Source organism: Sorex fumeus, unplaced genomic scaffold (assembly GCF_029834395.1).
Source record: "Sorex fumeus unplaced genomic scaffold, SorFum_2.1 ptg000003l, whole genome shotgun sequence".
NCBI lineage: Eukaryota > Metazoa > Chordata > Mammalia > Eulipotyphla > Soricidae > Sorex > Sorex fumeus.
In genome coordinates this window covers 57,452,211-57,740,568 of record NW_026606060.1, presented here as the reverse complement: position 1 = coordinate 57,740,568, position 288,358 = coordinate 57,452,211, and the positions used below count along the sequence as shown (strand labels likewise).

The 288,358-nt window shown below is 39.8% G+C and overlaps 9 protein-coding genes and 1 non-coding gene across 13 annotated transcripts; 5 read left to right on the top strand and 5 right to left on the bottom strand.

Annotated features, from left to right (window-relative positions):
* Positions 1 to 49,287: 49,287 nt before the first annotated feature.
* On the bottom strand, positions 49,288 to 58,258 carry GABARAPL1 (GABA type A receptor associated protein like 1). Its single transcript, XM_056116797.1, has 4 exons — positions 57,912 to 58,258; positions 52,623 to 52,701; positions 51,436 to 51,554; positions 49,288 to 50,629 (listed from the first exon to the last, which is right to left on the bottom strand). Exons 1-4 carry the CDS (start codon positions 57,999 to 58,001, stop codon positions 50,564 to 50,566), a joined length of 354 nt encoding a protein of 117 aa, XP_055972772.1. The 5' UTR covers positions 58,002 to 58,258; the 3' UTR covers positions 49,288 to 50,563.
* Positions 58,259 to 65,067: 6,809 nt separating this feature from the next.
* On the top strand, positions 65,068 to 65,233 carry LOC130029385 (small Cajal body-specific RNA 1). Its single transcript, XR_008793342.1, has one exon. It is a non-coding gene; the product is annotated as a small Cajal body-specific RNA 1 (non-coding RNA).
* Positions 65,234 to 80,311: 15,078 nt separating this feature from the next.
* TMEM52B (transmembrane protein 52B) lies at positions 80,312 to 86,110 on the bottom strand. Its single transcript, XM_056114839.1, has 5 exons — positions 86,057 to 86,110; positions 83,150 to 83,193; positions 82,576 to 82,614; positions 81,852 to 82,018; positions 80,312 to 80,556 (listed from the first exon to the last, which is right to left on the bottom strand). Exons 1-5 carry the CDS (start codon positions 86,108 to 86,110, stop codon positions 80,312 to 80,314), a joined length of 549 nt encoding a protein of 182 aa, XP_055970814.1.
* Positions 86,111 to 95,731: 9,621 nt separating this feature from the next.
* Positions 95,732 to 108,588, top strand: OLR1 (oxidized low density lipoprotein receptor 1). Its single transcript, XM_056117423.1, has 6 exons — positions 95,732 to 95,875; positions 99,416 to 99,517; positions 101,652 to 101,897; positions 105,432 to 105,571; positions 105,852 to 105,967; positions 106,462 to 108,588. Exons 1-6 carry the CDS (start codon positions 95,800 to 95,802, stop codon positions 106,604 to 106,606), a joined length of 825 nt encoding a protein of 274 aa, XP_055973398.1. The 5' UTR covers positions 95,732 to 95,799; the 3' UTR covers positions 106,607 to 108,588.
* A 12,723-nt stretch (positions 108,589 to 121,311) lies between these two features.
* On the top strand, positions 121,312 to 134,835 carry CLEC7A (C-type lectin domain containing 7A). 2 transcript variants are annotated; one of them, XM_056117750.1, is made up of 5 exons: positions 121,312 to 121,494; positions 122,845 to 122,943; positions 126,146 to 126,303; positions 129,278 to 129,396; positions 133,544 to 134,835. In XM_056117750.1, exons 1-5 carry the CDS (start codon positions 121,392 to 121,394, stop codon positions 133,674 to 133,676), a joined length of 612 nt encoding a protein of 203 aa, XP_055973725.1. In that variant the 5' UTR covers positions 121,312 to 121,391; the 3' UTR covers positions 133,677 to 134,835. The 2 variants fall into 2 exon arrangements, with proteins under 2 accessions (XP_055973725.1, XP_055973718.1); XM_056117743.1 differs by having other exon boundaries at positions 122,821 to 122,943.
* A 9,161-nt stretch (positions 134,836 to 143,996) lies between these two features.
* CLEC1A (C-type lectin domain family 1 member A) lies at positions 143,997 to 170,005 on the top strand. Its single transcript, XM_056117912.1, has 6 exons — positions 143,997 to 144,145; positions 158,558 to 158,659; positions 160,363 to 160,539; positions 163,306 to 163,457; positions 167,565 to 167,683; positions 168,953 to 170,005. Exons 1-6 carry the CDS (start codon positions 144,031 to 144,033, stop codon positions 169,101 to 169,103), a joined length of 816 nt encoding a protein of 271 aa, XP_055973887.1. The 5' UTR covers positions 143,997 to 144,030; the 3' UTR covers positions 169,104 to 170,005.
* A 6,782-nt stretch (positions 170,006 to 176,787) lies between these two features.
* Positions 176,788 to 186,308, bottom strand: CLEC9A (C-type lectin domain containing 9A). Its single transcript, XM_056114829.1, has 5 exons — positions 186,214 to 186,308; positions 184,997 to 185,109; positions 183,514 to 183,594; positions 178,737 to 178,888; positions 176,788 to 176,910 (listed from the first exon to the last, which is right to left on the bottom strand). The coding sequence occupies exons 1-5, from the start codon at positions 186,306 to 186,308 to the stop codon at positions 176,788 to 176,790; spliced, it is 564 nt and encodes a 187-aa protein (XP_055970804.1).
* Positions 186,309 to 189,772: 3,464 nt separating this feature from the next.
* CLEC1B (C-type lectin domain family 1 member B) lies at positions 189,773 to 200,756 on the bottom strand. Of its 2 annotated transcripts, XM_056118103.1 has the most exons (6): positions 200,478 to 200,754; positions 199,603 to 199,704; positions 197,712 to 197,831; positions 197,404 to 197,555; positions 193,307 to 193,413; positions 189,773 to 189,968 (listed from the first exon to the last, which is right to left on the bottom strand). In XM_056118103.1, the coding sequence occupies exons 1-6, from the start codon at positions 200,542 to 200,544 to the stop codon at positions 189,824 to 189,826; spliced, it is 693 nt and encodes a 230-aa protein (XP_055974078.1). In that variant the 5' UTR covers positions 200,545 to 200,754; the 3' UTR covers positions 189,773 to 189,823. The 2 variants fall into 2 exon arrangements, with proteins under 2 accessions (XP_055974078.1, XP_055974086.1); XM_056118111.1 differs by lacking the exon at positions 199,603 to 199,704 and having other exon boundaries at positions 200,478 to 200,756.
* Positions 200,757 to 221,467: 20,711 nt separating this feature from the next.
* CLEC12B (C-type lectin domain family 12 member B) lies at positions 221,468 to 231,549 on the top strand. 2 transcript variants are annotated; one of them, XM_056118450.1, is made up of 6 exons: positions 221,468 to 221,558; positions 223,573 to 223,671; positions 225,627 to 225,845; positions 226,755 to 226,909; positions 227,151 to 227,266; positions 231,486 to 231,549. In XM_056118450.1, the coding sequence occupies exons 1-6, from the start codon at positions 221,468 to 221,470 to the stop codon at positions 231,547 to 231,549; spliced, it is 744 nt and encodes a 247-aa protein (XP_055974425.1). The 2 variants fall into 2 exon arrangements, with proteins under 2 accessions (XP_055974425.1, XP_055974419.1); XM_056118444.1 differs by having other exon boundaries at positions 231,399 to 231,549.
* Positions 231,550 to 249,835: 18,286 nt separating this feature from the next.
* CLEC12A (C-type lectin domain family 12 member A) lies at positions 249,836 to 286,968 on the bottom strand. Its single transcript, XM_056114818.1, has 10 exons — positions 286,869 to 286,968; positions 284,986 to 285,078; positions 284,369 to 284,557; positions 279,116 to 279,270; positions 278,356 to 278,468; positions 275,430 to 275,600; positions 260,308 to 260,408; positions 253,455 to 253,489; positions 250,384 to 250,397; positions 249,836 to 249,968 (listed from the first exon to the last, which is right to left on the bottom strand). Exons 1-10 carry the CDS (start codon positions 286,957 to 286,959, stop codon positions 249,836 to 249,838), a joined length of 1,095 nt encoding a protein of 364 aa, XP_055970793.1. The 5' UTR covers positions 286,960 to 286,968.
* Positions 286,969 to 288,358: the final 1,390 nt, after the last annotated feature.

Genomic DNA, 288,358 nt, shown 5'->3' with positions numbered 1-288,358 from the left:
TTGGCCTGGCCCATTTCGATGCCAGGGTAGCTCATAGCTTGCTCTGGGTCCATTCAGTCCCTTGTGGAGACCCTGTTTGGGGGGTATTAGGAACTAAGGGCAACTGAGGCTTAAGTCGAGAAAACAGATGTCCAGGAGTGAATAATATTCAAAGCCAATTAAATCCTAAGTTACAAAAGCATAATATTAACTGTCTTCCTGTGTCTATACAAAAAGGACATTTCTTTAAAGTAAACTATTCATAAGATATAAGGAGAAGAGAAAGGCAATATTTCACTCATACATATAAAATCATAGATCTCTGAGGAATCTGACCTTACAAGTTAACAGAGTCTGATTAGAGGGAAAAAGCTGATTAACTGGTTGGGGAAGAGAGCATAGAAAAGTGGTTACAGTAAACAAAGAAATGGAAGTGACTCTGGGGCATTGTGATGGGTGTAACTCAATGAACCTAAACTCCTTGTGGCAAGGGGAAAAGCTACAAACCAATGTTAGGCCTAAAATATTTGGAGCTATATTCCAACAGAAAAAGTAACACAAGATAGCCAAATTTTACCAATGTAGACACTCCAAACTAATTTCTAATTCATACTGATGGGGTTTTCTCTTGTTCCTTCTTTAAGCCACTAAATGGCATGCATCCAAAGTCAGTAGCACCACATCTAGGACTTTTTTGTTAGCTCTGAAAACCTGAGCAGTTTACAGAAGCACTTGAATATTAATTTCATCATCTGAGAAGTAAAACGCAACTGAATAGTTATGAGTGCAAAACTGATGCCATGGCAAGCTGCAGCTAACATTAAGTCTCAACTAGGCCTCAGTTTCTGTTTCCCCGAAACAGGACTTGCAGTTGCTGGTAAACTCCCAATTGAGTAATGTGCCTAGATAAAGATTGGGCAGTTGGGTCTGGCCGGTCATGAGGGGTCACTGTACCCGCCTTAGAAACTGTTACTAACTGTTACTGAGGAAACTATTGTCTAATTGCTGACCACTGTTGTAATAGGGCCAATGCTAAAAATAGACCAGTATATAAATTGCTTCTTAACTCTGAACCCTATATAAACTGCTTGTGATTTGGAGTCGGTGTCCTTGTCAAGACTCCATTGTGTTGGATGAGACTTGGGCCCTAGCTCCGAGCTAGCAATGGCTTGAACTAGTAATAAAGTTCCTTTACTTTTGTGTGGAACTCGTCTCTCTGCAATTGGGGATCTGAAACTCAGGCACAACATAGTTCCCTCAAAAAACAGGAGCATAAGACATAGTAAAGTGAGGAAGCTGCTCACCTTGTACATGGCTGACTCTGTACCACACAGGGTCCCACGACCCTCCTAAGCACAGAGCCAGGAGTAAGCCCTGATCACCAATGAGTGTGGCCCCCAAAACAAAACAAAACAAAAAGTTGTGAGGACTTACTGTGCAAATATAAATATTTAACACACAATAATAAGGGCTCAAAAATTCTTAGTATGTCCACTGGGACTCACAAGACAGGGTCTTAAAGTGCAGCAAATTAGGCGTGGGCACCTGACTGGAAATAATGTTTGGCTTCTGACAGGGCGCTGGTCATTTTGGTCAGAACTCAGACATCAGCCTGACTCTCACTGTGTGGTAAAGGGTGGACTATACACAGAATTTCCAACCACAGACTTACTGCAGCTTGAAAAGACATTCTTTTCTTGGGAATGAAGTGAAATGAACGGATGTTGAGCAGAGAAAATAATATACCTAATTCGCACAGAGAGTGGGAAAATGAAAGTGGGGATGGTTTCCCTGGCCAAAAAATCAGAAGATCCAGCTGATGGGAGAGAAGCAAACTAAGTAAGGTTTGGAACTCTGGGTGCGGGTGATCATTATCACTTAAGCTGTCATTGTCTCTGTCATTATCATTAGGACCAAAGTGACCACAGGAAACAGGAAATGACACTAAATTCAGAATCATGATAGCATTTACCCATAAAGACAGACGGAGGAAAGAGAAAAGAACTAAACATAAAGAAAAATAATGTGAGGTACCAGGCTGTAAATATTGGATTTGGATATGACACAAGATGTTTGAACCTGGAATAATTTTCTTTTGATAAAATACTTAGAGAAAGCATATTTGTGGGAGGCGGTTATAAACAAGTAGAAATTGTGAACAAGGCTTTTAAAATACCGAGGGCTATTATGGTATTAAAAATAATTTACAGGGACCTGAGCTATAGTATAGTGGGTAGGGTATTTGCCTTGCACACGGCTGACCTCAGTTTGATCTCTGGAGCTCCATATGGTCTTTTGAGCCTACCAGGACAAATCCCTGAGTACGGAGTCAGGAGTAAGCCTTGATGAGCACTGCTTAATGTGGCCCAAAAGCCAGAAAAAACATATATATATTTTTACCAAAAAAAGGAGGAGAAGGGGTTGTTGGTATCAAAGTGCTTGTCTTGCACTTGGGTTTGTTCCATGGCCTTGAATAGGGTCCCCCAAGCCAGGAGTGATTTGTGAGCATAGAGTTGAGTAAGCCTTGAGCACCCCCAGGTGCATCACCTCAAACCACAGGCTAGTAATCATGAAGTAGCCTCAGGGTGTAAAGCATTCTTCCCCTCAGCCAATTTCCTGTGTCTGCTGTGACTTTTTCTTGCTGTTGACTTTGTCTTGAGGCTGACTCGGACCAGTTTGTTCTTGTATGATTACTTTCCTCCCTTTTCTCAAATCCCCCTCTGCCTCTTTCTTTTTACATGTTAGGACGCGGATCTGATCCTCCTTTAACGACAAAGAGACTCCAGAGACTGCAAACAGCAAGCAAGATTTATTGTAAGACTGGCTAGCCAGGGTCAAGCCATCAGGCAAGGCCTTGGACTTCTTCAAACAGGATCTTTTTTAGGCCTTCACTGGCCGTTACAGCAAAGCCCATGCATTTCATGGGCGGCTAGCTGGTAACTCCTAACTCAGACATTTGGTTATCTTCTATGTTTACCTGGCTCGCTTTAATTTACAGCTCATGGCACCTGGAGGTGGATAAGGGAAAAGGTACTAACAGAGATAACAGATAAGGAAGGTGCCAACAAATGGTTTCAGAATTTACATCCCAATGAGGAAGAGTCTTTGAGTGTTGAGTCAACAAATGGTTTCAGAATTTACATCCCAATAAGGAAGGGCCCACAGAGGGGGCAGGAAAGGGAGAGTTACTAATTAGCAGAGTTTAGCTCTGGATTTTTTCTCAGGGTCCCTAGGGACCTTACATACAGATATGTTTGATAGATTCCAAGCCCACTGCAAAATCCAACTGAGTTTTCCTACCTCGGGAGTCTTACCTTTATCACATCTGCAATGTTCATTTTGTCATATGAGAGTTTCCAGTGATTGTGACCTGTACATTTGGGGACCATTATTCAGCCTAACACAGAATCCAGGTTGCCTCCAGGTGCTGTCTGTCCTCAGAGTGCTGGGCCCACAGGAAGTGCTCAGACATGGTTTTTCCCAGTGTTGAAGAAATGCAACATGTTCTCAGTGAAGCTTTAGCCATTCTGCCCCATTGGCAGCTTCTGTGGTCTGGGTCCAGCTACCTTGCTTTCATTATGCCACTCACATCCTACAAGCTTCATGCAGGACTCTCTACCTTCTAAATATTAGGAGGAGTAACAGAAAAGCAGAAGGCACATATGCTGTCTGAGCCCATGTGCTGCTTGCGTCCATGAGGCAAGCACATATGGTGCCCAAGCACATGTGTTGTCCACATCTCCCCTCTCAAGATGTGTACTTTCATGCTTTCCTGTCTAATGCTGTGAGGTGTGTAGGGGCTCTTTCTGCCCTTGGAGAAGCCTGGGTTCTCTCTTGAGCATGTTACTCACTCTCTCTTCCTCTTTCCCTTCAAAACCTCTCTGGAGAAGGCTCTCTCTCTCTCTCTCTCTCTCTCTCTCTCTCTCTCTCTCTCTCTCTCTCTCCCTCTACACCTTCTAAAACCCTCCAAATAAAATTTGTTTTACTTCAAATGAAAAAAAAAAGTAGCAAACAGTAAAGCAGAAGGTGACAGGACAAAATAGTTTTTTCTTCAAGCTGCTTTCCTGATTCGATAAGTACTGGAAAGGATTAGAATCTGTCCTTGTGAACTCTCAGCAGCTCCCGACTTGGCAATAGAGCATAATGTGATCAGTTCTGTTGCCTGAGGGTGATAAGAAACAGGATATTGTGGCCAGAGAAATAGTACAGCAGGTCAGGCACTTGCCTTCCACAAGGCCAACCCTGGTTTGATTCACAGCATCCCAAATGGTCCCTCAAACACCACCAGAATGATTCTTGAGTGCAGAGCCAGGAGGAACCCCTGAGTATCGCCAAACAAATAAAAAAAGGAAACAAGATAGTTTAACTATATATTTATGCTATTTACTAAATAAGAACTGACCTCTCAAAAAGCATTCTAGTTTTTGCTTTTTGGAGTATTATCATTCATCTTCCATGTGTTAATTAAATAAATAAAGCCTCTATAATTGGATATGACTTTCTCAGAAAGGACATTCGAGTTCCTCCTGCACTTAATTCAGTATTTTTGTAAACATCCTGTGTTTGGTCAGTATAGTCTCCAGCGTGAAAAGGTGTTGTTCATGTGTACCACATCTGTCAGAACATTTCCAACCACAGCGTTGCTCAACAGTGGAACTCAAAGGGACATTCCACACCTCAAACACTCTTAACAATACTGTGGTTGCTTGAAAGAAAGAAAGGAAGAAAGAAAGAAAGAAAGAAAGAAAGAAAGAAAGAAAGAAAGAAAGAAAGAGAGAGAGAGAGAGGGAGGGAGAAAGAAAGAGAAAGAAAGAAAGAGAGAGAGAGAGAGAAAGAAAGAAAGAAAGAAAGAAAGAAAGAAAGAAAGAAAGAAAGAAAGAAGGAAGGAAAGAGAAAGGAAAAAAAGAAAAAAACAGTAAGCAAAGGGATAAAAGCATTTCTAGTGAAAAATAAAAGACAAGCCTTTCAGGAAACGTTGGAGGTTATACTTCTTTTAGGTTTAATCCTCTACCAAAGAAGCAGAAAACTGAACAGACTAGAAGGAAGTAAGAGGTAGGTTTACAAGCTTGGCTATGACGGTGACACCCACTTTAACTGTTCTGTCAGTGTTATTAATCATGGGACAAACGTCATCACAGAAAACATTAGTTTCTGAATAACGATTATTGTTTCTTTGGGAAAGGAATGTGAAAGAAAACAATGCCAGTGAGTGAAAGGGAAAAATCTGTCTTGCAATAAGAATAAAAACATGAAAATAGAGAACTCACTAATGCAGATCTTACTGTGCCCAGGTTATAGTCAAGTTATGAACACATACTTCTTAGAGATTTCTTCTCAGCTGGGTATATTTGGGCAACAAGTTTTATAGACAGAAATAACAATAAGTAAATGTGCCAAAAAAGACTGACCCTTTAAAGCAGAATACTTGAGGTCTTTAACTTTTTTATAATGCAATAGAATGGAATGAGAAAGTTTTCAAAAATGCATTCAGATGTTCAAAGTAGAGAAACAGAAAGCTAAATCATGTTTGAAATAATTCCTAAAATAAGTGAATGAAGCAACTGTGATTTGTAGGGCATATTGAGAAACACCTATTCATTCTTTAAAATTAGTGATACTCTAAGTACACAGTTTTAGAAAAAAATATGGAAATTAGTAGTAATTCTATAAGTCCGTAATTTGGGAGAAAATATTTAAAACTAGGGGCTTTAAAATCTAAACAAAATCAAAAGAGCAATAGTGACAAAAATAAAAGAGACAAGACAGCATTAGTTTAAGGGTTGTTGCAAAATATATTTGCAGCACACCAAAATAAAACTTTATGAAACCTCTCGTGTGTGTGCGTGCGCGCGCGCGCGCGCGCGCGCGCGCACGCATTATGGTCAGAGTTGGTCTGCCAAATTGCTTCTCAGTATGTAGATTTGCTGATTAAGTCTCCGATAACCCGTGAAACGCTGGCGTCTTCGTTGGAAATGGGCATGGAAATGGGTAGTGAAGGGTTTTTCTTGGACTTCTGGAGAAACAGGGCTTAAGGGGAAAATAAAAAACCCACACAAACACTGTTACCCACGAAATTTGACTCACAGGAGAGATTCTAAAACTTTTGTGGATATTTGCTCCCCCTGCTGGCAGAGATAGGAATATACAGCAATCAGGTAAGCTGAAGAACGCTTTGGATACTGGTGAAAAAAGGCATCCCTTATAAATACTAACCCTTCGCTATGGGCAAATGCCACGATGCTTGTCCCCAAGAGTGCATTACATGAGTTTCTTTTGATCAAGGGAATTTTTTGATACTGATTGGATGGAGAAGCACAAGCACATAATACAATAATTTCTATTATACAATTCAATTGTAGAAACAACATAACTGGCGCAGTGAGTTGGCCCAAGGGTCATATAACCTGTAAGATCAGGTCAACTTTACTTTCCTACTGTGAACTCTGCCACAGTCCATCAGTTAAACCTAGGATGCACCCTCTCTTCATGAGAGTGTGTATAGTGATGATGTGGGTGAATGAATATATGAGACTTAGAATAATTTTCTCTACAATTTACTCTATAATTTATAATATTGGACAGTGCCAGTGCTACAATATTGTCATATATACTAAAGATAATGTTGTTTTTATTATTTGTTATTATGCCAGAGAATTCCATGAAGAATTTCTTCTTAGTTTATTTGGGAGTGGGAAAAAAGACAACACTTTCTAATAATCAAACTAAAACCACTGCTTTTATATTGATTCACATTGAATATTTGAATATTAAGATTTTTAATACCTGCAGAAATCCACAATGAGTTAAAACACTGTGCTTAGGCATGGATTTAAATTTTTATTTCATCACATTATTTTTCTAATTTTATTTGGTTTTGGTTGAGTATACACAGAAATAAATGTTCTTAAATTAGCATTATGAATTTGACAGAAAATATTTCCAGATTAATTACAAAACAAAAAGAATGAAGTATTAAATATATTGCAAATCACACCTTGGTAAGTCAGAGTACATAGAAATGTGAATGCTGCAGCACTCTTTACAATAGCCAGAATCTGGAAAAAACCTGAGCGCCCAAGAACAGATGACTTGTTAAAGAAACTTTGGTACATCTACACAATGGAGTACTATGTAGCTGTTAGAAAAGATGAAGTCATGAAATTTACATACAAGTGGTACTACATGGAAAGTATCATGTTAAGCAAAATGAGTCAGAAAGAGAGGGATAGATATAGAAAGATTGCATTCATCTGGGAAACATCACGTAACAAAATAGGAGATTAATACCCAAGAATAGCTGAGATCAGTACCAGGAGGATTCCTCCATGGCTTAGAGGCCAGCTGGGCATTCTAGAGGAAAGGGCAGCTCAGATAGAAAATGGAGCACCAAATAAAGGGTGTTTGGAGGATCCTCCCAGGAGGGGAGACGCATGTTGAAGGTAAACTATGGACTGAATATGATTGCCACTCAATGCCTCTTCTGCAGACCACAATACCCAAAAGGAGAGAGAGAACAAATGGGAATGCCCTGCCACAGAGGCAGGGTGGATTGGGATGGTGGGGGTGAGAGGGATACTGGGATCCATGGTGGTGGAGAATGGGCACTGGTGGAGGGGTGGGTATATGATCATTGTATAATCGAAACTCAAGCACAAAAATTTGTAAGTCTACAACTGTACCTCGTGGTGTTTCACTAATAAAAAAAAAAAAAGAAAAAATGTGAATGCTATATAACCTGGGTTGTGACTTAAGAGTGTTTAAGTTCCCAGAGAGATAGCACAGAGGGTAGGGCATTTGCCTGGCATGCGGCCAACCTGTTATATCCCTGGCATCCCATATGTTCCCCTGAGCACCATCAGGAATAATTACTGAAAGCAGAGCTAGGAATAACACCTGAGCATTACCGGGTGTTACCCAAAAAGCAAAGGGGAAAAAAGGAGTTTTGACAGTATCTCTGATACTCTGGATTCAAAATACACTGGTGGTGAGAGAAATACGCTCTTAAATGCAGAGTGTCTTCATTACTGTGATCTACATATGAGATGGAAGTTCTACACTAATATGTGCAAGTCAAAGAATCTTGTGTCCTAGGAGTCACCAATGGGACAAAGGTGATGCTAGTAATCTTGTAATGAAACTGTGAATAATTCACTTCACTGTTTCATCTTTCTTTTAAAACAATAATTAAAATCATACCTCAGTATTCCAACTATATTTGCTTCTCCTATGACTAAGCAATTCACAGTTCCTATAGTAGAATGTGGGAATTTAAATTTTCTGTAGGTCCCATGATAGATTTAGGATAATTAAATTTTAAAAGACCATTTTCCCCATAAACTCTTACCTGTGTTCAATTAATGTAAACATAATTTTCTAATGAGGGCATACTGGTTTTTCAGATAAATACAATTAGTTTATGAAAGAATCAACAAGTACCTATGTGAACATCTTGACTTGGTTGCTGTTGATTCTTTCTTTCAGCTCTACAGAACACGCTGTTACCTTTCCCAAACTCTGAATTTCAGTGCTGTTTTAATTCTTTTGTCTTCTTCCTGCTTTCTTCTCTATATCCGGAATTTCAGGGTCAGATCCTATTCACACGTCCATGATCTCAGAGAAGATTCACATTTAGAAAATGTTAAGGGTTTTAGTCCTCTACCAAAAATCAGGCAAAATAGAATCCACAGACTGGGAGAAAAATCTTTGTAAAATATGTGTAATAATGGACTTTTACCCAGATTCTACAAAGGACTTCTGTAGTTCAACAGAAAAACAATTAACCCAATTTTAAATGAAACAGTTGCTTGAATTAACCCCTTCAGAGAAGATGTCCAGATGGTAAATGTGCTTATGAAAAGGTACTCAGCATACTGTTCATTAGGGAATTATCAATCACATCAACATGAGCAAACACCAGGCACGTATCAGAAGTGCAAAACTTCAAATCATTAGCACCACGTAAAGATGGTGAGGACATGGAATAATAAGAACTCACATTCATGCATGAAGAGAATGTAAAAATATGCAGAGTTCCAGTTGGAGACTTTTTACAGCATTGATCATCCCCTATCATACAACCTAGCAATTATATCTCTTTGTATTTGCATAAATTCCATAGAAATACAAGACCACCTAAAAGACCTGCCCATAAATGCTTACAGTAGCTTTGTTCATAATAGCCAAAATTTGGAAACATATGGCATATATTGCTCGAGCGGGCCCAGTAACGTCTCCATTGGAGACTTTGTTGTTACTGTGTTTGGCATATTGAATACTCTCGGTAGCTTGCCGGGCTCTCCGAGAGGGGCAGAGGAATCGAACTCGGGTAGGCCATGTTGGCCGCTTGTAAGGCGAACACCCTACCGCTGTGCTATCGCTCTGGGCATTTGCCTTACAAGCGGCCAACATGGCCGACCTGAGTTCAATTCCTCCGCCCCTCTCGGAGAGCCCGGCAAGCTACTGAGAGTATTCGATATGCCAAACACAGTAACAACAAAGTCTCCAATGGAGGCGTTACTGGGCCCGCTCGAGCAAATCGACGATCAACGGGAGGGCCTTTACCTTTACCTTTACCTTATGGCATATATACAAGGACATCTATACTTTACATTCAATTTTTCTATAACTTAAAGAAGCCAAGGCGATAATAGAGTGAGTAATTGCACTTACCTTGCCCATGACCAAGCTGGCTTGAACTCTGGCACTGCATGAGGTCTCCCAAACAACACTAAAAGTGATCCCTGAGCACAGGACCAGGAGTAAGCCCCTATCACCACTGGGTATAACCCAAAACAACAACTGAAAAAGCGGAGGAAAAAATTGGAACAAGCTCATGGGTCTAAGAGTACATTTATAAAACAGTCTCTACAGTTAAGAATTTATTCAGATCCCTTTTAAGTCTTGATTTTCACAGTCATTGAAATGTTTTTATATCATTTAAATACACTTAAGTGTAGTAAATGACTTTTTACATTAGCTTTTTGTGAAAATTGATTTAATGAGTTAGTGGCGGATATGTGTTTTTAATAAATTCGGCTTTCAATTTTTACTCTTTTCTACTTATCCATAATAAGGTAGAGAAAATAATAATCAGCTAAAAAAAACATTTAAACTTATCCAAAATCAAAATGTTGAGCCAGGGAGTAGCTCCAGAGCTGGAGCACACGTCTACCATGCACAGTGCTGTGCCCGGGTTCAATCCCAGCACTGAATGGACTCCTGAGCACTGTGGAGATAGCCCTGCTGTCTCCTAGCACCTCTGAGGAGATGCTCCAAAATGAAAATTTTAAATAGTCATTATAAAATCAAAGTGTCAATTGATTTGTTCAAGTATTCTCTCCCCTATAATAAAAAATATTTTAACTTATATTAACTAGGAAGTAAAACAATGACAATTGTTTAATCTTTCTTTCCCTTTTCCTTCTTTAATTTAGTGCACATATCTTAAAGTTTTCCATGTCATATACATGAATAAGAACCAATGGTGGAGGTAAAAAAAAAAAAGCTAGATCTTTGTCTCAGGGGGCCCAAAGATTTGAGACATGATATCAAAAGCAACTCTATTCTTAGAATATTAAATATTTTTTTAATCAACAAGGGCAATACTTATTAATTAATGCTTTTTTAATTCCACTGAATTTCTTCTTGAAGATAATTAAGGCACTCATCTCTTGACCTTCATTTTCTCCTTATTTATCACCTCTGCCATGGATTATTCACCTAAATAGAAGCATGAGGGGAGGTGACCGAAAAGTTTTCATTATCTGCCAACACCCATCTTCCATTTGTCATGCATGTTGCATCTGCTGAATTAAATTCCATATTCTCTCTGCTGTCAGGTTGCATGTGTCTGATATATGAAGCCAAACTGGTGCTAATTCACCTCAGTTCCCAACTGCCACCTTGATTCTTGGTGATCCCTGACAGAACATCTAAAAACATTTGCTTAAACATTTGCTTAAAAATTAAACATTTTGCTTTGGCATTTATTTTATTATTCTTCATTGAACCTTACATATTATGCATTCTATCCCCCACGAATAATAAGTATCATGTTGCACACTACCTCCCAGGAAGTTATTCTATAAAAAAATTAAAAAATTGTACCTGCTAGGGCTTCACCTAATTTCATCCAAGTTGACCTGCCTTCGTCATCACAATTCTAGACTCTGTTTCTATAAATGTTGTTGTTGTTATTATTATTGTTATTATTATTTTAATTCTAAATTTAAATGAGACTGTGAAATACTTGCATTTCATAATAAATACTTTGATTTCATTCAGCCTAATTCCCTGCTGGGCTTTCCATGATATCACAAATGACAGACTTGTGTTTTTAGGATAATATTGCATGTAACCCTTACTTTGCCACAATAGAAAGCTTCAGTAAAGTGAATTTTTTTTTTTTTTTTTGCTTGTCGGATGCTGCTTACCTAAAGCCCTACACCCTTCTCTGTTCGGGTCCGATCTGCCATACAATGGTCAAATCCCCACGGTGTCCCTTCCATCCCTTGGGGCTTCCGGGAAAATGACTCACAGCACTGAGAACAGCGTACACCTTCTCCCTCAATCCTCTCTACCTGCCCTCTGGAGAAATCGTCAACCTAGCGGGCCTTTGAGTGTGGCATCGTGTCAACCAGGTGGGACCACGTGGTAAGAGCTGCTGTTCCTCTTCTCCTGATAAGGAAGTTCTTGGTCTCCAGACTCCGAGAGGAACTGCATCTTCGCCCCCAGGCTCTAGGATTTTTACAACTGCGTCTTTTCCGTGCATAGCAGCTAGCTGGTCTTCTTTGAGGAGTCAGGAGCACACCGGATTTTAGGTGGACAGCCAAATACCCCTCATCATTTCTAGCTTCTTTTCATTGTTTTGCATCATTCTTTCCATACTTTCAACATCACTCTAGAATGTAATGAACTTCCACTTAATTATGAATACCCAACTTATTAACGTCTCAAATTGTTTCCGTTAAACTATTTAAAAGTAATTAAAATCCAATAAGAACTTGTGAACTCTCATCCTAAATGTATGTGTTTGCTCTGAAGCTTATTTCCATTGATCAAAGGTGACACCAGCATCCTGCGGTCACTGTGTGGGTAGGAGTCCTCAATGTCACTATTCAAAGAGAACATTAGGCTGAAAGAAAACTTCACAGAAATGAACTGTAATCTTTTCAATAATAAAAACAATGCTCTCTAGAAACACTAACATAAGACGCAAACACCATATGTAAAATGTAAATTTACCAAGTACGTCTCTTAAATATTATAACATTGCCATGAAAATTAGCACGTTGGAGACGTATCATTATATTACAAGTAGGCACATTAAATGATTTTTTTTTTTACAAAATGCAATATGAAAACAGGTTGTTCAACTATTTATATCTATTCTCACTTAATACGCAATGGAAAATGATCTCTATCATACTTGTGAAAATTACCTGTACTATATTTACTGACTAAATTTTATTGTAGAAGCATATTAAAATCTGTTTAATCTGTTGGAGTTAAATTTTTATTTTTCCAAGCAAAACATTCATTTGTCACTTGCAAAATTAGAAAAAGTTATTAACAGCTAATGCTCAAGAAGCTATATTTAGAGAACAGAATTCTTTCATTTTCCTGTTGAATATGATTTAATACTGTTTGAATAGTGATCATGACTATTTAATACCACAAAAAAAATTCAAAATAAGCAACATTTTTCACAATCTCATTCAAATATACTATTTATTTATGTAAAATATTTTACTAATTGCTGCTTAATTGGTTTTTGGAAAATAGAGTAAAGAACATGATGACTAATATGATTTAAGCTTTATCTTTAAAAATATTTAAGTGACCCATTACACAGAAAAGGATAATAAATTTAATCTTGAAGGATAGATTATCCTGTTTTTTTTTTCGTTTTCTTAAATGAAAAAATAGTTCACGCATATATTAAATGTAGAGTAAACATCCTGTGTGGTGCTGCTTTGCTAACAGCCGCGTCATTGGTCCTGTCACTTTGTGTCGCTGCTCTCCCCTGACCTGTGCCACTTCACCTGAACCATGAAGCCAGAGACATCAGCTCTTTCCAGGTCCCGGCTTGATCTTTTCCCTTTGCAGGAGGAAGTTCATGAAATAAGTGCAGGTAAAGTCAGATGCAGATGCGACTGTTATTGTTTGGCGAGCCCTTCATTTGAAAAGAAAATAGTACTAGAAGTAACTAAGACCAGAGCCAGATTCTTTAGAGGAGGATTTGTAATTTTCCTTTATGAATGGATTTGAGTTTTTATTTAAAAAGATTTAAATATAAAACTATCATAGTATGGCATGTAAATATTTACAGTGATGTTAGATTTGGTATGATTTATGAAAATGTTACTGACCGGGGTCTGTGGGTGGTACTTCGGCTGTATTAAAGAAGTGCATGCTGCAGTGATCTGTCACTGTCACTGTCCTCCCGTTGTTCATCGATTTGCTCGAGTGGGCCCAGTAATGTCTCTATCATGAGACTTGTTACTGTGTTTGGCATATTGAATACTTCACGGGTAGCTTGCCAGGCTTTGCCATGCGGGTGAGATACTTCGGTAGCTTGCAGGGATCTCTGAGAGGGGCGGAGGAATTGAACCCGGCTCGGCCGGGCTGTCTGCACACAAGGCAAATGCCCTACCACTGTGCTATCGCTCCAGCCCTAGCTAAATAAAATTTGGTAATATCTTTCCTTATGTTTCTTTATTAAGACTGAATTCAACTATTAAACTTTAAGTGCCTTTAAACTTCCCTATTTCTAGCTTCTGAATCTGATATTGTTATTCTAGTGATATTAATGCAACATTAATGTAATTATACATTACTCTTATTATTATTGCAATAACAGATGTTTGTTATTTTAATCATATGGTTTTGAATGCCTTGAACTAATATTATTATTATCAGTTTCATAACGAGTTAGAAAAATAGGGACTGGAGCGATAGCACAGCGGGAAGGGCATTTGCCTTGCACACGGCCAACCCAGGTTCGATTTCCAGCATCCCATATGGTCCCCTGAGCACTGCCAGAATTAACTCCTGAGTGCATGAGCCAGGAGTAACCCCTAAACATCTCTGGGCGTGAACCAAAAAGCAAAAAAAAAAATAGTTGCAAAAATAAAAAGAACTTGTCATACTTCATAAAGTAACTACATATTTGAATCAATTCAAAATTTTTCTTTCAATAAGGCAATTTTTGCTTATATTATCCAAAGTCTTTCTCATTGTATGACGATGGATAAGATATATGTTTGTATACATTAAGGTTTATATAAGCTATAACTATCACATGTATTTTCTAACATTTTTTTAGAGTTTCCTGAGGAAAGTGTGGCATATGTTGAACTCAAAATTAAGGGTCCTTCAGATACTCAGAAGAAAAAAGGAAATAGAATTTTGAAATTAGAAGGTAAAAAAATATTTAAGATTCTAGATTTCTTTTCCAATTTAAATATTTTCCCTAAGTAATGATAAAAACAACTGAACCTGGACTAACAGTTTTTTTGAAGTTATGTTTATAATTAGTTTTTAATTAGCTATAGTGGCAAGTGGTATTAAAAACAAATGCTAAATGTTGGGCAATAGTACAAGGAGCCAGGCACTTGCTTTGCATTTGGCCTTCCTGGGATAGATCCCTGGCAATGCATATGATCCCATGAGCCCCACCAAGAGTGATCCCTTAGTGCAGATCTAGAAGCAAGTAAGATAGAACAGAGTCCTGTGTATCCCAAAAACAAAAAGTTGAAAACAAACAATGAACCTTGATTGGTTACAGTTTCTTAGAATGAGTGCTATAGAATAAGAGATGACTTATATTCATTTTCCCAGTTTAATATTTCAGTCTTTCAAAAGGAAATTATCTCTAATACTTCAGGATTTGTTGAAAAAACAAATAAAGTAGTATGAGTGACCAGATAGGACAGCAGGTAGGGCACTTGCCTTGCATGTGGCCAACCTGGGTTCAGTCCCCAGCATCCCATATGGTCCCGTGGGTCCTGCCAGGAGTAATTACCAAATATAGCTGTGTGTGGCCCCAAAACAAAAAAGGGTGGAGTTTGAAAAGCAAATTAGAAAACTGGACTTTTAATAAAACTGTCCCTATCTAATAGTGCCGTTGATTGCAGCAGTTTTGTTCTTTAACCAAAGTTCTGCTACAAAAAGTGTGGGGAGGGGGAGAAATTGGTGGGAAGATGATGAATTACCTCTCAAGGAAGATACTGGTAGTTTTCTTTTATAGTCTTTTAAAAGATTCTTACCTTGGAAACTTTAACAAGCTAGACCAAAAACAAGCAGTTCCTACATAAAAATTTATTAACATTTTCCTTGGCTGAACCCATATTTTCGAAGCAGTTTTTTCTGTTTCCTGCCAGACCGGGATATAATTTTCCCAAACAACATGTACCAAATGAGCTAGATCTCAGTCTACTTTAACAGCATTGTGTGTTTTTGTGGGCTGGAGCGATAGCACAGCGGTAAGGTGTTTGCCTTGCACGTAGCCAGCCTGGCAGAGCCGGGTTCGATTCCTCCACCCCTCTCCAGGAGCCCGGCAAGCTACTGAGAGTATCTCGCTTGCATGGCAAAGCCTGGCAAGCTACCCGTGACGTATTCAATATGCCAAACACAATAACAACAAGTCTCAAAATGAAGACGTTACTGGGCCCGCTCAAGCAAATTGATGAACAACGGGAGGACAGTGTGTTCTTGATCAAAATTCTTTCTAATCCCAAATCCTAAATGTGTTTCCCTGGAGCCTCAGCGTATATTTCTCTCTCTCTCTCTCTCTCTCTCTCTCTCTCTCTCTCTCTCTCTCTCTCTCTGATCAGCATCTCCCTGGTGCCTGGCTGCAGTAAGTTTTGCCTTCCTTTTCTTAATCATTCTCGTAGTTGCTGCAGTAATGACAGCTAAAGGTAAGCAATTTCAGTTGTTTCCTTAATTTGTTTTAATTTGCTAGTATATAATTTTAAAATTCCTTAAAATTGATTCTACGAATCTCCTTGAAATGTTTTTCTCAGTTGTGCCCTAAATGAGCAATTATGTCATCAATTAAACTCTTGGATTTTAAGCAATAGCATAGATCCAGTTGATCTTGTCAAAGATGCTAGTGGATAGATAAGTGCTTTAAGAAAAATAGACAGTAATTTTTAATTAATATGATAGCACAGCGGGTACGGCATTTGCCTTGCACGCCGCTGACCTGGCTGATGGAGGTTCAAGTCCTCCGCCCCTCTTGGAGAGCCCGGCAAGCTACCAAGAGTATCTCTCCCACACGGCAAAGCCTGGCAAGCTACCCATGGCGTATTCAATATGCCAAACACAGTAACAAGTGTCACAATGGAGACACTACTGGGCCCGTTGGAGTAAATCGATAAACAACAGGAGGATAGTGACAGTGACTTATATTTTACTAATATTAGTACTATATTTTTATTCAAAAACTACCCATGCATGCTCTATTTGTAAATAATTTATTGAAATAAATGTTAAGACATCTTATTTGCTTGTTGCCAGTGATATAGGAATTGCCAATGAGACATAATAAATGTGAAAATATTCCTAGAACTTACTGGTGACAGATAAAAATTGACTTTAAGTGTATCAAGTGAGTAATTGGAAAGAAGATTTAATAAACAAAACAGTTATCAGCATATTGACAGAGTGTACACATTGCTTAAACTCAATGTCATAATATAAAATTATTTTTAAAAATAATTTCATAAAATAATACAATTATAAGATCACAAACGAGGAAAAATTTATTCAAATATTAAAAGTGAAGTATTTCAGAATTATATTGGAATTATATCTGATTATAAAACATAGAAAATAACAACTCACAATTTATGAAATACAAAAATATTTAAAAGGCCTACGAAACAAAGTAAAACAAACATTAACTTGGGGCATTTATAAAACCTTTCACCAATTTCCATTATTTAGAGTGAAAAATTATTTTCAAGAGATTTAGGGGGAAAAGGGTGAATTATGATGATGATTACTCAACATTCTTTGTGCGTCATGTCCTAATGAAAGTATTATGCAGAAAAACTTAGATATAATATAAATGTCAAAAATTAAGTATTACAATTATCTGCATCTGATATGCCTTCTTGTTCAGACATTATAGAACATTTTCTTGGGGGAGAAGAAAAAGAACACGCAGCTACACTTAGTCTACTACAAAGTAAATGTATACTTAAATGAACTATTTAAATATACCTTAAATACCTTAAAGGACTGGAGCGATAGCATAGCAATAGCACAGCTGGTAGGGCATTTGCCTTGTACACAGCCGACCGGGTTCATTTCTTACGTCCCTCTCGGAGAGCCAGCAAGCTATCGAGAATATCCTGCCTGCATGAGAGAACCTGGCAAGCTCCCCGTGGCATATTAGATATGCCAAAAACAGTAACAACAAGTCTCACAATGGAGACATTACTGGTGCCCGCTCGAGCAAATCGATTACAATGGGAGGACAGTGATACAGTGCTATATAAAGGATGTAATATTCAATATATTCAGGTTGACATTTTAAGTCTCTTTCTTGATATTGATTCTTAAGTATATCTTTTAAAGCATCTAATTTACTGCATATCCAAACAGATTGTTATCTTTCCAAGACTGATTCTTACCTGATGCAAAATTATTTTTACCTGATTCAAAAAAATGAAATCAGATATTTAATGTTATTATCTTTCTTGGCTTTTGATGTCTAATAAAATGAACCTAAGATGATCCTAAAATAATAAATTTATAAATTATTCATCCTATGCATAAGTAAAAATTTATATTAATAAAATTCATGTCAATAGATATTAACAAGTGTGTTTAGTCTTTCCAGGTACCAAAACAAGGTTGTAGGCTATATAGCACAGCGGGTAGGGCGTTCGCCTTATAAGCGGCCAACATGGCCGACCCGAGTTCGATTCCTCCTCCCCTCTCGGAGAGCCCGGCAAGCTACCGAGAGTATTCGATATGCCAAACACAGTAACAACAAAGTCTCCAATGGAGACGTTACTGGGCCCGCTCGAGCAAATCGACGATCAACGGGAGGGCCTTTAAGTTTTTAAGTTTTTAATATATGTGCTGGAGTGATAGCACAGTGGGTAGAGCGTTTGCCTTGCATGCGGCCAACCTGGCCGACCCGGGTTCAACTCCTCCGCCCCTCTCGGAGAGCCCGGCAAGCTACTGAGAGTATCTTGCCCACACGGCAAAGCCTGGCAAGACACCAGTGACATATTCGATATGCCAAACACAGTAACAACAAGTCTCACAATGGAGATGTAATCGATGAACAATGGGAGAACAATGCTACAGTGCTAATATATACATGTATCATATATAATTATAATATATACACATATCAAATATAAATAACATGTCTTATTCTGATACACAAATACAACAGAAAACAGGTTAATAATAAAACATATATGTAGCATGGCATGTGTATATTCATAATACAGTAGCACTGTAGCACTGCAGCATTGTCCTCCCGTTGTTCATCGATTTGCTTGAGTGGGCACCCGTAACGTTTCACAACAAATTGTGAGACTTGTTGTTACTGTTTTTGGCATATCGAATACGTCACAGGTAGCTTGCCAGGCTTTGCCGTGCGGGCGAGATACTCTCGGGAGCTTGCCGGGCTCTCCGAGAGGAGCAGATGAATTGAACCCAAGTGGGCTGCGTGCAAGGCAAATGCCCTACCCTCTGTGCTATCGCTCCAGCCACATAATACGGTAGATCAGTAGATTCAAAATGAAATATATCTGAAAATAAAGGTAAACATAAAACATAGCAATCACATATGAATTTGAAGTAAACATTTATACACATTTGATATATGAAATTCTAAAGTCTATCTTTTTATTAGTTAAATAAAAGTGTTACTGAAAAAAAATTATTTAAAGAAACATGAAGGGAGTAGAAGAGAGAAAGAGATAGGTTCAAGAGAGAACATGGGCCTTTCCACAGTGGAAAAAACCTATTAAAAAAAAAGTATATGTGGGACTGGAGAGATAGCACAGCGGTAGGGCATTTGCCTTGCACGCGCCAAACCCGGGTTCGATTCCCAGCATCCCATATGGTCTCCTGAGCACCACCAGGGGGGACTCCTGAGTGCAGTACATGCAAGGCAAATGCCCTACCCTCTGTGCATCGCTGGGTGTGACCCAAAAACAGCAAAAAAAAAAAAGTATATGTGTATACACATGAACACAGAAACATATATAAGTTCGATGAAAGAAGTAAAAAAAAAGTCACAACAGCATGTTAATACTGGGAGCAACTACTGACAGGGAAGCAAACAACAATCTGTTCTATATGGATTATGGTAGGATTAAAGAGCATCCACATACAAGTATATACACAATTTGTTAAAAGTCAAAAATATATATTCTCAAAGCTATTAACAGCAGTTTGCTGGACTGAAATAAGTGGTATGAGAGGAACCACAAGGACAGTCTTCCTGACTGTTTTGTAGTACAATTTATACAAATATCCTATATATATATATATATATATATATATGCATTTGCTTTTTCTGTAGAACGAATTCTTGTAGTGCTTCTGCAAAAGTGAAAGTACTTAAAAGATGAAAGTGCTGTAGTCTAGAGAGGAAAAAGTTATATTTCGATATGTGAGGTCTAGGATGACAGACATTGAAATATAGCATAACTGGGATCCTAATGAGAGTCCACAAAGTTTTGTTACTAGAGTTTACTAGTAAGATGTAAAAACCGTTTCACTCTGAAAGGCAAGCTGTGTCTGGTGGCAACTGGTCACACTTCTTGGACTAGCGGACCTTGGTACAGTCAATAGAATAAGACTTTATGTGCAGAATTCTTACTCATGAATGAAATTGTTGAGCTATCCTATCCTGGGCAGAGCCTAGCAAGCTACCCATGACGTATTCAATACGTAACACAGTAACACAGTAACAACAAGTCTCATGATGGAGATGTTACTGGGCCCGCTCAAGGAAATCGATGAACAACGGGAGGACCATGTCTACCATGTCTACCATCCTATCCTAACAAACCAAAACATTTTCTTTTGCTTTACAATGAGCAAACTGTATATTAGTAAGAGGAAGGGAGAAGCACATGAACTAGCAAGTGCTTTTCTTGTGTCATGTAAATTAATCTTATCTGTGAATTAGCAATTAGAAGTGTGACCTCAGTGGATAGTAAAGCCTTAGTATATATGGGCCAGGAATGAATAAATATGACAGAAGTGGAGAGTCACAGCTATAAAGTGATAGTCTGAAGATAATTAAAAGAGCAGTATTTTGTATGGTGCACATAGGTGTTCTTAACTCTAAAACTATTTGTAGGAAAATAATGTAAACTGAGAACCTGAGACAGTGATATTAAGAAGGTCACAAATATCTATTAGTTGGCGTGTGTTGTTTTTCCTATATATTTTTATACTTATTACTAGTTGAAAGTGTACTACATATAAAAAGATATTTGCGTCTAGATTGAGATCATCCCATCCTGAGTGTCCAATTTTGGTAACTGTTTAGCAAATCGGCAGCAATTCCTTGTGAAATTTTAAATTACTAAAGTTATTAATTCATAAATATACATCATAAGGAAAGGTTCATAGTTGTATATAAATTACTAAAAAATCTTACAATCAAGTATTTAATGATAAAAATAGATTAATTGCATTTAGAAAATTTAGATTTGTATTTTATTTGTAGTTCTATTTTAAAGCAATAGTAGTATTAGATTATATTTCTTTTGCAACTTTTTTGAATTTTAGTTCATTGCCTAGAAGAGATGCTGAAAAATAACAAGTGTATTCAAAATTATGCTGAGTACTGCAAACGAATATAGCAAAACAGGTATGTACTGATTGCAATATGAATCTTGGTATTTCATGTAGATTAAATAAGGATAATGAGTGAGGCGAGCATACGCACTTGGTGATGGTATGAGGCAAGGAATTTGTACATTAATACCTACCATAAAATATAACACCATTTTAACCACACTACTAAATTTTTAAATACTAAGGTTATATAAAAATGAATTTAGATATACATGTGCAATTAATAAATATAAGATTAAAATTACATAACTATTGAGTTCTGATCAGAAAGTTTTCATGTAACAACTCTTGAAGCTGGGTGAAAATTTTCAAATAATAATGTGAAATATCATTTTACCATATATATATTTTACACTGCATCCAATATGATATAGTGAGGATTATGGGTAATGAAATTTTCTTCATAAAGGCCCTTTTTGTCTGCAAAGGTGACTAACTGGTCCTTCTTTGAAGAAAGGTAATTTTTTTAAATTAATTTTTACTTTTTTAACTTTTGTATTGAATCACTGTGACCTTTACAAAGCTGTTCATGATTAGATTTCAGTGTACATTTCCCAGCACCAGTGTCCCCAGGTTCCCTTCCATCACCCCACACTCCCAGCCTGCCTCTATGGCAGGGGCTCCCCTTCTCTCTCTGGCTCTGTCTCTATCTCTATTTCTTCTGAAAATAAAACCTTGACATAAAAGAAATTATTCTGAACCACTGAAATTCTGAACCACTGAGATTTAGTCTTATCAAATAATAAGGAAGAATTACAAGCATATGATATGAAATTCATTTCTATGTTCTCTTATACAGAAGATAAAGACTTTAAGCATCTTGATTTATTCAAGCATGCTAAAAACATATTCTAACTGTAGATCTCTTAAACACAAAATACTGAAATATGGAGCTAAAAACATGGCATGACTTTTTAAATCATATACATATACAGTGGGTAGGGCATTTGCCCTGCACCCAGCTGACCCGGGTTTGATTCCTCTGTCCCTCTCGGAGAACCCAGCAAGCTAGCAAGAGTATCCCGCCTACATGGCAGAGCCGGACAAGCTCCCCGTGGCATATTCAATATGCCGAATACAGAAACAACAAGCCTCACAATGGAGACTTTACTGGTGCCCGCTCAAGCAAATCAATGAACAACAGGTGCTACAGTGCTATATATGAATATGAAAGAAAATACTGATATATCAATTTTTCAAACCTTGGTAAATGAAAGGCAAGTCACTGGGCTTATAAAGTGGATCTGGCTACAGTTCCCACAGAATTCCTAGCATTACTGAGATCACATCAATGATTATATATTATATATATATCATAAAATAATGCTATCATGATTGTTGTCATTAGTAATAAAACTGAGATTATGGAGCACAAGAAATATTTCTAAGATTATATAGTTAGTAAGAATGTGAATCAAGACTTAAGTTGGTTATTTTTTTGGAGACACACTCATCTGTGCTCAAGATTTACTCCTGGTTCTGAGCTCAGGGATCATTACTAGTGGGCTTAGTGGATTATGTGGGGTGCAAGGGATTGAACCTGAATAGTCTGTGCAAGTACTATTTCTTTAGTTCCAGAGAATCAAGACTTAAACCAAGAAAGTCTTATCTAGAGATCATAAGCACGACCATTATTCTATGCTGAGGCCAGAATAATAAATCACATCAAATCAGGTTGTAAGAATATTGCTTCTTTGAAAGTACTCAGGGCAAATCATAATAAGCAAATTTAGCTATTCCCCTGGATATAGCTTTCAGTGAAGAAAAACGAAAGAAAGATATTTTTGGAGTCAGATACTGTAATATTTATTCATAAGTAGTGACTATTAGCCTTCGAAATGTGGAAGGATACAGACATACATCCTCACCCCACTCACTCTGGCAAGTGGAAATAAAAAGATTACCTCAGTTTTTAGTTCTCTTCCACTGGTACCTGTTGTTTCTGTATTATTTTTCTTTGACTTGTGGTCAATTTCTTTTATTACTCTTAAGGCATCCTTAAAGCTATATCCACAATAGTAAATTTGCAGCATGTTTGCTGACAATTCCAAGTGGCGCTCTTCGAATGCATTCCTTAAGACTATAATGCTCTCTTCCCTACAGAGTACTTTGTTAATATATGTACATATATACATAGGTAGACAATATACACATATATAAATATTATTTTTCTCCATTTTTTCTTTTTTCACACAGGTACCTTTTTTTTTACAGGTTTTTTTTTTAACTTTTTTTATTTTTTTATTTTTTTTTGTTTCTTTCTTTTTTTTTTTTACAGTTGTAGATTTACAATATTTTGTGCTTGGGTTTCAATTATACAATGATCAGATACCCATCCCTCCACCAGTGCCCATTTTCCACCACCATGGATAATATTCTCCCACCCCCATCCCCCCATCCCCCCCTGTCTCTGTGGCAGGGCAATCCCCTGTGTTCTCTCTCTCCTTTTGGGTGTTGTGGTCTGCAAAAGAGGCATTGAGTGGCAAACATGTTCAGTCCATAGTCTACTTTCGATATGCATCTCCCCTCCTAGGAGGATCCTCCAAACACCCTTTATTTGGTGCTCCCTTCTCTATCTGAACTGCTCTTTCCTCTAGGATACCCGGCTGACCTCTAAGTTATGGAGTAATCCTCCTGGTGCTGATCTCAGCTATTCTTGGGTATTAATCTCATACTTTGTTACTTTATATCCCCCAGATGAATGCAATCTTTCTATGTCTATCCCTCTCTTTCTGACTCATTTCGCTTAGCATGATACTTTCCATATTGTACCACTTGTATGTAAATTTCATGACTTCATCTTTTCTAACAGCTACATAGTACTCCATTGTGTAGATGTACCAAAGTTTCTTTAACCAGTCATCTGTTCTTGGGCATTCAGGTTTCTTCCAGTTTCTGGCTATTGTAAAGAGTGCTGCAATGAACAAACAAGTGCAGATGTCACTTCGACTATACATTTTTGCCTCTCTGGGATATATTCCCAGGAGTGGTATTGCTGGGTCAAATGGGAGCTCAATTTCTAATTTTTTGAGAATTGTCCATACTGTTTTCCAGAAGGGCTGAACCAGTGGACATTCCCACCAACAGTGAAGGAGTGTCCCTTTCTCGCCACATCCACACCAGCATCAGTTGCTTTTGCTCTTTTGAATGTGGGCCAGTCTCTGAGGTGTGAGATGGTATCTCATTGTGGTTTTGATCTGCATCTCCCTGATGATTAATGATGTAGAGCATTTTCTCATGTGCTTTTTTGCCATTCGGATTTCTTCTTTGAGAAAGTTTCTGTTCATTTCATTGCCCCATTTTTGGATGGGGTTGGATGTTTTCTTCTTGTGGAGTTTAACCAGTATTTTGTATATCCTGGATATCAATCACACAGGTACTTTTTAATTTTGCTTTGTTTTATTATTTTACTTTAGGGGTCTTAGCACTTTAAGTAATTGTCAACAAAGTACACTTGAAAATCTTCCACAGTTTCATCACTCTCATCTCATCTATGTGCTATACTTCAAGCTGAACAAATATACACATATTATTAGGGAAAACAAGACAAAATTTACATGAAATGAGCTTGCTAAGGCAATACAATGGAAATATCTATTATCTCAAAATATGCTTTTATGGGGGCTGGAGCAATAGCACAGCGGGTAGGGTGTTTGCCTTGCACACGGCCGACCCAGGTTCGATTCCCAGGATCCTATATGGTCCCCCAAGCACTTCCAGGAGTGATTCCTGAATGCAGAGCCAGGAGTAACCCCTGAGCATCGGCTGGGTATGACCCAAAAAGCAAAAAAAAAAAACTTTGCTTTTTATAACCAAAGTTTTACCCTTAACTTACCATGGAAGGATATCTGTAAATGTTCTGAAATTGTTCAAACACATCAAACTACATATACAAACAAAATCGTATGAGGTGATAAAATTAAAATAAAATTATATCAAATATAATTATTAAATAATAGAAAAATATGAAAAGTAGGCAGAGATTAACAGAATTCATCTTAAGTGGAACTATTAATTGTTAATTAAGCTATAGAAAGAAAACATGAAAGCCCTATCCTTACTAAAAGACAGTTTGCATAATAAATCTCTATTTCAGGAGCTAAGATTCTAGTTAAATGTTACAAATATGAGTATATAATAATGTTTTACAGGTAAGTTATAATATGTAATCATATTTCACAGGTAAAGATAATGTATGGTAGGTAGAGATAATGAGCCTGTAGGACAGAGTTTATTAGTTACGGTAATTTTAGAGATAAAACTTTACTGAATTTTCTGGATTCTGATGGTGAGACACCACTAAAGTTTTCAGTGTGCTACTAAAGTTGTCCTTTGCATTAAATGAGCCCATTGTAAATTTTCAAAAGTTCTGCATTGTTAGTACAGCCAGTTCAGTCCAGTAAATGCCAACCACAGACTTCTTGTTGCTTGAAATAATTTGTGAGTCTTTTTTATTTTTTAAATTGAATCACAGTAGGATACAAAATTACTAAGCTGTTCATGGGGCTGGAGCGATAGCACAGTGGGTAAGGTATTTGCCTTGCACGCAGCTGACATGGGTTTGATTCCCAGCATCCCATATGGTCCCCTGAGGACTGCCAGAAGTAATTTCTGAGTGCAGAGCCAGGAGTAACCCCTGTGCTTTGCTGGGTGTGACCCAAAAAGAAAAAAAAAAAGCTGTTCAGGGGCTGGAGCACAGTGGGTAGGGCATTTGCCTTGCACGTGGCGAACCTAGGTTCGATTCCCAGCATCTCATATGGTCCCGTGAGCACTGCCAGGAGTAATTCCTGAGTGCATGAACCAGCATCGCCGGGTTTGACCCAAAAAGAAAAAAAAAAAGGCTGTTCATGATTGGGTGTCAGTCAGACAATATTTCAACACTCCATATCTGCCACTATGGTAGACACTTTTCTTCTCTCTCTTCTGTCTCTCTTTGTCTCTGTTTCTCTCTCTATGTCTATCTCTGTCTCTCTGTCTCTATTTCTCTCTGTCTCTCTCTATCTCTCTCTTCTTTCCTCTTTCCTTTGGGGCTTTATGTAATCTATGAGTCTTAAAATGACCCTACAGTCTTGAGTATAAAGCTTATGGGTACAGAGCAGAAAAAAACAACATTTCTGAATAAAAGAACAAAAAGCAATAATAAAAGTTAATGGGGATCGAGCAGTGTACTTAGTCAAAGAACTTGAGGTACATCTGGAAGTTAGTGATAATATCATTTTAACTGTTATTGTACGTGCCATTTTCATTCAGGAAAGTGTGACCACAGGAAGCAATGTTAAATTTAGAATCATAACAACATTCACCCATGAAGAAAGTAGGAAGAAAGAATAAAGATTCAATGAGAAAGAAGAAAACCATGAGGTCCACAAAGCAAATAATAAGCATATTTTATATGAGTTCCTTTAAAAATCTGGAAATATATTAATTAAAACATAGAGAAGCAGTATATTTTATAGCTGGAAACAATGAAGAAGAAAAGAGACATCAGGAATAATTAAGTTGCCATGGGGAAATTATCCTGATTGCTACTATAAATATGACTTTTAAAAAGAAATACTGGCTCTTAGTGAAAATAATTTTCACCTTCCCTGAGTTCCTATTGAACCTTTTAACCACAGGGAAGTGAGTGGGTTAGAACAGAAAGTTTTTCGAACAAGCATAAATGCAGCTCTCATCAAAAGAAAGGAGATCTAGCATATGGTAAAAATTATTCCTGAAGTAAAAGGTGAATCAGTCATGATTTCATAGAATATATTAAAAGATTCATCCCATTCTTAGCAACCAGTTTCAAGATTCCATAGTTAAATGTCAAATTTTAACAAGAACACTACCTACATTTAAGAATTTATTTTACAAATAGATGTTAAGCTTTTACATAAGAAAATGTTATTTCAATCCAGGTTGACATCAGATACAGCCAGAAGGAGACACACAGTAGGAACCCATTAGACTCAGAAAATAGAGGAATTCAGAAAAAAAAATCTAGCACTGATACTTTATGAGTACTTCTTTTTCTCCATTTTTTAAGAACAGTTAGATGAAGTAAAAAGTGCAAAGTCTATAATCTCTTACATAAAGGGACATATTTTTCCCTTGGGGAGAGATGTATTTTGAGATTCAGATTTTTTTTTAATTTACAAATGCTCCATATGGATAAACATATACAAACTAATTGCTAGTGGGGGAATCTTTAAAAACCAAACACATTGTTTCTTAAGTAGAAAATAAAATGAAAATTGCATCATTAGATTGGCTTGACTTTTCGCACCTATGAAAATATTTTAATTTAGAGATATATAGATAAAGCATTGTGGAGGGAGAGGAAATACTTGCATCTCTCAGTACGCAGAACGGCATATCCTCATATTTTTATTACAACACTGAATGTTTTTCCATGTGAGAAATCATCCCCTTAATAATAATCTCTAGGGGCTGGAGCAATAGCACAGTGGGTAGGGCGTTTGCCTTGCACGCGGCCGACCCGGGTTCGATTCCCAGCATCCCATATGGTCCCCCAAGCACCGCCAGGAGTGATTCCTGAGCATTTCCGGGTGTGGCCCAAAAAGAAAAAAAAATGAAGTGGCTGATGTTAAAAAATAAATAATAATAATAATAATAATAATAATAATAATCTCTAGGATGGGATTAGCCCCTAGGAGAACAAGTCCAGTTTAGTTTACAGTAAAGGCAACAAACTTGTGCTCAGGCAAGAATGACATACTTTAAAAAAGAAATTATTTTTGTTGAATCACCATGAGACATACAGTTACAAAGCTGTTCATGGTTGGGTTTCAGTCATACAATGTTCCAACACCCATATCTCTGCCAGTGTATATTTTCCACCACCAATGTCACCACTTTTCCTCCGGGCACCCCACCTACTCACAAACCTGCCTGCCTATATGGCAGGCACTTTTCTTCTCTCTCTCTCTCTCTCTCTCTCTCTCTCTCTCTCTCTCTCTCTCTCTCCTTTTGAGCATTGAGTCAGAAGGAGAAGGACAACAGACATAGAATAATCGCACTCATTTGTGGAATATTAAAAAAAAAACATAATATGAGACTAATACCCAAGAGCAGTAGAAACAAGAGTCAGAAAGATTGGCCCAAGGTAGGAAGAATAGTATACTTTTAATATCTAGTTTACAGCTGGGATAGCAAATGTGCCCCAAGCCAGAATAAAATACAATGAGGGCAGCAAGGTCACTAGACAAGAAGAGAATAGGAGGGCTGGAGCCATAGTAGAGCAGGGAGGACATTTGCCTTGCATGTGGCCGACCGGGGTTTGATCCCCAGCATCCCATATGGTCCCCTGAGCACCGCCAGGAGCAATTCCTGAGTGCAGAGCCAGGAGTAGCCTTGGAGCATTGCCAGGTATATGCCAGGTATAACCCCCCAAAAAAGCAAAAAAAGAGAATATAATAGGAAATTACATATTTAATTACCAAATTACTTTAGTACCATACTTTACAGACACTTGCTGATTTCCATCACCTTAGTCACAGTTAAGTAAATATCCCAGCGTTTGCTGCTTTGTACCCGCTGACTGTTCTTAAAGTACCTGTTAATAGAAACATGTGTCTGAGTCAGACAGCAAGATGTATTTTTCAGTAAATGGCCAGACTATTCCCTCATTCTGAGATGTCGAGTCTAGTCTGCTACCTGGACAGGCCACAGTCTGGCGGACCCCACTAGACAGAAGTCTAAGGTGTCAACCTGAATGGTTTTATTGTGGCAAATAAATATCATATCCTCCATACTTTCTTTAGCACACCGGATGTTTTCACACACAGTGTCACACTGATAGATAATTTTAGCACAGTTAATCCTACCTAAGTGTCACAGTAAAGAAAAGATAGATAAGTTGGACCAGACTCACTGAATCTCCTCAGAGCAACGTGTGTGGACAGAACAGAATAGGATGGAGCAGCATCCTTCCCCAAACACTGTGGTCCTAGTGATGCTGGTGGGGGTCCCTGCGTGACTGAAAGTTAATTGGCGGGAGGTGGGGGGAAGAGAATCTGTTGCTTTCTCTCTATCCACCTCTGCCTCAGGGAATGAATGGCTGGGGAAATGAAATCGAGGATGGATAAAAGTCTGCCATGGGCCTAGATTCTCACAGGAAAGGAGAGTCAGTCCTAGGCCTTGCCCTAGCCTTTTTGATTCTTCCCTCACAGAAAGGAATTTTAGAATAAAGCAATGAAATTCAAAAACAATAAACAGATTAAAACTATCACAGCAAGAACACAGGGGCTAAGAGAGCTAGCTCAGTACACATGCATGAGACCCGGATTCAAGTCCGCATACAGCAGGGACCCAAGAGTACTGAGTCAACAGTAGCACCCAGCACCTCTGGGTGTAACTTAAAAATAAAAAAGGCATAGAAAACTCTAACAACCTGGCTCTGAGTTGGACCCACTACTCCAGTCCCTCCATAGGACCCTTATCCCAGACAAGCCCTGATTTCTTCCCGATTGTCCTTAGCTGCTATTGGGGTATTTATAGCCTGAGCATGAGGGGACAAACACAAGCGTTATTTGGGAAGTGATCATTGGGTTCCGGGTAGTTGAACCCGAGTGAGCACAGGGGACCTCTCCTCCCCTTACTCCAGGACAGCCCTCCTCCCTGCCAGCTCACCTAGAATTGATGCCTTCCTTGTCCTGCATGTGTAGCTCAAAGCAGTGAGCATTTAGAGCATTTAGATGCTCACACCCGCCTCTGGTTTTCAGACCTGAGGGCAGCACACACCCCAGCTCTCTGCCTGCCCTTAGATCCTTACCCATGGTCAGGTGCCATTTCCTTTTGTGGAGGGTGAGAACACGGCACTGCGCTGACCTCTAGCGGTTCAGGATGGAAATGCAGAGTTGTGGCTGAGCCTGAACCCAGGGTGTGTGGTGGACCTCCAGGCTCCCATCAAGTGCAAACCAAGTGCAAAGCAAGTGGTGATATTGGCTTCCCAGTGCCTCCCTGTTCCCAAACGCTGGGGCACAAGCACGGTGCCGGGTAAGTCAGGGAGTCTGTAGGCAACTGACTTTCTGCTCAACTCGAATCCCTGGGTGGAAAGCATTTTTCTCGCTCAGCACACCCTGTTCATGTGCTCACAGCTGTCAGTATATGCCCTAATGTTGTCCCTTCCATTTATCTGTCAAATAAAAAACAGGTTTTATTTGGAATTTTTTGAGGAAGGGGAGGGAGGAAGGTAATGGTGGAGGGGAGAGAGACGAGAGAGACAGAGAGAGAGAGAGAGGGAGACAGAAAAGGGAGGGAGGGAGAGAGAGGAAAGGGGAGACGGAAAGTGAAAGAGAGAGAGAGAGAGAGAGAGAGAGAGAGAGAGAGAGAGAGAGAGAGAGAGAGAGAGAGAGAAGACCTTCTCCAGAGTGGAGAAGGAGCCCCAGCGAACATCTCAGCATTAGATTTGAAAGTAGGAAAGGACACATCTCAAGAGGGGAGAAGATGTGGGCAACACATGTACTCTGGCACCACATGCACTTGGCAACACATGGGCTTGAGCAGCCTATGAGCGTGTTTCACTTAAGGTTTCTCCCAACCTGCCCCTCGTGGGGCTTTCTAACTAGGTCCATTGCTACAATGGTTGCCAAGGGGGTAGAGTTGAGAGCAGTTGATGGTCTTCCTTGAAGTTCCTTTCCTGGCCTTTATTTCATTTGGAGCTTCTCTCAGAAGGGGGCCTGTGAGTTCAAACTGTGGGTGCACAACACACAAGTTCTGACTGAATCACTGTCTCTCCACCCCAGGCCAGCCAAGGTGACAGACAAAAGGAAGAAATGACTGAGGGCAGGGGGAACCAAGCTGATTGGTGATCAGTGGTCATTTATTCAAATCTCACAGTTTTAGTTATAGAAAAATCATGAAGGGTTGGGGATAGCAATTATCCATCTCATAAACAATGAACAGATGTAAAGCCCTCTCTTCAGGGGAAGTTCATGGGGAATAACTTTTTTTAAAAAAAATTTATTAGTGAATCACTGCGGGGTACAGTTACAGACTTAGAAGCTTTCGTGCTTGTATTTCAGTCATGCAATGATCGAGTACCCATCCCTCTACCAGTGCCCATTCTCCACCACCAATGATCCCAGTATCCCTCCCACCACCCCACCCCACCCCTCATCCCACCTCTAAGGCAGGGCACTCCCTTTTGTTCTCTCTTTTCAGGGGGAATAACTTAAGGACAAAATCTCATCTGGGTGCTAGCACTTTAGATTTCGGCTAGGAGATCTGCCCAAGGATGGAATTCCATCTAAAGGTGTATTACGTCTGCCTTTACTTAGCTTGTATCCATTTAAACGGTCATCTGAAATTTACTTCTTAGTAATATTCCTAGTTATTTTGTATGGACACAGTAAGAGATATGTTAAGCTTAAAGGGTGGCTCTTCCTCTGGACATCTCATTATATATCCCAGACCATAGTCCTCAGGCTAGGTTAGTCTTTCCTAATTCCAACAGGGTCTTTATTCAGTTACTTCTTTTGGGGTAATGGCAGTGTTTGTCGCATGACTGTGCTTTTAACTTAATATACTTCTTATGGCACTTAGCCTATACCTTTTTGATGCCAGAGTCGCTTATAGCTTGCTCTGGGTCCATCCAAGTCCCTCAGAGACAGTCCTTTTGAGGTGTTTAGAACTAAAAGCAACTGATGCTTAAGTCAAATAAATATGACAGACGCCCAGGAATAAATATATTCAGCGCCAATTAACTGCCAAATTACAAAAGTATAGCATTAACTGTCTTCCTGTGTCTATACAAAAAGGACATTGTTCTAAAGTAAACTATACAAGGGACATAAAGGAAAGAGAAAAGCAATAGTTTATTTACATACAAAAAATCTAGAGTCTTCAGAAGAATATGACTTTACAAGTCACAGACTCTGATTTTCAGATAAAAGCGATTAACAGGGGCAAGGGTGATAGTTAAACGGGGAGGGCATTTGAATGCATGTGGCTGACTCAGGTTCGATCCCCCAGCATCCTATATGTACCCCTGAGCAGAGCCACAGGCAATTCCTGAGTGCAGAACCATAAGTAACCACTGAGCAATACCAGGTGTGACCCCAAAGGCCAAAAATAAAAATAAAGGTGATTAACAGATAAGGCAAAGAGAGCACAAAGGAAAGGTTAAAGATAACTACAAAGGATTGGGAGTGCCTGATGAAATTGGGTATGCCTCTGGAGCATTGTGATGGGTGTAACTCAATAAACCTAAGCTCCCTGAAAGGGGGAGAAAGGGCAAATGAATGTTACCTAACAGGGTAAGGGGAAGTCCAATCTTCTATGGGTCTGTGCTGGCTCCGGGTATAGTTCTTATCAGGTCTCAGTTCCTGTACTTACAAGGTGGGTTTTTCCTGTTTGGGGTCTATTGGCTGCATTACTTCCAAGAACTCATTACTGGGGGGGCTCTTCCGTGTCTTCCGGCTTCACTAGGATTTCCCAAAAGAGACATATTTATGGCTAACAGGCCTATGAAAAAGTACACATTGGCAAAATACAAACCCAAACAAAACTGGAAGCACTCCAGTGAAAATGACATATATCAAAAAGTCTGAAAATAGCCAGCGTTGTTGGTTTTGTGGTGAGAAAGGAATCCTCATCCACTGTTGTAAGGATGTCATTTGGTTCTGCCTCTACATATAGCAATAGGATACTTCTCAAAAAAAAAAAAATAGAAATTTGAGGTTGGGAGATCGTACACTAAGTAGAGAGCTTGACTAGCACATAGTCAACCCAGCTTCAAACACTGGCACCCCATATGATTCTCCCAGCCCATGCCATGAGTGATCCCTGAATGCAGAGCCAGGAGTAAGCCTTGAGCAACAAGGAGGGTCTGACCCCTGCTTTGCCCTCTAACCCCCACCCCCTGGCAAAAAAATAAAATAGGAATAAAAAAGTAGAACTCCCATACAACCAACGATATCACTTCTTGTCCCCAAAAATCAGAAAAATTAATTTGCAAGGATATGTATACATCTATGTTCATTGGAGTGCTTAGTATAATAGCCAAGATATGGAAACCACACCAAAATGCTCAACTGCAAATGATGGAACTAAGAAGCTATATAGTATATATACACCATGGAATACTATGTAGCTCCAAGAAATGACAAAATCATTCAATTTGCCACAACCTGGATGAAATTAGAGGATATTGTGCTGAGTAAAGTCAGTCAGAAGGAAAGAGATAGAAAATGATCTTTCTTGTATGTGGGATTTCAGGATACACAGCAAGAGCCAAAGCCAACAGAATGGGAGAAGTGATCCACAGAACTGAGTTGGCAGGGGATGAGGCAGTTGAAAGTGCAGGCCCTTGGGACCTTGGAGGAGGGAGATAGGGACTCTGGTGATGAATGTGTTGTTGGAATTGTCTACACATGAAATTATCATTGATAGTATTGTAAATCACAATATTTCAATCAGTAAAGACAAAAAAGTAAAATAAAAAATATTTTAGAATTTCAATGTCATGTTCACTGAGTGCTAATTAGTTGTCATATTTTTTACATCCATGACTCAGAAGAGTAAAATCCAAAGTTAAGTCCAGCCAAGCTTGCCAAGCCCATGTCATAACAGTGTCACTCCAACACTAATTCGTTTCCTCTTGCACAAAGCAACTAGAGTGTTTTTACTCCAGACAACCCCATCACTTATTCCCAGTAACTCCTTGACTTGCTTAAATCAACCTGCTTGGAAATATTACTTCTCCCCACAGATGAAGAATTGCAAATTCATACACTTGGGAGCTATGTTTTCTTTCCTGGAGTGCACCTTCTTCTTTGCTTCGGAATGACTATTCATCCTGTTTCTTTGCTAGTTCAAGGCTACAGGGAATTCTGTACAATTATAAACTTGACTCTCAGCAAATAACAGGAAGGTAGAAAAATGAATTGCCACTGGGGAATCGAGTGGTTTCAGGTGTTTTTTTTTTTTTGGAGTAATAAGAATAACGGTAAGATTACTCAGTTCAACACATTACCAAACAGTAATTTGATGCAATTATTAGAAGTCCATTGTTTCCTCTAAGTAACAGCTATATCGTCTCTACAAAATTAAGAATAATGCAAAATTAAATCTTATGGTTACAATAACTTTAGAATATCACATTTGTTGCAAATGTTGATATATAACAAATATATACACATATTTTATATATATATTTCCATTAAAACGTATCAATATGTGCACATGTATACTTACAAAAAGATTCCACCATTAAGCTAATGAAACTTAATAATTAAACCCAGAGAAATGTTTTTTGTTAATAATATTCAGAAGCAGTAGAAATCTTTAGAAAAAAATAACTATTTCTCTACAGAGTCATTCTGAAGGTAGCATGCGGAGGCTGCCTGGGCTGTGGTTTCTAAAAACATAGATAAATCTTTAAAAAACATATAAATACGAATAAAACTGTTTCAAAGTACTTGGGATGATTCAAAATTTATACTCTTTGCATGGCTGCTGATAAACCCAAATAATAAGATTCACAAGCTTTCATAAAACTTTCTCTCTTACTTTCCAAAGTAACATGCTTGTGAGAGTTTAGCTAGAGACAAACTATCTGTAAATTCATCTCTATGGGAACTTAGAGATCCCAATTGCAAGATTATAGTCATATTACATAAAGTTGATAGAATGTAAGATGAATATAACTGTGTGACTATGAAGTACAAGTTCTTAAATGATTCTCTGCCTATAATCAGAAAAAAAATGCAATACTAACCTTAATTAGAAATCTACATTAGTCTTCGAGCACTCTCCTAATACAGACCTCTGCTGCTCTGAAAATTTTTTCTTAGAGATGAATGATAATGGCATCTTGCTATGTTAATGACAATGGTCCCCATGGGACCAATCCCCATGAAACCAAACTTGACTTGGAGATTAAATCTTCAGTAAGAAAATTAGTTTACCAGGGCTGGAGTGATAATACAGCAGGTAGGGTATTTGCCTTGCACGTGGCCAACTCAGGTTAGATTCCCAGCATCCCATATGGTCCCCTGAGCATTGCCAGGGGTGATTCCTGAGTACAGAGCCAGGAATCACCCCTGAGCATCACCGGATGTAACCCAAAAAGAAAAAAAAAGAGAGAGAAAAGAAAAATTAGTTTACCAGAAGTTTTTGGGTAATTTATCTGTGTTAAATGTTGGGGTGAAAACGATCACGATCACGATCACGGCCATCCTGTTATTCGTCGATTGCCTCGAGCAGGCCCCAGTAAAGTCTCCTTCGTCCTAGCCCTGATATTTTTTAAAAAGTGCCATATTCAAGGCTCTTTCAGAGTTGGGAGAATGAGACTCATCATTGTTACTGGTATTTGGCATATTGGGTACGCCACGGGGAGTTTGCCAGACTCTGCCGTGTGGGCAGGTTACATTCGGTAGCCTGCCAGTTTGTCCAAAGTAGAAATGAGATATTAAGATGTCCTGCGGCCGCATTCGCGGCTGCGCAGTTCCAGGAGCTGGGTTTTATAGTCTCTGAGTCTTGGCCGTTGATGGGATTACACAGCGCCAGGGGGCCAGTTGGTGGGTATGACCCCCACCTACTGGAATTTGGAGGATCTGGGTGGAGGATGCTCAGCCCTGATCCGAGTAGGCTTGGAGATCTCAGCCCCAGGACCTGCATGCCTTTGTTCCTCTATTGGTGTGCGGAGAGTGGTCTCAGCATGGTTGTGGCTGGTTCTGGAGGTATTCGGCTGCCGGAGCCCTGGTTGGGGCGGGGAGGGAAACTCAACCCGCTCCCCTCCAAGGGGCCCCGGCGAGGACAGCCAGGCGCGGGGGCAGGAGGCTCTGCCTGGGTGAAAACAACTCAGGGAAATTTTTCCCCTTGTTTATCATCTCTTACCTTTTAGCAACATTCAGAAGAACTAAAATAAGACACTCTAGTGAAGAAAGTGGGAATTCATCAAGTCCTAGGACTTGATATAGACTCACAAAAAATAGAAATAGAAAGTTAGAAGTAATGTCTTCTTGTAAACTGACTTAAAAAATATTTCATTGCGTTTAAGGTAACATGGTTTCAATAATGTCGATATTTATGGTTCTGATTTACACAGCGACTGCACTTCCACGGCCACCAAAGTTCCAAAGATCTTCCACAACTGTCCTTAAGTGATGTCTAATCACCACTTGTACAGCTACTACCCCACTTGGTAACCTCAGCTCTCTGTCAAAATCCAAAGATCTGCTTCCATTGGATAGTGAAAGTGGATATGCTTAAGAAAAGAACTAAATACAAGGACTCCGAACAGAAGTTAACTTACGGGAAATCTAATCATCGTGGACAAAAACTCGGCGATGAGGAATCCCAGCATCTGGCCTTCAGAAAACACAGGACTATCATTCTTCTTCACATCTTTACAGTTGAGCCATAGCGACAAAGGTAGCAATAGATGAAACAACAAAGAAGGTCTTTGGGCTAAAAAAAAAAAAAACTACAAACACCAGGGCACAGCTTTGCCACCCAGCCCATCAGAGTTCTAAAGAAATCACTCCCTTTTCCTGTGTCAAAGGCATTGGCGCCGCCCCCAGAACACCTGCTCACCTTGTTTTGTGTCTTATAGGTGGAGACTTACTGCTTCCAGTAGCAAATCTGTAGCACTGTAACACTGTCGTCCGGTTGTTCATCTACTTGCTCGAGCGGGCACCCATAACGTCTCTATTGTGACACTTGTTGTTACTGTTTTTGACATATGAATACGCCACGGGGAGCTTGCCAGGCTCTGCCATGAGGACGGGATACTCTACATAGCTTGCTAGGCACTCTGAGAGGGACGGAGGAATCGAACCCGGGTCGGCCGCATGCAAGGCAAATGCCCTACCGGCTGTGCTATTGCTCTAGCCCAGTAGCAAATCAAGTATAAAATTTATTTAGTATAAACTTTTCTATTATTTCTCCATCAAACATACATACACACACACACACACACACACAAATTTTCTTCTAAGATTTTCTACACTTGCTCTAAGAGCTTTTATTTTATCAGAAACATATTGATATTATGATAAAAACCAAAGTTGAATCAGTTCAGGTGAAACCATACATTTACCCTATTTGTGCATGTATTAATTAACTATTAATTAACTTTACCCTCATGGTCCAGTTTCCACTAGTGTTCTACTTTCAGAGTTGTAAAATGAATAAGGCAGCACCTCCATTAAAGCTTTCTAGAGCAGAGGTACCCACATATGGCCTTCTCCCCCCCTTTTTAGAAATCACTCAGCTATCCACTAGAAAGGTGGCTTAAAGATGTCTTAAAGACAGCTCCTTTAAGGCACCAGCTAATAATCTCCAGCTCTGGATTGTTTCAACACCATCACTGCGTGGAACACTATATCTCCCCTTTTGGGAAACAACATTGACCTTGAGACTAAATGAAAAGGCACTAATTATGGCATGTTCCTTTTTAAATTCAATTCCTTTTTTTCCCTTTGCATAGCTTCAATATCTTCTGTTTCTTTCATTGTTTTATATAGTAAAGTCTTTAGAACTTGGCAGTGTCAAGGAGTTCCTGTATTGTCCCATATAAGGGATGCCAGCAACTCTACTTTATCTCTTTTTGCCCAATTTAGAAGTTTCCCAACTGTTTCTGATGTCAATGACTCCTTACTTAAAGAGAGACATGTTTACTCTCAGCCTCAGTTAACCCATGGTACTTTCTCAGAAATACATACTTTACTATATATGAATTTATACCCAATAGTTATACAAATGGAATTCAAAATTTGTATTTTCATATATAAAAATGCGAAAGTCTTTGAATAGAGTGGTATTCTGTAAAAGTTTAGGGTTCAAATAGAAGAAATCTTCATTATGAACAATATTATCAATATTATATCAATATTATAACTGATTTCACATACCATATAAAATCTTATTTCTGTCAATAAATGAACTGCATCTATTATCATCAAAATAATTTCAACATAATATTGTCTTCTTTGCCCTAAACAATGGTTCTTCATCATTCCTAAAGCACTAACTCTACTGTCTTTCAGTTTTCTTCTTAGCTTCTGAAGTCCATTTTTCAGATTTGGGCTTGTTGTTGGATAACACTGTTTTGTCCTTCCTGCATAGCCTCAGGTAGTTTAGGTTTATTGGGTTGCTCCCATCACAGTGCTCCATACAAAAATAGCTAGTATTGATACGTTGTTATTTGTGGACCAAACTAGCAGGACTGACAACGTACAGCAATCAGTTGAAAAATCACAGTAATGGCCAAGGTCAATTACAGCCACCAGCCTCCTAGCCATCCATGACTTAAAGATGCTATATATCTTTTTCTAAATTATATTTCTTAAGGCATCATGATTTATAACGTTATTCATGTTTGGGTTTTAGACATATAGTCTTCCAGCACCAATCGCACCACCAGTGTCCACTTCACTCCACCAATGTTCTCAAGCTCCCCCTCCGGCAATGCTCAGGGGTTACTTCTGGTTTTTCACTCAGGAATCGCTCGTGGTGGTGCTCAGGGGAGCATATGGGATGCTGGGAATTGAACCCAGGTCGATCGTGTGCAAGGCAAACGCCCTACCCACTATGCTATCACTCCAGCCTCACTCTATCATTTCTTAACATGACTGATGTACCTTGACTCTTGTCGCTCTTGCTTCTCATCTCTCTCTTCTCCCCACCTTAATTCCCATCCCCCACTTCATTGTTTTTCCTTCTCATCCCTCTACTTTGGGACTAAGGGTGAACTATACAGTTTTAAGAACCATATTCTTTTCAGACATCTGAATGTGAAATGGAGGCTGGAGCGATAGCACAGTGGTAGGGTGTTTGCCTTGCATGCAGTCAGCCCGGCTGAGCTGGGTTCGATTCCTCCGCCCCTCTCAGAGAGCCTGGCAAGCTACCGAGAGTATCTCGCCCCTGCGGCAAAGCCTGGCAAGCTACCCGCAACGTATTCAATATGCCAAACACAGTAACAACAAGTCTCAAAAAAGAAAAAATGGAGAAGTTACTGGGCCCGCTCGAGCAAACCAATGAACAACAGGAGGACAGTGTTGTTGTTGTTGTTGTTGAATGTGAAAAGCAACAAATCTTAAACTTACCGTAACACATAAAAGAAAAATATGAATCAAGATATAAAAATGAGTAAAAAAGAAATTCTAAAGAAGTCAAATACGATCAAATGTCATAGGGAAATCTATTCTGATTGAACACATTTATACTAAAAATTGAGTTTTACAATGAGTCCTGAGTGCTCAGTCTTCTCTCAAAGGAAAAACTCCTCATCACTGTGAGTGATGGTGGTTGTTGACTAAACTTACAGTGAGTGTTTTACTTTTCACTATAGATACATATCATTATGTTATGCATTTAAAAATAATGGAGGGGCCAGAGAGATACTACAGTGGGAAGGGAGCTTGCCTTGCACGCGAACGACCTGGGTTCAATCCCCGGCATCACATATTGTCCCCCCAAGCTCCACCAGGAATAATTCCTGAGCATAGAGCCAAGAGTAACCCCCGAGCAACACTGGGTGTGACCCCCAAAAATGAAAAAAACATAATAATGGAAAGTTATATGTCAATCATTTTAGTAAGATTCTTAATGAAAAAAGTGATCAACACAAGTTTTCAAAAACTAATTGAATTATGAAATCAGGCAAGATGAAGCTTGCAAACCTACTTGGATAAGAAGCTTGAAAGAATTATAAAGAGCAAATTGGCATTCCAGCAAATTGTTGTCATGACTTAAGTAAAGTAAAGGCCCTCCCGTTGATCATCGATTTGCTCGAGCAGGCCCAGTAACGTCTCCATTGGAGACTTTGTTGTTACTGTGTCTGGCATTATCATATACGTCACGGGGAGCTTGCCAGGCTCTGCCATGCGGGCGAGATACTCTCGGTAGCTTGCCGGGCTCTCCGAGAGGGGCGGAGGAATCGAACTCAGGTCGGCCATGTTGGCTGCGTGCAAGGCAGACGCCCTACCCGCCCTACCCGCTGTGCTATCCCACTACAAATATAGAATTCTCGGTATAAGGACTATACAAATTAGACTGTTCTCAGAAGAAATGAAGCATATGGAAAAAATAATTTATAAAAATAAATTCATTCATTAGAACCATAAAACTGCCAATGAGGCTCAATTTAATGAGACTACTGAAGTTAGGTTTCTGTGCTATCCTATTCAGACACATAAAATATAGCTAGACAGCAAAAATTAAAAAACCTCAACATTTTCTTTTAAGAAAATTATTTATATTGGACTGAAGAGATAGTACAGCAGGTAGGGAGCTTGCCTTGCACACAACCAACCTGGGTTTGATCCTATATGGTTCCCTGAGCACTTCCAGGAGTGAACCCTGAGCACAGAGCCAGTAGAAAACCCTAAGTACCACCAGGTGTGGCCCAGGAAAAAATCAATTATTTATACATTATTTGATATGTCAAATTATGTATTCATCAATATTTAAAAGTTTTGTAACATTTATATAAAATGGGTAATTTATTGATCTACTGGGCTGGAGCGATAGCACAGCGGTAGGGCGTTTGCCTTGCACGCAGCCAACATGGCCGACCCAAGTTCGATTCCTCCGCCCCTCTCGGAGAGCCCGGCAAGCTACTGAGAGTATCTCGCCCGCACGGCAAAGCCTGGTAAGCTACACATGATGTATTAGGTATGCCAAACACAGTAACAACAAAGTCTCATGATGAAGACATTACTGGGCTTGCTCGAGCAAACCGATGAACAATGAGAGGACCGTGACCATGCTTATTGATCTACTGAATGATTTTGCATGCTAACATATATTACTGTGTATGCTGATATTTTATATATGAATCCTATCATACAGGCAGAAAAGAATACTCAGAAAAAAAAGCCCCCAAAAGTCTCACAATACAAAATGTAGTTGGTGTATGAAATCTTAACATCAAAGAAATAATAATAGGTCACCTAGTCTAGTTGTTAAGGTGGACTATAATTGCAAAATATCCAATATTTTCTTTTATATGCAAATAAACTACCAGCCAAAAGGCCAGAGAGTTCAGGATATAATTTCTTTTCTTTTCCTTTAATTTTCTCTTTTCCTGTGCACTGACATGTTCTATGCTCTATCATAAGAATACATTCATATTTCAAGTCACAAATTATATCATTTATAAATTTCACCAAGACTGTTGAATATTCAGACCTTTTTGTATCTATAATATATTGTGCCTAACTCATCTGGATTATGATTGCCTTGCCTTATAATTGATTTCTGCTTTTCCTAAATGGAGTTACCTACGAATGGTAATATATAAATCCTTGAACCTAATAGGTAGTTACTAATTGGATCATTGACTTCTAGTTCCCCAAGCAGAAGTTACTTAATCTCTCCTTAAGACATTTGTCTCCCCTCTTCTGTTATCTTTTACGTTTCCATTTGAACAGCAAAATCACAGACTATAAAGTTTTCTGAAACAGAAATTTTCTCCCAAGTCCCTTTGTTAAGAGAAGCTCAGAACTATTTTACCTATCCTGAAGTTTACTAGAAATGATGTCTTTAACTCCCTCTGCTTTATTTCAGTAGAAAAAGCCTGATGTCCACCAGAGCTTACCACAGAGTAGTTTTTCTACCACACAGTCAGCTGTAGCAGCAGGCAAGTTTTTTGAAGCTCATGAGAAAGCAGCAACATCTGTTTTAGTCCCAATGTATGCAATAAACTATTAATTATTCATGTTTATCAAGCATAAAGATGAAACCATGGTATTTGAAAAACATACTGTATTTATTCTCAATGTTGGTTTAAAAAAATTTCTAATGAGAATTCTGACAAAACTATTTAGTCCCACCTTATAATATCCACCTGTGCTATCTCTTCTACTAGGTAATATTCCATTTTTTCAAATTATTAGATAGTGACAAGAACTGATAAGAAAAATGACACTATCTGTTTTTTCAGTTCCTAATCTTTTATTTTTATGTAAGTAAACTCTCCATTATCAAGAGTTTATATCATGCTATTGATTTGGGGGTGAAGTAACTCATGTCTATCCCTTTACATGTCCAAGACTATCAAGTCTCTTCCGAGTCCAAACTTGAGGTTGGGATAAGTGGCAATGACTTTATATAGTGGCTTTGAGTAAATATTTTTGGCGATTGTGTTGGTGTTATTTTAAAATACAAAATTCTAAACCAATTCTACACATGGAAGAAAATTATAAAAAATATATTGAAAATCTACTGACCACCTAGTACTACTGTAGCACTGTCCTCCCGTTGTTTATCGATTTGCTTGGGTGGACCCAGTAACGTCTCCATTGTGAGACTTGTTGTTACTGTGTTTGGTATATTGAATACATCACGGGTAGCTTGCCAGGCTTTGCCGTGCGGGTGAGATACTCTTGGTAGCTTGCCGGGCTCTTCCTCCGAGATGGAGGAATCAAACTCAGGAGCGATAGCACAACGGGTAGGGCATTTGCCTTGGATGCAGCTGACACCGCCGATCCGAGTTCGATTCCTCTACCCCTCTCAGAGAGCCTGGCAAGCTACCAAGAGTATTTCGCCCGCACGGCAAAGCCTGGCGAGCTACCCGTGACATATTCGATATGCCAAACACAGTAACAACAAAGTCTCACAATGGAGATATTACTGGTGCCCACTCGAGCAAATTGATGAACAACAGGAGGAAAGTGACAGTGACATATTGAAAATCTATATGCAACTGCAAATTGTATGTCTGATACTTTATAGCAGTGTTTCTCAGCCTTCCTCCCTCTGTGGTCCCCTTCCCACATTTTTTTTCTTTTCCGTGGCACCTCCTATTCCAACAGATCGTCTCCTAGTCTGGTCCAGAACCTCCACTTACGTGTTATGTATTTGTAGTCTCCTTGAGAGATGTTCAGGGACCACTAGAAGGGAACATGGTTTCTGGTTGCAAGATGCTGTTTTAGAGGACATATCAAAGTGGAACAGTTGAACAGGAAAGAAAAAGTGTTACTTGTCTGGCATTTTCGTTATTGCATTCATTTGAGTAGCAGCTGGAAGGTGACAGTTCTTTTTCCAAGTGCAGCACTGAGCAAGAGGGCTGAGAGCGTGTGGGGGGGGCTACCTTGGACTTGGTGGAGCCAGTTTCCATCCCCAGCACCAGAGAAGGACCCTGAGCACAGAAGTGACCCCTGCTCACAAAGTCGGGAGTCAGCCCTGAGCACAGCCAGGCATGACCTCCAAACAAACAAACAAACAAAAGAACTGAGCAAGGACCATAAGAGACAAGTGAAGTCAATTTGGGGGAAAGTGTCTGCAGGTCAACAGGAAAAGCGAAATGTCATTCATCATTTTCATCCAGACTGCAAACTGGAGCAAGGAGAATAACTTCCTGATGTGAGGTTTCAAAGAAACACACATCAAAATTTTTCGGGGAAGAGTGAATGTTATGTCTGCAGTCTGCAGACTATGGACTTTGGACAGGACAGAATAAAACACTTGTTTATGTGAGTGTGCCCTGTTTCCTATGATTGAAGATGATGTACCCACAACAAATGAGGGACTATTAAATCTGTGAAGGGTTACTTTTCTTTTAGGTATTTCAGCAATTTCATTCTTGGATAAACACCAAGAAGAAAGAGAAAGAGAACAAAGAAAGGAAAGAAGGGAGGGAGGGAGGGAGGGAGGGAGGGAGGGGAAGGAAAGAGTGATAGGGAGAGAGGTAGAGGGAAGAAAGGAAGGGAGGAGGGAGAGAAGGAGGGAAAAGGAAGGAAGGAAAGGAGAAAAAGAGGGAGGGAGGGAGGGAGGGAGGGAGGGAGGGAGGGAGGGAGGGAGGGAGGGAAAGAGGGAGGGAGGGAGGGAGGGAGGAGGGAGGGAGGGAGAGGGAGCAAAGAGAGAGGGAGGGAGGAGGGAGGGAGGGAGGGAGAGAGGAAGGAAAGAAGGAAGGAAGGAAGGAAGGAAGGAAGGAAGGAAGGAAGGAAGGAAGGAATTCTGTAAATTTTTTAAACAGAATTATTTCCATGTGTCTGAAGAATCAGAACGCCAATATAAAATGTATAGTGCATCTGCCTCCTTTGTGAAAAATCCAAAAAGTTCAGAATTGATGAATAAGATGATGGCTCCTGTTTCCATCTAGCCGGGAGCTTTCAGCTCTTTGTCACAATGAGTCACTCTAAATGTGACTCAGCCTTGTAGGAAGTGGCCATGGCTGCCACCTGGTGGCAACTGTTCAGAGGAAAGAGCAACTGTTCCAGAAACATGGACTCCCTGCCGGCGAGGCCCACAGGGAAGGGGGGCTGCCTTGCTAATTAGCTCATCTGCTGTTTTCCCCACCAACTCTAAGACATGGCTGCAGAGAACACAGCTCGGCTCAGCACACCCTGCATCACTTCCTGATTTATCCCTTCTCCTGCATTTATCAAGGAATGTCCCATAACATTTACAACCAATTAAAAAAAAAAAAGCCCTCGAGATTCACCCTGCCAACTAGCCTAAGTCATCAATAGTTTAGCTGAAAATATTCTTTTTTTTTCAATTTTTAAAATTTTTATTAGTGAAACACCATGAGGTACAGTTGTACACTTACAAATTTTTGTGCTTGGGTTTCAGTTATACAATGATTGAGTACCCATCCCTCCACCGGTGCCCATTCCCCACCTCCAATGCTCCCAGCCTCCCTCCCACCCCCCTACCCCCCATTCCACCCCACCCCTGTGGCAGGGCATTCCCTTTTGATCTCTCTCTCCTTTTGGGTGCTGTGGTTTGCAAAAGAGGCATTGAGTGGCAATCATGTTCGGTCTATATTTGATTTTCAGCATGCATCTCTCATCCTGGGAGGGTCCTCCCAACACTCTTTACTTGGTACTCCCCTCTCTACCTGAGCTGCCTTCTCCCTCAGCATGTGCGGCTGGCCTCCAAGCCATGGAGTGAACCTCCTGGTACTTATCTCGACTGTTCTTGGGTGTTAATCTCCCAGTTTTTTACTTTATATTCCCCCAGATGAATGCAATCTATGTCTGTCCCTCTCTTTCTGACTCATTTCGCTTAGCATGATACTTTCCATGTAGTACCACTTGTATGTAAATGAAAATAATATTCTTAATGTGCACTTGTGTTAGCTAATAAACTGCAAAGAACATAATCCCCACAACCACCTACAATGTAATATTATACCTAACAGGAAGGACCCCAATTTCATTTGTAAAGAAAATGTAAGTTGGTCCATGCTCCAGTTCAGTGGCAGATCTGGGATGGAAGGACTATTCCCTTACTCTAGATCTTTCTAGTAAGCTCCAAAGTGTCCTCAAATTCCTCGAATGGTTCTTTTCTAATCTGTGCTTTAATGGGCAATATAGTTTTTTTCATTGCCCAGTCCTGATAATAAAATCTTTACACCTATCCAAGGTATCATTCTTTCATTACTTTGGGGCATCAACCTGAAACCAGTGTTCTGTTTGGACTAAGTGTGTGGTTTTCCCATCTTTTGGGAACTGACCATCTAATGAGAGCAGACAGACTATGCATAGAGGAAAACGGTGTCAGAAGGTGATCAGTCTTTGAAACGGACAAAGAGCAGTGGGTGCAGTGCTACAGAAGGTGGGGGTTTCTGAAATATCTAAGAGGGTGCTCAGAGGAGACAGCCAAGATTGGGAGGAGGCAGCAGGTTATTTATTTTTGCTTTTTGGATCACACCTGGCAATGCACAGGGGTTACTCCTGGCTCTGCACTCAGGAATTACTCCTGGCGGTGCTCGGGGGACCATATGGGATGCTGGGAATAGAACCCGGGTCAGCCACGTGCAAGGCAAACACCCTACCCGCTGTGCTATCAATCACTCCAGCCCCAAGATAGCAAGTTAGCACACAAAATGTGGCGCAGTATTTTTTCATTTACAAAACAGCAGGAATAAGCAATCATCCTGTTTCTTTTTTTAATTGTTCTGTTTTTTCCTGAATGATGCATGGCAACCTAGAGCCTAATAGAAGTGCAAACATCAGCAAACATCGTATTTTGGCCCCTTCCTCTCCTAAGAGTTCAGGATCAGTTGATGCCAACGTGAGGTGCCCGGTAGCTCTAAACAGAATTCCTCAGGATCTCAGCTCTATCGCTGTGCTGGAGCCAGAACTGTCCAAACAGATGGTCCCTACTGTGGAAAACACCAGGATGGAGACTCAGGTTAGTCACTGTGAAGGCAGGCAGGCTGACATGGCATTCAGCCCGGAGGCACGCTCACTTCCTGTTACTTCAAACCCTGTCAACCATCTGGGCATATGTCTTCACAGCCTCCCCAGCTGGCCATAACTAGACCCAAGAAAAACAAACACGGACGCCTGCACCAGGGCACTTGAGAGCTGACACCAGCAGTCTCTCTGCCTCCAGCTTTTGATGAGGGAAAATTGGACGGTGCTGCTTTAATTTTAAAATAAAGTCATCAGAATGGCCAAGGAAAGAAAGTGATGGAAGCCTGAGTCACGCACAGGATTTGTGCCATGAGCTGAGCTGACTGAACTGCACGCCAGCACTGCCAAGTTTAGGCGGGGAGTTGCGTGGTAGGCAAGGAAAGGAGCAAACACTCGGCGTGGCGCTTGGAAGTACAGGATGCAGAGTCCCTTGGGTCCGACAGAAGATGGGTTCGTTTCTGAAATAAAACTTGGTGGTCCCCAGCAGTCAAAAAAAAAAAAAAAAAAAAAGGACAGACACGGCAATGTCCTATGAGAGTAAAAGCACAGAAGTGTGTCAGAGGACACTGAAGAGGTTGATGACTGCGCTGCAGTCTCAGACCTACACAGAATTGATCCAAGTAGCGTATACTGCAGAAATGATGCACTTGCAGATTGCTCCTCACACTGTGCTCTCCCTGGAGCACATCTCTTTCGAGCTTGTCTCGATATTTTCCTTGCTTATTTCTACTCTAGAGAAGCCTGTGTTCTCTCTCCAACTTTCCCCCTTTCTCTCCCTTCACAGCTTTCTAAATGTTTCAATTTTTCTTGCTTCAAGGAAGGGAGGGTGGGAAGGAGGAGGGGAGGGAGGGAAGGACGAGGGAGGGAGGAAGGGAGGAAGGGAAGAAGGAAGGAAGAGAGGAAGGGAAGAAGGGAGGGATAGAGGGAGGGAGGGAGGGAGGAAGGGAGGAAGGAAGGAAGGAAGGAAGGAAGGAAGGAAGGAAGGAAGGGAGGGAGGGAGGGAGGGAGGGAGGGAGGGAGGGAAGGAGGGATTGCATTTGTTCATCTGTACAAGTGATTTGCTCTATCCATGTATACACACACACCCCTAGCCCCGACACAAAAGCTCACAGACCAACTAATTTAGGGAACAACAGATAACGCATAGAACTGTGTGCCTAATCAATGCCAGATAAGTGACACTGGCAAGAACTGACCGTGGTGTCCGAAGGCCACAGGCCACAGACCGGGCACCACATGGCAGGGCGAACGTGAGGCAGCACAGCGCCTGGATCTGCAGCTGGCGGCACACCTGGCCACCTGGTTCCCTCTGGTCAGAACTGACCCACTGTTTGTTTTGCTCTCTGGCAATCTCCACCTCTGATTTCGCAATAAAGAACAAACCCTTTTTTTTTTTTTAAGTGTCCACAAAACAAACTTGCGTTGGGAGAAAAATAGAGCCAATCAATCAGCTGGTTAGGAACAGCATTGCTCTCCTAGTCTCTGCTGGAACTGGGTGAGCAGCAGCCTTGGACACGGTGTACCTGCAGGGCACAGAGTACTTCTTGTTTGGAAGGGTGGCATACCCGGCAGTGGTGCTCGGGGAACGGGTATCCAGTCAATGTGATGACGTCATAGGAAGATTCCCTAGGGGTTTCCTTCGTTTTCATGTTTTTTTTCTTGTTTTGGTGTTTGGGCCACCCCTGTCAATGCTCAGGCTTGGCACTGAGGAATCACTCCTGGCAATGCTTGGGGGACCATATGGGATGCCAGGGATTGAACCTGGGTCCGTCACTTCCAGGCAAACGCTTCAACCTATTTTGTCTCTTCGACCCCACCTGCCATTTTCTATATGTGTTGCTGAATTTGAGCTTCCTTCCCTGTTCATCCTCAGTTACCTTCCTCACTGAGCAGGGTGGGCTGTGGGTGGTAGACAGGTTCCTGCCATAGGCCAATGAGGACTGGCTACTGCCTATCTGTGGATCTGTTCTGTTTCCTTTCTTACCAACAGAAGCAGACTTGGGGCTATGACTACAAAAGATTCAGACAGTTCGAGATGGGAGGAAAGGAAAGAAGAGTTTTTCTGAAGCCGTCGTATCTCCTTTCCTAGTTGGCACCCACGGGGCTCTCAGCTGAAAGGAAGGCCCTCATCTTCAGAAGATGAGGCAGTTTGTACTGACCCCCTGAGCTGGATCTCAGTTCCCTGTGCTGCTCCACGGAGGGTCTCCAATCCAGACACCGACGAGCAAACAGGAGGGGTCGGGTCCCACAGCAAACCCAGGCCCCAGAAGACACCTACATCTGTCAAAGCACAGACACCTACGCCGAGGTCCAGACTGGACTAAATCTGGGAGAAGAGCTAGACATGTGCATTTCTAATAAGCACCCCCCCAAGGCCCCATCCTCACTTTAAGATGTTGGGCACTCTTGCAGAATTTGCAGAGTGTGAGACTGCATTTGTGGCCACATGACCTCTTATACTCTTCCTCACTTACTTATCAAAAGTATCACACATTTGTTTGGTTTATAACTGACTTGCTTGTACTCTCTTATATTCAGGCTCAAATAGTTCCAGAATAAAATACAACAACCCTCACACACTTTTTTTTTTTTTTTTTTTTGCTTTTTGGATCACATCTAGCGATACACAGGGGTTACTCCTGGCTCTGCACTCAGGAGTTACTCCGTCAGTGCTCAGGGAACCAAATGGGATGGTAGGAATCGAACCCGGGTCGGCTGCATGCAAGGCAAACACCCTACCTGCTGTGCTATCTCTCCAGCCCCCACAGTTACTTATTGTGGTGGGAAGGTGCTCGTTGGTGGGATTGGTGTTTGAGTATTATCTGTAATGAACTACTGTGAAGTACTTTTATGAAAATAAAATATATATATTAAAAAAATGTGCACACTCTCCGGCTTCCAGTATAAACACTGAAGGTAGCAGCAAAGCCAGGGATCTGCCAAGGATCAGATCTCGTGACCCACCACCCAGAAACGCGGCACTGCACACCTCCACATTCACCAGAAGGTGCTAAGTCCTGAGTACTTCATGGCAGAGACTCAGTAGTAAGACACCTCCACGCCCCTCTTCCCCCAACCTTGTGCTGGGGGTGCTGGGCTCCATCCCAGCACCACAAACTCAATAATTAACATGTTTGGGCCACGTGTCTGTCTGACCATCTGCGAAAGTTCTTTCCTTCCAACCACCCCCACACTCGAGTTTCCTGCTCTGGCTCCATCTGCCATGAGTCCAGGACCGTTAAATAAAAAGCCACGCCACAGCACGCGGGCTGGGTTTTCCAAGTATGCAATTATTTTATTTCCTTGGCCTGACAGCATTGACTTCATTATACAGGAACCTGCCGCAGATGAAACGGACACACAGCGTCCCCTCCCACCCCCCCATCTGTGTGAACCCCTTTCCTTGAGCAGAGATGAATGGAAATGTCAGGCCCGTGTGCAATTCCTGCGCCCACCCCCGCCCATGCCATACCCCCTACGTAAAGTGAAAAATGATCAAAATAATCAGAATCCCCTGAATTACTGGGGGTGAGGGGTGGGGGATGGGGGGGTGGAAGGCATCCTCTTCAATTTGCCTAACTAGCAGCTGCGGTCAAAGAAAAATCACAAGAGGGAAGCAGCTGGCCATCAATTAGCGTTTCTGTGTGTCTGAGACAGAAGGGAAAACAGTAAGAGGGGGTGGGGGAGGGGAGAAACAGCGAGAATTCTGGACTGGGGGGAGGTGGGGACAAGACTAAATCAGCTGTACCCCGTATCTACCCTCCCCTACCGAAAAGATGTTTGTCCCTCCCTAGGGACGTTTGGACGAGGCTGGAGCAGGGGCCACAGCCTGGGCTGGGACAGGGTTGAGGCTCCTTCTGGTCCCAGTGGGTGTGGAGGGAAAGGCCTTCAGGGAGTGAGCAGGCTAGACAGAGATGCTCAATACTGAGTGGATTCCAGTTGAAAGCTGCCCAAAACCATCTTCTTAACCGTAACATCCCTTGGGCCTGGTCTAGGATTTTCCAAAAGCTCAGAGAGCGCCATGGAAACAAGGGTATCGGATGTTCCCTCCCCACCCCAGAGCAAGTGGTAACTGTGATGTTTGTGTGGGAGTTTCTGAATGAGATGAGGGGGAGTGAGTGTGCGGATGGGGAAAGATCAGGGCTCAGAAAGCCTTAGTGACAACAGTCTCTTTTGGTCCCCGAGTATGGTCCCCTCTTTGGAATCCTAAAACATTCCCAACCCTTTTCTCTACCGGGTGTGTGCCAATTAGATGGGAGAAAATCTGCCCCGTGAGTAAGGAGAACGGGAAAATAATTGGTGGTCCGCAATTATCTCTGGCCCCAACTTGCCCTCCACCTGCCTCTTCCATGAAATCACAGCCACACTGAGAGGTCTGATCCCCCCTTCCGTCGTCTGGCAAAGCCAACCCCAAAGCTCTGTCTTGACCTGCATTCTCCCTGGGCCGAGGAAGCAGCAAAATCTATCAATTGAGCATGTAAAAATATGATGACGGTGTGTGCGGTATAGTGTTTCCAGATGTCTTCACCTTCTGTCTCCTCCATGGTGGGAGCCCCCCTTTCGTCCCCCAAATCCCACACACCCCCCCTTCTCTACCCCCGAGTCCAGGTGCTCCCAATCTGCTGGGCTTCCGCCAATCACTTCCCGTAAACGCTCTCATCACTGTAGGCCACGTACAGAAAATAGTCTTCCTCGTGGTTGTCCTATGGAGAGAGATGAGAGCAAGAGTTGGGAGAATCCCATCAGCGGTTGGCTCTAGATTCTAAACCTCACAGGGTCTTGCAAAGTTTGGGTATGGTAGTTACAAATTTTTCCAGAAAACGCACAATCTTTCACAGAAAACATCATAGTCTGAAGGGGCAGGAATGTGGTTACAATTGGAGGAGTCTAGCCCTTTAACTAAAGAAAGGCGAAAGGAAAATGTATACACTGGAACATATATACTAACAGGAAATTTATGTTACGGAATGAAAGATCACACAATTCATTCCTAGGGCATGCTTAGAAGCAGTTCCCAGTGACATCAGAGAGTAATATATTTACAATCTTGGGTGATAAAAAAGACACAATCCTTTACTTTCTCACTAGATTTTGACAACTAACTATCTAAATCAAAAAACAATTCTCTTCCACAGAGACTTATCTGCTAAAAAAATAAAAATAAAAAATGGATCGATTTCAAATGTCTGCCTCAACTGAACAATTCATTTAACTTGGATTTTTTTTTTTCCAATCGGGAACCATTTCCTGCTGTTTCAAAGCAGAGGATTTAGCATTAAAGCACCGTTGGAGGTCCGAGAATGAATTCAGAGAGATAGGACCCAAAAGGCCACTGAACTCCGAAAGGACAAGTGATATCTAATCTGCCAGAGCTTCACTCAGCTACAAGTAAGAGCACCTCAGAAAACAACACCTCCTGCCCCACTTCCCAGGTGCCTTATCAACAGGCCCTGGAACAAAAGCCAGAGAAGGTCAGACTGGCCAAGATTGTTGGGGCGGGGACCATTACCTCATACAGCTGGCCCATGGTCGCGCTAGTGGGAGGGATAGTGTTGTTGACAAAGAAGAAGAGAGCGTCCTCAGGTCTCAGGTGGATCCTCTTCCGGATTAAAAAGTAGAACTGGCCAACTGGATACAGGACAAAGGTTGGGGAAAAGGCAGGCAAAAATGAGGAAAACAAAGGATTAGCAGGAGGATTAACCCCTGAAAAAAAAATCCTGCAGCACCTGTTCCCTTGAAAGTTCCCAGCTTTATTTAGCAGCAGAACTGTGCCAATACATAATGTGAACACTCAAAGAAGCCTGGATATTCCCACAGCCCCAGAGACAGCCCCGAGGGCTCAATCCCTCAATCACTTTTTTGTGATTGAGCGGTCTTAATCTACCTTACTCATTTCTGGAACTCAAGTTAGCCACTTAAAAGCTTTGAGAGAATATACTCTGCATATTCAGACCACAGAGTTGGTCTGGGATATACCAGACCAAAACATTCCTATCACTGTCTATTTGTCTGAAACACACTTCCCTCCTGCTTCTTGCCCAAAGACAAACCAGTGATGGATGACCTTGGACAGGTCATCTAGACGGTAATCTTAGCAGCTCACTCATCTCAGCATTTCAGCAATGAGTGTGGTTCAATGGGCTGCCTTTTATAGAACAGAACTTTCTGGAAAAGGTTCTAGGAGGCTGATATTCAAATCTAGAAATTCTGGAACAAAACTCTCAGTGTCTGTCCAGTGTCACCTGGATATTGCAATTATTCCATAAAGGATCAGGGTGAGGCACAGACATGTTCTCTGCCGTGCCAAATAAAAGCTGCAAAATGCATTACCCAAAATCTAGCACTTAAGGGAACAAAGCATTGACTCTCTAAAATGTGACCGTCCCAAGAAGTTAGCTTGGATTTCCCTTTGGAATAAACGTATGTCACAATCACAAAGCTGAGTCTGAACTGCTTTATGTGACGGATTATCAGGTCCCCCTTTTCCATGTCTGTTACCTCACTTTTATAAAATCAAGAAAGATACTGATAGGAAATCCTTAAGAAACCCAGTGATGGACAAAAAATTAGCATATCACCACATTTTAATCATGAAACTTTCTGGAGAACCATACTCTTCAATTCTATTGCCTCTCTCTCCAACACAAGCAGGAAGGCTCAGTCATGGAGGAAAGGTCGGGTAGGAAAGTACCTTACCAGTGAGGTCCGAGGGCACCAGGTACTTCCTCTTGTCCAAATCAGGCACCCTGGCTTTAGGGGCCTTTTCCACGATCACCTGGAAGGGAGGAGAACAGAAATCAAGCCACCAGCGTAAATTTCCTTTCATATCCTATAGTTACCCTATTGAAGTTGCCTAGACTCCCCTCAAATCTTTTCTACTTTCTAATTCCCTTTTTTTCCCCTCTTAACAAGATACATCGGCCATGGGCTTCCCTAGGAAGGGAATAATTTTATTACTGTAATTAAAAGATGACAGAGAAGGCATTGGATGAAAAGAAAAGCGAACCTTGATTTTTAAGTTATGACAGATTCTTATATAAGATCCACTACAAGGCAGTTATTTTTTGGTATTTATTTAGAGCATAAAAAAACTTTTCTCAGATGACCTGAGAACCCCTTACTATTATTTATTCCTTCCTTTTATGCCATTTATTAAGGACAGTATGGCGTAAATTTTACATTAGGCCAGAATTTTCAACAGTCACTTCAAGTTTTATATTAATTATTTCTGTAATAAAAAAAAATGAAGGTGTAGAAAGTCAAGATCTTTATAATACAAATACATTGAAAAAACTATATACTCAAATTTTAAACTCAATTTTATTTATTTTTGGATTTTGGGGTCACACCTAGAGATGCTCAGGGTTTACTCCTGGCTCTGCACTCAAGAATCACTCCTGCCGGTGCTCGGGGACCATATGGGATATTAAGGATCGAACCTGTGTGGGCCAAGTGCAAGGCAAATGCCCTACCTGCTGTATCATTGCTCTGGCCCCTTAAACTCAACTTAAATAAATTCAAGCTATTGCCAAAATGTTGGTATTAGCATACATTTATAACATAGATAATATATAAATTATTAGTATCTTAAAGCATTACATCATATATGCATACATACAATATGTTATGTGTAATTTAATTTAGAGCATTATGTAATTTAAACATAGTTTATAAATCTCAAGTCTACTCTAAAATTTTAGAAAATACAATTATTGTGAAATTTTACAATTCAGGGCAACCTGGATGGAGCCAGAGGTTATCACATTCAGCAAAGTTGAGAAAGAAGAAGTACCAATAACCTCACCATCTGATACTACCTATCCCATGTTTTATATCTCTATGTACCAGATGGTTCTGGGAGAAGGGGGTATTGTGTGTGACCGAGCAGTGACAAAAAGGACAGTGGCTGGGCGTCCTAGTCACTTTGTTGGTGTTAAGCTGAAGAAACTGAATCTATCAGGACAGTATGCTTCACTTTGATCTATTTTAACATTTATCAAGACCACACACGTCAACAGTCCTGTAACCGTGTGCCCTCAACTATAATCACCCTTTAAAATATTGCTTTTAACACTCGGAAATAAAATGCAAGTTCCCAAAAAAAAGAAAATATCAGGGGGCTGGAGCAATAGCACAACGGGTAGGATGTTTGCCTTGCACGCGGCCGTTCCGGGTTCACTTCCCAGCATCCCATATGGTCCCCTGAGCACCACCAGGGGGTGACTCCTGAGTGCAGAACCAGGAGTAACCCCTGTGCATCACCAGGTGTGACCCCCGCCCCCCCAAAAAAAATCATCATTCTAGGCAGAAGAAATGGGAAGTAGGAAAAAGTTAAGGAAGCAGAGCTACAACACTGCCCAAGTATCCCCTAGAGCTGTGTGACTTCAACAGGTCACAGACCCTCTCTGAACTTCAGCATTCCAGTGAGTCAAAGGAAGCTGATCCCACATCTTCTTTCAGGAAGCCACGGTACAGGTATGGCCAAGGGGAGTCAGGCATGAAACATCTCTGTCAAGATGTGTTAACTCTAAAGACATCTCTAAACAGGAAGGCATGACTTTGAGAGCAAAAGGTTTGAAACTTTTAAAGCAATGAGGGGGCAGATCTTTAAAACCTCATCTTACATTTGTGGAGACAAAGGATTCTGTACTGGGAAACCAGAGGGACATGACCACACTCAAAATTTTAAAGTAGGGGCCGGAGAGATAGCACAGTGGGTAAGGCGCTTGCCTTGCACAGGCCCTACCCAAGTTTGACTTGGCGGCACCACATGTAACCCCTCCAGCCCCGTCAGAAGGATCCCTGAGCACAGAGCCAGGAGTAAGCCCTGAGTACTGCTGGGGCTTAAAACCAAAACCAGAACAACAACAAAAAAATTTTATACAAACAAAAAAAAAATTTTTTTTTCAAAATAAATGCTAGACTAAAGGAAAATAATCCCCTCAAGGAAGAAACATAATAAAATCAGAAATGAAAAAAGCACAACTAGGAAGGGGTTCAGGGAGTGATCAAGAACGCCCAACATTCAGGATGCACAGAAAGTGGCAGGTTGGCAAGATCAAAAGAACGTTACAGGGACTCCAAATAAGGCAGTTGTGCCCAAGAAAGAGAAGCACAAAGGGTGGAAACGGAAAAGCAGCGAAGAATGAAGCTGAATGCAAAAATAAGAGCAAGGGAGGATGTGGAAAGAATTTAAGAGGGAGGAGGGAATTCAGCCCCTTAGTTTTATCCTTAGGTTGGTTCCAGGGCTCTCAGGGCTGGCCCTCACTTAGCCTGGGCCTCGGCCAGGACTCACTCTGTCTGTTTGGTTCTCAGTTTTCCTCATCTGTGAAATGTGGCCAATACTCCAGGGGGTGGTCACAAAACCTGAAAAAGGGCCAACCTATTCCTAAAAGTTTCCTGCTGTGTGGCAGGGTTTCAACACACTGCAGCTCTGAATTCCAAGATCTTGATTCTCCTGAATCAGGAAACGTGGCCCGCTCATCTGCGCTTCTGCAAAGTGGGGGCTGTCAGGAAAGCCTTCCAGCACCCACTCCTGCTTCATGGACACCGATGGTCCAGCTGGAAAGAACTTCTGAGGCCAGCGACTGGAACTTTTTCTGCGGAGGGCACATCAGCCCAGCAAGATTAAAGTTTCCGGCCAGAGCTAGAAGTAAATCTCAGATAGCAGAACCAAAGCTCTTCTTCCCATCGCAATTAAAAAAATAAAATAAGAGACTGAGCACATATGAAGCTCTTGGAAGACTTTTAGGAGCTAAAAAATACTTTTGTTGATGTGTGTATGCTTTCTTTTTTTTTTGCTTCTGGGGTCACTCCCAGCGATGTTCAAGGGACCATATGGGATGCTGGGAATTGAACCCAGGTCAGTTGCATGCAGGGCAAATGACCTATACTATTGCTCCAGCCACTAAAAGTATTTCTGTAAAAAAAAATCAACATCAGGAGGCACCAGGACACAGGAGTGCTGGTCATAATGGCTTACAATTTATCACAGAACTCAAAAATTTAATAGCAAACAAGAAGCAGGAATAGACTCGGGAGGGGGAAATAGATCACAATATTCTGGGTCCATGTGTATATTTGGCTGAAATGGGAAAGGCTCAGTTTTAAAGAAAAACATAGGAGTCTCAACAACATTTGGGAACATGCAAAGCTATCAGAACTCGGCCTAAGGCTGACCAAATTTTGAGCAGATGACAGCTTGCTGGTTCTCTCTCTACCACCGTGCTACTTGGAATTCAAGTGTGACAACACCTAACAGGGCAAGGCACACAGGACACTTTTAATTCATTCATTCTATTCAAGGAAACGGTGTTAGAAATGGAGAACCTTAGAAATAAGGCCTGAAGGGCTCAAATGCCAGGGCTCCAATCCTCTCTGGGCAATACAGCGGCAACTTAAAATCTTTAAAATTACTTCAGTTCTCCAGGCTTCCAATCTTTCATCTGTGGGGTGGACATTATAATAGTGCAAGAATGAAGTGAAGGATACAGAAACAATCAAAGTTGAGAGCTGATTATGATTAGATTTTATCTTTTATCCGAGATAAAAAATTTAAAAAAAAAGGAGGGCTGGGGAGGGAGGGGCAATGTTCAGGCAGCTGCCCTTTCTCCAGAGAGCAGGGAAGGAACTTACGATGTCTTCTCTAGAGAGTAGAGTATTAGCTCTCCTGGAGGGCCCAAACTCTAATTAGGGTGCAACCCTTGGTGAATGAAATGGACCAAATTAATGCCTCCTCTTCCTCACAGGAAAAGGACTGCAAGAGGTTTCTACTGCTGGCCAAAATCCAAGGTTGCTCTGTTAACTGAGCACTTGGAGAAGAGTCCAGACAAGTCAATCACAATTCCTTTACCTGTCAATCAAAGGGAAAATTTATATTCAAGTCCCTGTCTGAAGAGAAAAGATCACAAAAAAAAAAATGTCTCTACTTCTCCATTTCCCACACCCAACGGTGGCGATTTTCTCCATCCCTGGAAATCTTCAGCCTTTCCAACTGGTCTACCTATACCACTGTCACTGTCACTATCCTCCCGTTGTTCATTGATTTGCTCGAGCGGGCCCAGTAACATTGGTCTAAATCAGAAGGAAACAAAACAAAACAAAACAAAACAAAAAAAAAACAAGCAAGAGGCAGGGAGGGGGTTGGGGCGGCTGGTCAAACACCCGGATGCAAAAAGCCCTCTTACTCATTCTCTCCTGCTCCCCTGCACCGCTGACACTAGTTTTAAACGCATTCTTCAGGGTCTACTAAAGAGAGACCACCTCGACCCTTCGAGACTGTATCCAGGTTCAGGCTGGGCAGCAGAATAAGTAGCAGAGCAAGGCCGGCTGCCCCCACACGCGCCCAGCGGAACCCAGGATGAGGCAATCGGGCTGTTGCGCAGAGAATGTGACCTTGTTTTCTGGGCCAGGCCAGGCCAGACCTGGCGCCCTGCGCCCTTCCTAATCCCAAATACTGCAAGAATTTACTAGCTTCGGAGCTTCCCCGACCTCCTGCGCAGAGAGCCAAAGTCAACTCCTAGATGAAGGAAGCAGAAGCTAAAGCAGGAATCTCAGCGGGGAGGGGACCCCGGGGCCCTTTCTTCCCACCTAAGCCCCGCAAGAATTTTCCCTGCGATCCTCAGGGCTGCAGATTCATGCATGCTCCCTACTGAATCATCCTCGCGCAGAAGGACCACATCCAGAGCACATCCCAGCCCACACAGCTGCCGAATACCGCTGAGTCACTCCAGTACGTAGGCTAGGCTCCAGGGATGCAGTCGGCACGGAAAGGGGGGGGGGGGGGTCGGGCCCCGGGGAAGCGGCTTTCCAAAGACCCCCTGTCACATCGGATTCCGGCTCTCGTTGGGGCAAGGGCGGGGGGCGATTAAAACACCATCGAGGGTCTTCCCTCTTGCACAGGATCAGAGGGCTACCCCCCACCCGCTTTGCCCGGGACCCCCCTCCCCCTCCCAGGGCCCCTTTCCCCGCGACAACAGCACTCACAGGGACCCTGTCCGGATATTTCTTCCGGATCTTCTCGCCTTCCTTTTTCCGATACTCGAAAGGATGGTCCTCCTTGTACTGGAACTTCATGGTGGACCACCGCAGGGTTTCTTGAGATTCTCCACTCCCACCGGCGGGGCCTGCCTACTCGCTCGCAGCAACCCGCGCGCCTCTCCCCGGCTCGCTCCCGGCTTGCAAATTTGCAATCGGCCGCAAGATCGCGGGCAGAAGGAAGCAGGGTCGGCTCCCCGCGCGAGGAGGATGCAGGGCCGAGCTCGCAGGCAGAAAGGCTGTCTCGGGGCGGCTGGTCTAGAGAGACACCAGGGACCGACAGGTTAGAGAAATCCCAGCGGCGTTTCCCGAGAGCTGGAAACACAAAAACAAGCCTGGAGGCGCGTAGGTGACATGACGTCACCAAACCCCGCCCACGCCCCGCCCCCGGAGCGCTACACCGCGGCCGAGAGGGGGAGAGGCCACCTCGGGGTGGCCCTCCCGAAGCGCTTTTTGGAAAGAAAATCCACAGGCTACAGCGTTCAATGCAGGCATAGAACCGTCTGGCATGTCCTTGTATGAGTTTTGTGCCATGATCTTAGGTGAAAAGCCAGAAACACAAATATTTTAAAGGAGCTCTCCCCCCCTCTTTCGCGATTCTTTGGTTGCTTCCCAAAAACAAACACAAGGACGAAACAAAATCTGTCTTTTTTGCTCCAGGTCGTGGAGCTTTTTTGGTGGCTGGGGAAAAAGGAAAAAAATGGGCGTCCTGGGATTCCGCTGGCCCCGGCAGCCTGGTCCCGTGCTTGCTTGACGCCCTTTGCTCCCGCTGGGGCGCCCGCCCCGGGAACCTCGAGTCCCCAGGCCGGCTTCCTCGGAGCGTGACCTCTCCTTCACCGCCTTGGCGTCACCGTGTTTGGGTGCGCGCTGCACCTTTTGCTCCCCGAGCAGCGACCTCGACGGAGCGTGACTCAGGAATTTGGAGCGGTGTCCCAAGGCGCGGGACACGCGGTGCGAGTCGGGGTCGCAGGGTGGAGGTGAAACCTGCCTGCCCAGGGGCTTGACCCGTGACCGAGTTCAAACATGATCCACTTTCCCCTGCAAATCTCCTTAGGTGGGCCTGGAGTGGGGCAAAGCAATAGCACGCTATTGACGTGACTAATTCAGTCGTTCCCAAACAGCCTTTTAAAATATTTAGTTTTTTTTTTTAAAGGAAGAAAGAATTATAACGCTAGTTTGTGAAGTGTCTGTAAAGAATATTAAGTGTCCACTGGTGAAGGGATGGATGTTGGAACACTGCATGTAGGAGTCTCGATCAGGAATAATTTTGTAACTGTAATTCAAGGAGATCCAATGAAAATAATAAAGAAATTACGGTTTAGGGTAGCTAAACAACAACCATCAAAATAATTATCATCTGAAAAGCCAACGGAAGGTTGATCAAGGTCTCTATCCCAGCTCACACACCCTGGCCCTCCACTTAAGAATCAAAGGCCTGTCCTGCTTCTAACTCTTGGAAGAGATTCTAAAGACCACTGGGGAAGACAAAATAAAAAAAATGTAAGATGGAAAAGAGAAAGGGATCCTTTGCACTCATAGGAGTCCCTGGAATTTTGAAACAATGTATGAGATAAAGCTCCATCTATCACCTTTCTTTTTTTTTTTTTTGGTAAAAAACTCAGTGTCTCTAATGATAAAGACATAAACTCATAAAATAAAAGAAACTACTTTCCTTTTGTTGTTGTTTTTGGTTGAGGGAATGGGGGGCACACCCAGCTCTGCTCAGATATTACTCCTGACTCTGTGCTCAGGAATCACTCCCTGGCTGGCTTTGGGGAGCTGTTAGGGTAGCAGGGATCAAACCCAGTCAGGGGGATGCAAACAGGCAGTGTGCTCCCTCCAGCCTCCTAAGATTGATTTTTAAAACAAGGGACTTGAATTGTCTAGTCCTGTTTCCTGGGTTTAATATTTTTCTCCTGGGCATCTTTCAACTTTGATATATGAAAATCCAAGAATTGTTTTTTTAAATCACATTATTTATTTTTTATTTCCTGGCCTTATTTTCGGAATGAAAATAATTTAACTAGTTCAGGCTCACTCATTTTAACTTTGAACCAAAAGTGGTCAAAGGAGCTCTTTATAATCCGTTGAGAACAGGAATTAACATGAAGGTTAATTTTGGGGGGGGGGGGCGGTCACACCAGGCGATGCACAGGGATTACTCCTGGCTCTGCACTCAGGAATTACCCCTGGTGCTTGGGGGACCATATAGGATGCTGGGAATCGAATCCGGGTCAGTTGCCTGCAAGGCAAACACCCTACCCGCTGTGCCATTTCTCCAGCCCCCATGAAGATTAATATTTTAAGTGCTTTGTTTTCTAACCAAATGCTCTTGAGAGTGACCACAGTTAAAGAAAATGCTGCTTTTAGCTTTTCAGACATCTTGGCACTAGGGCAATCTATATATGAAACATAAATTGGAGACGAAATTTTGGTTAATATTTCTACCCCCAGGGATTTTTTTTCTAAATATTAGAATACTGCCTATTTTCACACTGTACCCTATGTTTTCCTCAACATAACACTTGAAAAAACTATACAAAAGCTAATATTATAAGCTAACGCATTCAGATAAAATGACAAAATTAGGGTTGGAGAGATTGTCCTGCAGGTAGGGATAAGGTGCTTACCTTGGTTGCCATTCCACCTGGCTCCAATCTTTGCCTCCCCTCCCCCAACATGGTTTCTGAGCCTGTCAGGAGTGATTCCCTAAGCAGAGTCAGAAGTAAGTTTTGCACACAGCTGGGTGTGGCCCCAAACCAAACAAAAACAGTCAAAATTCCTTAAAAAAAATTTTGTGTGTTTGTTTTGAGGTTTTTTTTTGGCGGGGTGGGGCACATCTACTATGCTCAGAGGTTACTGCTGGCTCTGTGGTCAGGAATTACTCCTAGCAATGCTTGGGGCACCTTATGGGATGCCAGGGATGGTACCCAGGTTGACCATGTGCAAGGCAAATGTCCTACCAACTGAACTATTCTTTTAGCTCCTCAAAATTATTCTTTCAACTGAAAATGAAATACATTATTTAGAAACTCATATTTTGGGAACCTATCCGCTGCTGATGAAAATGGGAAGTGATACAAGTGGAAAAGACAGTGTGATGGTTTCTTTGAAACGGAGCAGTAGGATCCCTCAAGTATTCCTCCAAAGAAATGGATAACTTCAGACCACATTACCATCAGTATGTGCAGCTTTATTCATAATTGACAGAACTTGGAAGGAATGAAGACATCCTTCTGTATATGAATGGAATAACCATAAAGAAAATTTAATATTATTACCCGGTGCTAATAATGTAGGCAGGTAAAGGTAAAAGGTAAAGGCCCTCCCGTTGATCGTCAATTTGCTCGAGCGGGCCCAGTAACGTCTCCATTGGAGACTTTTGTTGTTACTGTGTCTGGCATATCGAATACTCTCGGTAGCTTGCCGGGCTCTCCAAATGTAGGCAGGTAGATTAGGGAAATGCCACTCCCACCCCCCTTCCACCTCCCCATACACATCATGGCAATGAAATTTCTGGGAAGTGATGAAGCCACCAGTCCTAAGTCTGTGGATACAGAAAGCAAGACCTGATAAGACCTTCTCCAGCAGCTGACCCTCAGGATACTGGACCCCTCCCTACAGGAAGGCCTGAAGGAAATTACTGGAGAACCCTCAACTCCTCGATTTAATCTGATTAACCCTTAGCTAGCCTAGACCAGAGAAGTCTGGTCCCACCCTCTGAGAGAAGTTCTGGCAGGAACAAAGGTCAACAAAAAGAGTTTTCAAGGAGGAGGATCATGGACCACTCCCAAAGCTTCTCCTTTAGCAGCTATCCTAGCCAGGACTCTTATCTACTTAGAAAGCCCACGTGGAGGCAGGTGGGAAAAACCCTACGAAAGCCACCATGAACAAAGGAAGGACACATACATACTCCTCGAGTCCATGTGCTGCTTGTGCCCATGTGCTCGAGCACATGTGGCACAGCATCTCAACCGCTTGAGATGTGGACTTTATGCTTCCATATCTAATGCTGGGGTGTACATAGGGACTTTCTCTGCCCTTGGAGAAGCCCGTGTTCTCTCTTGATGAGTTACTCCGTCTGTCTCTATCTGTCTGTCTCTCTCTCTCTCTCTCTCTCTCTCTCTCTCTCTCTCTCTCTCTCACTTCTTTCAAAAACTTCTAAGTAAAATCTGTTTTACTTCATTGCTCATCTACTCCCGAAGTCCTTTTCTGTCAGGCGAGGCAAGAACCAGGTCATTCTGGATCCCTGAGTGGCAGAGGCAGATGGGAGAAAGTGACCATCTCTCTCCTTCCCGTCTCACATAAGCCACCTGTGGGAGCCCAGCAACTTCACTTCGATGAAAGAAATGAGATACAAGTCACGAGAATAACTTAAATGTGTATTACTAACTGAAGGGTGTTCATCTGAAAAGACTACCCAGCGTGATTCCAATAATAGGACATTTTGGAAAAAGAAAACTAAGGCCACTGCGATATTTCAGTGGTTACAAAGTATGTTGTGTTTGCATGGACATGAGGACTTTTAGGACAGTAAAATACTCTCTCTGATGTTACAGTGCTGGATCCGCGTCATGACACATTTGCCTGAAAGTGTACTTCTTCCTGGGCTCCTGGGTTCTTGAAAATTGCATGAAAGATTTGCATGAAAGATTGCATGAAAAATAGTAAACTCAGGAGTGTTTTGTACAGTTCAAGTAGAGGGTCTGGGTACCTCGTGCACGGTCTCTTGTCCTGTATCTTGTCCTCTGCTTGTCTCTTATATTTAGATGAACTGGGTCCTTCCTTACTTGACTCTACGGGGTTACACAATAGACCTGGAATCTGCAGCTGGAGCCCTGTCCCCTGTGTCCCTTTGCTGGGGCCTGCTGCTCTGTGTTCTGTCTCTGGGTCTCTCTAGGATCGAAGTCTCAGCATTCTGTCCTCTCATCCTCCCTTCTCCAGCTCTGGCTACGTGTTGTGAGTGGAATCCCAGACCTGACCATCTGCCTGGACATGTGATAGGCCAAAGAGCTTCCATGGCTGGTCTGGGGTTCCCCTTCTGCTCTATCTTCTATGCCCCCCCAGCTATCCTATTATTAATTTTGATTGAATTAAATGAACCATTAGGATAACTAGTTTACCTAGAGCTTCACCCTTCTACTCCCACTGTATACCCCAAGGTAAGAGATAAATATTCAATACCAAGACTGGACCCTGATTTAAGCTGCAGAATTGGGGTTGACTATGATATGTCTATGCAGTTTCCTTGATTGCAACACATTTATCAGTCATGGACGATGGTTGAGGATGGGGCAAATGAGTGGGTTACTGTGCACAATCGAGAATGGGGAAATATATGAGAAATTGCCACACCTAACCCAGTCAAAGGTTTTTGCAACTTTGCCTCTTCTCTGCCCTCCCCAATGCCCACTTCCAATTTAAGACTCTGGGGTTAGAAAAAGAGAAAACAGACCGACCTGAGTTGAGTTGTGTTTTGGAGTGTCTGACAGCCTCTCATTGAGAGACGCTGCGCTCATCCCCACCTTTGCATTCTTTTGGGTTTAATTGGGCCAAAGCAGAACTTGAAGAACACTCTGCATTGATATTCAGCCCTGACTGGATAATCCCAGCAAACAGGGAACAAAACAGATCCCTTCTCTGCCTCCTTCTCTCACTATACCTGTTACCTGATGATTCTCCATCATTTTCAGTACAAGAGACACATGTTCATTGTATATTCCTTGGCTGTGCGTGTTCACAGTTCTACTACGTGAATATGTATGAAATTCCTATGCAAGTGCTAGAATTTATATACTGCAGCATGCACTATCTCTACTGGGCATAATTCCAGGCCCATCCTCTCTCTCTGAAGCTATTTTCCAGCCGCTGCTGGTGTTCTTCCTCCCCAAAGTCTCCCCACTTTCCCACTCAGTCATTCCTGGATCTTCAAAGCATGACACTCCTGATTCTGTTATGAACCTAAAAGTGCTCTTTAAAAAATTGGTGTTCAGGGGAAAAGAGATCAAATTTTTTTCAAAGTTGTCTAATGATCTTTTCGATTAGCTTTTGAGTCATACCCATCTGTGCTCAGGGGCTATTCCTGGATATTAGCTCAGGAGCGAAGCCAGACTGTACCAGGGGAAGTCATATGCTGGAGACTCAAACCAGGGTTGGCGAAATACAGGGCAATGACTTAACTCCTGTGCTGTCTCTCCAGGATATAATCTAACTTTTGTGTCTTCAAGAGTTAGAAATTTGTTGAAACTTTAATGATTATTTTCAGACATGTAGAAACATTTTTCAAAAATGTTTGATGCTGACCCATAGCTTCACTTCCTTGCTTTTCTTAAAATTTGCTAGTTAAACATCATGACCCTTCACCCAAAAATACTTAATATTTTATTTTCAAAGTAAGAACGCATGCCTACATAATTATACTACTGCTATTGTACTTAAAATTATCCATATTTCTCATCATTATTTGATCGAGTTAATGTTCATATTATCATAATTGGCCCTAAGATGTGATCTTTCTAGTGTAGCATTAGGACAGATAGAAAAGATCCTATAGAATATAAGACTGAATTGTTTTTATTCATAATTTAAAAATAATATGAAGGGATGGGGTGGGGTGGTGGGAGGGATACTGGGAACATTGGTGGTGTAGAATGGGCACAGGTGAAGGGATGGGTGCTCAATCATTGTATGACTGAAATGTAAGCACAAAAGTTTGTGAAAAAAAAGAACATGTTACTAATCTCTTATAGAAGGGCTAATGACTCGTGGGTGAAATACAACAATCTTCACACACTTTTCTCTAAGGAAACTTTTTTGGATCATTTTCAGCAGTTTATTCATAACAAACAATACAAAATAAATTATTATGGCTCTGCTTTGGGGCAGGTTTTGAGGTTCGGGATGGAAACATCTGAAATATAGTGGTGGGAAAGTGTAATGGTGGTGGGATTGGTGTTCAAATATTAAATGTAATCAAATATTGTGAACTACTTTATAAAAATAAAATTAAATTTAAAAAATAAATAAAAATATTAATATCATATTTAACAGACACATAAAGCCAGAATTTCAATATGCTAATCTCCTGTGCACAATATAAAACCTACAACCCTTAATGCTAGCTGAGCTCTCTATATTCCTGCCTTGACGACAGGTTTGTGATAGTGTGTGAGAGCTGAGCTTAAGAAGTATTATATTAAAACAAAAGTCATGACTTTTTGAAACCAGGCTTGCCAAGACACGCTGTGACTTAACAACTCATATGCACAAATAGAAATTTAAAAAATAAAAAATAAAATAAAACCTAGAGAGGTTCACCACCTCATAATTCATTTACTAAGTGATTGGCTAAGTTGGAGATTTAAACCAGTGAGTCAGTTGTTTAATCTGAACTTTCACATAGCCTGTGTTTTGCCCTCTGCAAAGCATGCACTATTTACCATCCGGATGAGACTGCTTGGTTCTGGCAGAGGGCGACTTTTTGCCTTGAGGACTGTACATGGGTGAATTTTCCTTCTTACTAAATTCAATGTTCTTGCTCTACTTTATCTCTACAGATGCTATTTGAGTCTAATCTTAGCATAGTCCCCACCGGTTTTTAATTGCTTCAGGTTCTGATAAATAGTGCTGGATAGCAGTCCCCTCAGACAGACCATCTCTTTTGCTCACCACCAGTCTGAGATTATGGGGTTCAGCTCTGCAACTCTTCTTGGGTTCTTACTTGATGTTCAACAGAAAATGACTGGGGACAGGAGCCAATTTGAAGACTTCTTCACTCTTCCTTCTGAGAATTGGGATGGGAAAATCTATATGAAAAAAAAAGGGCGGGTCATCTTGTTTTTCTTTCCTGTGAGACTTCAACATCCCTCTCTGTAAGGACTGCAGGCTAAGCAGAGTAATTCCCAGGTTGCTGAAGGCTCTCTGAGAAATCAGCAGAAAACAACCTTTTGTAACCTAATCCTTTCAGTTCTGTGGGAACATTTTAACCCTGTCTTTTCCTTGCAGGCAGTGAAGTACAGCCCAGGGAAGGGAACCAGAGACCCCAGTCCCAACCCCATTCCCAATGGTAGAATTAATTGTTGAATTCATGAATGTTTTAAAATGTTCATTGTTGCTAAAATCTGTTTTAACTCTTTTTTAATCATGCCATTGTCATTTGTAGAAGGAAAAAGACAGTGAGTGCTCATCAGTTCCAGAAAATATATAATAAGATGGTTTTTCTTTGTTATTTCTCTTAATGTAATTCAGAGGATGGATATTAACTGCAGTGAGTGGGAGAAATTCAAATTCTTTATGAAGAGAACTAGAGTACAATGCTTGTGATCTGACACCCATTTATCTCTCTAATTCACTTAAAGCTGTTTTCCCATTCTACAATCTATATTCCAGACTTACTACCTTAAATTTCTTCTTTTTTTATATTGCCATTTCTACTAATGATATATAATGAAATTCCACTGTAATAATTATGTCGTGGGTTGAGTTTTTACCCCAACAGCAATGCAGTTGTTGGGGTAACAACTTCAGTTTCTGTGGATGTGACTTTGTTGGGAAATAGGGCCTTTGCACCTGAGCCAACTAATATAAAGTCATTAGGGTAGACCTTACTCCAGTTTGACAAATTTGCACACAGTCAGAAATACATCAAGGAAAACTCAGGTAGACACTGAGGAAGAGGGCCCTCTGCAAGCCTCGAAACACAAAAGCAGGAGATGTATTTGGAACATCCTCTAAGCCCTCAAAAGTCGCCATCCCTACAACATCTTGATTTCAGACTTCTCATCTCTTGATTGTGAAATGATACATTTCTCTTCTTTAAATCATTTGGTTTGGGTTTAGTTATAAAAGCTTGGGAAGTTGTGATCTATCATGACAAATACAGGAGGCCCATGGAATATGTTTCTAGACCACCCCCCAACCCCAGTAAAACTGCAGGCTATTAAATTCTGTTAGCACTGTTACCACTGTTAGCATTGTCCTCCCATTGTTCATCGATTCTCTCGAGCAGACACCAATAACATCTCCATTGTGAGACTTGTTAGTGTTTTTGGCATATCAAATACACAACAGGGAGGCTGTGGCTTTGCCATGCTTTTCTGTGTGGGCGAGATACTCTTGGTAGCTTGCTGGGCTCTCAGAGAGGGGCGGACGAATCGAACCTGGATTGGCCACGTGCATACTATTTTTCCACTGCACATACTTATTTTTGATAAATTAATTTTAGCACTGTCGTACTGTCCTCCCATTGTTCATTGATTTGCTCGAGCGGACCCAGTAACGTCTCCATTGTGAGACTTGTTGTACTGTGTTTGGCTTATTAAATACGTCACAGGTAGCTTGCCAGGCTTTGCCATGCGGGCAAAATACTCTCGGTAGCTTGCCAAGCTCTCTGAGAGGGGGCGGAGGAATCGAACCTGGCTCTGCCAGGCCAGCGGGTTGCAAGGCAAACCCCCTCCTGCTGTGCTATTTCTCCAGCCCTAAATTAACTTTAAAAATAGGAATAGAAAGAGATTAGTAACAATAATAAAATAGGAAAAATTATAGTACTATAGTGTAGAATAAGTGTTATGTGAATGTGTCTCTCTAAAAATATCTTTTATATGTAATACATGGGGACTGTGGTTGACCACAAGTAGTACAATCAAAACCAAAACTGGATAAGAAGGGACTAAGAGTCTAAGGGACTATTTGGTCCTTCATTCCATTCCTGGCACAGGATTCCTAGGATATTTAGAATTTCCTAATTGAGAAGACCACTTGATGTTTCTTTTGTGGTAATACTGAGGTGATTTTGAGAATGCCCATATCATATCACCAGAAGAGCCAAATCTGGGATTAGAGGTTTGGATCTTTCTGTCCCTATCTTAATCTCCCGGGGGAGGAAAGGAACTGGTGAGTGAGATTAATTACCAAAGGCCAGTGATGTAATCCTCCTTGCCAATGAAAGGCCTAAAAAATCTCCCGTGAAGACATTTGAAGAGTGTCCTTGTGAGTGAACGTATGTAGGAGGAACTGAAAGAGTGAGGCATGGAGAGAATATCTGGAGGTTCCACCCTACCCCCAATATCTGGCTCCATGTCTCTTTTTCTAAAAAAAAATAAATAAATAAAAATTTAGTTCTTTTTTCAAGTAGATAATGATAATGTTGAATCATATGACACTCAGCTGGCAGCAGGAATTGCTTGGTATGGGAAAAAGCCCCACACATCAGCACTGGTGTCAGATTCTAACAAGCCTTCCAAGACAAACACACCTGCAAAAGACAAAAAACAAAACAAAACAAAAATAGAAATAAAATATTCAAGGAAAACAAATCACAAAAAAAAATACTGGAGACTGAAAAGGAAATTACCAATAGATTTGAGAAAGAGAATTCAGCACTGGAAACAGGGACAATCTAAAGTAGCTGGTGATTTAATACAGAACTTACATTCAGACTTTTGTTGGTTTTTGTTTTGGACCACCCCGAACAGTTCTCAGGACTAACAGTGCTCAGGGCTTCCTCCTGGCTCTGACTCAGTTCTACTGGTGCTTAGAAAACCATCTAAGGTACAGAGGGATCTAATTTGGCTTGGTCTCATGCATGGCAACCACCCTGCCCCCTAAACTATCATTCTAGCCCCCAAACTCCTTTTAACCCGCAGGTTACTGCCCTTGCTTATACAACTATGAGATCACAACCCTCCTATCCCCATCTCTATAAATTTCAATTTGTTTTTCTTTTTGGGTCACACCTGGCTGTGCACAGGGGTTACTCCTGGCTCTGCACTCAGGAATTACCCCTGGAGTTGTGCTCAGGGGAGCACATGGGACAGTGGGAATCAAACCCAGGTCGGTCACGTGAAAGGCCCTCCCCACTGTGCTATGGCTCCAGCCTCTGAATTTCAATTTCTTAAGAATCAAAGAACTTGAGTGTAGCAGCAGCAACCTCACACCTAATAGTTTGGATTGGCATTAAAGGAAGCATCTTCTAGCCCTACAAAGAACCTGGGCCTTGTAACAATAAGAGGGTCATAAGAAATGTTTAGATGTGTCCTGACACCAAAGCTAGGGTTGGCAGTGAATTTTTTTGAAAGCACAAAATTTGCATTTTGTGTGTAATACAGGTAGGTTAAGAGGGATGATGTTTCTTTAACAAGTCTTATAGATCGGTTTGTTTCCATGAGTGTACACATTTGATTCAAGGAAGTAAAAGATTGTTTTGCAAAAAGAGATGTAGCTAGAATATCCAACCAGCTCTCTCAGCCACCTCTCTGCAGGGTACTTCTGGACAATTCCACCTTCAGAGATCATAGGGGACTCACCATCTGGAGCACCGAGTGGCACCCAGCAGGTGTTTGAGAGGCTGAGCTCCCAGATCAGTTGTTTGTTGCTGAATTTTTTCTATCCTCTTTCCATTGGATTTGCATTTATCTACTTTGGCTTTTACACATTTGGGATTTACAGTCTCTGGGGGAGGAGGGGGGATTTTGCTACCGAGAAATGATCAGGCTGTGATAATATAAAAAAAGCTATTTGTTTGAAAGTTGAAATCATGACCCATGTTCGGGACATGGGGCTGCCTAACGGGCAATGCTTCATCCAGGCCTAAAAAAATTCTAAGCTCCAGACAGGGAGGTGGCACAATGTCAGGCCACTGTGGGGAACTTTTAATTGGCTTTAAAGTTCATTTGCCTCTGAGTGGTGGACACAGGTCTTTGAACAGAAGCTAAAGTGGGAATGGGGGGGTTGGAGGGACTTTGTCAACAATCAGCAGATGGTCTCCTATTTCTTATTTTCACCAAATGGCTGAGCTAGGCGGCTTAATTTTCAATTTCCGCCTTTGAATCTTTACAAGGCAATGAAGAGACTATATCAGATCAGATCACTATCACAAGAGAGCATGTTTGAGTTCTCAGACGAGAGGGAAGTACCACAGACATTATCACAAGAGTTCCTGTCTAGGCAAGTTTGATATACAAACTGGAACTCCAGAAAGATCTGGAGCATTAGTCAAACAAAGACAGCAATAACCCAAGGACAAGATCAACGATTAAAGGATGAGTGCCAGGAAATCCACGCTGTAGTTGGTCTGCCTTATTTTATCAAAGTGTATCTCAGCTTAGACAAGCTTTTATGAAAGAAATTGAAGATGTATTATGTCTAGGGTATTTCAATCATCATTACAGTCTTTCTACCTTCTATATCTCACTTCTTTTCTAAAGCCTCCAGCAACATTCAAGCATCTTATGTATTACCCCATCTCTTTTCCCTCTAAGGACTCCATGGTGGCATTTTGTTTGTTTGTTTGTTTTTTGGGTCACACCCGGTGATGCACAGGGGTTACTCCTGGTGGTGCTCAGGGGACCACATGGGATGCTGTGAATCAAACCTAGATCACTGGCATGCAAGGCAAATGCCCTACCTGCTGTGCTATCGCTCCGGCCCCTCCATGGTGGCTTTTACAGAAGAAGCTGTCACTGCTGAAGTACTATTGTAATGCCCTCTATAAAAAAGATGTCAGATACTTCCCTGATATAGAAGACCCTGGTTTGATCTCCAGGATTGTAAATGGTTCCTTGTACACCGCTAGAACACAGAGCCGAGTCCGCTGAGCCCTGAACCAGTAGTGGTCCCTTTTCTTTTAGATTTCACTGTATCACTGTCATTCCATTGTTCATCAGTTTCCTTGAGCAGGCACCAGTAACGTCTCCTTTGTCCTAGCCCTGAGATTTTAGAAAGTGCCACATTCGAGATTCTCTCAGGTTTAGGGGAATGAGACCCATCATTTTTACTGGGTTTTGGCATATCAAATATGCTACGGGGAGTTTGCCAGACTCTGTTGTGTGGCAGGACACTCTCGGTAGCCTGCCGGGTTCTCCATGAGTAAGAACTAGATAATAAGAGGTTGCGCAGCCACAAATGCAGCTGCGTGCTTCCAGGAGCTGGGTTTTATAGTTTCTGGGTCTTGGTCATTGATGGGATAACATGGCACTGGGGGTAGTCGGTGGGTGTAATGTCTACCTACTCTAAGATGGGGGATCTGGGTTGAGGAGGCTCAGTCCCGATCCAAGCAGGCTTGGAGATCTCAGCCCCGGGTCCTGTATGACTGGTTTCCTCTGCTGGTTCCTTCATGCGTGAGGCTTGTCTGAACATGTGGAGAGTGGTCTTAAGCATGACTGTGGCTGGTACCAGAGGTCTTCGGCTGTTGGGGCTCTGATCTGGGTGGGGAGGGAAAATCAACACACCCCCCTCCAAGGGGCCCTTGTGAGGACAGACAGGTGTGGGGGCAGGAGACTCTGAGCTGTTCTCTTCCAAAAGCTGGGTTTTATAGTTTCTTGGTCTTGGCCGTTGATGGGATAACATGGCGCCAGGGGCAGTTGGTGGGCATAACGCTTACCTACTGAAAGATGGGGGATCTGGGTGGATCCCATGCTTAAGACCACTCTCCACACATTTGGATGAGCCTCACGCATGAAGGAACTGGCAGAGAAACTCAGGCATGTGGGACCTGGGGCTGAGATTTCCAAGCCTGCTCGGATCGGGACTGGGCCTCCTCCACCAAGATCCACCATCTTTCAATAGGTAGGCATTACACCCACCAAATGCCCCCGGCTTGATGTTATCACATCAACAGCCAAGACCCAGAGGGTATAAAACCCAGCTCGGAGAAGAGAACAATGCAAAGTCTCCTGCCCTCAAGCCTGACTTTGGAGAGGGGCAGGTTGAGTTTCCTTCCCCACCCTGAGCAGAGCCCCAGCACCTGAAGAACTCCAAAATCAGCCACAGCCATGCTTAAGACCACTCCCCACACATTCAGACGAACTCCACACATGAAGTAACTGCAGAGGAACCCAGCCATGCAGGACTCAGGCCTGAGATCTCCAAGCCTGTTTGGATTGGGACTGGTTCTTCTTTTTTGATTTACTCCTATAAAATCTCTCAGGATTTTTTTTAATGTAAGAGTACTGCTATTTTTCAGCCACTAGTTTAGCTGATTGAATTGGGCATGAACTCCACCTTACTTTTTCTTTTTCATTTTTTATAATTTTATTTATTGAATCACCGTGAGAGCAGTTACAAAGCTTTCGGGACTAAGTCTCGGTCATACAATGAAACACCTATACCTTTACCAGTGCCCATTCTCCACCACCAAAAACCCCAGTATACCCCCATCCTACACCCTGCCCCTGCCTGTGGGGCAGATGATTTCCACATTACTCTCTCCTACTTTAAGTACATCCAATATTTTGACAATAGACCCACCATTATTATTTGGGATTTTACCCCAACACTCAGATCTACTGAAAAGTCAACACTAGACAATTTGTTTTCTATTGCTGGTTATGAATAACATATGGTGTCGCATGGCTGCAGTAGTGGCCGAGCAATTTTGGAATTTCGAAGTTTTCACAATTAAATCTGGAGGGATTTCTGCCAAAACCTGCTGGGTTCTGAGATTTGTTCCTGAGTGCCTTGGATCATGGTCGTTAAGCATGATCAGAAGTCAGAAAGGCCGATCATGGGCGGTGACTCAGGGTCTCGTTAAGATGGGGAGGAAAGGGCCAGCTCTACCCCCATCCCATAGGGCCCTGCATGTCTCATCACTGAGGGCCCAAACCTGATTGTCCAATGGCCTCTGGAGGATGACAGCCTCTGAGCTGCCTAGGGGGAACGGGCAGAGGGACAGCACCCTTTCACCCCTGGAGCATCCCTACAACATTTACCTATTGCTGGTCTGGGCGCATTTCTGCCGAAAGCCACTAGGTTCCGAGATTTGTCTCTGAGTCTTTGGGATCACAGCCATTAAGCAGCTTGATCAGCAGCCAGAGAGGCCATTTGTGGGCTGCGATTCAGGGTCTCATTGGGACGGGGAGGAAAGGACCGGCTCCACCCCCATCCCATGAGGCCCAATGTGTCTCGTCACTGCGGGCCCAAACCTGACTGTCCAGTGTCCAGTGTCCTGACTGTCCGAAGGATGGTGGCCACTAGGCCGTCAGGGGGAACAGGCCAAGGCACGAAACCTATTCCCACATGGGGTGGCCCAGCGCTAGTAACCTACTTCAGGGACCAGATACATTTCTGCCAAAAGCTGCTGGGTTTCGACATTTGTTTCTGAGTCTCTGGGATCATGGACATTAAGCAGCTTGATCAGGAGCCAGAAAGGTTATTCATGGGGGGCAACTCGGAGTCTTGTTGGGGTGGGGAGGAAAGGGCCTGCTCCACCCACATCCCCTGAGGCCCTGCGTGTCTTGTATTGCAGGCCCAAACCTGACTGTCCAATAGCCTCTAGTGGATGATGGCCACTGAGCCGCCAATGGGGAGCAGGTGGAGGGACAGCACACTCTCCCCCCTGGGGTGTCCCGGCAATGGTAACCTACTGCGAAGTCTGGACGCGTTTCTGCCAAAGCTGCTGGGTTTTGAGATTTGTTTCTGAGTCTCTGGGACCATGGCCGTTAAGCAGCTTGATCAGGAGCCAGAGAGGCTGTTTGTGGGTGGCAACTCAGGGTCTTTTTGGGACAGGATGGAAAGGGCCGGCTTCACCCCCATCTCTTGAGGACCCATGTGTCTCATCACTGTAGGCCCAAAATTGACTGTCCAGTGACCTCTGAAGAATGACGGCCACTGAGCCGCCAGGGGGAACAGGCCAAGGCACGAAACCTATTCCCACCTGGGGTGGTCTGGCACCGGTAACCTACTGCAGGGACCAGACGCATTTCTGCCAAAAACCGTTGGGTTTCGAGATTTGTTTCTGAGTCTCTGGGAACATGACCATTAAGCAGTCTGATCTGGAACCAGAGAGCCATGCCTCCAATTATATAGCTGAGCCGGATGTGGTTTGTGGGTGTGTCTCCCACTACCTAACTTTTGGCTGTTTACTTTCTTGGTAAACTTTGCCCCAAGTTTTTGGGGTCTGGCCAAAGGCACAGCAGCGATTTTGGGGTATCTGGAAGTCTGAAGGTGCCATCAGGCTGCTGATGCACTCGCCTCACAGGTACAGACAGATTGACCTGTTGGTGGCACCATACCCCCTTGGCTCTCAGGCTTTTTAACGCTCTCCATAACTCACATTCTCACCTTTCTATCTACGCCATTGACAGAAGATGCTCTAAGAGTATTTATTTGATGTTTGAAACTCTTGCAGACTTCCACTCAAGTATTACCACTTTTCAGGACACCTTTTCCAAACTCAAAGTTATATCGAACACAAGCAATTGTGGGTTAAGCAAGGTGGAAGTGTCGAAACAAGGACCTTGGGAATATTACTCAAAGACAGCACTGAAGCTGTTTTCCTTTATCGAGTTCTCAAGGTATCTTGGTCCATAAATCACGAGCTGTTTTCTCAGTCGGCAAGGCTCAAGGGCAGACTTGCCATCCTGGCTTCTTCTGTGCCTTCTGGCCAGTTGCTGAACCCCCAGAGGAAAACAGATTTCACCGTTGCAAGCCTTTACAATTTCTAGCTTACCTCTTAAATTTGTTACATACACTTTATTATTTATTTTTTTTGCCTTACTTCCATACGTTTATATGCAAATAAATGCTTTATTTTAATTATTTAATTTATTTATTCATTTGGGCTTTGGACCACACCCCACTGTGCTCAGGGTTTATTGCTGGCTCTGTGTGCAGGGATTAATGCTGGCAGACTTGGGGGAACATATACAGTGCCAAGGGATTGAATCCAGTTTAGACAAGTGCAAAATAAGAGTACTTACTGTACTATCGCTCCTGTCCTTTTTTCATTTTTCAATTGACTGACGTTCTCTGGTGTACAACACTGTTAAGGGTGGCTTCTCATATACATAATTCCATCCCCACACCCATTCCCATGTACTCACCTCCCTCCCCCAGGAGACCCCAATACCCCTCCCTTTCACCCTGCTCCCTTCAAACTCTGTTGTGTGCATCAGTTCTCCTGTTGTATTGCCTTTCGCCTTTTGTTGCCACCTGGCTGTATACCTTGACATCCCACATCAGACCTCGGAATAAGGATCATTTAGCTCTCTCCGACAGGAACAACTCAATGAGATTATGTGCTGGAGTTCCTGGTCTAGACCTGGACTGGAAGTAGGTGACTGCAAGGTACCCTGTTCTGTCCTATTTGACCCTGAACCCTGGATGAAATCATCACTGTTCAACCTTCTTTTACACACAATTTCTCCCAGAAAAGAAAGCTTATACTGTCCTTAGATAAACTCCCGCCTGCCCCCACGTTTCTGGTCTGTCTCTTAGGAGCATTATACTGTCAATCATCTCTTTCATATTGTGTAGATAAGACACCTCTCTTCAGACACTTACACCATACTAGACACAGTCTAGGGGGTTCAAGGACTTTCCGTTTGGGCAAGTAAAAAAGGTGATGGAAAATGTGGGAAATATGGTATTTTGCTCAGTGTAATACACGGAAAGCCCAAATTTATCTATGAGGATGGATAGAGAAGCTTCACTGCCAAAATTATTGTAGTTTAGTACATATTTGTAATATTTATGCTAAGGAAGAAGTGGTAGAGTGTCTCTATTGCTTAAAACTCCAGGAAAGATTTAGACAACAGTGGTATTGTTAGAACCAAAGTGCAGCCATTTTAGTTGTTAGTAGCCATTTTGCTCTTCTGTAACTGACAGCTGAGTTGTGCATTAACCTGGGACCACATCTTGGGAAAGGGAACAGAATGAACAAAATCGACAATGCTTCCAGATAGTGCCAGCCAATCAGTAAGAAGAAGGAATCTAGTGGTCGGCCAGGCATGGAAAGAATAGAACAAAGGGGCACCCAGAGGTGGCACTATCAATCAGCTTACAGATGAGTTAGGGAGAAAGAACAATGTGGTTTTAGGGTACTTAAACCCTTCCCCACAGTTGGTGAGGGGTCGTACCCCATCCGTTTCTCTATGAGGTGTATCCCTGGTGGGTAAGACAGTTAAAACTCTCTCTGTCTCTGTCTCTGTCTCTCTCTCTCTCTCTCTCTGTCTCTCCCTTCCCCCTCGCTCTGTCTGTAATAAATCTCTTTAATAAAATCCTTGAACTCCTCATGGGTGTCTTGAGTTCTAATCGTGGACCTTAACATTATAAAAGTCTTAATTCTATAATATAGCTTTGTTTAATTTCCAGCTGAATTATAAGGTAATTATTTCTCTTTCATTTGTCTATTTAATCACCTGATTCTTTTTTATTTACTTTCTTTTTTTAAAATTTTTTTTTGGGGGGGTCACACCTGGCGATGGACAGGGCTTACTCCTGGCTCTGCACTCAGGAGTTACTCCTGGCGGTGCTCAGGGGACCATATGGGATGCTGGGAATCAAACCCGGGTTGGTTGGGTGCAAGGCAAATGCCCTATCCTCTGTCTATCTCTCCAGCCCCTTTATTTACTTTTATTTTTAGGTTTTTAGTGAAATATAAACCTGCCTTCTTTGAACTTTCGCAAAAACTTTAAACTCATCTCAGAGGGCAGTTTTCTAAGTTCATCAATTAATGAACTTGGCAATTAACAGAATGCTAAGTAGCTCCTTGTGGTCTTCAAGTTCATTGTTCAAATTTTTTAGTACTGGTTTAGAAATGTGAGAATTTTCTCTTTCAACCTTGGGCTTCCCCTGCATTTTACGATATAATTCATGGTTTCATATATTCTAAAAGGAAAAAGCTTGTAGAAAGTGGACAATTAAAGAACAGGTAAGAGGAAAAAGAAAGAGAATGCTAAAGATGAGGAAGTTACATCTATTAAAATATAAACTTTCACTTGATAGTTCCCAAATTTACAGATTCCTGCCCAAACCTCAGACTCCCAGATAGGGATAATCAATGGTCTGTGTGTTGTTTCCAATAGATTATTTCATAAATTTTGTAAATTATACTTTTTTTGCTTTTTTGGGGGGGGAGGTGTCACGCCCAGCGATGCACAGGAGTTACTCCTGGTTCATGCACTCAGGAATCACTCCTGGCAATGCTCAGAGGACCATATGGGACTCAGGGAATCAAACCTGGGTTGGCCGCGTGCAAGGCAAACACCCTACCCGCTGTGCTATTGCTCCAGCCCCACAAATTTTGTAAATTATAAAGGTCCAATTTGGTGTTTAAAAATAGAGGATTTTTGTTTTTTATTTTATTTTTTATATTTTGAAGCCTTCAGGGTCAGGTGAATGAGACCAGTTGTAGTTACTGGTTTTGGCATATCGAATACACAGCGGATAGCTTGCCAGGCTCTTCCGTGCGGGCGGAATACTCTCGGTAGCTTGCCAGTCTTTCCGAGAGGTAACCAGATGGGCTGGTCACGTAATGAGATTTAAAGACGACCGTTGGACTAGAGCTGTTACTGATTGGATTCCACGGGATGTCAAGAGACCGCGTGGCCGCCCACCTACCAGATGGTCAGACTTCTTTGTCAAGGTCATGAACGATCAGTTTGAGGCCCTCCATGTTCCCGGAGCGAAGAGATGCCATTGGGCTACACTAGCACGCGACAGGGACAAATGGAGACGTTACTGGCGCCCGCTCGAGCAAATCGACGACTAACGGGAAGTTAAGTGAAGTGATTTTTTATATTTTAAATTTCTTTATAAAATATATTTAAAGGAAACAGTGTCCATGTTAATAATAAATTGCAAATACAGTTTATAAAATTTTTCAGTGCATAGGTAGAATTGTTATTTAGTATAACTTTTAAAAATAAAGATTTTTGCAAATGTACAGCAGCATTATATACCTTCTATCTTGCAACCCTGGATTTTATCATACTTATTTAAACATAGCACAGCGGGTAGGGCGTTCGCCTTACACGCAGCCAACATGGCCCACCCGAGTTCGATTCCTCCGCCCCTCTCGGACAGCCCGGCAAGCTACCAAGAGTATTCGATATGCCAGACACAGTAACAACAAAGTCTCCAATGGAGACGTCACTGGGCCCGCTCAAGCAAATCGACGATCAACGGGAGGGCCTTTACCTTTACCTTTACCTTATTTAAACATATACAAAGTTTAAAAAAATTTTTTTTATTGAATCATTGTGAGATAGATCCTTAGAAAGCTTTTCATGATTAGGTTACAGTCATACAGTGTTCCAACACCCATCCCTCCAGCAGTGTACATTTCCCAGCACCAGTGTCCCCATTTTCCCTCCTGTCCACCCTCCACCCCCACTGCTGCCTCTATGACAGTCACCTTCCTTCTTTCCTTCCTTTCTTTCTTTCTTTCTTTCTTTCTTTCTTTCTTTCTTCATATTAAACATGTTGGTCAAAGCCCTCTGATCTGAACTTTAGAGAGAAACCCATTCACCCTTCCTTCTTCTATCAAATTGAGGGAAGTGGTGAAAAAGACTTGCGTTTACTCTCAGATGTCGTAAACTGGTAGAGAACTCATGGTCTGATAGAGAATAAAGTAAAATTGCTTGGATGCTAATAGTGGTCCAGTGGAGGTAGGGTCACAGAAATGGGAATCTCTGAAGAATGGGGCACAGGAGACAAGGGAGGGTCTTTCTAAAGAAATATCTCTTTAGAATAAAATCTAATTGATGAATAAAACCTTCAAACATCTTTTATGCCCAACAATGTTTTCTAGAATATTTCATGGTGTGTCCAATGATGAATGGATTCCTCTAGCACTGGCAACCCAAAGTCACCTTATATGCTGTTAATAATTTATGCTTCTCGAGTTTTTCCAGAGGCAACTTGATAAATGACTCAGATATTCATATCACTGGCAGGTTATTCTCAGAACGCTTTCTCTCTTGGTTGAGTGAACACATTAAGTAGTACTTCACGAGGTACTGTGCTAAACAGCCACTCTCTGGGTCTGTATTATCTCTATAAATACTGGAGCTAATTGCAGAATATTAAGTTTTCTTAAATCTTGAGAAGAATCATATATCTTTTGCTGTTTACCTTAATAGACAAAATTTTATTGATAAAATGAATCTGTTTTAGGCATGTAACAGCAAACTGACTGTCAAAAGGACAAATTAGAGCATAATTCTCCTAAGATCATAGATGGCAGGCAAAAATTAGATGTCAGTAGTAAAAATAACAAATACATGTGATTAATACTTTACAAGTCTTAAGCACCCAACTTACTTGATCCTCAAAATAATCCTTGAAGGTATCATTATTCCCTCTGTACAAAGTGAGAGTGTTGTGATTTAAAGATTTCAGTGACTAGGGTCACTGGCAAGTAGCTTTTCCCCCCAATAATACACTTCATTCTCCAATACAATGCATTTGACAAGGCCACACATTTTGTTGGCAATCAAACCCTCATCAAAGCAAGTATTCCAACCCTCCGAATCACCTCCTCTGCTTTCGAGAAAAATTTTGGAGGTAGAATGACATGTGGGCAGATTAGCTCTGTAAGACAAGCTGGCACCATAGGAAGGACTCCATCCAGACATGCGTTAGTGCTCCAAGAACTGGGAAGAGCAATGTACGGGGGCTCCAGGGGTAAAATGATTTTTTTAAAATTATGGTTCCACTAGGTGGCAGTAAAGAGACTAAGATTATTTCCTACAGATAAATCTCATTTTGCTGTTTTTGTTTTTGTTTGGGGGGCCCATCAGGCAATGCTCGGGGATTATTCCTGTCTCTGCATCAAGGAATAGCTCCTGGTGGTGCTCTGCAGACCACATAGAATGCTGGGAACTTTTAAAGGGTGAAGCAAAAAGAAGGAAAGAAGCAAAGCAATGTATGGGTGAATGTGGATGCCTTCATGCAGGCAAGTGTGGAATGTTTGTGTGTACATTCTCTGGTAGAAGAATAAAAAAACAATAGAAATACAGCTATCTTCTGCACGGTTTGTCTACACAGTACAACCAGAGTGAAAGATTTGATGTCTGGCCCTTCAATACTCTGTGTTCTCTCGTCCTGTACTTGTGATTCCACCCCTGGGTTCTGGTTGTCCAGTCTGGTATTTCATAAGGTGCACAGTTATCATTGTCTTTCACTATAAAAGTGGGGATTCACTTAACAGGAATTTAGTGCCTCCAAATTCACTGCTGTACCCATATTCTTCTTTCTCCTTAAGGGTATGACAATCGATTAGCTGGCAGAGGGAAAAAAAATTGCTACTGCATGAGCAGAACTACAAGCATTTAAGACACTGTTGAGGCTTTCCTGGTTAAGGCAGTAGTCAGCATCCCTGGAGAATAGTTATATATTTTAGCCTTTGTATAAAAGAATGTGAATTTCTGACTAGAATATTTAAAACTACATGTCTGGAAAGAAAGCCCAGAACCCCTCTGTTTCACCGAATATGATATTTTTCATCATCCTAATAAATATTTTGCAAATGGGAGCTCAGGGAATAGTTCCATCTGCCGGTGAATCTTCATTGACTCCGGGCTATCTCGGTCCTCTCCCCAGTTTATAAACCCGGGAGTCGGGGGTCGGTATCAGCTGGAAGAAGCGTGCTGGGGGCCGGGAGACCCCTCCGTGGTAGGCAGCTGCTTCTCTTCGGGCACTGGGGGCAGGTCTGGTGCTTTCTGCCCGCTCCTGGCCACGGTGAAGCGGCTCATGTGCAGTGCCTCTTCGTAGCCTGGGAGCGTGTCCAGCGAGGAGGGCAGTTGGCCCAGGGAGCCGTGCGAGTGGGCCACGGCCAGGATCCGGCGGGCTGCGGGTCCGAACACCGACTGCAGGGCTGTGGGTAAAGGAAGACACAGAACTCAGGGGCCAACCTCGAACCCCAGCCCGGCCACAGACCGCCCTCCCTTCCCAGCTCACCCCCTTCCCAGCTGCGAGGAAACACCCCAGAGCCCTGGAAAAGTCAGCTCGCCCTCTGCAGGGTCCTCAAATCATTCCCATCGTATTTCTCTTATCTCTGACCTCATCCTCTCCCCGTTACAGACCTGTGGCTTCTCACACCAACCAAGGGGCTCCAGGGTGCCACAAAGGGATGCTTTCTGCTTTACTTATCTTTTCTCCGGAGTTGACAGTGAGAAAAAGAAAAAAGAAAAAAAAAACAGAAGTGGGAGAGGCCAACAACATATTATGTTGATCTCTTTTTGCAGAAAAAAAAAGAAAAGAAAAAAAATCATGGTGTGATGTCACCTGTTGTTCTGTAAGGAGTTCTCCAATTTCCAGGAAGAAGATGATATAAAGAAGACCCCTATAAAGTGTTTTTATGATCAGTCAGGGTCTAGTAGGGCTAATATTTAGCATGTGGCATTTGGGATAATGAAGGAAATGCACAAAACTGGTTCCTCTTAGGAGGTAAAATAGATTAGGCCATATAAAAATGAAGGCTTTCAAAAACAAAAGCTAAGACAGTTTTGAAAAAGGGCATATGTTCAATCTTAAATTTGTTTTGTTTTAGTTTAAAAGACTGTGAACTGGGTAATTCTTTCTTTGGGACACTTCTAAAATGATCTCCACATGGCACCTCTAACTTCCTGCTAGGATCTCTGAGATCAGATGCTGAGAACAGAGCTCCCTCAAGACACAAGTCACTACACCCTGAGTTCTAGCATACTGTTCAGTTCATGTTCCAATCGCTGTTTTACCATTCTTCATCATTCTTTGGTTTTTATTTGGTTAACTTAAAAAAAAACAACAACAAATCTACAGTTTATTTACTTTGAAATAGTTTAAATCTTCAAGGCCTGCACCATGATACCTGCTCTGAGTTCAAGGATCTTAGCAGGAAGGTTCTTTTGAATTTAGCAGGAATCACACCTGCGGTTCCCAAGAGAGTTGGTTTCCCACCAGGAGTCACAACGTCGGTGCCTTTGCATACAACGTTCACAACGTTCTTACTTTGTATGCACAAGCATGTCCCAGTCTCTTGCCTTGAGATCACATCTCATGACCCTGAGACCCCCGCCCAAAGCCAGGCAAACAGGTTGGCTCCACAATCTACCCAGCACAAGGGTCCTTTGCCCAAAGCGTTTCCTTAAACCTCAGGGCCCTTCCCCGGTTCTGTCAGGGTATACTCACAAGTCATGGTGCTCTGGAGAGTGCTGTCATGATCAAAGGCGATGACGGTCACCTCATAGGGCGGCTGACCTTCCTCTTCCCCGTTTTGCTGGCGACTCAGACAGCAGCGGAAGCACACTGAGGTCAGGCCACACAGGAGAAGCAGCGCGCCGATTGCCACCAGCAACCTGCAGGGGTTGCCCTGCAGAGTGAACGCTCTGGACCGGGCTTGGCTTCCCTAGAGTGCCAAGAGGGTCTTCACGTGCATTTTGATTGCTTGTTGCAATGCTTTGTACAAAGGTTATAAGATTTTAATTCTCTCTATTTCTTTCACTTTCTACTGCCTTATGTTATCACGATGATTAAGTCAGATCATTAGAGCCACGGGTAAGAGATTTAATGGGCTTTGGAGGGAGTTGCTTTTTACCTGACTTAAGTAACCTTTTTGGCCAGGATAGTTCTAGAGCAGCCCTGAGAAAGTACACGGTAATCGGCTGATGCTGGCTGAGGTGCTGATACAGAAATCAGAAATCCTGGCATCATATGGTCACAGGGATTTGTGATGAGATAAAGTAACTTTATTCCAAGAGGTGTTAGGATTGTAGATTGGATTTCTCCTACATCTCTTCAGCTCCCACCATCTGTTACCGTATTAAAAAGACTTTTCAAACTAACAACTAAAATATCTTCTGAGAAAAATTAAGTTCCCTGAAAAGTCTTCCTGGATATTATAGCTAAAACTTACCATATGTACCAGAGATGTACCCAATCTGTGGTCAGGCAACTATGGAGAAAGAATAAAGTCTTTTGCAATAAAAATCGTCGGTGTCTATTATTCCATAAATAGAAATATGAGTTAAAATATAGCCTGATGCCTGCCCGCCTGCATGTTTCTGAAGGATATGACAACCTATTAGTTGGTAGAGATAAAAGCAAATTGTAAACTGAAGAGTCTATAAATATCAAACAGACGTGCTTAGGATAGATACAGAACCCAGTATGTCTAGATGAAGCATACTGTCTCTGAGAGGTATAGATAAGAAAGTCTTACAAATCCCTATGACTATGTAGATTGAGACCAATTCTGCTGATGGAAAAAACTTACTTTGGAAAAAGTCAATCAGCAGAACTATGATGAGTGCTTTCGATGATGGGAGTGCATGTCATTATTTGGAGATAACCCATCTGTGAAATAAGTCTATTGATGTCCTTCTGAGTGGAAATGATGGGATATTGAACGCCACCTTGACCCTGTTCCAGGTTTCCATGCTTTTTTTCTGCATTTCCTTAATCCCGATTTTGTACTCTCAGTTACTTACTGTTCAGAGCTAGTACAATTCTCCTCACATCTGGTCTGAGGAAGCTGTGGGAAAAGAAATCGTCTCAGGCAAATTGTCTTATTTGTTCTGCTCAGCAGCCTATCAATTGTCTCTTGTGGCTGAGTGTGTTAGATCTGTTGGTGGTAGGGTGATAACTATGAGAAGCTGGTAGCAGAGTCAGTCATGTTGCTAGTTTTCATCTTCACTTTGGCATTTATTGAAGATTGTGACTGAAGCAGGAGAACTTTGAAGACTAAATACCCATTTGTGTCTGGAGTATCAACATCTTTGTGACAGGCAATGATATTGTCACGCATTAATTTGTCCTAGACACTTTCTGGTCTGTCCCTCAGGAAAGTATTTTTCTCGCTGGAATTATTTTCACATGTGTATTGAATTCTGCCTCAAGAATAGATTTCCCTTACCATTCCCTCAGGACATCAAAGCCTCGTCATAAAGAGAAAAGAAGGAAAAGAAAGATTTGCTTATTGAAGAAAAATGTATTTATTACTCTATGCCATTGTGCTACTATGGATTTTTTTTTCTTTCGGCTTTGAGGTCACACACAGCAGTAATCAGGGCTTACTCCTGACATTGTGCTCAGAAGGCACTCTTACCAGAACTGGGGGGGGGGGGGGGCACACATACAGAGTGCTAGGGGATGAACCTAGGTTAGCCACATGCAAGACCACCGCTCTACTTGTTGTATTATTTCACAACATTTTATTTCACAAGATTTTTCATATTTTCTAGCACTTAATTTTCAAAAGCCAGGTAGTTGGGTAGAATTAACTGTACTTTGTTTAAGTAGTCAAAATATAAGTGTTTGAGTTACATGATAATGACACACACCTGTGGTCAAAGCCAGAATTCAAAGTCAATTTTATCATAATTTTATCATAATTAAGTGTTCAAATGACTAATAGAATCAAGGACAAATCTCTTCTAATGACTTTTTGACATTCTACTAGTCCCTTCTACTCCTAGTAAAGAATCCTTCTACTTGTTCTACCTGATATTTCAGTTGACTTTCTCGCTCAAGAATTCTCTAAGTAAACTTTGATTCTAGAAACTTCTCTGTTCAAAGAACTTGAATGACCGTGTTTTAAAAAATTAGCAATAAAGACCACATAGACCTTAGAAAAAGGGACCAAAATTTGCACTTGCCAGTAGTCTTATGGAACCCTCAAACTCATGGTATATCAGTTGAAAAGAATTTATAAATGGATTAACTAGATTCATTTACAGACAATATTTGAGAAATGTCTTTTTTTTGTTTAAATTTTAAATAATTGGACTTTAAAACTGATAGTGTATGTGCTTCCTTAACCCAGTCCTGAAAAATTCTGTTTCCTTTCTGGATTCTAAATTTAAGAAAAGCCTACGGTAGTCAGCAGATTTTTTTAAAAAAAAGAAGTCTTTTTTGGGGACCTCTTACAAGAAAGGGGAAAAAAGGAGAAAAAGGAAAATGAGGAAACAATAAGAAAATACAAGAGACAGTTAAAGCCTGTATTTTTGGATGAAATTTAACAGATAGACAGGAAGCCAAACAGACAGACCACTCCCTACAAAAAGTTGTACAGGAAAGTAACCCTGAAATGTTTCTTCATCAGTTCTCTTACTCAATCTCAAAACTCTATAAACTTTCTGCTGCCAATGACACAGGACTCTTCTAAGTCCTTTTTTCAGTAACTGAATTGCTCATCAGTTTCTGATTCTTTTTTAAACTGGGGAGAAATAAACATTAAGGTATTTTATTTACTTATTTAAATTCTTATTAGTTATTTTTAGACCACACCCAGCTGTTCAGGGCTTACTCCTAACTATGGGCTGAGAGATTACTCTTGGCAGTGCTCAGGGGTCCATCCACTGAAGCCAAGAGTCCAATCCAGGTCAGCCTTGTAAAGGCAAGCAAATGTCTTACTGTACTATCTCTGTGAAACCCGTAATATTGTAGCACTGTCCTCCTGTTGTTCATCAAGTTGCTCGAGCAGGAACCAGTAACATCTCCATTGTGAGACTTGTTGATACTGTGTTTGGCAAATCGAATACATCACGGATAGCTGCCAGGCTTTGCTGTGTGGACAGAATACTCATGGTAGCTTGCTGGGCTCTCTGAGAGGGGCGGAGGAATCGAACCCAGGTCTACTGGGTACAAAGTAAACACTCTATCGCTCCGACCCTATGTGAGCCTAGTAAGGTATTTAAAACAGAGTTCTCCCTCTGAATTTATTTCCAATCCAGACACCTAAAATGCTAGTATGATATTAGGACTGGTGTGGAAAATTTTGTGTCATGAGTGTATTTATGGGTCGGAGCGATAGCACAGCAGGTAGGGCATTTGCCTTGCACGAGGCCGACCCAGTTTCGATTCTCCGCCCCTCTCAGAAAGCCCCGCAAGCTACTGAGAGTATCCCACTTGGCAAGCTCCCCGTGGCATATCCGATATGCCAAAAACAGTAACAACAAGTCTCACAATGGAGGCGTTACTGGTGCCCACTCGAGCAAATCGATGAACAACAGGAGAACAGTGCTACAGCGCTACAGAGTGTATTTATATAATTATGAGGTTGTGATAATTTCATTGGGACTTTGAGGGCCGGCAGATGAGCTGCTTAGAGAGAGAAATACAAAAGTGACAGTTCCAGAGCACCCAGCTGTCCCAGTAGTAGCTATGTTTATTCATATTTCCATCTCGTGCCCCTAATGTTGCCATGACTTCTACACAAACTAAATACGAAGTAACATTCAAGTCATTCACATCTAGTTTTTAGTTCTATATGTGCCATTTATTTTTCCCATTTATTCTCCTTGATTCTTCAAACAGTTGAGAACTCAAAAGCAGAAAACAAAAGCGGGGATGGGTAGCAATAAACAAAGGCATTTTCCTGCATTTCCAAAACTCACCTGGATGAAATACATCAGGGCCAAGGCCACCGGAGCGTGGGCAGGTGCCGCCATGGGCCCAGCAATTGGGTGGATTAGACACTGGGTTTCCGTTCTCCTCTTCCAGTGCTCTGAGCCATGTCTCACTCTGACCTGGAGGACTGAAGGGGAGAAACTTCCTCAGCCATAAATCAGTGGTCCTGTGCTCTTTTTCTCTTCACTTCTTTGGGCTGTTCTTTCCAGGAGTCTTTCTCTGTCCCTTTTCCATCCTGGCTTCTTTCTCTGTTTCTACTTTTGCTTTTATCCTCTCCACGGGCGCTTCCGTTTGCCTTCTGTTCTTTTCTTTCTAGAGTTACCCTTTTTTTCTCAACCTTTTTAACTTTCTCTCACCACCACTCCCTCCCAGAAAGAAGTCTAGGGAGGACACATCAGTCCTCTGAATGAGGTTGTTTTCTAGGCTGCGTTGAGACTCTTGAGATGGATCAAAGGCAGATTGCTGGCGAACCGAGTTCTCCTCTCCATGGGGATGGCCGAAGCAATCCTGGTGCTCAAGGGTGACGGTGGAAGGTTGTAAGTCTCCCTGCCAATCTCCAGGAAGTCCCCATTTCTGTATGATCAGCCCTCTGCTCTTGCCTTGAAACCTTCCCTTGATCGCCGTGATAATCAACTTTCTTGTTTCTGGGTCATTTACTCTTAACTGTTGGAGGACTGAGAGGTTTCCAAAGGAACCAGTGAGCCATCACAATTTGGAGAAAGCTGGTTTGGAGATCAGAATTTATGGGTGAGTCCCAGGTTTCCCCTTTCACCTAGACTTCAGTTCCCAATGAAACATGAAGTCGGATGAATATTTTTTAAAAAATTTTTTAAAAATATGGGTTCCAAGATCTTGTAGTGCTCTTTCACGTTCTCTCATAAAATTTAAGATCAGGGTAAACATAAGCATTCATAGAAAGAATGCAGAAGAGTTTTAAACAAGCACATCAATAAGAACAATCGACTTATATAAATTATGTATGTTTCTCAGTACTTTTATTTAATATTACATATTTCAATAGCTTTTTAAAAATTTATTTGCTTATTTTGGAGGGCCACACCCGGCAATGCTCAGGGATTGCTTTTGGCAGGGCTCAAGGGATCACATGGAGTTCTGGTCAGTCACATGCAAGTTTTGCACCCTATCTGATATACTACCACTCTGGCCCCTCAATAGATTTTTGAAAATAGAAAATAATAGGCGGCTGGAGCGACAGCACAGCGGGTAGGGCATTTTCCTTGTATGCGGCCAACCTGGCCGACCTGAGTTCAATTCCTCCACCCGTCTCGGAGAGCCTGGAAAGCTACCCAGAGTATCTCGCCTGCGCGGAAAAGCCTGGCAGGCTACCCATGACATATTCAATATGTCAAATACAGTAACAAGTCTCACAATGGAGACATTACTGGATCCACTCAAGTAAATTTGATGAACAATGGGAGGACAGTGCTACAATACTACAGAAAATAATAAGAAAATTAGATAGGTAACTAATATGTTTATATGTATACATGCACAAGTGCATGTCAAAGAAATTCTTTTTTTTTTTTTGGCTTTTCGGGTCACCGCCAGAGATGCTCAGGGCTTACTCCTGCTGATTCTTGGTGGACTACATGGGATGCCAGGGACCAAACCTGGGTAGACTGAGTGCAAGCAAAATGCCCTCCCCACTGTACTATTACTCCGACCCCATAAAGAAATTCATTCAAAGCATCTTTCTAACAGAGAGATTTTGATGAGTAATTGTTGAGGGGTAACTTTTAGAAGACACTGACTCTAAGAGCCCTCATACAACATTAGAATGTCATATGGAATAAGGACTATAAACTTAACTGTTACATGAACCTTTGTTCAGTCGGAGGTGCTCAGACAAGAAACGCGAAAGAAATTTATGTCATGGAGGGCCCAGGTTCTCTCAGACTTGTGGCAAAGGTAGAGAGCCCCGAAATATCCTCTTATTACCATCCCACAGTTCAATACAGTGAAGTAATCAACAAAGGAGTTACAGGAAGAACAGGCAAAACTGAAAGCTTTTCTGCATACCGAAAACAAACAAAGTACCTAGGATCTGCATACTGACAACAAACAGGTTAAGTAACCTTCAGGGATCTGTGAGAAAAGGATGACTGACGATTTCAGTATACCGAAATTTATGAAATTATTCACTAAGGCAGCCAAAAGAAAAAGACGTTCAGCCTCATCCAAATCAGTCAAGACACACAACAGCGGGTAGGGCGTTCGCCTTACAAGCGGCCAACATGGCCGACCCGAGTTCGATTCCTCCGCCCCTCTCGGAGAGCCCGGCAAGCTACCGAGAGTATTCGATATGCCAGACACAGTAACAACAAAGTCTCCAATGGAGACGTTACTGGGCCCGCTCGAGCAAATCGATGATCAACAGGATGGCCCTTTCATGGTTTCATGGGTCCCTATGTTCCTGTCCTTGTGCCGAGCAGTTTACATAGGCTCATCCTGGTAGCTCAGTTCAGTCCCAACATTAACCTTTTTTTCCCACAGTTAAGAAAATCAAATGGTGAGGGAATTGTTTGGCATGACACTTGTGATTCTAAATATTTCAGTTCCCAACTGAATGACCACAGCATTATTATTTTTTAATGAAATTTTACTTTGGGGGAAGCAGGCCACAACCCATGGTGCTCAGGGACTAACTAGCCCTGCCTCTGTGCACTCGGGAATGATTCCTGGCAGTGCTAGAAGACCAAATGAGATACTGAGCATTGAACCAGGTCTGAAGAAGCGGCTGTATGCAAGGCCTTACCTTTTATATTATCTCTCCAGTTACTGCATTATGTTTGATTCTCACGCTCTACTGATTGAGGTAGCTGGATGGTCTGTATTATTATTCTTTTGTTTGTCTTTTGGGTCACATATGGCAGTGCTCAGGGTTTACTCCTGGATGTGCACACTGTAATACTCTGGCAAGGCTTGGAGGAGCGTATTGGAGCTCTTGCAAGGTAAGTACTCGATGGCTGTATTAGCTCTCTGGCCTTGCATTATGTTTTAAAAGACAAGGAAGGAATTAGAGCAGGGAATATTTCTAAATGTCAGCAGAAAATTTAACAAAGGAGGAATAATATTTTAAGATAAGGAGAGAGATAAGGAGAGTAGAGTTCTAATATTGTTAAATTATTAGGCAGTTTTCTATAGAATAAATTTTAAGTAACTCAAGCTACTCAAACTTTAGTGATTTAATTATTATTATTAAATTATCAGATAGCTTCGTCAGGCCTATTTCCTCATTCAGAAAACTGGACTTGAATGTCCTCTTGTCCTACCTTGATGTTGTTTCAGAGAGAAAATTCAGTGATACAAAGGCATTTTGATCAGAGTATTTCTGTCCACAATTCCACCAAGTGAGCATCTTCGTTACCTTTTCCCTTCTCTCTCTCTCGTCAGAGTTCAGCATCATGGCTAGGAATCCAACTAGGTTGTCTATCATGAAATGCTTGCTTTTTTAGCTTACTGTGTGTAGTCAAGCAAGTTAATGCAATTTTTTGTTGTCTCATCTGAATCCTATATTAAATAGGTGGTAATAATAATTTACTTTTATATTTACGTATAGGTTTATATATAAATATAAAATTAAGTATATATACACATATATATATACTGAATAGATAAGCTGATATGTGTGAAATGTGTATACTAGTCCTAAAACAACAGAGTGAAGTGTTAACTAAGATTATCTTGATTTTCGGGTATTTTGATCAGTGACCTTCACCTCCAGTGATTAGCAGGATAAGGAATGTCCTCTAGCAACAGGCTTTAGCTTTTCTGATTCCAGTTCTTGAATATTCCCCTTGCTATTCTGAGCATCGTTTCTCCCAGTCCTACAGGCCTGAGCCCACATGAACAGGTTTGCCATTTGCTAGACTTTTGTTCCACCCCATTGCGCTGTTCTATCTTGTGACTCTCATCATCTTTTTGCCCTCCAGGTTCCTAGCAGGTTTAATCAGACTATTTTTGTTCTTGACCACCTTGTTACATTTGTTTCTTTGAACTGCTACTGCCATTTTTACTCACCAGTCTATTTCCTGAAGAATTCCAACTTGTTGCTTTTTTTAATAAGGGACTATGATTTATGGTAGTGTGAACTTTTAGTTTCAATCCCTTTCAAAGCCTATGTGTAAGAAAAAAGGATTTGGATGGGAATGCTGAAAAGTTACACCCTGAAAAGGCAGGTGGCTCAGGTGGAGGGGAATGATCTCATTACAACCCTACACAATTTTGTGGTTCTATTAAACTTGTGAATCATTAGCTCTACCTAAATTGTTAAGGACTTGGAGTGGAACCAATGGAGGAAAAGTGGACACAGTCTTTTCACCTATGCTTCAGGGAATTGTTATACAATAACTGTAACAAGTGTGTGAAATAATTGCTTATTTCTGGTGCATTCCATTTTGGAATCATCCATATCCTTTTTTAGGGATGTGATTCTTTTTATTCACTCATGGAATTCTCTCTCCTCTTTCTCATATTTCCTAAGTAAAACTTTTTCTTAATTACACACAGAAAAGGATTACTTATGGTTCTTTTGACTTTTTTCCTTTGACCTTACCTAAATTAGGTTACCCACTGTAAATTTCATGCTTCAGTGAAATAGAACCCGGAACTATTAATACCCCTGAGACATTAAGAGCAAGTTATAAATAGATAAGCTAAAAAATTAGTTTGAACCACAGTCATGGCTTAAAAATTGATAATATGGTAGAAATCAGTTCTCTATTTTAACTGCTGGGAATTCCATAAGAAAGTGTTTCTGGCCTATGAGTCAAAATTGCTACCTAAGTAGTAAAGGCATTCTAAGCTATAGGGTTCAGTTCAAGGAAATTTAGCAATCAATATTATACATATCAGTGGGCAGTTCTTTTCAAATGTCATGTAATACATTATCAAACATTTTGAAGTTATGGGAAAAGCAATGGAAAACAATGTATATTTATTATATTATAGCATTTACATTGCAGAAGTATGAACACAGTTTAGTTGGTTGCTTTGGGTCTCATAAGTTTGTAATCAGTGTCTGCAGGGTGCTGTTTTCATCTGAAGGCCCAGCTAAGAAAGACTGATTTCCAAACTCCCTCCAGAAGAATTAATTTATTTATGGTTGTAGGATTCATGTAAATTTGCTTCTATAAGTCCAGATACATAGAGAGGAAGAGAGAAGAAAAAAAGAGAAAAGTGGTGAAGAGGAAAGGAGAATTAAGGAGAATAGAAAAGAGGAAATATCTAGCAAGATAGGTCATATATATACACACACACACACACACATATATATATATATATGTAAAATCACGTACAACCCATTGTCTGTACTGTGCTTCACAGACTCTAAGATACAGATTCCACCAATGCTCAATGGAAGAGATTTAAGAAGATCATAGCCATCAGGACTCAGACATAGTGATGGCCCATTGAAGTCTGTTAGGATTGTTGCGCTATTTGTTATATTAATATTGTGGAAATTAAGCCCACAAAAATTTTAAAATATGAAACTCTACAGACACTTCTATTCTGGACATCCATGCAAGGAAACGATGACATGATGCAGTCACATATTTTCATATCCATTTCACCCCAAAATGTACTTCTATGTCTCACCTTCACTGTATCACTGTACCACTGTCATGCTGTTGTTCGTGGATTTGTTAGAGTGGGTACCAGTAACATCTCCATTCGTTCCTGTCACATGCTAGTGTAGCCCGATGGCATATTGAGGGCTCTTTCAGAGTCAGGATAATGAGGACCGTCATTGTTACTGTTTTTGGAATATTGAATATGATACGGGTAGCTTTCCAGGCTCTGCCGTAATGTCTCACCTTACTGCATTAAAATTTTGGTGGCATCAGATACAACATAATCACTGTGAGGAATGTTAACATCTTTCTCATTGTGATATCATTTCATTTTACAGCATTAATTCATTTAACAAGTAATTTTATTGAAATTTAGCTATCCTGATACTAAGTTATTATTAAAATTGATTTCTGAAAATTCTGTTTATATTTATTCACTGTGGAAAATGCAGAAATGTATACAGTTTTTAAGTAACAGTCAGAGAGGTATGATGAAGCTTGGGTGATAAGTGACATTTTTACTTGGGTAAGTGACATTAATTTGTCACAAGTTCATTTGAATAAGACATTTGCTGCATGCATAGGTGGTGTTGTTTTAAGAATCACCTCAGAGAATAAACCTTTAAATGTCTTGTATGAGTTTAATATACACTGGAGACTAAAAGAAAACCTGGAGGTATGGGGTGGAGAGGAGGGAAATGGAATCATTATTAGGCTGTTGATACTGATAATTTTTAAAATAGTTGTCTAGGTAGTCTGGAATTTTTTCCTACTTTTTTTCTCATGTATCTTTTATTTTTAGTTTTTCCACCCAGTTATTTGAAGAACATCACAATAGAGTATTTTCCCCCCTCAAATATTTCCAGTGATATCTCAAATAAGAAATATTTAATTTTATTTTTTTATAATTAAATTTTTTTTTATTAGTGAATCACTGTGAGGTAGAGTTACGTACTTAGAAACTTTCGTGTTTATGTTTCAGTCATACAATGATCAAGTACCCATACCTCCACCAGTGCACATTCTCCACCACCAATGATAACAGAGTCCCTTCCCCCAACCCACCTCCCAACCTGCCTCTGTGGCAGGGCATTCCCTTTTGTTCTCGCTCTCCTTTTGGGTGTTGTAGTTTGCAATAGATGTATTGAGTGACCATCCTGTTCAACCTATAGTCTACTTTTGGCATGCATCTCCCAACCCAAGGGGGTCCTCCCAACACCCTTTACTTGGTGTTCCCTTCTCTATCTGAGCTGCCTTTCCCCCCAGCATGTGAGGCTGGCTTTGAAGCCATGGGGTAAATCTCCTGGACCTTCAGATAAGAAATATTTTAGAGCCAGAGAGAATGCTCAGGGTTAAGATGTTTGCTTTGTATGTAAAAGACCCTGTTTTTAATCTGAGCATTGCCAGGAGTCTTTCCTGAACAGAGAGTTAGGTAGAAACACAAAGCACCAATGGAAATGGCCCTAATTATCCTCCCCCTCAAAAAAGAAAAAAAAATTTAAAAATTGCATATGTGCAATAAGACATTTCTTTTTGGGTTAGAAGGTGATAAAATAAGTGAGAATTCTAGTGACTATTCATGAGCCTTATGGGGTACCGAGTATAGTATTTTTGTAACTAAGCCAGTCATATTTACAGTGTATTCCATGATGGACTAATCAATTGTGATGAATACTATTATAGTTGTCACTGTCACTGTCCTCCCGTTGTTCATCAATTTACTTGAGTGGGCCCAGTAATGTCTCCATTGTGAGACTTTGTTGTTACTGTGTTTGGCATATCGAATACGTCTCGGGTAGCTTGCCAGGATTTGCCGTGCGGACGAGATACTCTCAGTAGCTTGCCGGGCTCTCCGAGAGGGGTGGAGGAATTGAACCTGGCTTGGCCGGGCTGGCTGCATGCAAGGCAAACGCCCAGCCCACTATTACAGGTAATCTTAATAAATATTATTTATTAGTGTTAATTATACACAGCAGAATCTTTATTCAGTATCTTGTTTCTTTTCTTTATTTTTTATAGGAGTACTGCTATTTATTCAGTCACTGATTAGGCTGATTGAATTGGGAATGAACTCCACCTTACTATTTTTTTTTTATAATTTTATTTATTTATTTATTTATTTATTGAATCACCGTGAGAGCAGTTACAAAGCTTTTGGGTCTAAGTCTCAGTCATACAATGAAACACCCGTAACCTTCACCAGTGCCCATTCTCCACCACCAAAACCCCCAGTATACCCCCATCCCATACCCTCTCCCTACCTGTGGGGCAGATGACCTCCACATTACTCTCTCTCTACTTTGATCACATTCAATATTTTGACACCAGACCCACCATTATTATTTGGGATTTTACCCCAACACTCAGATCTGCTGAAAAGGCAACAGTAGGCAATTTGTTTTCTATTGCTGGTTATGAATAACACATAATGTCGTGCAGCTGCAGTAGTGGCTGCGTGATTTTGAAATTCCGAAATTTTAACAATTAAATCTGGAGGGATTTCTGCCAAACCTGCGGGGTTCTGAGATTTGTTCCTGAGTCTCTGGGAACATGGCCATTAAGCAGCTTGATCAGGAGCCAGAGAGGCCGTTCGTGGGTGGCGACTTGGGGTCTTGGGTCTTGTTGGGATGGGGAAGAAAGGGTTGACTCCACCCCCATCCCATGAGGCCCCACATGTCTTGTCACTGAGGGCCCAAACCTGACTGACCAATGGCCTCTGGTGGATGGCAGCCACTGAGTCACCAGGGGGAACAGGCCAAGGCACAAAACCTGTTCCCACATGGGGTGGCCCCGCGATAGTAACCTACTGTGGGGTTGAGACGCATTTCTGCCAAAAGCCGCTGGGTTCTGAGATTTGTTTCTGAGACTCTGGGATCATGGCTGTTAAGCAGTCTGATCAGGAACAGAAAGGCCATGCATCAATTATATAGCTGAGCTGGAGGTGGTTTGTGGGTGTGTCTCCCACATACCTAACTTTTGGCCGTTTACTTTCTTGGTAAACTTTACCTCAATGGTAAACTTTACCTCAAGTTTTTGGGGTCTGGTCAAAGGCACAGCAGCAATTTTGGGGTATCTGGAAGTCTGAAGGCACCAACAGGCTGCTGATGCACTCGCCTCACAGGTACAGATTGACCTATTGGCGGCACCATACCCCCCTCTCATTTCTTTTAAATAATGGTAGCAATATTATCAAGACTGTATTATAATGTCCTGATTTGGGGGTAAAAACACAAGTTCCGAGTATTAAGTAATTCACCAAGATTATAAATGGAGAGAATGACAAAAGGAAAGATTTGAAACAAGTGCAATAAATCTTCAAAGTGCTCTCGATAGCTATGTCACTCTGCCATTGTATGATAAAATACTCCTAAATTCTAAAATTATTCATTGCATCCAGAGTGATAGCACAGCGGGTAGGGCGTTTTCCTTGCACGCAGCCAACATGGCCGACCTGAGTTCGATTCCTCCGCCCCTCTCGGAGAGCCCAGCAAGCTACCCAGAGTATTCGATATGCCAGACACAGTAACAACAAAGTCTCCAATGGAGACGTTACTGGGCCCGCTCGAGCAAATCGATGATCAACGGGAGGGCCTTTACTTTACATCATAGATGGAGATTCATACATGATTAACTTTCAAATATTAAATCAATTGCTCATAAAAACAGCTAAAATTAAAAGGGAGATATGAGACTTATGAAAGTTGTGTAGATAGTCTTCTAGAGTGAAATAGATAATCCAATATGAATACTGACACAATCTAGTCTAAATGCACTCTCTTCCTCAAATTTTTTGTGTACTACCATTTAGAATTTCAGTATTATTATCCAAAAAGTGTACAGAAATACCTCTCCTCTAATGCTCAAGAGAAATACAGCTTTTCCTTTCATAAATTAGTGAAATATCCTGAAACACAATCAGAAGCACCACTTTCCCCACCTACCACAGATATAGCTGTAGGATTTGCGTCAGCCAACTTCCCAATATGAAGCAAAGCCCCACCTTCCTCCTACCCTGCTTGAGTCATTCTTCCATTTGATAGCAGTAGCTATTTAGACTCTCCAGCAAGAGCTCACATATTCTGGCTTTGTAGAAGTCAGTGACTGCTTCACTATCTCAAGTTGGAACAAATTTTGAAATGACCTTTGATGACCTCAACAGTAAGACTATGAAGAATCAGCCTGATCAGGAATCACATGAAGAAAAAGCTAAAGGTAATAGGAGTGGGTCCTTATATGTAAAAATAGAGTCTCCTCATTAGCCTAAAATTATAATTTAACAATGTAGAACTAGGAAGCCTAACACCTGAGCATGGGAAATATGGAATTAATAGCAGTTACTTAAAGGTAGGGTGTTTGCCTTGCGTGCAGTCAGCCTGGCTGAGCCGGGTTGGATTTCTCTGCTCCTCTTGGAGAGCCCAGCAAGCTACCAAGAGTATCTTCCCCTCATGGCAAAGCCTGGCAAGCTACCTGTGATGTATTCAATATGCCAAACACAGTAACCACAAGTCTCAAAATGGAGACATTACTGGGACTGCTCGAGCAAATCAATGAACAATGGGAGGACAGTGACAGTGACAATGACTTAAAGAAAAACAAGCCATAATGGAAATGATAGTGAATGAATGAACTTGTCATGAGTGATGATGTAGAAGACAAGGGTAATAATTTTTTATTAAATATTATATATAGTCCATGTTTTATGATATTCACTTTATATGCATTATATCTTAGGGTCTTTGCACATTACAATATGGAATACTATTATTTCTGTTTTATAGAAGAATTGCTAAGAATCAGGAAAATCATTACCCAGTTTTATGAGGCTAATAAATCCCAGTTGTAGAATTGTATCCCAGGGCCCCATTTATCTGGAATCCAATCAGAAAGCTCAAGAAACAGTGAGTTCACCCAATGAATATAATGATAATTTTTGTAATAATGTGATTGAGGCATTATAAAAACTTGATATATCTTAAGAATATATAAGATATTATGCAATATGATACAAGTTATATTTTATTATTGCATTATGATATGGTATGTGACTGCTTTATAAATTTCAACTCCTGCTTATTATATATGTTAAACTTAAGTATAAACTAATCTATAATCTCAGCTCCACAAGCAACCTGAATATATTGCCTTTTATTTTATATCTAATAAGTGATATAGTACAGCAGGTAGGGCGTCTGCCTTGCACGCAGCCAACATGGCTGACCCGAGTTCGATTCCTCCGCCCCTCTCGGAGAGCCCGGCAAGCTACCGAGAGTATTCGATATGCCAGACACAGTAACACCAAAGTCTCCAATGAAGACGTTACTGGGCCCGCTCGAGAAAATCGATGATCAACGGGAGGGCCTTTACTTTTTTTTACCTTATTTTATATTTATTTTGATAGAAAGAAATAAAATATAAGGGGAGGAAGATGTACAAGTTTTTTGAGCAGTTTAGAAAAAGAATTACCAGTTCATGTTTTCAAAGTTGGTGATATAATATAGAAATTTTTTTCTACAGGGAAAATAAATATGAGCATAGATAATTTGACATTTGAACTGATGAACTCAGTTGATATGAAAACAGCATGGGCATATATAGACTGACCTTAAAGTTAATAGTTATTAAGTAATTTAGTCATTCATCACGTAAGAGATAAAAATGTATCAGATTATTTAATTCTATTATGGAATTAATCTCCTCAGATCCTGATAATATCAGCTACCTACTGAAAAATATACAAATAGTCTTTGTTGTGAAAATCACCAACAGGATTGAAGGTTGGATTCTGACTTGAAGGTTGGATCCTGTCAGCTGCTGGCTACCGAGGAAATGAGACAAAGGGTGGACTATTGTCAATTGTGATTTTTATCCTAAATGTTCAGGCATTTTGCTACTAAAGAGTGTAGGACATATTTAACCTATAATTTGGAATGAATTCTAACTACAGGGAAGCACTGGCTAAAAGGTTGGCACAAATATTTAGTGAGGAGGCTATGATTATGCAATTACTTGCAAAAGACATAACTCCTCTCCTTCTTTGACTGTTTGCCAAATGCATTCCAGGAGCTGAATCACTATTGAATATATGTGAATGAAAGATATTTCTTTCTGTCAAAATTCATACTTTGTTTATATGTGGGGTCTGACAGTGGTTTTGGCATGAAAGTCTGTGCATTTGACCTCTGATTGATTTGAGTCATTCCCCATGAAAGTTTTGTGATGCAATGTTTCAGGTCCTGAGGCTACTGACAACTAGACTCCAGATCTTTCAGACTAAAGAAACTGTTTGGATCTTAGCATGTTTGTCTGAGCTTTCAGTTTTCTAATTTGTCTTAGGAATATTCCTTATTAATCCATAGAGGACAACGAAATTAGCACATAAGATTAGCACTGTAGCACTGTAGTGCTATCCTCCATTGCTCATCAATTTGCTGGAGCGGGCACCAGTAATGTCTCCATTGTGAGACTTGTTGTTACTTGTTGTTCTTGGTATATCAAATACGCCACGGGGAGCTTGTCAGGCTCAGCCTTGTGGGCAGGATACTCTCGGTAGCTTGCCTGGCTCTCTGAGAGGGATGGAGGAATTGAACCCGGGTCAGCCATGTGCAAGGCAAATGCCCTATTTGCTGTGCTATCGCTTCAGCCATAAGATTAGCAACCTGAATATATTACATGTTTTTTGCTGAACCAGTATATATATATGTATATATATATATATATTTATATATAGCACAGTGGTAGGGCGTTCGCCTTACAAGCGGTCAACATGGCCGATCCGAGTTCGATTCCTCCGCCCCTCTCGGAGAGCCCGGCAAGCTACCGAGAGTATTCGATATGCCAGACACAGTAACAACAAAAAGTCTCCAATGGAGATGTTACTGGGCCCGCTCGAGCAAATTGACGATCAACGGGAGGGCCTTTACCTTTTACCTTACCTTATATATATATATGCTTTCTGGTTATGGAATATATAGATATATTTTCATATACCTATATGTTATATTACTTGATTTATTGCAGCAATAGGACCCTGGATGGTATGTAACATGATGTTAATATTATCCAAATGAAATTGAGTATCCACTCCTGTTTTTATTTCATCAATAAGCTCAGATCCAAAATAAAATTTTAATATAAAAATGACATAGCTCAATATCACATTGTAATTATTTGGGACACTCTAAACTGATTGTCCTGTTCATGTTTTATTTGCTTGATGTCTGACAATCATTCATGGCATGTTAATAAAATATATTGTGTTATGCATACATATCCATATCATAGTTAATATTACAAATCATCAAGCCCTCTACCCTGTGATGAATTTAATGATACTAAGTAGGGCAGAGAATTTCTTAAAGACCCTTTGTGGGCTTAATAGACAAATAATAGATTTAGAACCAGCTACTTCTTTCAGTGTAGAGTCAAGATTAAGCCCTGGATGTTAATGTCTGGGCGTGCCCACTCCCATCCCCTCCCCCCAAATCCAAAAATATAGAATCAATTACTTAAGAGTCAAATATCTTGTATTGAATCCTGGCTCTAAAATTATATTAGTCATATGACCTTGAGTAAGTTACTTGAGTTCTTCAGCTGTCTGCACTTTTCATCTATAAATATGAATATAAAGTATCTGCAGAGTCAATGGAAGCAGTAAGAAGGGCAAAAACACTAATCTTGTACAGGAGTCAAAGCATTGTTTAATCATATCCCTGCATCTTTTTGTCCTCAAGATTCTCTCTTCTGTCCCTCTAGGTCTCCATTTTCATTCTCCTGGGAGGTGTTATGCTGCTACAGTGACTCTAGGGATCGTTGGCCTGGGATTACTTGTCACAATTCTAATTCTGGTAGTGCAATGTAAGTGACAAAGCAGTGAGATAATGTGGTTGAATCAGAATTTATGAACACGGTTTAAAAATTGATTGAATAAAAAGTACAAGCATCTTTTATTAGGCAAACTGCTTCTTCCCTTCTGTTCTGTTCTCTTTCCTTCCCTTCTCCTTTCTATCTCCATTCCAGTTTCCTACCTCTGTTCCTTCTTTCTTCCTCCTTTCAAATTCCAGGCAGTTCTTAGGGGTCAGGGAACATTTATGGAACTTCTTGGCCAATTTAGCTTGTGATGCTTCAATGCAAGGGCCAGACTATGTAAAGCTGAGCAGCAGGTAATGAGGTGCTGCTTGTTTCCTGTAGTGTGTGTGTGGGGGAGCACCAGGGCCATACTGGGCTTTATTCTGCCCTAGAATTGCACCCAGTATGATGTTGTTGAAGACTATGTGGTTCTGGGAATCCAAGAGTATGCAAGACATGCTCTCTACCTCCTGAGCTATCTTTGTCCCAGACAAACTGCCTCTTGGATGAGAAGATGAACCGGTGTATTGTACTCATCCTTCAGATTGACACATAGAATAAGATTACAAAATAGGGGTTTGGTTTAATTTTCACATATTAATCGATCTAGACTACTTAAGTCTTAATTACAAAAAAGAAGAAAAAACTCAATGTTATTAATTTACATGATCACCTTAGAGAGTCCCCAAATAAAATCATTTGGTGATCATGGGTTTTAATAAATATGGTCAAACACCAATTTACTGTGAAGAACTGAAAATGCAGTGAATAAATATAACACGATAGTCAATAAAAAAGCAAAAAGTATGATTAAACATTTACATAACATACTTCAAACTTATAGCATGGTTATTTTGAAAGAGGAGATGTTGAGAGAAAAATAAGTGAGAAGGATAAATGATGAGAAGAAAATAGGGCAAAACTCTCATCAAATTCACATGTATTTTCTACAGGTTGTAGAATAAGTTATGATGTCTGTTTAAAACCCAGATTAGTAATGCTTTTGAAATGCTCTTTTTTCATGTAAGGCAGAAATTATTTTTACCCAATCTATAAATACTCAGAACCTTTCCTAATTGGTAGAAATGGCCTCAACTCAGTGGGTGAGACAAAAGAGACTTCCTGAGAGCCTGCCTGCCCCAGAGTGATAGCCACCTTTCAATTCATATCTGTCTATCTGTCTGTCTATCTATCTATCTATCTATCTATCTATCTATCTATCTATCTATCTTCTTTTTTGGACCACACCCAGTAATGTGCAGGGGTTACTCCTGGCTCTGCAGTCAGGAATTAGTTCTGGATGTATCCAGGGACCATGTGGAATGCTGGGTATTGAACCCAGGTCAGCCACATGCAAGTTAAGACACCCTACCCGCTGTACTATTGCTCCAGCCCCTAGAACAGATATTTGACCGTCAGAACTAGTTGCTGGCTGATTTCACAACCTTCCTTTTGACTCCACCCTTCCTAAAATGTGGTATATTCAGGGAAAAGAAAAAATAAACCTTGAGACTCTTTTGACACAGCAACTTACAACAATTCAGTGGGAGAGTGTCTCAAAAAGTGAGTTCTTAGAGCTATGAAGTCTGGGTGGGTAAAGACAGCTGAAGAATGATGTAAAAGGGTAAACCATTAATGAAGTTTCAGCTAGTGATCAGTGAGTCTGGTTCTGTCTACTTTAGATTGTCTATATTAATTTGATACACAATCTATTCTGTGACTTTTTAAAACATATGTGTAGCTCTCAGGAACAAAATTCTGCTTTTAATCAGAAGTATAGGTAACTCTCTCATTCGGAAATTTGTAGGAAAATCAACTTTTAAACCTAGAATTTCTTGGTCAATCTGGGTCACATTTTCTGTCAAAATATATTTTGAATTAAATTCTTTGGATTTCCTAAAAATGCAATGGAGGGGGCCAGAGTGATAGTACAGCGGGTAGGGCATTTGCCTTGCATGCGGCTCCTGTGTTCAATCCCCGGCACCCCATATGGTCCCCCAAGCGCTGCCAGGAATAATTCCTGAGTGCAGAGCCAGGAGTAACCCCTGAGCATTGCTGTATGTGACCCCCAAAGCAAAAAAAAATGCATTGAAGGGTTTTTATTGGACACGTGGCGTGGAGTTTTAATTCAGCTGTATTTTAGTATACCAGGTGTCTGATCTCCTAAAGCAACAGCAAGCAAACCTTACTTGCCAGGAAAATATGTCGGAGGGACAATTTTTAGCCCAAAAGGGAGCAGAAAAATCTTCCCAAGAATCACAAATGGAACTCAAAGAAATGATAGAAACTCTTTCACAGAAGCTGGATGAGAAATCAAAAAAACTAATGAACTTGCATCAACAGAACCTGAATCTACAAGAAGCTTTGAAGAAAGCAGCAAACTATTCAGGTATGTGGTGGTGGTGATGGTGGGGGTGGGGTGATGGAGAGAATCAAGAAAAATAGTGGAGACACCTCTGCTTAATCTTAATCTTTCTATTGGAAATGTCTCTAGGCATAAAATTGATCTTTTGAGACATGAATCATTAGTCATCCTTAACTCTCTAAAAAGCATGCAAGAATTTACTTTCTGTTATCTTTACCAGACCCTATGTCAAATTCTTCAGATATCAGATTTAATTGGTGTTTAGTACCATGAAACATGAATTTAATCTTTTTAAGGAAGGAAATTTCCAGGAAATTGAAAAAAATACACACTCTCCCAAAGGGCTTAATTGGGTGGAGGCTAGTGAAAAAAACAAACAGGAATATTTGCAATGTAAGCAAGCATGGCTACATATAATCTAGTATTATTTCTTTTTTTTGCTTTTTGGGTCACACCCAGCGATGCACAGGGGTTATTCCTGGCTCATGCACTCAGGAGTTACTCCTGGCGGTGCTCGGGAGACCATATGGGATGCTGGGAATCGAACCAGGGTCAGCTGCGTGCAAGGCAAACACCCTACCCACTGTGCTATCGCTCCAGCCTCTCTAGTATTATTTCTGAGGTGGAACCATAAAATTGCTTGTCCTTATGAGCTGTAGTGGATGAAAACAACATCAGAACATTGAGAAAAGAAGTATCTCTCAGAGATTCAGACATAGAGAACTAATTGGAGAGATAATGGGGTGGGAAACGTGTTTGCCTTGCAAGCAGTTAACCAGGGTTCCATTCCTGAGCCCAGCCAGGGGTATTCCTGAATACAGAACCTGGAATAAGTCCTGTGTATTGCCATGTGTGACCCAGAAGCAAACAAACAAACAAAAATGCAATTCCTTTTTCTAGACCTCAGGCCAGGTATTCTGTCTATCACATATATAGTAGGGATCATTGGTAGGGATTGCAGAGAGAGCTCTAATTGTTAAACAGCTTTGGGAAGTTTCTAAAAGATATCACTATAGAGTGCCACAAGGAATTGTCAATGTTATCAGGATTGGGGTCAATTTTATCTTTCTTCCTAACAGTCTGTTTCTGGAAGAGACTCAATGTTTCTATATAGGTTTTGTCTGAAGTTGTCTCGATGGAAACAATCTTACAGTAACACATTTCACACTTTAATTCAGATTCTGTAGTGTTTTTCAAACTTCAGTTTTCAAAATTATCAGCAAATAGCTTGCTAGAAATGGTAGGGTCAAACTGAGATAACGTAGCAAAAATATTTTGAGTGGAGCCAAGAAACATTTCCTCAATTGATTACAATGCAGAAGTTTGAGAAATAGTGTGATAGTGACAGGACACTCAGATGCCAGAATTACACTCCCTAAGTTCAGATCTCCACTTCCCCCTATCAAATAAACAAACAGATCCTATTTCATAAGGTTTTTATGAAGATTAAACGAGTTAAAACATGTGAAGTATTGCAGTTTGGGGCATGTAGTAATATTTGTGTTTTACAAGAAGTAAATTAAAGCAAATAATTTGAGATCTGATTACTGTCTAGTATGGGACACCTGCCTAGATTAGCTTTCAGTCGCAAAAAAATCAATATACATTTTGAAACTTACCATATGGACTTGGTAATTTAAGAGAAGCTGCATTTATTGCTTTCAACACGGTCCTTTGTATATTCTCTCTCATTCACTTCTTCATGATTTAATACCTGCCTACTTTCTTCTCCTTGATAAAGCCTACTCTGAAAAAAAAAAAAACTGCCTGCATCTTTTATACCACAGCATTGGTTGAAAGCAAACTGTTGCTTTTCTAAAGGACTTTAATTTTTCTTTCTTTAAGTCATAGTGTAGACCAAAGGGTTCTATTTCTCATTCCAAGATATTCCAAATGTTACTAACACAGAGAACTTATGATGATGAGGAGGAGGAGGAAAAGAAGAAAAGAGAGAAAAAGACAGAGAAGAAAATGAAGAGGAGAGGTGGGCAGTAGTGAAGAGAAGAAAGATTTTTGGGCTTGTTTAAAATATCTATAAGTATATAGACATTGTCATATTTTGATTTTTGCCTAAGTAAGCATTGAGTTGGTGGGGTTTTGTTGTTGTTGTTGTTGTTGTTGTCGTTGTTTTTAATTCCTTAGAACTTCTGTTGATGAAAGCTTTCCTCTGTATTCTGATGTCCTACTGAAATTGAGCTGCTTGTTTTGCATCAATGTAGTGTTCTTCCTAGAACATTGTGGTCCAAAGGAACTGTAGCCTGCCCCATATATGCACCATTGCAATTTCTACTAACCATATTAAGAATAATTTGCTTAATTAATTTAATAATTTATTTAAAACATAATTGCAACACCAATAATCAATAAATGTCATTAATTAAATTAATCACATTTAAAGCTTTTAATGGGCTAGTTTATGTTCTTTGAAAAATAATGTTTTCAAAATCAGGGAGCCAGAGAAATAGTGAAGGGGCTAGGGTGTTTGCGTTGTATATGACTGACTTGAGTTTGATCCCCTGCACCCTAGATGGTCCCCCAAGCCTACCGGAAGTGTTCCCTGAGTTTAGAACCAGTAGTAAGCCCTGAACACTGCCAGATGTGATCCAAAAAACCCCAAAACAGAATAAAACAAAGCCAGAAAACAAAACAAGGTCTGCGTTTTCATTTGTAACACAACTTGATGTACTTGAGATGGCTAATGCTATATTTCAAATACTGAAGAGTACATCTGGATCCTATATTGACCTGCACACGTCTAAAGACCAGAGCCAGGGAATTTCAGCCTAAATCCATTACTCAAAAGCCTGAAGTTCTGCACTTAATGGAAGAATGACTACTGAATATCTGCCTGTCCCACTCTCGTTTCCATTACATTAAAACATTAACTTTAAAGAGTTAAGTTTTGGAATCTGACTAGATTCCAAAAATGACATCCCAGCTCAAGCCATGCTATTTAGTAGTCTTGCTTACTTAAACATAACTTTTTGAAACCAAAAATTTTTATTAAGAAAAATAAAGAATACAAAGCAATTCTCAAACACAACACAGAAATAGTCAGAGGGACCAGAGAGATAATATAGTGGGTAGGGAGCTTTCATAACACACTTGTGGCCTGGGTTTGATTTTTTTTTTTTTTTGGCGTGGGGGGGTCACACCCGGAGATGCACAGGGGTTACTCCTGGCTCTGCACTCAGGAATTACTCCTGGTGGCACTCAGGGGATCATATGGAATGCTGGGAATAGAATCCAGGTCAGCCGCATGCAAGGCAATCATCCTACCCGCTGCGATATTGCTCCAGCCCCAGCAGGCCTGGGTTTGATCCTCGGTATTGCATATGGTCCCCTGACCTCTGCCAAGAGTAAGCATTAAGGCGGGCTTCTCCGCTGCCGCCCCCCCCCCCACCAAAAAAAAAGACTCTGAGACTAGGTTTTTGCATAATCTGAATACAGAGAAGTCTTGGTATTTATCTGAAAGTCTTGAGGGAGAATTGATTCTAGAATAGCAGATATATTTATACTCAGGCATAGTTCATTTATAACATACACTACATGTTCTAGGTCCTTGTCCCCAAGACTGGATCTGGCATGAAAAAAGCTGTTACTTGTTTTCCTCTGGTTCATTTAATTGGGAAACAAGTCAAGAGAACTGCTTGTCTTTGGGCGCCCAGCTGCTGAAAATTAATAGTACAGAAGATTTGGTGAGTTTTTCTGGGTTGTATTGGGATGTGGGGGGAAATACATCTGTTTTATTTAGGGTTTCAGTGTAGGGGCACTTCCTAGTACAGAGTCAGAGGAGCTGTTTCCCAGCTTCCTCTGAAGACCAGTTTCATGGATAGATCATGTGATACCTCTCGGCATCCATAAACATTCCTAGAAAACCCTGGGGAGGGACATCAGCGATGTCTTTTGCCTCCTTAGTTTTTGAATCTAAATGAACCTATTGGCTTTCTCATCAACTCAACCCCTTCCTCTCCACAGGAATTCATCTACCAAGCAATTGCCCACTCTAGTTTTCCATTCTGGATGGGGTTGTCTCTGAGGACACCCAGCTCCTCCTGGCTCTGGGAGGATGGTTCTCCATTGTTGCCTCACCTGTAAGTCACCTACTCTTCACTGAACCTGCCTGTGTAGTTAATTGTCAAGTTCCACACAAAGTCCTCTTGCCAGAGGGAAGCTTGAGGTGGTGGTGGTGGTGGTGGGGGGGAGACAATGTTTGAAAACTTGCTCCTCTGGGTCATATTTGGAAACTTGCTACTTTCTCATTCAACGCTCTCTACACCTTTCTTCCCACATTTATTATTTTTACTGTTCATATTGCTTATTTTGGATTTGGGGCCACACTTGGCACTACACAGAGCTTACTCCTGGATCTGTGCTCCAGAATCACTTCTGGAGGGGGTCAGAGGACTGTATGAGGTGCTGGAGGTAGAATCTGTGTCAGCCTCACACAAGAAACGTGTCCATCCTGCTGTACTACCTCTCTGGCCCCAAACACTGCATATTTTATTGACTAAAAATGTTAGGACAGGGTAACTTAATAAAACCAGTGGCTGTCAATCCATTTTTTCTCCTCCCTCCTTGTCTGCAGGTTTAGACTCCGGGGAGCTGTTAACCAGAAGTATCCTTCAGGCACCTGCGCATATGTACAGAGAAGGGCTGCTTTTGCTGACAACTGCATTTTAAGTGCATTTAGCATCTGCCAGAAGAGGGCAATTCTACTGCAAACACAGTGAGGCTGAAAGCTCTGGAAGGCAAGGAGAAGAAAGTGTTGACTGAGTTCTCTTTGGGAGCATGTAGCTCTCCATCACTTCAGGGAAAACCTTGAGGATTCAAGAACTGCCTGTTAGTAGACGGCCACAGATTCCCAGTGAAGATGGGGCTTCCAGAAGCCTGACACTGTCATAAGAAGCATCTTGATTCTGTGTTTATGTATGCTTTTTTCGCCTTTCCAGTTGTGAGTTTCCCTGCTGCACTTTGATTCCTCTTTCCTTTGAATTGCAATGGCTTCCTTCTCTTTGCCCTGCCAGCAACCCTCTGCACACAGTGCTCTCTGTGCCACCTTCCCCCAACCTATCTCAAACCACACAATCAACAAGGAGAACTTCCCCAACTGCAGACAGAAAGCTCAAAAGAGGAAGTGAGGATGTGGCACAATGCACATGCAAAATAAAAAAGAGTAGATCTAGAAAGTCCTGCTCTCAATATTAAAAGCTACCTCTTGTTGTCTATTGAATTGTGGTCCTTCTCCAAACTTCATAATATTTTCATTCCCCCTATCTCTTATACTCTCTCTCTCTCTCTCTCTCTCTCTTTCTCTCTCTCCCCCCACTCTCTCTCTCCCTGGTATCAGGGGAGGCACTTGGAATGTAATTAAAAATTTGATGGTCTTTCCTTTGTGCTACAATTAATTAACATTTTCTTAAGCAGATATTGTTCCTCCATTGGTTTTCTACTATAGGACAATTTATTTTTTGCTTGTTTTGGGGCCACACCTGGTGATGTTCTGGGGTTATTCCTGGCTCTGCACTCAGGACTTACCCCTGGTGGTGTTCTGGGGATCATACAGGATGCTGGCGATCAATCCCAGTAGGTCATGTGCAAGGCACGTGCCCTGCCTGCAACATGTCTCTCTGGCCCCAAAGAACAGTTTCAATCTTCAAAACAGTAGTTATTAGACTCATGGGGTTTAAGAGGAAAATTATTAAAAGTTTGTCCCTGACCATCCATTTCCTTTTGGATGACCTCTTCTCAACTGTTACGCTGTGAATTGAGGCAAAAATACTATAGACCAACAATGAAGACACTTAATTCCAGAATAAACAGAGCCAGGTTAGGGAATGCTGCTGTGTTTAGAAACAAGTGGAATATTGCATCTATTTTTAGTTCTTCTACTCCCATTCTATTTCCCTTCAAAGGCTATTCTGTTCAAAAGGTAGCTTTTCTATTTTGTTATGTATAATTCAGCACCATTCTATCAAAAGGAAATAGAAAAAGACTCATGACTAGGACAAGAGATATTTTCTTTTATAGACAGTTTTGCCGAGACTATTTACATACAACAAATTAAAACTATTTGAAGTACACAGCTGATGTTTTCATATATGTAAACACGTCCCCTTGAAATTGTAATAATTCAGATAACAATACACTGCTGCGCCCAAAAGTTTCATCATGTCCCTCCCCTTTGCTTCCCGTCTAATTAACAGAGTTTTCTTCCAGTTCTCAATTGTGGCATTCACACAGCACCCTTTTGTGAGTTTCTTTTTCTTAGCATTGGTATTTGGGCACCCATCCATCTTGTTGCTCGTATCACTTTTTCATTCTTCTAAAAGGTTGCAGATTATGTTGTTGTTAGGTTATGCCACCATTTGCTTATCCATTTATTGTTGATGACTTTGGGTTGTCCTCAGTTTTTGGCTATTGAAACAGTTTGAAGATTTATTATCATTCTTTGTATGAACAGAGATCTCTCTCCCTTTGTATAAACACAGCTTTATCTCTGATGTATTCGGTGGGTGTGTGTCTACCTATTTAAGAAACTGTCAATCTGTTTTCCAAAGACATATACCATATTTTTCTTCTAACAGCGTGTACAAATGTTCCAATTTCATCTCCTTGTTATCTTTACTTTGTATGGTCAACATTGTAAATTGAGTCATTTTATTGTGTTAGTGGTATATCATTGTAGTATATCATTGTAATTTGAATTTCCTAAATAAAAAAAAAACCTTGAGTATCTATTGATTTGTTTCTTTACATTTAATGCTTATTTTCTACTTGCATGTTTTCTTTGATAAGGTAACTACACAATCTTGTGAAGTTTAGAGTATTTGTTTCCTCATTGCTGAGTTTCAAGTTCTTTTAATATACTGCATGAAATTCTTTGTGAGATATCATTTTAATAATTTTCAAGCCAATGACTCTTTACTTCTGAGCTATATATTCAGAAAAGCAGAATTTAAAAAAATTTATTTTATTTTTATAAAGTAGTTCACAATATTTGATTACATTTAATATTCAAACATCAATCCCACCACAATTACACCTTCCCATCACCAAAATTTGGATGGTTCCATCCTGAACTCCAACCCCTGCCCCAAAATAGAACCAAATTATTTATTTTGTATTGTTTGTTAATGAAACCACTGAAAATGTTTCCTTAGAGGAAAATGTAAAGATTGTTGTATTTCACCTAGAGCCCACTTAGGCTCTTCTATAAGATATCACTTAACATGCTGTTAAAGGTTGAGCCTTGTTTGGAAAAAGCAGAAATTTTAAGCATTTGTGGAGTCAATTTTCATGTTTCACTGTTCTAAGGACATGTTATCTAATTCTCGGTCCCTCACAATTTCTTTTGCTTCTAGATATTTGTGGTTTCAAATTTTTTTGGGAAATAAGTCACCAATTTTAGGTTAATTTGTGGGGTATATATAGAATCTATATTAACTATGTGTTTTTAATATTTTAACAATATTTTAAAAATATTCATTATCTTTTACATTTGTTTGCTCTTTGTCAACTCTCAGTTATCCATAAATGCATGAGTCTATTTCTGGAGTTCATTCCATTCTAGTCCACTGATGAGCTTGTATATCTATTTTTATAATATATCAATTCTATTTCGTGTACTCTATTTTATTATATATCTTGAAGTACTGAAATTATAATATAAAATGTATTCAACATCATCCATTTAAAGAATTGTTTTAACTAATCTATTTGTATTTACACACAAATTTATTGAAAATAGCATCTGAAATTTCTCAAAAATAGCCTTTGAAACTTTGAGTGTTATTACATTGGATCTGTAGTTAGATTTGGAAGAAATGGAATTTAAAAAATTTTTTGTGTTCAACTTGTGAAGAAGGTACTTATCTCCATTTACTTTATCTCCATGTTCCTTAATTTCCCTAAGCAATATTTTGTAATGTCTCTGCACAGATATTTTGCATCTTATATTTTATTTGTAATAGTTAATATAACAGTTACTTGTGATGATGTTATTGTGTGTAACTTTAATTACATTTTAATTTTGACAGTACTATTATATAGAATTAAATGGGACTTCTTCATATTAACCTTGTTTCAGAAATGAATAAATTTACTTATTTCTTTTGTGGGTTTCATTGGCTTTTACACTTAAATAACTCTGTTATCTGTTACTAAAATCCCTTTTATTTCTAATTTGTCGGATTTTTTTTTGCCCTTCTACCGGATTTTACAGACTAGAACATGTCTTGCAATATTGAGTAAAAATGGCGAAAGTATGCATCCTTCTTTATTGTCAGAAGATTCCATTTAGAGTTTTATATAAAATGCTGTATCATTTTGTATAGTGGATTTTTTTGTAGCTAGCTTTTCTCAATGTAATAATGTTACCTTTTGTCCCCTAAATGATGAGAGGTTTAATCAGAAATGAATACTAATTTGTCTAAAACTTTCACTACAATTATTGAGATAATCATATAGAACTTTTCTTTTTCCTTTTTTTTATATTTTTAGCGTAACTATTATATTAATTAATTATCAAAAGTTAAGACAGCATCTTGGAGTGGGGTGTACTATATAAACAGGTAATTAAAAATCTAGCAGTCCTTTTTGGGGACTTTTGCAGTTAGCCTTTTATATACTTTAATTTTTATATTTCTGAAGACTATTGATATGTAACTTTATTTCTGTACATCGCTGTATCTGCTGTAGGTTTCAGAGAAGTTGCTCCATTTTCTGGAAGAGTTTGTGTAGAATTTGTACTATTCATTAAATATTTGATTAATTTTCTACCAAAGTCATCTGGGCATGTATTTTCTTGGTTGTATGATTTGAAACTCATGCTCTCTCTAGAACACATCTCTCTCTCTTTTCTCTCCCTCATATTTCTCTAAGTTAATTTCTTTTAGTAAAACTTTTTGCTTCCCTAAATAAATAAATAAAAATGGAATCGTTAAATTTTGAGTTGAGGAGTTTCCTTTTTGTTTTCAGATGTTTAATAGGGACTACTCTCAGCAGGACTGGGGTAAGTCCAGAAGCCGCTCCCCAGTAAGACTTGGCTGCCAGTGTCTGGCTGACGACCAGTGCTTTGGTCAGTGCCGCTGATGCTGATGGGCAGTGCTAGGAGTCACCAAGTTACACCCTTTGGTACTGGGGCATGTGCAGAGTTGACGGGGGATAAGGATTGGAAGTATAATATGGTGGGAGTGAGGGATTTGGGGAAGAGCTCTGGGCCACAGGTATGCCAGGAATGTGCTCTACCCCGCTGGACCATGTCTCCAGCCTTTTATTTTTTCATGTAGCCATATAATACCATAAATCTTCCCTTAACACCGCTTAAGTGGTTGGTAACCCAATCTGATCTGTTCTTTTTACAAACTCATTCACTTCACTTTCTAATTTCCCTTGAAATGTGGTCTTTGATCTTTGGGTTATTTAGAAGAATTACTAGTATCCGAATATTTGGGGATATTCCAGAGAACATCATATGATTGATTTCCAACTTAATCCTCTGGTGGGGGAACAAAACAAAGCTTATCTTTTTATGAGTTGAATCATTTAAATACTGAGACATGCAGACGCGCACTTCAGCTGGATGTGTAAAGCGGACAGAAGGAGCGCCGTGGCCGAGAAAGGCTGAGGATGGGCCGCACTGGGGGTTGCACACCAGTGTGTGGTACTTGCACGCTCAAGAGTGCTGCTTGTTCAGGATTGCTCGCCTTTAACTGTGCAAACATCCTTGCTGGGGTTTGCACTGTTCCAGATGAGATACTCACACATCTGGCTGTGGTGTTGATGACACAGCAGGAGCAGAAGTGTGGAGCACCAGGTGGCTTTAAATCTCTGCCCATGGAACAGGTAGCCAATCAGTGGGAGATGGCAGCAAACCCCTGCCTTGCCCTGCCCCGCCCCTCCCCTCCCCTCCCCTTCCCCCCTCTCCTCACCTCTCCTCTCCTCCCCTCCCTTCTCCTCTTTTCCTCTCCTTCCATCCCCTCCTGTGTCCTCTCCTTCCCTCCCTCATCACCTCCCCTTCCCTCCCCTCCCCTCCCCTCCAGGCAGGGCCCATACACCCAGGAAGGCTCAGGTATAGTAAGGGCTTGGAAGTCCAGGAACTCACGTTCAGGCAGGGCTTGGACACCCAGGTAGTGACAAGGGGCACAGCACAGATGTTTCACCCACTCGCACGTGGTCATGGTGTAGACTAGGAAAGACGGGGCAGGATAACAGGAACTTCTGGGATACAGTTGGGAAGCCCAGCGACAAGTATAGGGCATGGGGATCTTGTCTACGTGCTTGTGGCCGTGGCCAAAGTGCACAGAGACTGGGGAAAGTGCACACAGGAAGAGAGAGTGACGTAGGGTCGGGACATAGCCACAGATGACAAGAAAGGAGTAGTCTGCGTAGGACCAGACAGGGAAGTCATTCACGAGACCAGGCAGCATCAGGGACGGGACCAGGGAGGTCGTGCCTGGGTCAAGAAGAGGTCTGGACAGCTGGGGAGGGACCCAGACTTTTTTTACTTTTTGGGTGACACCTGGTGATATACAGGGGTTACTCCTGGTTCTGGGGTTACTCAGGAATACTCCTGGCAGTGTTCGGGGGACCATATGGGATGCCGAGGATCGAACCCAGTCAGCCATATACAAGGCAAATGCTCTACCTGCTGTACTACCACTCTGGTCCCCGGACTCATCATCTTGATCTCTATAATAAACTCTAAACTTGAATCTACATTTTTTTTTAAATGTAAATCTTTCATACCATTCTTAGGAACTCAGCAGCACAGGAAAATCCACCTTCACGCTCACTTTGCCAGTTGCTTTTGGGGTCAAAGGATCACAAACAGAAGAGTTGTTGGAGTCAGAGCGTTTAGCTGCCAGGACTGTACAGAGTGGGTGTGATACATCCAGGAATGAACACTTAACTTGGAGCTTGCAAGGCAGAAACTCTCAAACCCTGGGCTGTACACATGCTGTCTGCTGTTGGTCCATTCACTCTCGGGCTCTGATCTGCCCTCTGTTGATTACTCACAGGGATTCTGTGGAAGTCTGGGCCTCTCTCTGTGTGAGCCTCCCCCGCCTGCCTCCAATGCTTTCCCATACACTCTCAATTGTGTTTCGTTAATTTCCCCTTCTCTGTGTGACTAGCACCTTCCATGAAGAAGGGAAACTTCTCTACTCAGAGCTCACTTCTCTGTTTCTCAAGGGTCTGGCCCTCGGCTGCTATGTAGGTGGCAAAGTTATGAAAGCGGCTGTTCTCTCTGTTATCTTTAGTTTAGCTTGTGTCAGGTTGGAAAGTAAATCCAGTTCTTGCCGCTCCATCCTGCCTTTAGGCAACAGTTCAAAAGGATTTGTTACTTAGTTTCTTTTTCTGTTGGAGCTACTGAAGTCTCTGGACAAAAGACAAATTGAGCTAAAAGGACCTATAGGAGGGAAAATCTGATTGAAGACAGGAGAGTGAATTCAGTGCTTTTGTGCCTGATACAGTTTCTATTTCAAAGTTGATTATACAACTATAATTTTAAAGATAATATAACAGGGGTTACTATGAGTCATTGACCATAATCCTTACTATTTCTGTCTTCAATTATTTAAGACATTGCTGCATTATATTGCTACATTGAAATTCAGAGATGATTGTCCCAATCTGATCTATCCTATGGCTCTCTCTCTCTCTCTCTCTCTCTCTCTCTCTCTCTCTCTCTCTCTCTCTCTTCCTCTTTCTAACTCTCTTTCTCTTTCTCTCTCTCTCTCTGTTTATAGTTTCTTGATTCAAATCATAAATGCTCCTGCCATTGTTACTGTTTGAACAATCAATTACCCCTACAATTCACTATTTGACAGCTCACATAGGTATGGTCTGCAGGATAAGACATGTTTTTAAGTTTTTTAAGGGTTATTTTAAAAGTGAACCAGGTTCCAAAATATTTCCTCACATATTTATTGCAGGAAAATCTTTCTACTATTATCAATGACAAGTTTGTTAATACATTTCTTTAATCAGAAATAAACCATGATAGCTTAACACAAAGACTGAATTTGAACTAGGTTTAAATCTTAACTGTATTTCCAATGTTTTCTAAGACAAACCACTTAACCTCTTGATACCTTGATTTTTCTCAACTGAAAAACCAGCACAACACAAGTGATTACTGATAATTTAATAGGATGATGTTGATGTATTTCTATAGTAGTTCACAAACCTTGGATGAGCCAAGGGCTTAAGAAATGTTAGCTATTTACAGTTACTTAGCTTTATTTAGCTTTGTTTCCTAGTTTTATTTGTTTTTCCACTGGGCACTTCCAAATGTGTCTGTTTTGATAAGAGATTCTGAAGCTCTCACAATAGATTGACCAAAACCTCCATGGACTTTTAAAGGGAGGTGAAATTTTGCTGCAAACAATTCTTTTCTTGTTGCTAGCCATCTCCCATGAATCATACTTTGACATTTTAACTTAACCTTAACAAAGCAATCTTCAACATTTTTTTTTTTTTGCTTTTTGGGTCACACCTGGCGATGCATAGGGGTTACTCCTGGCTCTGCACTCAGGAATTACCCTGAGCACTAAATGGGATGCTGAGAGTCGAACCCGGGTCGGCTGCGTGCAAGGCAAATGCCCTACCCACTGTGCTGTAGCTACAGCTCCAATCTTTAATGTTTCTTGAGTTTTGTCTTGCACAGGTTTTCAAATTTGTTTCTTCATTGAAATGATTTTTTGACTTTACATGGTTCAGCAAGAAATCAGAATCAATATTTGACTAAGTGGTCATATGCAAGTGAATATTGATTTAAATATTAGATTTCATTTAAGAATTCCATGGACTTGGACTATTCTAGTTTGGCAATATAAGCACAATATGTAATCTGGCCTGTTTCTGTTCAAGTTTTAAAATCTTAGGAAATGAAATTAGAAATTCTAAAATAGGCAATCATTATGACTTATTTTCAATAAATGCCCCTCTTTGTACCTGATAAAGTCTCTCTCTCTCTCTCTCTCTCTCTCTCTCTCTCTCTCTCTCACTCTTTTTCTCTCTCATTCCATGGTAGGCATAGCCTGTGAAGGGATGCCATATATCAGAATTTTTGAGAACCACCAGATTCTGGGGAGAAAATTTGAAAGATGGTTGGAATAGTTAGTGGTCCTAAGCATTTGAATAATTCAGAAACTCTGAATTCTAAGTAGGAAGATTAAGTATTTCTCTTGTACTGGGACTCTAAGAAAATCTAAGTTACTTTGAAAATTATGAAATTTACCCTTCATTAGAATACACTTTTGGAGAGCCCGGCAAGCTACCGAGAGTATTGGATATGCCAGACACAGTAACAACAAAGTCTCCAATGGAGACGTTACTGGGCCCGCTCGAGCAAATTGACGATCAACGGGAGGGCCTTTACCTTTTACCTTTTATAGTACACTTAAATTTTATGGTCTATGATATTCTGGAGAGATATGCCTTAACTCTTCCTTGGAATTTTTTCTCCACTAAGAGCATCACTGACAGAACATTTATGATTCTATTCTTAGAGAATAAACAATTAAATTACAATATAAATAATTAAAATTCAGCAAAATATCCTTTAAGCTGACAGTAGGAATCTGTAAATGTCCGTTTTTCTGCCTTTCTAATTTCTTTTCTGAGCTATACTTACATAGTGCTCTTTTTAAATTTGTTTGCATCAAAACTCAAATATTAATAAAAATGAATATGAGCAACTTTTAAAAAGTACATTCATCTTGCCAAGTATGTGTGCCATACTTAAAAAATAGGCAGGATGCCCAATATGTACTATTAAGTTACATATACTTCAGCAACTTTAGATCAAAATAATTGCATCAAGATATTTGGTTTTGTTCATGGTATTCTGATTTACTCTGATAAGGAATGGGAGTTTATATACTTTTCTTATATTTTTCTTCTTTTATGAAGTTATCTATGGTCTCGGAAATGTCTTCTTTTTTTCAGAGTAAACAGGGAGCGCAGTAACTAATATACATAGACTTGAGACTAAAGACATAGTACAGGGGTTGAGGAAGCAGACTTGCACAGGTCAATGGTGTTTCTTTTTTCTTTTCTTTCTTTTCTTTTCTTTTCTTTTCTTTTCTTTTCTTTTCTTTTCTTTTTTACTTTTTGGGTCACACCGGCCGATGCACAGGGGTTACTCCTCACTCAGGATTTACTCCTGGAGGTGCTCAGGGGACCCTATGGGATGCTGGGAATCGAACCTCAGGTCGGTCGCGTGCAAGGCAAATGCCCTACCCACTGTGCTATTGCTCCAGTCCCTCAGTGGTGTTTCAATCCCCAGCGCTGCCACAGGTAATGCAGAGAACTAGGAGGCTCTTCTCATGTTGTGAAGTCTAGAGTCAAGCAAGAAAGCAACTAAATTAAGAATCGCTACTATGCAGTTTTAATCATTATCTTAATCTTGGCAAGCACTACTAACAAGGCTGGCAATTAATAGAAACTAAGATAAGTTCTCTGCCCTCTCAGCACTTATGATATAGTGGCAGAAATTAAAACTTAAAACTCAAGTAACTACGTATGTTAACTATGGAAGGAGTCTGGCGGCTGCTCATAACTGAAGATAGCTCTTCACAGAATTTCTTAGTGATGGTGAATACAGATGCCTTCAAGCAGAGTGAAGTCACAGGTTGATTAGGATTCAGACTCTTCCACAGTGCTCACAAGTGAATCACCTCCTCCTCCCTTCACTTTGCCTTGTAATTCCAAATCAAGGCAGCAGATGGCACTATCACCTCATCCTCCACAGGAAAACGCCTGGTCATTTAGTTACTCATTCTGCACCTCTCTCAGCCCCTGGCCGGTGACCTCACCAGAGATTTAAAAGCCACTATATCCTACTGCTGAGAAACAAGAGGAGAACTTAAAGGGCACATCTAAAGCCTTCATCTAAAGCTATCCATTTGTCAAGAATCAGGAACATTGGGCCTCTTGATTCCCTTCAATTAAGTAAGGATTTTGAATTTAGAAGTTCTCTCTATTGGACGGTTCTACCCTCCACCCACCTCTTTATAATCCAATGACTCAACCATGGTTGTTTCCCCTATATAAAGGGGGGGGGCATGTGACAAAATAGTGCAACTATTTTTGTGGGGGTTAATTTCTGTTTTCTTAAATGAAACTATAGTTTCATGTGGTTTTAACCTGTAAACCAAGAAAATCATAGATGCTCTGGTACTGTCATTACTGGACAGTACAGCTATTCCATTGTGTGTTTTTATCTGCCTTACCACTATATTTTTTTCTTCCTACTAAAGATCCTGTCACAGGGGTGGGGTGGAATGGGGGGTGGGGTGGTGGGAGGGATTCAGGGAGCATTGGAGGTGGGGAATGGGCACTGGTGGAGGGATGGGTACCCAATCCTTGTATAACTGAAACCCAAGCACAAAAATCTGTAAGTCTACAACTGTACCTCATGGTGTTTCACTAATTAAAAAAATCATGCCGAGTTGAAGGACACAAAAAGGTCAAACCAGATTTGATCCTTTGTACCCCATATGGTTCCCTGAGCTCCTCCAGGAGTGATCCCTGAGGACAGAACCAAGAGTAAGCCTGGAGCATTGCTAGGTGTGGCCCATCCTCAACAAACAAACAAATAAACAAACAGCAAAGAATATTCAACCTCAACCTGGCCAATATAGTCAATTAAAGTAAATATAATGGCCAAGAAGATTCCTGGCAGATGGAAGGAATATTAGTGCCACACACCACCAACATGAACATACACAACAATTTTTACTTGGGTAATTTTGAGCCACCTTTCTTGGTTGTCCCTGTTTTCCAAAGATAGCCTAAAGACAACCTGACTGTAATTTGGGATTAGAAGTCAGAATTGCCAATAGTTTAGTCCAGTGACTTTTGACACTTTAAATTCCTCTGAATAGTTTTGCCTGAAAATAGGCTAAAGTCTAGTGTTTGAGTTGTTTGAGGACCTCAAATTTCCCAAGGTACATTTCTAATTTTACTGCCAAATATAGATTCGGAACAGGTTAGAAGGGTTTGGAATAGTTCAAGCTCACTCAAAGTACAACTTACTAGGTTTGCATCATTTGTAATGTCTGTGTTCAAGGGGAGTTTTGAAATAAATATTCATACTGCACACTGAACATAAAATCAAAGAAATAAAAATTTAAGTACTTATGTCATTCCAGGTAACCATTTATAGTTAATATTTGCATAGAAACTTTATTTATTTATTGACTTGCAACAACATTCAGAAGCTTCTAAAGTTGATAGAGAAGAAATAAGAATTTTACCAAGATGGCATTTTCTGGACTAATTGGGAAATAGGATTTTTATAAAGCTTTGCCATGCTTATTTTCTGTATAAACAAATTTCTTATTTATATGTCTATTGTTTCAGTGAAAGAAACTTTCTGAAATTAAAATAAACAAAAGAGATGGCTGGGGAGATAACTCTCCTGGCTCTGAGCTCAGGGATCACTCGTGGAGATCTTGGGGAACTATATGGGATGGAACCCAGTCAGCCATGTGCAAGGCAAATGCCCTTCACTCTCTACTATTGGTCTGGACCTTCAGCTATTCTGAATGCAGTTCTTTTAGCTATTTTATTGATGAAAAGTATAAAAAATTTAATATGATGATGAATTGTATTATTAATTTATAAATGTGATTTTTTTACTTCAAATTCTTTTCCCATTCCTCTTCCCTTTTCTCTCTTTCTTTTTTTGTGGGGGGGACCACAACCAGAATTATTTAGGAATTACTCCTGCCTCTGTGCTCAGGGATCACTTTTGGCAGGACTGGAGGACCATATGTTGTGCTGGGAATGGAACCCGGGTCGACGACATACAAGGCAAGAACACTATCCACTGTAATATCACTCCAGACCTTCATATTCTCCATTTTTCTTGGAAGCTCATTCTTGCTTTATAGATATAATTTTGCATCAACTCTCACTGACAATATAATTATATCATTGTTACTCTTTCTTCCTGAAGAAGGTTAAATTTTATGTATCTGTTTCTAATATTATTAACAATACAATGCAAATAAATCATATTTTAAATATATTTCTTATATTAGTATTCAATTATTTTTTCCCTCTGAACACACAGATTTCTGTCCCCACTCTATCCCACCCCATAGATCTTCAGGGGGGCATCCCACCCATCACTCTCCCCAACTTCCCTCATCAGTATGGCAGGATTTATGTAATTACTGTTCAGTCCTTTTAGCTCCAGATCAGCAGAAATGACTAAGTTTACATTTAATCAAATACTTCTATGGCATGTAGAGAGACTATTGTCTCGTAGGATTGTGATTAAACAGATGTGTCATTTAAGTGAAAGTTTTTATACAAAGATTTTCCCGTTGAGGAAAATCTGAATTGATATGAGAAGGAGTTTCATATTACTGCTTTGGAAGGTGCTCCCTCATTAATATTCTCTACTTCGATTTAGTAGGGTGACCTTTTCTCCTAGAGTCAGATTTTGTTTGTTTGCTTTTAATAACAATTATTTGGTTCTCAATGCCCGATTATAGACTTGAAGAGTGATGAAGACTGAGATGGGATCCCTGTTACTGCTAATTAATGTCCCTGCAATAAACTAGTAAAACTTTGTGACAAATAAGCAAGAGGCAGAACCTCAGTTGTTTGCATTCCTTTGATATGGTGAGGGTTGCAAACAATGAACAGCTTTTATAAATCTATATATTTTTTTCACTCAGCCTCAACAAATTTCAGTAAATCTGCATTCCTAAGGTGAGCACAGGCTTAAAATGCCTGTTTGAGAAAACTCATTTAGTCAATATTTACCATTTGTTCCAGTTAAGAGCTTGGTCACAGACCTCACAGTTACCCTAGAAAAATTACAAGTGCAAATCATTTCTCTGCCCTATGAAATTAGCCACCCCAAATGATTTCCTCAAGGACCTGAAAGTCATCTATTTAAGATACTTTTAGGGAAACAGTTCTTATTTTTCCAGTATTTGTGGGAGTGAAGGGCCTAATGCCAGTATGAGGTATATCTTGCTTCAATGTGCACCAAACCCCAATCATAATGACTAGAAAGAGATTGTCTCTAGCTAAGTGTCAACATACACCAGAAGATCTAGTCCCTTGACTTAATACCACTTAGCACACTTTAGCCTTTTAAAAATAGCTAATCACTTCATTGGGGGGAAATTGAATTCAGTCCATCCTCTCTCTTATCCCACTATAATAGAATGACTGAATCAAATCTGGCTGTTCTCTTTGTTTTTGATAATGGGAGTGACATGATTCATTCTGTTGGCTTCAGAGTCCCGTAATAGGTTGGGCACTGCTCTAGTTTCCAACCATGATAAGTGTTTATTAATTTCAGCATGACTATGGAGATTATAAGAGTGGTGGGGCAGGATCTAATTTAGAATTTCCCATAAACTGTGACTTGCAGAGACTGATGGAGGGAGCAGGATAATATGACAGATAGGATCAGGAGTTTTGCAGGAAGTTAGGTTGTGTTTTAATACCTTGCTTCAATATTTTATTAGCTTCTTAAAACTGAACCAAGGGCTAAAATTTCTATTTCTTATTTTTTTCCTTTGCAAATAGGATTAATAATATCTTCTACATAATCTTGTTGGAAACAGATTGAACACATAAGCAATTGGTAACATATAACTCAGAGTAATTTTTAATCAGTAATTATATGTTGTATTATTTATCTCCGATAACAGTGGTAGGGCATTTGCCTTGTGCGTGGCCAGCCTGGTTGAGCCAGGTTCGATTCCTTCGTCCCTCTCAGAGAGCCCGGCAAGCTACCAAGAGTATCTCGCCTGCATATATATTCAATATGCCAAAAACAGTAACAAGAAGTCTCAGAATGGAGACGTTACTGGGCCCGCTCGAGCAAATCCCCTAAAACATTTGTTCTCTATTTTTTCATAGGAATATACAACCTTATGGCACTCTACCTGTAGGTTTGCCCTATTAGACAACGAGCTTCTTCACAGGTATCATTTATCCTTGTAACCTTAGGTCCTGCTAATTGAAAAGACAGGTAGTTGATACATTTTGCTGATTACATGATAGCATGAATAAATGAATGCAGATGTAGCCATAATAAAGCAATGTTGAACTCAAGGTAGCAAATTTGTTTACATAGACCAAGTTAATAAATTATGCCAAATTCAGTTGGGAGAATAATGAAAGTAACATAAAACAATCTTCTCATTATCCTAAATTTGATCTGTAGCAAAAATCTGTCTATTGAGTTGCCTTGATTTTCTTAAGACTCATTAGCTTCAGAACAGGATCTAAAGCTAGAAAGGGGAAATTACCACATCACAGGTTTCATTTCCTGTTTTGGGTTATCCTGTTAGACTACTTACACTCAACTTATTCTACATCAGGAGATTCTTATCCCACATGATTTGACTCATAGATTCTCTTTTGTCCATAGAGAGATGTCATAGGAGAAGAGAGGAAAGAGCTCTCTGTCCACAGATAGCTGTTTCAGAAGAGGAAAGGGTCCTCAAACTCAACTGTCAGAAATTGTATAGGACAATGGACTACCGTTCTAATAATGGGAGTTTGGATGAAGATGGATATACTCAATTAGACTTCCGCTCTCAAGGCACCCCCAGGACACCTGTGAGCTCAAAGAAAGGTATTTTTCTTTGCTTCCTTAATTCACATCAACTAAAACTTTCAGATAAAGAAAATTGAAGAGGCATTTACCTGTAGAACTTCTAAAAGCATATCTTAAAAGTCTATATAAATTACTGAAGGTCTATAAAATTATTGAATGCATATTAAAGAAATTATTAAATGTGTATTAAATCTTTTTTATGACAAAAATTCAATAACTAATATCAGTACTTAAATTATTATAAAAAAGAGCATAAAATATGTTTTTCTATGGAAATAATCACTTTAGCTGTACAGACTTGTAAGAAATGTGATGTGAAGTATGATGAAAGAATTTCAATACTAGTTTGGTAAAAGGGAATAGACTGTAAAACATATTCCATAATTTACAGAATAGAATATAAGTAAATATTTATATATAAAGAGATAAGAAAAGGAAGTATGGAAAGATGCAAGGAAGGGGAAGGGGAAAAAGATGATATAATGGTAAAAGTCAAAGAAAACTTAGAATTTCTAGGTTTTAGAATCTTAAATCTGCTGGTTTTTTTTTTTTTGGTGAAATACAGTGTGTTTGAATTTGTGATCCTGTTCAACAGTTCTCTAATATATTCTGACTGCTTATTCTTAAAGGCAGAAATATGTTCTTGGTGTGGTGGTATTGACATAAACTCGCTTCTGTTAAGAGAATATTCAGAGGTGTGACATCAGAATGTTCTCCCTTCTGCTTTCTGCTAACTCACATTGCACAATTACTTCCCTCTTTCCACTTTTGCAACTTTTTCTGAGGCAATCTACTGGAGGTGAGTGGAAAAACTGGATAACGCAAGAGGAGGAGGCATGTGTGATTGTGTTCACAGTGACTTACCTATAAAGTGGCAATGGGCTCTAACCTAGGTGCTTTTGCATGACCTAGATTGTTAATTTATCATAATATCTTTTTTGAGCTACACTATTCCAATTTTTCACAGAGAGAAAAGGAGAAAAAATGAGGAAATAACTGCACCAGGTCATATGACAACTACGTGAAGGCTGGATGTTTCCATAGCAACCAGTTCTATTTCCCCAGCAATAAATGTCTCTTCTAGGAGTGGGGTTTTAGGAATCTTGGTACGATCAATATTAATCCACATGGACATGTAAATGAAGTTAGGAGAACACAGGAACTAATCTCAGAGAACAATGCTGAAGAAAAATGCTAAAGGTGGAGGGGAATTTAGACTAATCCTACATGACATGACTATATTATTTGTGTTTTAGGGATTAATGATTCATTTAAAAACTGGCCAGGTTTTGAAGTGTTCTACTTTATCCCATTTTATCCATTTTATACCATTTTTTCATACAGTCTCTGATCCCTTTGGCTCCTCAGGAACTTGTACTGACTCTCTTCCTTGTCGAACTATTGCTGTGGTTTTGGGAATTCTGTGTTTGATACTTCTTGTGATAGCTGCAGTCCTGGGTACCATGGGTGAGTAATGGTTAAGATGAAAGCAATCAAAATTTAACAAAGATTTACAATCTGCCAGATACTTTATAAAGGATGTGAAGTTCAAATTCTGATGCAATCTCTGTTAACCCTATTGAATTGGAGATATTTTTAATTTCATTTTGTTTATAAAAAATTAAGAGGCCGGGAGGTTACTTGTCTAGGGTCATATTCTTGTTAGTGGTGAGAATATGATGAGAAATTTAGGCAATTTTTCTAAAACACTTGTACTTTCAACTATTTGCTCTAAAAATTAGCCTCCTTGAAATATTTGGCTTTCAATTATAACACTTATCTTCCAAGTGGAATGGATTTTTAGAGATAATTTTTTATGAGTCTGAGAACTCAAGGAACTTGTTTTTATATCTGATCTTTAATCTACAATCTTTTATATACACCAGGAATTATTCGAGATACTAAGCATTGAGTAGACATTTCATAATAAATGAATACTTAAAAAATTATACAATGTATTCTATTGCATTAAGGTACTATTGTAACTTCAGAGACTCTCCAGTAGATAACTTAATTTTCCAAATCTTTATTGAGTTGTTTTATATTATAGGTTCCTGGAGGATTTTTATGGATTCCTTTGACTTAACTAAGACGAGGAATATAGAATTATTAATATCTCAAATTTATCATGGTTCTAAGAAACGCTTCCATTTCCTCTTACTTTCTCCCTCATATTATATTTTTCTATACCTGCTTCATCTTCTGTCTTATTTTCACTACACCCCCTTCAAGGAAGTTATTCATTTTTCACCTCCAATTCTTTTTCTCTTTCTCTTTATCCCTTACCTGCTCTCTTTCCCCATTCACATCCTCCGACTTCCTCTTTCCCTCACTCATCCATCTAAATATCAACTATACCTGTTATCAGCAGCATAGTGTCTGTTTATTAGAAATGTATTCTTTATACATTCCAAAAAATATGAATTTGGGGATTTTTATGTTCAAACATCGACAAATGACTCTTTTTCTGTCAATATTGCTGTCGGTATATGCAGCCATTTGGAGACCCAATTCAGGGAACAACACATTGGAGGACAAGAAGTCTCTACCAAGATATAACGACAACAGCCAACAACCCACACTATTACCTTTAAAGCAGAGTACCACTCCTCCCAGGACTCTCGCAATCGCAGGCAAGGAGCAAGTTAAAGGATTAAGTGGACACTGACTCTGTAGGGCTAATTACCAATGCTAAGACTTGGAGGAAGGGAGGAAAGATGATATATTTTACATGGAATGATTTTTTGTGTATTTGAAGAAAGCACAATTAATAATGTGAATTATGACCCCAAGGCAATGTTTTTCTGTTTGTATACAAAAAAAATGTGCCATATGCCTGGCTAACTAGTTGTTAAATTGTTAAGTTTTCTCCAAATCAGTAACTAATTTATCATCAGCTAAGTTTCTAGGTTCATAAGAGTTTGTGCAAGATGTTGAACTGGAAACAAGTATATTTTTTTCCTTTACGGAACTGATATTTTTAAGTGATAGTTTTATTCCAAAAGAGATAAATAATAGAAAAAATATAGCAAAGAATTGATAAGTTAATTTAAATACATATAAAATAAATCAAACTAATAGATATTAATGAAAATTGGTTTGACTTTTTAATTAGACTTGCTTTTCTTCAGTCATATATTACTGACCTCACTATATTAATAAATATTTGACATTTATTTCCAATTGCATTATCATTAAAAGTAAAGTAAAGGCCCTCCCATTGATCATCGATTTGCTCGAGTGGGCCCAGTAACGTCTCCATTGGAGACTTTGTTGTTACTGTGTTTGGCATATCGAATACGTCACGGGGAGCTTACCAGGCTACTGAGAGTATCTCGCCTGCATTATCATTGACTATGACAATATTTTTACTTCATTTTTCCATCTCTGGACCATGCAGCCTCACTATTTTTTTTTATTAATTTTTACTAGTGAAACCATGAGGTACAGTTGTAGATTTACAAATTTTTGTGTTTGGAGTTCGATTTTACAATGATCAAATACCCATCCCTCCACCAGTGCCTATTTTCCACCACCATGGATCCCAGTATCCCTCCTACACCCATCCCCCCATCCCACCCTACTTCTGTGGCAGGGCATTCCCTTTTGTTCTCTCTTTCCTTTTGGGTGTTGTGGTCTGCAAAAGAGGCATTGAGCTGCAATCATGTTCAGTCCATAGTCTACTTTCAACATGCATCTCCCCTCCTGGAAGGATCCTCCAAACACCCTTTATTTGGTGCTCCCTTCTCTATCTGAGCTGCCATTTCCCCTAGAATGCCCGACAGCCTCACTATTTTTTGGGGGGGGAGTCACACCCGGCAATGCACAGGGGTTACTCCTGGCTCTGCAATCAGGAGTTACTCCTGGCTATGTTCAGGGGACCATATGGGATGCTGGGAATTAAACCCGGGTTGGCCGCATGCAAGGCAAACGTCCTACCTTCTGTACTATCGCTCCAGCTCCATAGCCTCACTATTTTTATCAAGTAGCTAGTACTATAAAATAGAGAGACTCTGAAATGGGAATCATTGTCTTTTGCCTTTCTTTTAATTGAAAAGCAACACTCTGACATGGATCTCATACCTGTAAATTAAGCTAACATAAAATTATTGTATGTCTCAATGATTGATAGTGAATTGATTTATTCTTTTTTTGTTTGTTTGTTTGTTTGTTTTTTGCTTTTTGGGTCACACCCAGCAATGCACAGGGATTACTCCTGACTTATGCTGTCAGGAATTACTCCTGGCGGTGCTCGAGGGACCATATGGGATACAGGGAATTGAACCTGGGTTGGCTGCGTGTAAGGCAAATGCCCTACCTGCTGTGTTATTGCTCCAGCCCCAGATTTATCCTAATCATAGAGACTTATTCTAATCATTATACTTGCTGTCATAGAGAAAAGGAATTCTAGAATGAACTTGAAGTAATGGAAAAGCAAGTCAAAAATAATAAAAGAGTTGACTGAAACAGTACACAACTTATTCATTTTTAAAGTTTAAATACATGAGGTGTATTTGTATGGCCTTTCTGGTAAAGTCATATACAGTTTGAATTAAATAATACATAATATAATGGCAGCACACTGATTATTTATTAGTTATTCTCAGGATAGATGGTACCTGTCATGAGGTTATTAGAATGATATAAGCCTTGTGTCTTTATTTTCCAGGAGCTCTTTCGCATTCTCATTCTTGCCCCCATGGCTGGATCAAGCATAAAAAGAACTGTTATCTATTTACGGACACATTAGATTCCTGTTTTTTAAGCAAAAGAAAATGCTCTCTACAGGGTGCTCATCTCCTGAAGATAGACAATGAAGATGAATTGGTAAGTATAGATCTGAGTTATGGGCTGGAGTGATAGCACAGCAGGTAGGGCATTTGCCCTGCATGCGGTCGACCTGGGATCGATTCCTTTGTCCCTCTCCAAGAGCCTGGCATGCTACCGAGAGTATCCCGCTGGCACAGCAAAGCCTGGCAAGCTACCTATGACGTATTTGATATACCAAAAACAGTAATGACAAGTCTCACAATGGAGACGTTACTGGTGCCTGCTCGAGCAAATAGATGAACAGGACAGTGCTACAGTGCTACAGATGTGAGTTATAATGGTGTGAGAGTAAAAAGTAGATATGGATTTCAGACAATGATCACTTTCTCTAAGAGAAAATAATATTCAGCATTCTCATGATTTTAATGTCACTATTTGTTAAACAGATAAATAATATATGCTCAATACTATAATTATGTATATACAAAATATAATATGTGTAATAATTAAATAAAATAATTACTTAAAAGCATAATTTCAAATGCACTTTTAATTTGAATGACACTAGTTAGATCTAGCTAATTTTGGGGGGTTTAATTTTGAATTTTTTAATTTAAAAACAGAAAACTCTCCCTCTTTTGTCACAACAATCAAGCAAAACAGCAGCATTGATAACATACATAGAAATCCTTGCAAGTTATGAATTACTGTCATACTAATGATTTTTGTTGGTTGGATGCTTTGGAGTCAGAGCTGGTGATGTTGAGGGCTTACTCCTGGCTTTGTGCTCAGGGATAATTCCTGGAGGGCTTGGGGAACCGTATGGAGTGCCAGGGTTCAAACGCAAGTGCTCTGCATGAAAGGCAAGTGCTCTACCCACTGTATTATAACTCCAGCCCAGAATGCTCATAAATTTTAAGAAACTAAAAATAAACCAGCTGAATGTCTGTCAGAAGTTAAATATATGGTATTGACAACAAATACACAAGAATTCAGAAGGAGATAAAATATTTTTATAAAATAAATGGGACTGGTTGAGACAGAGAGAAAGAGAGAGAGAGAGAGAGAGAGAGAGAGAGAGAGAGAGAGAGAGAGCCTGCCAAAGAGGCAGGTTGTGGGTAGGGTAGGGTGGGGGTGATTGAATGGAAACTGGGGACACTGGTGCTGGGAAATGTACACTGGTGGAGGGATGGGTGTCGGAACACTGTATGACTGAAACCCAACCATGAGCAGCTTTGTAAAGCTCTATCTCACAGTGATTAAATAAAAAATCTTTAAAAAAAATGACTACCTCCACAGATGTCAAGAAAAATATTAGGAGATGCTCAGATGATTACATATGTGCTAGTTGTTAAACATTAGAGTAGTTTGAGAAGAAAAATAATGTATCTTAGTAACCACCCTTCCCCCAAGAAAAGTGAAACAATAGAGATAGTACATGCAGCCAGAGGGCGCTAGCCTGGCAAGCAGTTGACTTGAGTCCGACCCCATATTATCCCCCCGACCAGTGCCAAAAGTGATTCCTGATAATAGATCCAGGAATAACTCCTGAGCATCACTAGGTATAACCCAAAACCCAATCCTTAACTTTTAAATAACAAAGTAAGTGGGACTTAGACATGATTAGTGAAGAATAGATTGCATAAGGTACATGAGAATAGTTTAATAGTTAGGCAGTAATAAAAATAGTCTATAATGTGAATATCTTTAACTGTGCTCATCAATATTTTACTTGCTTCTGTCCTCTCTTACATTGTAACTCTCATTGAAATTTATGGAAGTAGATATATGTCAAAGAAAGAAAATGAGACCGGAAGTCTGTCTGGTTTTATACATACAATTCTGTAATTGCAACCATATTTTTCTATATTCATAAACAATTTATCTATAATCACTAAATATCAGATTAGTATTTCATAAGACATGTAATTTTTAAGTTGTCATAAAACTTTGACATGTCTTGTCAAAAGTTACATACCTTTCTGTTTTTCAATTTGAGAAGATAGTGGCCTCTTATCCACAGAAATTGTTTCTGGGAACTTCTCTCCTTGGATTTTGTCAAATCGATTAAATGGAGGCAGACCAATTTTGACATTATGGGTCTATTCTCTATGGGAAAATTAAACAATAATGAGTCAAGAAATTGAATTCACCTTTTGAGGCACTCACAACTGACATTTCTCTCAGGATTGAAGCCCATGTCCATATGTCCTTCACCAAAGTGATTTTACTGTGCCATCTCTTTCTCAGTGTCTACAATGAGTTATTGTCTTTCTCTGACTTTGACTCTTATCATTATATTACCTCCCCCTCCTTAATGTGTTAAGGATAGTCTTTTTAAAAAATTATTTTAATGAATCACTGTGAGATATAGTTACAGACTTACAAACTTTCTTGATTACCTTTCAGTCATACAATATTCAATTACCCATCCCTCCACCAGCGCCCATTTTCCACTACCAATGTTTCCAGTACCCCTCCCGCCACTCTCTCTCTCTCTGTCTCTGTCTCTGTCTCTGTCTCTGTCTCTCTCTCTGTCTCTCTCTCTCTCTCTCTCTCTCTCTCTCTCTCTCTCTCTCTCTCTCTCTCCCTTTTGGATGTTACAATTTGCAATACAGGTACTAAGAAACTGTCATGTTTGGTCCATAGTCTACTTTCAGCACACATCTACCATACTGAGTAAACCCTTCAATCATCATTTACTTAGTGGTCCCTTCTCTATCCCAGCACGTGAAACCGACTTTCAAGCTGTGGAACGATCCTCCTGACCCTTATCTTTAAGTAGGATAGTTTTATTTAGAGAGATTAATTGAAAGGAATATGAGGAAAGAGAGTGAGGGATAGAGATGCATTAGGGAGATAATAGGTTTCTCCAGAGGGAAAAACATGGACAGGACACATCTCAACTTGAGAAGGAAGTAGATCTCCCGAGTGGAGAAAGCTCCCTTTGTGCCTTTACAAAATTGTTTTCTAGTAGGACTTCTTTCGGACTGACCTCAGTCCCTGAAGTCTTTGTGCGTTTTTTTCCTAGGTATTTATAGAAGAACAAGTGGATTTACAAAAAGATCATTCCTTTTGGATAGGACTTTCTCGCCAAGGTAAAGGATATCCATGGCTCTGGGAAGATGGTTCAGGGATCTCGCCAGGTCTGTAAGTATCCACAAAGTTTTATCCTCCCTCAGAGAGGTAAAATTGCATAGTGCTAATGTGTGAATTACTTTTATTACTGATTTCTATCCAATTTCTTGGTATTCTTTCTCTTAATTTCTTGTATGGTTTGGATGCTTGATTTATGAGTTATATTCTTCTCCTGTTTTCAGTACTGTTTTCAGTACGTCACTAGGGTGGTGAGTGGCACCAGGCACACGCGTAGCAGAGCTGGGTGATGGGGATACAACCCAGGATGTCACTCCTGCGAGATGTCCCTCTTTGAGACGCACACCAACACCCATTCTCTATCATTAATTTTCAAAGCAACCACATTTCAGAGTTTATAAAGTTCTTTTACACATATTTCCCATTGGCACGGCTCTAAGTTCTTCCTTTCTGTGTGTGTATTGGGATTCTTCAGAGAAGAAAATCAGTCAGATCTCCTACTGGTCTGCTTCTTTAAAGAACCCTGACAGAGATATGTCTCAGAAGGAAGAATACATTATAAATAAAGAATATATTCTTTATTTTAATAATTTTAAAGAGTAAAAGGGAATGTGCCTGCCACAGGAATATAATATAATATAATATAATATATTCTAGTTCTTCATAACTCCAAATACATATTTGGAGTTATGAAGACCTGGCTCATGCAATTAGTTAAACTGAGAAATCCCAATTTCTGTAAGCTGCAGATCCAGAAAAGCCTGTGATATAAATCAGTGTAGAAATCAAGGGCTAAGAGCCAGGGAAGTAAGGACAGGAGATATTCCATGGTGAGGGAAGAATTCCATCATCCTGCCCTGGCCCTACTGATTGGACTAGCCCCACTCATATATTAAAGGGCAATCTAGTCTTTTGAATGAATGCATTCATTCGAAAGACAATTTTATCCAGAGCTACTCTCAGAGACAGACTCAGAAATAATGTTTAAGTCAACTTGACATATCAAATTTGTCATCATAGAGCAGTGAGAGCTTTCTTACTGCAGTTGTTTCTCATTTTCTTCTTGATATGTGAAGAACATGCAATTACCTTACCCCTTAAAATTATTTTATTGGTTTGTCTGTGTGTGTGCCTTTAATTACTTATTTCATCAATTTCAGTAGCTGTGTTTTGAAGAAATTAGTTTTGACCTTAAGTTAATTTTTTCCCTTCTGTTTTCTTTTATTAAAATTTTTCTCATTAATCTTGGGTTTAACTTTTATTACTTATTTCTATCCATTTTCTTGGTTTTTAACTTGGTTTTCTTTCTCTGATTTCATGTATGGATTAGATGCTTGATTTATGAAACATTATTTCTCTCCAGTTTGCGCACTTAAGACTATAATTCCAATGTATCTTCACTGTTATTAGGTATAAAATACTTTCAAATTTTCCATTGTGAGTAGTTATTTGACCCATTAGTTGCTGATAAATGTATTTCTTCATTTTGATGTGCCTGTGTTTCAAATTATCCCTTTATTTTAAGTCTAATTCCATTATGGTCAATATACCTTTCTAACCCCTGAGAACATTATTTTTTAAAATTCAAGAGTGGACCCACATGACCATTTTGCTTTTACTAACTCAATCCTTCTGTCTCTCTATTCCTCAAATAAGACTTATATATCAAAGAAAAATTTTGGAGTGTATGGTCAGAACTTCCCCTAAGACCTGTATCAGAACTATATACTTTGTTTAATCATTTTTTTTTTTTTTTTGCTTTTTGGGTCAGACCCGGTAATGCACAGGGGTTACTCCTGGCTCTGCACTCAGGAATTACCCCTGGCGGTGCTCAGGGGAACATATGGGATGCTGGGAATTGAACCTGGGTCAGCCGCATGCAAGGCAAACGCCCTACCTGCTGTGCTATCGCTCCAGCCCCTGTTTAATCATTTCAAAATAAAAACATTCTCAATTCTCCAACGTCAATATCAAGAAGAGGTGGAATCATTTTATTATTGAATTACTCACCTCTCAAATGGGGGGGTGTAATTCCTTTCTTTGATTTAAAAATTTCTCTTTCCTCCCTCTGGAGAAGTCTTCCCTTTTCTTTCCTTTGACTAAAATTTGGTATCCACACAAATAAATTCATACACAAAGAAGAGATAGATATTGAAGAAATAGGGATCAAGACTGTGGCTCTTGCAATGAGTTTTGTAATATCCTTTGAGTCTGAGTGATTGATAATGCTTTTCAGAAGATTATAAAGTAATCAAACCTGCTGAAGAGAATGTACAGTGTTCAAGGCACTTGTCTTGCATGCTGTTGAACCAGGTTTGATTGCAAGCACCACATATGGTCCCTGAACTCTGCCAGGAGTAATCCCTGAGTGCAGATCCAGGAGTAGTAAGCCCTGAGCATTACCGGCTGTGGCCCAAAGCCATACCCAACCCCCAAACGAAAGCAATAGGGCTGGAGCGATAGCACAGCGGGTAGGGTGTTTCCCTTGCACGCAGCCAACATGGTCAACACAGGTTCGATTCCCAGCATCCCATATGGTCCCCCGAGCACCGCCAGGAGCAATTCCTGAGTGCATGAGCCAGGAGTAACCCCTGAGCATGGCCGGGTGTGACCCAAAAAGCAAAAAAAAAAAAAAAAACCAAAAAAAAAAAAACAAAAAGAAAGCAATAGAACTGTTATACTTTCACTCACATAACTATCAGAATTGACTGTTACTGTCATGTAATATAATTCTGGATACATTAGATGCATCAGAATACATGGTATTATTTGCCTTACCTTTAAATAGCCCTGAAATGTAGATTCTTTATTTAGTGCCATTTCAATTCTGCTTGGTCTACTTAATATATATATATATTCTATATAATCATATATAGAAATGTATATGTATATTTTAAATGTAAATGTATGTTCTAATCATATAGAATAGCTATATATAAATTATAAATTCATATATACTATATAATTAGACCATTTATATTATATTGTATAAATAGAGTATATATTTAGGCTTGAGTGATAGCACAGTGGGTAGGGCGTTTGCCTTGCACGTGACCGATCTGGGTTTGATTCCTCCATTCCTCTTGGAGAGCCCGACAAGCTACTTAGAGTATCCCACCAGTACGGCAGAGCCTGGCAAGCTCCCCGTGGCGTATTCGATTTGCCAAAAACAGTATAAATAAGTCTCACAATGGAGATGTTACTGGTGCCCACTCGAGCAAATCGATGAATAATAGGACAGTGCTACTGTGCATAAATAAAGAATACAAATATGTTTATACTATATAAAGTTAAATATTATGAATAATAGAATATTTTTCATTTATAATATAAATATTTTAATAAATTATATGTTTTATAAATACTATGTCACTGTCTGTCACTGTCCTCCCGTTGTTCATCGATTTGCTTGAGCGGACCCAGTAATGTCTCCATTGGAGACTTTTGTTGTTATTGTGTTTGGCATATCGAATACGTCATGGGTAGCTTGCCAGGCTCTGCCGTGCGGGCGAGATACTCTCAGTAGCTTGCCGGGCTATCCGAGAGGGGAGGAGGAATCAAACTCGGGTCGGCCATGTTGGCTGCGTGCAAGGCAACCGCCCTACCGCTGTGCTATCACTCCAGCCCATATATACTATATAGAAACATAATATATTATGAAAATTTATATTATGACTATTCAATATTCATAATTATAAGTATAAATTGAATATGTTTATAATAATTATATATTGTAAATGTATGCTTACATATAGTATATATTTATACTATACATATATAAATATATAGTTATATAGTATATAAATATAATTGTGTATAATTGTATATTTATATATAATTCATTCACTAAACTGCTGCTGTATTTAATAAATATACTTCTATGTAAGAGGTTGTAAGTGAAGAACTTTCCAGAGAACATCACATTTCTCTTTTTCATCCACAGCTTTATTTTCTTTTGTGCAATTATGAATTTTTCTTTTTGAAAAAATTAAATCATTTTATGCCTTAATAGGCAATTTTGTATCACGTGAGAACCAATGTAATTTTTTTAAACCAATGCAATCTCAAATAATGCATTATTTTCCAATAATATACATATCAGAAATTTTTTTCTAATAATACTTCTACCAATATTTAAGGATTCTGTATATAGTACTCTTTATGCTTTTCCTAATTACCTCATTGTATTTTCTTTTAATAGGATTGATGTCAAACCAACACCTACTGTCCCAAATGCATCTCACAATTGTGTATGGATTCATCAATCAGTCTTTTATGACCAACTTTGTGGTGAGGTCTCATTCTCTATTTGTGAGAAGAGGCTGCTAATGTAATGTTGTGGGGAGTAACATAGAGAGAATGACCCTGAATGCAGAGCCATGGGTAACACCTGAGTGTCCTGTGTAATAGAAAAGGAAAGGAAGAAAGAAAGAAAGAAAGAAAGAAAGAAAGAAAGAAAGAAAGAAAGAAGAAAGATGAAAGAAAGAAGAAAGAAAGGAAGGTAGGAAGGAAGGAAGGAAGGAAGGAAGGAAGGAAGGAAGGAAGGAAATGAATATAAAGAAATTCTAAATTCAAAAAAATGTTGAAGATGTCAAGAGAAATAATTAAATTTTAATGACAGTTGAGAAAGAGAATGGAAAATATGTTTCTCCACCCACAAATTCTATTGGTAAGTCAGTATTAGATAATAATAGTATGAGCTCATAATAAATTAGACATAAAGCCAGGCCAGCTAAGCTTAGATCACTGTAATCTATCTATGTGATATGTTTTCATAATTTGCTCCTCAGCTTCTAGCAGTATATCATATATAGGGGGAAGACAAATATATTTCTGAGCAATTAAGTAAAAATAATTCAGTATAATCAGAACTGTTTTATTATTTTCTATCAATATTTTGTGACCATATCCTCATTAAAAGCAGTACCTTCTTATTTTTCCTCAATAGCCCAGAGGTTATCTGCCATACTTCTAACACAAGTTGTAGAATGTGAAATTGTCAGGAAAGTACTCTTATAAGAAGGATTTCTGAGGTTGGAGACATTTAAGGGTAGTAAAGTGACTAAGGTGTTCGCTGTATAAAGTTTGGTTCAATCCCAGGAACCACCAGGAATGATTTCTGAGCACAGAGCCAAGAGTAGCCCTTGAGCATTCCTGCGTATAACCCAAAAACCCAAACTTCCACCCCCCAAAGAAAGTTTTTAATTGTTAAATTCTCTAAAGAAAACACATCAAATAACATAGACTGAGTGTGATCATTTTCAGTGTATGACTACTGTTTGGGAGTTCAACAATTCTTCCATTATTATTGAAACATGCCTATGTTTTCTTGTATAATGACTTTTCATTTATTAAATTTTCCCACTGGTGCTACTTTTTATTTCCAGTGGATATTTTTATGTTCATTATAGTCTTACATGTATATTGAAATAAAAACAGAAATTGTGTCAGTTATTGCATTGTTTACTTTCTATGTTTAATTTTGTTTTGTAAATTTCCCTTTAATAAAAACAATGTTTATCAAATAATCTTTGATATCCTATTTGTTCAATTTCTCTGCCCCTCACGGAGAGCCTGCAAACTACCGAGAGTATCTAGCCCGCATGGCAAAGCCTGGTGAACTACCTGTGACGTATTCAATTTGCCAAACACAATAACAACAAGTCTCACAATGAAGACGTTACTGGGCCAGCTCGAGCAAATCAATGAACAACGGGAGGACAGTGCTACAGTGCTCCTATTAGTTGCATTTCATTAGCACCATAATGTTTTGAAATGAAGATGAATTTAATGCAGTAGAGGTAGAAGATACGGAAATTTTGTGCTAGATAATTAAATTGATATCTTTTAAATATTTAAAATCTAAAAAAAGAAGGCAGTCTTCTGCCCCCGCGCCTGGCTGTTCCTCGCTGAGGCCCCTTGGAGGGGAGCGGGTTGAGCTTTCCTCCCTGCCCCGACCAGGGCTCCAGCAGCCGAAGACCTCCAGGACCAGCCACCACCATGCTGAGACCACTCTCCGCACACATGAAGGTACTGGCAGAGGGACAAAGCCACGCGGGTTCCGGGGCCGAGATCTTCAAGCCTACTCGGACTGGAGTCAAGCATCTTCCACCCAGATCCTCCAAATCCCAGTAGGCAGGGGTCACACCCAACACCTGGCACCCTGGCGCCGTGTAATCCCATCAACGGCCAAGACCCAGAGACTATAAAATCCAGCTCCCGGAACCGCGCGGCTGCAAATATCAGGACATTTTTTAATGACATCTTATTATCTCATTCCTACTTTGGACAAACTTGCAGGCTATCGAATGTAGCCTGCCCACAGGGCAGAGTCTGGCAAACTCCCCGTGGCGTACCAAATATGCCAAATACCAGTAACAATGATGGGTCTCATTCTCCTAAAGAGCCTTGAATATAATCTCAGGGCTAGGATGAGAGAGACGTTACTGGGGCCTGCTCGAGGCAATCGACGAATAACAGGATGATGAAATGAAATGAAATGAAAAAAAGAAGGTAGACATTGGGGTGAAGTTCACTGTTGTCTTTCAACAGACAAAATTGTATTGGCATTCTCTAAAAATAAATAGGGTTATAGATAATTCAGTTTTAAAGGATAACACCATAGTTAGATAGATAAATTAAGGTAAAATATGGGATTTTATTTATTTTAATTATTATGATTTTATTATTTATTTTAATTATTTAATTATTCATTTTAATCATTCTCATTGGGGTAAGGCATTTGCCTTGCATGTGGCCCACCCAGGTTTGATTCCTCCTCCCTTCTTGGAGAGCCCGGCAAGCTACCAAGAGTATTCCGCCCACACAGCAAAGCCTGGCAAGCTACCTGTGATGTATTCAATATGTCAAAAACATGTTTCACATTGGAGATGTTACTGGTGCCTGCTCGAGCAAATTGATGAATAAAGGGAGGACAGTGCTACAATGGACAGACAGTGCAATCATTCTCATTAAAGTACAGGGATTTACAATGCTGCTAAGTATACTTTTTATGCTTCTATATTCCACTGCCGCATCCATCACTCAAGAGTCCACTATCCTTCACAAGTGTCCCCAGAACCTTGCCCAACCACCACCATGTGAGGCTCAAAATCTTTGATTCTGTGACTTTGACCCTTCGTTTTTCCGTTACTATATCTCTTTCTTTTTTATGCCGTAAGTGGAGGATCTTTCTCTCTCTCACTTTCTCTCTGTTTCTTTCTCTCTTTCTCTTTATTATTCTGGATGTGGTGACACTTGTGAACATATTGATGAACGGAGCAAAACTTCTGAAATCCCACAACGTTGCATGAAGTGATCTATCAATTGTTGGAGGCACAGAGACAAGACACATGAGAGGAATGTAAAGAGTACAAAGGCCAAGACTGAATCTGGCTCGAGGTGAAGAGCAATTGCCAGAGGCCTCCTTTCATTCAATTCTTTATCAGTTATATCGTAATAACTTCATCACAGAGAAAGACTCACTAACGAAGAGTACAGTTATTAGGATGAGCGTTTGTCAAAAGAGCATCAAGGCATACATTACTTTGTCTTGTCAAAGTTATGTTGTCAAAGCTATGTTGCAATGATTTAAAACGTCAGAGGAAGATATGGAGCTGGGCACGTAGGCTCTACAGATTACATCCCCCACATCCTTGTGATTGGTTATACACACATAGGGCAAAGAGAAGGCTCATACTGATACTTGAAGGTCAATCCAGATTAAGGATGTGTAGGAGAGGAGAAAACTGCTGCCTTGTACTGCCAGGATAGTATATGACTAAGCGGGTATATGAGAGCATGCTGTACCCCTCCGGGTCATCAGACTCACAAGTTTTAGCTCATCCACTTAATATGAAAGTGGGGTCTCAGGTCTGTTTCCTGCTTGCAGGGCAGCGTCCAGAGGCTCGTTCTAATGTCTTGGCTTAGCACCAACACCACAAAATTGTAAATCAATAATTAGTTGATTTTTTTCAGAAACTATAGCTTTATTATATAGGTATAAGAATTGAAATTAATATAACAAAATAGCTCGGCAAGCTACCGAGAGTATCTCACCCGCACAGCAAAGCCTGGCAAGCTACCCGTGACGTATTCAATATGCCAAACAGAGTACCAACAAGTCTCACAATGGAGACGTTACTGGACCCGCTTGAGCAAATCGATGAACAACAGGAGGACAGTGCTACAATACTATAAATAATTCTGTGTGAATATATATTAAAATTTACATGAAATACATAAATCCTACAAATATAAAATCTAGGAAGAATAAAGAGAATTAAGAAACCTTAGAGAATTTAAGAAGACATTAAGGGGAAAGTCTAAATAGGCTTATAAAAATAAAAAGTGTGTTTTATTCTAAGAAAGTGAATATTGGGGTTGGAGCAATAGCACAGCGGGTAGGGCATTTGCCTTGCACGCGACCAACCCGGGTTTGATTTTCAACATCCTATATGGTCCCCTGAGCACTGCCAGGGGTAATTTCTGAGTGCAGAGCCAGGAATAACCCCTGTGCATCACCAGGTGTGACCCAAAAAGTCAAAAAAAAAAGTGAATATTGGCTTTATGTTCTAAAATATTGTATTATAGATACTTCTTAAATGCCTGAATTAATAAATAAAAGATTGCAATAAAAACCTCTATGGATGTTAAAAAAAACTACCTGATCAGACATTAAACATTCAATATAAATGAAACATTAATTTTGTTCTGAAATGTTTAAAATCAATTAGCAATTTAGGAGTAACCATATCTCTATTAATCTAGTAAAGGTCAATTATAAGTGCCATGACTGAGTGTCATACCAATGCTAAGTGCTGGGAGATTTGTCTTGTTCACTTAGGTACCAGAGAGATAGAACAATGGGAGCGTACTTGCCCAGTATCCCATATGGTCCTTCCTCCCTCTCCCCGTGCTTCTGAGCTGGTGATTCCTGAGTGTAGTCCTTGAGCACTGCAGGTTGTGGCCCGAAAACCAAAAGAAAAAAAAAGCTTCTTAAAACCTTCTTGCAAGACTTGTTTTAAGCCTATGAATTCCCTAAACTGTTGCCTGTCTCTCAAATTCTGTATCATTCTTTCACATTTAAATGCTAATCATTCTGAATAGGGTATTCTTTGTGAGATGTTCATTTAATTGAGTTTTTGTACTGTACCTCTACATTCTTTTCTGACTTACAGAGTCTCATTTGTTAGGCCTGCTGTAACTCCTGTGGGCTTTCCTTTGTATGTAAGTTCCTATTTTAATCTTGTTGCTTTCAGTACCCTGTCCAGCTTTGGTTCTTGTCCTTCTAAGCCCAATGTGTCTTGGAGTCTTCATATTTGAGTTTATTTTTGCTGGAATCCTTCAGGCCTATGTATCTTGGCTCTAGGAAATTCTTATCTATTGTTTCTTTCACTATTGATTCTTAATCAAATTCACCTTCCTGGTCCTCAGGGACTCCAATATCACTATATGATTCCTGTTGAACTCATCCTATAGTTTTCTGGTATGCTCTTCATTTCTTTTCAGACATTTTCCATCTTCTGCTGTTTTATAGATGTTTTCTCCACCTCATCTTGGAGCTCCTCAATATTTTCTTCAGTGCTGTTTTTCTGATGCTTAGACCTTCTAATGAAAAAAAAATGGACAGGGGGTATTGAATCACACCATTAGTGCTTAGGGATTATTCCTGATTCTTAGATTACTAATCATTTCTAGTGCTCAGGCATCATATGAGGTGCCAGGGACTGAACACAGGTTGGTCTCATGCAAAGCTAGTGTCCTATCCGCTGTACTATCTCTCCAATCCCCTATCAAATTTTTTTTTAATGTCACCTACCATCATCTTCATTCCATTTTTTCTTGTTTTTCATTTTTAGTTGCAAGATTAAGTTTATTTGATGCATAAAAATGTCCTTATTTCTGATTGTAGTTTTCTAATTTTAGGCTTCATACTTTCTTATCAGCAAACTGACTACCTTGCCACAATTTCTTTGATCTCATTAAACATCCTCACCATGTCACTAAAGTTATTCTCTGAGGATTTCCAGAGATGTTTGGAGTTGCTTGAGTTTTCTGTGTCACTGTGTTCATTCTTGAGCTCAGTGGGCTTCTTTGAGTTTTCCCCATTGGATTTGGTTTGTTCCTGCTGTGCTGAGGGTGAATCTTTGCAGTTATCTCCCCTGGGACCCTGAGGGATTAGCCTGGGAGTTGTTTTCTTCCCTTTTGTTTTTTTCCAGTGACAGGAAGTATAACAGTGAGGTATGTGAGATTTGGTGAGTAAAGATGTCAAATAGCTCTGTATATGACCACACTTTTTTTTTGCCTTTTGGGTCACACCTGGAGATGTACAGGGGTTACTCCTGGCTCTGCACTCAGGTATTACTTCTGGCGGTGCTTGGGGGACCATATGCGATGCTGGGAATCGAACCCTGGTTGGTCACTTGCAAGGCAAACGCCCTACCCGCTGTGCTATCACTCTAGCCCCATGACCACACATTTCCGAAGATGTGGTGTTGGATCTATTTATATAGTGAAGGTCAGGTGCGGAGGTAGTCCCCAGCACCACAGGATGTAGCCCCCAAACAAATAGCTCCATACTTAATCTACCTATATAGGAAAATTCAAGATGAATCACAATCATATTGGAGGGCACACCAACCCATCCAAGGGCCACTGTCTCCTCTTGCTTGAGTTATTGCTGTAATTTTCAAAGTCTCCCCACCCTAGTTTATCTATAACAGTTTTCAACCACCCATTTAAGATTGTAAAAAAGTGAAAAACTATGCTAAGGTCAGTTTTCAAAGGTTTCAGAAGTATTCTGCTAAAATGAAGAAAAATTATGTCTGGTCTCTACTAAACCATAGTTTGACTTTCCATAGGGGAGAGAGAGAGAGAGAGAGAGAGAGAGAGAGAGAGAGAGAGAGAGAGAGCACATAACATGCTCAAGCGAGAACATGGGCTTCTCCAGAGTAGATAGAGTCCCAGTATTCATTCAGCATTAAAAGGCCCTCCCGTTGATCATCGATTTGCTCGAGCGGGCCCAGTAACGTCTCCATTGGAGACTTTGTTGTTACTGTATTTGGCATATCGAATACGTCACGGGGGGCTTGCCAGGCTCTGCCGTGCGGGCGAGATACTCTCGGTAGCTTGCCGGGCTCTCTGAGAGGGGCAGAGGAATCAAACTCGGGTCAGCCATGTTGGCTGCGTGCAAGGCAACCGCCCTACCACTGTGCTATCGCTCCAGCCTTAAAGTATGGAATAGGAAAGTACACATCTGAAGAGGGAAGATGTGGGTGACATGTGCATCTGGGCATACATGTGAGCCCAATGTAGGTTGTTTTGATAAAACTTATCAAAGATCTAATTGAATTACTAAAGTTAAGGAATTTATTTCTAATTTTCATTTCATTCAAATATTAATTATTATCATCTCCTAAACATTTTCTGAAATCTAATTTTCTAATAATCTATCTTCCTGCTTCATTCTCACATGTGTTTAACCGAATTTTTTCCTTTGTACTATTCTATTGCTTTATATGAAAACTTATGTTAAAATTTTTCATTATTTTCCCCATTATTATTTTCCCTGTGCTCTTCCCTTCATTGTGGTTATTGATGCTGCTATGGCTGGGCATTGCACACACACATACACATACCACACCACAACAGACACATATTTATGTGTGGAACTTGGATATTTTTAGTTGTAATGCTCACCAAGGGTTGCACATCTGACTGCAGTGCTCACTTGCCATGGTGCTCCCCAGCTTTGCCTTCCTTGGTAGTAGTGATTGAACACCTGCTTGCCTAGGTGATACTTTGTGTTGAGGAACAAGAATTGTGCTCATCAGGAGTCACTCCAGATATTCCTATTCCTGTCAGGGTTTGCCCTTCCTACCTGTGATGCTTGCTCATCTCCTTAATTGTTGTGCTCTCCAGGGCCTAAAGTTTTATTTATTGAATCACCATGAGAACAGTCACAAAGCCTTTCAGTTTAAGTCTCTGTATCTCATACAATGATCTAACACCTGTCCCTTCATCAGTGCACATTTTCCACCCCCAAGAACCCCAGTATGCCCCCCTCTCCACCTGCTTGTATGGCAGATTTCCACTTTACTCTCTCTCTACGTTGATCACATTCAATATTACGACAAAAGACTCAACGTTATTTTTTGGAATTTTCCCCAACATTCAGACCTGCCAAAAAGACATCATTAATAATTTGTTTTCTATTGCTGATTATGAAGAGTAAGTATATGATGTCATGTGGCCGCAATAGTGGCCACCAGATTTGGGATTTCTGATATTTCAGTAATAAGTCTAGAGGGCTTTCTGTCAAAAGCTGCTGGGTTCTGAGATAGGTTTGTGTGCCTCTGATATCATGGTCGGTCAGGAGCTGGAGGAGGCATTTGTGGGTGGCAACCCAGGGCCTTGTCAGGGCAGGGAGCAGCACCGGTTCCACCTCCCATCCCAAGTGGCCCCGAGTGCCTCATCAATGCAGTCTCATAACTGGCTGACCATTAGGCTCTAAAAGATGGAGGCCACCATGCTGTCGATGCAAGGGGGGACAAGCGGAAGGACAAAAACCCTCCCCCTCCCAGGGCTGCATAGTCCAGATGCATTTTCGTTGGGCATTATATTTTGCTCAAATTTTCCCACCACCATTAAAGTCTACCATCCAGGGACAGACACTAGATCATTTACTTTCCATTGCTCACTTTACATATCAGGAAACGTTGCACAGCTGCGTAAGTGGCTGCGTGGTTCGGGAGAATAGTCCTGGTGCCTACATACCGGAGCATGCTTGTAAAAGCTCATGGTCACCAGGATTCCATCTGGAGAAGGCGGGGAGACAGCACCTACCCCATCTAAGACCTCCCGGTGATATCAGTTTGGTATGGGGCCCGGAGAATTCTCTGGGAGTTGTGGAGCCCACCAGCCAGGTTCCTTCGTTACTGTGGCCTGCACTCCTTCTGTGGTGCTTACATAGTACAGGATTCTGTGTGGTCAGAAATTGCGTTGGTGGGGCTAGATGATCCCTGAATGCTGAGCCAGGAATAAGTCCTAAGCATCACCAGATGTGGCCCAAATCCCCATTCTCAAAAAAAAAAAAAAAAGAGCTTGCCTTGGAAATTGCAATCAATTGAGCTACCAGGTTCAGTTCAGAATAGCCAGGATCATGCTTAGCATATGTATGTGGGACACTGGGGTTTCAAACTCATGACCATATGTTTGCAAGTCAGTTGCTCTAAGCCCCTGCACTTTATGTCCAGGACCTTGCCTTATAGTTTTATTGTTTTTTTCTATATTAATTGCTAATATACTAACCCAATGCAAATAACTACATACATTTTTATTACAAGGAGAGGTGCAAGAGAAATGTCGCCTAGTGTTTGTTTTATTTTGATGAATTATGTACAGTTTAAGTGTGCAGTAAACCCACACTCTATCTCACCTGACGCATCTCTCATAGGGCTTGGCTGTCCCATCTGAGAATCTTCCATGTTACTGTACATTTAGGATAATGGATTAAATCCAGTTGTCATTCAAAATCTAGAAAAGTGTTAACAGAGAAATAAAATTCTATTATACCTATTAACAAAAACTTTTTGGTATTTTCTAATCTATCGTCGAGGGCCCCAGAGAGATAAGTTAACACGCTGACCATACACTTTGTTTGCAGGAGGCCAGATTTCATCCCCAGCATCTCATGGTCTTTTGAGATCTGGGAACACCCCCAGGCACAGAGCTGGGAGTAGTTCCCGAGCACCCCCAGACATAGCCCCTCTCCAATAAAAACAATTTTCTCATTCCCTTCTAAGCTAAGAACATGGCAATTTCCCAGCATTACAAAATCAAATATTGAGCAATCATTCCTAAAAGCCCAATTTTTCAGCCAACTTGCTTTCACCTTCACGATGTACCAGTTATGAAGTCAGATGCTACCCACTGAGTCTCCATCCACAGGAAAGAGGGTCCTTGAACTCACCGCAGGGGAGCACCCTTAAAGCAAACTGTGTCACTAACCAGCTATGTGACTTTGGACCGAATCACTTGTGCTGTCTTAGCTTCCATTTCCTTTTCTGTCAAACAAAAGAGAAGAACCCAGGGGCTCTCTCCCTAACTGGGCTCTTTCTGTGCTGACATTCTTTGCAACGGTTCATCCTCTGCCCTTGCAGGAAAGGAAGGAGGCTGGACCTGGAGTCTCTTCTCTTTCTCCCAGGCACAGAGAGGTTAAATAAAGCCAGCGCTTGCACGGACGGGTAAACGCCTGGGGGTGTGCATCCTTCCCCCCTCCCCCCCAACACACACACACCCGGCCGTTGTGTTGTTTGAAGGGACCCTTGCCATGCTCAGGTCCCGCCTTTCTTGACACAGCCGCGACTCAGGAAGTCCAAACAGATGACCGCACGAGATTCCAGAAGGACAACCCCTCCAATAATTGTTTCAACAGAAACGGTCCCAGCAGAAAACTCCTGCTATTTCCCCTCTGCCTGACCAAGTTGGCTGTGAGAAGACAAGCTTCCAGGAGAGGGCTGGGCTTCCCCGGGCAGGAACTGGAGGCACCGGCTTCTGCAGTCACTCTTAGGGAGAGAAGAGCATCAGGAATGCCTCGCGGGGCTGGAGACCCTCAACTGTCTCCCAGTCGCCCCACGGCCGCGGGGAATCGCACTGCATCTCAGCCTCACCCCTGCAGGGCTCAGGATGCAGGCCAAATACAGCAGCACCAGGGACATGCTGTATGCTGAGGAGGACTCCTCGCTGACCCTTCGCTCGCAGGCCTCCACCGCTACCCAGCGCACGGAGCCCAGGCGCACAGGTAACTCCTTCCCAGAGTCCAGCATTAGGGGCCTCGAGGGATGCCTGGGACTCACTTCTCGTAGCGACCAACCGAGCAAGGGCTGCCCCGCTTGGTCTTAGTGTATGAATTTGTGCAGAGTGGGTGCCCCTGATATGGGCATCTGGGAAATGAAACTCTGTCTCAGTGCTCACGCTTGCTTTCCCGAGGTCTCTGAGCATCCCAGGGGGGTGTATTTGAGTGTCATGCTATTATCAAGGAGATGCAACGAAGACACGTCCCCTCTTTCTGCCTTCAGCGCCACCTGGGATCTGATTTGGAAGTTGAGATTGTTTTTGTGGACTCAGTGATGGAGCATGGGAGCACGGGTCTCACATGAATGAGATCCTGTTATTTTAAACTTATTTTTTGGGCTTTAGAGGAAGGTTTCCAAGCAGGCACATTCAGCCTGGTGTGTTGTTAGGAAAATCCTGCACCATGAAGTTGTGGGCCCTTGGCAGGAGTAACCACGTGAGATATTTGGTTTCATCACCGATGAAATCAGGGTGCGTTGAAGCACGTGTTTCTAAGGTTGCTTCAAATCTGAAATTCTGACTCGTGATAGTGGTTTTCAGTGCAATTGCATCTAATTCCTATTCCTACTTCTTCTGGGGGTAGGAGGGGAGGAAACTCCTAAACAGTGCTCGGGGGATCTGGGGTTTCTTTTAAGAACTCTTGGCCAACTGGGCCACTGATTTAAAGGAGGTACAAATATGCATGGACTGGAGTGATAGCACAGCGGGTAGGGTTCTTGCCTTGCACGCCGCCGACTTGGGCGACCTGGGTTCTATTACTCCGTCCCTCTTGGAGAGCCCCGGCAAACTACTGAGCATATCCCGCCCACACCTGGCAAGCTTCTCATATTCAATATTCCAAAAACAGTAACAACGAGTCTCACAATGGAGATGTTACTGGTGCCCACTGGAGCAAATCGATGAATAACCGGAGGACAGTGCTAAAGTGCTACGAAGGATGTGTGGGTGTGTGGGCTCTGCAGTATTGGGGCTTCTGGGGGCCACGGAGTGGTGTTAGGGGTCTCTAGCACTGTACCCTATGGTCTTCAGATCTCCAGAGGAGCACCTGATGATGCTCAGGGCACCATGTGATACCTGGGATAGCACCAGGATTGGCAATAGGCAAGACACATGTCTTAACAGCTACTGTCTCTCTGGCCTATTGACTCAGAATTTCATTCAGTTGACTAAAGTCAATTTTTTGGTTTTTGGGCCACATCAAGGAGTGCTCAGAATTTACTCCTGACTCTGCTCAAGGATCACTCCAGGCAAGGCAAACACTCCACAAGGTGTATTTTCTTCAGTCTTGAATTAATGATTAAAATATTTCATTTTCATTACATGTAGCTAACATTTTATAATTGTATTTTCAGTGATTAACCTTTAATTATTAATAATTTTTATTTTCTGTTCATAATAAAGATAATTCACACATAGATAAAAATTTTATATTTTGGGCAACTCGATCAATCTGAGGGAAAACACAGCTTGAGTTTCTAGTGAAAGTAAAAGATCTCATACTTTCATATAAACAGGACCAGGTTTTATATTTATTTATTTATTTATTTATTTATTTCTGGAGGAGATGGCATACCCAGCTGTACTTTCAGCTTAGTCCTGGATCTGTGTTTAGGGGACCTTGTGGGGGGCCTGAGGTCAAACTCGGGTCTTCCATGTGTAGGGCAAGGGTCCTACCCAGTGAACGATTCTGTCTCTTAGTATTAGATTCTAAACCAGGTATGTCCCTTACTAATAGTGTGATAATGAACACATTGCTAGAACTGGGATCTCACCTTTCTTTTTTCCTAAAAGTATTAATGAGAGTGAATGTATAAAGAATCAGGTCCATATATTTGTACTCAATACATGTTTAGTATTGTTTTAAGCACTTACACATACTAAATTAAATTAATTTGGGGGTAATGTTAAGTAGATATAACAAAATCTCTTTGATCAAATGGTCTTAAAATTGATAATCTACAGAAGGTCCTGGGTGCATCATTGCTACTCCACCCCACCAAAAAAAAAAAAAAGATATTTTTTCAATATTCCTTTTCTTGAGGATTCCTAAAATGCTCATTTAATGTTTTTGTTTCAGTTTGCTTTGAAGAAAGTTTCTCTCATTGCCCTTAACTTAACATACCTATTCTCTCTGACCACATCCAGGCTTTATTTAGCTCTGTTCATCTGGACACACACTTTTAATGGTTTCTTTCTTTTCTTTCTTTCTTTTGCAATAGAAAATATTATAAAATATTTTTGTTTCTCTTCCTTCCTCACTAAAACTTCCCATACATTGTCTGTTCAGTCAATGATTCTTTGTCTGATACCCACTGATGCAGCTTTCCTTTCCTTTCCCCTGCTCTTTCTCCATCCAACCCTACCCCTCTTCCTTTTTCCTTTTCTTTTCAACAAAACTGTCTTGTAAACTCCTGAGGAATAACAGGGATTTCCAACTTCCTTGTTAGGAAGCCAAGAGACCACAGTGGGTCCCGTCAGTTTCTGCATTATAAAACACAGTTTTTCCTACAAAACTTTTTGTGTGGATTCAGTTCCGAGGTTTTTATGTGGCTTCTGTGTAACTTTATGCTTCACCTTTGGCTAGAGCCAGGAACTCTCAGGGGGATTAGATACCAGCATAATCAGGAACAGGGTGTACAAAGAACACTAAAGTTAGCAGGCTAAAGCAGGGAGTGGAGGAGAATAAAGCCCTAGCTGAAACATCTGGCAGCCTTTTAGTAAGAAATGGAAACTGAGATAGTAGGACTGGAATTCACAGAGGAGTGTCTTGGAGGCAAACATTTCAAAATAGTTACCTACCCACATGTGAATGATTCATGTTTTTTTTTTTACCTATGATAATGCAAATATTTAGAGGAATATCATTCTAAAAGTCTTTTATTAAGAAAATTAATTTGACATAATGTTGCTGTTAAAAATAACAGGTTTTATTTTTCATCAATGAGTGCAGAAAATTCTCATTCCACATAATGTGACATTCTTATGGAAGATAATTAATTTCCTCTTTAGAATGAATAGGAAGAACTGATTACAAAAATAAATTCATTGATTTTTTGGGGGGGGGTCGAAGGTGGTATAAGTGTTAAAAAGTGCCCAACAAGGGGTTAAAGAGATAACCCAAAAGATTCCAGATTTGCATGCTGGAGGCCCAGGTTTAGTTTTTGGCACCACATGCTCTTCAAAGCACTGTAGGGAATAACCCTAAACACAAAGCTGGGAGTAGCCCTTGGGCACTTCTAGGGTGTGACCCCCAAACCAAAAGGTAGGTCCAGGGGGAGAAACAAAACAAATGGATTACCAAGAGCAAAAAAAGAGACATTACCCTTACACTTTTCCATACACGTTTGCTTTGGGTCATGCTAATTCTGGCCTATTGCAAATTACTGAGGCTATCATGCCAAATATAACATGACTCCTGCTAATGAGGAAATTTGAAGTCTGATACAAGTTTCAGGTAAGCAGCCAGTGATAAGGTGCCATGATGGAGAGTAAGGTTACCTATATTCGGCAGGGATGGAGAAGGTCAGGAAAAATTGGAGAAAGAGAATGTTGAGTTGAACTGGCTTCAAGATGTTCCCTGTGATCTGGTACCAGGAGTGGAGGTGTCAAAAGGGCTGGAGCACTGCAAGAAGAGAGGTAAATGAGTGGAAAGTCACGTAGGTTTAAATAAGTTGGTGTTTTCAGAGAATTATAAATGATGTTATGGCCGAGGAGTAGAGTTGGAAGGGGAAGCTTGATCAAAGATAAGACTAGCAAGTTACAGAGGATTTATTGTGTTCTACTGGCTGGAGTGATAGCACAGCGGTAAGGCCTTGCACGCAGCCAACATGACCAACCTGAGTTCGATTCCTCCGCCCCTCTCGGAGAGCCCGGCAAGCTAACGAGAGTATCTTGCCCCCCACGGCAGGGCCTGGCAAGCTCCCCGTGACGTATTCGATATGCCAGACACAGTAACAACAAAGTCTCCAATGGAGACGTTACTGGGCCCGCTCGAGCAAATCGATGATCAACGGGAGGGCCTTTACTTACTTTCTTACTTACTGCAGTATTTTGATTCTTCTCAGTAGGTAAAATGAGATCACTAAAGGATTTATAGGGAGTGATGTAATCCATTTTGTGTTCTTGGAAGACCATTTAGGTTACAAAGAGGAATGAAAGGAATTGAAGTTATATGAGCTGATACCCAGATTAGACAGGGGTGTAAGCTGGAGGTTCAACTTGCACTGAAATATCAGGGGTGAGGAGCAGCAACCAGACATGAAAGGGATTGCAGAGGCAGCGTTTTAATGTTTGGTGACTAGTGACCAGTAGGAAGAGAGTCAATACAGTAGTTGAGTAGATTCTATTTGATGCTCTGTGCATGGTGCTGCCTTAACAGTAATGGGAATTGCAGGAAAAATGGGAAAGATAACAAATTCAGTTTGAGTTTTAGATACTCCAAATGATAAGGGATGTGTGCTTAATTGTGAACTGTGACATCAAAGATCACATTTGATCTAGGTCTTTAGGACTGATTCTAGGTTTATAGTCGGATCAGGGTAAGGCATAGGGTGGTTCCATGCAAAGATAAAGCAATCTAGAACTTGCTTGTTGCACATGTGAGACAAAAACTTAAATAGAATAATAGAAGAAATGTTAGTTTTGGGTTGGAATATAGATCAGAGTGAGAGCATTCTGGACATCAGCTGCAGAGCTGAACTTGAAGACATGGTGAATGGTTAGGGAAAGGGTGGTAAGTTCTCAAAGCTGGGACATGTATAAGGAGAACTGGAGCAAGTGGAACTAGGAAGCAGGATGGAATTCTGTTAGGCTGCGTCCTGTAGAGCAGGTTTGAAGAAAATTATACTCCTTGGGTTAGAGATTCAATCAATGCTTTGGAAGGTTCATATTGGTGGTAGAGAATGTAGGATGGAAGGTGGTATTTCTGAATAATTTCAGTGTATAGAATTGAGAAGTTGCAAGTAGTGATACACTAGGATCTTTTTTCCTATTACCACATAGAACATCTATACATTAACTGTACATCTGTACAGTAACTATTAATTTGAGTTTCATTGGGAGGTAAGGAAAAATCATTTTAAATTTCTCCTTTCCCCATCTTTAATAAATTGCATGTGTAGGATTTATCTATTCTATGTTAGTTTTAAATTTTATTAACATAGACTTATTCACACCCTTACTTTTAAAAATTTACATACCTGTATAAAAGGGAATATAAACAGATTTTGAAAGAAATTAACCCATCATTGACTTACAATTTTGTGGAATTTCAAGAGTTTAACTATATCACCTGGATATGTGTGTCACCACCTTCATGATAAATTAAAGAAATATTCTAGTGTATGTGGAATAAAAAGAAATATACTCAAAAAACAACAAATCACCAAAGATGGACCTGGAGACTTTGTCAATAGGAGTGTACATGGGGGATGGGAAGGAGGTAGTGTCTGGGAGGGCTCTGGGGACACTAGTGAGTGAAGTGGACATTCTGGGGATGGGTGTGATGTTGGAATGATTTATACATGAAAGGTGTAATTAATAATATTGCAAAACCTGATGCCTCAATAGATTTTTTTAAATAAAGTTTCTTCTCTGAAATGAGTATGATTAAGAGAGCAATCTACCTTCATAGCAGTGCAAGCCTCACCAAATTCAATACTTCAGTTTTCTAAATAGTGCCCTGATTTTGGGCACTGTTGGACACTTTTGGGGGAGATTTTGGGCACTTTTGGGGAGAGTCAAGTAAAATATTGTAGATTTAATGAAACAGACTAAGTGTGATTAGTAGCTGTGTGTCTTTGGGCAAAATAACTAATAACCTGATGAATGGATTGCTTAGTTTAAATGCACATTTGTTTGTTTTGACAAAAAAAATCTAGCAATGCTCAAAGCTTATTTCTGGCTCTGCAATCAAGGATTACTTCTGGAGGTTCTCAGGTGACCATACAGGGTGCTGGGGATCGAAAATGGGTCAGCACTGTGAAAGGAAGCATCTTATCTGCTGTACTCTCTCTCCAGCTCTGTAGATGTCAATTTTAACAGTATTTCCCTTTCATGGTGCTTGTAAGTACAAATAAGATCATGTACAGGGCATTTATCTAAGTAAAAGGATTATTTGCAGTTCACCTTAATAAAATGCTGTTTTTAAATCGTATTTTTGAAAAAAATTTTGATTGAAGTATAAAAATGACCTAATTTTTACTCAAAATTAAAATTTGAATTAGACTTCTAATTACTGGCAATTAGAAATGATTTTCTGGAAGTAGCTTATATATTTTATGTGCATATTAATTTGAAATTCTAGGCAGTACAAGATCCACTTACTTTTAGAGAAAAAAATAGCAAATATTTGATATAGACCCTTAAGGAAAGGAAAATGACATTTTAATGCAAACAAAAAAATCCTCTCCACCCTCAGAATTTTGAACATCCCTCTATAAAATAGTTTACTATGAATCATATATAAGGATCAGGGAAACAAAGCTTGCTGAAAATGCAACTTTGAGAAAAATTAAATATAGCTAAAAGTCAGAGAGGGCTAACAATGTACAGTGATAGGGATGTGTTAAATGCATGGTAATATAAAGGCTAGCTTTATAAGCTGCATATTCTTTTAAAAATTTGTTTTAAAATAAATTTATGGCTTACTCTCAGCAAATGTTTAATTTCTCGGGTCAAGAGTGAAAAATGTTTTAGAGTCCTTGCAGTGAGAAACAGCATTCCTTAAACCTTTTTGTACAGTGGTTTTCACCTGTGGCTTCCAAAGAATCTCCAGGGGCTCCAAAGGCTACCACATGGTCTCTGGTTGAGAAACACTGCACTAAAAGACACATTAAAAAAAATCAAATCACCATGAGCTACAGATACAAAGCTTTCATGTTTGAGTTTTATTCATACAATGATCGAACACCCATCCCTCTACCAGTGCACATTTTCCACCACCAATGTTTCCCATATTCCCCCTCCCCCACTCTTCCCTCTGCCTCTATGGCAGACAATTTCCCCCATACTCTCTCTCTACTTTTGGCTATTATGGTTTGCAACACAGATACTGAGAGGCTATCAAGTTTCATCCTTTATCTACTTTCAGCACACATCTCCCACCCGGAACTATCCCACCAACCATCACTGACTTAATGATCCCTTCTCTATTCCAGCTGCCTTCTGCCCCCGCTCATCTTCCTGGCCCTGTGTCTACTATCTTTGGGTATCAGTCTCTTATTATGTTATTATATTCCACAAGTGAGTGCAGTCATCCTATGTAAAAGACACATATTTGAGGGAAACGTGTACCTGTTCCAGAGCTTAGCTCTCCTTTCTCCTTGATTACTGGTTCTCAAAGTAGTGACAATGTGTGGTGCTAAACATGACAGTTGAATTCCAGCTCTGCCACTCATTTGTAATGTGCCTTTATGCAAATTATCTACAGTTTCGAATCCTTTGAAATATGCTTTCAATTTCTATCAAGACACTTTGGTAGACTGTCAGTCATGTCTGTTTTATTCCTTGCAGGCCCTGGGAATGCAAGTATTCAAAACTTCCACTCTCTGGGCCTAGTCAGGTCTGACAACCTCTTTGCCTGTCAAGTTTCCTATAACTACAAAGCAATTCGTGTCTCATCACTTGAACTGATGCTGTTGCCTTTAATAGTATAGTTACTGTAAGAAGGGACAGGAAAGGGCTGTTGTTTTCTATATATATCTCAGTAGTCCTAGGGATGTTTATATCATTCCTTGGTGTACACACCTCTTTTCTAAACTTGCCTCAGGAGACCAGATTCTCTTTCAAAAGACAAAACCACAAGAAAGCCAAGCCAAACTACAACCCCTCCCAGCTGACTTATTTTGCTTCTTTTAGGGTAGGGGTGGCCTCTAGAGAACCCGAATTAGGATCAGGAATAAAACTGGAATAAAATTCAGGAATATTAAACCCATGCTTAGAAGAAGGAAAAAAAAATAACCAGAAGGAAAACAGTTTTATAAAAGGAAAGGGGAAAAACAAAACAAAACAATGGAAAACATTCCTCCCTGGCCTTTTCATCAGGCAAACCTGGTTTCCTGGGAAATGGCCAGATCAGCTTTAAAAAATCCCCAGGGCTTTTTTAGACTGGGTGTTTACATAAAATAGGGAGGGGTTGTAAATATGGAGGCAGGAAGGAGCAGGGAGAAGAGGCAGGTGATGTTCAGAATAGAAGACTTCTTTAGAAGAGAATCTAAAATCTGTTGTTTTCTTAGCAGATGCTTTTTATTCTGACCAAGAGACAATATTAGGACAAAACCTATATTTATTATTTACATAGATATAATTCTCAAACAGTGCTCTAATGTTTTAATACAATACTCTCACTTCACAGTATTATTTCTTCTTCTTCTTCTTCTTCTTCTTCTTCTTCTTCTTCTTCTTCTTCTTCTTCTTCTTCTTCTTCTTCTTCTTCTTCTTCTTCTTCCCTCCTCCTCCTCCTCCTCCTCCTCCTCCTCCTCCTCCTCCTCCTCCTCCTCCTCCTCCTTCTTCTTCTTCTTCTTCTTCTTCTTCTTCTTCTTCTTCTTCTTCTTCTTCCCTCCTCCTCCTCCTCCTCCTCCTCCTCCTCCTCCTCCTCCTCCTCCTCCTCCTCCTCCTCCTCCTCCTTCTTCTTCTTCTTCTTCTTCTTCTTCTTCTTCTTCTTCTTCTTCTTCTTCTTCTTCTCTATCCTCCTTCTTTGCTTTGTCCTTCTCCTCCTTCATCTCCTCCTCATTCTATTTCTTCCCTCTTCCTCCTCTTCTTCCTCCTTCCCTCCTCTTCCTTCCTCTTCTTCCTCTTCCCCTTTTTCTCCCTCTTCTTCCTTTTCTTCCTCTTCTTCTTCCTCCCCTTCCTGCTCCTCTTCCTTCTCCTCTTCCTCTTTCTCCTTCTTCCCCATCTGTTTACTGTTGCTTTATTCTTATTATGACACGATAATTTACAAAGTTGTTCATTACACAGTTTTTTTCAAGCATACAATTTTCCAACACCAATTTTACCACCAGTGTGACCTTCCCTTCATAGTTGTCTCCAGTTTCCCTCCCCCACCCCCAGTCTGTCCCCTTATCAGTCACATAGCAGTCACATTATTTCATATTGTTTGTTCCAACAAAGCCTCAGGACAAGCAACAGCTTAGGGAATTCCTAGTCTTGAAACCAGTTTTGCAAGAAGAACTGGTGTTGTTTAGGTGCTTGTTATGACTGAGGGCAGCACATGTTCAACTGTGGTGCCCACCAAGGACTACATATCAAGTTGTGGAACCCATACACAAGGCTGATATCCATAATTACTCTCCTCAACCTTATTGTTTCTATTTTTCTTCTCCTTTGGCTTTGTTTTTGGGTCACACCTTGAAGTGCTTGAGGTTAGTCCTGACTCTGAGCTTGGGAAACCAGGTGGTGCCAGGGATCCAACAGGGAGATCCTATCTTTAAGCCACTGCCAACATTGAATTGTCTCTATGACCCTTTATTTCTAATTCTTTCCAGAAAAATAATCAAATGGAACTGTATTTTTATGCCTTTGAAAGAGACTAATTTTAATAGTTTTGAGCAGTTTTGATAGGCACATGGTTGGACTATTTGTATATAATAAATGTACTCATGTAGAATATATGTAATTATTCTTTCATTTATCCAATATTAATTAGTTGAGCTTATTTTGAGTCTACGCTACAAAAAGTGATGAGCTGCAATAGTGACTAAGCAATAATCTTTTCCAGACAGAGTTTACTTTCTTCTGACTATAAAGCAAAAATCTTTAGTAAGACAAATATTCAGTGAGTATAATAGAAAAAGCAAAGCCACTGTGCTAATAGGTCCGCATGTGGTCTTGGAATCTAGAAACATTGCAAATTTTCATTTTCTTGGGCTATATGAAACTTAAAAATATAAGTTTTTGTAGAGGATGTTTTAACTTAAGCTATCCTTTGCCTTCTGATCTTGTTCTTTTATGTTCTGCTGGTTTTAGATCATTAATGTCAATGCTACAAGAAATTACAGTATCAGTTACCAGGACATTATAGACAAAACTCTATGGATCAGCTAGTTGAAGAAAAGAAGGAAGTAAACAAAATGTTTTAATTTTCACTCATCACGTGGAATTACACTCATTACATGGAATTCATTCCCTTGAAACCAAGAGGGCCGAGAGATATGATTAACTAAGTCTGCCCTCTGCTGACAAAAACATATTGCTGAAAAGTCCCTAGATTTGTGCAGGTTCAATCCTCTGCAATGCATGAACCCCAAACACTGCGGGAATCTCCAAACACACAGCCAGGATTAAACCCTCAGCACCGAGTGTGGCCTTAAAGCAAACAAAAACACAAGCAGAGATACACAGACTTTAATCATCTTAGTAATAATAACTTCGTTGTTCTAATTTCATTTTTTTCAAACACATATCCAGTACCTAGGTGTCAGTGCTGGAAATGTCGCTGACAAACAAGCAATGTAGTTTGAATGGAATGAATGGATGTTTAAGAGGGAAGGTTAGAGACAAAAGCAAACAAATAAAAGCTATGAAAATATCACCTAGTAAACTTTCATTCATCACAAATGATGACACGATGTTCCCTCAGGAAAACAATTTTCTTAAATTCCATTCCCAAGAGATAAAGGGCATGGTAATTAATTTCATTTTATGACGGCCCCAGTCACAGTCTTCCAAAGAGAAAGTCAGATGAACTGCTCTCCTGGCTTTGAAGAGTGTTCTTTGCATTTGACTACAATATTCCTTACTCAGAGAAGTGTTTAGGGGGTTAAACTGAGTCACCTTCAGCTAAAATTCTGATTACCATTGGCACTTTTGCAAGGCTGATGGCCAGGATTTAGATTTAAGGTAAGGGTCATTTTCTGTAGCCAGTGGGTTTTGAGATTTTTTTTTTTTTATGTGATGAGCTGCTCAGGGTGGAAGAGCTGGTGGTAGATGCCAGTGCAAATTTCATCAATGACTGTGGACTCCAAGTCTACAAACACTGCCTGGGCATATGCTTGCCAGTGTCCCGTTTCACTGAAGAAGGTGTTGAAAGAGTCTTCTCCTCCCCCAATGATCTTGTCACTGGGCATCTGGCCATTAGGCTGGATGCCGTGTTCCAGGCAGTAGAGCTCCCAGAAGGCATTGCCAGTCTGGACACCTGCCTGGACAACGTGGATGGAGATGCACTCACGCATTATAAGGACTTGCTGGGTTCAGGGACAGGAGAAAGCGAAGGATCAGAGTTGAGGCTTTCCCACGAGCAGACTACCAAGGAGTCAGGGGGAGAAGCAGACTCTGGGCTAGACTGTTTTCACTTGGGGTGCCCCAGAGTGGTGTGGGTGAAAGCCCTCCATGCCCCAAGGGACCCAGCCCTGGCAGCTGACGTCCACTACCCAACCGCCTCCACACTCTAGGCCATTTTGGCCATTTTCTGGACCGTATCGCTGCTTTGCGGCCGCATGACATGTTAAACACTTCCTACTCATTTTCCATAATTACCACAACATATTTGATGGGGTTCAGACAGTAGGTGACAAAACCATACAGAGAAATATATATACATATTTATAAATATATATATATATATACATATATATATATATATATATATATATATATATATATATATACCTCTTGGAGAGCCCGGCAAGCTACCAAGAGTATCCTGCCTGCACAGACAGAGCCTGGCAAGCTCTCCATGGCATATTCGATATGCCAAAAACAGTAACAATAACAGATTTCGTTCCCCGACCCTGAAAGAGCCTCCCATCATTGGGAAAGATGAGTAAGGAGAGGCTGCTAAAATCTCAGGCTGGGAGGAATAGAGACGTTACTGGTGCCTGCTCAAGTAAATCGAGAAACAGAACAACGGGATGACACTGATACAGTGATACAGTGAACCTTATGTTTAGAAAGCATGGACAATGGGATAAAGTGCTTGAGATATACTCATGGACTTCTCCCAAGGGTGTGGAATTTAAATTAAAGGTTTAGAGAAGAAAACAGCCTCTGTATTCTACCCCTGAGGATCAGCTAATGCAGAATAAGAGGAAGAATTACCACAAAAGTTCTAAGACATGGGCACACTTGATTCAGAAGGATTTTGAGTAGGCATTTGAGTGAGGGGAAGGAAGTTCATATTGAGACAAGAGCTCTAGATAGTCTCCAAGTGAAAGGATTTTTGTATACCAGGGATATAGCCCAAGTGGGGAAGTACATACTTTCAATGTGTCAGTTTTTAGTTCCTTGCTGTGTACACCCTCCCTCCCCCACCAGAGCACTTCCCTCACAACGATGAAGAGAGTGAGATTTGTAGAATTTTATTCAGTGCAACAAAGAAAGTTACTGAAAGTTTTAAAATTAACAAGTAACAAAGTCTAATGTGCATTTTTTTTTAAAAAAAGGAGAGCAATTGATATAGATTTCATTCTAAATATAATCAGTTAGACTTTTTGATAAGTAGGCTTTTTAACTTTGTATTTTATTTTATTTGGGCTAGAGTGATAGGACAGCGGTAGGGCGTTTGCCTTGCACGCAGCCAACTTGGCTGACCCGAGTTCGATTCCTCCACCCCTCTCAGAGAGCCCGGCAAGCTACGGAGAGTATCTCGCCCACACGGCAGAGCCTGGCAAGCTACCCATGACGTATTCGATATGCCAAACACAATAACAATAAAGTCTCCAATGGAGACGTTACTGGGACCGCTCGAGCAAATTGATGAACAACGGGAGGACTGTGACTGTGATTTTATTTTATTTATTTTAATATTTTGGCTAACAATACTATTAACATTGGTTTCTTATGAACATAATTCCTATACCACAGCTATCACCCCAAATAGAAAAAAACTCCCATATGATACAGCAATGCTACTTCTTGGCATTTATCCCCAAAACACCACTGCATGCTTTTGGTGAAAGAGAGGATTACTGAGAAAAATATTTACATTAAAATATGCCAGTGTTAACACTATGATTTTAACTTATTTCCTCACTTAATTTGTTTTCCTTTGGGGCTGTATGAGGGTCCCAAAGATGAATTCTAGGGTCTCACGTAAACACGGCATCTGTTGTACCACAGAGCTATATTCCAGACTCCTTCCTTATTAGATATTAAGTTTCAGAGAAGAGCTACTATATCTTCTATCCCTGTAAAATTTGTATCACTATCCTTCCCCATTTTTAATAAATCTAAGCCAAATCTTTGTGCCTAGATATGCTACAGGGAGGATTTTGCTAAAGAAGAAATGGATTTTTGTTAACCTCACTATTTTAGAACATACCTTAATTTCCAATGACATGAAACTCACTCTCCTATCAAGGTCAAGACATCAAAGTTTGAAGATTTTGCTCTCTCTGCTTCATCTAATCACAGCAATAGATGCTTCTGGATTTGGGGGAAAGGTGTCTTTCCTGATAGATATCACAGGTCATTCAGATCAACAAATGACTTTCCTGGGTGAGGGATACACTCTTCACTCAGCAAAACCACTGCTCTTACAGAGGGCAGACTTGCAGGGAAGGGCAAGGGAAGAATGCAGGCTTTAGCCTCCTTATTACTTAACTGTGGGAAAATTGAGACAGCATTAAGTCCATCCTTGAGAAATTGATGATGATGTATCTTTATGGTTTATTTTTTGAGAACCAAAACTAAATTGAAAAAAAAAATACAAACCTCACTAACCTTACCAGAGGGACCTTTCACAATGGGTCCCTAAAAAAAAAACAACAACAACAAAAAACCCCAGCAAAGTAATTTGTTTTTCCTCATACTGATGCAGAATTTATTTCTTAGAAGTGGGTGACGTCATGTTTTCTTTTTCTCTTTTCTCTTTTGGTAGCATTTTGGGTCACACCCGGTGATGCTCAGGGCTTACTCCTGGCTCTGCACTCAGAAATATTACTCCTAGCCGTGTTCGGGGGACCATACGGGATATCGGGGATCGAACCCAGGTCAGCCGCGTGCAAAACAACCGCCCTGCCCACTCTTATATAATTCCGGCCCATGTCATGTTTTCTCTAATGATGTGAACCTGTTAGGCATTTTGGAGACATTTCCTAATTTCAGTTTAGACTCTTCAAATGATTATTTTATAAGTGATTGATACACAGACGATTATGCAGACAATTGGTTAAGTATGTGATAATGCATCAATCATGCAAAGTAGGAATGGGTGCTGGATGGGAAAGGGTGGGGTTTGTGAACTGAGCTAGCTGGGCCACACGGCTTGGCTAGGAGCCCTCAGACCGGGTTTGTGAGGACAGAGGGAATGTTATCTAGCCTCTGATTAAAACCGTCGCCCTTCCCAGAAACAGTTCTCACTCACTTGCAGCTGACACTGAGCCAAGAGGAAGACAAAGCCTAACTGCCTTCTCCTCCTTTCCAGCTGAGACCCGGCCTCTTTCTCCAGCCTGGCGGCCCCTGGCCCTGACCTTCCTGGCTTTGTGCTTGGTGCTGCTGATTGGCCTGGCTGTCCTGGGCTTTGTATGTAAGTCAGTGCTCTGACTTGGGGAGGAGCCTGGGTAGGGTGAGAGATACTTAATGATGGATTTTAAAAAAATTTTTGTTCCAGGGCCAGTGGCTAATTCAACGTAATTTCTTTTAATCTATCACTTTACATAATAAATAGTGAAAAAAGCCTCAAAACATAGAAATTCCTTGCCAGGTAGACTTGTACATTCTGGTTAGATAGGGGTTCATCTGCTACACACACACACACACACACACACACACTTACACACACACACACTCACACAGAGATTAATGAATGGATTACAAGTTTTGATCAGCAATTTCTGTTTCATCTATTCCACAAAAAGAGTAGAGTGTTGGTGATTTCATCTTTCTGTATTCCAGGATCATGGGCTAATTCAAAGGAAAGAGATTTTATTATATCTCTCAATAATAAAAAAAACAGGTCAGGTCTTTTATAACTACTTTTTTTAGAATTTCTGGAAATTATAGAATCATTTCTTAAAATTTGATAAAAATTTAAAAAAGGGAAAAGTTCATACGTAAAAATGTCTTTTAGTTTTAAACTAGGAAGCGCATGCTGAAAACAAACAAAACAAAACAAAACAAAACAAAAGTAGTTGGTTTATTTGCTCCAGTCTTTCCTCAATAGAAAGGAGGTCACATAGAAAAAAAATGATTTATTTTGGATTTTGAGGCCACAGCCAGTGGTGCTGAGAGTCTATTATTGCTGATATCTGGGGTTAAATCAGCTTTGGCCATATGCAAGACAAGCTCCTTAAAACTCTGTACTATCTTTCCATCCACAAGAATAGACTTTTATATAAAAAATTGGAGGTTATAAGAAAGCTTACAAGCTGTTATTTGTGAGATTGAATAATAATATAAAAAGACATCAAACATTCTTACCTTAGTTTAATATAGTTATTATTTGAATACACCACTTTCTTTTAAGGATTTAAAAGAATACTCATGGATTAGAAAAGATCTATTAGATTTAAAATCAGGAAGAAAACCTAGCAACTGAAATTTTCTAGTCAAATGATAGCAGAGAAATTGCTTTTGGTCACTACACTAAATTGAAAACCTATAAAAATTATAGAAATACTAATATGACAATTTTGATAACTAAGTGAAATAACAGGATATAATAATATGTAGTTCTTAAGATGGTCAATAGTGAAATGAATTTGGGAGATTTAGCATCACTAATGGTTTGAGTGCACACATAAAAATTTTACTAAATAGTAAATACAGTTAAAGAATTTATTCTGACATAAGAGACTGTAGCACTGTAGCACTGTCCTCTTGTTGTTTATCTATTTGCTTGAGAGGGCACCAGTAATGTCTCCATTGTGAGACTTGTTGTTACTGTGTTTGGCATATTGAATACGCCAGGGGGAGATTGCCAGGCTCTGCCATGTGGGCGGGATACTCTCGGTAGCTTGCTGGGTAGTCCAAGAGGAATGGAGAAATCGAACCCAGGTTGACCGCGCTAGAGACTGCTTACAAATCCACATTTTCAGAAAAGACAAGGACAGAGTAATTAATTTGCCTGATCTGATGCAAGTCATTATATATAGACTCCAAACCTGAAAATTGGCACTATTTTCAAGCTAAAGATCTTAAGTAATATATTATTTCGTCTTTCCATATATGTAAAATAAGTATCAGAACTGGCAATAAAACTGCACTGTCTGATTTTGAAACTTGGGTTAGTTTTCCAGTACTACCAGCTCTCCAACACCCAGAAAGACATTATTTCTCAAAAGGAGGAAAGGTTGGGGAACCTCTCAAGACAGCTACAATCTCTTCAAGACCAAAACAGGAAACTTAGAGAAACCCTACAGCGTGTGGCTGAAAAACTCTGTCGTCAACTCTACAACAAAACTGGAGGTGAGTGAGGTCTGGATGCTGACAGAAAAACTCAGGAGAAAGTCAACTTTTCCATCAGTGCTCCAGAGTACCTCATGCTATTTAACTGACCAGTTTAGTAAAGAATTTGGGCACCCAGATTATCACTGATTACCAGGAACATGTAGGTCAGATACTCAAAGAGCTTCTCCAATTTGAGACATTCTAAACAATAAAGACAATTAACTTTGAATCACCCAAATAATGAAACAATTGAATAAAAGATAGGATTAGTGCTCAATTCACCTTGGGAACCCAGGGTAGAATATATTTCATGATGTGTTTACTAGTCCTTCTTCAATAAGTAGCTAATAATAACAGTTCCCAAATTTTAATAATCATTTTAAGGATCAGGTTTTAAATGCTGATAAATTGTACCAGATCCAATAGGACTTGTGTAGGAATGGCCTAATTTGAATTTTAATAAGGATCTCTTGTGATGGTGATTACGCGCATGGCAGAGAAATTGTGTTTTGATAAATACTACTTGAACAAAGCTAGAAGAAACATTTCAATCCTTTATTTTCTTTGTCTTTCATTCTTTTGGGGTTTCATACTGTTCCATTCTATCCTATCTGTCCCTCCCATTTTGTATCCACATCTTATTTATCATCTAGAAACTCTGAAGGATGGCAGGATGATGTCTTCTTGTTACCCACATACACAACCTTCCCTTTCCTAAGCAGACAGCCTGGTGGCATGGGTTTTCTAGTAAGTTCTATCAGTAGGCACACTTCGACTTCTCTGTGGTTATTTCTCACAGGACTGATGATCTAGCTGTTCATGATTTTTCCCTTTCATTTGTAAACTGCATTGAGAACATATTGTAGAGCATATTGTCTACATTTAAATACTTAAAATCCAACACTGCATGGTTCCTTGAGCACTACAGGAGGTAACTCTGAGCACCAAGCCAGGAGTAGCCTTGAGCACTGACAAATGTGGCACCAAAGTAAACAAGAAGTATATATGCAAATATAATGGTGCCCCTCCTTATTTTTACAAAAATAGCCACAACATTTTGGTTTCATGTTAATGCTGATTTGTATTCTCTTGTTCTATTTCTTCCTCTCTTCTTTCTCACTAGTCATCCATCTATTCATTAATCCTTTCATCATGCACCCAGCTGGTATTCTTTGAGTGCTCACTGATGCTTGCAAATGAAAGGTACAATGCTTTTGAACCCCTTACTCTTATTGTATGGTAGCAATAAATTTGTCCTCAAATTTTATATTGTCAGAAACAAAAGTCCACATTGGGGAGGATCTCAAGGCTTACTTCTGGCTCTGTACTCATGAATCACTTCTTTTTTTTTTTTTTTTTTGCCTTTTGGGTCACACCCAGCGATGCTCAGGGTCACTCCTGGCTCTGCACTCAGGAATTATGCCTGGCGGTGCTTGGGGGAGACCATATGGGATGCTGGGGATCAAACCCAGGTCGGCCGCGTGCAAGGCAGACGCCCTACCCACTGTGCTATCACTCCGGCCCCTCATGAGTCACTTCTTGCGGGGGCTTGAGAGACCCCATGGGTTATCAGGCATTGTACCCCGGTTGGCTTCTTGCAAGGCAAGAGCCTTCCTGCTGTGCGATCTCTCTGGTCCCATTCACCATAGATCCTTAAGGGACTTAGTAACCAGTGTCCAACTCTCAAAGATCAAATACCCACAAAGATGTTTAAAAACCCTGACTAGTTTCTCTATTCACAACCACCACATACGCACATAGTCTATCTCACCTACTTCTTTTTTATTGTTATTATTTTTTGTTTTGGTGAGCCACACTCATTCAAGCACAGGCATTACTCCTGGCTCTATGCCCATAGGCTCTATGCCCTGGCAATGTTGGGGGAATGATATGAGATGCCAGAGATGCCAGGTTGATTGGGTTGGCAGTGTAAAGGCAAGCACTCTCCCCACTGTACTAAGTCTCAGGATTCTACTTCTCTTACTTCAATGTCTATCTTAACCTTTGATACACAAATTTATGATAATCTTCATGCTTGGCTTAGTATTTATATTTTTTTGCTAGAATTTTATTTTCTTGTGTTCAGAATGAAAAAAGAATCCTACTGATATGGATTACATAGCACTGTCCTGTCCTCCCACTGTTCATCGATTTTGCTCAAGCGGGCACCAGTAACGACTCACAACAAATTGTGAGACTTGTTGTTACTGTTTTTGGCATGTCAAATGCGTCATGGGGAGCTTGCCAGGCTTTGCTGTGCAGGTGAGATATTCTCAGTAGCTTGCTGGGCTCTCCGAGAGGGGCAGAGAAACTGAACCTGGGTTGGCCATGTGCAAGGCAAACGCCCTACCCATTGTGCTATCGCTCCAGCCCATGGATTACATACATTAAAAAATTCTTCTCATTTTTACATAAGATAATTGTAGGGAAAGAACATGACAGAAGCCTCAATTGTTTCTAAGTATGATATATAATGAGTTTCTTAAAATGTTTTATGATGTTGAGCATCCTTTATTAGAATTAAATTGCATAGGCGAGGAGAATGTTCCATTTGTGACTAAATCTCACAGCTGAATGAAAGTAAGCAGTCTTTGCTTTAATTTACACTGTATTCATGCCCACTATAATTCTTGATCCATTCTAGTTATTTAGACATCAGCAATTATCTAAAAGAAAGAGAATCAGTTCTTCCCTGGATCATTGAATACTTAAAATATGATTTTAAGAGAGGAAAGACAGCATATTGGGGTAGAAAATAATATTAAAATTGATTTCTTTCCCCAGAACACAGATGCAGCCCTTGCCCAGATACATGGAAATGGCATGGGGACAAATGTTACCAATTCTCTAGCAAGAGCGAAAATTGGCAGTGCTGTGATTATTTCTGCACCGCTGCAAACGCCACCATGTTGATGATACACACAAAACAAGAGCTGGTAAGGTCCCGAGGATTAGTCAACGCTCAGAGTACTGTCATAGAAAGTACTAAAACGTTGGTAGTGGATATAGTCTGATAATTGCATGTGCTCATATAAGGTATCGCAAACCAACACTGCGTCAAATAGGAATTTTTAGGGCAAAGGCTGTGAATCAAATTATATGCCTTATACCTTGCATACCTGAAACTTAGGGTTTGACCCTAAACATTATGAAAAATGTCCCTTCCCCCATGTAGAATATGATCCCCCCAATTGATAACAACAGCAAAGTACTTAAAAAATTAAATATAGTTTTACAAGAAGCTTCTAAAGAGCAAATTTCACAGATTCTCTATTGTTGGGTCATGTCAATCAAGGCCTAAGTCTCTTAGTCTCATTTTGAATGGACTTCTGAGATCTGTTAAAAAAAGAGAGTCTGGTTCTCCACAAACATTTACCCCTATGAAAGGAAAGAGGAATCTTCAAACTCCCCTAATTTAGGAGTGAAATGGAAAATGTCTTAACTTCTCACTTTTTTTTTTTCTTTCGGAGGGAGGCTAGTGGAGAACTGTCAGCAATACCTGAGAACCCAAGGGATATTTTCATTGATACTGTCCAGTGATGGGTCCAGTGCTACTCAGGCCTGGCAGTGCTAGGGGCTACCTGGGCCATGCCCACAGTGCTGGGGGTTTGTGCACTGCCAAGGATTCAACCTGGTGCCTCACACATGCAAGGCATAGACTTCAACCCTTAAACTATCTCCTTGTCCACAATTACTACCTTTTTTGGAGGGGGATGGGGTTATTAGCTATGAAGGGAAGATCAAAGCAGCACTTTATGCTTTTCCATTTTATTTATTTATTTATTTATTTAAGTTTTGTTTGGGGGCCCACACCTGGCAGTGCTCATGGCTTACTCCTGGCTCTGTGCTCAAGGATCACTCCTGGTGAGCTCAGGAGACCATATGGGACACCAGGGATTGAACCAGTGTTGACCCCATGAAAGGCAAATGCCTTTCGTACTGTACACAAGACCTGCTCTTTCCATTGTAAAAGTGATAAGAATTTTCCATTGAAAAACATTTAATTCAAATCATAACCATTAATTAAATCATTACCAAAATCTGCAATAAGTTCCCTGTTTTCCAGAGATGTTCAGTTGAACATAGACCTATCATGCAAATCAGAGAATGGAATTCTAAATTGGCATGTATTCAGTATATGCAATTAAAGACACTACTAAAATGACATTCTTGTTTCTTTGTCTCCAGCATTTACTATTGCTTTTATATTTAACTAACTGTTCAAACAGTAAGACAATTATTTATTTGTCATTGTTTTAGTAGAGGTTCTTGTGCAGAATAGGTTATCAACAGTTATTTAATTGAAATCAATTCCCAGGGAACTATATACACACTTATCATTTTTCTATTTGTATCTTAATTCCACCCTTTTCCTGAAATCTGTGAAAAATGAATGACTACTTTTTTTCTCATCTACTAAATACTATTTTTCATTTATTCTTGATGACCTAATTTAGATAGAAAGAGAGGTAATTCATTTGACTAAAAAACTGGAATTAGAAAAACCATAATTCTAATTCAACTTGTTTATTTTATTTGCATTCGGTTTTTATGTCACACCCAACTGTGCTCAGAGCTTACTTCTGGCTCTACACTAAAGGATTACTCCCAGTGGGACTCCATGAATCATTTGTGCTACTGAATATTGAACTGGGTCAACTGCCTGCAAAGACAACACCTTTCCCACTGTACTATCTCTTTGGGCCTCTCCTAATTATTCTTATTCTCTTTGTTTCTTCCAACCCGAACACACATGGAGAACTTGGGTATAAAACTGAACCAAATAACTGTAGGAAACATTTCTGTGAAAGTTATAGAATAACTTTTTCATAGGTGCTCTATATAATTTTCACAGAGATGTAAATCATCTTAGATGATTTATTTATAGACTTTTTTCATATGAAAGGACCAGCATTCAATTGTGAACTATTTTTATGTACAGTTTTTGGGTAGGCTAATAATCTTTTAGTATGCTAATAATTTTTATTGAACTAACAAATGCCATTAATTTTCAAGAGTTGAAGACATAAGAATGAGAAAAACAAAGTATGCATCCTTAACGAATTGCTAATATATTGGAAAAGAATGATATAAAAAGAATTATAACAAAATTATATTATTTCTCTGTTAAAGAATGAGACAGGATGGCAAGAAATATGTAATTTTAAACTTTTTTTGCTATGGATTTTTGACTTCAAACAAACATCCACTTGTTTCACCAGGAAAACAGATTTGCGCAGAAACACAAACAAAAATGCAGTTAGGAAACACAATCTCATTGTTAGAGCCATAAATACTTCCCCCAGAACAAAAGAATAAACAGATAAAATTAGAGAATCTGTTGCAAATGGAGATTCCATCCACGAAAACTGAAACTCAGTGACTTCTCATTCACTGCCCTATAGCAAACTCCCACTGTCTCGGCCTCTCCCTTCAGTTTAAGATACAAGGAATATACTCAGTTCTGTAGTGTTTGCTGAAAGCGAGTTCATAGACAACTCTCTGCTGCCTCCCAAATTCATTTAAGTAGAGTTTCTATCTATTCATTTTATAGGATGTTAGAACAGGTGTATTCATATATGATTATATGCATAAAATTATGCTAAATTTATCAAAATTGATATTCCAACCCTTTCTACTCTGAGACAAATTCTCCTTCTAAATTTTTCCACCATTTTTACATTAAAGCATCTTTTTCTTTTCTTCTTCTTAGACTATCCTCTAACATTCCTTCCCTGCACTTTCCCTTCCATTTTCTTCCATTCCTTGATTCACCCCACTTTTCTTTATGGATCTGACTGATATTATTCTATCAGTCTGAGTATTTAATTCTATGACTTGAAAATAATGGGCCAGTTCTAAATTTTTCTGATGCAATTCCTGGTTTCAGAATATCAGCATATATGCATGCTTATTAAAGACAAAATAAATTCCTTAACTAAGACAAAATAAATTTCCTAAGACAAAATAAATTCTTAAACTTGAACAAATTAACAGACCTTAACACAGATGACCTTTTTCTAAAAGATGTTATTTATATGAAGCAGAACTCACATGTCCTTTTATAAAATTTTTAAATTTTATTTTCATAAAGTTGTTCACAATAACCGATTATATTCAACATTTCAACACCAATCCCACCACCATTACACCTTCGCACCACCAGTATTTTGAGTTTCCCACCACCACTCATGCCTGTCCCGCAGGAAGATTCTAGATAATTTAGTCTGTATTTCTTGTTATGAATAGTATGAAATGTCTGTAAAGGTCTATCTCGCAGTGATTCAAAAAAAAAAGGACAAAAAAAAGGTATGAGATATCGCATGGCTGCTGTGTGGCCATGCACTCCTGGGATCATAAAAATTTAAATAATTGAAGTCTGGAGCCATCCCTGCAGTGAGCTGCTCAGTTCCAAGATACATTTGTGAGTTTCTGTATCCTGCCATCAATGCACTTAAATGGCAGTCAGAGTCATTTGTGGGCATGGTAGCCAGGATCCCATTGGGGTGGAGAGATGGGAAGGAGTGGCCCAGTTCCAACCCCATGAGACTTGGCACTTTCAGTCACTGGTCCTGCATACCTGGGTTTTTCAGCAGATTTAGTCTCTCACTTGGGGGGCCCAGGACAAGCCTGTGAAGATTGGTAAGCCCACGAACTGCCTGACTGCCATTTAAACGCATTAATGGTCATGATCCAGAGACTCACAAATAAATTTCAGAACCAATCAGCTCACTGCTGGGACGGCTCCAGATAACAGTCTGAGCTGATTTCACCAGGGCACCTCAGATGGCAGCAGGCGTTCTCTCTCTCTCTCTCTCTCTCTCTCTCTCTCTCTCTCTCTCTCTCTCTCTCTCTTTCTCTCTCTCTCTCTCTCTATCTCTCTCTCTTTCTCCCCCTGCACCAGATGAATGCTAGAAGCCCTAAACCTCCAGAAACCAATCGCTGCCAAATGTCCTTTTATAGTCAAAGTACTAGCTGCCCCACACAACTCTGTAAATTCCAACATCTCTAAAGCTAAACGTTTTCTCATGGGTATTTCACAGGAGTTTGCCATGCCTCAGAGCTACAATGAGTTTTTCTACTCTTACTGGACCGGGTTGTCTCGCAACATCGGTGGCAAGTCCTGGCTGTGGGTGGATGGAACTTCGTACTCCCCTGAACTGTAAGCCTTCACAACACTTAAGAGAAAGACATTTTGTAGGGGAGTTTTGCTTGAGTGATAGGGTTCAGTGATTTGATTAAACCAGCGTTAGCTTGATCCAACATCTATACTGTACTGAATATTCTTCTGAAAGGGCTTGCTCATTTCAACATGGGCTATAAAACATGGCACCTGTCTTGAGTGCTGTTTAAGCAAGCAAGAGAGGTAAAGGTAAGGTAAAGGCCCTCCCGTTGATCGTCGATTTGCTCGAGCGGGCCCAGTAACGTCTCCATTGGAGACTTTGTTGTTACTGTGTTTGGCATATCGAATACTTTTGGTAGCTTGCCGGGCTCTCCGAGAGGGGTGGAGGAATCGAACTCGGGTCAGCCATGTTGGCCGCTTGTAAGGCGAACGCCCTAACCGCTGTGCTATCGCTCCAGCCCAGCAAGAGAGATCAATGCAAAAATGCTATCTTGTGTTTGAGGACTGTGTCCTGTCAGGTTGCTTTCTACAAATTATGTTTCAGGGCCTGAGACTTATTTGGAACATAATAAAGTCTCAGAGAGGGGGATGAAGGAAGAATGGAGGATGGAGGGAAGAAAGAGAGAGACAGACAGACAGACAGACAGTGACAGAGAGAATGAAACCCAGATAATGACCTGACTTGATTAATAACACACAATTTGTCAGTCGACAGTGATAGTGCCAGACCTCAGAGTTCTTGACTTTCTGTGTAGTGAAATGGATAGCATTGCTTGAAAAATACATTCTCTGCAGATAGATTTAATGGACTATAAACAAGAATATAAAAATTCAATTTTGCTGGTTCATTTAGATAGGACTGTGGCCTCTGACATAGACAAATGAAAAATCTATACCAATATATATTATAGTTCAGAGCCATATGTAGACAGATACCTTTTTCTTTACATACTTTTGGGGTTTATTCTCCAGGGTGATAGAAAATAGTCAATGTAGCTATTTTGATTTTATAAGGCATAGACTGAATAGGTGGATAATTTTTAGGTGACGTTAAAAATCAGAAAAAAATGGGATTACAGGCCATATTTTGATTTACTTATGAGCACTTTTTGTTGTTTGGGGCAACTTTCTATTTCTAAAATGGAGAATACCAGTTGATGGACTGAAAAGAAAGTTGAGTGATCCCATTTTTGTAGCAAACTTGTTTGGGATATCTATTCTATACTTTTATTAAGTATACCGTACTTCTGTATACTTTCTGAGTCCTTAATGGACTCTGCTTAAATGAATTCTTTGTATTTTTTTCAGGTTTGAGATTAAAATCGATTACTCCAGCAAAAGGAGTAGGGACTGTGTGACCATTCTCAATGGAAAGGCTTTCTCAAAGAACTGCCAGGAATTGAGGCTCTGTGCCTGTGAGACAAAGGCCACCCTGGTGAAGCTGGAGGAGCTTCTATAACATTTCCATCCATAGGGAGGAAATCATTGACTCCATAGCTGCAGGTTCAACTTCCAGATCCCTCAGAGTTGAAGACTGGAACGAAGGTCTGTCTCTTCAAATGCGTCTGCGATAGCTTTGTTTTGGCTCATTTGTCTTTCATTTGCTCCATGTTTATGCAGCAATTCATCCAAAGCACTGAGCCTAGACAGGTGATGGGGAGGGATAATTGAGACTTTGGGGGCATGGAATATAAACCAGGAAAGACAATTTCTCTGACTGTACAAGGAAGATGTTTGTACTTTTTATTCAGGATCACCAGCACTTCTGAGCTTGGATTCAAACAAACTTTTATTAGTCGCAGAGAAAAAGCTGTATTTATGCCTCAATCTGTCCCAGAATTACAAGATTGTCATCCACTACCTTATTTAGAGAGAAATTTCTCTGTATTTTTTTTCAGTATCTTCGATGCCATGTTTTTCTTAAATATTTGAAGGAGTAAAATAGGAAAATAAACCTTAGTGATACCCTTCGCACCAACAATCATGTTGCTCATGAGAAATTAGCCATTACTTTCTCTATGTTGCTATCAAAATACAGAATTAATTCATGTTGTTTGCTTTGGTTCAGACTTTCCTCTCTTGAAAACGTGTGGTAGAGCTTTCATCTACTTTGTCTATGACCTGTTTCCCACTAAAATGATTCTCTTCATTGGAATCTAAAATTCTTACAAACATATCTCACTTATCCTTTTAAAGTTCCACAGTCTCCATTGTCTAGGAATTTCTCTCAGGAAAGAAATATGCTCATCCCCACTGTTCCAGAGTTCTCCCTCTAGAGAGACTGATGAGAAGAACCAAAGTTGGTTTCTTTGTGTGTGCTTGTCGTTTGGGTTTTAGTTTTCATTCCCTGCCTTCAACATTTGTTTATTTAATTCAGGTATAAAATATTTAATAATAATAAATAGAACTAATGTGAAATGTGTGCTTTTAGAATGTGTTTAAGATCTGGGAAAAATGTCAGCATGGAGGTGTTCTTCCACATAGGATAGTACCAGGGTTTTGTCTGTGCCTCATGGAGAGTTTGTAGGCCTGACTTTATTTTTTTTTTTAAATGAGATGTCTCAAATACATCTTTTGCAAGATCATGTTAATGCTTTTCTAAAATGAAATCTCTTTAGGCAAGTTTATATCATCAATATAGTTAAAGGGGGATAAACTGACTTACAATACTTCTTATTAATTCAGGTCATGGAATGTGAAAGAGAGCCTATGACAGATGGCATCTGCATACATTTTATTTCTCATGTAGGCACTTCTTTGGCATGCACCAAAAGAAGAAATCCCTGAAAAATAATGCCACAATCACCAACTTTGTTGGTTTATAGATAGATCAATTTTTCACTAGAGTGAAAAATCTGTGAAACATCTTTAATTTTCAACAGTGGAAGCAGGGTTTAATCATGTTTGCTTTCAGACAACATGGAACTCATGGAGTGGTGACAGTAAGTTAGCAAAGAAGATAAGTAGAGCACTTTCATAAGACTTGTTACATGCCAGTTGTCACTCTGAGTTCGTAAATACTTCCTATTCATTATCTGTTGATAAGCTAAGAAATTTCTTCAGTGATTAAGAGACTTTGTGTGGATTTATTATGTCGTGCAAAGAGATCTGAATTTGCAGGCATAAAATAAGAGTTTAGACCACTTACTTTGTCGTAATTCTGAGAAAAATGCTTTATTTCATGAAACCAATTTTGTTAAGTACAATGTCCAAGTGCAGTTTCTTCATATGGTTAACTGGAGTGAGAAAAATGTGACATTAGCCTTATAGTCTGAATTATAATAAAAATGTAAAGGACACCAAAAATATTTTAAAAGACGAGAAGGAATTTAGTGTTAATTTTTTTAATGATAGGAGAATACACCAGTATAGCAGCATTTATTTTGAGGCATGTAACACTGCAGCACTGTCCTCCCATTGTTCATCGATAACGTCTCCATTGTGAGACTTGTTGTTACTGTTTTTGGCATGTCCAATTTGCCACAGGGCATTTTCCAGGCTCTGCTTTGCAGGCAGGATATTCTCGGTAGCTGGCCGGGTTCTCCAAGAGGGATAGAGGAATCGAACCCGGGTCAGCCACGTGCAAGGCGAACGCCCTACCCGCTGTGCTATGACTCCAGTTCTTTGAGGTACGTATTCTGAACTAATTATAAGAATGCTCTTATATTGGGAAATTCTGAGTATTGCCAAATATTTCCTGTAATAAGTACAGATATTTCATGAGAACAGTTAAGATACAAGTGTGTGACGGTAAATGTAAGCTATTAAATGTTACTTAAGCTCTGCCACCACATTAGTGATGCTGAGATCATAAGGAGTGTTCTGACAGTGTAGGGGGGGTGTCACCACTGTCATACTCAGTGTTGCTTTGGGGATCAAACGGTGCGGGGGAATTGAACTTGGGGCTCCAGCCCTTTTAGTCTTCTCTCCAACCTGAAAAGATATATTTAATATGAGAAAGTCAAATGACTTTGTGTGTAAAGTATAAAATAGGCACTTGACACATTTTTGTTTGTATGTCATGGTGTGATGGACAGAACCCAAGGCCTCACCAAGACCAGGCAAGCTTTCAACTACTGAGTCACCTTCCTGCTCCATGTAAAAAATCTGATTCGTAGTTCCAGGTAACTGCAGAACAAAACGTCAAGTGAACAAATGAATGTCACTGTCAGAGCAAGGGGTTCTCTCTTCCAATCTGCGAGCTAAGATCAAGTATCACTTTAGAGGGTGAGGAAGGAAAAATTTGCACTTATTGGACCTCTTTATTATATTCTTGAATGTATCATTCTTCTTAGCTCTCAACTTCTTAGTCTATATAGCAAAACTTGCAATCTCTAGCACCACAATTACAAATATTTTAAAGGAACAGAAAAGGAATGTGCCACACCATTTTTCCTGAACTTTTTAAAATAGTAATTGGAAATAGCCATGACATAAAAATATGATTTGCTGAGAACTTCTGTTTTTATTTTGAGAATTAGGATGGTATCCTAGGAACTCTTATTTTTCAGCATGAGAAGACATTGCAATGTCTGCTAGACTCCCGGAGGTTTAGATCATCCTACAAAAGTTGTAGGAAAAGTCAGCAGGGCCTTTTCTGGTTGGTCCCAGTTCCCCAGACACACAATGAGCTATTGCTTTTCCTGAGGATATTGAACCAGCTCTTAAAATTTATCAACAGGAAGCAGCTCGAAAGCCCTGTAACAGCAGGAAGTGTGCAGAGTGCAATGGGAATTTTTATTTTGGGGATATAACAGATTATGAACTAAATACAAAAGTCACTACAAGGTTGTCTCAGGCAACCTCGTAATATTTTGGAGTCAAATGCTTCCATGCTTCGCCAATGATTCTTAGAGTTTCAGAACTATCCAAAAAAAAAAAAGGTATCATGATCTGATTTTAAATTACACATAATTTTTTTACGAGGTCCATTGTGTAAATAAAATGGACCTTATAAATTCCAACACTATTATTCTTGATCAATACTTCTATTTAAACTTTTTTTTGCACAGTTAATGTGCTTTGATCATAACATATTACAACGCCTCTTTATGTTCATATTTTTATGTTGTTTTCTATCCTCTTTCTTTTTTTTATTGTTATTTTTTGTTTTGGGGTCACAGCAGGTTGTTCTCTCGGTGCTTACTTGTGGCTTGGAGTTTAGGTCTGGCAGGATTGGGTGAGCATATCGGGTGCCTGGGATCAAACCCTGGTCAATCTAGTGCAAGGTAAACACCTTGCCCATTGGGCCTTCATTCCAGCCTTTATTTCATCTTTGTAAAAAGGCTTGCTTGGATCTCAGTGAGACGAATCAAAGACATTGAATTCACTGTGGTGAAATTAGAATATAAAATGCTGAAGTTGGTGAAAAGCCCAATTTCTTGCTGCTGCCTTGAAAAGGACCCTGGTATTCTGGGTCAAAAGAACTCCCAGGAGAAAATAAACACCCTGACATCTGCGTGGAAAGCAGGATCACCCAGAGGAAATGTGCAGAAGCTCACACCTGCCACTCTATAGGGAAAATTCTAACGTGTAAATCTTGCACCAGGCATTGGTCCGGTGACCTTAGTGGGAGGATGTTTGCCTTGTGCTTCATTGTACTTTTCTAAAAAGTTAATAATTGCTTCCTAGCTTTTCACTAAACATAGCTCCAGGACAATACTTTGAAGACTCCTGAAGACAAACAATCTTTACTGCTAAAACTTGCTATTGTTTTTCCTTTAGTCCAGGTTTTCATAATTACTTGCCAGCTGCCAGCTGTGAAAATCAAATGCAGGATAACTTAATTTCTTTTGTCCTTTTTCAGGTTCAGTAGAAAACTAAGAACCTTTTTATTGAAATTCCCACCATTTAAGTTCCAGGTAAAGGGTGAATAAAGACCAAAAAAAAAAAAAATCCCCACACACATACCTACACTCTTCCCATTCTGAAAGGAACTTTTTTTCCAGAAACCACCTTTTTTTACAGTATGTTTTTAAGGTCTTTTACATTTTAAGGTATTTTAAATAATTTCCACTGCCTTAGTGAATGAGATTTCACTTTATTTAGATCTTCATTGTAAGGAGAGAAAGAAGAGGCTCTAAAGCACACCAGGTACTACTTAAGAGAAGTGAATGACTAATATATTGAATTTTTATTTGGATTTAGTAAATATTTGGTGGAAATCTACTGCATGCGATGTTATACTCAGAATGGTAAATGGAAAAATATTGATAGAAGAATTAGCTGTGGTTTTCATCTTCCTGTAGACCACCAGAAAATTTTATATCCATTGTCTCCTGGGAGCAAGTTATTCCATGTTTAAGGACATTGCAGACCTGAGATATGTGTTGGTAATGGAATTTTTTGAGGTGATTCACTTATGTTGAAACTGATGTCTACAGACAGTTGCTGACATTTTACCTATAAAATTTATCTTCTCAAAGTTCCTTGAACATGAGCAGGAAAAGCGATAACTTTTATCTGGAAAGCAAAAGTAAAATTGATACCTGGAGACAAATGATGATTTCCTCCAGAAAACAGCAAGCACAGCTATTATAGTAAATGATAACTCCAGACAGCAATTTATAGAGACTGGTGATCCATCGTCAGACAGAACTTTGAAGAAAGAGGTATCATTGTTTTTCAATGATAAAAAAACATTGAAAAACAATGTGGAGAGATGGAGTCAGCAGTGATAGATAGTATTGTCAAAAATTAAAATTTGATTTTAAATATTTTAAGTGCCAGAGTGCCAGGCTGACTTGAGAGTTCAGATCACAGGTGCTTTGATACCTGAGCTATAATGGTCGATGACAGGGATAAGGGAAGGGCACAGATAATATTGATAGCCTGACTACTCCTTCTATTTATGGAATTTTGGACAGTCAATCTTTCTGGAACAATTCTGTGCTTCTAAAAGAAGACAGTCCCGAAGGTTGAAGCACAGCCAGCAGCATGTCTTCTAATTTGAAAATTAAAATTCCTGTCCTTATACCCTATTGGTCTCATAGCACAATGCCTAGAAGTCTAGAAAATGCATAGGAGAATCTGGAAGACAGTGAGTTTCAAAGATCATGCTGATTTATTTTTCAAACCAGCGTAAAATGTATCATCTCCCCAATGACATGGATATCTGTGCATTCATAGTTAAACAGGAAAGGAAGGAAGGAAAGAAGGAAGGAAGAAAGGAAGGAAGGAAGGAAGGAAGGAAGGAAGGAAGGAAGGAAGGAAGGAAGGGAGGGAGGGAGGAGGGGAGAAGGGGAGAAGAGGAGGGGGGAAGGGAGAAGGGGGAGAGAGAAGAGGGGAGAAGGGGAGGAAGAGTGGAAGGGAGGAAGGGAGGGAGGAGGGGAGGAGAAAGGAAAAAAAGGAGGAAGGAAGGGAGGAAGGAAGGAAAGGAGGAAGGAACGGAGGAAGAAAAGAGGAATGAAGGGAGGGAAAAGGAAGGAGGAAGGGAGGAAGGAAGGAAGGAAGGAAGGAAGGAAGGAAGGAAGGAAGGAAGGAAGGAAGGGAGGGAGGAGGGGAGAAGGGGAGAAGAGGAGGGGGGAGGGGAGAAGGGGGAGAGAGAAGAGGGGAGAAGGGGAGGAAGAGTGGAAGGGAGGAAGGGAGGGAGGAGGGGAGGAGAAAGGAAAAAAAGGAGGAAGGAAGGGAGGAAGGAAGGAAAGGAGGAAGGAACGGAGGAAGAAAAGAGGAATGAAGGGAGGGAAAAGGAAGGAGGAAGGGAGGAAGGAAGGAAGGAAGGAAGGAAGGAAGGAAGGAAGGAAGGAAGGAAGGAAGGGAGGGAGGAGGGGAGAAGGGGAGAAGAGGAGGGGGGAGGGGAGAAGGGGGAGAGAGAAGAGGGGAGAAGGGGAGGAAGAGTGGAAGGGAGGAAGGGAGGGAGGAGGGGAGGAGAAAGGAAAAAAAGGAGGAAGGAAGGGAGGAAGGAAGGAAAGGAGGAAGGAACGGAGGAAGAAAAGAGGAATGAAGGGAGGGAAAAGGAAGGAGGAAGGGAGGAAGGAAGGAAGGAAGGAAGGAAGGAAGGAAGGAAGGAAGGAAGGAAGGAAGGAAAGAAGGAGGTTAGGAGGGAGGGAAGAAATGAAGGAATAGAAGAGACAAAAGGAAAAAATACAAATTTCTTTCCATCCTGGTTTCTCTATCAGGATTTTTCCCTCTGTAGCTCTAAATCAATTTTATTATTTGACATTTAACCAACATCAACTGAATGTCTGAGAGGTATAAAAGAATACTACCAAATATAAATGCAAAGACAACTTTTGTGTCCCAGAGTTTGCTTCATATTCTCACATTGGTTTATTTCTGTTCATAATTATTTTTGTAGTAGGTAGTTCTGTCTTCCAACAGCTTGCCTCCGAAATGGTTATCATGGATACGTTGCATTGTACATAATTTCTTTTAGACACAGGATTTTGATGCCTTCTTCTCACAGATAAAATGTTTCCAATGACTGCATTTAGTAGAAGAAAGAAAATTTCCTTTGAAGTACCCACAAAGCCCGGTAGTTAATTGGGGTCTCTCCTGGAGTGTACTGGAAAAGCAAACCAACAGGAGCATGGTTAGGTAAGAGCATCACAATGTTTCTGCAGGTAATGAGAACTACGTAGCTTCTTGTTTGTTTTTATCCTATTTTAGTATGTCAGTCTGCTGACAATGTCCTTCTCTAATAACCAGCTACTTTCTTGCAATAAAAATGAGTATGATTTCAACAAACGACACATTAACAAAAACACACTGAGTACAAAGACTCTAGAGTCTCCCTTCTGACTCTTTCAAATACACTTCAGAAAGTATTTTCAAAAACGTTTTAATCTGCTTACCAATCCCCGCCGTTCCATCTGAGCATAATGGGGAATTTATTTAAGTTGCTTTCATCTTTCTTAACATTCTGTGGTCATTAAAGGAAACAGAGAACATGAACTTGACTAATACGGGCTGTTCATTCACTCTCGCACATTTTGCTGTGAATGTGTTAAAGGAACAAGTGTTGGGGTGATAAGGAAGGTTGGATGCCATGAAACTATTATGAAACAACTTTTTTTTTTACTATCAGTAACCTGTTAAAGCATAGTACTGGTTATGTCCACTGGTGGAAAGTCTAAGTTATGGAACTAAGTGGACTTTTAAATTTTTTCATATTTGATGTTTGCCATCACATTTCCCTCAGAAACTCACAGATCTTGGGAGAGAGGGGAGCTGTCTTGCCAAAGCCACAGGTGTGTGCATTCATCCTGATAGAGTCCTACCCAGTACTCAAAGTCTCTATTGATCTTCTTCAGGCCAGTGACAAAAATCTGTAAGAAAACAGATGTGAGGACCAGAGAGATAATACAGTGGGTGGTGCCTGGATGTGGCTTGGTGGAATTTTAATTCTTGTGTGGTTGACACAGTTTGCTAGAAGAAACATTTTCTAACTTCTATCACTGAATTTGCACAGGCAGGAAAAAAAAAAGAGCACTGGAGCCAGAGCAATAGTATAGTGAGTAAGGTGTTTGTCTTGCTGACCAACAAGGGTTCACTCTCCTGCACCCTATATGGTATCCTGAGCACTGCCAGGAGTAATCCCTGAGCACAGAGTCAGGAGTAAACCTTGGGTACTCTCTGATGTGCCCTGCCTCAAAGAAACCCAGCATAAACCCATACTTATAATACATTTTATTTAAATTGTTTCAGTTTGTCCATATTCTGAACAAATTATTCTATTATTCATAAAATTTAAACAAATTATGAAACATAGCAGGCACATATTTTTAGCAAGGTCTGATGTAATTATGTCTTCTAGTTCGCACATATTTATGGTTGAATGATTTCAAGGAATATCTTGTCGCTTAAGATGTTAGTAAACTAGATTTAATGTCCCTTAAGCATTTCATTTTGCTAACGCTTTATTTTTAAAACTTTTCATCGCATGATATCACCTTGCTTCTTATGCTTCTGCATTGCCTTAATAACGAAAAAGAAAGTTACTATACTTCCCCATGGGGTTAAAAATAATAAATTTTAATATATATTCATTTATATCTTATAAATGCTTGGAATGAATGAACAAGTCATAAAAGACAGCCATTTTTCTTACCCCATCCTCTTTTTATTGCTGTTTCAGAATTTTAAGGCTCTTTAGGAGAGCCTTGATTATAATCTCAGGGCTAGGATGAAGGAGACGTTACTGGGGCCTGCTCGAGGCAATCGACGACAGAATTTTAAATTTAGTTTTATCTTTTGAGCTTTTTCATTTTTAATATAGCACTGTCCTCCCATTGTTCATCGATTTGCTCGAGTGGGCCCAGTAACATTTCCATTGTGAGACTTGTTGTTACTGTCTTTGGCATATGGAATATTCACGAGGAGCTTGCCAGGCTTTGCCGTGCAGGTGAGATACTCTCAGTAGCTTGCCTGGCTCTCCAAGAGGGGCAGAAGAATTGAACCCAGGTCTGCCGGGCTGGCCACGTGCAAGGCAAACACCCTACCGATGTGCTATCTCTCCAGCCCTATTTTTAATATATCTTTCTTTATTCTATTTTTAACTAAGACACCATGGTTTGTAAAGTTGGCCATAATAGAATTGTTTCAGGCAAACGATGTTGCAACACCAACTCCCTACCAGTGTCCCCAGGGTCCCTGTTATCCCCTAGCCTGCCTCCTTGGCAGATCATATAACAAATTTATTTCATAATGCTTGCTCCAATGAAACTGAAAAATGGAATTATCAGAAGATAAATCAACAAAAGTCAATTTTTAGTGATGAATTGCTTTATGATTTTAACTTATGTACATAAGGAAAATAAAATAATTTAATACAATATAGTATGCTGCCTATGCTCAGTTATATAAATAAGCTTTCAAGCCTCTGGCATCTAAAACATATTGCATTACATTTCATTTTGTATACCCCATCCTCCTTTTAATTAACGGAAGACACATTTCCCCTGATTATTGGATAAGCTGTCTTTCATTTCTCTAAAAAGTAAGCAAACTATACTAATTTCCTACTTTATCTCTTTAAAATTTTTATTAGAACAAAAAATCTTCCATTACCGAATATTAAGTAATTCTATCTATGACTTTCCTTCCTTTTAATGGATATTTTCAGAATGATATGAAACCATAAAACAATACTTACCATTTCTTCTTTGCTGTCTATTTGTAGAAGTTTAGCATCTTTCTTCAAACATTCTTCCTTACTCTTGCTCCAATTTCCAAAATTTTCAAAGATGTAGTAGCAACTTTCTCCATTTTGAGTCCAGTTTTCTGGACAAGGTCTGTGGTTCTGGGCTTTAAATATAATTTTTATTTTATTGTTATTGTAAAGGTTGTTGTTAGAATTTTATATACTAAAATATACCCTTTATCATCACCTAGTAAAGTTGGACTCTAACCAAAGAGTTCAATAGTGTGATGTGTGATGCTTTATCAATCAAAGTTTATCTGAGACTAAATACAGCTACATCTAAAAATTTTGTTTTCAGCTATAATAAATATCTAATGAATTAGTGTCAGAACAAATGAATCTTGAATATCTTCTCAATGATGTATCTTCTCTAATAAATTTTATTACTTGAGCTTTACAAATCTTTCCCTTTTCTTAGTTTATATAATTTGTAGTTATTTATTTACCTGTTTCATGTTTGTTCTTCTGACTGACCCAATTAAGTTAGGAATATACTGGATTACTAGTTGAGGTTAAATATGACAATATTTTACTTAACTAGAACAAACCATGCGTCTTCAGTAGTGATTTTGAAAATATGTGGGTGACAAACTTTAACAACTGAACTTGGAAAGGTGCCTGTCAAAAGGGCAGGTTGGAGTGGAATGATGGATGGTGGATATGTGAGGGACCCTGGGGATATTGGAAGAGAGAAGTTGACACTTGTGGCATGGGTGCTGCAAGAAGGTATGTCTAAAACCCAACTATGAAAAACTTTGTAAATCATGGTGCTTTAATGAAATTTTTTAAAATAGAAAATTGGGTGAAGAAGATTAAAGAAAAACTAAGAAGTGAATGTGCTTATTTGGAGAGTTGGATAAAACTTAAGAAGCCAGCCCTAATGTTTTACCAGAAGCCTTAACAGAAACTAAAAAGCAAAAATTTATCAATTAACAAGAAAAGGAGATCTAATTTTATACAAGGAGAACTGAGTGCAAGGATTTTATCAAGTGTGTGTGGAAAAGTTTTATAGAGGGGGGAAAAAAAGCACCAAAACTTTTATAATATTGTTTCTAAAAAATTCTTTCTATTTAGTAAATGAAATGTTATCTGTTTCCTTGGCCTGGAAATTTAATTATTTAAGGATTTTCAGTAATTCCTTTTTTGGAATCCATGCCACTCAATATCCTAAATATTTCTAATGTTGTAGCATAGCTATTGTTAGCAATGGCATTTGAGGGATTAGAGTGCATGATTTAGGTAACAAAAAGATTTTTCAGATGTCAGAAATGTTAATGCCACTTGCTCAAAGGTTGGTGACTCAGAGGTAGATTTAACTCATACTTAAAGGATGTGTGTAGGAGCAAATTATATTTAGGTACACTGTTAGAATCAAGGTGATTCAGTAAGCATTTGCAATGTTGAATTTCCGCAGAAGAAATGTGGTAGGTTTGGCTTTTCACACTGGCCATCACTTAAATAGTATCTGATAAGAAAATTCACTCTCTGAATAGTATATATATACATATTCCTAAAGGCTCACTGAGAAAGCAGAGACTATTTGAATAACTAGTCTGTAGGTCTGGTAGAAATGAAAGGTTTTAGGTTTGAAATGCTTGAGAGCAAAGTAAAAGGTAAAACTGTAAAAATTTTATAAATTTACTTTCTTATGGTGTTGAGGATCACACCCAGGTTTCATGTATGCATTTGACACATGTATGTTTTATTCATTTGTCTTCCTTGGAACTTGAGTATTTTTTTTACATTTCATCAAAGTACATGAAAAATTGAAGAGTAGATCAGATTCTGTCCCTTTTAAAATTCTAAAAGTTGCAATGAATAACACATGTGTCACAGCTCCTGCTGTGAATGTCTTTTTGCATTTATATTTTGCAGAGAGGAAGCTACTTTGATCAATTACCTGAATAGGGTGAGTTTTGCATCAAGGTTTGGCAGTTTTTCATCTGAGTTTCATAGTTCATCTTCCATTGTGTGCAGTTTGTCAATGTTTCATTGTATTGGATGAGTTTTTCTTGCTGCTGCATTGCCTTGGTGGACACCTGGAACCCTTCACACAGCAACAATTTTAATACAGTGCTGGTATAATCAGCATTGTATTATCTGGTTTTATAGCACAGCGGGTAGGGCTTTTGCCTTGCATGGTCCAGGAGTCCCAGCACTGCAGGACCGGAACAGTGCCGCATTTGCAGGCCTTGCACTGATCTGCTGACCTGCTTGGCCCAGAATCCGTGGAAGGAGTCCCCAGGCCTGCTGATGACTGCCTGGGAAACCTCTAATTTCAAATAAAACAATGGACAAAATTTCATGTCAATATATACTGAGCTGGGGCCAGAGCGATAGTGGGTAGGACATTTATTTGTCTTGCATGTGGCAGAACCAGGTTTGATCCTCAGCATCCCATATGGTTCCCTGAGCACCGGCAGGAGTAATTCCTGAGTACAGAGACAGGAGTAACCCCTGATCATCCCCAGCTTTGACGGCCCCCCCAAAAAAAGAAAAAAATATATATACTGAGCTTTTTTTTTTCTTTAGGGTCATAAAGAATTCTGTAGCATGGATATATCATGATTTATTTTAGTGTATTTCTCATTAATTTTTAGATTATGTATCATCTTTTGGTATTACAGAAATAAATAGTGTAATCAGTCACCTTAACCAGGCATAATTTCATACAAATAAAGTATATGTTTAAGATAAATTGCTAGGTCAAAGTTTATGTACATTTAAATTTTATTCAGTATTTCCAAATTCATCCTCAACATATGCTGCTGCACCTTATATCTCAAAATCAATTGAATTGGCATCTATTCTTTATTGAATGTTGCAATTATTCATATATATAAGCTATACTTATAATGATGTATATCCATTATATGAATGTCACTGATATCTAAGCAAACATATATACTAATGCATGAGGAAATATTGTAATTATGAATTTTAGGATTTTTTTCATTAGGTTATACTAGGTTATCAGCATTATTTATTGACATTTTATTTTCCTTTGCCTATAAGGAGAATCTGAAAAACTCTTGAGGTTAGTAATCTGGCAGAGATATGCTTTGAGGTCAGATAGGCCCTCCCGTTGATCGTCGATTTGCTCGAGTGGGCCCAGTAACGTCTCCATTGGAGACTTTGTTGTTACTGTGTCTGGCATATCGAATACTCTTGAGGTCAGATAAATAGAAAAAAATGTCCAAGTAAAACTCCCATTTGAATTTCTGCTGCCATTGTGTTCTGTGCAAAGCATCAGGAATTAGTAGCCTTCAGAAATAGTGGTGAAGACAAAGAATGTGGGTGATTTCAAATTAAGTGCAGTGGGGGGGTCTGAGAGGATGAAAAGCAGTTCTTGTCCTTGTCTCACTCTGTTGCCCTTTTACTCATCAAAGAGACAAGTATTTTTTATGATCTAAAGAATGTGTTTTGGAGGGTAACATCCAAGTATAAGTTTATCAGTAAACATGTCCTTTCTATTTGAGAAAGTCACATTTTTACTTTCAAAATAAAAACAATTGCCCTTGTTGTTTTGTGAAATCTTTCCTGCTCTCTGATTGCCCATGTCATCAAACACAAGATAATTATTCTGGATCATTCCCAACTTTCATTAGAAAGTATAGCCATGTAAATTCTCTATATACATGTTATCTGCATTTTCTCTTTTCTCTTATATCTGATGTCTGATTACTAGTTGAACCCAAGAAGAACCCAGAAACTTAAACAAATTTCCTTTGTTCATGTACATAGCAAACGTATTAAGGACTTGCCTGAAATAAAGTAGAAAAGTCTTATCAAAATATTCTACAAAAGTTCAAGTTTAGAATAATATGTTAGAAAGGAATCACACATATACTATTTAAATGTCCCAAATTACATACTTTCTCATGTTAACATGACTGAAACTTAGATAATATAATTATTAATGTTATTTAGCTCAAAGAAACTTGGTACATAATATGTTAGACAACATAAAGTTCAACATCAAGACTTACCAACTTTCCTTGCTTATACTTATATCAAACAAATGTCATGTAGCATGTCAGAAAGTCATTATTTTATATTATTTATGAGCAATGGTATAATATAATACAATATATAATAGTTTTCTTTGGAGAATCTGGCAGGCTACAAAAAGTATCCTGCCCCCACGACAGAGTCTGGCAAACTTCCCGTATCATACTCAACATGCCAAATACCAGTAACAATGATAGGTCTCATCCTCCTAATCCTGAAAGAGCATTGAAAGGCTCTTTTAAAATCTCAGGGCTGGGTAGAAGGAGACGTTACGAGACAATCGACGAACAACAAGATGATTGTGATCGTGATCGTGATGAGCAATAGATGCTTCTAATTGATTTATATATTTATAGAGTATAAGTTTTATATCAACATATATATTTTTAAATGTTACATATAGTATCTGGAGCAATAGCACAGCAGTAGGGCATTTGCCTTGCGCACAACCAGCCCGACCAAGCTGGGTTCGATTCCTCCGCCCCTCTCAGAGAGCCCGGCAAGCTACAGAGAGTATCTCACCAGCATGGCAAAGCCTGGCAAGTTACCCGCGAGGTATTCAATATGCCAAACACAGTAACAACAAGTCTCAAAATGGAGATGTTACTGGACCCGCTCGAGAAAATAGATGAACAACAGGAGGACAGTGACAGTCACAGTGACATATAGTATATATAGTAATTTAATTGACTCTTTTGAAGATACCCATTGTACTTACATTTGATGCCAAAGAAAATGGAAGTGGTTAATGAGCTCACGCAGATAATAGATAAAATCACAAGCACAAGGCAATTTGGTCCTAAAATGAAATAGGTATGGTGAATTTGAGCTAGATAAGAGCCAGGCAACCAAAACTGAGTAAAAGAATTAACATTAGTGGTAGGAGAAAGACTGAGGTCTTTTTCTTCTTATATATGTAAGAGAACTCAAACTCTAAGATGGAAGCAATAACTAGGACTCTGATTCTGGAAAATTCCTACACTAAAGAAATGTAATAATATTTTTATCTATGTCTTTGCTCTAACCTTACTATATAATTGCCTATATTCTGTTTCACCAATCTTCTAGTGATTATAGCATACTAGGTAAAAACCTTTAATTTGGGGAAGTAAAAATATTCTTTCTTCTCCCCATTTCTCTTCTCTTTCACTTAGCATGATTGTCTCAAAGTGTTTTTATTTTCTTTGATTTTTTCTTTTAGACAGTTTTGTGGAAGGAACATATTTTTTCCAAAAAAATTGTCCAACGATTGAGGAAAAGAAAATAAAGAATGAGTGACTAATTATATTGATACTAACCAGAAAAAAATTGCATAGATTTTTTTGGATATTAGGATATGTTGGATATTGTAACAGGCTGCATAATCTTCTTAACCAAGATACCCATATTCTAATTCCTAGATTCTGTACATTTTACCTTGTGTGAAAAATGGACTAATTTGCTGACTCTGGAGATGGCCATGATCAAGGAAATCAAGAGAAAATGTTCTAGAAATACAAATATTATATAGTAAGACAAAACCAAATCACTAGCAGACAACCTCAGTGATGAGATTGGCCAATATTCAACCCTGGTTTCTATATTTTCTTTACATTTAAGTGATCATTTGCAATGTTTCATGAAGAAACTTAAAATTTTAAATATGTCACTAATATCATTTATTTTATGAATACGGGAGTTGTTTTTCCTGCAAAAATGAAAGTATTATTTTTAAGCCCATATTTTTCTTCTCATTTTTATTTATTTCTCCACTTCATTTCATTTATTAGTGTTGGTATAACATGAATATTAGAATGTTCTTAAATAGGATCTATTGAATTAGAAAAAAAAACTTGGGTTCATCATAGAATAGGAACAACGTATTAACTGCAAGTCTTGAATTATTATTATTATTATTATTATTATTATTATTATTATTAATGGGGCTGGAACAATAGTACAGTGGATAGGGTGCTTGCCTTGGACGCGGCCGACTTGGGTTCAATTCCTCCGTCCCTCTCGGAGGGCCCTGCAAGCTACCGAGAGTATTTCAGCCACATAGCAGAGCCTGGCAAACTCCCCGTGTCATATTTGATATGCCAAAAACAGTAACAATAAGTCTCACAATGGAGACGTTATTGGTGCCTGCTTGAGCAAAATCAATGAACAATAGGAGGAGAGTGCTACAGTGCTATTATTAATAAATTATTGGAACTTGTTACCTGAGTATTTTTTAGAAGGCAGGAATTTCTCATAATGGTCTGGTGATGGATTATCCCACTGAAGAGAAGCATATGGTTCCTCCTGCATGTTAGAAATGTTTGGATAAGTAAACCTATTCCACACAGGAGACTTAGAGAAATAACTCCTTTTATAGTTAGGAACAGCTTGATGAAGAACTGAAATTGACAACTTTTAGATTTAAGGAACATACTAGATTCATTTTCATCTATGAAGAAGAAGTTCATGAAGTTTAAGCCAAAACACAACTTGGTAAACAAGGAAATGAGAAAGAAACTGGACACAAAATGAACAAAGATGAAAATGATCTCTGATTTCCAAAACAAGACATATATTAAAGATGTTATCACAGGGTTGCAGTTAAGATGAAAAAGATAGAATTGAAATGGATAGAACTGAAAAGGCAGTGCTCAAGGCTTACTCCTGATGCTATGCTCAGTCATCCCTCCTGGCCTGTACTGGGAACCATATGGGGGTCGTCCCCAAAACCTGAATCTGACACGTGCAAGAAAAGAACCCATCTACGGTACTATCGCTTCTGACACTGAGTATTGGATTTTTTAGCCAGTTTTTCTTTTTCTTATTTATTTATTTAATTATTTTTTTTGAGAATGAACTTTGACGGAATAAACTAAGCAAGCCAAATTTTATGGGCCCTTAGCTAGCCAAAAACGACCATATGTCTTGAGGGCAAGAACAGCTTGGAATACTCAGTTGCACGCCCTAAGAAAGTGAATCAAATCCTTTGCCTCACTGGCTCTTTTCGAATTAATTTGTTTTTTCATTCATTCATCATCCTGTTATTCGTCGATTGCCTCGAGCAGGCCCCAGTAATGTCTCTTTCATCCTAGCCCTGAGATTATATTCAAGGCTCTTTAGGAAAATGAGACCCATCATTGTTACTGGTATTTGGCATATTTGGTATGCCACGGGGAGTTTGCCAGACTCTGCCCTGTGGGCAGGCTACATTCGATAGTCTGCAAGTTTGTCCAAATAAACTGGATGTTTTCCATGTTCTTGGGGTCCCTGGGTAGACAATGTTTGATGGTTTCATTTTGTTGGGGAATAGCAAATGCCTAAGAAAAATAGAACAAGAGTACTGGCCTTGAGTAGGATGACTCCCACTGGGTGAGATGGGGCTGGTGGGGAGGTAAGCTAGGGAGTAGTAGGCTAGGACAATGATGGAGGGGGAAAGTACCTGCCATAGAGGAAGGGTGGGGGAGGCATGTGAAAAAATGGGGACATAGGTGGAGGGTAGTGGACATGGGTGAAAGGATTCACGATCACGACCATCCTGTTGTTCGTCAATTGCCTCGAGCAGGCCCCAGTAATGTCTCCTTCGTCCTAGCCCTGAGATTTTTTAAAAAGTACTATATTCAAGGCTATTTCAGGGTTAGGAGAATGAGACCCATCATTGTTACTGGTATTTGGCATATTGGGTACGCAACAGGGAGGTTGCCAGACTCTGCCATGTGGGCAGATTACATTCGGTAGCCTGCCAGATTGTTCAAAGTAAGAATTGCAGCCCCGCGCTTCCGGGAGCTGGGTTTTGTAATCTCTGGGTCTTGGCCGTTGATAGGATTACACGGTGCCAGGGGATCAGTTGGTGGGTGTGGACCCCTGCCTACTGGAAGATGGAGGGTCTGGGTGGAGGATGCTCAGCCCCGATTCGAGCAGGCTTGGAGATTACAGCCCCAGGACCCGCATGCCTTTGTTCCTCTGCCGGTACGTTCATGCGTGTGGAGAGTGGTCTCAGCATGGTTGTGGCTGGTTCTGGAGGTCTTCGGCTGCCAGAGCTCTGCTTGGGGTGGGGAGGGTGAAAGGATTGGTGTTGGAATATTGTAAGCCTGAGATGTAATATTGAATAACTTTGTAACTCTGTAATTCATGGTTATTTGACTAAATTAGTAATTAATTAATTAATTAGTGTTTTTTAAAAAGGTTGATGATTTCAGAGCAGGCTTATGGAAGAAACTAGGATGGCATTGTGTGTACTGTGTCCTAAAACTGATATTTATATCCATGTTCAAACTTGAAGAAACAGTATATTTCTTAGGTTTTACACTCTACAACACAGAAGTAAGCAGAAATAAAATCCCATTTAAAAACATGTTTTAAAAGTAGTGTTGGGACTGGAGCAATAGCACAGTGGGTAGTGTGTTTGCCTTGCACATGGCTGACCCGGGTTCGATTCCCAGCATTCCATATGGTTGTCTGACACCGCCAGAAGCAATTTCTGAGTGCATGAGCCAGGAGTAATCCCTGTGCATTGCCAGGTGTGACCCAAAATGAAAAAAAAAAAAAAAGGATTGTTGACTCGCTGATTGATCAAGAATCACCAGAGGGGCCCTGGTGATTTTACACCATGTTTGGGAAACAGAAGTGTAAAATAAACAAACAAAAACAAAGGGCACACACTAGGAGTCGTTAGGATAATTTGAAAAAAATATGGTGTTTCTAAAGCTGGGGAAAGATGAAGATTCATGAACTATGTGTCAGCAAACTTATCCACTGAATGACTAAGGGGGAAGGTGTTTGTGAAGTTTGGGACTATTATGATGGGGACCGTTGTGTGAAATATAGAATGTTCAGGTTTTTACCAACCCAGAATTCGGAAGGGAGAGAACCTGGGAATGAATATCCTGGATACCCTCTCCTATACCCTCTCCCATCACTGCCAGTGATGCTTCAAAGCCAAACTGGCTAGTAACTGCAGATCAAATTTGCTAAATGACACAGTTCCCATGAGTTCTGTCTCCCTACACACAGATAGGGGCCTGAAGGGCCTAAAAGGCAAATGAAAGTATTCAATAAAGTCTCCAAATATTTTTTATGATGTTTAAGGGACTTAAGATTCTGACCTGAAATATTAACATTAACACACAATTCTGGCAGAATGATTTCTATCTTGAGGAGTAAAAGAGGAAGCATTCATAGGAATAGCAAATAGATGAGAAAGAGCAAGTTTCACGGAGAGAACTTTAGGGAGCATATTCTAAGTGCTTCCAAAATATATTAAAAACAACTTGCATCAGAGTTGATGGAGATGGTGGTGATGATGTCTGCCTCCTTAATCTTGAGAGTGTCATAAGTATTTGTCTTTTATGTAAACCTCAGTTGAGATGTATGAGAACTACCTTTATATATTGTATTACCACTAAGTTGAGAGAAAAGAGTACCTTCAGAGAAGCTGGGGAAAATGAACAGAAATTTGTCTGTTACCCTGTTAAGGAGTTCCTCTCCACATATTCTATAAATACTTCCTGAGTTACCCAGCAAAACCCAGTATAGGACTGTCAGGAAAAGGAATAGATAAAGCATTGTTATGTACTGTTCTGTCTATGAGCCTGTATTGAGAAGCATTTACTCATTTCTAAATCCTTCTTTCGGATTTTTTTAAGTGTTTTTTCTTCCTTCGCACAGAGAATTTGTGTGATCATGTCTGAAAAAAAGGTAAATTTGGAAGAGAAAAATAAAAGTTAGGTTTTTATAGTATGATACAGATCAGAGTGTTTCCCCATGCCTATCTCACACAATGGGAGGCCAATTCTTTTCCATTTCTTATGAGCCAGGAACTGCTTGATGGTGAGCAGAGAGTGGTGAGTAGAAAAGAGTGGTGTCAGTATGAGGGAATCCAGAGTCAGTTAATTCTCTGACTCTTTTCTTTAGGCTGTGGACCTGTGAGATATATAGTATAAGTTAGGTCTATCTTATTTTAAAGAAAATTATCTGAAATGTTAAAGATACGTAACTGTTCAAAATAATTCTCCTGATTCTGAGACCTGTCTTCTTCCCTCTGTTATGTGTCCTCTTTCATGCTCAGCTATTCTTTATTTTGGGGGGGCTTCGGGGTCACACCCCATGATGTACAGGGGTTACTCCTGACTTTGAACTCAGTAATTATTCCTGGATGTGCTCAGTGGACCATATGGGGTGCTGGGAATCAAACCCAGATTTACCACATACAAGGTAACCGCTCTACCTGCTGTACTATCACTCCAGCCCTTCAGCTATTTATTATTTATGATTTTCAAACTTAGACATTCTGCAAAATAAATTAAATTAAGGAAATTTAACCTTAATCTTCCATGCTTCCTTTTAAAATGAATTTGCTCATGCCTGAAGATACAGTGGATTATATTACATTGCTATAATTGGGAATTGAAGGTTAGGTAATTAGAAAGTGGAAACAGTAATTTGAAAGGAAATTATAATTCAGAGACTTTTTTTTTCTGGATGTATAAGAAGAAATTCAGTCATCCCTGAGAACAAAAGGGAAAACAGGAACCAGAGACAAAGTACAGGGAGTAAAGCACTTACCTCACATGTAGCTGACCCAGGGTTCAGCCCCAACACTGCATGGCCCACCAAGCACTGCCAGCTCTGACTACTGAGCACAGGGCTAGGAGTAGCTCCTTGCACTCTTCAGTGTCGACTGTCTCCATAAAGAAATAAATAAATCATGGGTAAAGAAGGATTTTTTTTTCCTTTTTGGGTCACACCCAGTGATGCACAGGGGTTACTCCTGGCTATGTACTCAGGAATTACCCCTTGCGGTGCTCAGAGGACCATATGGGATGCTGGGAATCAAACCCAGGTCAGACGCATGCAAGGCAAACACCCTACCCGCTGTGCTATTGCTCCAGCCCAAGAAGGATCTTTAATTGTATTTGTAAGAAAGATAATGTAAAGAAGACTTTAAGGGGAATAGAGAGAAGGAAGAAATTTCATGGCTAAGTTATTCCTTAAACCAGAACTTTTATTGCACTGCCTAGCCTTGTCTATGACATCGAGGTTTTCTTTTCATATTAAAGTAGTTCATTCAGCTTTGCCATGCCAGCCTTCCTTTCACACATTAAATACTGTTTGTTCATACATAAGGTTGGGTGAATTTTTCCATTGTGAAAATAAGCACAATTCATATTTTCTCTTGCATTTCCAGAAAGCTCAAATCTGTGAATAAAAAACAAAAAATGAGTTCCTCTGAAAGCTAAATAACCAACAATCAAACAGTGAATAGTATCTTACTACATAATGGAAGCAAAAACAGAGATAAAAGAAGTAAATATTAATAGCCAGTTGAGAAATTTTCAGTCGACTTAGATATATTAACTAGATACATTTGGATAGCTCAATCGAAACTTAATATAGCACATGATTAAGCAGTCAGTGAATAATAGCTGTAGTAGGAGTCTTAATGAGGAAATAAAGGAAAATCTGAAATGATGGGAAATACTTTTTCTGACTTCTCATAGAAGAATGTACTTAAGGAAGGGTAGGCTTCTGAGAGAAAAAGAGTAGATTGGGGATCTCTAAGAGTGAGTAGCTTCACAGTAAGAGAATGATCTCAATAAAAAGAAGTTCACTCAAAAATTTTGAATTGGGAATTTATATTATAGGGTAGAAAGGATAATATGGCACATTGTATTGTAACTTCTTTCTTCCTTTCCTATTTTCTTCCAGCTTTCCTATCCCTTACCCCTTCCCATTCATTTCTTTTTCTTTTCTTTCCTATCATTTTTGGACCCGACCCAGTGGTGCTCAAGGTTTATTCCTGGCTCTGCACTCAGGAATCACTCCTTGGCAGTTTTGGGGTGTCTTAGGGTATGTTGGAGATCAAACCAAAATTAGCTGCGTGCAAGACAAGCTCCTTGCTTTCTTACCAGCCCCATGCAATTTACTTTTAAATTGTTTGGGGGCTACCCCTGGTGGTACTCAAGGCTTATTGCTGGCTCAGGGATTATTCCTGGCAGTATATTAGGGACCATATGTGGTGCCAGAAATCAAAACCAGGAATAGCCTCATGAAATGCATGTGCCTGAACCACTATACTATCTCTCTGGTCTTGTGATTATCTTTTGTCTATAGTCCTTGATAAAATATATCACAGGTCCAAAGATAAAATATTTGCTAATTTAATCTTCAGCTACTTTTGGATTACCTACTGTGTACTAAAATTATTTGCTGACCAAAAATTGGGAGGCCAAGACAATATCAGTTCTATCAGGAAATTAAGTTTATAATCAGGGACTCATGGTAAGAGAAAACAAGTAGACAAAAATGTTAGGGGTGGTACAATTTATGAAGAAACAAAGTATTTTTTATATGATGAACTTGGGGGTAGAGGGGCTCATTTCACTGAGGTAATTAAAATTGGTTTCATTGATACAGGGATGTTGAAACAGAATTAGGCCACAAGAGGGAGCCCATCAGAGAGTTCTGAAAAGCATTCTCTGAGGAAACACCAAGTATAGAAAAGTCCAAATAAAGCAAGTCTGACTTGTTGAAAGAACAGAGATATTATGCTAAGTGAAGTAAGCCAAAAGGAGAAGGAAAGTAGAATATGGGAGTATCTCACTTACCCATGGTATATGGACTAACTAGACCAGAGTATGCAATGTAGTAAACAAGGATGCCTTGATTACCCTTGAACCCTGAGAATAGGATGGAGAAGGAAAGAAATCCTGGTGACCGGTGACAATAAGAGGCAAACAGGAAGAGAAAGGGAAGGGAGAGGGTGAAGGGCCTTAGATGTGATGGTAGTGCAGAGGAGTGGTGTTGTTATACATCCAAACCACTGAGTCAATTGCACTAAAAACATTAGATCCATGTTGGGTCTGGACTGAGCTACCAGGATGAGCCCATGTAAAGTGCTCCACACATGGGCAGGAACATAGGGACCTAAGAAATGGGTGAGATTGCTCGTGTGTCCTGAGTGGTTTGGACAAGGCTGAACATCTTTTTATTTTGGCTGCCTTAGTGAATTTCATAAATTTCGATATACTGAAATTGTAGGTCATCCTTTTCTCACAGGTCCAAGCTTACTTAGCCTGTTTGTTGTCAGTATGCAGATCCTAGGTACTTAGTTTATTTGTTTTCAGTATGCAGAAAAGTTTTCAGTTTTGCATGTTCTTCCTGTAACTCCCTTGTTGATGACATCACTGTATTGAACGGTACGATGGTAATAAAAGGAGATTTCAGGGCTCTCTACCTTCGTCACAGGTCTGAGAGAACCTGGACCCTCCATGACATAAATTTCTTTCGTGTTCCTTGTCTCAGCGCCTCCGATTGAATGAACGTTCATGCAACAGATCCAAACTATAATAACCAAACTTAAAAATGTTCTTGCCAAGGTGACAAATTGTGGGTGAAGTGGGGTGGGAAGGAACCTGGGAACACTGTTGAAGAGAAAATGACACTGGTGGTAGGATTGGTGCTGGAGTATTGTATGCATAAAACACAACTATCAGTAACTTGAAATCATGGCTCTTTTGTTTTCTTTTGTTTTGTTTGGGAGCCACATCTGGCAGTGCATGCGGGGATCATATCTGGCAGGCTTGGAGGGCCATACGGGGTTCTGGGGATGGAACCCAGGTCAGCTGCAAAAAAGGCCAATGCCCTGCTTTCAGGACTATGGCTCCAGCCCCATCAATCATGGGTCTTTAATAGTATTTTAAAACAAATAGAATAGAAGAAAAGGTTGAATAAGGAAGTGCATGATAGAAGAGAAAGCTCATGGTCTGTGAATAAGATTAACTTGCAGTACAGTTGACTTCTATGCATAGTAAATACTTAGTAACATACAATGAATAAGTAGATTAAAATTTTAAGTAATGAACAAGTTGTACAAGTTGTGGTTATAAGTTTACATCTTAATTGGCGGGATGATAGAGTTTTTTTTTCACAAGATGAACAAAGGTATTATTCTAGAGATTGAGCTTCACACTCTTTAATTCATAATGCCATGATTATGCTTTGTCAAGATTATCTGTAGAAGAAGGCAGTCTCATGATAAGAACATGAGAACCAGCATGTTAATGATGTTGATGTGCCTAATTCTTGGGATTCCTGGGTTATGCTAAAAGGAAAAGTAATTTGAGTAGTTAAAATAACCCTTAAATAAACAAATTTTAGCCATAAAATAACGAGGAGGATAATTTTGTTCTAATACATAAAGAGACTCTAAACTAAACACAGGCGTACTTGTATGCACAAATTAAATATTCCAGTCATAAAGTTGAGAGTATAAACGAACAAGGGAAATAATGAAAATAGAAGTGAATTATGACTTAGGTAATGGGCAGAGTAATCAGAAAACGGAGAAAGTAAAATTGTCTTATTACTAATGTTCTCTTTTTGGGGGTAAGGGCATAGTAATTCAGCTGCCGCTTACATGATCACAGGGTACTGAGCTACCACCCAACATTTGAGTTACTTGCATTCAAGAAGAGAGGGAATGTCAAGAATAGAAAGTATTTCGTGCCCTGCATTCTGAGTGTTCAGTGACTTACATATATTGAGAGGCAGCTGAGCCATCTTCCCATGTCCAGGCTTCATGAGAATTTGGGCGGGACAATCCAACCCAACGAATAAGGCTGGTTCTGCCTTTGAGGTATTGCTGTGCAAACACAAATGAAAATCATGGTCAAAAATTTGTCATACTTCCTATCATGACAAAAGGAGGTCCTTCACTCATAAGGACCTCCTTTTGTCATAAGGATCTGAATTTTAAAATATGGTTACAATATATGCCAATATAAATTATAGTTGGCATTTAGAATTGTACTGCTAATTTAAATTAAAATAACTGTTGAACAATGGAAAAATTGTGTACAAAGTGGATAATATTTTAATCTTTCTAAGCACTTATTTCCCAGAATTTGAAGACTAGTGTTCCCAATGGAGTAATAAATATGACTCTTAAATGAGAAAAATGATAAACAAGTAATGAAGGAAGATCAAAACAGACATACATTGATGAAGAAACTTAATTTCCCTACTTTACCCTAAACTTAAATTCATTGCTTATCTTGACTACAAAATTGAGCATATAGATAGATGTTAACTGGGTAGGACAAAATTCTATGCTATTTTTCCCCAAACAAAGCATGTCTACTTTTTCTGATCGAATGTTTCAACCGAGAAAGCATCACTATCTTTGGTTCTGCATATTCAACTTACTTTGCTTAATTGCCTATTATTCAAACTAAAATATAAGCGTCACAAAGCAAGATTTTTAATGTCTGCTTTACTAATTACATAAATATGAATTCTAAAATAATTCCAGCACAAAATTATTGCATCAGTGAATGAATCAATCAGCCAATCCACCAATATATGGATAAAAAGATTTAAAGAAAATCAATTATTTATACAATCTCATAATTTTTATAAAAATGCATGCCTTTTATGAGTAAAAATAATATGAGTTTCTTGACATACATGCAAAACACAGAATGGATGATCCACATTTTCTGGCAGATGCAGATATTATGTGGAAGTTACTATTAATGCCTTATTAAAGTCTGGGCCACAGGTCACACATTCTGCTAATTCTTGCTCTTTATTTAACACACACCCACAGCTCTTGGGAGGTTATACAGCTGTGAAAGTGTATTTCCAGAAGCACGTGGTCTTTTAAGCACTGCTGCCTGTAGCCTGGAGACTCTGGGGCACCACAGGGGTGACCCATGAAATCCCTGGTACTGCAGGGCCTAAATTACACTGCATTTGCAGGTCCCACTTTGAACCATTGACCCTGTTGGGAAAGAATGTTGAAAGGTTTCCTGATAGGAGATGCTTGAGACGTCCCCTCTCAAAATAAAATAAAACATATCCACAGTATATTCATCATTATTGAAAATATTTTCTGCCTAAAATTCAAGTTTTCTTTTCCCCAAATTATATTACTTTATCTTCTAATTGTAAATTTGTAGCCTGACATCCTGGAGTAATTATTTAAGTCATATTTCTATGCCTTCAATTAATCTATTTTATTGGAGTAGTGATTTAAGGGCCTTCTTGCATTTGTAAGAAGAAATTTATTTTTCAAAGTATTTTCTCTATGAAGCCTGAACTTACAAGAAAAGGTAATGAGACGTCTCAGAAGTAAGACCAAATAGAATACTCAATGTTTATGAATGTCATTGAGTTGATCTCATCTCTGGTCCACTACTTTGAACTCCGGCTCTTAATAAGGTGTGAGTCAATGTTGTTGATCAATGTTAGCAATTCTGTAGTATATGACTGACTTGAGCATTGTACAACTTTCAAATCTCTATTTGTATGTTGTCCAAACCCTAATTTTTTTCTCTTACGGATCCTCCCAAGAAGTGTTCATAGGGTGCAGGGACCCCTAGAAATACTTGGCCAAGGAGGCAGGACGATTCAATACTCAGGGTCAGGCTCAGTTGCTCTGAGGACCCCAGCGCTACACCCAGTGGTACCTGTGTATGTGTGTGTGCATTATGTTTGTTTTATGGTGGTGGTGATGAGAGGATATATATGATCCTCTTGACCCCTTGAATTTTGTATTTCAATTTATATTTGCCCTTATTATTAATTTTAACTTATGTTTTAATTTATAATTTTATTATTTGTAAATTTATAACTATAAATGTAAATGTAGATTTATAATTTATAAATTTATAATTTATTTGTAAATTTATTTATTTACAAATTTGTAAATTTATTTGTAAATTTGTACAAATTTGTCATTTTATTTGTAAATTTGTAATTTATGTAAAATGTAAATAAAAATTAATGGAAATTCTTAGAAATTTGGGCATTAATTATCTTGCCTTAAAATGTGCCTGCCATGCATGAGGCCCCCAAATTTGGCCCCCAATACTGCAAGTCCCCAGTAGCTGTAGCCCTGATGGTTCTCCCTTAGCATGGCCAGATCCAAAGAGAATCATTGCTAGCCTGAGGCCTGAACCATCAGTCTGGTACTTCCAAACTCTGAACAGTGAGGAGTAGCCCCTAGGGCCCTGAACACTGCTGGGGTCCCCCCAAATGTTTTGGTAAATCTATAGTGCAGAAAGGAAGTTCTGAGGCTTAGTTCCTGACTTGCTTTCAGTCTTCAAATGAAAAAAGCTACTTTTAACAATAATGGGAGAGGCAATAATGGATATGGATTTATTTTGATTGAAAATGGAATGTTCAGAGAAAAATGTGAGAGAAGGCATATTTAGAAGAAAATGTTCTATTTAAATCCTGCATGTTTTGTACATAATGTTGCTCCAAAAACTGTTTGCAACAGTCAATGAAAAAATAGAGTTTGCATGACAATTTTTAAAATTTTCAGCAATTTAACAGGAGCTGATGAGGTAATTGATGCAGGCAAACATAGATTTTATGATCATATTTAGGTTCTTTCTTAGTTTTTTTTTTAAGAATTAGGAAATAGAGATAAGGTAGTTAAGAAAGATTACATGATATTGCAGAAATAAGACAAAACTCAACATCTCATTTGTCCTATTTTCCAATTTCAACACTTCCATCTCTCATATGTACTTTTTACCAATTTCATGGTTATCAGATGAACACAAAGCAGAAGGCATCAGAAAAATATGAAAGGAAAAATTAAGTTTGCAAGTGAAATTTATCTCTTTAAGATTCAAAATAAACTGGAATTAGAGAAATAGTACAGCACATAGGATATTTCCCCTGTATTTGGCTCTCAACCTAGTTCCATCCTCAGCATTTCATATGGTTTCATGAGTCTCCTGGATAGGTCCCTTAACACAGAGCCAGGAGTAATCTCTGAGCACTTTTGCATGCCCCAAAATTAAAGAAAATGAAGATCAGGGTTTGAAGGATAGTACAGCAGGGAGGCCACTTGCCTTGAACACAACTGACCCACACTTGATGCTCGAAACCACATGTGGTCCCTGAGCCTCACCAGGAGTGATCCCTGAGCACAGGACCAAGTGTTGTTCTCCCTGAACATCACCAGATATGACCCAAAATCAAACAAAGAAGAAGAAAGACTGAAAAAGGCAAAGGAGAAGGAGGAGGTGAAGGTGAAGGCAAAAAGAAGGAGGAGGAGGAGGAGGATGGAGGAGGAGGAGGAAAGAGGAGGAGGAGGAGAAAAGAAAAAAGGTGAAGGAGGAGGCGAAGGTGAAGGTGAAGGCAATGAGAAGGAGGATGAGAAGGAGGAGGAATATGGAGGAGGAGAGGAAGGAGAAGGAGGAGGACGAGAAGATGGAGGAAGGAAGAGGAGAAGGTTGAAAAGATGAGGAGGAGGAGAAGGGGAAGGAGGAGGAGAAGGAGAAAGTGGAGAAAAAGAAAGAAAGAAAGAAAGAAAGAAAGAAAGAAAGAAAGAAAGGAGAAATAGAGAGAAAAAGGGAGAGAAAGAGAAAGAAAGAGAGAAAGAAAGAAAGAGAGAGAAAGAGAGAAAGACAGACAGAAAGAAAGAGAGAGAGAAAGAAAGGAAAGAAAGAGAAAGAGAGAAAGGAAAGAAGGAAGGAAGAAGAAAAGAAAAGAAGAGAAAGGAAGAGAAGAGAAGAGAAAAGAAAAGAAAAGAAAAGAAAAGAAAAGAAAAGAAAAGAAAAGAAAAGAAAAGAAAAGAGAAGACATCAAGGTACTTGACAAGGAACTATCTTACCAGAGCATTCTGGGAGGTGATTTTCAGGAGAGTGGCATTCAAGTCGGCACAGTACTGCTTACCCTCTTCCCAGGTCACGTTGCGCTTGAAGAACCCATAGCATCTGTCTTCATAATATCTCCAGTTTTTCTCACAGGGACTGCATTTATGGCCTTACGAAGGAACCAAACACAGAAACCCCTTCATTCTAAATCAGACTTATGTTTTCCTGTCCAGCCAGTATTTCCTTCAGATCTCAGGGTTCTGTACAGTAACCCTCACCGAACTACTTTAGAGATTGAGAGAAAAGACTACCAAACCATACTTACTCGAAATGCCCTTTGAATCTAATTGATTTATTAAATCTTGGCAGACCTTCTTTGCTAGTTGGTACAGGGTTCTTGAGAGATTTTCATTTTCAGTTTGTAGGTACTTTTGTTGTGTGACAGCTAGAGTCAAAATTGGATAAGAATTCATTATTAGAATCATAAGAATAATGTAAAGGTCTTTTAACAAGCTTTAATTTTACTAGGACTCTTCATGTGCTGACTAGTTAGAGAAATGTGGGTGAGAGAGGGATAGGGATCAGAGTAAAGCAATCATAAAAAAAATTAAGAGCTAAGAAAAACTGAGAACATGGAGTTATGTAGAAAAATAATTGAGCTATTTGAAAGGACAATCATGAATGAAAATATTCCAAGATAAAATAGTGTGTCTTGAGTGGTGGTGACTGTGTTCCCTTGAATAATGTATTCTAAATGAATTTCACAGAGGGGACTGGTTTCTTTTATTATTTTATGTCTCATATAGTTTTACTGCCGTGTTTAAGTAAGAAAAAAGATGGCCAATGAAGGCTTCTAAAATATTTATGAAAAAATGAAGTAACTATATTAGCAAGCAACAATGGCACAGATGAGAGGTTGGAGGCATTTCAGCTTTATTGGAAGAAAAAGTATTTATAAGGGTAAGAGCTATATGAAGTCTCTTCGTGGAAGTTAAATATTAAACAAATTAGTAAAGAACATTTTTAGAAGAGGGAAAACATGAACAAAATTTCTAAAAGGACATATTTGTGATATAAAACAAATTTTATATTGACGGGATTTAAGATATTTAGGATAAGAAAAAATTCAAAAACATGCAGATCTATATGAAGGAAAATCATATAGATCCATTTAAATCTTAGTAAAATAATTTCTAACAAAATTTATTTGTTGTCTCTTTCCCTGTTTCTATTACTTGTCACAGACAATAAACTTTTCTATACGTAAAAAATCTAAGATGTGGGGCTAGAGAGAGTACAGTGGTTAAGACATTTGCCTTGTATGCAGCCAACCTGGGCTCAATCCCTGGCATATTGCATGGTCCCCCAAGAACTATCAATAGTAATTCCTGAGTGTAAAGCTAGGAGTGAGCATTGTTGGGTATGACACCCAGAAAAACAAATTAAAGGGGCTGGAGCAATAGCACAGTGGGTAGGGCATTTGCCTTGCACACGGCCAACCCGGGTTTGATTCTCAGCATCCCATATGATTCTCCAGAGCACCACCAGGAGTAATTCCTGAGTGCAGAGCCAGGAGTAACCCCTGTGCATCACCAGGTGTGACTCAAAAAGCAAAACAACAACAAAACAAATTAAAAAAAAAAAACAACCAAACAAAAAAGTCCCCAAACTAAGATGTGGGGAGATAACTCAAAGGAGTGGAGTATTTGCTTGGCATGTGTGAGGCCCAAGTTTGATTCCTGGTATTGTATTTCCACCAGCATCAGCACCACCAGGAGTGGCACTGGTGGCCCCCACCACTACCAACCCAGGCACTGAACCATCAGTTCAGTGTTTTCTCTTTACTCCAGCATGAAACGCTATAAGCCTTGATGTCAATGTTCCCTGCTACCCGTTTTGTTCTTTATATTCTAAATAAGTCATGCTGAGTCTACATAGATGCTATTCATGCGTTGTAAAGAAAGTCACGTGGAGTACCATGGGGAGTGACTTTGGATCCCTAAGCAAAACTAGGGGGTACCTCTTCTTCCAAAATCTAAAAGGTGAAGAAATGGTCAAAGCTGTGATTACTTGAGAATATCTTGGAAACTTGGTCTAGGCTACTTGAATTAGAGGCAAAAAGTCAAGCAGTGGCCACAAATCTTCAGTGAATACACCAGGGCCCTTAAGTAATGTCTTGCTCTGAGCAAAATCTTCAGCGGTAATTTAATACTTACTCGTTATCCCCAGAGCTACCATCCCAACAACCATCCCCAAGCACAAGAACAGCAAAATCAATGCCATCACACGCCATAACGAAGCAGAAGAAGCAGGGTCCGCTGCAAACATATAACAAAAGTGTTAGGAGCAGGCAGTGGGGGCACGGCCATGGGGTACCCTCAGTCCAGTTACAACCCGCTTGAGATGTTCCAAGTGACATAAATAGTTTCACCAGCAAAACTTGACTGTGTTGCCTTGGAGTTCACCCACAGTCAATACAATCTATCTCTATGCCACAATCCTACCCCATTCCCAGCAGACTTTTCTCTAATTGAGACTGTAATCTGTGTTAAGGTTTGGAGTATTTTTCACTGTTTCATTTTGTGACCTCTCTCCATCGATAAGTGCTTTCATCAGCCATAGCTGAAGAATCCCACCTGTAGACACTGTAAAAAGAAGATTCCAAACATTCTCTCGAACCCTTACCATCTTAGTTTTCTCTTTACTACAGGATGAAACTATAAGCCTTAATGTCAGTGTTTCCTGCTGCCCCTTTTGTTCTTTATATTCTAAATAAATCATGCTGAATCTACATATATGATACTCAAGTACAGTAAAGAAAGTTAAATAAAACTACACTCCAGGGCCAGAGCGATAATACAGCGGGTAGAGCACTTGCCTTGCACGAGGCCAACCCTATCAAATCCCCAGTACCCCCAGAAGGTCCCCTATATCTCCCAGGAGTGATCCTAAGCAATGTTGGGTGTACCCCCAAAACAAAAGCAAACAAAAATTTAGATGCCATATATTGTCATAAGCAGGAATATAAAGAAAGAGAAGAAGCTAGGATTGAGTCACTGACTTTTGAATTATTGGCTCTGGGCATTCTTACCTGAAGCCAGAGGTGGGTTTCGATTTTTTTTAATGTTCAAGGTGATGTATCCGTCTTCATCCTGCATGGCGTTTCTTTTCTGGAAGCGTCCTCACAGAATGACTTAGCTAAATGAATCTTCCTCCCTTAACAGCCTGAAGCCTGCCAGTCCGTGCTTTCCTCTCTCTGGGGAGGTGGAGTTATATGAGTGGGAGTATAATTTTTTGTTGTTGTTTTGACTGTTTTATTTTTTTCTTTAAGAAAAAATTTCCTAGTTGTTCATGTCAAAGCAGGCACTGGGGGCAAAGGCGTATTTAGTGTCATCACACAGGATCTCACAGAACTCTCCAGAATGCTGACCCAGAGAGGGAAATTGTCCCAGGTCCAAGGTTGAAAATAACAAAACACAGAATCCTCCCAGAGAGAGTTTCCTGAGGGGCGGAGAGTTCTGGGTCTCTTATCCTGAGGAGATAAGACCACCTGGAGCCAGGACTTTCCCGCCCTCCCTGAGCCAATGGTGCTGAGGAAAAATGTTGGGAATGTTAGCTACTGAGAACAAAGGGAAATGGAAAGATAAAAACCCCCCCACACATACACTCACACACTTCTCTGGTCAGCCTGTTAGGCTCATCTTCCAAGATCCTGTTTTTTCTCCTACTTTCTTTTTCTTCATAAAATTTACCCCTCTCCTGCCTTTGGTCTCCTCATGGAAACTAGGGAGCACAGCACTATCACTTCTTCCCTCATAGCATTATTTGGGGCCATGATTTCCCATGATTTCTCAGATCTCACCACTGGACTCACAGGTAAAAATGTTATGAATTCTGTCTCTGGCTTCTCTGCTTGCAGATGACTCTTCTCTAGCTCACCTCGTACTTTTCTCCTCAACTGGTGAGCACCTCCTCAATCTCTTGACCTATTTGGCTTGGAGGCTTCCTGAGACCCCCTAATTCATCTTTCCTTGTTTGTTCCTCCTCACTTTCCTTCAAAATACCTGACGTGACGTGTCTTCTGATGCTCACCTGGTTGTCCTTCTCCTCATTCACATCTGTTTCTGCCATCCTTTGTGGACAAGTCATTCACAGCTTTCTATCCTTCCCTTTTCATTCTCCCTTGAGTGTGAGTTTCTGTTTCCCATCTGGTTCCTCTTTGGATTCTGCTCTCACTGAGATGAGCTTCCTCTCTCTACCTCTCCACAATTCATGAACCCATGATTCTCCACCTTGTTGAGTGGTGGTGTTATGAATTTCTCTTCACCTGCCTCCTGCAGGGTGGATTTTGGGATGCTCTAGGGTCCTACATCCTAGCCCAGGCCCTCTCCTAGCAGGATATCAGGGTTACTGCAGAAGATAGAGACTCTCTCTTGAATACCTAGCTTCAATACTTCCTCGGTAGAGTGAGAATAAATATTGAAGACAGGGACTTTTTAGGCTATAGAAGTCCCCTTGTGGATGGTTCAGGTTGTGTAATAAGGAAATATCCCTCAATACTAAAAGATTGTGTCCAGACAAGCAGTTAGGGAGCTCCCATAATGCAGATTAGCAAAAGTCATTGTCTCCAAGCCAAACCAGACTAAAAGTAGGAAAGTCTCTGAAATGCAGGCTTCAGAAAGTCATTGAAACAAGGAAAAGCAAGGCCTTGAGCATCAGCCACATACCCTGCAGGAGAGGTTCTTATGCAGACACAAAAACTATGGTAAGACCATCCCAAAAGACCATTTTTCATTCCAAGTTCTCCCCCCTAGAAACACACTAGCAATAGATTTAAGGGGCAGTTTGCAAAAACCTAAATGCTAACTGCAAAGACAAGGACATTAGTTTCCCTATCCTGGCAGACACCAAGGTCTTGGCCTGAGATGTGTAATTCTTGTGTTTTGCTTTATGGTGCATGATTCCTATTAGGAACATACCTGCTCCTGAACCTGGAGTGTGTCCTTGACTCTCCATGCTAGAGAAACCCCATATTTGGCTGAACACATGACTCTCTTTCCTATCCTATTTCCCAAATAAACTTGTGTTATTTCACTGCTCTTCTCCTTTCTGAAATTCTTTTCTGTGAGGGTAAGTGATAGAGCAGAAAAATATGGACAGAAGCTAGGACTTAGTTTTATTTTCCTATAAAGAGCAAAATCTCATGTACAACCTGGGTATCACGGATACCTCGGACATAAGGTGGAATGGATTAATTTATGTGTCATGAAGATCAAATAGGACTTGAAAGTTTGGTGACTATCTGGAAGTACTGATCAGACACAAGCATCTACACTTCAAAGTTTGCTCACATCAGCCTTCATTCAGTGTGATCAAGGTAGATAAAAATGATGGCAGAGGACACCCTTCTCAGGATTGCTACTTCTCATCTCCCACTTCACATAAGCCACCTGCAACAGGTGACATCTGAACCCACAAGATGATATCTCTCAGGCCAGATACCTTCATTCTATTGTCCCTGGTTCTCTCTTACAGATGGTAAATTAAACTTCAATCCCCACTGAGAAACCCTTGGGTTGCATCCTCAATACCTGGAATAAATTTGGTCTCTAGGCCCTAAAGAAGTACAAGCTAATATTCCTTTGCATCATAGTCTAGCTTGATTTTTAGTTAGGAGATGGATAAATATGGTCCAAGGATTATAGAGTAAACTTTAAAATACTGTTTGATTGACTTATTTTGCAGAAGGAAAGAGAACTAGAGATTTCTTCTCCCAGAATTTCATGATGCTTCAGGGAAAGCAGAACTGTGCAACCTTTGCAGAATGGATCATGAAGTTCTAGTCCTGCTCATTTCTCCCTTCTCCTAGGAAACTTGTGTTGGACTGGCTTCAAAGCTGGGCTGTTTTTTGTATTTCAACCTGGGGATGAACTACAACTAACTCACACATCCCTCACTCAGCGAGAGGCAATCAACAGCTCCAGAGCTCTTTGGCTCCTGTCCTCAATCCCTTACTCACCTATCTGGAACCTCCAAACCTTCCCTAGTCTCCAGTTATAGGAAGTGGGTGGAGGAGAAGCAGGTAAGCCCACTAGGGCAAGGTGCCTTTTTTCCTGGAGGGGCCAAAGTTTGATTGAACAAGATTGGGGAAAGTTCACAGAGGACCCTTGAGAAATATATTTCAGGGTTCATGAAGGTGAGCCTCCCTTTTGATTTTTCCTGAAAGGATATTAGATTAATCATTTATCTAGACCTTAAGCAAGGTGTAAAAAGAATACCATAGGAGATATAGCTGCTCATTTGGGGAATGAATCAGTCACGGTCCCGGTCCTCCCATTGTTCATCGATTTCCTAGAGCAGACCCAGTAACATCTCCATCCTGAGATGCATGAATAATGTTTTCTGTCCTGTTGGAATTGTGACTAAACTACCATCCGATATCTATGGGACTATATTTCAGTGGAGGGAATTTGGAGCAACAATTCTATGATTTTTTTAAAAAATTGGATACATTGAACAATGTAAGAAGAATCCAGTAAATTACAACAAAATGAAGAAAACATATCAGCCTTTTGTGAAAGATCAAAGGCAGCCCTTCTTCAATACACACTTTTAGACCCTATTTCTATCTAATAGAGTTAGAATTCTTAAAAGGTTCTTTACCCAGAAAGCCCCAGAGAACGTTACAAACATTGCTCTTGGGACTTCAGATTCCCTTGCTGAGCTCCTTTAGGTGGTGTCTAGTCTTCTATATAGGAGTTCACGATGAGGAAGAATAAGGTAAAGAGAAGAGAGATGGGAGGAGAGTGGGAGGTTCCTGTCCAGCAGCTTTTCAGGTCCAACAGCCAACTCCTAGTTTCTTTGCACCAAAGACCCTGAGGAACCTGTCTTCAATGTGGAAACTCAAGGCATTTGGGGATGAGCATATCCCTATGCACAGCCTCCCCTTGTACCACAGATGATAAGATGGAAATGAGATTGTACCAGGTTCTAAAGGATCCCTGGCCAAGTCCTATCCCACTGATAGACCTGAAGTGACAGGGCCCTTCACTCCAATCAATTCCTGAAACACATCTGAACATTAACAGGTTGAAACCCAGCACAGTGCAAACCATGGCATGAAAGATAGTAAAAATTTTAGTAGCTGCAGGAGCTACTACCTATAATAATCTCCTCTGGATTCTGCTCTTCCAATGTATGGTGTTAGGAGGTAAGAGGGAATAGGTCGGGGGAGGTCATACACCTTCTCTTAGCTCTTTGTAGGATGGGACACTGCATCAATTTTTATTCATCCCTGAAGTCCCAATCCCCTCCTGCCATGGGACCTCGTCAGAAGAGGGAACCAAAATTCTTTCAGTTCAGACCCAAATAACATGGATATTTATTAAATCTAATTAAACTCAGAGTGATGAAGAGGACAGAAGAATCGGGAGCTGAGGCTTCATTGACTGAGGAAAATTAGGTTCTAGGATGGGTTATTATACTACCCATATAAAATTACAACTTAAGAACCCCATCCACCACCCATACAGAAAACAACATCCCTTTACACCTTTGTTTTGTTTGCAACATATCAAGTTGTGCTCAGGGATTATTAGGGAACACTCCTGGAGGTGTTCGGGTGACCAGAGGAAAAAGCAGGGGTCAAACTCAAGTAGGCGACCTGCAAGCAAGGGTCTTTAGTAGCTCTACTTTCTCTTCTGCCCGTACTCTTTAAAGCCTGAAGCAAGAACAATAGGCCCTCGTTAGCAAATTCTTAATAAAAGATTGCTAATACTCAAAAAAGATTGCTAATACCTCAATTTTGCAGTGAAAAAGCAAATGGCATTTGGTTTGGGATCTGAGTGCAGTTGAAGGAACTGCATTTTCCGGGGTCCATGGACTCAGAGTGGAGTGAGGAATTCCTCTTTGCAGGAAGGGAAAGTCAGTTCTAATCTTACCCAGGTTTTTTGCATCTGTTGCCTTTCACTTGCATAGAAAAAAAAAAACTTCACGAAAAGACAAACTGTGAAGTTTAAGGAGTTTATTGGGAAGTAAAGGGCTGGAAGGGGAGGAAGTTAAAAAGGTGCTCAAGAGAGAACACAGCTTTCTCCAGACTGAAGAGAGCCAGTACACAATCTAATGTCGAAGTGTGAAAGTTAGAAAGTCCACACCTCTAGAGGAGAGATGCTGGTAACAAGGGCAAAATGGACGTTGGCAATGTGTGTACTCAGGCAACACATGTGAGCACGCCCTTTGTCCAAGTTGTTTTCTACGCATTTTCCCCAAACTGTTGTTGCTAGAGTGTTTGCTAAGGGGAAGTGCTGGGTGAAGTTGAAGGTCTTCTTTTGATAATTCTTTTCCTGGCCTTTGTTTCAGCAGTGCAGCCTCTCTCCCTAGTCCTCCAGTCACCTCTCTTAGGAAGCCTCTGGAACTCTCCCACTGGGCCTGCAATTCTGCATCTCGATGACTTTCAGGGTCTTAAGATGGGTTCTTTGTGTTGAAGGCCTCCAGGTCATGGAGATGGTTCAGGTTTCAGAGGTGGTTTCCCCCCAAATACATTAACAAAGTTCCTTTTGTCTACCTGCCACAACAATTTTAAGTATTGAAATGGGCTTTTAAGTTGAAAGTTATTTTAGCATATGTTGAAGTAGTTATAAGAACCAGCATAGAAAATGAACTTCTCTAGTCTGTAGGAATATGGAAGAGCTGCTGTCTATCTTGTTAGGGTTGCTCTTCTCTAGCTTGGTATCACATATGTATGTGCTTATGTAAATATACATGCACATATATGTGTATTTCTTTTGGGGCCACACCCTGCAGTCCTCAGGGCTTACTCTTGGCTCAGGGATCTCTCCTCTTGGAGCTTGGGGTACCATATGCAAGACAAGTGTCCTACCTACTTTACTATCACTCCAGCCTCTGTTCCAGAAACTTCTATTTTAACTAAATGACTTGGCCATCTCCCAAGCAGTGGAGGATGACCCCCAAGTGATACTTAGTCTTCTTTTCACTTTCTTGCGTTTCTACATCTACTAACAAAGCAAGTTTTGAGGTTTATCTCTTTCCATTAAATCCTCTATTTTACATTCTTTCTCTCACTGCCCTGACTAATTTGATTGTTATTTTATGTTGTATTTTACTATTGTCTTTTTCTAGAATATGCGTAAGTTTCTGTGACAGAAAGAAAAATGAGTCCTGCGTGTAGGTCAAATGATATTTTTCCCATAAAACTTTACCTTGTTTCTTCAGTAATCATGACTTATAAAAGGTTACTGTCACTTACTATCACTGTCCTCCCATTGTTCATAGATTTGCTCGAGCAGGCACCAATAATGTTTCCATTGTGAGACTTCTTGTTACGGCTTTTGGTATGTTGAATACGCCACGGGAAGGTAATTATAAAATTAACAAATAAAAGCAAATATTAAATGTAGGATGGGCAGTTGGAAGTCTTTATAATTATTGTAAAGATTTTTCTTATTCAATTAACAAAAATGCCCAGAAGATATGAAATGTAATCATTTACTTGCCTTTGAGATTTTCCACATTCTTTTGTTCTTGAGTAATTGGCTTAATTTAAGAATGTCTTATTCATTTTTCTTGTAAACCACCAGGATTATGTTGTTGCTACTTCCTGATCTGCAAATGCTTAAAACTACATCTAAAACCAGAAATGAAAAACTGAAATGAAAAATATAAGTCTCAGAAATTGCTCTTTCACATACATCTTATAATGAGTCTTCCCTATATGTGTGTCCTCAGATAAAACTCAAACCTCTGGATTTTTCTGGTCCTTTTATATTTCTTGTTATAAATCATAATTAGTTTTTGGACCTTTGATGGCACTAGACACAGACTGGATGGCTTATGTTTAGATTAATTTACCTTGCATAAAAATGTATTCTACTTATACTCCCCGAACATATCTCTGAGACATTACAGTCAGGGTTCCTGGAGCCCCTGATAGCATTAACCTTATTTTTTCTCCCTCCTTCTACATATTCTATAAATAGAAGTGTAATTACTCAGCAAAGATTAGCAGAGAATTGCAGGAAAATGAGATGGCAGAACGTGTCCTCCAAAATCCAGAGGCTTTTGCTAGCTATCATGCTTGTCTATCTTGTTAGTTGTATTACTGACACTTTGTTTCCGCTAATCATATTTTATTGCTCCCTCTTTTCTTGTGTAAAGAGAGTATGGTCGAAAAAAATATCTTTTGTGTCCAATGTTCTGATGTATTTAAAGTCTCTATTAGTTTACTATTTCAGAAATTAAGAGACACTTTCCACTCATTTTTAAAAAAATTAGTAGTAATCATATTTGTGCCACTGAATTTGGTGGTGACTCTTCATGGAGAAAACCAGGGTCCTGGTCCTCATGGCTTGAAACCTTAGACTTTGGCTATCTAGCACTTATTTTTCAGTTAGTATTTAGCATGCCCTCTGACCCACTAGAAACCAGAGCACATTTATCTTCCTTTGCCTTTCTTCATTGTTTTCCACCCCACTGGCCCCTATATGACACACACAAACACTTCTCAAGATTTTTGTTTTCCACATGCCTCCACAAGAATGTATTCTGGGGCTCTAAAATAGTGGCCTCCATACAGTTACCAACGATGAATATTTGTAGGCTGACTGGTGAAATGAACACATTGAATATCACCATCCTAACATTGCACACACAAAAGAAAGTTTAAGGAATTTAGAGACACTTTACTTTTTTTCTTTTGGTTAAAAACTAATATCTACCAAGTTCAAAGTTCTTTTCATTATATTATGGTTACTTTCAATTTGTGAGACGTTGTTACTGTTTTTGGCATATCGAATACGCCATGGGGAGCTTGCCAGGTTCTGCCATGTAGACGGATACTCTTGGTAGCTTGCCGGGCTCTCTGAGAGGGACAGAGGAATCGAAACCAGGTCAGCTGCATGCAAACACAGCAGTTAAGGCATTTGCCTTGCACGTGGCCGGCCAGGGTTCAATTCCTCCATCCCTCTCAGAGAGCCCGGCAAGCTACTGAGAGTATCTCACCCCCAAGGCAGAGCCTGGCAAGCTCCCTGTGGTGCTTTTGTTATGCCAAAAACAGTAACAACAAGTCTCACAATAGAGATTTAGAGCCGTTACTGGTGCACACTTGAGCAAATCAATGAACAATGGCAGGACATTGCTACTTTCAATTTAATTATTGTCTAGATACCATTGTCTCAGTTCATAGTTAAAGAATTAGTAAATGACATGAGGATAGCAGGTATAAAGGAAATTAGTGGACTGATGAGAAGGTCGAAAGGCTGATGAGTACAAATGATGGTTAGTAAATGTGAAAGGAGAAAGGCAGAAAAAAACCTGTTGAGTTTCAATGTCTATAAACTGGAAAAATACAGAAAATGAGCACTTTGCAACTGATGATACCTTTTTACAGAATTTTTCTTTGTTTTGTTTTGGGGCTATACCTTGAGATACTCGTGCTTAATACTGACTCTGCACTGAGGAAAGACTCCTGGCAGGGCCTGGGGAACAGAGATGGTGCAGAGTGTTGGGTAACATTGCTTTGTCCTTCAAGAAGCTTAGGTTTATCTGGTTACACCCATCAATCTGGTTACACCCATCAATCTGGTTACACCCACCACAGTGCTCCAGAGGCACTTCCACTTCCATTGTGTTTACATGTAAACATGTAAACAGTCTTCCCTATGCTCTCCTTCCCACCCAGTTAATCAGTTTTCTCCTTAATCAGACTTCGTTAATTTGTAAGATCAGTTTCCCAGAAATCTATGATTTTATATATATGAGTGAAATATTGCCTTTTTCCTCTCCTTATGCCTTATGAATAGTTTACCTTAAAGTAATATCCTTTTTGTATAGATACAGGAAGACCGTTAACATTATGCTTTGTTTTTTTTTTTTTTTTCCCCTTTATATTATTTTATTTTTTTTAAAGTTGTAGATTTACAATTTTTTGTGCTTTGGTTTCAATTATACAATGATCAGATACCCATCCCTCCACCAGTGCCCATTTTCCACCACCATGGATAATATCCCTCCCACCCCCATCCCCCCATCCCCCCGTCTCTGTGGCAGGGCAATCCCCTGTGTTCTCTCTCTCCTTTTGGGTGTTGTGGTCTGCAAAAGAGGCATTGAGTGGCAAACATGTTCAGTCCATAGTCTACTTTCGACATGCATCTCCCCTCCTGGGAGGATCCTCCAAACATCCTTTATTTGGTGCTCCCTTCTCTATCTGAATAGCCCTTTCCTCTAGGATACCCGGCTGACCTCTAAGTTATGGAGTAATCCTCCTGGTGCTGATCTCAGCTATTCTTGGGTATTAATCTCATACTTTGTTACTTTATATCCCCCAGATGAATGCAATCTTTCTATGTCTATCCCTCTCTTTCTGACTCATTTCGCTTAGCATGATACTTTCCATATTGTACCACTTGTATGTAAATTTCATGACTTCATCTTTTCTAAGAGCTACATAGTACTCCATTGTGTAGATGTACCAAAGTTTCTTTAACCAGTCATCTGTTCTTGGGCATTCAGGTTTCTTCCAGTTTCTGGCTATTGTAAAGAGGGCTGCAATGAACAAACAAGTGCAGATGTCACTTCGACTATACATTTTTGCCTCTCTGGGATATATTCCCAGGAGTGGTATTGCTGGGTCAAATGGGAGCTCAATTTCTAATTTTTTGAGAATCGTCCATACTGTTTTCCAGAAGGGCTGAACCAGTGGACATTCCCACCAACAGTGAAGGAGTGTCCCTTTCTCGCCACATCCACGCCAGCATCGGTTGCTTTTGTTCTTTTGAATGTGGGCCAGTCTCTGAGGTGTGAGATGGTATCTCATTGTGGTTTTGATCTGCATCTCCCTGATGATTAATGATGTAGAGCATTTTCTCATGTGCTTTTTTGCCATTCGGATTTCTTCTTTGAGAAAGTTTCTGTTCATTTCATTGCCCCATTTTTGGATGGGGTTGGATGTTTTCTTCTTGTGGAGTTTAACCAGTATTTTGTATATCCTGGATATCAACCCCTTGTCAGATGTGTATTCGGTGAATATCCTTTCCCATTCTGTAGACTGTCTTTGTATTTTGGTCACTGTTTCTTTGGAGGTGCAGAAGCTTCTTAGTTTAAGATAGTCCCATTTATCTATCTCTGTTTTCACTTGCTCGGCCAGTGGCGTGGCATCTTTGAAGATACCATTAGCTTCAATGTCATGGAGGGTTTTGCCAACTTTATCTTCAATGTACCTTATGGTTTCTGGTCTGATGTTGAGGTCTTTAATCCATTTTGATCTTACTTTTGTACATGGTGTTAGGCAGAGTTCTGAGCCTATTTTTTTGCATGTAGCCGTCCAGTGATGCCAACACAATTTATTAAAGAGGCTTTCCTTACTCCACTTCACATTACTTGCACCTTTATCAAAGATTAGATGAGCATATGATTGAGGAGAAATGTCAGTGTATTCAACCCTGTTCCATTGGTCTGCAGTTCTGCCTTTGTTCCAGTACCATGCTGTTTTAATTATTACTGCTTTGTAGTACAGTTTGAAGTTCGGGAGGTTGATTCCTCCCATTTTCTTTTTCCCAAGAATTGCTTTAGCTATTCGTGGGGGCTTATTGTTCCATATAAATTTCAAGAGTGTTTGCTCCATTTCTTTGAAGAATGTCATGGGTATCCTTATAGGGATTGCATTGAATTTATACAATGCTTTCGGTAGTATTGCCATTTTGACAATGTTAAGTCTCCCGACCCATGAGCAGGGGATATCTTTCCATTTCCTCATGTCCTCTTTTATTTCCTGAAGTAGCGTTTTGTAGTTTTCTTTGTACAGGTCCTTTACTTCCTTAGTTAAGCTGATTCCTAGGTACTTGATTTTCTGGGGCACAATTGTGAATGGGATTGTTTTTTTCATGTTGCTTTCTTCTCTCTCACTGTTTGCGTATAGGAAAGCCATGGACTTTTGGGTATTGATTTTATAACCTGCAACTTTACTATACGAGTCTATTGTTTCTAAGAGTTTTTTGGTGGAAGTTATAGGGTTCTCTAAGTAGAGTATCATATCATCTGCGAATAGTGAGAGCTTGATTTCTTCCTTTCCTACCTGAATGCCCTTAATATCTTTTTCCTGCCTAATCGCTATTGCAAGTACTTCCAGTACTATATTGAACAGCAGTGGAGAGAGTGGGCATCCCTGTCTCGTCCCTGATCTTAGAGGGAAGGCTCTCAGTTTTTCCCCATTGAGGATGATGCTTGCTGTAGGCTTGTGGTAGATGGCTTTAATTATGTTGAGGAAGGTCCCCTCTATACCCATTTTGGCTAGGGTTTTCATCATAAAGGGGTGCTGGATCTTGTCAAATGCTTTCTCTGCATCTATTGATATAATCATATGCTTTTTATCTTTTCTTTTGTTGATATGATGGATTATGTTGATTGATTTTCGAATGTTAAACCATCCTTGCATCCCTGGGATGAATCCTACTTGGTCATGGTGTATGATCTTTTTGATGAGTAGTTGGATTCTATTTGCTAGTAGTTTGTTGAGGATCTTTGCATCTGTGTTCATCAGGGATATCGGCCTGTAATTCTCTTTCTTTGTGGTATCTCTGTCTGCTTTTGGTATCAGTGTGATATTTGCTTCGTAGAAACTGTTTGGAAGTGTTTTTGATATTTCAATTTCGTGGAAAAGCTTAAAGAGTATTGGGAGTAAGTCCTCTTTAAAGATTTGGAAGAATTCACTAGTGAATCCATCCGGGCCAGGACTTTTGTGCTTGGGGAGACTTTTTATTACCATTTCAATTTCCTTGATGGTGATAGGTCTGTTCAGGTATTCCAGGTCTTCTTGGTTCAGCCTTGGGAGTCTGTAGGAGTCTAGGAATTTATCCATTTCCTCGAGGTTTTGATGTTCCGTGGCATAAAGCTTCTCAAAGTACTCCCTGAGGATCCTCTGAATTTCTGTGGTTTCTGTTGTAATGACCCCCTTTTCATTTCTGATTCGGTTTATTAGGGTTTTCTCTCTCCCTTTCTTTGTGAGTTTTGCTAGAGGCTTATCGATCTTGTTAATTTTCTCAAAGAACCAGCTCTTGGTTTCATTGATCTTTCGGATTGTTTTTTGGGTTTCCATCTCATTAATCTCTGCTCTGAGTTTTATTATTTCCTTTCTCCTGTTCGGGTTGTGCTCCTTTTTTTGGTCCTTCTCCAAGCTCTTAAGCTGTGAGGTTAGGTTACTTATGTGTGCTCGCTCCTCCTTCCTGAGGAATGCTTGTAGAGCTATAAACTTTCCTCTTAACACAGCCTTTGCTGTTTCCCATAAGTTTTGGTAACTCGTGTTCTCATTTTCATTCGTTTCTAGGAATCTTTTGATTTCCTCTTTGATTTCCTGTCTAATCCACTCGTTGTTCAATAGTGCACTGTTTAATTTCCAGGTGTTTGATTTAGTTTTCTGTTTTTGTGTGTGATTTACTTCTAATTTCAGCGCATTATGGTCTGAGAAGATTGTTGATACAATCTTTACCTTCTTAATTTTATGGAGGCATGTTTTGTGGCTCAGCATGTGGTCTATCTTGGAGAATGTTCCATGTACGCTTGAGAAGAATGTGTATTCAGCTTTTTGTGGATGAAGTGTCCTGTATATATCTACTAAGTCCCTTTCTTCCATTGTTTCCCTCAAATGAAGTATGTCCTTGCTAAGCTTGAGTCTGGTTGATCTATCAAGAGGTGACAAAGCAGTGTTGAAGTCTCCCACTAGTATTGTGTTGCTATTGATGTCTTTTTCCAAATCTATGAGTAGTTGTTTTAAGTACTTTGCTGGTCTCTCATTAGGTGCATATACATTTATTATTGTAAGTTCTTCCTGTTGTACAGATCCTCTGATCAATAAGTAATGGCCTTCACTGTCTCTTATGACCTTCCTCACTCTGAAATCAATGTGGTCTGATATAAGGATGGCTACCCCAGCTTTTTTATGGGAGCTGTTTGCCTGTAGGATTGTTTTCCAGCCTTTGACTCTGAGTCTGTGTTTGCTTTGACTATTGAGATGCGTTTCTTGCAGGCAGCAGAATGTTGGGTTCAATTTTCTAATCCATCCTGCCACTCTATGTCTTTTAATTGGTGCGTTTAGCCCATTGACATTGAGAGAGATTATTGTTATGGGATTTTGTCCCATTGTTCTGTTAAAATTGGGTGTATTTGAGGGGCCTTTCTTGCCTTAAAGTAGCCCATTTAGTTGTTCTTGTAACCATGGTTTTGAGTCTATGAAGTTCCTGAGCTGTTGTTTGTCTGTGAAACTGTGTGTTGTTCCTTCTATTATGAATGAGAGTCTTGCTGGGAAAAGTATTTTGGGGGAGGCATTTATTTCATTGAGTTTTTTTACTATGTCCCACCACTGTTTTCGGGCCATGAGGGTTTCATCAGAAAAATCAGCTGTGAATTTTAAGGATGCTCCTTTGTAAGAGATTTCTTTCTTCGATCTTGCTGCTTTCAGAATTTTGTCTCTGTCTAAGGTTTTGGTCATTTTGATCAGAATGTGTCTTGGGGTATTTTTATTCGGATTTCTTCTAGCTGGTACCCTTCGGGCCTCCTGAATGTGGTCACAAGTTTTCTTCAGCTCTGGAAATGTTGTAGCAATGATGTCTTTGACAGTTTCTTCTTCATCGAGGTTTTCTTCCTGTCCCAACATTATGCTTTGTAATTTAGGATTTGATTGGCCTTGAATATTATTCACTCCTGGGCATCTGCTTTCTCAATTTAAGCCTCAGTTGCCCTTAGTTCCTAACACCCCAAAAGCAGGGTCCCGCCGAGGGACTGAATGGACCCAGGGCAAGCAGTGAGCTACCCTGGCAGCGAAATGGGCCAGGCCAAAGTGCCACGATTCTTAACTAAGAATTAAGAGTTTGATCATAGACAAATGCTGTCATGATCCAAAGGTAAGACTAGGATTCTGCTAGGGGTGGGAAAGACTATCTGGCCTGAGCACCGTAGTCTGAGATCGAGATGGCCCTAGGAGAGCAATTCTATAAGTTTAAGATATTTCTTACTGTATCCATACAAAATGATTTATATTATATTCTTGTATGCTTGTCGGACAAGGAGAGGAGAGGCACGCCCATGGGATTATGCTCTAGGGTGGGTCCTCCTGAGGAAGGATCTGTCCTAGGAGCGGTCTTCCCTGAGGCTAAGATTTCTACCCCTGTTGATCTCCACCCCTATTGATTGTGACCACACCTATGTAATTGTTTTCCCCAATTCCTCTTGGAGGGAGATATAAGGAGACAGTAGATTGGGCAAGGGGGGCAGAGATAGAAGAGCAGAAGGAAGAAGAGAGTTCAGAGAGGATCAGAACCCAGACTCCAGAAAAGGAGGATGAAGGGGAATGGAGGAGAATGAAGTAGCTGGGGGAGGAAGAATGGGGCGCAGAGACAGAAGGAGAGATGAGGAGAGAATCAGAATAAACCACGACTAATACCTACCAGCCTGGCCCTCGTTCCTTCCTCTGCCTGACCATCGCCATCGACCTCTCCGGGGTGGGCAGGGGGAGCAGAGGGGGTCCAAGCATCCAGGAGAGCAAACTATGAAGATGGTGACACTATAGCCAAGTCTGACTATCTTTGTGTGAGTTTACACAGCAGAGGATCTAACCCAAATTTGCTTCATGCAAGGCAAGGGCCCTACCTACTGTACTATCTCTCTAGATCCTCTTCACAGATTTTTTTTTTTGAATGTATGTCATCTTTAAGTTAACCTTCAGGTACATTTATAAATGACATCTTATTCCTTCAATCCTGTGCATTAAAATGGTGGAATTACTAGCTTCTAGTACATTTTCTAAGTACCGTTCAGTTTTGGAAAAAAAAAAACTTGATTTTCCATATACAAAAGTATAATTAATATTCTCACTCTTTTGCCTTTTCTTCTTTGTTTTTTTGTTTGTTTGTTTGTTTTTGAGTTGTTTCTTTTTTAATTTATGCACCACAGCCAGTAGTGCTCAGGCCTCTGCACTCAGATGTCAAGGATTAAACCGAGGTTGGCCACATGCAAAGCAAAAAGTGCCCTACCAGCTGTACTATTGTTCTGGCCCTTTCATTTTTACAACACATAACATTCCAATAGAAAACTAGAATTAACTTAATAATAAAATTTGAGCTGAACAGTGAATACTTAAAAAAATTTATTAAAGAGTCATGATTGACAAAATTATTGATAGTTGCATTTTAGGCAACAGTAATTCAACACCAGAGAATACTTCTTAAAAACTATGGAGGAACATTTTGTTACACAGGGTTAAAAAAAAATATAAGGGGAAATGTAATAGCTCCCAGTAACATTGAGTTATCGTACACATTAACAAAACATCTCTAAGTAAAATAATAATTTATTATTATTATTATTATTATTATTATTGCTTTTGGGGTAATATCCAGCGATGCTCAGGGGTTACTCCTGGTTCATGCACTCAGGAATTACTCCTGGCTGTGCTCGGAGGACCATATGGGATGCTGGGAATCGAAACCAAAATCGGGCCACATGCAAACGCCCTACCCGCTGTGCTATCACTCCAGCCCCAAAATAATTATTTTAAAAGCACATATGCAATGTATAAGATGAGTTAAAATTTAAAGGGAAGAAAAAGATTGTGTAAGAAGAAGAAAGGTAGGATTATTTAGTTCACCATTTGGATCTTACAAAATTGAATAATGTTTGGGATAAACACAGTAACCAATAAATGTGATCAAATAACTAGTTGGTTGTTCCTGCCAAGTATGTTTTATAGTGATTTTGTCTTATATCAAGATATTGTGGACATGAGTTCTCTATTCAAGAAAACTTGACCAACTCATTTTCCATTAATAAATTCACTATCACTTAATCTTTTCCCTGTCTGGAAAACAAACAATAAATATGTAAATATGCTATCCTTAAATATATTAAGCTGGTGAAGTGGAGTGAACACAGATAATAAAAAATAGAAATCAAGGAGTAAGATCATTTATAATCATATCAAATGTTATGAAGAAAAGAAGTATCACATAATAGTGCTTTAATGGGTTAACTTGGAACAACACTCATTTAGATTTTTTTTATATCTTTATTAGAATAAGTTGGGCAGTTTCAGAGTTTTCCTCTATTTTTTCAGAGAAGCCAAAATAATTTAAATTTACCTTTGATATTGTCATAGTGACAATATCATTTACTGTTAGTGTTCGTACATGCTTGTGTTTATGACATTTGTGGTAGGTGTTATGGTTATGCCAATTTTATTAATATGAAAAATTAAGCATAGAGGTTAAGTAATTTGTCAAAATTCACAGGAAAGGTCTAGGGAAATAGTAGAGAGGGTAAGGTGCTTCCCTTGCCTGAAGCAAACCTGTGCTCTGTCCATGGCATCCCATGATCTCCTAGCCCTGCCAAAGTGATACTGAGCACAGAGTGAGGAGTATGTCGTGAGCACAGCTGGGTGTAGTCCTCAAACAAAACTAAACTAAAACTTTACAGGACAAGTAGACGTTGTGCCAGTGTTTGAATAAACGAATATTCCTTACAGTTCTTTCTTTCAATCACAGTATTTTATATTTTCATTGGGTAGATATCTGCTTCCGAGTCCATTCTATTTTACATCCATGCTTTGGCTCCCCCTTGTGGTCATTTGTAATTTTTTTCTTTGAACCTTTTCAATCTAAAACTCACGTTTCTCTCCCTTTCTTTTTGCAAATAAGTTTGAATTAATTTCCTTTCTGGCCATTCTTTGGTTAGTTTGCTATGTAGTAGTTTCCTAAATGCTTTTTCTCAAATTGATATTGCATGTAGGAATTCAATTCATCATTGAAACATAGCGAATATAATTTCCCAGCGTGGAAACACAGTATTTCTTTCAATGTATCTCCAAAGAAAATAGTTCATATTTCATAAATGTCGTCTTTATTTTATGCAATAAAGGGTATTTTCTAAAGACCTTTCCTTAGGACGATCTTCACCCAGAGTTGGACTTTGGTCAGTTTTGGATTCATCCACCCAAATAACCTGAAAACAAACCTGCTTACCATTCTTGAACCCCAACCTCACCTCCATTAAATTATGTCATTCTCTTACCCCAAAGGAAACCTTGAAAAAAATTTTCTTGATTATGTTTTACAGTTTTTAGTTCTATATTAGCTTCCTACAGCTGCATTATCTAAAAATTAGACAAGTACAGCAACTTAAATGACATGGTTTATTTTACAGTCCTATAGTACAGAATTATGACATGGGTTTCATAGGAGGGGTCAAACAAAGTTGTTGATGTCGCTGAATTCTAGGGTTGTGGTGTGGGAAACATATGTATGTATGAAATCTGATTACTGACAGTATTGAAATTTTTGATGACTAAAAGTTAAAAATAAAGAAGTAAAAATTTTCATGGGAGAATTCCTTTTTTTGCGATTTTTATACATTTTATTTTCATCAAGTAGTTCACAATAGTTCATTACAAATAATATTCAAACACCCACCTAACCAGAGAGCATAGTCCCACCACAATAAGAGGGAAGTGTGTGAAGGTTGTTGTGTTTCATTCTGGGGTCATTTAAAGTTCGTATACAAGAGAATACAAGCAAGTATGTTAAAACCAAACACAAGTGTGCAACTTTAGGTACATCAGTGGGCTAGAGTATAAAAGGTGGCCGTGTGCTCCAGAAAATACTGTGTTGCTCTCTTCCAGGAGCTTTATTTTAAGTCTCTGGATCTTGGCCATTGATGAGATTACATGGTGCCGGGAAGGCGGGGGCAGTTTGTGGGTGTGACTGCCAAGCTACTGGAAAACTGGGAATCTGGGTAGAGGAGTCCTAGTCCCAATCCGAGCAGGCTTGGAGATTTTAGCCACGAGTCGCGCATACCTGGGTTCCTCTGCTGGTTCCTTCATGGGTGAGGCTCATCTGAGGATGTGGAGAGTGGCCTTGAGCAAGGCTGTGGCTGGGTTCTGGAGGGTTTTGGCTGCCAGGGCTCTGCTTGGGTTAAGGAGGGAAACTCAACCCGCCCCCCACCCCACCCGAGGTGCCCTTATGAAGACAGCCTGGCACTGGGGCAGGAGATTCTGCATTGCTCTCTGGATCTTGGCCATTGATGAGGAGAATCCCTTTTCTTAATTTCCTCTAGTCTGCATTTCTTAGCCCTGATTCCCAGCCGGCATCTTTAGCCAATAATATTTATCTCTCTCTTTGCCTTATGATGTTTCTTTATAATGCTTTCTGTTAAGGAAAAATTCTCCACACTTTTTTCTTATTATTGGTTTTGAGCCACACACAGTTATGCTCAGGACTTACTCCTGACTCTCCACTTAGTGATCACTTCTGCCAACCTGGGGGACCAATTGGGTTACTAGGAATTGAACCCAGGTAAACCATAAGCAACGCAAACATCCTATCCTCTGTACTAGCTCTCTGGCCAAGTTCTCCACTTCTTTGAGGCTTGTGATTAAATTGAATTCGTCCAAATAATATCTATAATCTTAACTAAATGTCTCATCCCTTTGGTTGTATGATCTACTGTTTTAAAAAGAAGCAGGATCCAAATAAATTGTATACCAGGTACAAATATTTAATTTAATTGCCATTTCAACATCTCCCCAAAGTTGAATTTGGAACCAAAATAAATTCCCTTGTATTCCCTTAGAGTAAAACAGCTATTCCTGAAATATCTTTGTGTCTTTCCACTAGTACCCGTGTTCCACCATCTTCTTAACTATAAAAATCCTTCCATTTTGTACAAACCTCTGAGTCTTTTTATTTTCAAGGTGTAATGTTGCCTGATCCGTAGATTATTTAATAAAATCTATCGGTTCTCTAAAGAAACTCAATTGACTTCTATTTTTTAACACTGATATCTTCTGAGGTTCCAGAAATTAAAATTTGGGGCCTTTGGGGAGATGTTTATGTGCTATTGGATCTTCACGGTTTATTTTCTCTTGTTTTGTTTTCCTCTAGAGAGAGTTGGATGTTTGTGTGAGGTAAGACCATGAATGGGATGTTCAGTAATTACTCCTGTATCTTTGCTCAGGACAGCAATAAGGGAACCATATGCAGTACTGGGGATCAAACTGGAATGTCCCATTCAGTTCAAGTGCCTTGATCCCTGTACTATCACATTGACACTGAAAATTTTTTTTTCTTTAATTACATAAAGTTTTATTAAAAAGGTGGGGTGAGAAGATAAATCCTTCAATAGCCTTGTGAGTGTGGTAGTTTATTGTGATGAAATGAGCAACAGTCCACATGATGGTGCTGCTTTTTTCTCATATTTTTAAAAAATAACTAATACTAACAAATAATTACTAGTTTTTATTGTTCATTTGTTATTGTTGTAAGCTTCAAGTATCATCATATAAATGCTTGCTCACTCAGCTTACTTTTATTGGAAATATCTTTTTAGCATCTTTAAAGAGAAAATAAATAAAGGTTATTTTATCAAGGTTTTTGGTTTTGGAAAGAGTATAAATAAAATTGTGGCTTAAAGAAACAAAAATTGTTGCTTAAAGAAACAGTCTAGAGTTTCCTTCCTTCCACTTTTCATATAAATATACAATTATTCCAGTAATGTTTGTTGGAATAATTAAAGTTTCCCAAACTTCACCCTTTTATTCTTCAGAAGTAAAAGACTTGGGTGTTTTGTATAAGAATACTGCTGTCAGGGCCTGAGAGTTAGTTAGTAGAGTTAGGCACTTGTTTTGCATGTGACCTACCCGAATTCAATTGTTTGCAGTGAGTATGGTCCCTCCAGGACCCACAGGAGTAATTCCTGACACAGAGCAAGGAATATGCCCTGAGCACCACTGAGAGTTGCCCCAAGCCAGAAAAAATAGAATTGTGGGTGTCTCCAGAAAATGACTGTGGCCTCCCCACCCATAGATTCATAGAAATAAAAATGAAAGCACCCTGTGTTAGCCTCATTTCCTCCAGAATCCTCCTCATCTTTTTCACTTTCTTAAAACTTCAGGTAATCTTTTTTACAAATCTTGTTCTGTGCTTGGTTATCATCACAAGAGCATTGATTTGTTATGAACCGTCATGCCAGAAGGGAATTGTCAGTCATAGAATTTTAGTAGCTAGCAGTTTCTTCTGGTCCTATTTGTATTGGTGCAGATGTTTTATCTCTCACACACATTTAGACACTCAGACACAAATCAATATTTGAATTTTTGAATGTTTCAATTTCTTAAAAGCAGCACTTTATAGATTCTGGTCTGATCTTAAGGTCTTTGATCCATCTTGAATTGGCTTTTGTGTAAAGTGTGAGATATGGAATAATCACTCGACCTCAGGGCATACAGAGAAGGATAAAAAGGTCAAGATATCGATGGTGGAAGTAGAAGACAGATAGGAAGCAGTTGGGACAGGGGTCAAGGGCACTCAGGTACATGGGTGGTATCGAGGAGAGGGACAGCTGTATGTTCAACCACAGAGTCAACAGCAATGAACTCATGAGATGCAACCCCCCCACAACATAACTTTAAAAATGTGCCTGCCAAGGTGGCAGGCTGGGGGAGTGAGGGGAAACTGGGGACAGTAGTGGAGGGAAGTCGACACTGATAGTGGAATTGGTGCTGGACCACTGTATGCCTCAAATTAAACGCTGAGTAACATTGTATATCAAAATGTTTTAATAAAATAAGTAGACAGGAGCCAGGCTGTGTGGTCCTTAACTCTCCAGCTCTTCCCGTCTTGCTGTGTGTATCTACTTGATATCTGATAGATATCCAATGTCTCCACCCAGAATGAGCTGGCCTTGGCCACAGAAAGACAACAACTCGATCCTTTGTTGAAGCATTTAGAGCTGCGTCTCCCCTGAGGATCCTGGGAATTCACCAAAAACCACCAGGGCTGCTCTGCCTGCAAGTACTTCTCGCTTCTCAATAAGCAGAGAGATTCTCACAGTGTTCTGGTCTCCAAAGAGACTGTTTGATTTTTCACATTCTGCAGAGGAGCAGATGGTCATTCTGTACTTGCAGAGGGTGGGTCTTAGGTCAGTTAAATGTGTGTAGGAAGGTTTCCAACCTTGAAAAGAACATCTTGTTTCTGGACCCAAAGATATTGAAACAATAATTATATGATTTAAAGAGTCCTCTCTTCGACAATGTCTGAAGACGTGACTTATGCGACACTCACGTTGCAGGATCCTGCTGGAACAGGAAACTGCCAGGATAGAAATAACTTACGGATAAAAGGTAGGTGCTCAGCAAAAGCCGCATGTGACCGTGGGAACAGAGAAATCTGGGAGGGATTGGCTGTGATGTTGAGACTAAAAAGAGATGTTCTGTGCAAATATCCAAGATGGATACACAGTTCTGCAATGTAAGAGTTGAATGAGGGAGTCCCAATCTGGGGGAGAAAAGAGGTTTCCAGAACCTCTTTAAATTGTATGATATTATTAAGTTTCAGGAAATTCTGTGTTAGAAAAAAGCATTTTGATTGGGCATGGCAAAGGTCAAATTTGGGTATTTCTTTTTACAACTGAAATACTTGCTATTTATACCTTGTGAAAGATGGCAGGAGAACAGTCTTTTCAGAAGCCCAATAAGAAACTTAGGAAATAGAGAAGGTTTAAAGAATTCTTTTTTTAATCAAGGTATAAATAACTGAAAAATTATAGGATGGGTGAGTAGGACAAAAGCCAATTTCTGTCTTGTCTATTTTTTAAAAAACTTTTCTTAAAGGAGTTGATATTTCAATATAATATTGAATCAATAATAACTGTTTGAAGTTTTTATTCATTTTATCTTTATAAAATATATCTTTGGAAGGGAATAATAGTTTACTTACAATGCACTCATGAGGAAAAAAAAGAGGTTGAACTACAAGTTTAGCTAAATTCATGCAACTGGTATGAAGGAGGAGGGGAACAGTTTTCATTCTACTCTTCTGCTCATTCTTCATATCCTGTTGGAAGAAATTGCTGTCCCTGTTTTAATCACCTGTAGCATATGAACTTTGCTATTTTCTTTATATGTTTGCTTGTTTAATTCCATGTTTTTGTGGTTTGTGGGAATGATTTAGAAAAAGGAGGGTGGGAGTGAATAGAATGTGCATATTCAAACATATACCTCCTTAGTTTTAGGAGATTTGAAAAAGTTACAAGTGTAATCCTTGAGGAAAAGGCGCTATAATACCTGTGCCGTGTAGCCTGAGATTGCATTCATCTCTCTGAAGCGTGGCTTCACATGCCACTAATCTGGCATTAAAGAATTATGAGGTCAGGTAGATATGAGCACTCTTATATCAACATACATGAAAAGTGGCAGGACACCAAATGCTCCTGGAGGATAATTATTATCCTCCAGTTTCCTGGTCTAGTTTTCTATTTATTGATTAGACTGCTCATTCATTTCTTCTTTCATTCAGTACTTATTTGTCTTCCATTAGGTGTTTTATAAAATAGATTATAACATCCATTAAAAAGTAGATTATAGAATCCATGAAACACCTGTCTTACTGAAGTTTGAAGTTGCAAAAACTTAGACTTAATCCTACTTAATCAGGATCAAATAGAGATGGAATCCTCACACTTCTCATTCACTGATTCAATAAAGTCAAAGATAAATATGTATGGAAATACAAAAAAGAGGAAATCCTAAAATTTGAGACACTATTATTAATTTTTAGGGTTTTTTTGTTTTGTTTTGTTTTGTTTTGCTTTTTGGGTCACACCCAGCAATGCACAGGGGTTACTCCTGGCTCTGCACTCAGGAATTATTTTTGGTGGTGCTCGGGAGACCACAGGGTATGCTGGGAATCAAACCCAGGTCAGCGCATGCAAGGCAAACACCCTTCCCGCTATGCTATTGCTCCAGCCCCTCATTATTATTTTTGGTTTTAGAGTCATGCCTGGTGTCTCTCAGAGACTTCTCCTGGCTTAATGCTCAGGTGTGGTTCCTGGTGATACTTGAAGGGCCATGTGGTACCCAAAGCCTCCGAGATGAACCTCCTGCATGCAAATCCATTGAACTACCTCTTTGACCAGATCCTTATTCTTAAAAGAAGGGCAAATTATAGAGAGATTAAAAAAAAAATCAAGAGCTTGCTGCCCATCCTTTTAGGTATTTTCTAGATTGGGTCATTGAAGAAGCAAGAGAGAAACTTTAGGAAGTTTAAAAAGTCTCCCACGGGGGAGAAATAAACAACCTGAAGCCTAACAACCACGAGACAGTTCCCTGTGCTGATGACTCTGTGTGCTTTCCCTAGACTCTCCGGGCCAGTTTCCCACCTGGCGGCAGGCTGCCCTGGGTCTGCTCGCCCTCTGCTTCCTGATGCTGATAGGGCTGGTGACCTTGGGGATCCTGTGTAAGTATATTTGCATCCAGCCCAAGATAAGGAATATTGGGAAACATTTATAAACTTTGTCAAATGAGGTTTGGTGACAAGATAGGTACTAGCCTCCAGAATCCTCTCATGCTGATTTTACCTTCTCTCTAACTTCTTTCTAACTTACTCTCTTCTTCTCTCAACTTCTCTCTAACTTACTCCTCATGTCTCTATGACAAAGGAGCGGGAGACCTATTTTATTGTAATGAGTTTAGTATTAAAATCCATTGGTTTCTCCTTGATAGACCAAAACAGTGATGAAGACAACTTTTGTCTTTGTTTGTGGGCCATAGCTGGTCGTGTTTCAGGTGTTACTCCTGGCTTTATGCTCGGGAGTTGCTATTGGAGATGTCCAGGGGCTAATCTGCAGTGCTAGAGATTAAACCCAGGCCTTTGGATGTAAAATATATAGTGAAGCCTGTTAAGAAAATATCTCTGGCCAAACACACTTTTTTTCCTTGTTATTGTTGCAGTTACAAGACCCCTGACTTGCTAGATGAACATCTGTTTCAAATAGCATGCTAAAAAAATCAAAGTCGAGGAAGAAGGATTCAAAGCTCAGCCATTTTATTTGTCTCTGACACATGGTACAAGACTGACTTTATGTGTTGACCTAAGATCTTTCTAGTGTGGGAAAACTGCTGAGTACCAGCAGCAGCCTGATTGCTATCACCAAGAATAGTTGGCAGAAGGGTTGCCGAACAGACTCAACTCATTACGTAGAAAGTGGACCACATAATAGTACTACCATCAGAGCCAAAAAGGAATGTCTATTTGATCTAGACTCATCATCAGGCAGTCCAAAGTGAATAGGATAGGAAGTATTGGACTAATGGGAGTGGAAAATGCTCCGAGTACACCTGCTTTGTAGGATGTTGAATATACTATGTTCAGAATAAAGAGTTGTCAGAGTATTTATTTTCAGGAAGTTTTTATTGACCAATGTTTATTTGCTCAGTAATACTACAATCTTTTTTACAACTATTATTTCCTTTTAAATATGCAAGATCTCACTGATCATTAGGATTAGGACATATCTATTTAGACATATATGAAGACTCACTTCATTGGAAAATATATACACTATGATAATAGTAATAGCAGCTATTTAGAAGCCAATAATGATGAGAATTAGCAGTTAATCGACAATGGTGCATATTTCCAAGAATGACACTTACCCGTTGGTCCAGGATAGGCAAACATACATTTTTCTCTGAAATGGTGTGCTTACAGAGCAATGGTTCTTAAATTTATTGTCCTGATAAATTTTCGGGTCACCTAAACTGATTTAAAATGCAAATTTTACAGATTTAGGACCAGAAATTTGTAAAAGTGGCATCAAAATATGCTTTCTTTTCAAAACATTCACTCCATGTGATTCTGTTGCAGTTGGTCTGTGGGACTTTGAGAGGTCCATTATTCCCTAAAGGATTATGCTTCTATTAAAATAATGACATTAGCCACCTCCAACCAGAAAAATAATTCCACCAATATGAATAGCAAAAGAGTAGTACTGTAGCACTGTCCTCCCGTTGTTCATCGATTTGCTCGAGTGGGCCCAATAATGTCTCCATCATGAGACTTGTTGTTACTTTGTTTGGCATATGGAATACATCACAGGGAGCTTGCCAGGCTTTGCCTTGTGGGCGAGATACTCTCAGTAGGTTGCCGGGCTCTCCAAGAGGGGTGGAGGAATCAAACCCAGCTCGGCCGGGCCAGCTGCGTGCAAGGCAAATGCCCTACCTCTGTGCTATCGCTCTAGCCCAGCAAAAGTGTAGAATAGGTAAACATCTGGTGTGTGCCTTTCATGATACCTCAATTATTAAGAACCATTAATAAACATTAAATGATACAAAGAATTCTCTGGTCAGAGATTTATTTATGTTTAACATAAATGGAAAGCTGTATAACCTATTTTCTTTTGCATCTTGGAGTTTTTCAGACAGAATCTAAAATGAATTCAGGTTCTGAGAAGTTGACTCAACTTCTCCAAATCATCGAGCAGCAGCGGGCTAACTCATCACGGCAGCAGACCGCCTCCAGGGACTTGCTCGAAAAGGAGAAATCTCTCAAATCACAGATCGCCGATCTGCTGAGATGGCAGAAAAAAATAGCCACCAAACTCTGCCAAGAGTTAGTCACTCACACTTCAGGTAATCGACCTGCTGACCAGCTCAAATGGGCATCACTTTGGAATATGACTTACCTGTTTTCTAATATAGTCCCTTATGATGTGTATTAAATCTATATAAAAAAAAAAAAAACAGGGCCTGAAAAGATATTACAGCAGTAGGTAGGGTGCTTGCCTTGCACATGGCAGACCTGGACTTGATCTCTAGCATCTCATATGGTCCCTCTAGGAGTGTAAAGCCAGGAATAAGCCCTGAGTACAGCCAGGTGCGGTGCGCACACACACACACACACACACACACACACACACACACACACATACACACACTTACAGAAAACAGGAAAGATGCTAAGTTATTTCATGTTTTTTAAAAATCAGAGGCAAATTTGAAGTGCTTCTTAAAATAATGCCGATCTGATACTTTAGTCTCGGTTTCATTGTTGAGTTTGATGTGGTTCTCACTGAAGGCAACAGTGTAGTGTTAATAACAGAACACTGTTAATAACAGTAAAATAAAAACAAATTAATTCCCCAAGAGGGAATCTTGAAAAATGGTTTCAATCATTTCTCTGACCTATAATCAATGGTAACTTTATTTTTATATATTCAGTTTTTTGCTCTTTTTAAAAATTTGTTTGTTTTTTGGGCACCACACCCAACAGTCCTCAGGGCTTATTCCTGGCTTTGCACTCAGGGATCCTTTCTAACAGTGGGTCCGGGGGCTCTATGGGGTACCTGGGATTGAATCCTAGTTGGCCTAGTGCAAGGCAAATGTTCCTACCTGCTGTACTATCGCTCTGGTCCCTGTTTTCAAAGAATTACGTTTTCATGGTACTCTCCCTAGCTGTCAAATCAAATACTCTAACTTTAAAAACTTTCTCCAATCTCTCTGAGTTTTGGTTTGTACTTATTGATCCAATTTCTCTTTCAGACCACAAATGTAATCCTTGTCCTAAGACATGGCACTGGTACCAAGACAGCTGCTATTACTTTATAACAACTGAAGAGAAAAACTGGGACAACAGTAAAGAGGACTGTGTGGGGAAGGAATCCTCCTTGGTGAAGATAGAGACCCAGGAGGAGAAGGTGTGCCAGGGTCTCCTTTCTGTGCTGAAAGAAATGATCCAGGCCTTAGAATCTGTGATTCACTTAGTAGGAACTCAGGGCATTTTGAATGAGAATTAATAGGCCAATTATTTAATGAATAGTCTCGTGAACTATTTCATGAGTATTCTCCTCCATCTTACTCTTGCAAAAATGGAATATGACTCTCAAATAACGTTTTCCCTGATTTGTTTTTTAATTTTAATTTTAATTTTTGTCTCAGGACTATTTGAAGTCAAGACCATTACCCAAATATTCCTTCTTCTGGCTGGGATTATCACTGGACCCATCCACCAGTACTTGGCTATGGGATGATGGTTCCGTTCCTTCTCCATCCATGTAAGTCTGTTGAGAGAAAGTCAGCTTCCCGAAGAATAGTTTCTAAAAATAAATATTCATTGTAAGAATGAGCACTCTAGATATAAAATGAATACAGAGGGTCAGGGAGAGAGTTCGAAAGACTAATGTTCTTGCTTGCATGTGGAACTATTACTTGGTGCCCTAAGCATCATCAGAGAGCGACCCTTGGCCAATGTCATGGAAGTAACCCCTGAGTCCTGCTGGCCATGGCCCAAAAAACAAAAATAATAAATAAAAATAAAATAAAGATAACTTACAAAGAAAATAGAGTTGCAGTAACCTATTGAGATAGAAGCTGACCTAATTTAATTCATGACAGGAGACTGAACCTCACCTTTGAATTTACATTTATTTCCTTATTTAGTAAATAATACTAAAGATTTTCAAAACATTTCCACAAGTATCCCTATTATGAAGTCACTGTTATATCCCATTTTACAGAATTAAAAAAATGGTCACAGATATTAAATAAATTTTTCGAGGTCGCACAGCTCATAAGTAACAAAATTAGGACTGAGCTATTGAAGGATTATGAAGCCAGTCTCTCAGCTATTCATTTCTCCAAAATTTAAACTCCAGAAGAATGGGGCCTATTATAAAAGCATGTGCTAGTGCATTTATCTGAATCTCTTACTTGTCAACTTTTAAGAACATAAAACATGTTTTAATTGATTGACTTAGCAAGTTATTTGTGATGGGGACTTATTAATTTGTTGTATGACAAACATTTTTATTAACTAAAAGGAGTTAAATCTTCCACTTGAAGATTTTTTAAACTTTTTAAATTTTTAATTGAGTCACCATGAGATACACAGTTACAAAGCTGTTCATGATTGGGTTTCAGTCCTACAATGATCCAACACCCCTTTCTCCCCTAGTGCATATTTCCCACCACTAATGTCCCCAGTTTCCTTCCTGCAATCCTCCTCCCCCAGCCTGCCTCTTTGGCTCTGTGGCAGGCATTTTCCTTCTCTCTCTCTCTCTCTCTCTCTCTCTCTCTCTCTCTCTCTCTCTCTATCTCTCTCTCTCTCTCTCTCTCTCCCTCTCTCCCTCCTCCCTCTCCCTTTCTCTATCTCTCTCAACTTAGAGAGTATTATTTACTAAAGTCTTTGATCTTCATAACTGTTTAAGGTTATGAGGAAAACAAGTGTCAATTAAAAATATTCAGAAGGGCATAAAATGTTACCCCCCGGATCTTGTAGGTACTAAGGAATCAAATATTTTTAGAAACATCACAGTTATAGTAAAATGGCACTATTGTATTAACTATTTGCTTGTTTGTTTGTTTAAGTATAAGGCTGGAGCGATAGCATAGCGGTAGGGCACTTGTCTTGCACGCGGCCAACTTGGTTGACCTGGGTTCGATTCCTCCGCTCTTCTTGGAGAGCCTGGCAAGCTACCAAGAGTATCTCACCCACACAGCAAAGCCTGGCAAGCTCCCTGTGACATATTTGATATGCCAAACACAGTAACAACAAGTCTCACAACAGAGACGTTATTGAGCCTGCTCTAGCAAATTGATAAACAATGGGAGGACAGTCCTTCAGTGCAGTTTAAGTCACACCCAGAAGTGCTCAGGCCTATTCCTGGCTCTGTGCTCAAGCATCATATCTGGTGGGTCTCAGGAAATGGTATGTGGTATCCAGGATCAAACCTGGGTCAGTCACATACACGCAAGACAGGAATCCTATCCACTATACTATCTCTCTAGCCCCTATATTCACTTTTAATGTAAACTATAGTATCTTTCTATTAAATAAAATTTTAGATAATTATCTCTTTATGGTTTTTTATATTCATATTTTTCCTCTAGGCCTCCTCCATTGAGTTATTGGTCCCTCTGACTCACTCTATTTTGCTCTTTAATTAACATTGTCAGAGTTTACATAGACTATATTTAAGTCGTTAATTTCTGTCAAAGTTAATTTGCTAATGACATAGCAAATTTACTGCTACGTTAAATAAGTTTGTCACAATATCTGACAAAGATACTGTACTTGGAACACAGAAAATTCCTTAAATATCAAGCTGTGTGTACTTTTCTCTCTACATGCACCTTATCTCTTGTTTTTTTTTTTTCTGTTTTTGGATCACATCTGCAGTGACCAGGGGCCACTTTTGGAATTGTTTAGGTTTTCATGCAGTGCTGGGCCTGGAACCCAGGCCTTCTGCAAGCAAAGTCTGTACTGTTTTCCTGGTGATAAACCTTATCTCCTTCCAAAAGCTTCATCATGACTTTTTCTACTTAATATGATTTAAATGTTGCAAAGTATCTAAATCTAATCATTGTAAAACTTATATTGAATATGCCAGGCTTATTTCATGCAAATCATAATAGTGGAAAGCATAATCAGAGTCATAAGAAAACAACAATAAAGGTTTCTTTCTTAAAATTATAGCAATAGTGGCCATGGAGTGACTACAATTTTATGCTAGGCATGACTTCTGGCTGAGGGCTGACAGGATATTAAGTGGACTTGTTTCCAAAAGAATTTCCATCATCCCTGGTGCCTCAACCCACTTTCGATCACGGTGAAAGTGATGATTCCTTCCACAAGGATGAAATATGCAAACTCTGAGTGAACAGTGTTCTGCTCAATCAAATGTCCTGCTCAGCAAAACTGAACTTTGAACCACAAGGTCACTTCTGAGGAGCAAAGGCACCTCTGAATGTCACTCTTATACCAACAGATTTAGCAAGCCCAGCCCTCTGCAAGAACATGATATCAAAATACAAGGCAGATCATTAGGGAAAAGCAAATTGGAGCAAACGGTGAATTATTAATACCTGCAGAACCTATATTTCTAGACATGATTTAAGAGCATCTCCTTAATAGAAGGAAGAAGTACTAATAGCATAACCATGGAGCTTTGCAGTTCTTCCTCTTCTCTTAACCTCTGCCTTGTTCTTTCTCCCCTCCCCATGCCTATAAACTCTGTATAAAAGGTAAAGGTAAAGGCCCTCCCGTTGATCGTCGATTTGCTCGAGCGGGCCCAGTAACGTCTCCATTGGAGACTTTGTTGTTACTGTGTTTGGCATAGCGAATACTCTCGGTAGCTTGCCGGGCTCTCCGAGAGGGGCGGAGGAATCGAACTCGGGTCGGCCATGTTGGCCGCTTGTAAGGCGAACGCCCTACCCGCTGTGCTATCGCTCCCTGTGCATTGTCAAATATAATGACGTTTTTACATTATTGCTTACAATATGGCTTCATTCTTCTTAAATCCCCAAATTATAGAAATTCTGTCACTGTCACTGTCACTGTCCTCCCATTGTTCATCGATTTGCTCGAGTGGGCCCAGTGACATTGTGAGACTTGTTACTGTGTTTGGCATATCGAACACGTCAAGCGTAGCTTGCCAGGCTTTGCCGTGCGGGCGAGATACTCTCGGTAGCTTGCTGGGCTCTCTGAGAGGGGCGGAGGAATCGAACTGGGGTAGGCCATGTTGGCCGCATGCAAGGAAAACACCCTACCCGCTATGCTATCGCTCCTGGAATATAATCCTCCTGGGTTGAGGAGAATATATAGTGGGCAGTGTGATTGCCTTGCATGTGGCACACCTGGGTTTGGTCCTCAGGCACCACGTTTGGTCCCCTGAGTTCACCAGGAGTGATTCCAGCCTGACACAAAACAAAACAAATACAATCTGTCTTGGTAATTTTTCATGTTAATAGAAGAATACAAATTCTAAGAATTTATCTTACGTAATTCATCTTACGTAATTCTATCTGGGATCATAGTTTCTGTGTGTGTGTGTGTGTGTATGTTTGTGTGTGGTGGGGATGGGGGGAGCAACCCATAGTGCTCAGGAGATACTACTTCTGGTTCTATACTCAGAAATCACACTTGGGAGTGCTCAGGGGACCACGTGCAATTTCATTTTTTGCCAGGCAAGTGCCTTAACCCCTAGACTCTCTCTCTCAGGACCCTGGCATCATTATTAACTTTAAATAAAGAATTCAGATATGGCAGGTTGTGGGGTTTGGGCATTTGGTGGTGAAGTCTCTCAACATTCGTGATGTTTGTCTAGGAGGTAACAACATTAAGTTGTGATCAAATTTCCAATGTAAGATTTAGAATGATATTTAAACTTTCTTTTGATTCACTTTCAGATTTAATCCTGCAGATTATAGCTCGACTGATGAAACCCAAAGATGTGCCTATTTTCAAAATGGGAAAATTTATATTTCTCGCTGCAGTGCTGAAATTTCTTGGATCTGTGAGCAGACAGCTCCTTTAGTGAAGCCTGAAAATCTGGATTAAAAAAGTCTTCTTCCAAATTTATGAAGAAGAGATTTAGGACTATGCTCAGGAGGAGAGAGCCTAAAGTATTAGTGACTGTATTTAAAGTATCAGCTATTGGGCAAATCAGCTTGCTTTGCAGAATACCCTTCGTGCCAACTTCTGACGCCTTCTGAGCTAATGTTCTTTTTATTCAGCCTTAAAATAATTGCTGGGTTAGGGTAAGGGCAGGTGGGTGGAAAATTTCTCAAAGGTGTAGAGCACTTGCTGAGGGCAGGCTCAGAATTAATTCACTCATTTCCCAGCCCAGTCTCACTCCCCAGTGAAAGACTTTTTTGTTGCTTTGTTATTACAAAGGTACAAGTGCTTCGGGTGATATTTAAATATTAAAACTAGTTACTCACACACAGGCCACACCACAAGAAGGAAGTAAGAAGTCCAGGACAGCTTCATGTCATGTTTGCCTGACCTCTTCGAGGTTCGGAGGTTTTCAATGTGAGAAATCTTGGTGGCTGGAGAAGGCTTTAAAAAAAGATTTCAAAACATCATAGAATTTTAGTCAATGGTTTGACACTCTCTACCACTGTGTCCCAGCTATGCATCAGCCTGACACCTGCAAAGGAACATGGCCCCACCTCCCTGTTAATTGATCTTTAAGAGTTAGGTAACTTGTAGCTCAACAGTTAGAATTCTCAGTTCACTGATTGAAATTACTCACGTCCAACTTATTGATTTCTGAGGAAGCAGTCTAAGTAGGGGGCCTCTTAATTCTTAATTTCAAGGAGACAAAAGTCCATAAAACAACCAAAAATGGTAGGTGAGATACAAACCATTTAAACCACTTGGAGACACAATATTTACTCTGAAAAGTCATCCTTGCTGCTAGTTCCAGGTGAAAACCAGCCTCTGTCTAGAGATCACCGAGACTCAGCGGAACAAAGAAACCCCAGGACTAAGAGTTCTTCTCCTTGACAGCCCCTAGCAATGACCTCAGCCAGGCTGAGCACATCAGTCAAAAATCCCCCCAAATCAACTTCCCAAAACAGCTTGGTGGCTCTATTCTAGGACTGCTCAAGTCCTTCCTGAGGGAATAGTTTCCCTTTACCTTGGGGCTCTCTTCTCTCTTACATTCCTGAAATAAAATGCTTTTATTTTATTTTACATCCTCTCTGGAAAGTCTTTTCTGGTGCATAAGAATAATAGCCTGAATCTGGGTGGAGACCAGGACTGATTTCTTTTACCTCTCAAGCACCCTCCTCACCACCCCTGATTTGATTGTGAATTTATTTCCTTCAGTAAATGCCTAATAAATTATTTGAAGACATGAATACTTTAGAACTGTTATCTTTTTCAGAACTTTTAAAACAGTGTATCAGTACTCCTGCTCATTAGATGCTAAGCATAAATCTAGAGTTCAAGAGTATTTCTGGGATAATGTTTCTGATTTCAATATATTTGGTAAAGTGTGTGTTTTGAGGTTTTCTCCTCATAAAATTGGAGTTAGGTGTAGATTAAGGAGAATGCTAGACTGATTTGGTTAGACGAGAAATTCAAAATTTACTAGAAAAATTGACCAGGTTTGAGTTCAAAGTCAATTGTGTTTCAAAATACTGTGATAGTTCTTTGGAAAAAGATTTTTTGTGCATGCTATCTTATTTTTCTCTAAAAAGTTTAAAAAAGAACAAAGCAATGCATTCTTGTATCTACTAACAGAAACCTAAGACAAAAAGAATTAAAATATAATGAAAATACTTAAAAAGATCTTTTAAGCACAACATTTTTCAACACAGAGAAACATTGCATCATATTTCAAGTGAGCAGGCTTTACCAAATTTCATAAAATTGAATTAATATTGCATGGCTTTAAAAGCAAATTTATTCTTTCACTTTTCTTTAGAATTCTACTCAGTGTTCTTTTATTTATCACAAAGATAAAATTATCCACTAAAGGAACATTGCAGCTGACTCCCACACATCTGGGATTCTCTTTATTCTCATGGGAAACATAATTTCTTCTTTTATTCCTCTGACCATAGAAAATCTGCTATTAATAATTAAAATCGCTTTATTGATTACTTTGTTCCCATCTCATTTAATTCTCCCTACCTCATCTACACTCGAAGTTTCATGCTAGCTAAAGGAGAACACTTGTTTCTGACCTTGAGTAATTCTGGAATGGATTAGATCAATGGTTTCTGGACTTCTCCCTGCTGATATGCTTTCTTGCTTTTCCCTGGAAGCCTCTATTAAGGGAATCTGAAGAGTGTCATACAGAATAACCTTTTATACCAGAATAATTTATACCTCTTTCCTTTAGGATAACTTAACTAAAACATGTTGTAGCCTAGGAATATTAATCTGTCTGCTTCTCTGTATCTCTCAAACTTCACCCTACAGACAGTCACAATTATTGAAATTCTGTCACTGTCTCTCTCTCTCTCTCTCTCTCTCTCTCTCTCTCTCTCTCTCTCTTTCTCTCACAGAATTTCTAGGGAAACCATGTTTCTCGCTTGCTTTGGATACTATTTCTTCCTTCCTTGAGTATGGGATTTCCAAAATTTCCTTCACAATAGATTTTCATAAATAGTTGCTTGAATGTACAGTTTCTTTCTTTCTTCTTAATTTTTATTAGTTTCTTGAGTTCTGTGTCAGATCTCCAGAATCAGGATGACTGGAAGGAAGGACTGGGGCATCTGTAAGCTTAAGCAGTTGTTATTAACCTATGCTTATTAACCCGGTCTGGGTGTATGATATGTTCAGACACGTTTCTGACTTCCTGAGAAAATTATGCCAAGCAGCCAAGGTGCTAAAACCACCCACTGGCATTAAATGGGAGACATTTTTAAATTATTGTTTTTAATTTTATATAAAGTTTACTGGGCTAGAGCTATATTACAGCAGGTAGGGCATTTGCCTTGCACACGACTGACCCAGTCGACCCGAGTTCAATTCCTCCACCCCTCTTGGAGAACCCGGCAAGTTACCGAGAGTATCTCGCCTGCATGGCAAAGTCTGGCAAGCTCCCTGTGTCATATTCAATATGCCAAAAACAGTCACAACAAGCCTCATAATGGAGATATAACTGGGCCTGCTAGAGCAAATCGATGAACAACGGGAGGACAGTGCTACAGTACTATAAAGTTTACTAAGATAAAATATACATTGACCACTGTATGAGTTGAAGGTATAAAAGTATTAATTTATGATACGTATTGCAAAATAATTTCCACAAAAGATTTATCCATCTGGATAAAGGATAATAGTTAATTTATCCATCAGTTCACTGAATGCCTTCCTGCAATATGAGTCAAGTTGATTTGCATGCAAAAAGTTAGGTTAGGGCAGATCAAAATTCAGGAAAAAAAGAGTACTTAAAAATCCTAGCTACATTATTGCTAACCTGTATGAGGAGATTGATTGGAAAGATCAGGATAGAGAGATGATCTGCCATTCGACCTATCTGGCTTGAGGTGGTAGTCCTCAATATAGCTGTGCACTAAAATTATATTGAGGGACTTTGAAGAAATACTTATGTCTGAGATCATCCCATCTCATAACAGTCTGCTTTGATTGATCAGGAGTATAGTTAGAGCTAAAAAACAAACAAACCTTGCTGACGTGATTTGTGTAGTTTTAAAGTAAAACTAAAGTTAAAAACCACTTCCATAAGACCCAGCATGCACTTTTTACATACCCCAAGAACCCTGAAACTGTATACAAAAAAGACATTTCTTACTCCTTTGTTTATTGTAGCATTATTCACAATAGCTCAAATCTGGAAATAATCCAAGTGTCTCAGAATAGATGACGGGATAGGATTGTTTTCTTGCTTGCTTGCTTTTTTTTTTTTTTTTGGGTCACGCCCGGCAATGTACAGGGGCTACTCCTTGCTCTGCACTCAGGAATTATTCCTGGCAATGCTCAGGTGACCATAGGGGATGCTGGGAAATTGAACCCAGGTCAGCCGCGTGCAAGGTTAACACTCTACCGGCTGTGCTATTGTGCTATTGCTCCAACCCCCACTAGCTTGCTTTTCAAGCCCATGGTCTGATTTTTTTTTTTCTTTGAACATGTATTTCTCTCTTTTGTCTTTTAACACCCTGGAAAAACCTGTGTTATCTTTTGTTGTTGTTTTTTAGTTTTTTTTTTTATTATTTTTGCTTTTTGGGTCAAACCTGGCAGTGCTCAGGGGTTACTCCTGGCTTTGCACTCAAGGAATCACTTTCACTGTTGTTAGGGTCCGAGCTCAGGACAGCCTCACCTGTCAAGGAAAACTCTGAGAGACCAAGTCCATGCAAAAGCAAGAGGTTTATTCGAGCATGACCGCAAACCGTCAGTGACTGAGAGCCCCCAGCCTCTTCAAAGGGGGCTTTTTATAGGGCATCTTCCCGCGCATTTCAGAAAATCCTGCGCACAAATCACCCAATACATTTGAATTATCACATTAGATGCTGCACGCAGGCAGCCAGTCATTTTGCAACAAGCCATCAGCACCAGCCACTCTCTTCTGTACCTGTCACCAGGCCATCCCAACGGGCAGCCAATTAGGCCTTTTCTGGCCTTATGGCCCTATTAGGTGAATTCCAGGGCAAGGAGATGCCTCATTAGGCCTTCTCCGGCCTTGTGGCCTCATCTGGCGAATTCCAGGGGCAAGGAGAAGATGGGGGTACTTGGTGTTGTCAGCCTGCCACAGCTGCAGGGTGGGATATGGGCTGGGACTTGCTTTACTAGAGCCCAATTGTCATGGGGCTATCTTTCACTGTCACTGTCCTCCCATTGTTCATCGATTTTCTCGAGTGGGCCCAGTAGCATCTCCATTGTGAGACTTTGTTGTTACTGTGTTTGGCATATCGAATACATCACAGGTAGCTTGCCAGGCTTTGCTGTGTGGGCAAGATACTCTCGGTAGCCTGGCAATGCTCAGGGGACCATATGGGATGCTGGGAATTGAACCCTGGTCGGCCACGTGCAAGGCAAACGCCCTGCCTGCTGTGCTATATCGCTCCAGCCCCCTGTGTTCTCTTTTAAACACATACACTTCCCTTCTCTTACCTCCCATATTGCTAAATAAATTTATTTCAATCAGAGCTATTTTGCTTCACTAAAAAAATAAGAAGAGCATCAACAAATAAATGGATAATGAAACTGTGGAATATGTGTGTGCACATGCACACAATGAAGTGAGCACTACTAGGCTATAAGAAGATAGAAATTCATGCAGTTTAATGCTATTTGGCTGTATCTGGAGAGCAGCCGACTAAGTGGAGTGAGAAGGAGAAAGAAAGGGACAGAACTATGTCTCATTCACTGGGTATAAAGAGACCTAGGAGGTGAATAGCACGGGCCACAAACCATGAAAACTGAGAACTGGTCTACAGAATGAGTTTAGCTTTGGGGAGGATTGAGGATTAAGGGCAGATTGAGGGATTGGGTGTACACTGGTAGAAGGTATAGTACTGAGACATTGTATGTATGGAACCCTATCACTAACAGTTTTGCAAATCATGGTGCCTAAAACTATGAAAAACTAATTTTAAAACAACACTGGGGCCAGAGTTACAGTCCTGTGGAGAAGGTGTTTGCCTTGCACACTCCAATCCGGGTTTGACCCTTGGCATCCTATATGATGTCTAGAGCACCACCAGGAGTAATCACTGAGTGCAGAGTCAGGAGTATCCTCTGAGCATCTCTGGGTGTGATCTCAAAATATTAAAGTTAAATAAATAAATAAAACATTGGAATGAGGTCAAACCAGTTGCTCCTCCTCGGTTGGAGTAGGGAGAGGCTGTATGACTATTATCCCGTTGATCATCGATTTACTCCAGTGGTTGCCAGTAACGCCTCCATTCGTCCCAACTCTGAGATTTTAGCAGCCTCTCCTTACTCATCTTTCCCAATGCTGCCGTATTGGAGGCCTTTTCAGGGTCAGAGTGATGAGACCCGTTATTGTTACTGTTTTTGGCATATTGAATACGCCACGGGTAACTTGCCAGGCTCTGCTGTGACGGAGAGGCTGTTGTGATTAAATAGCTGGATTTCAAATATACTCTTTTTTTTTAGCTTTAGGTCACATCCAGCTATGCCCAGAAAGTACTCCTGGTTCTGCATTCAGGTATTACTTCTAAAAGTAGTTGGGGACTATATGGGATACCAGAGGTGAAACCCCACTTGATCATGTGCATGGCAAATGTTCTGCCCTCTATACAATTGCTCCCACCCCTCAATATACTTTCTATTTGTCTGTTCAAATGTAGACTCATTTAAGGCTATAAAAATAAAATCTGTATAAGCAATAAAATATGGTGTGTGACTAATTGTCAAGTATCCCAAATGTTTTTGGCATTTAAACTTCCCCAGAATTCCTGTAAGAATTGTGTGACTCTGAAGCTATTGTGATATAATTATTATTATTAATTTATGATCTATAATAGCACTGTAGCACTGTCCTCCCGTTGTTCATTGATTTGCTCGAGCGAGCACCAGTAATGTCTCCATTATGAGTTGTTACTGCTTTTGGCATGTTGATATATAATAGCACTGTCCTCCCATTGTTCATCGATTTGCTTGAGCAGGCCCAGTAACGTCTCCATTGCTACTGTGTTCAGCATATCGAATACGTTACGGGTAGCTTGCCAGGCTTTGCCATGCGGGTGAGATACTCTCGGTAGCTTGCCGGGCTCTCTGAGAGGGGTAGAGGAATCGAATCCAGGTTGAACGGGCTGGTGCAAGGCAAATGTCCTACTGCTGTGCTATAGCTCTAGCCCATTGATATATAATAGTTAATATTAATTAATATTCTAGGAGAAAGGCTAGAAGTAAAATCAGGTAACTGAGTCTAAAACAGAAGGGGAGGAGTAGATTGAATGCCCTTGAGGGGCACAAGTTGAATGGCAGAAAAGTCCATAGCACAGGTCTATCCAGGATTGCAGTTTCTATGCTTTGGGAGCTGAAAAATTTTCCTTAATAGAGAAATCAGTGAGCTAGAAACTAAACATCCAGTTTAAGGGTGAAAGTAAATAGCTAGTTTCTTGGAGGCAAACATGCATTAAGTAACTCTACCCACAGAATGTTTTCTACTTTTTTCTACCATAGGGAATCAGCAGTTCTGGTCATTTTCCAGCCAGGATCTCTGCTGATTGGCATTACAGATACGCTGCTTCATTTTTATGACGGGACATTCAACTCACGAACTACCAGAGGAGACATCACCAGCAACTCCTCAGGGGGTAGCAGACCGCCTAGGAGACACTGCCTTAGGGAATTTTTATGTCCATGACATGTTCATTGTTTGCTTATCTGGGTGTTGGCACTAATGATTTGTCTCCTAATCAGAAAAGGGAATGAGCTAGGAATTTTTATCTTACCTATGGAGACTATTAAACTATAAGGGGGCGGAAGTGGGGGGGGGGATTGTAGATCCTAATGTGACACTTTTATACAAATGCTCAGATTTACCAGCACAGAAAAAGATCACACTGATTTACTGAATTCCTATTGGATGAATTAGATGATACTGAAGAGTCATAAACTAAACTTTATGGACTATTTATTATTAATTTATTACACAATTTAGCACAGCAGGTAAGGAGTTTGCCTTGCACACAGCCGACCTGTGTTTGATTCCTCCGTCCATCTCGGAGAGCCGGGCAAGCTACCGAGAGTATCTTTCCCGCACAGCAAAGCCTGACAAGCTACCCGTGACATATTCCATATGCCAAAAACAGTAACAACGAGTCTCACAATGGAGATGTTACTGGTGCCCGCTCGAGCAAATGGATGAACAACTGGAGGACAGTACTACAGTGCTACATTATTTATTTATTAATTAATTAAAGTCCTAATCCCTAGACTCACAGGTCTCCTATATGGCATTGTGCGAGACTCCACTCCCACCTGCGGAGGATGAGGTGGCATCCCTGGTGCCATTGTGAAGTGGGAAGGAGAGATAGCAGCAGGAAAAAGGAGATCCACCACTATTCTCTTTCCACCTCTGTCACCAAGGCAAGTGCCTGGAAAAATCTAGGATTGATGAAAGTCTTCTCTGAGCCTTTACACAGCATCTTCTCTGCCCCCCCTCCCCCCAGCCCCAAGAGACAGCTGTCAAATGAAAGTTCATGTCTCAATAAGGTGGTGCCACTGAAAAGTGTGAATCCCTTCCCTTTATGTAAAAGTTCATTTAAATACAGTTTTTCAAATTTCCCCCAGTCCATTGCTGGATGGTTGCCAAGGGGGGTGGCTTGGAGCACTGGATGGTCTTCTTTTGAGATTCATCACTTGGCCTTTGTTCCAGGTGCAGCCTCTAGCCCCCTCTCTTCTCCAGGACCCATCCAGGTTTAGATCTGGAATTCTGCATCTAAATGGTTTTCTGGGCTCCTGTTATAGGTCTTTTGTGTCAAAGGCCTCCATGCCTTCAGGCTGGTTCTGACTTTAGTCATTGTTGTCCCCGACAAAGGTTTCCAGGCACGCCCTATCTTCCTGACTGCAGTAACAGTAAGAGTCAGGTCAAGTATTTCTAGGTCACAGGATCTAAAGGAGAACTACCAAATTCAAGGTTTATCTTACACAAACCTATAATTATATCTCTAGAAGACAGAGTGTGGGTTGCCCAGAGCTGAGGGCTGGAACAGATAACTTCCCAAATATGAACTTCTACTGGTTTATGCACAAGAGTAGAAGTTCAGAGTAGCCAGGGTATGAAATGCAGAAGTGGCTAGTGTGGGTCAGTTGTACTCCTAAAAGACTAAGGAGCACCTTGAAATCATTGTCAAGCACCTGTGGATGCAACCCATAACTCTTTGTACTCCACAAAAAGACCCTCAGCTGACAGGCTCTGAAGTCAGACAACTCTTTAATGAAGCAAACAAGGCCTGGTCCCTCATTAAAGGAATATCTCTCCCTCATCCCCGACTGCCTTTACATCCCTATAAATCCACTCCCACACACAGATTGTCTGAGTTTACTAATCTCTTTAGAGACCTGTGACCTTCACCCCAAGCACTCTCTTGCAGTAAACCCATTTCAGCCTGACTCTCCTTTTGATCTCTGTTTCTTCCTTTCCACAAATCCCTTCCTAAACTTTCCAGCTAGAGTGGGTTCGGGTCATAATTCACTTTGGAAAGTCCAGTGGGGTGCCTAATTTTAATCCAAAAATAATCCAATGGAGAATAGATTTTATGAAAGTGTTTCTTTACGTTATTCTCTGACTTCAACAGGGAGTGTTTGGCAGGACTGGGGCTCCTCTTCCCTAAGGTCCTGAACCTTTGCTTATTGTATAACCCAGGTTTCTACCTACAGTAAGTGCTTGAGGGGATTTAATGTCACCAATTCACAGATATTCAGAAAGTAATTGGAAAGTGGGCTCCCCACACTCTGAAGCTATGCTAGTGATAGGAGATGGGTCTTGTCTCTGCAGGCTGATGGGTTGACATTTAAGGTCAGAACTGTCTACTGCAAGAATGCAGGCTGCAAAGTTTCAGGTAACCATTGATCTGGTATAGGGCCAGGGTCAGCAGGGGACAGGCACAATACTAGGAGAACAAACATGTGCCTACTATCAACCTTATTTGACTTAATACAGAATGTTTCTCCGTAAGGAAGAGCTCCTGGTTACTCTATTAATGCCAAGAAGGGAGCATCAGGGTATTCTTCAGTAAGAGGTATGTGGGATTCTTGGTAGAAAAATCAGAATCCCCGGGTCAGAGCGATAGTACAGCACGTAGGGCACTTGCCTTGTGTATGGCTGACTTGGGTTTGATCACTGCCATTCCATATGGTCCCCTTAGCACTGCCAGTAGTAATTCCTGAGTGCAAATCCAGAAAGTAAGCCCTGAGCATCACCAGGAATGCCTCCCGCCCCCCACCACCCAGAAGAAAAGTCAAGGTCTCCATATCTGGTAGCAAGTCAAACTTTGATGTTCTGTCACTCATTTAAGTTTACTGCCTTAAAGAACTACTAAAGAGGAAGAGCTTCCTTCATTCACCCTGCAGGCCTACCAGGTGGCTGGGTCAGACCTATGGTCTGCAGGGGCCCAGAGCACCCACAGTTCATGTGAGTGCAAAGGCATTTTAATGTAGGTGGGGACATAAATAGGGGAGGATCAGGAAAAGTTGAGATCCAGGAGTAGGATCCTGCGAGAATAAGGCATCTTTCTCTTCTATACCCAACCCTTTGTAAATATGCGGATTCCCAGCAAGGTGAGCTGGGGGATATAGGGCTGGGAGAATTAGTTGTGTCTGCAGCGTTGGATATTGCATTCTATATGTTATGAGAGAGTGGGTAGGGCATTTGCCTTGCACGTGGTCGACCGGGGTTCAATTCCTTCGTCCCTCTCGGAGAGCCCAGCAAGCTGCCGAGAGCTTGCCACCCCCATGGCAGAGCCTGGCAAGCTCCACATGGAGTATTCGATATGCCAAAAACAGTAACAACAAGTCTCACAAGGGAGAAGTTACTGGTGCCTACTCGAGCAAATGGATGAGCAACGGGAGGACAGTGCTACAGTGCTATCTATTGATATATAACTGCTGGAATAATTGCTGGGCATGCAGTGAAGTTTATAGAAATTGGAATACTACAGTCCCTCCACCACTACCCTATGTATGTTATTTCTTTCAATATATTTCTTTCAATAAATGATATGCACAGTGTTCTCTGTCTTTTTAGCCTGGGATATCAAATGCCAGTCATCAATAAAGTTTTTTTTTTCAAAAAACACACATATTTCTTTTTTTAAATTGCTCTTTCTTTCAAGAACATTTATTTATTTATTTTTTTGTTGTTTTAATTTTTAATTTTTATTTAAAACAACTTTTTTTAGTGAATCACTGTGAGGTACAGTTACAGACTTACAAACTTTCATGCTTATGTTTCAGTCATATAATGATTGAGTACCCATCTCTCCACCAGTGCCCATTCTCTACCACCAGTGGAAAAATACACATATTTCTTAAAGTTTGATGGAAACTCTTATACTATCAGTAGGGTTCAGGCTTTTCTCACAATTTTCACAGGGTCTCCAGAGCAATTTTACAGTCAGTGGCACCAGGCAAACACAGTGGAATCAATATCACCACATGCACCATGTTTTACTGGTAAAAGAAGTGAGAAATGGCCATAAAGGGTCTTTGCAGTTTTTTTTTGTTATTTTTTTATTCCCCCCTCCCCTCACTTTGAAGGTTTTTATCTACTCCATGCCCCTTTCTTCTTTTTCTCTCTGTAGATAGTCTGTAGAAGGACATTTGAGAACAAAACTAAGGATGTTGGATGCTTTATCATGTCTCTATTGCCTCCATCGACAAGTCTGGGCACAGTTCACATACTTCTCAGTCTTCACTTGCATCACTTCTGTCCCCATTCTCCTCAATTCTCATGTCATCTTGGTTTCTGTCTCTTTATAATTACTCCACAATACAGGTACAGCATCTCAAAATGTATCATTTTTTACTTTCATATTCTAAGTTGATAGTAAAAACTTCTCATCCAGGAATCTACTTTCTCCTTTAATCATATAGATCTTTATGAGCTAAGTTCAAAATATATTTTCTAAATAGAAGCCTCTACTCCACTCTTACTGGTTCAGGCATTTTTAGAAAGAAACATCTTTTCTTGCATAATTGGTTTAGGAAACTGTAGATCACACATTTACTTCAATTAGAAGACAGAAAATACAAACCTTTTTAATATCTTACCTATCTCAGAAGATACGTTTTTCAAAGTTCAGAATCTTCTTTTCTTTTTCTCAAATTTTAAAAATTTTATAAAAGAACTGTGATGTATGAAGTTATGAATAACTGATTTTAGACATACACTGTTCTAGCACCAATCCCACCACTAGTGTTAATTTCTCTTCCTCAGGGTTCCCAAGTTCCCTCCCACTTCTTTGGGAGAAGCATCCCCATTGGCTCCCAAGCCTGCCACCTCTTAAAGTTTGGTTGCTGTAGTTTGGATCTCATGTTTTCAGAGTTGCTGACTCTCTGGTTTGGATATATAGCCATACCACTCCCACACATTACTGATATACCTGAGTCCCCAACTCCTGTTCTCCCATTGCTTTTCTTCCTTTTGTGAGGGGCGGGGAGTGAGGTAGACACACTGAACAGTGTTCAGGGCTGACTCCTGATTCTGTTCTTAGAAAACCCCAGGGATCATATGGGCTTCCAGGATCAAACCCTGGTCAGCCATGTGCAAAGCAAGTGCCCGACCCACTGTAGTCTCTCTTAAGCCCCAGTCCCTTCCTTTTTAATGCTTCTATCCTAAGTTCTCTAGTTTAGATGGCAGATTACCTTGACTATATGGTAAAGGTAAAGGTCAAGGCGCTCCCGTTGATCGTTGATTTGCTTGAGCGGGCCCAGTAATGTCTCCATTGGAGACTTTGTTGTTACTGTGTCTGGCATATCGAATACTCTCGGTAGCTTGCCGGGCTCTCCGAGAGGGGTAGAGGAATCGAACTCGGGTCGGCCATGTTGGCCGCTTGTAAGGCGAATGCCCTACCGCTGTGCTGTCGCTCCAGCCCTTCATTCTTAATACTTTATCTCCTCCCACCGTTATTTTTCCTCTATTTTTTGGATCAGAATAGTCTTAACCTAAGCTAAAAATTATCTAAGCTCTAAATTAAATTTAATAATGTTGAAGCAAATCTCTAAAACTTGAACTGAATTCAATAAATGAGAAAACAAAATCCCGTGTTAAGGCATAATTGAAAATGTTGAGAGTATCCCTCTTTCTTTCCCTACAGGATAAGAGGCGGACATTTTAATAGAAAGTCCCTATTTGCCATTGATGAACATATAATGGAATCCCTATTACATTACATGATTGCTCAGTGATCAGCCATGAGGAAATTTAGTAATCATTTTGGTACACACCAACCTACAAACCATCCTTTCTAAAAAATGCTTCTCTGTTCTCTTTTCCTTTAAAAACTGTTTTTTGTGACCTGTAAACAAACAATATGGCTTTCTGGAGGACCCAAGTCTTCCATCTTCTTATGTTCATGACCATAAATAAACTTGTTTTTCTCTCATCAACTCTTATCTCTTAAATACTGGCCTTCAGGAAGTGAGCACCTGAAGTTCAACTAAGCAAAAGTGAAATCTTTCTTTCTTTCTTTCTTTCTTTCTTTCTTTCTTTCTCTCTCTCTCTCTCTATCCCTCCCTTCCTTCTTTCCTTCCTTCCTTCCTTCCTTCCTTCCTTCCTTCCTTCCTTCCTTCCTTCCTGCCTTTCTTTTTTTCTTTTTTCTTTCTTTCTTTCCCTCTCTTCCATCCTTTTCCTTCCTCCCTCCCCCCTTCCTTCCTTCCTTCCTTCCTTCCTTCCTTCCTTCCTTCCTTCCTTCCTTCTTCTTTTGTTTTTGGGCTACACCCAGAGATGTTCAGGAGTTACATCTGGCTCTGTATTTAGAAATTACTCCTAGTCATGATTGGGGAACCAAATAAAATCCTGGGGATCAAAATTGGGTTAGCTGTATGCAAGGCAAATGCCCAAAGGCTTGTACTCTTGTTCTGGTCCCTAATTTTGTTTCTTTCTACCAGATCAGTTTAGTTCTTTACTTCACTAAAACTTGGGACAATTAAAATATTTTTTTGGTTACCACCCAACTCTTCAGCAAATGGATTTTTATTGTAGTGATCAATAATTCACACCTTCACTAGAACTACACTAGAACTAGAGGACAAGTTGCAAAGCTTCTAACTCCTAACATGACTAAAAGATGGAAAGCAGAGTGTGTTCTTTGAGAATTTTAGAGTGGAATGTCTGCATTTTACTGCAGTAGTTGTAAGGGGAGAAGTGAAGCTTACAGATTGAATTTTCAGGGGAATGCTGTTCAAAATTTTTTTTCTTTAAATAATATTCATGGTGGGGCTGAAGTAATAGCACAGCGGGTAGGGCGTTTGCCTTGCACGCGGCCGACCAAGGTTCAATTCCCAGCATCCCATATGGTTCCCTGAGCACTGCCAGGAATGATTACTGAGTGCAGAGCCAGTAGTGACCCCTGAGCATCGCCAGGTGTGACCCCCCCAAAAATAAATAAATAAATTCATAGTACAATGTTCTGCCTATTGAGACTAAGATGTTCAATAGAAAATTTACATATATAACTTTACAATCTGTAAAGAAGGAAAAGGGAACTATTACCTATATTTTTAAAAGTAAAACATCATATATCTTATAGCACTGTAGCATTGTAGCACTGTCGTCCTATTGTTCATTGATTTGCTCTAGCGGGCACTAGTAACATCTCCATTCATACCTGTCGCATGCTACTGTAGCACAATGGTGTCTGCTCGCTCCCGGAACACAAAATGAGACTTGTTATTTTTTTTGACATATTGAATATGCCATGGGTAGCTTGCTAGGCTCTGCCGTGCAGGCAGGGTACTCTTGGTAGCTTGTTGGGCTCTCCGAGAGGGACGGAGGAATCAAACCTGGGTTGGCTGTGTGCAAGGCAAACGCCCTACACGCTGTGCTATCACTCCAGCCTATTCCTTTTAGCATGAAATAAAATTACCTATTTCACTTGCTACATATGGAAAAAAATTTTCAAAAATTTTTCCATATTGCCCTTTTAATCCTTTACTTCTTCTAACTTGTATATTTATTTTAAGATAATTTTTCTGTAAAATGAAAATGCTTAGTGTGAAAAAGGTTGAGTCATCAAAAATTTCCTCTGTGTTAATCTTACAAAAAGTTACAATAGCTTGAGCAAACGTACTTCCTCTATCTATAAAACCCCGTCTTTTAGAAACCACAAATATTTCCAAAGCTATATATTATTTTTGAGAAAGTCAAATATCAAGTAAATATCAAGTAAATATTAAGTGGGCCAAAATGTAGCTCTATACTTTCCCATTCTTTGGAAATCAAATATTAATGACCAAAATTGTGATTGTCTACAATCAATAAGCAGTTATCCTAAAAGGATTGGAGAGTGGATAAGTAAAACTTAAATAAGTTAAATTAGAGATTTTTAAGTTAGAGATTAGAAGAAAGTATAGTTTTCTATGGCTGTTACAAAATCTGGCATGGAACATTATTCATTACTTATTGAAGTTGATTCAATTGGTTACATAATTTTAATCTTTTCCTATAACATTTTATCATCTGCACTAGGTATGGAAGGATGTTTGGGAATAACAACACAAAAACAAAATCATATATAAAATTGCAAGAGTAACATAGGTAAATTCTTTAATGCAAGAGTTTTAGTGGGTTTTAGGAATCTAAGCAGAGTAGGAATTTAGGATATGAAGCAAGGAAACACACAATGGCACTGGAAATGAGTTTCTTCCTACATGTTGATCATTTTGTATGCAAAGCATAGACTTCTCTGGGAGAAGAGAGAAAGGGATGGAAGTTATCGAAATTTTGTTTATTGGGGCTGGAGCAATAGCACAGTGGGTAGGGCATTTGCCTTGCATATGGCCAACCCAGATTCAATTCCCAGCATCTCATATGGTCCCCCGAGCACCACCAGGAGTAATTCCTGAGTGCATGAGCCAGGAGTAACCACTGTGCAATGCCAGGTGTGACCCAAAAATAAAAAAAATTGTTTATTTATTTGGTTTGGGACCACATCTAGCTGTGCTTAGAGCTTACTCTGGCTCTGCACTCAGAGCTCATGTCAGGGAGTCCTCTGCTAACCATAGAGGGTTGCTGGGGATTGAACTCAAGTTGGTCACATGCAAGACAAGTGTCTTCTCTGAGTCACTATCTCTCCAACCCCCTCAACATGACTTTATACAAATTATATAAGAAATAAAAAATAAGGTATCACTGAAAAAGTTGCAGGGAGTTGGGTTGTTGGGTTTACCAAGCAAATATAATAATCACATCAAAAGGATCATGCGTCCATATCATAGAAATTTGCATAACAATATGATTGTTCATAAACACTGTGCTGATAGTGTGGTGCACAGATATAATAGACACAATAATTAGTTTTTATTCAAATAATTTTTATAACTATTATTTACCAGTATGCCATATTTTACAGTTCATTCTTACTTTTATTCAGAAGGATTCTTTAGCATTCCTGAGGAAGAAAATATTTTGCTTAATCATGACTTGTTATTTTTTTCTAAATCACCTTCATCTTGTAAAAGTCTGTAGTTAATATTTGTCTTCTTTTTATAAGTAATAATCACTAATTTTTAATTTCAATACTTATTTCATTGTTTTCAGCTACCAGGGCTCTGCTCGGGGCTGGGAGGGAAATTCAACCTGCCCTCCTCCAAGGGGGTCTGGTAAGGACAGCCACGTGTGGAGGCAGGAAACTCTGCACTGTTCTGTTCCGGGAGCTGGGTTTTATAGTCTCTGAGTCTTGGCCATTGATGGGATTACACTGCACCGGGGCCAGCTGGTGGCTGTAATGCCTACATACTGGAAGATGGGGGATTTGGGTGGAGAAGGCCCAGTCCTGATCCAAGCAGGCTTGGAGATTTAAGTCCCAGGTCCCACACACCTGGGTTCCTCTGCCAGTTCCTTCACGCGTGAGGCTCGTCCAAACGTGTGAAGAGTGGTCTTAAACTGGCACAGCCATCTTATTATCTAGTTCTTACTCTGGAGAACCTAGCAGGCTAGGTTCCGAAAGTATTCTGCCTGCATGGCAGAGTCTGGCAAACTCTTCGTGGTGTATTCAATATGCCAAAAACCAGTAACAATGATGGGTCTCATTCTCCTGACCTTAAGAGAGCCTCGAATGTGGCACTTTCTAAAATCTCAGGGCTAGGATGAAGGAGCTGTTACTGGCGCCTGGTCGAGGCAATCAATGACCAACAGGATGACAGTGATACAGTGAAACAGTGATTTCATTGTTTAGTTCTAAGTCAGTGTTAAATTTACTATTTTAAACATTTTGGTGATAGTAATATGTATAGAGGGCAGTTTTTATGTTGGCTATAATTGGAAATATATATATATGTACATATAGTTGTTAAAGAAGTAGTGCTATTTATTCAAAGGTTTTTTTCTTAAAATTATTAAAACACCATGATTTACAAAGTTATTTGCAGTTGCATTTTAGACATACACTATTTTTAAAAAATTTTTTATTAGTGAATCACCATGAGGTACAGTTACAAACTTACAAACTTTCGTGCTTGCATTTCAGTCATACAATGACTGAGTAACTGTCCCTCCCATAGTGCCCATTTTCCGCCACCAATGATCTCAGTATCCCTCCCACTATCCCTATGCCATCCCTCCCACTCCAACCCGCCTCTATGGCAGGGCATTCCCTTTTGTTCTCTCTCTCCTTTTGGGCATTGTGGTTTGAAATAGAGGTATTGAGTGGTCATCATGTTCTGTCTATAGTCTACTTTCGGCATGCATCTCCCATCCCAAGCGGGTCCTCCAAACACCCTTTACTTGGTGTTCCCTTCTCTATCTGAGCTGCCTTTTCCCCCAGCATGTGAAGCTGGCTCCCAAGTCAGGGAGCAAACCTCCTGGTACTTATGTCTACTATTCTTGGGTATTAGTCTCACATTCTATTACTTTATATTTCACAAATGAGTGCAGTCTTTCTATGTCTGTCCCTCTCTTTCTGACTCATTTCACTTAACATGATACTTTCTATGTTGATCCACTTATATGCAAATTTCATGACTTCATCTTTTCTAACAGTTTGATAGTATTTCATTGTGTAGATGTATCAAAGTTTCTTTAATCAGTTATCTGTTCTTAGGCACTGGGATTTTTTTTCTTCTGGATTTTGGCTATCATAAACAGTGCAGCAATGAACATGCAAGTGCAGTTGTCATTTCTACTATACTTTTTTTGCATCTCCAGGATATATTCCCAGAAGAGGTATTACTGGGTCAAATGGGAGCTCAATTTCTAATTTTTTGAGAAATGTCCATACTGTTTTCCAAAAGGGCTGAACCAGTCAGTATTCCCATCAGTAGTGAAGGAGATTCCCTTTCTCCCCACATATGAGCCAACACTGTCTGCTTTTGTTCTTTTGGATGTGTGTCAGTCTCTGTGGTGTGAGATTATATCTCATTGTTGTTTTGATCTGCATCTCCCTGATGATTAGTGATGAAGAGCATTTTTTCTTGTGCCTTTTGGCCATTCATATATCTTCTTTGAGAAAGTTTCTGTTCATTTCATGGCCTCTAGACATACACTATTCCAGCATTAAATCTACCATCAGTGTCAAATTCCCTCCACCAGTGTCCCCAGATTTCCTCCCTCCTCCAGATGCCCACTAGCCTGCCATCTTGATAGGCATAATTTAAAGTTTGGTTGTTGACATTTGTGTCTCATGTTTTCTGTGTTTTTGACTCTGTCATTTGTCTATTTAACCATGTCTCTCCTCTATATCACAGATGTGCTAAAGTCCCTTTTACCCCCAAACCAGATGCTTCCATAACCAACTGCTTCTTCCCTCAGATTGGTGTTTCTTATTGTTTCATCCACCACTGGACTGCTGCTGCTACTCAACTTACATCTACAAGATTTAAGATATAATAATCAAAGAGACACTTGATAAATGATTAGACACTGTACAACAGGAAGATAAAATATTATATTATACAGCATAACTTAGATCCCCTGTGTCATTTGCCCATAAACAGCTATTTCCAATAACATGTATGAAATTAGCTGTGGCACAAGAAAAGTGATGGAAAGAAAGACTGAGGAAAAATAAAATCATTTTGAAGTAAACAAACAAACCAAGTAAATAAAGAAGCACCTTAAAAATGTGAATTAAAACATAAATGGGAAAAAATTACTATTAAATTTTGTCCATATATCTTTGTGTGACTGTCAGAAACAACTACAAAAGTAATAGAAAAAGATCATTTATCATTTGGAGTAATTGCTTCCCAAGTAATAGCTCCATGAAGCCAGATCATACTCACCTGAAACTGTGATTCTTAAGGGGAAAAAATTGACATGGTGAAAAAAAGTTAGAAGAGAGAAATCAAATACTGATTATGGCACCTCTGAAAGATGTTTGCAACTACTTGGAAACATAGGCCAATCATAAATGCCCTTCAATATATTAAATCACCATGAACTTTCTTAGGCTATAGTCAATGGAGCTTTTTGTTACATCAACTGATTTTCTAACCTTTAGAGGCGCATCACTTTCATTTATACCTTTAGCATTATTCTGCACTGAGCAGTTGTCACTGAGAGAATCTGATAATAAACTTTTCTCGGGCCATGACAGACAGTCATTGTCACTGTCACTGTCCTCCCATTATTCATGGATTTGCTTGAGCTGGCCCAGTAACATTGTGAGACTTGTTACTGTGTTTGGCATATCGAATACATCACAGGGAGCTTGTCAGGCTTTGCTGTGCAGGCAAGATACTCTTGGTAGCTTGCCGGGCTCTCTGAGACATATGTTGGGAGAAAAGCCCCTTTTGGTCTGCTTTGGAGTGAAGCCTTTTGTAATGTATATTTATGATCACAGTTCAGTGCTACCAGGGGGGGTAGGGTGTTTCTGGCAGATGTGGCTGTCAGTTTAATGTTTATAATCACACAGGGAAGTTGTGACTCTATCTTTAGAAAACACATGCCTGTTCTAATCGCTGTGAGTTCCTGATCCTTTGTATGTATCCCCCACCTTCTGCCTGTCTCACCCATTTGCTCAGCTTATATAAGTTGTACTTATTGTCCAATAAAGTTGGAACTGCTTGACGGGACTCTAGCCGTGCTCCTGAGCTCATTTCTTGGTTATTGAGTAGATGGTAGCATAGGGCATGCTTTTCCCCCCAGACTCCTTTTTTTTTCTTTTTGGGTTACACCCAGCGATGCACAGGGGCTACTCCTGGCTCTTCACTCAGGGAATTACTCCTGGAGGTGTGCTTGGGGGATCATATGGAATGCTGGGAATCGAATGCGGGTGGGCGGCCTACTCGCTGTGCTATTGCTCCAGCCCCTCTTTTTACAGGAAAGGCAGATTGGCCTGGTCCTCAGGGCCTTGAGCAGCAGTCTCTTGCTGGATGAGGGAGAGCGCCAAACAAGAGGCAAGAAGAAGGAGACCCCAACAGATATACAGAAATGAAACCTGATTGCTTCTCATTAATATTTCTCAGATCATGGATTCATTTGAGATATGATTAGTAGAAGTCAAAGAGCATCTGAGAGAATAGTGGAGACTTACTTTTGAGGAACAGTAGTTCCTATCCAGCCAACAGTGCCAGGTGTAACACAGCAAAAGTCATAACAGGACACCACACTTTCCCCGGAACCACTAACAAGCAGGAATGTCCTGCAAAGAAGCGGGAGTATTTCTAACCCAGAATTCAATGGCACATTTAGCCTGTGTAAGTCATTGACCCTGCCCTATCCCTTGCACCATGAGTGTGTGTTCCATTTTGATTCAAAAGAAAGCATGCAAGAAGATATACTGTCCTGTTTCCTTCAGCCAACACAAATTCATCTCTGTAGTCATATCTTACTGCTCATGAACGCAATCACATGATATAATGTGGATATTTTGATGAACACTCTAGAATGTACATTGCAGCTCACTTCCCACCCTCCAATATACATTGCAGCCTACTCCCCACCCTCTCACTGTCTTGATCCTATTTTTGGTCTGTTTGGTCAAGCGTCCCATAATAGGTCACCGCGGCAATCATCTGCTAGATGCTGTTTCTTACTTTCCATACAAATATTGAAATATATGACTTAATGTTACTTCCCATTTATTCTCAATGATTTCATTTTTCTGCAACATATGTTACAAGAAAAAATCGATTTCTCTTACATTTTCAAATTTATTGCTCAAATATCATGTAGACAATATTCTGGTAGATGTTTGTTCTTTCTTTTGATTTTGGTATTTTTTCTGGGGGACTTGTATTTTGTTTGTGGACCACACCTGAAAGTACACAGGGCTTATTCCTGGTTCTAAGTCACTCCTACTTGCGCTTAGGGGACATTATGAGGTGATAGAGATCAAATCCTGAGTTGGCCAAGTGCTGTATTAGCTACATCTCCAGCCTCATGATTATTGTAACACTTATTAAGCTTATGTCTAAAATCTGAACATCTTGACTTTTCAATTTATTTTTAGCTTTAGCATTGGATTATTTTCTGTGAAACCAATATTCAAATTAAACATTCTCTCCAAACACATTTTACTTATTGGTTCAAGATTTTAGATAGTGTAGTTTTAGGTTCACTTGATAAATTATGTATGTATTGCATAAGACATATCTTGATTCCTCTAGATTAATTTTAAATATATTTTATAATTTCTATAATTTTATAATTTTTGAAGTTTAAATGCTTACTTGTATGTTTCTTTAATTAGCTACTAGTTATTACACTCATTTATTTTTTATTTGAAATAAGACGCCAATCCTTCTCCTTCCATCAAAATTATTCACTACTTAGATCACAATAATATAATTTGGTTATTTAATAAAATCTCACTTTTCCATCTGCACTTTCATAATATATTATGAAATATATATTTTTACATATTATTGCTCAATTCTAGATTTTATCTTATCAACAATGACGTCCTTCTTTGTTTCAGTTCTTTGTTTTCTCTCTTATTATCTGTGTAATAGGTGTAGGTTACTTGGTGTTTTACTTGAAGTTCATTGGGTTTTCATTTCAAATTTTGAACAATTTATAAACTCTTACAACAAAAACATTACTTGTTTTTGCTATCTCATCAACATACCTACTGGAGTTTTTACAATGAAAACTTTATTGTTGTTGTTTTTTTAAAACTATATTGTTTTAACCAAACATGTTTTACTATATTTATTATCTTACATTATTATTTAATAATAATACATTATTATTATTTATTAGGCAGTTACTTGATTATGATTATCTTCCTATTTCAGTTATCCAGTTGTATTAGAAACTGCTGCCCTTTGGCTTTTTTCTTCCTTTCTTGGATTCTGCATCCCCTAAAAACTATGAATATTTTTATTTGTATTTTACTAGTTGTATTTACTTTGTGATTGACATCAAACTGAGGTAGAGAGAAACCTGAAAAGGGGAAAATGTGCCGAAAAGTCTACATTTAAGTTAAATAGGCTGTCCTCACCTCTCTCCACTTCACACAGCTGAGTTGATTCGCTACCCTTCTGGGACAAAGTGTTGAAAGACTCATTTTCAGACAGTTAAATGACCCAAGGACGGTGAATAAACCCACAAATTTTGACAAAACAAGTTCATCAGAGGGTTACACAAGTAATAAAGGCTACATTTTATCAAATTTACCTCATACACACTGAGGTTTTTGTACACTGAGTAGAGACAAATGAAGACAATTTAGAAAAAACCAGAATCAGCAAATATTTGAAGAAAGCTGACACAATGAAAGAATAAAAATAGCCAGAAACAAAAGACATTTAAAAAATAAAACAAAACAAAATAAAACTAGATAGCACAACCAAAACACTATACAAGTCTTGTAAATAAACCAGAAGTTGAGTGTAGTGATGATGGAAATATAAACAAGGAAAAAAGAACCATGCCTAGTAAAACATACTTCGTTTATCCCAGAACACTACTTTCACTTATTTACTAAATAAAACTGAAAATCTAAATTTCTAGGGAAAGACTTGAAAACCATAGCAGTTTTACTGTATACTAACTCCTAACTGTAAGTCACTAAAATACCAATCTACTCATAATAAGATATATACATTGATGGTGTATCCACAGAATGGAACCATATATGGTCTTTCAAGAATGTCAGGAGTAATTTCTGAGCACAGAGCTAGAGCAAGCTTGAACACCAGTAAGCATGAACCAAACACCAAAAAGCATTTTTTAAATTTCCTATAAGCAAAAGATATGTTTCACATCTTTGTTTCATTCTCAGTACTTTTGTCAAATATGCTATATCTTTTATTTTTTTTTAATTTATTTTTTATTAGTGAAACACCATGAGATACAGTTGTAGATTTACAAATCTCTGTGCCTGGGTTTCGGTCATACCATGATCAAATACCCATCCCTCCACCAGTGCCCATTTTCCACCACCATGGACAATATCCCTCCCCCCCCCATCCCCCCCTGCCACTGAGGCAGGGCATTCCCTTTTGTTCTCTCTCTCCTTTTGGGTGTTGTGGTCAGCAAAAGAGGCATTGAGTGGCAAACATGTTCATTCCATAGTCTACTTTCAACATGCATCTCCCCTCCTGGGGGGATCCTCCAAACACCCTCCATTTGGTGCTTCCTTCTCTATCTGAACTGCACTTTCCCCTAGAATACCAGGCAGGCCTCTAAGCTATGGAGTAATCCTCCTGGTGTTAATCTCAGCTATTCTTGGGTATTAATCTCATATTTTGTTATTTTATTATCCCCCAGATGAATGCAATCTTTCTATGTCTATCCCTCTCTTTCTGACTCATTTTGCTTAGCATGATACTTTCCATATTGTACCACTTGTATGTAAATTTCATGACTTCATCTTTTCTAAGAGCTACATAGTACTCCATTGTGTAGATGTACCAAAGTTTCTTTAACCAGTCATCTTTTCTAGGGCACACAGGTTTCTTCCAATTTCTGGCTACTGTAAAGAGTGCTGCAATGAAAAAACAAGTGCAGAAGTCACTTCGACTATACATTTTTGCCTCTCTGGGATGTATTCCCAGGAATGGTATTGCTGGGTCAAATGGGAACTCAATTTCTAATTTTTTGAGAAACGTCCATATTGTTTTCCAAAAGGGCTGAACCAGTCTGCATTCCCACCAGCAGTGAAGGAGTGTCCCTTTTTCGCCACATCCGCGCCAGCAACGGTTGCTTTTGTTCTTTTGGATGTGGGCCAGTCTCTGAGGTGTGAGATGGTATCTCATTGTGGTTTTGATCTGCATCTCCCTGATGATTAATGATGTAGAGCATTTTCTCATGTGCTTTTTTGCCATTCGGAGTTCTTTGAGAAAGTTTCTGTTCATTTCATTTCCCCATTTTTTGATGGGGTTGCATGTTTTCTTCTTGTGGAGTTCAACCAGTACTTTGTATATCCTTGATATCAACCCCTTGTCAGATGTGTATTCGGCGAATATTCTTTCCCATTCTGTAGACTGTCTTTGTATTTTGGTCACTGTTTCTTTGGAGATACAGAAGCTTCTTAGTTTAAGATAGTCCCATTTATCTATCTCTGTTTTCACTTGCTCGGCCAGTGGCGTGGCATCTTTGAAAATACCATTAGCCTCAATGTCATGGAGGGTTTTGCCAACTTTGTCTTCAATGTACCTTATAGTTTCTGGTCTGATGTTGAGGTCTTTAATCCATTTTGATCTTACTTTTGTACATGGTGTTAGGCAGAGTTCTGAGCCCATTTTTTTGCATGTAGCTGTCCAGTGATGCCAGCACAATTTGTTAAAGAGGCTTTCCTTACTCCACTTCACATTTCTTGTACCTTTATCAAAGATAAGATGATCATATGATTGAGGGGAGATGTCAGTGTATTCAACCCTGTTCCATTGGTCTGCAGTTCTGCCTTTGTTCCAGTACCATGCTGTTTTAATTATTACTGCTTTGTAGTAGAGTTTGAAGTTCAGGAGGTTGATTCCTCCCATTTTCTTTTTCCCAAGAATTGCTTTAGCTATTCGTGGGGGTTTATTGTTCCATATCAATTTCAGGAGTGTTTGCTCCATTTCTTTGAAGAATGTCATGGGTATCCTTATAGGGATTGCATTGAATTTATACAATGCTTTCGGTAGTATTGCCATTTTGACAATGTTAAGTCTCCCGACCCATGAGCAAGGGATATCTTTCCATTTCCTCATGTCCTCTTTTATTTCCTGAAGTAGTGTTTTGTAGTTTTCTTTGTACAGGTCCTATACTTCCTTAGTTAAGCTGATTCCTAAGTACTTGATTTTCTGGGGCACAATTGTGAACGGGATTGTTTTTTTCATGTAGCTTTCCTCTCTCTCACTGTTTGCGTATAGGAAAGCCATGGACTTTTGGGTATAGATTTTATAGCATGCAACTTTACTATACAAGTCTATTGTTTCTAAAAGTTTTTTGGTGGAGGTTATTGGGTTCTCTAAGTATAGTATCATATCATCTGCGAATAGTGAGAGCTTGATTTCTTCCTTTCCTACCTGAATGTCCTTAATATCTTTTTCTTGCCTAATCGCTATTGCAAGTACTTCCAGTACTATTGTGAACAGCAGTGGAGAGAGTGGTCATCCTTGTCTCATCCCTGATCTTAGAGGGAAGGCTCTCAGTTTTTCCCCATTGAGGATGATGCTTGCTGCAGGCTTGTGGTAGATGGCTTTAACTATGTTGAGGAAAGTCCCCTCTATACCCATTTTGGTTAGGGTTTTCATCATAAAGGGGTGCTGGATCTTGTCAAATGCTTTCTCTGCATCTATTGATATGATCATATGCTTTTGATCTTTTCTTTTGTTGATATGATGGATTATGTTGATTGATTTCCGAATGTTAAACCATCCTTGCATCCCTGGGATGAAACCTACTTGGTCATGGTGTATGATCTTTTTGATGAGTAGTTGGATTCTATTTGCTAGTAGTTTATTGAGGATCTTTGCATCTGTGTTCATCAGGGATATCGGTCTGTAATTCTTTCTTTGTGGTATCTCTGTTTGCTTTTGGTATCAGTGTGATATTTACTTCGTAGAAACTGTTTGGAAGTGTTTTTAATATTTCAATTTCGTGGAAAAGCTTAAAAAGGATTGGGAGTAAGTCTTCTTTGAAAATTTGGAAGAATTCACTAGTGAATCCATCCGGGCCAGGGCTTTTGTGCTTGGGGAGACTTTTTATTACCATTTCAATTTCCTTGGTGGTGATAGGTCTGTTCAGGTATTCCAGGTCTTCTTGGTTCAGCCTTGGGAGTCTGTAGGAGTCAAGGAATTTATCCATTTCCTCGAGGTTTTGATGTTCCGTGGCATAAAGCTTCTCAAAGTATTCCCTGAGGATCCTTTGAATTTCTGTAGTTTCTGTTGTAATGACCCCCTTTTCATTTCTGATTCGGTTTATTAGGGTTTTCTCTCTCCCTTTCTTTGTGAGTTTTGCTAGAGGCTTATCAATCTTGTTAATTTTCTCGAAGAACCACCTCTTGGTTTCATTGATCTTTCGGATTGTTTTTTGGGTTTCCATCTCGTTAATCTCTGCTCTGAGTTTTATTATTTCCTTCTTCCTGTTCAGGTTGTGCTCCTTTTCTTGGTCCTTCTCCAAGTTCTTAAGCTGTGAGGTTAGTTTGTTTATGTGGGCTCGCTACTCCTTTCTGAGGAATGCTTGTAGAGCTATAAACTTTCCTCTTAAGACAGCTTTTGCTGTGTTCCATAAGTTTTGGTAACTCGTGTTCTCATTTTCATTCGTTTCTAGGAATCTTTTGATTTCCTCTTTGATTTCCTTTCTAAGCCACTCGTTGTTCAATAGCGCACTGTTTAATTTCCAGGTGTTTGATTTAGTTTTCTGTATTTGTGTGTGATTTACTTCTAATTTAAGCGCATTGTGTCCTGAGAAGATTGTTGATACAATCTCTATCTTCTTAATTTTATGAAGGTATGTTTTGTTGCTCAGCATGTGGTCTATCTTGGAGAATGTTCCATGTACGCTTGAGAAGAATGTGTATTCAGCTTTTTGAGGATGAGGTGTCCTGTTTATATCTACTAAGTCCCTTTCTTCCATTGTTTCCCTCAGATGAAGTATGTCCTTGCTTAGCTTGAGTCTGGTTGATCTATCAAGAGGTGACAAAGCGGTGTTGAAGTCTCCCACTAGTATTTTGTTGCTATTGATGTCTTTTTCCAAATCTATGAGTAGTTGTTTTAAGTACTTTGCTGGTCTCTCATTAGGTGCATATACATTTATTATTGTAAGTTCTTCCTGTTGTACAGATCCTTTGATCAATAGGAAATGGCCTTCACTGTCTCTTATGACCTTCTTCACTCTGAAATCGATGTGGTCTGATATTAGGATGGCTACCCCAGCTTTTTTCTGGGAGCTGTTGGCCTGTAGGATTTTTTTCCAGCCTTTGACTCTGAGTCTGTGTTTGCTTTGACTATTGAGATGTGTTTCTTGCAGGCAGCAGAATGTTGGGTTCAATTTTCTAATCCATCCTGCCACTCTTTCTCTTTTAATTGACATTGAGAGAGATTATTGTTATGGGATTTTGTCCCATTGTTCTGTTGAAATTAGGTGTATTTGAGGGGCCTGTCTTGCCTTAAAGTAGCCCATTTAGTTGTACTTGTAACCATGGTTTTGAGTCTATGAAGTACCTGAGCTGTTATTTGTCTGTGAAACTGTGTGTTGTTCCTTCTATTATGAATGAGAGTCTCGCTGGGTAAAGTATTTTTGGAGAGGCATTTATTTCATTGAGTTTTTTCACTATGTCCCACCACTGTTTTTGGGCCCTGAGGGTTTCATCAGAAAAATCAGCTGTGAATTTTAAGGATGCTCCTTTGTAAGAGATTTCTTTCTTCAATCTTGCTGCTTTCAGAATTTTGTCTCTGTCTAAAGTTTTGGTCATTTTGATCAGGATGTGTCTTGGGGTATTTTTATTCGGATTTCTTCTAGCTGGTGCCCTTCGGGCCTCCTGAATGTGGCCACAAGTTTTCTTCAGCTCTGGAAACGTTGTAGCAATGATGTCTTTGACAGTTTCTTCTTCATCAAGGTTTTCTTTCTGTCCCTCTGGGACTCCAATAATTCTTACGTTAGCCCTCTTGGCTTCGTCACAATCTTCTCTTGCCATCTGTTCCCGAACTGTGAGTCTCTTTTCCATTTCCTGCTCTTTTCTGGCGAGTCTCTGAACTTCATCTTCGAGCTCACTGATTCTGTTCTCAGCCGCTGTTACTCTGCTGCTGAGGCCTTCCACTGAGTTTTTCAATTCGCCTACCAGGTTTTTCAGGTCCAACATTTCCGATTGCATTTTCCTCATTTCTGCCGTCAAATCCTCTTGTCTTTTATTGGCATTGCTTTCCATTGTTTCTTTTAGTTCCCTAAGCATCCTATGTAGCTCCCTTCTGAATTCCTTGTCAGAGACGTTGTCTAACACTACAGTACTGTTGATGTCTTCTGGGCTAGCGTCTTCAATAAGAAAGTTTGGTGGGCTTTTGCGTTGCTTTACCATTGTGACCAGTGTGGTTTAGTCCTTCACGTTCACTGTTACTATTCTGGTTGAATGAGGAAAGAGTTTCCCGGAACCGTTCAGCTTTGTTGCCGCGAGATGGGCCTCAGTTCCCCTCCCGCGCAGATTAAGAGAGAAAACCCGCTGTTCTAGGGGATCGATCTAGCTGCACATGCCCAGAGAGAGTCCCAAGCCCTGGGGGCAGGCTGTACCTGGCTGAATGAGGATAGACTGCCAGGAGCCGTTCAGCTTTGTTGCTGCAAGATGGGCCTCTTCTACCTTTCTGAGTCTGACCTTCTTCTCAATAAGGCGTTATTCTTTGTTTTATAACCAACATTGAGTGAAACTTTTGGAAGAGGTGCTATTTAGTACTGAGCTTGCACAGCTATTTTCAAACAGTACTTTTGTTGGAAATGGAGTAGGCGAGTGGGATGTTGTTGAATTGTAGTAGAAGAAGTGAGAAATTTTTGGTTGGTATTACGTGACAAGTTGTGGGATGAAAGTCTTGGTTGCTTGGAGCGAGTGATATATCTGCGGCCGCATAAGCGGCCGCCCACAGAGAAGGAGACCAAGCCCACTTTTGGGAGGCCACGCCCCTTCTTAGAGGCCACACTCCTAGCCCGTCCTAGGCCACTCCCTCCCAGGATCCTGGAATGGAGGAAGGGTGGTGGACAGTCTCCCGGCTGTCCTTCGGTGGGAATCAGTCAGCAGCACGTGGCTGGGGTCAGGGGTGACTCCTGGTTGGGATCCCCCTACCCACCTGGATGGGAGGGGCCGATGGACTGCTGGGGCGGTCCCGTGGGGCTGGACGCCTGGCAGGGTCTCCGTGCTGTCCTTCGGCGGGAATCCATCGGGCTATATCTTTTATTAAAAAAACATTTTTTTTTACGTCAAAATATTCCCCATAACAAGGTTCATTGATTACTTTACAACATCTAAGCTTTTAGATGTCCTGAGGTGACAGTGAATGATAAAAAGTAGAACTTAGTGAATTAACCCAATTTCTATGTATCCATTGTAACTGATAGGGAGCTTCTTGGACATAACCTTGTTGAACCATCTCTGAGTAATAAAACATCAAGTCTCGTTTCTGCGGTTGGCAGCCCAGGCGAGAATGATGTGCAGGTGAAGGGACTGTTCTGGTCACGATGGATGTCACTGGTTGGCTTGATGGGTCTCTGGCTGCGTGCAGGAACACAGTGTGGGTACTTCATTAGCACGAGGCTTCCTTACTAACATTTTACTAGAATGATTGGATAATTGTCTTAGAAGCTAATACTTTGTAATTGGGTTGCTTTATCTCACTTTCACTCGAACATTACAGGGAATGAAGTATTTGAATTGGAACTATGCCAATAATCTTTTTGCCTTTTAAGAAATTTTCATTGCCAAGAAAGGCTGGATTAAATTGTTTCCTTCTAAAAAAAAAAACCAAAATATTCCCCATAATATTCTCCTTAGTTATCTTTTTGACCTAGTGTCTCTCTGTTCCAAAGTTCTTACCATTAACAGCACTGTTCTCTGACATTTCAATTGTCTTTTCAGCTTCTACTCTCTCTCTCTTCTATTTTCAGCTTCACCATCCAGCCCAATATCTTGTACATCACAAGTATCTTTTCAAATAAAGGATATTAAAACATTACTCTTTTCTCTGCTTTTCTTTTACTTTCTGTCTAGATACTTCCAACTTTCCTGACTTGCTTTTGTTTATAGTGATGCATTTTTTTTTACATACACAAAAACTTTTGACCTTACAAAAATTGAACTTAAATCACCTACCCTCTTGTATATAAAGTCAAACAATTTCATTATAAGGAGCACGGATTGGTAAATATGTAGCAGAGCATATTCTATCTCTCTAATTTTATAAGACCTATAGGTCCCTGCTATGAGAATATTGAATGGTGACAATGTACTTACCTCTCCCTGAACACATGCAGTGAGCATCAAATATACAGAGAGAGAGAGGAATACAGCATTTGGGAAATGTTAATGCCTAAATCATTATATACTGAATTTGTGCCTAAAATTCTATAATCAGTATTGATTTATATGAAGTGCTTCTGTACATATATAAATATAAAATACTTTGGGGGTAAACTGCTTTATATATGTTAGTAGTTAAATTATATACAGTTGTGTTCAGGATATCACTACTTTTTCTTTCTTTTCTGTGGATTACATTTATTTTTAATTTAGACACTGATTTGCAAGGTTGTTTATAATAGGGTTTTAGGCATAAAATGCTCCCATTTCCAATCCTACCACTTATTACCCCAATCGCCTTCTCCCCAAATCTCAGATTATTTACCACCTCCCCTACATGAATACTTGGCAGATTCGTTTTTAAATATAATTATTGTAATTTGGGCCTCGTGCTTTAAATAGCAATTGGTCCAAGGGTTTAATATAGATATATAGGTATAGCTCAAAGCATCTATCTCTTGTCCCTATTATTATTGGCTTTCTTATCCACAATGATTCATATGTAACATTCTGAAAGGCTTCAAATGTGTAAGAACTGCATTGTGATTGATACCAGCCCTCTGGATTTACAGAAACTTAGATCAAAATTTTTTTCTTACATGCATTAATGATTTCATAAACTAAACAAAGCTGGCAGAACATAGCTTGGCATAGAGATTTCCCTGGGTACCAATACTCCATCACTGGAGTCAGACAGAGGGTCCAACACTCTGAGATGGCATTGTGGAGAAATCCACCAGGATACTTGAATAGGTCTATTCCCTGCCCTGATCTTGCACAGAGAATCTTATCTTTTCTCTCAAGATAGTCCTGCAGTTTCATACTAGAAGACTTCGGCAATTTGCCAGTAGCATAAGTGACCTCTTCAGACATTATTGAACAAAAAAAAGAAAAACTCAATAACGTATAATTGGCTTGTCACGCTGAACTTCAAGAAGCTACTGTTGTGTATTGGTCCTGCATGTATGATTGAGTTGAAAGGTCTTGCTTTGTTAGAAAGCAAGAAAAATCCTGGTGTCAGAAAACAGAATTGTTCTGCTGAGAATTTTAGAATTGCAATATTCTCACTTGTAATTACGCTTTTACTAACTTCCCTCAAGAAAATACCAAGATAAAGAAATGAGCCTCTGAGTAAGATGTGGATTTCAAATACAAGTGCAAACTTTTTTTTTAAACAAAATCCATATTTTATTTAGGTTAAAATAAACTACACAAAATTGATTTTCTTCACCAAACATAACAGCAATATTTTTATATTCACTTGATCACTTGACATCCTATTACTCGTCGATTTGCTCGAGCAGGAGCCAGTAATGTCTCCATTCATCCCTGTCACGTGCTAGTGTAGCCCAATGGAGTCTGCTCATTCAAGGAACATGAACAGTCTCAAACCGATCATTCAGGGTCTTTTTTTTTTGATCTTTTATTTATTGATTTTTTTGCGTTGTTTTTTTTTTATTGATTTTTTTTATTAGTGAAACACTTGCTGGAGCGATAGCACAGTGGTAGGGCATTTGCCTTGCACGCAGCCAACATGGCTGACCTGAGTTCGATTCCTCTGCCCCTCTCGGAGAGCCGGGCAAGATACCGAGAGTATCTCGCCCGCACGGCAGGGCCTGGCAAGCTACCCATGATGTATTCGATATGCCAAACACAGTAACAAGTCTCATGATGGAGACGTTACTGGGCCCGCACGAGCAAATCGATGAACAACGGGAGGGCCGTGATACCGTGATAGTGAAACACCATGAGGTACAGTTACAGACTTACAAATTTTTGTGCTTGGGTCTCAGTTATACAATGATCAAGTACACATCCCTCCACCAATGCCCATTTTCCACCACCACTGATCCCAGTATTCCTCCCACCCCCAATCCCCCCCATCCCACCCTGCCTCTGTGGCAGGTCATTCCCTTCTGTTCTCTCTCTCCTTTTGGGTGTTGTAGTTTGCACAAGAGACATTGAGTGGCAATCATGTTTGGTTTATAGTCTATTTTCAGCATGCTTCTCCCATCCTGGGAGGATGCACCCAACACCCTTTATTTTGTGCTCCCTTCTCTATCTGAGCTTCCTTTTCCCCTAGCATGTGTGGCTGGCCTCCAAGCCATGAAGCAAAATTCCTGGTACTAATCTCGGCCACTCTTGGGTGTTAGTCTCCTATTTTGTTACTTTATGTTCACCAGATGAATGCAATCTTTCTATGTCTATCCTTCTCTTTCTGTCTCATTTCACTTAACATGATACTTTCCATGTGGTACCACTTGTATGTAAATTTCACGACTTCATCTTTTCTAACAGCTACATAGTACTCCATTGTGTAAATGTACCAAAGTTTCTTTAACCAGTCATCTGTTCTCCGGCACTCAGGTTTTTTCCAGATTCTGGCTATTGTAAAAAGTGCTGCAATGAACAAACAAGTGCAGAGGTCACTTCAACTATACTTTTTTTGCCTCTCTGGGATATATTCCAAGGAGTGGTATTGCTGGGTCAAATGGGAGTTCAATTTCTAACTTTTTGAGAGTCGTCCATACTGTTTTCCAAAAAGACTGAACCAGTCAGCATTCCCACCAGCAGTGAAGGAGGGTCCCTTTCTCACCACATCCGTGCCAGCACAGGTTGCTTTTGTTCTTTCAGATGTGGGCCAGTCTCTGTAGTGTGAAATGATATCTCATTTTCGTTTTGATCTGCATCTCCCTGATGATTAATGATGTAGAGCATTTTCTCATGTGTCTTTTAGCCATTCAGAGTTCTTCTTTGAGAAAGTTGCTGTTCATTTCATCACCCCATTTTTTAATGGGGCTGGATGTTTTCTTCTTGTGGAGTTCAGCCAGTACATTGTATATCCTTGATATCAACCCCTTGTCGGATGTGTATCCAGCGAATATCCTTTCCCATTCTGTAGACTGTCTTTGTATTTTGGTTACTGTTTCTTTGGAGGTGCAGAAGCTTCTTAGTTTAAGATAGTCCCATTTGTCTATCTCTGTTTTCACTTGCTTGGCTAGCGGCGTGACATCTTTGAAGATACCATTAGCTTCAGTATCATGGAGGGTTTTGCCAAATTTCTCTTCAATGAACTTTATGGATTCCGGTCTGATGTTGAGGTCTTTAATCCATTTTGATCTTACTTTTGTACATGGTGTTAGGCAGAGATCTGAGCCCATTTTTTTGCATGTAGCTGTCAGTTTTGCCAGCACAATTTGTTAAAGAGGCTTTCCCTACTCCACTTCACTTTTCTTGCCCCCTTATCAAAGATTAGATGATCATATGCTTGGGGGAGATGTCAGTATATTCAACCCTGTTCCATTGGTCTACAGCTTTGCCTTTGTTCCAGTACCATGCTGTTTTAATTATTACTGCTTTGTAGTAGAGTTTGAAGTTAGGGAAGTTGATTCCTCCCATTTTCCTTTCCCCAAGGATTGCTTTAGCTATTTGTGGGCGCTTATTGTTCCATAAAAATTTGAGGAGTGTTTGCTCCATTTTTTGAAGAATGTCATGGGTATCGTAATAGGGATCACATTGAATTTTTACAGTGCTTTTGGAAGTATTGCCATTTTGACAATGTTAATTCTCCCGATCCATGAACAGGGGATATTTTTCCATTTCCTCGTGTCCTCTTTTATTTCCTGAAGTAGCGTTTTGTAGTTTTCTTTGTACAGGTCCTTTACTTCCTTAGTTAAGCTGATTCCTAAGTACTTGATTTTCTGGGGCACAATTGTGAACGGAATAGTTTTCTTTATGTCACTTTCTTCTCTTTCACTATTTGCATATAGGAAAGCCATGGACTTTTGGGTACTGATTGTATAGCCTGCAACTTTACTATACAAGTCTATTGTTTCTAGGAGTTTCTTGGTAGAGGTTTTAGGGTTCTCTAATATAGTATCATATCATCTGCAAATAGTGAGAGCTTGATTTCTTCCTTTCCTACCTGAATGCCCTTAATATCTTTTTCTTGCCTAATTGCTATTGCAAGTACTTCCAGGAATTTATCCATTTCTTCTAGGTTCTCTTGTTTCGTGGCATACAGATTTTCAAAGTAGTCCCTGATGATCTTTTGAATTTCTTCGGTTTCTGTTGTGATATCCTCGTTCTTATTTCTGATTCGATTTATTAGGATTCTCTCCCTCTGTTTCTTTGTGAGTGTTTCTAGTGGTTTTTCTATCTTATTAATTTTCTCAAAGAACCAGCTCTTGGTTTCATTAACCTTTCAGATTGTTTCTTTGGTTTCCATGTCATTGATTTCTGCTCTAAGTTTTATGATATCTTTCCTTCTGCCCGATTTGGGCTCCTTCTGTTGATCCTTTTCTAAGATCTTGAGCTGTGAAGTCAAGTTGTTTATGTGTGTCCTTTCTTCCGTCCTGAGATATGCTTGCAGAGCTATAAATTTTCCCCTTACGGCTTTTTCTGCATCCCATAGTTTTGGTAGCTTGTGTCTTCATTCTCATTTGTTTCCAAGTATCTTTTGATTTCATCCTTGAGTTCCTTCCTGATCCACCCATTGTTCAGTATTGAGTTGTTTAATTTCCAGGTGTTTGATTTGGTTCTCCGTGTCTGTGTGTGATTCACTTCTATTTTCAGTGCATCATGGTCTGAAAAGATTGTTGATACTATTTCTATCTTCCTGATTCTATTGAGGTATGTTTTGTGGCCTAGGACATGGTCTATTTTGGAAAATGTTTCGTGCACACTGGAGAAGAATGCATATTCTTTCTTTTGGGGGTGTAAAGCCCTGTATAGGTCTATAAGCCCTTTCTCTTCTATTTCTTCATTCAAAGTCAATGTTTCCTTGTTGAGTTTTGTTCTTGTTGATATATCCAGAGGTGATAAGGCTATATTAAAATCTCCAACTACTATTGTGTTGCTAGCAAAGTCTTCCTTAAAATCTGTTAGCAGTTGCTTTAAATATTTAGCTGTTTCTTCATTAGGTGTGTATACATTTATCATTCAGGGTCTTAATGAAGAAGTCTAACCATCTCATAGGTGGGCAGCCATGCAATCTTGACATCCCGTGGAATCCAGTCGGTAAAGGCTCTAGTCCAGTGGTCATCTACAAATCTAATTACGTGTCCAGCCCACCTGATTTTTGACACCTTCGCAAACGAGACAGTGTCCCTGAATCTTGACCATCGACGGAGGTCTGAATTCCAGACTGTTTCTCTTATTTGAGTGAAGTGTGATACTCCAAACATAGTTCTTTCTATTCCTCTTTGGGAGACCCAAATAGCGTCCTCATCCTGTTTTCATAGGACCCAGGTCTCTGAGGCGTATGTTAATGCAGGAAGAACAGTGGAATCAAAGAGATGTGACCTGGAGCCGGAGGGTTTTTTCCCCACTTAGCTATTTCTTCGACGGTCTTGAAGGTGTTCCAAGCTGTTCTCTTCCTCCTGTGCAACTCAGGTGCCCGGTCATTCGTCATGTTGACTTCTCGACCTAGGTACACATAACTGTTGCGTAGGAGATGTTAGTCCCATTGAGAGCGAATGGAACATCAGGAAAGAGACTGTTTCTCATAAACATTGTCTTCATGAGATTCAGCAGGAGTCTGACCTTTCCACACTCACTGTTGAAGTTGGCCAGCATTTGTGCCACTTGGCTGATTTTTGGTGTTATTAGAATGATGTCATCAGTGAAGCAGATGTGGTGTAGTTGCCAACTGTCTGTCTTCACTCCCATTCCTTCCTATCCCAGTCATTGCATGACTTCTTGAGGGTGGCACTGAATAGTTTCGGTGAAATGGTATCACCCTGCTGAACCCCTCTCTTGACGTCAATGATAACCTCCCTGTAGAATGGTGAGATCCTGGTAGTGAATCCATAATACAGCTCACGGAGGATCCTGATTCATTGAATTTGAACACCCTGTTTGACTAGTGTCTTGATGACCGCTTCAGTCTCAACAGAATCAAAAGCCTTCTTTAAATCAATGAATGCTAGACAGAAGGGCATCTTGAACTCCCTAGAAACCTCAATGAGCTTGGTTATTGTATGGATAGGATCAATTGTGCTGAATCCTTTGCGGAAACCGGTTTGCTCATATGGTTGTCCTTCATCCAGTGTTCTGTCAATCCTATTCAGGATGACTCGAGCTTGTAGACAACAGACAGCAGGCAGATAGGGTGATAGTTGCCAATGTTGTGGATGTCTCCCTTCTTGTACAGTAGTACAGTCCTGCTGATTTTCCATTGGGATAGAACCTTTCATTCAGACAGGTAGCGTGCGAAGAGCCGAGCCAGTGTATTGATTAGTACTGAATGCAGGTTCTTCAGGTGTTCTGGTCTGACCTTGTCTGGGCCGGGTGCTATCCATATTATTCCCCAGAAACACACAAAACAATAATTCTTGTGTGTTCTCCAAGTTTTGCTTATTGATCAAGATGAAGATGTAGATAATAGTCATGGAGAAAAAACAAGAAAGCAATACAAATCAGTTATCAGTATCCATGGCCTCTGATCCTATTTTGACCATAAAACAGAAGTCTTCAATATATACTTGCTAAAAGCCTATGTAGATTCAACAAATGAACGAAAACAGCAACCAACCACATAAGGAGCAATGGCAGACTTGTCTATTCAAACTGTAATCTATTTCTTTAAATTCACTTGCTAAAGACAAAATCTACACTTAATATCTACACTTGGGAAACTCACATTTCTCTGTCAATTCTCTTAACTGTCCAGTACAGATTTTTAACAGTAATACTTAGAATTTAAGAATAACTTTTTTTTTGACGCAAGAGAGTTTTTATTGAACAAAATTTACTTAGATGTAAGGGGAGGGCTAAAGAATCTGTTCAGCAGAGAACAAGGGCATCTCCACAGTGGGAGGAGAAAAAGTGGAAATAGAGAGAGAGATAGGAGTTCAAGGGAGAACTAGAAGGCTTGGATAAGCAAGACCCAAAAGGCCTTCAGGAGGAATTAAAATACAATTCCTTCAGATGGGTTTTTCTTCCAGTTTTCTGTGTAAATAGAGGTTAATCTGAGCAATGTCACAGGAAGAACTTTGCAGGCCTGGTGGTCTTTCTATAATCTCATCCCTTGCCCTGTTCATGGGAGTGTCATAATCTTACAGATTTTTCTGTAGCTTCATGTTCCTTCCTCTCTCTCGTCCATTGAGAGGGCCCTTGCTGTAGTTTTCCCTTGATCTTATGCAGGTGACTCAGAAGCAGTGGCTGCAGGTCTCTGTTCATTCATGTTTCCCAGATTCTTCCATATTCACTCACAGTAAAAATATTGAATAACAAAGATTCAGAGTTGGAAAGTAGAACCACAGGTCTGGGTGGTTCCTTGACTGTCTGCATCTGGGTGGGGTTTCAGTGTCTCCTCTCTAAAGAGCTCAAGATTTACGTTTCAAAGGGATGAGATCTGAATACCATTGGGCTACTTCAGGGCAAAAAAGTTTCCTGTGGAGTCTTATTTCCTAAAAGGCAAGGAAGGCATTCCTATATGCCTGTTGTGGTCCCTGGCCATTTCTCAGTGGTTTCTTTTTTCTTTTTCAGTTCCAAGAAATAACCACACTTCAGTTCCTTTCTCTTCCTCTACTCCATTGAGAGGGCCCTTGCTGTAGGTCTTCTCTTGGTTTTATGCAGGTGATGCAGAAGCAGCGGCTGCAGGTCTCTGTTCTCCCAGGTTCTTTCATATTTTCATTCAGAATGAAAAGATTGAATAACAAAGATGATCATAGTTGGAAAGTAGAAAGGTTTATTGGAAAGTAGAAGAGAAAAGAAAAGGAGCTCCTCAAGTGTGGAGGAACTTAGTATAGGACTAAGTTCAAGGATAACTTTTTGATATGTAGGAAAAACCTGTGAAAATAACCAACAGAAATGTCTTGTCTTTTATAAATATTGTACAGCTGATCAAACTGTATCTGAGAGGGTTGTCGTCTCAGTAACACTTCACCCATCTCAACTCCCAGAAAAACACTGTTAGTTCATTTGCCCCCAAACTTGTTTTCTTCCCAATTCCTTTCTATTACTACAGATCAAAAAGACTTCTGATAAGCTAAAAGAATATCAATAGAACAATGCAAAAATCAAGGAAAAGTGTTAAGACAGAGAAGAAAAAGAGAAATAATCAAAGCAGTGAAAGAAATGTTAAATATTGCTGTTACACAGGAATAGTTTAGCAATTTCTGAAAGAATGGGATATTACTCAGGTGATTGACAAATTCTTTTTTTTTCTAAAAACTACTACAAAGTGCACATTTAGGAGGAGTACTGTGAATATTGATTGCAGAAAATTGACATTATAGTATGCTAGAAAATTCAAAGCACATTAAAAAACAGGAGGGTATAAAAACATTTAAAGAATTGGGGCTGGAAGAATATTGCAGCAGGGGGAGGGTGTTTGCTTTGCATACCCGGGTCCCATTCCTGGCATACTATATGGTCCCTCAAGCACAGCCAGGAGTGAATCCTGAGGGCAGAGCCAGGAATAACCCCTCAGCATTGTCAGGTGTGATCCAAAAGCCAAAAAAAAAAAAAAAAAAAAAGTAAAGAATACCCTTAACTCATTGAAATCAGGTAGAAACAGTCATATTTGTTTTTCTATGATAAAGAAGAAGCAGGAGTGTTTACTTATTATTCGGTGTTAGGGGTCACACTGGTGATACTTAGAATTGCTCCCAGCATAATGCTCAGGAGACCAATGCAGTGACAGGTTATATTCCAGATCCTGGAGTTAGCTCTCCAATCCAAAGGAGCAGTATTATGATTGGAAAGGGAGGGGGGTGTGGTTGGGGACAGGGAGGAACATTGAGGGATGGAAGAAGAAAAGGGCAGGTGTGACTTACACTTTATTCCTTTCTCTGTAGCACTGTAGCACTGTCCTCCCGTTGTTCATGGATTTGCTCGATCAGGCCCAGTACGTCTCCATTGTGAGATTTACTGTTATTGTATTTGGCATGGGTAGCTTGCCAGACTTTGCCGTGTGGGCAGGATAATCTCAGTAGCTTGCCGGGCTCTTTGAGAGGGGTGGAGGAATCGAACCTGGGCCAACCAGTTTGGCCGACCGCAAGGCAAACGCCTTACCCACTGTGCTATCACTCCAGCCCTAATATGAAGTAAATTAAGGAAGTCTCTCATCTTCACTTTAGTTCTTGAAAACTAAATGGATTGATTCAAAGCTCTAAACCTATTTTTCTAAATTCTCATGACACCTTTGTTTTCCTCCTTTCAAGAATGAATTTCTGAATGAATCTCAATTTTGAGATCTTTAAACAGACACTTTCTTTGGCTGGAAAAACTAACTGGATGTGACACAGAGAAATACATACGTGCCATTCTTTGTAGCATAATAATTTAATAGTTCACTGTATCAGTGTCATCACTGTCATCCCGTCGTTCATTGATTTGCTGGATCGGGTGCCAGTAGCGTCTCCATTCATCTAGCCCTGAGATTTTTAGCAACCTCTCCTTACTCATCCTTCCCAACAGTGCCATATTGGAGACTCTTTCAGAGTCAGGGGAATGAGACCTGTTTTTTTGTTTTTGACATATTGAATATGCCAGGGGGAACTTGCCAGACTCTGCCATGTGGGCAGAATATTCTCTGTAGCTTGCCAGACTTTCCGAGAGGGACAGAGAATGTATATAAGAGAATATAAGCAAGTATGTTAAAACCAAACACATGTGTGCTGCTTTAGGTACATCAATGGCTGTAGGAGGTCAAGGGCTTCCAGGAGCTTTGTTTTATAGTCTCTGGATACTGGCAGTTGATGGGATTACATGGCACCAGGTGCAGTTTGCAGATATGATTGCCAAGCTACTGAAAAATGGGGGATCTGGGTGGAGGAGGCAAGTCCTGATCCAAGCAGGCTTTGAGATCTCAGCCCCGGGTCCTGCATACCTGGGTACTTCTGCCAGTTCCTTCATGCGTGAGGCTCATCTAAGTATGTGGATAGTGGCCTTGAGCATGTCTGTGGCTGGGTTCTGGAGGTTTTTGGCTACCAGGGTTCTGCTTGGGGTGGGGAGGGAAACTCAACCCGCCCCCCTCCCAGGGGTCCAGGTGAAGACAGCCTGGTGCAGGGGCAGGAGATTTAACAGTAGATTAAATACAGTTTAATAGGTTATGTAATGTTAAATGGAGCTGGTAGTATTAAATAAAAAAGAAAAGTTAGCTAAAGTCACATATTCAATTAAATCAGAAATCTGGTGATGCTTTAAGTTTCTCTCTCTCTCTCTCTCTCTCTCTCTCTCTCTCGCTCTCTCTCTCCTTCCCTCCCTCTCTTTTGTTATTTGGGTCATGCTCAGCTGTTCTCAGAGATTACTCCTGACTCTGTACTCAGGGATCACTCTGGTGGGTCTTGGGGATCACATGGGGTGCCGAGAATCAAATCATGGTGGGTCGAGTACAAGCTGAGTGTCTTACACATACGTTGGTCTCTCTAGCACCTAAGTTTCTCTTTTTAACAGAAAGTCTTATGTTTCTATGTACAGGTTAAAATAAAAATGCAATTGACTAAAGTTAAAGGATATTTCAGACATTATTGGGAAAGAGGAAGTACATGTGTGTGCATATATCACACATACATAAATATAAATATATATGTATATGTGAATATGTAGATAAAGATCATGTTCTGACATATAATCCTTGATTGAAACTATTGCCCTAAAAGGTGAGACAGTGTTCCCAAGGCAGGCATAAAGATCTTCTAATGTGACAGCCTCCTAAGGCCCACAAAATCATTTGATCTAATGCAACCCAATTTCAGGTGGGACTTCAATTCAATTATTTCTAGAAACATAAGTTTTTATCGAGTAAATCATAAAAATAACATAAATGTTGAGGACAGGGAAGGAAGTTTCAGTGTAAGATAGCTAGGACACAGAAGGGTATCCCTGTCACATGAAGCCTGACTGCTTGCATTGCAGTGACTCACTTGTCAGCCTACACCGTGGTGGCTGCAGTGACTCAGAGGACCATGAGTGGCAGGCTGGGCTGTACATGCTGCCAAGTTTTGGCACACTGTGTCAAAGCTAGAGAGAGCTGAGGGAGCAAGCGAGAGGTGGTGTGAGGGTTCCTATGGGGACTGAGGCCAACTTCTTGGAAGACAAGGAGAATTGGTAATCCACAATACTCACAGGAATCTGGATGAATATGATGGAAATGACAGCACACAGCAAAGACATCAAGAAAGTCCTGATATGGTCGGTGATGGCATGGTAGGATCAGTTCTACATTAAAGGAGAAGCATTAGAGCAATGACCAAAGCAAAATCATTGGGCCTCTGGTCACACACACACACACACACACACACACACACACATTGGAGCATTGTTGAAACTCCCATGGTGTTGCTACCATAAGTGGTGACTGCAAAGAGAAAGGGTGGATATTTCCAAGACAAGTGGACCAATGGTTGCTCTCTGGTTGAGGTCAAAGGCCAACCTGGATGTCTGAGTTATTGCCATGCATTAGCAGCTGTGAGAAAAGTCTGTCTGAGTGTCAGTATACAAATTCTCAAAACCCACTAAAAAAAGTCAGCACATTCCAAGGCCAAATACACCTTTGAATAGGAATAACTCTGCAGGAGATTCCAATCTTCCTTTCTGTCTTTTGGTGATTACCCAAAAAAATCTTAAGAACTACTTCTGTTTGTCTTCACTAACGGCATAACTGCTTTACAGTCATTGATAGAAACAGTTTCTGTTGCTGTAGTTTACATCCTAGGTCTTACACATTTATTTGTAATATATAGTTTTCAATAGGTAAAGGTAAAGGTAAAGGCCCTCCCGTTGATCGTCGATTTGCTCGAGCGGGCCCAGTAACGTCTCCATTGGAGACTTTGTTGTTACTGTGTCTGGCATATCGAATACTCTCGGTAGCTTGCCGGGCTCTCCGAGAGGGGCGGAGGAATCGAACTCGGGTCGGCCATGTTGGCCGCTTGTAAGGCAAACGCCCTACCCGCTGTGCTATTTTTAATGCCAGTTAGTTGTTTGTTCCTCAGGTGTCAGTTACTTAAATTTCCCCTTTCTTTCAGTTTCAACACAGTATGTTCCCCTTTGCCAACTTCTGCTCTAAAGTGCCCCCTTGCAAAATCTGACCAAGGCAGAAACTATGTGCCATCCTGTGTCCTCACTCACTCCACATACAAATTAAGTCATATTTCAGACTGCATTCACTAGATCTGTTAGCAACTTGGATTGTTTTGCAACCAGTGGTTATTTATTTTAAAATCCTTTATCAAAGCCCCATTCATCACTGGCTGTATTTAAACTGGCCAGCTCACAAGAAGAACAACCACTGAAAAAAATGATGACAGTGTAGTAAAGGAAAGCAGAAACAAAAGAAAACAACATATGTGTGGTCTAAGTGAGGACAGTTCCTGGAACAGCGACAAATGCTGCAGAATGAATATTGCAAAAGATTAACCCAGAGTGATTAGGAAGATGGGACTCTGGGGAGGACTGGGAGAGGAAAGGACGCAACGCAGAATAGACAATTGACAAAGAATCTAAAGGTCTCTGAGTTGGAGCAAAAGTACAGAGAGTAAAGTGTATGCCTTGCATGAGGCTGACTCCTGTTCAATCCCCAGTATCTCATATAGTCCGACTCCTGAGCATCACTGAGTGTGGCCCAAAACCCAAATTAAAAAAAACAAACAGATAGAATCTAAACATCTGAAAGATAGATGAAGATAAAGGAAGGTGATTATATAATCAGAAACAGAAAGCACACAATTGTGGCAAGGCAAAAAAGTGGTCCTTGAGCACAGAGCACATATTTGGAATGGCTTTGGACAATGGGGCATAATAAGGAAATTTCACTTATAGTGCTGTAGAGATAGTATAGCAGATAGGCACTTGGCTTGCATGCAGCTGACCTGGGTTCAATCCCGGCACCATGTATATTCCCCTGAGCATCAGCAGGAGTGGTCCTTGAGCACAGAGCCAGGACTAAACCCTAAATACTGCTGAGTGCCCCCCGCCACCCCAACAAAAATTTCATTAAAGAAAATTGCTAAACCTGAAATACAGTGGGTAGTAAGTTTGCCTTACAGTGACTAACCCTGGTTCTATCCCCAGTACCATATATGATATTTCGAGCACCAGGAGTGATTCCTGAGTATAGAGCCAGGGGTAAGACTGAGCACAGCTAGATATGGCCCAAAAACAAAATCAGAAAAAGGAATTGTTTAAATCTTAAATATTGTCCTTTGGATGTCATGGAATTCTGTTAATTACTTATATCTACACATACACAGGCAAAAATTAAATTCATGCTCAAATTTCCCAAAAGATATGTGATGAATACATATGCCGTTAATCAATGAATACTTGTAATTAAAAAAAATAAAAACTGTAAAATATAAATAATGCTACAAGTCACTGGGATGGAAAATAAATTAAAACATGAGATTGTGCAGGAAGTGATGAATATGTGGAACATTTTTCAATCATAAATGTTAAAAGTATGAGTAATTTGCTTGGGAAAATTTTGGCATTCTCTTTCTCTATTTTTCACCTTCCTTCCTTCCTTCCTTCCTTCCTTCCTTCCTTCCTTCCTTCCTTCCTTCTTTCTTTCCTTCCTCTTTCCTTCCCTCTCTCCTTTCCTCCATTCCTTCCTTCTAATAAGGTTGGTATTTGTCTTTTTTTCATTTTGGGAAAGGAGGAGATGCTAGTTTCCTTTTTTGTGTCTCTTTTCATCCAAGTATAAATATCCTTTTGATTCTGCTCAACAGCATCTGGCCCATGCTTAAATGATAAGCTGAGTTTAGTATCTTTTACCCAGTAGCTTGAGCAACGAAGAACAGAGAAGAAAGTTTGAAAATGCAAATTGTTATGAGAGAGGCAGAAACTGAGTGTCTAAGCATTTTTATTACACTTCTGTGACCCACAATATATATGCCCCTGTGTTGCTTTTAATTGCAGGAGAATGACGAGACAAAACAATTGCTCTACCGTCTTCTATCTGGTACTTCATTCATTAGTACGCTTTCAATCTTAACTGGATTAGCAATCTTCTCACATATAAAACGGTATTTAATATTGCAGGTCACAAAATAAAGGAAAGAAGTGTCTAAAGACCCACAATATATTTCATCATTTAAGTCATTTGTACTGTTGATAAACCTGAAAAGGAAAGAAAAGAATTATAGTTTCCCAAAGAACAAGCATATTCAAAAAAATATTACTTTTGAAGATATTACTGCTTCTAGATACTGCATTAAAATTAAATTTAATTATTGATAATAGCAAGAATATCCAAACTCTCGTTTGTTCTTTTTTTTTTTGACAAATATGCAACTTCTCTATGTATTTTCTACTTTCTCACATATGGAATATTTGGCTTTCATTATTTGAAGATGCTAACACTTGCTACCCCAATAAGCAATATAAATTTAGATTAATGAAATTTCATTAGAGTCTCTAATCTAACTAGTCCTGTAGTAAATCTTTGGCACTATCCTTCAAACATGTTTCTTATTTTTTTTTCTTTTTGGATCACACCTAGCGATGCTCAGGGGTTACTCCTGGCTCATGCACTCAGGAATTGCTCCTGGCGGTGCTCGGGGGACCATATGGGATGCTGGGAATCGAACCGTGTTGGCCATGTTGGCTGCGTGCAAGGCAAACGCCCTACCCGCTGTGCTATCGCTCCAGCCCCATGTTTCTTATATTTAACAGAAGCAGGAAATAACTTAGCACACAATATCTAAATCTCAATATCACATACAAGTGACATTTACTTACAGTAATTTTAGTCATTTTTCAAAGATATTACTTTGGTGTGTTGAATAACAACTAGTGCTTAACACAAAATTATTCATCAGGGATCATACAATGAAAACAAATGGTAGACTGAATCTCTATATATATTCTAGAAAAGAATATAGCATCAATTTTTGACAAATAAATAGTTACAAATCAACAATTAGGTTCATTAATTAATTTTAACATGTTATATTTTCTATTTGTTATGAGATAATATATAATTGATCACATCCCTTTTATATAAATAAGCACCAAATAAAAATAAGAATAGAAAAAAATTAATTATGTGGGTAATATAAAGATACATATAATATATATATTAGTGTACATTATATACACATGTAAGGCTTTGCATGTACTTTGAATTTCAGAGTGATTTTTTAATATTTTGGAATATCTACTGTATATTCTATCCTACTGTAAATGATCTTACCTTCAAACTACTTACAAATAAAAACTTGGAAATTCTACATTTTCTAAACAAAATTCCATGCATGCTTTCTCTGGAACATACACTAACATCATTTCTTCATTCAAAATTATATCTTTAAAATATCACATTTTCACTATTGCTATGTTTCATTGCAAACTATCAAAGATAGTGTTGTTAGTCTTTCTTAGTCACTTACAAATATCTGCTATTCCTATTTGAAGGTGAAAAGCAAGAACAACAAAAGAAAATCTGCAAATCATTTATTTTTTTAGTAGTGATTAAGTGGAAATACCAAGGATTCTGAGTCAAAGTGATGGTAGCCTACTTCATTGTCATGAGCCCATTCCTACTTAGTATCTCCTCCAGACACTTTAATAACTTAACAAAGATGTAATAAGTTGTGGGCTTGCATTACTATTCAGTAGGTAGAGTCTCAGGTTTTCTTCTTCAGTCAGCCTTTCTATTCCCAAATTTAAGGTAATATAATATACAAATGAATAGAATATAATAAATATAATACATAAATGAAATTTTATTGTTCTTTTATGTAGGCACTGATTTTCCCATTATAAATAGAACATATATTTTATAATTCTCATTATAAATAGAATGCACATGAATCAATTTACAATGGTATATCTTAACTATACTTCTTCAATATACTAAGCAGCAAAATATTTTATATATAACACATATGCAGTATATCACATCTCTATTCACCTTATTATCTTTCCTGGAAATGCTTTGTAGTTTACATTATTAATTTAAAATTTACATTTTCAAATATTGCTAATAACACAAATTTCAAATCCAGAATTTGTTTGCTAATTCTTTGCATTATTAAGGAAGCGTTTATCATAATGTGTTCTTTTTACCTATACAGTATTTTAATCTGTAAAATTTAGTCTATGCAAACAATGCATGGTTAAGTAACCAAAAGAAAAATCAACTTTTCATTCATCTTTGAGTCTCAGAACTAATCATTATTTTAAATATATCAAAGATCTCAGTGGCCTTCAAACACTTAGCATATAGTTGGTCAATAATTTATCAAGATGAAGGACTGGAATGATAGCACAGCAAGTAGTGCATTTGCCTTGCATGCGGCCGAGCTGGGTTTGATTCCCAGCATCACATATGGTCCCCTGAGCACAGTCAGGAGTAATTCCTGAGTGCAGAGCCAGGAGTAACCCCTGTGCTTCGCCACATGTGACCCAAAAAACTGTTACTGTCACTGTCATTGTCCTCCCATTGTTCATCGATTTGCTCTAGTGGGCCCAGTAACATTGTGAGACTTGTTACTGTATTTGGCATATTGAATATGTCATGGATAGCTTCCCAGGCTTTGCTGTTCAGGTGACATACTCTCGGTAGCTTGCCGGGCTCTCTGAGAGGGGTGGAGGAATCGAACTCGGGTCGGCCCTGTCAGCCGCATGCAAGGTAAATGCACTACCCGCTGTGCTATCGCTCCAGCCCCCAAAAGCAAAACAAACAAACAAAATTTATCAATAATATCTTTGTGATAAATTTTGCACTTTTTAAACACTATATAGAAGCCTGGAATAACTTATTAAGGATGAAATTTTAATATAAACTGATCTTAATTGTAATCTAAAATTCTTATGCTGAATAGACCTTATTCAAACCAAATTTTTAAATCCAACAAGAATTGAAACTTACCTCTCAGAGAAGTTAATTGAATCTAAGCTTTTGGAGTAGAAGGGAATCCTACATTTTGGGAAGGATAAACCCAGCCAAGATCTTTTTAATTTTTTCCGTGATTTTATAAATTCCTACAGAGGAGCAGAGGAGGTGATTAATAACTAAAAACATAAGTTACTAAAAACAAAAAGTGTAAGAGAAAAATAGAGCTAATTCATATGAGACTGATTGCATAGGAACTGGAGAGAGTACAGAGGTAAGGTGATTGCTTTGTATGTGGCAGACCTAGGTTTAATCCCTACCACCCTGCCCTGACCTTTGGGACTAGTCAATGTGGATAACCAGGAGAGGGGGTGTGAGTGGGAATAAAGAGAAACAGAAGAATGGGAGCAAGATAAGACTCTGATCAAGCTCCAAATTTATTTCTCCCAAGCTAGCTTTTTATAATTGATTACATGAGGAAGTTGGCAAAATGGGGAATTAAGAAAGCATGCAGATATTCAGTAAATCAGGGTGTGAGCCAGATTGGAAATACTCACGGACCCAAAGATTCTAGGGGCTCATGTTTACCCATTTGCCCAGACCCTCTGATGCTAAGATCCTAAGCAACAGCTTTGCACGATTTGCATTATTCTACCCTATTTTAGTCACCTTAGGACCCAACTAAAAGCTGTTAGGATCGCGTCTGGATTAACACAGATCTTCACAGGCCTGCCTGCTCTCCATCTGTTGGGAAAGGCACCCTCCTTCTCACAGGAAATGAGCCACAGGATCTCACCAATACACTTCTGCTCTTAATAGTCAACAGGGTCGCATTCATATTAGAGCATATCTCTTTACTATTTTGCCATGTTTCAAAAGTGTCCTCATTGAAAAAGTAACACTTGTCATCATGCCATATCCATCTCTTTGGACAAGGTTGACATTCGTGCTCTGAAAGAAAGATGCAGTTTTTCTTTGATTTGTATTGATAATCTTTATCCTATCACTACTATTATCCTCTGTGCTGACTCAACCAAATTCACTTGTTTTTCTTCTATATACATCAAATATTGACTGGAGCGACAGCACAGCAGTAGGTCATTTGCCTTGCACGTGGCCAGCCCAGCCAACCTAGGTTTGATTCCTCCACCCCTCTCAGAGAACCTGGAAAGCTACCGAGAGCATCTCGCCCGCACAGCAAAGCCTGGCAAGCTACCCGTGACGTTTTTGATATGCCAAACACAGTAACAACAAATCTCACAATGGAGATGTTACTGGGCCTGCTTGAGCAAATCGATGAACAACTGAAGGACAGTGCTACAGTGCTACATCAAATATAAAGCATATGAATCTTCTATTTAGGGTACTTACATAGTGCTACAGTGGATCCATAGCAATCAAATCAACACAGTTCTAAAAACCAAGCTGTTTTCTATTGTGTTTTCCTACACAGGAGCCCTGAATTATGATTAATTTCCTTTATTCATTCTGACCAATTTTTTCATATTCCTACATGGTAATTAAAAAACAAAACAAAACAACTAATCACAAGAAACATTGTGTGGGCCCTCTTCTGCAGGTTCATTGGGGAGCCGGGGAGCGTCACTGTCCTGCACTCCACGCACGCTCCCTTTTTCCTCTGCGCTGCGCCCTCATCGCAGGGCAGCTAGAGGAGACTTTGAAGAACACCAGCCCGAGTTCTGCTGGACCTCCTGCCCACCTCCTCAGCTGCCCTCCTCTGCAGGTTCGTAGGTCAGCGAGTCCTTGAGACTGGCTGGGGGTGTGGCCTCTGCTGTAGGGGGCATGGCCTCCTCAACTGTGGCTGTGGCCTTCTGTGTGGCTGCAGTTATATTTCCTTCTCCCAGCATTCTCGACTCACATACTATCCTTTATCACCTAATTCTGTGGAAAAAGTCCCGGCCACCTAAACCTCAAAACAATAATCCACTGGCCTATTTCTATTCCAAAAAAAGACCAGTACGCAAAGAAGCTGTACAAGCCCAATATAAAAGAACATATCTTTCAATGCTTCACTAGATGCCTGTCATAAGCCACAGAATAATGTCTGAGAGGAAGGACATATTCTAGAAGGGGAGAAGGGTGACCATCATCGACCGTCTTATTCAGAATCCTTTCCCGCAACAAGAGGAAACAGTGCTAGTGAATCCCAAGGTTTCACCTCTGGACAACCACAACAGCATGAAGAAACAGCACAAATCTCCACTATGAGGAGAGGACGAAGAAAATACTCCCGAATCCTCAACAGGGGTTACCCACAAATATGTTCTCTCCAATAAAAAATTCTGAGATGAAATGCTGAGGATGCTCAAGGAACTACTCAAAAAATCAATGGGGCAAACATCCAGAAAATTAAAGGAAGAAATGAAAGAAACAGTGGAACGATGGTTGAGAAAATACAGGAAGAAATGAGAGCAGAAACAAAAAAGCTACAAAAAGAAGTGTCACAAATAAAGGATTCGGTAGATGAAATTAAAAACTCAGTGGGTGCCCTCAGCAGTAGAATGACTACAGACGAAGACAGGATGAGTGAGTTTGAAGATAAGCAACAGAAATCATATAGGCAACAACAAACAATGGGATCTCAAAATAGCTCTAAGACAAATCAGAAACCTAGGGGATGACGCCAAGAGGAACAACATTAGAATCATCGGAGTACCAGAAGGACAGGGAGCCAACACCAATGAAAAAGCCACAGTGAAAGAAATCATTCCTGAAAAGTTCCCAGTGTTAAAGAATGCAGACATACAGATCAAAGGATCCAGAAGGGTGCCAGCTAAAAGAGACCCGAATAAAAACACTCCAAGGCATAACATAGTCAGAATGAGGGATGCTGTGGATAGAGACACAATGCTGCAACCAGCAAGATCAATGAAGGAAATCACATACAAAGGAGCACGCCTCAGATTTACAGCAGACCTATCAGAGGAAACCTTCCAAGAAAATCTATGAACAACGGGAGGACAGTGCTACAGTGCTACAGCAAGTATAAAGCATATGAATCTTCTATTTAGGGTACTTACCTAATGCTACAGTGTATTCATAACAATCAAATCAAAGCCATCTATGACAAACCCATGGCAAGCATTATTCTCAATGGGGAAAAACTAAGGGCCTTTCCTCTAAGATCAGGGACAAGAGAAGGATGCCCACTCTCACCACTTCTGTTCAATATTTCAATACTAGAAGTACTTGCAATAGCGATTAGGCAAGAAAAAGACATTAAAGGAATCCAGATAGGAAAGGAAGAAATAAAGCTCTCACTATTCACAGGTGGTAAGATACTATATCTCGAGAATCCTAAATCCTCTACCAAGAAACTCCTAGAAACAATAGACTTGTACAGTAAAGACGTAGGCTATAAAATTAATGCCCCAAAATCCATGGCCTTCCTAATTGCAAATAAAGAGACAGAGGAAAGTGATATGAAAAAAAAATCCCATTCACAACCATGCACTGAAAATCAAATACCTCGGAATCAGCCTAACTAAAGAGGTAAAGGACCTCTAAAATGAAAACTACAAAACGCTACTCCATGAAATAAAAGAGGAAACGAGGGAATGGAAACATATCCCCTGCTCATGGACAGGAAGAATTAACATTGTCAAAATGGCAATACTCCCAAAAACATTATACAGATTCACATTAATACAGATTAATGTGATCCCTGTAAGGATACCCATGAAATTCTTCAAAGAAATAGATCAAGCACTACTGAAATTCATATGGAACAACAAACACCCACGAATAGCTAAAGCAATTCCTGGGAAAAAGACATGAGGAGGCATTACACTCCCCAACCTCAAACTCTACTACAAAGCGGTAATAACTAAAACAGCATGGTACTGGATCAAAGGAAGGGTCGCAGACCAATGGAACAAGGTGGAGTATCTCTACACACAACATCAAATATATGAACATGTAATCCTTGATAAGGGAGCAATAAATGTGAAGTGAAGCAAGGAAAGCCTCTTCAACAAATGGTGCTGGCATAACAGGACAACCACATGCAAAATATGGGCTTAGACATCGACCTAAACACCATGCACAAAAGTCAGATCAAAATGGATTAAAGATCTCAACATCAGGCCAAAACCATAAGGGACATTGAAGACAAGATTGGTAAAACCCTCTACGATAATGAGGCCAACGGTATCTTCAACGACTACACTCAACTGACCAACCAAGTGGAAACAGAGATAAACAAATGGGACTATCTTAAATTAAGAAGCTTCTGCACCTCAAAAGACACAGTGACCAGAATACAAAGATAATATAGAGAATGGGAAAAGATATTCACCTAATACCCATCTAATTAGCGGTTGATATCAAGGATATACAAAGCACTGGTTGAACTTCACATGAATAAAACATCCAACCCCATTAAAAATGGGGTGATGAAATGAACAGAAACTTTCTCAAAGAAGAAATCCGAATTGCTAAAAGGCACATGAGGAAATGCTCTACATCACTAATCATCAGGGAAATGAAGATCTAAAGAACAATGAGATATCATCTCAAACCACAGAGACTGGCCCACATCCAAAAGAACAAAAGCAATCGGTCTTGGTGTGGATGTGGTGAGAAAGGGACTCCACTGCTGATGGAAATGCCGACTGGTTCAGACCTTTTGGAAAACAGTATGGACAATTCTCAAAAAATTACAAATTGAGCTCCCATTTGACTCAGCAATACCACGCCTGGAAATATATCCCAGAGAGGCAAAAAAGTACAGTTGAAATGAAATCTGCACTTCTATGTTCATTGATGCACTTTTCACAATAGCCAAAATTTGGAAAAAAACTGAGTGCCCGAGAAAAGATGACTGGTTAAAGAAACTTTGGTACATCTACACAATGGCATACTTGGCTGTTAGAAAAGATGCAGTCATGAAAATTTACACACAAGTGTACTACATGGAAAGTATCATGCTAAGTGAAATGAGTCAGAAAGAGGGGGACAGACATAGAAAGATTGCATTTATCTGTGGAATATAAAGTAACAAAATAGGAGACTAACACCCAAGAATAGTTGAGATAAGTAACAGGAGGTTCAATCCATGGCTTGGAGGCCAGCTGCACATGCCAGGGGAAAATGCAGCTCAGATAGAGAAGGAAGCACCAAGTAGAGGGTGTTGGGAGGATCCTCCCAGGATGGGAGATGCATGTTGAAATTAGACTATAGACTGAACATGATTGTCACTCAATGCCTCTTTTGCAAACCACAGCACCCAAAAGGAGAAAGAGAACAAAAGGGTATGCCCTGCCACAGAGGCGGGGTGCGATGGGAGGATGGGGTGTGGGTGGGAGGTATACTGGGATCATTGGTGGTGGAGAATGGGCACTGGTGGAGGGATGGGTACTTGATCATTGTATAACTGAAGCGCAAGCACAAAAATTTGTAAATCTACAACTGTATCTCATGGTGTTTCACTATTCAAATTTTTTTTAAAAAGAAAAAAGAAGAAACATTGTTTGGTGTTGATCAATGCCCAACCTACATCAATTTTCACCAGAGTTTAAGCACTTCTAAACTCTGACTTGCTGTCCAAGTCTTGTCAAAAGCACATGATACGTTTTACTTTTAATATTCATAGAAACTCTTAAAAACACTACCGATACCAAGGGTAAGATATGCTTTTTAATTTTTTTGCATTAATACTCATCACACATGGAACAGATGGACTGAACTTTAAGAATGAGTTCTCCTATAAAGATAATTCTTTTCTATCTTCAACTGATATCAGTTCCCAAATAATCATAGTAAAGGTCATATAGGATAAGCCATATGCTGCATAACACTTTATTAAGTAACTATAAATAAAAGGTATTTGGGAGTGCAGAGTTATAATTACCTTTTCTGTTATTCTACTAACTACACAGAAATATTTATGTGTCCTCTGTCTAAATAAAATCCTCCCTCTTTGAGTAACAGCTTCTGTGAGAAACATCATTAGGTACTGTTGCATAGCAATGACCATTGGCTTAAATTCATTTTCTAGTAAATATCTCATAGAAGAATATAGAATTACCTTTATCATTTCTATGTAGTTCACGGCATAATTTTGTGGTCATATTTTGCAGAGTTATAAAGAGTTTCTCTATCATCATAGTGTTATTCATGTTATCCATCATTTGTAGGGAAACATTTCTTTGAAGTTCATCTTTGCCTTTTTGCAGTTTATTTACTTTTTCCATTTGTTTCTCGAATGTGACATAAACTCCATATCAAACAAGGGAGAAGATTAAACATTTTAGTTATTTGAAATAATCATCACCTTTCTTAGGCAGAAGGAGTCTAAGGTCTATGAAATTAGTCACTTTATTCCTTTAAATGAAGGAAAAAGACTAAGTAGAATATTATATATCCTCTTTGATAGTACATAACAGTAATTGTATTTAATTTTGGAAGGGTGCAGGAATATCTAGCAGTACTCAGGGTTTACTCATGACTTTGTGTTCAGAGATCACACCTGTAAATTTCAGGGGATCCATACTTGGTCTCTGGGATTGAATTGAGGTCAGCTATGTACGAGGCAAATGCCACTTCACTGTTTTTTTTTTCAGCCTCAAAATACTTAATTTAAAAAGTAAAACTGCTGTAATTCAGGAGGCTTTTTCTTTCATTAAAAACATGCATAATACATACACATTCCTCCTAAGACTCCCAGTCCAATCATCAGGAGAAGGCAAAGAAAAATCAAAACTCTGAGGTGCCATACACGAGAAGGTGGAGGGCAAGCTGTGGAAGAAAAGTTAAGAGCACTGTAAGAGAGCTCAAGTAGAGCCTTATTGAGTTATTAAGTTTTTATTCATTCATTCATTTATTTTATATTCATTTTTTTCTTTCCATTTTCCTAGCCACATGTTCCAAATAACATGTCCCTGTTGCTAGACACCGAATGATAAATTTGTCCTTGTTGTTTTTGGGGGCCACTCTAGGTGATACTCAGGGGTTACTCCTGGTAGTGCTCGAGGACTGTGTTGGATGCGGTGGATGGAATCAGGGTCACATTGGTGCAAGGCAAATGCTCTACCTACTGTACTCTCATTCTGGCCCCAGGACATTTTCCTTTCCTTAAGAATAAAACAAGAACAGAAAAATTTATAAGCTATTTAGTGTGCCACCTGCTTCCCACTGATGGGACTGTTCACTGGTAAGATAGTTCAAATGCCTGAGAAGTAAAACTGGAGTTTCAAAAAGTGTGAGTTGTTTAACCCCTGAAACTCCATAATGTCATAAATCAATGATGACTCAATAATAGCAGAAAATTTCCCAAAGAAGAAAAGAGAGAAAACCAACAAATCTAAATATACCACATATCTGGTCTGTATAAATTGGGGGAAACTGTCACTGACTGTTCAGAAAGAGGCCAACCTGAGAATTCTTTAAATAAATAATTAGGGTGCCAAAAATAATTTGTTACTTATATTTTCCCTAGAAATCCTGAGACTGAGCCCTTGGAGCATAAATGGTAGACTACATCTTTGTGATGTCCCTAGCATCCTCCCTTAGCCAGGTCTCAGTAAATGCAAATATAAATCATTTTCTTATTATAATATTTTGTGTGTTCTAGGAACAGATTTTAGTTGAAGGCTTTCTTTTTGGTGAGCAATAAGTAAAAAATAGTCACTTCCCTCTTAAAGAAAATCTCAAGTATTATGAACTTCTTATTATAAATACAGAATTATGAAAATCTTGCATGATTTAAATGGTCATTATATGATACATGGATAGCTCGCAAAAATAAAATTTGTAGACTGAGAATCCATGGGTGTTACATCTGCCAGTATTTACCTATATTTTTCTTTACTTTTTGATGTATACTCTTACTCATTTTAACTTGTCTGTATTTCAGTATACTGGGTAAAGATCACCAGAAGAATTTTTAGGATAATATATGCTTGACATATTATAGAATCAAAATAGAGAATTTAACTTCTGTCTCCTTTTTTTAGTCTTTCTGTCTCTGTCTCATACACACATTCAGTACTTTCCTATTAAAGAGAATTTATAAAATAAGACTTTCCTAAATAACAGATTTTTTTGTTTTGTGACATCATTTTATGATAAAAAGATCAAAACATAATCATATGAAATACTATCTTATACTGATTATATTGAGTTTAATATTAAAAAATAATTTCTGAAAGATTGAATATTCAAGACAATGATAAGTGCCTTAAAAATGGTATAAACATTTTGTGTGAACACATAATTTTGGGAAAAATAGGAAGCTTTATTAAAAATGGAAATTCCCGGGTCAGAGCTAAAGCTCAACAGGATATCTTTGCATGACGGAGGCTTAAGCTCCGGTTGAGGCTTAGGCTCAACCCCAGATGTCACTGGCTCTCTTGTACACACACACACACACACACACACAACACACACACACACACACACACTGCAGAACCATTGTTCTCTCATCATTTCTTAGGATGCTTGTACTTTACTGCTCATTCCCACAGACATAACCACCTGCTACACTTCACTTTACCACCCGTAACATACTTAGAGTTCAAAAATCTTACCTTCTATCTCAAGTTTCTCAAACGCCACAGTATTTTCTCTCTTACTGGGGTCCTGGAAATTCAAATCTGCATAAGTAATTTCTTCAGACATTGATGACTATGAAAATAAATAAAAAAGATAAAAAAAATAGTAGGCAAAGGTTGACTACAGAGTAGAATGTTAAGCAGACACTGTGACTATGAAACAAAGCTTAAACTTCTCCTTTTGAAGCCACCACATGTAAATGAGCTGCAGCACATTTGTGGTCTCAGGATGTAGATCTCTTGCAAGAGGGTCATTTTCTGTCAATCTAGTTTTAGACAACAACCTAACTGCAAAGGGGCTACTCCTTGATGAGGGGTCTTTCTGTCAGAGGATTAAGCACCTTTGCCAATCTACAACCCGCTTTTGACATTTCCTTAGAAATCTTCAAATCTGCAACATATGGCTAATGCAGTTCCAGTATTGGAACTGAGTCTTTGATCTTACAAAATTTTCTTATCTGGGAGTAAATATTCGATTCACCTAAGTTAAGGAATTTACCTAAGTTTTTAAAAGCAGCTAAGTGTAGAGTGAGACAGAGAAACCCTGAGAGCTCTAGACACAGTACAGTAAAAGTAAGGCACAGTACAGACCTGAACAGATGCTGAAAGCAGGATGGACAACCTCAGGATGTGTCTCTTAGGTAGCAACCAGGAGGATAAGAGTTGCAGTTACTGGGGCAAAAGACAAGATCCCACGTTGAAATCCCACTGGAATCAAAGTCTCTAGGACAATGCTGTCAAAGCAACAAACTCTTGCTTTCAGGCCCCTCATTGTGTTTGAATTTGAAACAGAAAAATCTTTACACTCCCAGAGGACAGGCAGGAAACCATCCCCATAACTTCACAGTGGTCTCTAAAAGTTCAGTGTAAGTGAAGCTCTAGTTAGGCACATAGGCATGGGCTGCATGATGCATTCTGATTAAGAACTAGATCACTGAATCTCTGGAGCTGGAGAGACAGTACAGGAATTCTTGTGCTTTTCCTGCTTGTAGTCAATCTTGCTCCTATCTGCAGCATCAATGTCCCAGCCCCCAGCACTGCCAGAACTACTTAAAGAAGCACCAAGTCAAGAGTAATCCTCAGTACAGCTGGGCACTCCTCCCTACTGACAATGTTCCCTCGCTTCCCCCAATGGAAGATCTAGAGTTTCCAAAGAGTTCTCTACATGAATCACTTGCACTCGTTTCCCTGGTCCTGCTTCCCAGAACCTCATACTATCTTTTCCTATTTCCCATTTCTCTGGGTACTTTCCACCCTGGAAAAGGCAGCAGTCTACCTGTCCTCATCTTTGTGTCATTTATATTTTTGTTTTGGGGTCACACTCAGCTGTGTTTAGGACTTCTTCCTAGCTCTGTGCTCAGGGATCATTCCAAGCACAGTGCTTGGGGACCATATGTTGTGCTTGGGATTGAGTCTGAGTTCGCCCCATGCAAGGAATGTGATGAAACACCTATACTATACTTTTA

Bases quoted from the DNA above. Each gene is read 5' to 3' on its own strand.
- GABARAPL1 (XM_056116797.1), bottom strand. From the start codon at position 58,001: ATGAAGTTCCAGTACAAGGAGGACCATCCTTTCGAGTATCGGAAAAAG. The intron at 52,702-57,911 runs GTGAGTGCTGTT...CCTCCCTTCCAG, and splicing joins AATATCCGGACAGGGTCCCT to GTGATCGTGGAAAAGGCCCC. The intron at 51,555-52,622 runs GTAAGGTACTTT...TCCTGTATCCAG, and splicing joins GGTGCCCTCGGACCTCACTG to TTGGCCAGTTCTACTTTTTA.
- TMEM52B (XM_056114839.1), bottom strand. From the start codon at position 86,110: ATGGCGGCACCTGCCCACGCTCCGGTGGCCTTGGCCCTGATGTATTTC. The intron at 82,019-82,575 runs GTAAGTTTTAGC...CAACCCCTGCAG, and splicing joins GTACATCTCTGGTACATATG to GTTGCTGGTGGCAATCGGCG. The intron at 80,557-81,851 runs GTGAGTATACCC...CTTTACCCACAG, and splicing joins TCTCCAGAGCACCATGACTT to CCCTGCAGTCGGTGTTCGGA.
- OLR1 (XM_056117423.1), top strand. From the start codon at position 95,800: ATGACCTTTGATGACCTCAACAGTAAGACTATGAAGAATCAGCCTGAT. The intron at 99,518-101,651 runs GTAAGTGACAAA...GCTGTATTTTAG, and splicing joins TCTAATTCTGGTAGTGCAAT to TATACCAGGTGTCTGATCTC. The intron at 105,572-105,851 runs GTGAGTTTTTCT...TCCTCTCCACAG, and splicing joins TTAATAGTACAGAAGATTTG to GAATTCATCTACCAAGCAAT.
- CLEC7A (XM_056117743.1), top strand. From the start codon at position 121,392: ATGGACTACCGTTCTAATAATGGGAGTTTGGATGAAGATGGATATACT. The intron at 121,495-122,820 runs GTATTTTTCTTT...TTTTTCATACAG, and splicing joins ACCTGTGAGCTCAAAGAAAG to TCTCTGATCCCTTTGGCTCC. The intron at 126,304-129,277 runs GTAAGTATAGAT...TTTTTTTCCTAG, and splicing joins TAGACAATGAAGATGAATTG to GTATTTATAGAAGAACAAGT.
- CLEC1A (XM_056117912.1), top strand. From the start codon at position 144,031: ATGCAGGCCAAATACAGCAGCACCAGGGACATGCTGTATGCTGAGGAG. The intron at 144,146-158,557 runs GTAACTCCTTCC...CCTCCTTTCCAG, and splicing joins CACGGAGCCCAGGCGCACAG to CTGAGACCCGGCCTCTTTCT. The intron at 158,660-160,362 runs GTAAGTCAGTGC...AACTTGGGTTAG, and splicing joins GGCTGTCCTGGGCTTTGTAT to TTTTCCAGTACTACCAGCTC.
- CLEC9A (XM_056114829.1), bottom strand. From the start codon at position 186,308: ATGGTCGTGATCGTGAATCCTTTCACCCATGTCCACTACCCTCCACCT. The intron at 185,110-186,213 runs GTACTTTCCCCC...TGTGTGGAATAG, and splicing joins CCACCCTTCCTCTATGGCAG to GTTTACTTATCCAAACATTT. The intron at 178,889-183,513 runs GTAAGTACAATG...TTATATTTAAAG, and splicing joins CATTTTCTTTGGCATCAAAT to CCCAGAACCACAGACCTTGT.
- CLEC1B (XM_056118103.1), bottom strand. From the start codon at position 200,544: ATGCAGGATGAAGACGGATACATCACCTTGAACATTAAAAAAAATCGA. The intron at 199,705-200,477 runs GTAAGAATGCCC...ATATGTTTGCAG, and splicing joins AAACCCACCTCTGGCTTCAG to CGGACCCTGCTTCTTCTGCT. The intron at 197,832-199,602 runs GTAAGTATTAAA...TTTTGACTCTAG, and splicing joins GGTAGCTCTGGGGATAACGA to CTGTCACACAACAAAAGTAC.
- CLEC12B (XM_056118444.1), top strand. From the start codon at position 221,468: ATGTCTGAAGACGTGACTTATGCGACACTCACGTTGCAGGATCCTGCT. The intron at 223,672-225,626 runs GTAAGTATATTT...TGCATCTTGGAG, and splicing joins GGTGACCTTGGGGATCCTGT to TTTTTCAGACAGAATCTAAA. The intron at 225,846-226,754 runs GTAATCGACCTG...TTTCTCTTTCAG, and splicing joins GTTAGTCACTCACACTTCAG to ACCACAAATGTAATCCTTGT.
- CLEC12A (XM_056114818.1), bottom strand. From the start codon at position 286,959: ATGTCTGAAGAAATTACTTATGCAGATTTGAATTTCCAGGACCCCAGT. The intron at 285,079-286,868 runs GTAAGATTTTTG...TTTCTTCCACAG, and splicing joins TGAGAAACTTGAGATAGAAG to CTTGCCCTCCACCTTCTCGT. The intron at 260,409-275,429 runs GTAGAGCAATTG...TTTTAATAAAAG, and splicing joins GAAGTACCAGATAGAAGACG to ATATAGCCCGATGGATTCCC.